Source organism: Papio anubis, chromosome 9 (assembly GCF_008728515.1).
Source record: "Papio anubis isolate 15944 chromosome 9, Panubis1.0, whole genome shotgun sequence".
Lineage (NCBI taxonomy): Eukaryota > Metazoa > Chordata > Mammalia > Primates > Cercopithecidae > Papio > Papio anubis.
Genome location: NC_044984.1, coordinates 87,777,181 through 88,057,319, shown reverse-complemented (window position 1 = coordinate 88,057,319; position 280,139 = coordinate 87,777,181). Strand labels below are relative to the sequence as shown.

Genomic DNA, 280,139 nt, shown 5'->3' with positions numbered 1-280,139 from the left:
TCAGCAGTGACCAGATATTACCTTAAGAAGCCTTCAAGGAGTACATTGTTAAGAGAGAACAGCATCTGTGGGATAAATAGAAAGAGGCTCATTTACTTTAACTACACCCCAGAAAGATCTAAGCAATGATCTCAGGTTGGAAAGAACCAAACCTTTGGCAAAATAGTCTAAAACCCACGCGCTGAGGATTTGCCGTGGTGTCCACCTTGGGTCCCACTTGCTTCTGTTGTTGCTTTTATCAGGCCTTTTTCTCGTGGTTACTGAGCACTCCGTATTTGTAGGCCTGCTTTAAAATACAAGATAGAGTTGCACCACTACCTCAGTTAGTCTCATTATTGAGGGATTTCAGATACAGGGTTTTGACGCGGAGCAGTTGAAGGTAGCAAAGCAACCAACACAGTGTGCTAAGAGACCAGTTTTCTTTTTACAAAATAGTAATGATACGGAATTATTTTCACCAAGTAATTATTATTAATTTTGTTTTTTTTGTTTGTTTGTTTGTTTTGTTTTTTTGAGATGGAGTCTCTCTCTGTTGCCCAGGCTGGAGTGCAGTGGCGCGATCTCGGCTCACTGCAACTTCCGTCTCCTGGGTTCAAGCAATTCTCTCGCCTCAGCCTCCTGAGTAGCTGAGATTACAGGCACCCACCACAATGCCCGGCTAATTTTTGTGTTTTTAGCAGAGACTGGGTTTCTCCATGTTGACCAGGCTGGTCTCAAACTCCTGACCTCAGGTGATCCACCCGCCTTGGCCTCCCGAAGTGCTGGGATTACAGACATGAGCCACCACGCCCGGCCCTCAATAATCCGTAAGCTTTGAAGGGCTGAATCCTGAGTTTGACAATTTTGCCTAAACCTGGGACTTGGTTAAAGATTAAATAACTATACCTTTATTTCAACTGCACGAACTAGAAAACTAAAAAACAAGTGAAGACATGCACTGAGAAAGTAGAGTATACTATGACGGTAAATAGAAACTTTTTTAGCATTTTAATGAGAGAGAGACAGAGTGTGTGTGTGTATGACACATCAACACAAATAAATAAAAGAACTGGTGAGGATAGATGAGTCACTGAGAAGGTTTAAAACTATTTGGCTCCCCCAGGAGACGACCAGATAGACGGTGAATGATTCAGCATGGGAAATAACCAGTAAGAGCAAATGCAAATGCTAAAGGGATATGAAAGAAATCTCAGAGGTGGGGAAAACAATGGGGTCTTCACTTGCCACTGAGAGTTTTAAAAAGATTATCTTTAGTAAAAGGCAGAGCTTCAACCTGCTTGTTCTAAAGGTAGCTCATAAGGTATAGTTGAGAAAGACATTAGCCACTATATTTAGCTATTAACCCAAGAAGATTGTTACCACAAAGAAACTTCTTGTTAGGTCTTGTTTTAGGGTTCTATCTTTAGTATGAAATCAGAAACAACTTTGCCCACACAGTGGCATACTGTGTACTTCTACTTATTCCACCCTGCCCCCCAACTTAATGGGAGCCTTACTAAAGGTTCCAACAATTTCTGATGCCTGCAGCATTCATGCATCACACTCTGTTCTGCTCTTATAAAACAGTGCCCTCCAGAGTGACTTGCGTGATGAGTATTGTCTTAGTCTATTTATGCTGCTCTAACAAAACACCTAAGAATTGGTAATTAACACGTAATAGATTTTTTTTTTTTTTTTAGATGGAGTCTCGCTCTGTTGCCAGGCTGAGTGCAGTGGTGCAGTCTCGGCTCACTGCAACCTCCGTCTCCCAGGTTCAAGTGATCCTCCTGCCTCAGCCTCCCAAGTAGCTGGGACTACAGGTGCCTGCCACCACACCTGGCTAATTTTTTTGTATTTTTAGTAGAGACAAGGTTTAACCATGTTGGCCAGGATGATCTCGATCTCTTGACCCACCGCAGCCTCCCAAAGTGCTGGGATAACAGGCGAGAGCCACCGTGCTTGGCCAGAAATTTATTTTTCATAGTTCTGGAGGCTGGGAAGTCCAAAGTCAAAGTGCTGGCAGGTTTGGTGTCTGGTGAGGGCCTAGTCTTTGCTTTCAAGATGGCGCCTTGACCTCTATGTCCTCACGTGGTAGAAGGGATGGAAGGATAACAAGGGACAAACACTAGTTTCCTCCAGACCTTTTACAAGGTGGCTAATTCCATTCATGAGCCTTTCACTCTCATGACTGAAGACCCCACCTATTAATATTCATGACTAAGACTAGATGCAGTGGCTCAGGCTGGGTGTGGTGGCTCACACCTGTGATCCCAGCACTTTGGGAGGCTGAAGTGGGTGATCACCTGAGGTCAGGAGTTTGAGACCAGCCTGGCCAACATGACAAAACCCTGTCTTCACTAAAAATACAAAAATTAGCTGGACATGGTGGTGGGTGCCTGTAATCCCAGCTACTTGGAAGGCTGAGGCAGGAGAATCACTTGACCTCAGGAGGCGGAGGTTGCAGTGAGCTGAGATCACGATTGCACTCCTGCATGGGCAGCAGAGCGAGACTCTGTCTCAAAAAAACAAAAAATTCATGATTAAATGTCAACTTACAAATTTTAGAGTATGCATTTAGACCATAGTTAGTACCTACAGGGTAGTGCCCACGTCTCTATATAGCATTTTAAATGGCATCTTAGATGTTCACGTAGAGATACCATAAGTATTTGTTGGTGTTTGTGTAAGTCCGTTTTCATACTGCTGTAAAGAACCTCCCTGAGACTGGGTAATTTATAAAGGAAAGAGGTTTAATTGATTCACAGTTCCACATGGCTACGGAGGCCTCAGGAAACTTACAATCATGGCTGAAGGTGAAGGGGAAGCAAGGCACGTCTTACATGGCAGCAGGAGAGAGGAGTAAGTGAGAGGAGGAAAACTTACTGGCACTTAAACCATCAGATCTTGTGAGAACTCCCTCACTATCATGAGAACAGCCTGGGGGAAGCTGCCCCCATGATCAATTGCTTCCCGCCAGGCCCTTCCCTGACAGTTGGGGGTTACAATTCGAGATGAGACTTGGTGGGGACAAAGAGCCAAACCCTATCAGTGCTGCAGGTTATCCAGGAAAGAGTAAATATCCCAGTTGAATTTCAAACTCTAAACAGCAAAGTTATCATGTTACTTTGAACCTAAACTGGACTCCTTTTTTAAGAACTGAAAGTGATTTTTTTATTTTAAAAAATCCACCTAAACTAGTCATGCCTCAAACCTTCCATAAGTTTATAGGGCTGAATCCTGAACTTGACATACAGATTCCATTTATCCAGTTGCCCTCAGGTAGGTAAATAGGTGGAGGAAGCTGGGTGTGTGTGCTTAAGCAATTACTGAGTGAGATGTCCTGGCAGTCTTGGCCTGTTCACTACCCATTGCCTCATCCCTCCTATAGGCAGATCCTGCCTTCCCACTTAAGGGCAGGAAGTGTGGGACCAACTTTCCTAGGCTTTCTTCCAATCAGGGTATTGGCATAGAAGCCAGTCTTGGCCAATTGTGAACTCAGGAGACACTCAACCAGGGTAGTTTTTTGTTTTTTAAAGTGTTTCCTTTATAAGGAAAAGAGACTAGTAAAAAGACATCTCTTCTTCACTGGTCGTGTATCTGCATGTGACGTGTGAGCCTTTGGAGGCATCAGTAGGTATGAGTGCAGCATCATAGCTGACATACCAATGATGTCAGAGAGGACAGGTGTAAGACATTAGCAGTAAGGGAACAAGAGTCTCCTACAACGCTTTTGTGCCTCTGGATGAAACCTGGAACTACCCTACCTCAGACTTCTTAATTGAGATATAAATTCTGACTTGAAGCAACTATTAGTTGGGTCTTCTATCACTCACCACTGAAGTCATCCCCACGGAATCATGGCACACTACCAAGGTGCATTCCTTATCTAAAGAAATCAGCAGCCCTCAGCTCCTGTGGGGTGCTGCAAGATAAGGATTTTACAAGAAGAGCCAGGAATCAAGATTTTTATATAAAACTCCAGAGTTTTAAATGTTGGCTCAAGCTAAAGAAAATTGTGCAGGCCAAACAAAACGTATCTGCAGGCCAAGTTCAACCTATAGGCAATTTTCAACCCCGATCTAACTAAGAGTTGTTGTAAGAACTAAATTAAATGAGTTTAAAATAAGATCAGTAATAATAACAGCACGTACTCACATCACACTTAATATGTGTCAGGAACTATTCTGCTTGCTTCACCACTTTAGTGTTCATATGTTAACTGATTTAAGTCTCAGAAGAACCTTATGAGGGAGGTGTAATTACAATCTCTATGTTACAGATAAAGAAAGTAAGGATAAGAGAAGTTAAGTAGGCTGGGCATGGCAGCTCATGCCTATAATCCTAGCACTCACTTTGGAAGGCCAAGGTGGGAAGATATCTTGAGGCTAGGAGTTCAAGACCAACCTGAACAGCATAGTGAGACTCCATATGTACAAAAAAAATTTTTTAAAATTAGCTGGGCATGATGGTGTGCACTTGTGGTCCCAGGTACTGGGGAGACTAAGGCAGGAGGATCTCTTAAGCCTGGCAGTTCGAGGCTGCGGTGAGCTATGATTGTGCCACTGTTCCTTGGGTGCTAGAGTGAGACTCTGTCTCAAAAAAAGGAGAGAGAGAAGTTAAGTAACCTTGTTCTGGTTACACAGTCATGAAGAAATGGAGCAGGCATTTGAACCCAAACCCAGGCAATCTGGATTCAGATTTCATCTCTCTTAATCAATGCATTATGTTTGTAAAATAACCAGTACAAGCTTCTGATCCATGATAAATAGTCAGTGTAATTTCCCTTCCCAACATCCCCTCATGTGCTTTGAGGCAACTTCAGAAACAGAATTGGGGATTTTCTGATGCTAAAGAAAAACAGTTTGGTATTTTAAATACTAATGAAAGTTGTCATTTCAACTGGATATCTCAAAAACTACTGTGATGTCTAGATAGGTGATCAGTATAATAATACATGGAATCTATATAGTCTTGACAGGGAATTGGAACAGTCACAAGAACGTAATACGCTCAGCTCTTGGTCGCCAGAGGACAAGAGTTGCATGAAGATGGTGAAATGTTACATCTTCAGAGAAGACCACAAACCTCCCATCATGACTGCAGCTCTCCTCACCTGGGCTCCCCAGTTGTGCAGACTTGGATAGATGGATATGGATGGATGAATGGATAGATGAATCAATGGGCTTCCCAAAGGTATTCATCGATCTGCATATACCGGGAGACACTGTTATTTTGACTCTTCCATTACAAGATGAATTACAAAATAAACTAGAGTGTCAAAGTTAAACTTATCTGGTGTAGCTAACAATTGCAGTGTTTAATCAAATCTTCACTAAGCATTCCCTAAAGAAGGGCTTAGTGAAGGAAATTGATTCCATAGAAATAAATGTAGCTCGAGGGCAGGCGCGGTAGCTCATGCCTGTAATCCCAGCACTTTGGGAGGCCAAGGTGGGTGGATCACCTGAGGTCAGGAGTTCAAGACCAGCCTGGTCAACATGGCGAAACCCCGACTTTACTAAAAATACAAAAATTAGCCAGGCATGGTGGCGTATGCCTGTAATCCCAGCTACTAGAGGGGCTGAGGCAGGAGGATTGCTTGAACCTGGGAGGCGGCGGTTGCAGTGAGCCGAGATTGTGCCACTGCACTCCAGCCTGCGGCAACAGAGCAAGACTCCATCTAAAAAAAAAAAAAAGAGAGAGAGAGAGAAAAAGAAAAGAAATGTAGCTCCAAACTGTTTAGGACAACATTGATATTGAGGAGATGAGGGGTGCCATTCACCCGAGTGTCCACAATAGAAAATGATTTAAATTTTGGTACGGCCATAGAATTGACTATTAGACTATCATTAAAACATTGTTTACAAATGGTATGTAATAAAAAAAATTATGATCCAATATTAAATGAGAAAATGATGCAAGTTGTTTATACAGAATATGTAAAAATGTATCATTTAAGTGATTTTTGAGAAAATGATACAAGTTGTTTATACAGTATATGTAAAAATGTATCATTTAAGTGACTTTTTTCTTAAACAATGAAAGACATTGAAAATGAATTATATAAGACAGGTAAGTAAACCAACAAATATTTATTAATTACCTACAATAAAGATACAAAGTAATAGACCAAAAAAAAAAAACACAAAAATTTCCAATTCCAAGATATTTCCATATAGCTGAGGAGATGAGGTGCTCTCAAATTAGATTATGAAGAAATAGATGGCAATTGAAACATGAAGATATATAACAGTTGCTATAATATCCGAAAGAGAGAAAGATTACCTTTGGCTGTGGTGATCAGGGCAGGCTGTGAAGAGGAGGAGCGTGAACTGAACCAGAGGTTAACTGGGATTTAGGCAGGCTATAGAGCATTCCAGGCAGGAATGGGAGGGATGCAGGTTCCAGGCTGATGTAAGTATGGAAACATGCAATATACGTTTAGTGTAATGCGAGGGATAAACACTTGGGACCTCAGTTGGAATCCTGGCTCCATGATTTCTCTTTAATAAGGTATGTTAACCTCTAAGGTCTCAGGATCTTCAGCCATATAAAGGGACAATAAGGGATCTCATAGGATTCCTGTGTGGATTAAGCAAGATTATTTATAGATCATGCCCACGTGGCACCCACCAGGAGCTTCCTAAATGTTAATTCCTGTGGATACTCCTTTGTCTTTCTCTTCAGCTTTCTTTGTTGTTCATTTATTCATTCATTCAGTCATCCATTCATTCAGTCAGCATGTGGGAGCACCTATGTAGCAAGTACTGTAGGGCTGGCTATGCTCTGTTTGCTCCAATCCAGCCCTGTGCCCCATCCTTCCTGCCCTGTTCTGGGGCCCCAGAATCTGACCTCTATGGACTGTGTAAGGCTGTCTTGCTCTCTGGCTTCCCGTTGGGCTTGGCCGGGAAATAATGGCAGGAAATCTGAGGGTGGGAGGAGAAAGAAGCGGGGCAACTTACCCAGTCTCCACTTGTCCCCTGCGTTGCCATGGCTGTGGTGGGTAGCTCCTTTCCCATAGCCTCAGCTCTTACCATCTCCAAACACAACTCCCCACTCTTGCCCCTTCAGTTCTACCGGTGGGGATAGCTTTCCACAGTGGTAGGCCCTGGGTGCCGCATCATGTGTTCCCTTAACCCTGCCCACATTTCTGTACCTGGTTCCTGTCTTAAATTCCCTTCAGTTAAACTCCTTTAAGAATGCCATCTAGCTGGATGTGGTGGTGTGTGCCTGCAGGCCCAGCTACTCTAGAGGCTGAGGTGGGAGGATCGCTTTAGCTCAGGAGTTCAAGTCCAACCTGGGCAACATAGTGAGACCCCTTGCTGGTACCCTGACTGATACAAACCATAAACAAGGTAGACAAGATCCTTGCCCTTATGGGGCTTATGTTCTGGTCAATAACCATACTAACATAATAGCTTTGGATACAATGAAGAAAATAAAGTAAGGTAGTGAGATAGCAACATAGAATGGCTGAGAGGGGCTACTTGAGGGAATAATTGAGCTGGGAGCTAAAGAATCAGAGGAAGCCAGCAATCCAAAGATCTGGGAGACTTCTATTTTAGGCAGTAGAGGCATACATGTAAAAGCCCTAAGGCTAGGACAAGCATGTGGTGTTGGGAGAATGAAAAGAGGCCAGTGGGGCTGAGAGTGGTGAGCTGGGGAAGGGTGGTGGGCAGCTGCTCAGAGAGGCAGGTGGGGACTGGTCAAGGGTGGACACCGTGAGCCATGGAGAAGGATTTGGACTTTAAGAGTGTCAGGAAATCTTTGAAGGGCTTGGGTGGGAGACCTGGGGGAAGGGAGGGTAATTTGAGTCATATTTTAAAACTATCATCTTCTGATTTTCTACTGGGTAGGTGTATTAGTGCATTCTCACACTGCTATAAAGAAAAATACCTGTTTATAAAGAAAAGAGGTTTAATTGGCTCACAGTTCTGCAGGCTGTACAAGAAGCACGGTGCCATCAGCTTCTGGGGAGGCCTCAGGAAACTTACAATCATGGCGGAAGGCAAAGGGGAAGCAGGCACATCTTACATGGCCAGAGCAGGAAGAAGAGAGAGTGGGAAGTGCCACACACTTTAAACAACCAGATCTCATGAGAATTCTATCACAACATCAGCACTAGGGGGTTTTGCTAAACCATTCATGAGAAACTGCCCCCATGATCCAATCATCTTCCACCAGATCCCACTTCCAATACTGGGGATTATAATTTGATGTGAGATTTGGGTGGGGACACAGATCCAGACCATATCGGTAGACAAAGGATTACACATCAGGCAAGAGTGGAGGGTACTTCTCCTGTCCAGGCCAGAGTTACTAGTGGCATGAACTAGAGTGATGGCAGCAGAAGTGGAGAGATGTAAATGGATTTGAGGTCGACTTACGCTGTGATCCTGAACTGTAACAATGCTTCAGTCTTTCCCAGCCAGTATCCTAGGCTCCTGGAGGATTGTGAAAACTCTTATTTTTTTTTTTAAATTTATATATTCATTTTGATTATTACATATTTTGAAGTTAATATAAATATGTGGAATATCTGCATGGCCGCCCTAGAGCGGAATAGCATTATCACATAATTTCAGTGGCCCCATTTAATTTTATTTCTAAGACCTCCACAGTGCCAAATAAGTGCCTACAATGACAGCATTTAACATACTGTGGTGTTTTTATTGAGACATAATATACTTAGAGGAAATACAACAATCATAGGTGCACAGTTCAATAAATTTTCACAAACTGAACATCTGCATAGAAGCAGCACAGTTTAGGAACTCAACATCACCAAGACTCCAGGAACCCATCTCCTGTCCTCTCCAAGTCGCTACTCCCACACCCTACTTTAGTTGGTCATTGAAATTTATCTGTACCAGAGAAGAGGGGAAAATCAGGAGAAAGCAGATTGCTAAAAATCCCACCCTGGGATGTGGTTAATACGGGATTCCCATCAGGAACAGGCCCACAATTTCAGTTCCTGCTTCTTGCGCCTGGTAATGAAGAACCGATCTCAGAGACTTGCAACCAGGTTATCCCCAAAGCATGAGACAGTCTGCTTAGCATATCATAGTGATATTATTTTGTGCCTGATCCCCATCAATGGACACAGCCCAGCACAGCCACTTCAGTAGTACTGAGTTTGCATAATGTTTGTTGATTAAGGCTGTGGCTCTTCTGTAGCCTTATATTTTCCCATGCCTTAGGTGAGTCATGAGAAATGAACAATAAAACAGTGATGCGTTGACTTTTGGTTTGGCCAGGTCCAGACCAAAAGGTTTTTTCACTAATCGAGAGGAAACATCCAGCTGAATCAGCTTCTAGTCACATGTACTTCCCCATCTCCTGCCCACCAATTCTTATTCATTAGACTGCCAGGGTTAAAACGGGGAAGCAGCCAAAGTTTGGTTTTGATGTAACCCTTTCATTAACCCATGACCTCATGCCTCCCACTTGTCCCCGGGGCCTGTCACTGGATGCACACATACCCCCACCCATTGAAATGCAGCCCATTGTCTCCCATTCCCTCCTAATTCTGCTTTCTCTTACGTGACAGTGGGTGGAATTGGGTTAATCAGAGGAATGCCCGATGTGGGTGGGATTGGGTTAATCAGGGGAATGCCTGATGTGGTTTGGTGGAAAGAAGACAGCATTTGAAAGTTAAGAGGCCTGGTTCTAGGTCTAATGTTGAATTCCTTAGGCTAACTATTGGAAAGTGACAGAAACTTGACTGAGCAAAAAATAAACAGAAACCCCAGTAATTAATTAGTTCCTACAGAGATCACACGTCAGGCATGGCTGTGTCAGGGTCTCCCATGATGTCATTATGAGAGACCTCAGTGCCAAACCAAGAAAACTGGATTTAATTCTCTCTATCTCTTGGCACTGCTTCCCTTAGCTGTCTACACATGGTGACAAGATGGCTGTCAACAGTCTCAAGCTTGAATCTCATCCTCTCAGCAACCCCAATGGAGCATATAAACTTCTCTTTCCAATGTCCTGAAATCATGTCTCACTGGTTTTGTTTGGCCTTCTGGGAACATAAGTCCTGGCGCTCTGATTGAAGAGGCCTAGTTCTCATGCTCATCCTGGATTTGGGAGTGAAGTCAGCACCAGCCAAAATGCTAGGACCAAGAGTGGGAAGGGCTGATTCCCCAAAGGGACTGAGGCAGGCTAAAGCAATGGATATCTTCCTTAACCATGAATTAATCATGAGAGCTTAGATGAATCTTTCCACCTCTGAGCCTGGTTTCTCTGTAAAATAAGAGGAATGGACCCTGTAACCTCTAAGGTCCCTTCTACTTTCACACTCTAGGCCAGGCTCAGTGGCTCACACCCGTAATCCCAACACTTTGGGAGGCAGTGGCGGGTGGATCACTTGAGGGCAGGAGTTCGAGACCAGCCTGGCCAACATGGTGAAACCCTGTCTCTACTAAAAATACAAAAATTAGCTGAACACGGTGGCGCATGCCAGTAATTCCAGCTACTTGAGAGGCTGAGGCATAAGAATCGCTTGAACCCGGGAGGTGGAGGTTGCAGTGAACTGAGATGGTGCCATTGCACTCCAGCCTGGGCGACAGATCGAGGCTCTGTCTCAAACAAAACAAAACAAAACAAATACTTTCACACTTTAGAACTCCACCTAATATCCCTTGTAAATTATATACTGTTTTCACTTCTCAGAGGAGAATACCTTAATCCAATTAAAATGAGGATCTGCAGTGACATAACTGCCTGCTCAGGGATGTCATAGGAAAACAAGCCAGAGAGATTGGTGCCAGTGGAGATAAACGGATGGAATCTGAAGCATTTATTCCTTGATAAATTCAACCAACAATTATGGCATACTTCTATATCTTAAGAGCTGTACTAGACTCTGGGAATGAACAATGAGCCAAACAAAGTCCTTGCTCTCTAAAACAACAGTCCTGAGGTGGGTGCAGACAAGTAGGCCACTGAGGAACAATTCAGAATGTCAAGCAAGGGCAGAGGCAGGATGATAAGCAGCTGAGAAAAGGGGCACCTATCCCAGTGGGAGAGAGGGTTAAGGCATGAGAAGACAAGGAGAGAGTCAGAGAAGTCATCCCAAAGAAGTGGATCCCAAACAGGGCCTGTAAAATTAAGTGGCAATGACAATTTCTCCCTAGGATCCTTTGCTGGCTGCTCAATGACGCTCGTCAGTCTGTCTTTTTTTTTTTTTTCTTTTTTTTTAAAAAAATAGAAAATTGCTATATACAAGGCGCCGGATGCAGTGGCTCACGCCTGTAATCCCAGCTCTTTGGGAGGCTGAGGCGGGTGACCACCTGAGGTCAGGAGTTCAAGATCAATCTAGCTAACATGGTGAAACTCCGTGTCTACTAAAATATAAAAATTAGCCAGGCGTGGTGGCAGGCGCCTGTAATCCCAGCTACTCTGGGGCTGAGGCAGGAGAATCACTTGAACCCAGGAGGCAGATGTAGCAGTGGACTGAGATCACACCACTGCACTCCAGCCTGGGCATCAGAGTCAGACTCTGTCACACAGAGAAAAAAAAAAAAAGAAAGAAAGAAAAAGAGGAAAGAAAGAAAGAAGGAAAGGAAAGGAAAGGAAAGGAAAGGAAAGGAAAGGAAAGGAAAGGAAAGGAAAGGAAAGGAAAGGAAAGGAAAGGAAAGGAAAGGAAAGGAAAGGAAAAAAGAAAAGAAAAGGAAAGAGCTATATGCAAAGGAAATCTCGAATCCCTATACACCCAGAGTTAAGGGTAGGAGATTATTCCTAATGGTGTAAATCCTCAGGGCATTGCGTGTTTGGAGGAAAAACAAGGATGCATTTGAACACCAGGGCTGCCTTAGGCAGATGAGAAATAAGAAGTATTTACTGAGCTGTGACCATAACATCTACTTGATCAACCCAAAACCCTGGTTGAGAGAGCGAGTGGCTTCCAGTCTGTCATGTATCAATGAATAAATGGAAAAAAAAAAAAAAAAAAAAAAAAGGCTGCTTAACCTAAAAATTTGACATTCTCAGTCCATTCCAAGTATAGTGGATTCCTAATCATGTGGGCTAACAAGGACCTTTGCCAAACATCATGCAAAATGAGGAATGAAAAAAAAACTTTTACACTTGGCTTTGACGTGTGTTCTATTCTTTTTTGGGAGGGTACCAGCTTTAACTTTCTTTTTATTTTTTTATTGCATATTAACATGCTATAGTAGTATATGTTGATGGGGTACAAAGTGGTGTTATGATTTTTGAATACAGTGTGGAGTGATTAAATTAAGCTAATTAATATATCTATTGCCACAAATATTTAACATTTTTGTGATGAGAACATTAGAAAGTTACTTTCTTACCAATATTGAAAGTCAGAGTACTCAATTGTTAACTATATTCAGCATGCTGTTCCATTTCACTAAAATTTAAGTGGCAATGACAATTTCTCTTTAGAGTGTCACAATTCTCAAAGCTTGTTCACATCCATCATTTCATTTGAGCTTCTCAGTAGCCCACCTCTGTGAGTTAGTTAACAAATGCCCATCTTCAGATAAAGAACTAAGGCTCAGAGACAGTATGCAGCTACTAAAGTGGTAGAACTAGGTCTCAAACTCGTCTTCCAGTTTGAATCTGTTTTTTGTTTGTTTGTTTGTTTTTGTTTTTGTTTTCTGGGAGGGGCAGAAGGAGCAAAAAGAAAAAGAAAACAAAAGGACCGTAAAAACGAAAAACAGGGCTGTGGAAATAAAGCATTGACTGCAGTAGACTGTACCTGAGGATGAGAAATTAATAACAAAGAGGCCATTTTTCATATGGACTCAAAAACGTGAGTTCTCCCTTTTTTCTATTTATACAGAAGCTTTGTTATTTTAAAAGACTCTTTATTCTCATTCAAAAGGAGAAAATACCTTCTGACAGCCATGCAATTAGCAGAGCCTTCAGATATTGGCTTCCTCTGTTCCTTGGTATTGCCCTTTCTTGCAGGGCTCCACACAGGCTCTGATAGAAAGAAGTGCCAGACTTCCTGAATTGTTCTCTAAACTAATTTAGCTGTTTTCCGTCTTTGTCTCTCAGCCACTTTCCTTGGGCTTCCTCCTCACTCCTTGGCTACAGCTAAGAGCTATTGCTAGGCAGAGATTTTAGAAAAGGGAGGGGTAGGAGAAAAAGGGGCTGGAAAAGGGAAAAGGGAAGGAAATGAAGAGGAATAAAATAGATACCTGGGAAGAAACCTAAGAAATTCCTGTGTAGGGGTTGTATTCCCTTAAAAGAAAGGAGAAGGGTGGGGCATGAAACAAATTACCCAGATACTACCACCATTGATTCATTGATTCATTTGTTCATTCATTTCACAAGTACCTGCTGACATCCTCCTTGTGCCAGGGACTATGATAAACTGAGAATATACACAATTTGAGAAAAGTGATACCATTCCTCCCTATATTGGGGGTACGATGACAAGTTGGGTTCCCTAGGAAGACGATTCTGAGAGATTAGAACGCATAGCTTGCGTTAGGGAGCACACTTAGGATTAACACCATGAAAAGAACTGAAGGTAGCAGGATTGAGCAGGGGACAATGTCAAAATATGCAACAGGTTCAAAGGAAGCCTGGGCCAGCCTCACAAGGGGTTGTAAAGATGGGATGACCTTTCAGTGTTGTCCCCAGTGTAGAGAAGGAAGACAGGCATGAAATAATCACAAAAAAGTACAATGGCACTTGATTGGTGCTCCAAAGGACAGGTGCATAACACCATGGAAAAGTACCATGGAGGAATGAACCTGGGCTGCAGGAGAGGTTGAATTTCAGTCAAGGGGAGTATTCATGGAAAGGCTCTGGGTTGGGAGGGAGTGTCAAGGGAAATGGACAGATCGGAGAGCTTTTTTTAGTGCAAAATGGGCAGGTCTCATGTTTAGCAGTTTAGATACATCCTCTTATTATTATTTTTTTTTTTTTTTTGAGACGGAGTCTCGCTCTGTCGCCCAGGCTGGAGTGCAGTGGCCGGATCTCAGCTCACTGCAAGCTCCGCCTCCCGGGTTCACGCCATTCTCCTGCCTCAGCCTCCCGAGTAGCTGGGACTACAGGCGCCCGCCACCTCGCCCAGCTAGGTTTTTGTATTTTTTTTAGTAGAGACGGCGTTTCACCGTGTTAGCCAGGATGGTCTCGATCTCCTGACCTCGGGATCCGCCCGTCTCGGCCTCCCAAAGTGCTGGGATTACAGGCTTGAGCCACCGCACCCGGCCGGGGGGTACATCCTCTTATTTTGCTTCACAACCCCAAGAAGTAGGTGTTACTCACAGGGTCTTTCTAGCATCCCCTGGAATCAAAGAAAAACATTCCCTGGAGCTACTTGGAAAAGCTCCAATCCCAGAAATGACAAAGCCTGACTGAGCGTTGAGTCAAAAGCATAACCAGTAGACGGGGGCTGGTCAAACCAAATAAGCAGTTCTCTGAGCAGAGCGAGGAGCTGTAAAGAAAACAGAGAAGCAACCCAATGGAGGCCTCCTTTGTGATAGATGAAAAAAAAAATCAATACAAACTGAGTATCAAAGGAAGTCTTACCAAATTTACACATAGTAGTACTGATTATTGAAATAGAATACAATGAAATATGAGATTTGGTTTATTTCTACATTCATTTAGCAATTCTGCATTTTGGGGACTGCAGAAATTGGATAAATTGTGCTGAAGCATAAAATCAGAATAAAATATGACTCTTGGAGCCACCAATAATTACAGTGTAATGAAAGAGAATTTTTTAAAATACATTTTTGGTAAGCAATTAAGTGCTTTGGTTGCTATAGCTGATGGTGTGAAATTTGTTGAAATAATGCCGTCTGCAAAGTAAACATTGCTTCTTGGCCGGGCAAGGTGGCTCATGCACGTAATTCCAGCACTTTGGGAGGCCGAGGCAGGTGGATCACTTAAGGTCAGGAGTTAGAGACCAGCCTGGCCAACATGGTGAAACCCCGTCTCTACAAAAATACAAAAATTAGCTAGGCGTGGTGGCACACACCTGCAATCCCAGCTACTCAGGAGGCCAAGGCAGGAGAATTGCTTGAACCAAGGAGGTGGAGGTTGCAGTGAGCTGAGATCATACCACTGCACTCCAGCCTGGGTGACAAAGTGGGACTCTGTCTCCCATCTCAAAAAGAAAAAAAAAACAAAACACTTTTGACAGTTCCTAATTAGAAAAGGGATATGTAAGCAAAATGCACTCAGCAGAGGTCTGCACTTGAGTCTCTATGTGTCCACTGCAGATCTATGGTAATGACTGGCCAGAAGTTCATCTCCTGGCCAGTCTAGGCCAGGAGACTAGGGAGACTGGGGGGGACTAGGGCACCTCCTTGAATATTTATAAAATGAGAGTTAAAACACCAGTCTCATAGGGATGTAAGGACCCCTGTGGAGTTCTAAAAATTGAGCAATTCTCAACTTTTAGAAATGAAACACCAAGTATGGGCATTAGTATGATATTGCGAAAGTGTGTCTTAGTCCATTCCTATTGCTATTTTTTAAAAAAACACCTTAGACTGGGTAATTTAGAAACAACAGAAATTCATTGCTCGTAGTTTCAAAGGCTGAGAAGTCCAAGATGAAGTCTCTAGGAAATTCAGTGTCTGGTGAGGGTCCGTTCTCTGCTTCAAAGATGGCACCTTATGGCCATGTTCTTACATGGTAGAAGGGCAGAAAAGGGATGAACACTGTGTCCTCACGTGGCAAAAGAGATGGCAGGGCAAAAACGGACTAGGGCACTCCCTTCTACCTCTTCTACAAGAGTACTGATCCCATTCATGAAGCGGAGTGCTCATGACTCAATCACTTTCCAAAAGGCCCTACTTCTTAATATTATCACATTGGGTATTAGGTTTCAACATACGGATTTTGGAGGAACACATGGATTCAAGTCATAGCACAATGTTACTCAAACTGTGGTCTCAGACACCCCTGCAGCACTTGAGAGCTTTGTCAGAAATACAAATTCCCAGGCTCCCCTCCAGATCAGACCTGATGAATCAGAATCTCTAAAGGTGGGGGTCCAGGAAGTTGTGTTTGAACAAATCCTCCAGGCAGAGTGACCAACCATCCAGGTTAGCCCAGGGCTGAGGGGTGTCCCAGGATGAGGGGCTTTTAGTGTTAAAACTGGAAAGTCCAGGGCAATCTGAGATGACTTGGTTGCCCTAACTCCAGATGATTCTTGTGTGTGCTAAAGTCTGAGAACCACTGCTGTAACATATGTGTGGATATTTTTTAATTAATATAATATAGCAGGTGCTATAGTCTGAATGTGTCCCCTGAAGTTCATACGTTGAAAACTTAATCCTCAGTGCAACTGTGTTGGGAGGTGGGACCTTTAAAAGGTGATTAGGTCATGAGGGCTCTGCTCTCTTGTATGAATCAATGTCATTACCATGTGAATAGATTTCTTCTAAAAGTAACTTCAGCCCCTTCTTGCTCTCTTGTTCTCTCTTGCCCTTCCACCTTCCACCACGGGATGACACAGCAAGAAGGCGCTCTCCAGATACCAGCACCTTGATATTGGACTTTCCAGCCTCCTAAACTGTGAGAAATAAATTTCTTTTCTTTATAAATTACCCTAATTTGTGGTATTCTGTTATAGCAACACAAAACAAACTAAGACAGTAGGCAACATGTTTGAAGATTCCACTAGAGATTTCCACAGATCCCTAGGGAACAGTCATAAATTACTGCTTTTAAGTAAACCAATATTTATTGAACATCCTTTATAGCTCAAGTGTTTGAATAGATGCTATTTTATCTCTGATCTTATTTATTCCCATAGTTATAAACTATTATTACCAAATAATAAAGGTAATAAAGTAAACAACAAGGCAGTAAATTAAGATAAATAATTATTATTAAGGTAATATTTAGGTAAATCAATGTAATTAATTTATTATTAAGGTAATAAAAAATTAATAAATTAATAAATAAAATACTTTAAGTAAATCCTACAGTCTTTATTTATTTATTTATTTATTTACTTATTTATTTATTTTTGAGACAGAGTTTCACTCTTGCTGCCCAGGCTGGAGTGTAATGGCACAGTCTCGGCTCACCCCAACCTCTGTCTCCCGGGTTCAAGCAATTCTCCTGCCTCAGCCTCCCGAGTAGCTGGGATTACAGGCACATGCCACCATGCCCACATAATGTTTGTATTTTTAGTAGAGACAGAGTTTCACCATGTCGGTCAGGCAAGTCTTGAACTCCTGACCTCGAGTGATCAGGCTGCCTCGGCTTCCCAAAGTGCTGGGATTACAGGCATTAGCCACCATTCCTGGCCTATTTATTTTTAAATAGAGACAGGATGTCACCATGTTGCCCAGGCTGTTCTTGAACTTCTGAGCTCAAGTTATCTGCCCGCCTCAGCCTCCCAAAGTGCTGAAATTACAGGCATGAGCCACCATGCTCAGTCTCTTACAGTGTTTGTTAAGGTAAATATTTACCTCTGGAAAGTAAGTGTTTTTATCCTCATCTAGAAAACTCAAATTTAGAGAACTTAGTGACCTGCTTAAAGGAACACCAATTAAGCTGAGTATTTTCGAGTTCAGGGATATAACTTTCCAGAGCCTGTGGTGGTTCCATTAAACTGATGTTGTACTGAGTGGGATGCATCCCACCCAGAAATGGGAGATGATTTAATGTGATACAGGAAGTGATCTTTAGAAGGTAGAAAGCACAGCAATAAATAAGACATCACATTGTGAGAAATAATACCAAAAATTGCTAATACTTACATAGTTCAGCATTGCTTATGTCATGTTTATATAGTGCTTATGTCATGTTCTATAGTGTTTCATGTATATGAAGTATATGTATATGAACTATGTAATATCCTCGGTTTTATAGATGAGGAAACTGAGGCCCCAAGGTCACACAGTTAGTAAGTGATGTTATCCTGAAATTAGAACCTAGATGAACCATGACTCATCTAGCATGAAGAACAGGCTTCATAGAGGTCCAGGACAGCGCTCTATAGAGCCACATTAGAACCAGGAGCAAAAGAAAAATGTGCCCTCCTATATACATTCATCACAATATCCTTCTGTATTTTCGGCCAAGTGAGAAAAATTAATAAAAGCTTAACATTGCCAAGCATGGTGGTTCATGCCTGTAATCCCAACAGTTTGAGGGGCCAAGGTGGGGGAATCACTTAAGGACAGGAGTTTGAGACCAGCCTGGCCAATATAACAAGACCCTGTCATTGCAAAAAACAAAAACAAAAAAACTCCAGGCTTGTACCGTGCCTGTAGTCCTAGCTACTCAGGAGTTTGAGGCAGGAGGATCACTTGCGCTCAGGAGTTCAAGGCTGCAGCGAGTTACAATTGCACCACTGCATTCTAGCCTGGGCGATAAAGTGATACCCTGTCTCCAAAAAAAAAAAAAAAGATTTACAGTCAAAAGCCATGACTACTAAAAACAAAATTTAGTTGACAGACTATACTAATTTTCTTCCATAAAGTTGAGAATAAATTTTTTTAGAAGCCATAACTATAATAAAGCCCCACATCATCCAGTCTGTTCTCTCAATTGTCAATCCTCATAAATCCACACAATGAGGAGTATTCCAGGGGGCCAGGAACCTCAGGCTGATTGGAAATGACTGTTCCCATCACACAACGATGCAGAATGGTAAAACGAACAAACGGCAGCCTATTTTTATTTAAAATGTTGATGTGTGTTCGTCATGAAGTTTCAACTATTGCATTAAAATAGTATTGATTTTTATTACAAAGGGCTTGGCGCCCCTATGAATTTTGCTTGGCACCCCTGTGAATTTTGCTGCCGGAAGTGAATGCCTCATTTGTCTCACCCTAATCCTTACTCCAGTATTGCACCATTCAAAGACTTCAATTTTAATGTTTCCAAAGGCAGAGGTCCACAGCAGGTATGCCTGTGTTCTTCCTCCTGGGGTGTATCCTTTTGATCTGGCATGACCTTGAAAAATGTCAAATGTGAACTCTTGGGAACAGGTTCCCTTTTTAAGTTTTGTTTTCAGCACATGCCATCTCTTGGAGATTGTACTCTGGGTGGAAAAAAGGGATCACTCCCTTACCAAATTGTGTTTCATGGAAGATGCCAGTGGTTGGATGATGTAGAAAAGCAACAGCTGGTTTCAATGCTACTTTTTTTCTCCTTCAAATAAAACGATTCCTAGAAAATCTGCCATCTTTTATTTAATATGTAGGAGATAGTCTACAGTCTCAAGATAGGGCTCAGAAAAAGGTGTTACAGAAAAAGAACACATATTTTATTAAGGGATTTCCTTATTGAAAAAATTTTGGGAGCACATATTCTAGCCTAACCAGAAGCCAGGTATAATCTGAATCAAACTACAGAATGACATTTTCCTGCTAGATCCCCAGTTCTGATTAGGCAGCACCCAAATGTACTACCCATTGCTAAATAAGTGTCACAGAATTCCTTGAACAAAATTAAATGGGTCGGTTGTAGTGGCTCACGCCTGTAATCTCAGCATTTTAGGAGGCCAAGGCATGTGGATTACTTGGGGCCAGGAGTTGAAGACCAGCCTGGCTAACATGGCAAAGCCCCATCTCTACTAAAAATACAAAAATTAGCTGGGCGTCGTGGTGGGAGCCTGTAGTCCCAACAGCTCAGGAGGCTGAGGCCAGAGGATTGCTTGAACCTGGGAGGCAGAGGTTGCAGTGAGCCAAGATTGCACCATTGCACTCCAGTCTAGATGACAGTGCGAGACCCTGTCTCAAAAACAAAAACAAAAAAAATTTAATGTGTGCTTGTTTTCAACTCTAAAGAACACACCACAAAGTGCCTTGCTGGATAACTGTTTTAAAAGGTGTGATGAAATCAAGCAAACAGTGATGAGGTGTGGCAATCCCAAGGAGGCCAACTCTCAGCCCTGATTCTAGTATTAGAGCTTCTCAGCAAACTAGATGCAAAAGCAAAAAGGAACAAAAATAAAGTCACACCTCAGCAGTTCCACAAAGTACTAACTGTGTGACCTGAAGCATTCGACCTAGTCTTTTGCTCATGTGTTGAATGGGGTAAGTTGGGCTTGACTCCTAGTGTCAGAAGGATTAACAGAAACTCTCCACTTGTGGCACTTCTAGTGGCCCTCCGTATCCATCTCTTCTTCTACTACAGGAATAGAACCCCAATTTTTATGGCTGCCATCCATAGCTGTGCGGAACAAAGATCAAATTTCCCAGTTTTCCTTGCAGCCAGATGCACTCACATGATTAAATTCTGGCCAATGAAATGTAAGCAACAACTAGATGTTGTAGCGGAGAGTCAACAGCCATTTTAGGTCGTGAGTAAAAGGGCAATACTCTAGGAAGAGCAAAGCAACAAGATAGGAGGAGCTTGGATCCTTGACGCATGTGGAACCATCATATCAGTCATGGACTACATATGTCCAGACTGTCATGTGAGTGAGAAATAAAATTCTCTCTTGTTTAAGCTGCTGTTACTTTGGGTTCAGGCAGATGAAACTATACCCTATCTAATACCTCAAGTAAAGTCCTTGGCAAGTGACAGACACATTATAAAGCACTCAGTGAATATCATCTATGATGGTGATGGTGGGGGGTATGAATTCTGCCTCTACTGCCACTCAGAAGAGTGTCAGACAGAATAAAATTAGGAAGGACACAATTTGAAGTACATTTCCTTTCCCCGCTCCCATTCTTTTACATTTGCTTTTTCCCCATTACCTGACTCAAGTGATATTCATACCATAGAAATGCATGCAGGAGGCATCCACCTGTGGTCATTTCACATAATTCCTTTTTATTAATTATAAATGTGCCTGATTGGTGGAGGAGGTGCATTTCTAAGGGACCAGTTTCTGCCTGAAGAGTCAAACTGTCTTACCATATGCTCTACACTGAAAATCTCCAGGGATCAACAACTACTAACATTTCCCATATTCACCTCAGATAATTTTTTTAAAAATAAGGCTTCACAGATATGGTTGAAGCCCCTGGCCTCATCCACCCAATTTCTGACAGGTAATGGCCCTTCAGAAGTGGTTAAGTATTTTCCCCATTGTGTATTTATGTCTTAAGAAGCATAAGTATCCATAAGCAATACATAGCAGAGTTTGAGGTAATTTCTTATCTTATATACATTGGCTATATAGTGTATGTGACACTCAGCAACTTGCTCGTTTAAGAGAGTGAGAAAGACAAGCTGCAACAATTATCCTTGTTATATGTGGGCAGTGGTGGCATTGGTAATTACTGTGCTCTGTGCTTTTTGTATATTTGAAATACATTCATTATAAACACAATTTTAAATTAAAAGTAAGAAAATGTAAAAGTACTGAGAGCTGCTTTGACATATTTACAAGACTACTGGGGCTGGAGTGGGGAGTAGGCATGGCTATTTATTTCCTAAAAATTTTACCCTATACATGTAAGCAATCAACTTAAAAAAACAAACCCAGGCTGTGGGAACAGTGGCTGACACCTGTAATCCCAGCACTTTGCGGGGCCAAGGCTGGAGGATTGCTTGAAACCAGGAGTTTGACACCAGTCTGGGCAACATAATGGACCCTGTCTCTACAAAAATAAAAAAAAGTAGCCAGGTGTGGTGCCGTGCTCCTGTATCCCAGCTACTATGGGGGCTGAGGTGGGAGGATCACTAGAGCCCAGGAGGCCAAGGCTACAGTGAGCTGTGATCGCAGCACTACACTCCAGCCTGGGCAACAAAACGAAACCCTGTCTCAAAAAAACATAAATAAAAGCAAAGAAAAAGAAAAAAATCCAACATGCAAAAATTCTGAACTTGCTCGTATGTTAATAGGTGACTAAACACTTTACAAATGTAAGTCTAACTTTCTAAAATATCCACCACAGGTTTTTTTCATAAAACATTGAGTTTAGGTATATTTGGTAGGCATAAATGTGCCTATAATATAATTTGTCTGACAAAACTACATTTTTATTGCTGTTTTTGTTATTAATTTGAACAATAAAACTCTTTCAAGCATAAAAATATTAGATTAGGATAAAATGCATCATTTCTGCTTGGTCTGGGGAATAAAAGTGCAGATTATTGGGGTGTTAATTTTTTAAAATATGCATTGCCCAATATTTAATTTATATATGGCTTATTCATGTAAGAATGTCATCTGCTTTTCACATTCTTTTCACACATCAGAGGATTCATACTGAGAAAAACTCTTTTTTTTTTTTTGGAGAATCTATGAGTGCAGAAGAATAGGAACTAAGAATGCTTCAAAGCTTTTTTACACCCATATACCCAATGAGGACTCACCAGGAAGAAGCCAATGCCACAACTTTTTCCCTCTGAGAGCTGTCAAATTAGAAACAAGCATGTTGCCTCCATGTGGGTGTTTCACGTACTTTTATTTGGCAACCAAACTATCATTTGTTGTTTTCCATATGCCATTTACATGAAGTCAATAGATTTAAGTCGGAAATTTTCCAGGTGCAGCTACTCTGATAATGTGTGCCAATCATTTCAGTAAACACAGGATCCTAAACTTGATTTTTCTGCTAAAGCAATCAGCCCAAGGAGCAGGCGGCCACATTTCTGGTTCCGCCCTGAAGCTTGCTCATACTCTGATGGTTTTATTGGTCATTTTCAGACTACATTCCACATAACTGCTGCGTGCCCTTTAAATTGTCAGGCATTACCCCAAATAATACTGCATTGGAAAAATATCAGGTTTCTCTGTAAAAAGGGAACATGATGAGGAAGACAAGGTAACTTGTAAACCCAATGACTTTTTAAAAAATAATAAAATAATCAGAAAGGTAATAATCTCTTGATTATTTAACTTGATCGAATCCAGTTTACCAACAAAAGTGCTTTGAGGAAACTGGACCAGATCCATGTAATAAACATCCCACCACGGATGGCATTATGGGATGTGGAAAGGTAGGAAAGAGAAGTGGTCAAAACCATGGGCTGTGGCCTTAGGCTGTACTAACTTGGACTCAGGCTTGGCTCTGCTTCTGAAGGGCTGTGTGACTTGAGACAGAGGGCCTAACCTTTTTGAGTCTTCTTTATCCCATCTGAAAAAAATAGGGATAATAACAATGACCACCCAGCGTGAGGATTAAACAAAACAATGCGTGTAGCACAACGCTCTGCACACAGTGACCCCAGGTAAGTGTTAATGGTTTTTTTTATTGTTGTTGTTAAGACTGTTGTTGCCACAGGATGGTCTGTGAAGCTAAAGGCTGCTGAGACTTAAAGGTCTGGATTTCGAGCTATTTTTTGCAAGCAATTAACTACTAAAAATAGGAGGCAGTGTTTACTCTCATAGCTTCGGGGAACAGCTATGACTTGGTCTCGGACCAAGGTTAGGCAGTGGACTAAAAAGTCTGGTAACAGCCTCTTAGTTGAGCCCGCATCTTGAATGGACCTCACTCCAGGAAAGTTTGGAGAACCCAATAAAGCAGCAGCGCTCTCCAGGTCAGGCCCTTTGTCAGCTACTTCATCTAGAAAACTACAAAGATGGAAAGGACCCAGATGACAACATGGCTGTGAGTTGTATGAGTTCACTGACTTCTGTGTTTTCCCTGTCACCACCCTCTCCTTCTCACAGCGTCAAGGTGAGTACCTTAGTGGATTACAGAATGCAGGGCTCTGAAGCAAAAAAGAGCCTCCTTCTTTCCTGGGAGCTGAGTAGTGAAGGGGAGATTTGTTACAAAGCACCCTGTGAACTGCCCTGACCATAATCCTAAGTGGTGAGTACTACTCAAATTTGAGCCACTCCTGGTCTGAAAGGCCTGTTGAAGAGGAGAGACTCAACCCTGAAATAATATCTCCCAAAGTCTCTTGTAGACCTGTCATATACCTTTGAATCTTAATTGGAAACTGGTTCCATTTCCTGGAGATTATTCATTCACAGGAAGCACGTTCACATGTTCTCATGTCAATATGTTGTACAGGTCACATGACTTTATACATACACATACATATGTGTGGTGTGCATGTGTATGTATATGCTACAAATACCGAGGACTGACAAGTGACAGTGGCTTATGCTTGTAATCCCAGTACCCTGAAAGGCCAAGGCAGGAGGATTGTTTGACCTTAGGAGTTCGAGAACAGCCTGAGCAACATAGGGAGACTTGTCTCTACTAAAAATAAAAATAAAAAAAAGAAATTAGCCAGGTAGTGGCTGGGCGTGGTGGCTCACGCCTGTAATCCCAGCACTTTGGGAGGCCGAGGCGGGTGGATCACGAGGTCAGGAGATCGAGACTATCCTGGCTAACATGGTGAAACCCCGTCTCTACTAAAAATACAAAAAACTAGCCGGGCGTGGTGGCGGGCGCCTGTAGTCTCAGCTACTTGGGAGGCTGAGGCGGGAGAATGGCGTGAACCCGGGAGGCGGAGCTTGCAGTGAGCCAAGATCACGCCACTGCACTCCAGCCTGGGAGCACAGCGAGACTCCGTCTCAAAAAAAAAAAAAAAAAAAAAGAAATTAGCCAGGTAGAGTGGCACACGCCTGTAGTCTAGGATAAACTGAGGCAGAAGGCTTGCTTGAGCCCTGGAGATGGAGGCTTCAGGGAGCTGTGATCGCGCCACTGCACTCCAGCCTGGCCAACACAGCAAGCCCTTGTATTAAAACAAACAAACAAACAAATACTAAGGATTGACATAATTTTCTTTTTCTTGTTTTCTCTTGGCCACATCTTGCAATCTGTAATATGTCTAGTATGTGTCTGAGTCTATAGTCACACTCTGTCAGTAACTGTACATGCTGATGGTCATCAGAAAGTGATAAAAGGTTGTTGAATCTCTTAAAGATTTTTATTTTTGCTATATATTTTTAAAATCTTAATCTAAATTTACGTGAAAATTTTCTAGTAAATTCAATAGAGATGGGAATAGGAGGCAGGAATAAAAAAAGACAGTTGTATAATGCATCAAGATATTGTACAATGTATCAAGAATGAGTGCCCATGCTTAATTTTTACCCATACATAGATACAAAAGCACGGAATAGCATCATATATTCTAGAGTTTGGAAGAGAGACAAAGAGATCATCTAAATGCTGGTTCTTTGAGAAAACTAATAGCTACTTAAAAGCAATATGAACAACTATGTTTTAAAAATCCAGACTTGGGCCAGGCACTGTGGCTCTCATCTGTAATCCCAGCACTTTGGGAGGCCAAGGCAGGCAGATCACTTGAATTCAGGAGTTCAAGACCAGCCTGGCCAACATGGTGAAATCCAGTCTCTACTAAAAATATAACAGCCTGGCCAACATAGTGAAACCTGGTCTCTACTAAAATCCGGGCATGGTGGTGGGCACCTGTAATCCCAGCACTCGAGAGGCTGAGGATGGAAAATCCCTTGAACCCAGGAGGCGGAGGTTGCAGTGAGCCGAGATCACGCCACTGCACTCCAGCTTGGGTGATAGACCAAGACTCAGTCTTTAAAAAGTAATAATAATAAATAAATAAATATAAAATTTTTTAAAAAATCCAGACTCTTCAGACAAACTATTAGAATTAGTAAGAGTTCAGAAAGGTTGCTGGATATAAATGAATATCCAAAAATCAATAGTGATCCCAAATACCAGCACAAAACTAATAGAAGCTATATTTAAAAAAAAAAAAAAGAGAGAGAGAGAGAGAGATTCCAGCCAGGCAAAGTGGCTCACACCCATAATCCCAACACTTTTGGGGGATCGAGACGAGAGAATAACTTGAGCTCAAGAATTCAAGAGCAGCTTGGGCAATTTAGCAAAACCCTGTCTCTACAAAAAAATTTTAAAAATTAGTCAGGTGTGGTGATGCACAATCGTAGTCCCAGCTACTTGGGAGGCTGAAGCAAAAGGACCCCTTGAACCCAGGAGGTTAAGTCTTCAGTGAGCCATGATCACGTCACTGCACTCCCACCTGGGTGACAGATCAAGACCTCATCTCTAAAAAAAAAAAAAAATGAAAATAATAAATAATAAAAATTTTAAAAGATTCCATTAACAATAGTAAAAAAAAAATTTATGTAACTTATAAACAGATTTGACAAAGGAAATACAAGATCATTATGAAGTGAAGCTTGATTGAGGTACATAAAAAATCTCAATAAATGAAAGGATATTCATGTTCATGTATGGGATGGAAAAGCTCAAAGATGACAGTTGTTTTCAGATTAATCTATAAATTCATTGCAATTACAATTAAAATCTATACAATTTCCCATCAGAGCATTTGACAAGTTGATCCTTAAGTTAATATCAAAGAGTAAAGAATCAAAAATGGCCAAGATAACACAGAAGAATAAAGAAAATCACCCACCACACTAGATAGCAAGGTTATTATAAAGCTATAGTAATTACAAAAGAGTGGCATTGGTGTGGAGACAGACAAATAGAAGAGCAGAACAGAATAGTGAGCTCGTAAACAGACCCATGCTTATGGAAAACTTGATATATTACAAAGATAACATTAAAAATCAGTAAGGAAAGGAAAAGACTATCCAATAAATAGTACTGGGTTAGTCCATTTTCCATAAAGAAAAGAAAAATACTTTTTAATCTATACCTTCATCTCCATTCATGAAATTGTTTTTCAGGTGAATTCAACAACTAAAGTGAAAAGCACAACTTGAATATATTTATGACCTCAGGGTAGGAAAACACAAAACACAAAGAATAAGGTTGATAAATCTGACTACAGTAAAATTTTAAATGTAAAGCATTACTCTAAACAGTGAAAAGACAAGCTAAAAACTGGAAGAAAAAAATTCAGTGCATGTCTTAGTCCATTTTGCATTGCTATAACACAGTACCTGAGGCAGGGTAGCATATGAAGAATTTTATTTCTCACAGCTCTAGAGGCTGGGAAATCTAATATCTAGGTGCCAGCATCTGGCAAGGGCCTTCTTGCTGTGTCATCTTATGGTAGAAGACAAAAGAGCAAGAGAGCATGCATGTGCAAGACAGCAAGAGAAAGCCAAACTTGCTTTTATAACAAACCCACTCTTGAAATAATAAACTCACTCTCATGATAACTACATTAATCCATTTGAGAAGGCAGAGCCCTCATGACCTAATCATCTATTAAAGGTCCCACCTCTCCTCAACACTGTTGCACTAGGGATTAACTCTGGGGGATACGTTCAAACCACAGCAGTGCATAAAAGCCAACAAAGGTTTTTTTCAATGCATATCTCAATGCTTAAAATCCAACAAAGCATTGTTTACCTGGAATATGTAAAGAAGTCCTATAAATCAAAAAGAAAAAACAGCCTGGGCACAGTGGCTCATGCCCATAATCCCAGCGCTTTGGGAGGCCAAAGTGGGAGGATCACTTGAGGCCAGGAATTCAAGACCAACCTAGGCAACATAGCAAGACCCCATCTATACAAATAAAAATTAAAATTGAAAACTAGCCAGGAGTGGTAGTGCACACCTGTAGTTCCAGCTACTTGAAAGGCTGAGGCAGGAGGATAGCTTGACCCTGAATTTGAAGTTACAGTGAGCACTTCACCCTGGGCCACAAAGTGAGACCCCGTCTCAAAAAAAAAAAAAAAAAAAAAAAGACAAACAGCACAACAGAAATCTGGACATAGGATAGGAATAGGAATTAGAAAAGAAATCTAAATCTAAAGGGTCAAAAAGCATACTGACTAGTAAGCAGGAAATGCAAATTATAACAATGACATATGATTTTAAATCCATCAGATTAGCAATGGTTAAAAGCCTAACACTAACTGTTGAGGATGTGAGGAAATGGAAATTCTCATATACAGCTAGGGACTTGGGACAATAATTGGTATAACCTCTTTGGAGAGCAATTTTGAACTATCTGACAAAGTTGACAATGAGTATATCAAAAAGACCCCAGCAATTCTATTGCTAAATATACACTCCAGAGAAACTCTAGTATCCTATCCACAAACCTCTCTCTATAAGGATGCTTTGGCAGAATTGTATCCAGGAGTAAAAAAGTTAGATATTTCTTTAACATCTACTAATAAGTAAATTAATAGATAAAGAAAATTTGTTATACTGTACTCATAGATTGGAATATACATAGCAATGAAAATGAGTTAACTTTATCTAAAAGTATCAACATAAGTAAATTTTGAAACACAACGTTGAATCCTTCAGGTAAATCCAGAAAGATAAATCAGTATCAAGCATTTCCATCTTAATAGAAGACATCACCATCCCTCTGGTTGAGTTCTTCCCTGGAAAACGGAAATGGCGTCCTAACTCTTCCCATTTGAATGCCTTTTATGCCATCCTCTACATGATAACTATGTCATGACCCTGCTTATATCTTTCAATGGCTTCCCATTGCAGCCTTAATAAAACCCAGACTCCTCAGTGCCATCTCTTTGGCCCTGCCTAATCTCCCCCTCTCCTCCCACCTTCACCTTCTACCCCTCTGAGCTCATCTCCTACTTCCTCCCTGGCGTCTGCACTGTTCCAGCCACATTGTGCTTGTAGCCCTTCCTTGTACAAACCAAACTCATTCCTACATTAGGGCATCAACACTTGCTCTTCCTTCTCATCATTCAGGTTTTAATCTAAAACACAGTATCGTCACCAACGCCTTTCCTCAGTGCCCTGCCAATCCCATCACTTCCCCACCTCCCCTGCCAGTCTGAACCACAGTATCATTTTCTTAAAATTGTATTAAAATACAGTATATTGTCATTTTCACACAGTTACAGATGCCTGCAATTATCTCATGTACTCAAATATTTACATATTTAGAACAAAAGGTTTGCCTTGTTCACTACCATATTCCTGAGGTCTAGCACACAGTTGGCACTCAATATATATTTGTTGACTTATGTGAATTTTTAAAACCTACAAAGCTAAACTACGTAGTGTTTGTAGACACCTAGTTATGCAGTAAAAGAGAAAAAACATGGACAGGAAGGATATACAATAACTTTTGGGTAGAGTTTATCTCTAGGGAGGGTAGGAGGTCAGTAGGGTCAAAAAGTAGGACAAAGATGCCTTAAAATAAATCAGCAAAGGAAGTACAACAGTATTTATTAAATCTGGCTATCTGTTATGGCTAAGTGGTGACTGCATAAGTATTGTTACAATATTCCCTGTACTTTTCTGATTGAGCTATTTCATAATACAAAAAATTATTTTTTAAAAGAGAGATTTGAGTTTGGGCATAGCAGCTCACGCCTGGAATCTCAGCACTTTTGGAGTCTGAGGTGGGTAGATTGCTTGAGGTCACGAGTTCGAGACTAGCCTGGCCAAAATGACAAAGCCCCATCTTTACTGAAAATACAAAAATGAGGCGGGTGTGGTGGTGCACAACTGTAGTCCAAGCTACTCAGGAGGCTGAGGCAGGAGAATTGCTTGAACCCGGGAGACGGAGGTTTTGCAGTGAGCCAAGATCATGCCTGGGCAACAGAGCAAGACTCTGTCTTAAAAAAAAAAAAAAAAAAAAAAGGAGGCATTTGAAATGATAAAAATTATAGCGATAGGTAACAAATCAGCAGCTGCAAAGGATTAGGAATGTGGGGGTCACTATAAATGGGTAGCATAAAGGAGATCTTTGTGATGATAGTTCTGTATCCTGATTTCAGTGGTGGTTACGCCAATCTACAGGCAATAAAATGGCACAGAACTACACAGACACTTTATAGCAAGATCAGTTTTTTGGTTTACTTGTGCTATAGTTACAAAAGATGTAACCAACCACTGGGGGGAAACTGTGTGACAGGTACACAGGCCTTCTCTGTACTATCCCCACAACTTCCTTTGAGATCTATAATTATTTAAAAATTTTTAAAAATATGTTCTTTTTAAAGGAGAGATATAGTCCACATGAAATAATACTTCTATTTTACAGACAAGACAAGTGAGGCCCCCAAGAAGAAAGGTAATTTGTAGTAGGTGGTGGAGGGTGTAGGGAAGAAAGGCCTGCAGAACCTGCAGCTTTTGTTGTTGTTGTTGTTGTTGTTGTTGTTGTTTGTTTGAGACAGGGTCTCGCTCTGTCTCCCAGGCTAGAGTGCAGTGGTGTAATCTCAGCTCACTGCAACCTCCGGCTCCCAGATTCAAGCAATTCTCATGCCTCAGCCTCTCAAGTAGCTGGAGTTAGAGGCGCAGGCCAACATGCCCAGCTAATTTTTGTATTTTTAGTAGAGATGGAGTTTGGCCATACTAGCCAGGCTGGTCTTGAACTCCTGGCCTCATGTGATCTGCCCGCCTCAGCCTCCCAAAGTGCTGGGATTACAAGTGTGTGTCACTGTGCCCAGCCCCTGCAGTTTTCTTTGAACATTCAAGAGATCAAATGCCTGGGCCTGGGTCTCTTGGTAGTCTTATCTTAGGAATCTGATATAACAATGACTTCCCAGTTAGTAACTCAGGCTGCATGGCGTAACTTAAGATCCCAAATATTAACTATTGAATCAGGTATTAAAATCAGATAAGCTGGGTTTAAATCCCGGCTCTGCCACTTAGTAAAGGGATGCCTTTCTACTTTAACCTCCTTTGAGCCTCAGTTTCTTCATCTGCAAAATGTAAAGAGACTATGTGGTTTCATACCAAGCATGGTGTTATGGGAATTAAGTCAAATAATGTATGTAAAGTGCATGGAATAAAATTTGGCAAGAGTAAGTGCTCAACTAAAAGTCAAGAAACACAGCCTAATACCTGTGAAATAAATCCAAATATGTCATTATTGATCCCAAGGACTCTCCTTCACACAGTACTATCCAACCATTTAACAATCAGGTTTCCGTGCTAGGTGAAATGTGAAAGTTCTGAGAAGTATTAAATTGTGAGTAAATAGAAGCAGGGGCAAACACAGGGGTGAGGCAAATTCAATAAAATTATGACTGTTTCTGCCCTCTATTTGCTACTGGAAAGTAGCTGGAAGAATCACATCCCTACTAAAAAATAAATTAAAAAACAAAAAGACCAGAAAAGAAAGTAAAATAAAATAAAATAAAATTGCTTATTTTGTTGATGTGACTCTGTAGACTGCAATAAGGGATAATCACAAATTAAATGCCCTCTAAAAATGTAGACTCTATTAGATTAACCAAACACAGAGTCAAACATAGTTATATAACTTGAAGCTCTCAAAGACTACAGGAAGACTGTAGATGTGGTTGTTTAAAATTAAAAAGAAAAAGGAGAGCACTTCTTTTCTTTTGGTCATGAACTAACTGAATTTAACACGAATGAAAGCAGATTTAATCTGTGAGAGGAGAAGGAGCAGGCTCTACTTCCAGTTGGCCGAAGAAAAGCATTCCAGCTCTAGGGGCACAAACACATGCAAGAAATGAGAGACTCAATTTATTTCTCAAAAGGTACATTAAAGTTGACAACAAACCGGCCTGGAGTTCTGAAATCAGAACAACAAAGAAGGGTAGAACGATCGGTCTTTCAACTGAATTTATAGTGACTGGATCTGCAATTTATCTTCAGAAACACGTAAGTCAGGTATCTAAAAGGGGGAAAAAAATTCTAAAATGTACCTCCTTTTTAAAAATTAAATCATAAAATTAGTTAAAATATGTGAAGCATTTCCTAAAGTTAACTATCAGCTTGGAACTCAGTAAAATAAATGTCTACTGGAAAAAGAAAAAGCTGAGCATATTTTATTTTCAGTAACGAGTAAGATTCCAAAAGCAAAATCACCCCCCATCCCTTCACAAATGCTTTTAAATCAGCAATACTGATGACAAAAAGAGCGTGTTTCATTTTGGCAAGATGTTAAGTACCCTAATAAATCTAAGTGTAATGCCCATCACATAGTTTACAAACCTAAGGAAGTCAAGGCAATAAAAGAACTCTCAATAAATCCCTACTTTCAAAGTATTGCTGACAAGAGGAATTGGTACCCTATGTTTTGGATTGGATTATTCAATTCGATGTATTAACAAAATGCAGTAAAACCTAATTCATGTACTGATTACGTAATCATAAAATTCTTGGTTAATTCTTATTTAAAACACAAAGATCAGTGACCTATAAATTCATTTCTTTCCCTAACTCCCAGTGTTCGAGAGCTGCTATTCCCCGACAAACTCCCTTACATAACATTCTTTCTAGTAATGTGGGTCAAACATATATTTATATTATCAGCTGTCAGAACAGAGTTCTCGACAATAAATAAATTCTATACTAATTATCCAGGAGAAAAAAGAATTATATCTAAAGAAATAAAATGAGAATAGTAAAAGGAACCTGGAGATTTCTTGATTTGGAAAATAAAAATGGAAAAATCCTATCAATGCCATTAGCAAATTGTTAATTAAATGACAGATTTGAGAAAGAATATCTTCTAAAGTCTTAATGGACTCAAAAAATTAAAAGAGTTAGGCAATAGAAATTTTAATAGTTAAGAAACATCTTCATTTCACTTTTTAAAAGCTTTGTTACAGAATATGTAAAGAGCTGTAAAAATGAAAGTACTATCATATTGAAGGTCAACTTGAGTCAAATACGAAAAGGAGACTCAGAGTTCGGCTCAACTGTTCTATTGCAATTTCCTATTTTGGCATTCCCTGCATTATCCTTAAATTTAAATCCACGATTAACTTGAATTCATTGTCTTCTGAATTGGGATTATAAAAATTGATGTATGTGAAATGTTAAAAACAACCTGAACTGAGAAACCAATTTGTTTTTCCCTTCTTATTTCAAAAAACAATTTATTTTTGAATTTCTAAAGCAAATAATCATAATCCCCCAGGTGCTTCCTGTCAGTTGTGAACATTCTATTTGGGGACATCATGGAGCTGTACATTTCGCCTCCCCTCTCTTCCTGCTGGCTTGTAATGTGTTATGGAAACACTGATTTGAAATTAAGAGTTTTGATTAAACAGGTTTTCTATGCTCTTGGTTTATTTCCTTTATTTTAAGGCAGAAGCCTCTGTATGGTAACAGTGGCTTACAAAGCCAAAGAGATTCAGACCTTAAATGGGAAATTTATTTTATTTTATTTTATTTTAGTGTGGTTTGGTTTGATTTTTTGTTTGTTTTCCTTTTTGCTGACACCCAGATCCTATTCTGACTTGACTTGGCTTTGTTTAAGATGAGTTTTCAGGATGAGTGGGCTTGGTCTTACTAGGGTTATTTTCCAGATAAGCAGGTAATTTAAAAAATAAAATACATGTAAAAGTCCTGTAATTCCCAAAAAGTTGGCTATAATCTAAAAGGTAATTGGGATGCTACTACGATCACTTATAAAACAATTTAATATCAATGTGAAACACATGTGTTTTGAAACATATTTAGTATCTGGTTTCATCTGTAATAGGTCTTACCTATACAAATCTAAATTAAAATTTGATTTTAATTTAATTTTGACATCTAATTTATTTCTGTTCCTTGTATATGTAAATCAAGGTCGAATCACTTCTAGAATCTTGGGCTGAGCCCTGTTTGTTTTTTTTAAACCTCCTTCTCTAACCATAAAAGCTCTCTCTTCTGGTGCTTTAAAGAAGATGCGGTGTTTCTGTGTAGGTGGAGTGCTTTCGGCATTTTGGAGTCATAGCAGATCAAGTATCCCTTGGGAAGCAGGATCTAGATATAGAGTCGGGTCAGCGTGATAATAACCTTAGGCAAAGCTAATTCCCTCTCCAGAACCACCTTCCAGTTGTAGGAAATCAGTTCTACTATTCCTAGAACTGGCCACTCAATCTGGTATCAGGAGTGGGTGCAGAGGATAACTGCTATGAAAAGAAACAAACACAAAAGGGGAGAGAGAAGATGGGAAACCAGGATAAGGGGACAGAGAGTAGGGAACTGGAGAAATTTTTACCATAGTTGTGCTTAATCAATGTCCTTTGAACAGAACTAATTGAAGATATTATTACACATACCGAAAAAAAAAAAAGCTTTCTCAATCCTACCCTAGGGTTTTTAAAGACAGCTGTCTTTGAAGCCACAGTCAAGGAATACAGCCATGTGCCTGTCCGATAGCTGTGAATGTCTCTGATCAAGGCTGGGACGAAGTTGTTGAGGCCTTTCCATTAGGTTTCTGAGACATCTTTTCTAGAATAGAGATTTAACTTCAAGGGCAATTAATTAGCAAATAAACAAGTTTATTTGATCTCAATGGAAAATATGCTGTTTAAAAATGAACAGGATTTTAAGGAAAACCCTCAGCTATGTGTACAACTTGAAAGACAGAATTTATTTCCATCTGAAATATGCATGGGTACAACCTTTTAGGAATGTGATTTGGAAATAAATATCTATTAAAATGTTTAGTGCCATGTATCCTTGGACCCCAAAGTTCCACTGCTAAGAATGTACTCATCATATATGTTCCCATAAGCACACAGCAACATTAGTACACAGATTTGTACCGCACCATTGTTTGTAACAGCAGGAAACTGGGAACAACCTGAATATCCACTAGTAGGAGATTGATTCAATCAGCAATGGTACATTCATATCATGGAATATTGTGCAGCTGTTGAAAAGAATGAGGCAAAGTCTTATGTTGCCATGAAGATATGAATAGATATAGATATAGGTAAATATAGAGAGTCCAAATATTAAATGTTAAAGCAAATTGCAAAGCAGAAAGTATAGTACAATAATATTTGTGTGTGCTTTAAAAAAATGATTTAAATAGAGGCTTCGATTGCATTAAAAATTCTGGAACAATAAAAAGGAAACTTTTAATAAAAGATACCTCTGGGGAGTGGGATGGGAGTTAGGCAATTTTTTCATTTTGTGCACTTCTGAACTGACTAAATTTTGAAACATGAGCATGTTATCACTTTTAGAATAATTGAAAAACTAGCTACTAAGAAGAGGTTGTATTTACCCTGCATTAACACAAACAAAAGGGATGCTCTTATCTGGGACAATCTATGGAAGCCACATCCCTGGCCACATTCTCATATACTGTCGAGTGAGACTCTTAAGGCTACGTGAAAAGATAAAATAACCCATGAGATATGCTGCAAAAACGTTGCACCCAGCCGTCTGCTCTCAATACCACACTCAACTGGTGCACTTCCAAAGTGAAACGCCTTGACGTGGGTCAGCCTGTGACCGGCTCCTTGCTGCCGACGCTGGGTTATATAAGGTCCTGGGAGACCCTAGCGGCGCCCCGGACGCGTCTGGGAGGAACTGCCACGCCACAGCTCCATGGGGCTCCGCACTCGAGCCTGGCCACAGACAAAAAGAACTTTTGCTGCATCACCCCGTGGCGCCAGGATCACTTCCCTCTCAAGAGACAGTGTATGCACATCGTAGACGCTAGAGCCAGCCCTGCAGGAACTCCGTTTGAAAATTCTTCAAGAAGAAATAACCGAAACTCTGAGATTCCTCTTTCCGCAGACAGACAGACAGACAGACAGCCACACACGAACGCACACACGCTTTCTTCTCGCTCCCATCTTGTTCATTCTCCCTTAACTAGTTCCTAGAAATATCTAGCCGGGCTAATTCATTTCTGTTCCTTGTATATGTAAATCAAGGTCAAGTCGCTTCCAGTATCTCGGGCTGAGACTTGTTTTTTTGTGTGTGTGTTTTTTTTAAAAAAACCTCCTTTTCTAACCATAAAAGCTCTCTCTTTTGGCGCTTCATTAACCTGGTGATTAAATGTCAAGTCTCAGGGAAAAAAGCTGGATTTGAAGGTCTGTAACCTAAATACTTCTTCCAAATCGAAAATGTTTACTCTTCTAAAGTTTATATTTCAATAAAGCGTTAAAAAAATTAGTCATTTTGTTCCAAGAGTATTCGGAGGCTAAACTGCACTGCCAACAAGTAAAAACTTGTTATCCAGTCCATTAGTGTTTAGGGAAAAGCCAGTAAGTTTAAAGAAAAAGTAACTCATCATATTACCAGGTAATCACTCTCATTTCTTCACTAACAATATCTAATTTGCTCTTCAAATAATTATAATATAAATGAAGAAAAGGAATGTAATTTTCATGTGTACATTGGGAAGCTAACTTTTTTTTTTTTTTTTTAGGTGGAGTCTTCCTCTGTTGCCCAGGCTGGAGTGCAGTGGCGCGATCTCGGCTCACTGCAACCTCTGCCTCCTGGGTTCAAGCGATTCTTCTGCCTCAGCCTCCCGAGTAGCTGGGACGTGCCACCACGCCCAGCTAATTTTTGTATTTTTAGTAGAGATGGGGTTTCACCATGTTGGCCAGGATGGTCTCGATTTCCTGACTTCGTGATCTGCCCGCTTCGGCCTCCCAAAGTGCTGAGATTACAGGTGTGAGCCACCACACCCGTACGGGAAGCTAACTTTTAATAGTTCATTTCTCCCAAACTCTGCTCTCCTCTCCAAAAAACAAGAACAGTAAACAGCAATCAAACCTCAAGTTAACCCCAGAGTAGTCTCCCTGGTTACCAGATTGAGAAATGTTATTGGAAAATAAAAGGGAAAAAGTGCCTTTTTCTAAAATCTTGGGTGCTAGTCTTGCGTCAGTAGCTAAAACTGTATTTTACTGTATCAGTAATGCTTAAAAGTCCAAATACAGTACTTGCTTATTATTATTATTATTTTATTTTATTTTATTTTATTTTTTTGAGACTGAGTCTCGCTCTGTCACCCAGGCTGGAGTGCAGTGGTGCAATCTTGGCTTACTACAACCTCTGCCTACTGGGTTCAAGCAATTCTCCTGCCTCAGCCTCCTGAGTAGCTGGGATTATAGGTGCATGCTACCATGCCCGGCCAATTTTTGTATTTTTAGTAGAGATGGGGTTTCACCATGTTGGTCAGGCTGACCTCATGATCTGCCCACCTTGGCCTCCCAAAGTGCTGGGATTACAGGCGTGAGCCACTGCACCCGGCCTAGAAAGTCCATCTTAACAATCCAGTACTTTGTCAACCTTCTCAGCTTTGGCACTAAAGGGAGTGCTGTTAACAGCCCTCAAAACTGAAGTTCCTTTATTTCTTCTGCCACTTAGAAAAAGTTTAGCCACAAAGTGCTAATAACACTAAATTCCTACAAATCAACTTGGAAATGTCTACATGTGTTTCTCCTAGAAAGAGTGCCAGACATCAGTTTTATCTGGCAATCATCAAAATACATCAGACCGCAAATCTATACATTCCTGGACCTCACAAGAAGCATAGCGAGGAATTTCAGCAAGCGAACCAAAGTACTCAGCTACACTGCAACATCTGCAGTCTACAACATGGGCAACAATACTGACATCAACCACTGCTGCCAAGAACATGCAACACCAAAAACAAAACAAAACAAAAACAAAAACAAAAAAAGGTAATGGGGACATTTCAAATCCATATTCTCAATTTCTGGCTTAAGATTACAGTATTATTTAACCCACCATCACTAAACTCACTTAAGAAAAACAATCAGGAAGCCCAAGGATATGGATTTATTTTTATTTGCACATTTTGTATTATTTTATGAGAAGACAAATGATAGAACCCATGGGAATTTAGGTTAAAAAAAAAAAATTTCCCAGAATGTCAAGGTTGGTATAACTTCTCTAACTAGAATAGGGTGTACATGGTGACCTCAAAACAGGAAGTGCATTTGAAATCTGTCAGTCATATATTCACCACCTACTGTGAAAAATATATGATGGGGGTTGCAGACTGCAAGGCACTGCCTGCCCAGAATCTGCAGTCTAACTAGAGAAGATAACACTAAAAGAGTTGAGAAAGGTATAGGACGGGCAGGCACAGAGGAGGGAAGCAAAGGATGGATGTTTTCCATGTTTTAAACCATGCTGCACGGTAAATAATGATAGCATTGGGAAGAAAGGAACACATATGACAAGCATAAGAATTCTGCTCCAGCCAGAAACCTGCTGGAGGAAATGGGGTCTATGCATACCCCTACCCCTGCTTTATGTCCCTGATCTATCAACAAATTCACTCTGTCAGGCCAGGCGCGGTGGCTCATGCCTGTAATCTCAGCACTTTGGGAGGCCGAGGCGGGTGGATCACCTGAGGTCAGGAGTTCAAGGCCAGCCTGGCCAACATGGCAAAACCCCTTCTCCACTAAAAATAAAAAAAAATTAGCTGGGCTTGGTCGTGCTGCCTGTAGTCCCAGATACTTAGGAGGCTGAGACAGGAGAGTCACTTGAACCCGGGAGCTGGAGATTGCAGTGAGCCGAGAACATGCCATTGTACTCCAGCCTAGGCAACAAAGCGAGACTCTGGCTCAAAAAAAAGAAAAAAAAAAAAAGACAATCACTCTGTCTCCAGAATTTCTCACAAATTCCTCCAACTCCTCTTCTTCCTTCTCCCCATTGCTGCCTTAGGCTGCATTGACCTCCTCAACGATCACTTTCCTTTGGTGATGTTGAGTGTTGACTCACATCCTCTGGTGTGTGAGTTTTGACTTTTTTTTATGGACCCCCTCTCAGAATACTGTGCTTAAATCATAAAGTAAAATACAATAGATAAATTATATTAAAATGTAAATATCAAATTTTTTTAAAGTTGTCACACAGTATATATGTGCTCCTTTATTAATTCATTAAGTAACAATTTATGGCAGTGAGTCTAATATCTACAATAATTTCAGTTTAGTGATAAGTGTAAAAGATATTTTGAGATACCTACAACAGCTGTAATATGCTATCAGAACATTTCTACTGGTGATAAACTCATATCTTCTGTTAATTCTACTGTGATCCATTGCCTAGATTCAGATTTAAAGGAAAGGCTAGATTTCAGTTTAGAGGATAGTGACAATGGCCAGTATAACTTTTTTCCAGTCCAAGTTCATAGATCCCAGACATCTTATCCATGGGTCCCTTGGAAGTCTAGGGATAAAGTTCAGAAGCCCTGACCTCAGGTCATGTCCCTCCAGAGCAGCCTCCACATTGCCACCAAATCTGATGCAGTTACTCTGTTGTTCAAAAGCCTTCGATAGCTCCTTCACTGCCCAGGTAAAATACTAACTCTTTTGAAAGGCAGGCAAAGCCCTAAGTGCTCAGTTCCCTGCCCACCAACTCCGGGTTATCTCCTGGTTGGTTTCCCCTTTTGTGTTTGGAGTTCCACCCACAGTGGTAGAACTTATGGGAACAAACTGTGTTCTCTCACACCTTCGTGTGGTCTGCTCTACTTGGAACTGCCTTGCCTGGCTTTTTGGCCACGCCAACTCTTTTTTTTTTTTTTTTTTTTAGACAGAGTCTCGCTCTGTCACCCACGTTGGAGTGCAGTGGCACTATCTCAGCTCACTGCAACCTCTGCCTCCCAGGTTCAAGCGATTCTCCTGCCTCAGCCTCCTGAGTAGCTGGGACTACAGGCACCCGCCACCATGCCCGGCTACTTTTTTGTATTTTTAGTGGAGACGGGGTTTCACTGTGTTAGCCAGGATGGTCTTGATCTCACGACCTCGTGATCTGCCTGCCTCGACCTCCCAAAGTGCTGGGATTACAGGCGTGAGCCACTGCGCCCAGCTGCCAACTGATTTTTTAAGTCTCAGATGAAAAGCTGCCTCCTTTCTGATGTCTTTCTTGACTCCCTCAAATAGATCCAGATAGGTCTTCTCTGCTCCGCTGCTCTTTGCAGAGACCTCCATTGCAGGCATTATCTTACTGTACCATGCATCATGGCACTGCTGGCTTGTGTGTTTCTCTGCTACACAGAATCTCCTTGAGGTCGGGGACTGTGTTTTTTGTTTTTGTTTTTTGTTTTTTCTTTGAGACAGTCTCACTCTGTCACCCAGGCAGGAATGCAGTGGTGTCATCTCAGCCCACTGCAACCTCTGCCTCCCGGGTTCAAGTAATTCTCGTGCCTCAGCCTCCAGAGTAGCTGAGACTACAGGCGCACGCCATCACACCTGGCGAATTTTTGTAATTTCAGTAGAGACGGGGTTTTGCCATGTTGGCCAGGCTGGTCTTGAACTCCTGGCCTCAAGTGATCCACCCGTGTCGGCCTCCCAAAGTGTTGGGATTACAGGTGTGGGCCACTGCGCCCAGCCAGGGACTGTGTTTTTTAACATTCCCCAGAACCTGCCTCATGACTACAACAAGTAGATGTTCAGTAAATATTTATTGAATGAGTGAGTGAATGATCGAATAAATGAATAACTAAATAAATGAAAGAAATAAATATAAAGAGGGAGAAGTTAAAGATAATGCAAACTTTCAATCTGGGTTAGTGTAGAAAAACTGAAATGAAGAAAACATTGAACGAGGGAAAAAACAATGTGTTCAGTAGAGTGTTGTAAATTAAGTACGTTTTTCATATTCTAATTTTTTCAGAGATAGTGACCCATGAATGTAGTAGTGCATAATTGTCCATTAAAACACAGCATTTATTCTGGTATTTTCGTTATACAGAAATTTGCTACAGAAAAAGGCCCCATCCTAGAAAGAAGTTGCATTCTAAAGCAGGGTTTGCAAACCAGTTGTCTGGAATTTACAATACAATTTTCCTCAGAAGCAAATTAAAATTGGTGATTAGGTACCCAATTTATCACACAAAAGTCCATTTACTCTCTAATGTGCCTGAAAAGCTTCAAGTCTGATTAAAAACTGGTAGAAAATAATACTATTTAATATTATTTAAATATAGCCAATTAAGCAAAACAGTAAACAATAGAAGTGAATGTGAATGTAATTTATTTATCTCGAATATTGACACTGGAGAAAAGACAGGGTTAATTTTAGCAAGTGAGGAAGCCCAAGAGATGTTTGTGAAGATCAGAAGAACTTCCGGTCATTCAGAAACTTTTTGAGGTTAGTAGCCCTAGCTCTTTAATACATAAAGAGCTAGACCCCTAGCTCTTTAATAAAACTTTTTGAGGTTAGTAGCCCTAGCTCTTTAATATGGTTAGTCCTCTGTATCCGTAGGTTCCCATCCGCGGATCCAACCAACCAACAGAATGAAAATATTTGGCAGGAGGAAAAAGCAATAAAAAATAATAATACAACACTAATAAATAATACAAATCTTTAAAATACAGTATAACAACTATTTATATAGCATTTACATTGTATTAGGTATTATTAATTTAGAGATGATTTAAGGTATATGGGAGGATGTATGCAGGTTATATGCAAATACTATACCATTTCATATAAGAGACTTAAGCATCTTCAGATTTTGGTATCCTTGGCAGGGCTTGCGGGGGTGGGGGGGCGGGGGCGGGAGTCCTGGGATCAATCCCCAAAGATACTGAGGGATGAATTACATGTAATTTCACTTCAAGGCTTGAGATCTTTCCTTTGGCTTACACAAAGGACAGACACTGTTTTGCAGTACCTGAAAAACTTTTGGAAGACAAAGGCAAAAGAGAGATGGAATTAAAGAGGCTATGTGTGTCCTATAGAGTTTACGTGAAGTCAGATTTGCCAAGCTAGGCAGAAAAAAAGAAGGAAGCAGAATATATATGGCATGGTATATGTGGTGGTTATACCATGCTGCTCACCAAATATTTCTGTTTCTCTCCTCGGCACAGGGGAGAACTGTGCTTCCTGGCCCCCTTATGGTTGGGTGGCATTATTTTACAGAGTTCTGACCAAACATTCAGGAGCAGAAGTGACAGGGCATTTAAACACCAATAAGAGATCCTCTGATTCTCCTCGCCCATTGGCTCAGCACCTCAGCCCAATTTTTGGGGGAGATGCTGCAGCTGCTTCATCAACCTTGTTCTGAGTGGCTAAAAGAGCCTCCCTGGTGATTATGACAGACATGTATGGATGTAGAAACCTTTACTGTCTTAAGCCACTGAGAGTTTGGGGTTGTTTGTTCTGCAACATAAAATGGCTGTTATGATGGACACATCATTTATAAAATTTACCTCCATAGAAAGGAAAGGAGTAACAGGGAAGAGTTTGTGGGCTATGGTTGCCCCAGATAGACACCTAAAGGAGATTAAAAGAAGGGAGGAATGGCCAGGCGTGGTGGCTTACGCCTGTAATCCCAGCACTTTGGGAGGCCAAGGCAGGTGAATCACCTGAGGTCAGGAATTTGAGACTAGTCTGGCCAACATGGTGAAACCCCGTCTCTACAAAAAATACAAAAATTAGTTGGGCATGGTGGCAGGCACCTATAATCCCAGCTACTCGGAAGGCTGAGGCAGGAGAATCGCTTGAATCTGGGAGGTGGAAGTTCCCTTGAACCTGGGAGGCGGAGGTTTCTGTGAGCTGAGATCACGCCATTGCACTCCAGCCTAGGTAACAAAAGCGAAACTCCGTCTCAAAAAAAAAAAAAAAGGGAAGAAACGGTGTAAACTCAGATGTCAGGGACTCTTCCAAGCTGGATGATCAGGATTTGGGTAGATCTTATATTACTTCTGAAACCAAAGTCCCAATAACAGCATCATTATTAAGATGCATCATTGTTAAGAGGTCATAACCCTCTTAATGTTAACCACATGTTGATATATTAACTACATGTGACTAGCGGACAATATTGAGGTACATGCTGGTTGCAGGCATCAGAGGTTAAAAGCATTTGCAAGCTTATTGAGAAAATGAACAGAAGAGTGAGAAAACCATGGTTTTTGAGTCAGAGTGGCTTGAATTCAAATCTCAAGTTTCCCTCCTGTTAAATAAAAATTATAGAAAGTCATCGTTTTGGACTAAGGTCTTACACTAGATCCCAAAATCTAATCTAATCAAAATGGAGTCACTTAAGCTGAGGTTTTTACCAAACTGAAACTAAGTTGTTATCTGACCTTCTGAGAAGAAATTGGGAGAGAGATAACAGCCTAATTTCCCAAGCAGGCTAGTTTCAATCAGCATGATAATGAATTTCCCTCTACTGTAATCCTTACAAAAAAGTAACCTGGAGTAACCTGATGTTAACCAATCAGCTTCTTTTCTATTTTTCTGTCTCCCTGTCCCCACCTTACAAGGAACTTAACTCTGGAAAGGACTAAACCACTCTGGGTTCTGTTTTTGCTTTCTTCGGCTCCTCTCTGGCTGTAAAACCAACCTCTTCTGCTCAGCTCATTGGAACACTTACTCTATTTTACGGAATTAAGTGCTACCCAATTCTAGAATTGCAAATAAAGGTAATTAAGGTCTTTAAGAGAAATTATTGTGATTTTGTCTTTTGACACTGTTAAATCATTTAATCTGTGTACGTGTCAATCTCCTTGTCTCTGAAGTGGTGATAAAAGCAGAATCTACTTCAGAGGTTTGTTGGGAGTTTTCAGTGAGGTCATACTTGTAAAGTGTCAAATGTAATGCCTGGCATTAGTAAATGTTCTAGCTTTTTTCAGTCTTCTGGAAGCCCAAGAGTTGATTGCCTGTCATGCCTCGGATATAATAAATCCCATGGCCTACCCAATGCAGCTTCAAACTGGATCTCTGGGGGACCTTCAGCCATTACCAGGCCCAATGATGTACCTCTCCTTGAGACATCTGATTACCCCAACCTTCCTCCTTGCCTATCAAGACCAGAGATATGCCCCACTTTAACAAAGATCCAGGAAAAACCAAATATGCAAGGTGGATAGATTGGGGCAGGATGATTCATGCACCAAGATTCTTTTAATTTTACCAAAGAATCTAAGAATTTCCTTAGTATATTATAGCTTTTTTGTTTCTTTTACTTTTTTCTTAATTGCTTGACAGATGAAAATAAAGCTCAATGGCACTCTTATCTATTGAGGATCAATTGGAAATAAGAATTATCTATGTAATGGGAAAAATGACTTGCAAAAACACACCCTATGCTCATCATCTTCTGGGAACACCTCTGTATGTTAGCTGGGGCGCAGAGCGAAGACAGCCCTCCAGGTCCCTTGATAATGAAAATTCATCCAAAGGGTTATGATGATGATGATGATGACTGGCACGCACCAGATTCCTGTGTCTCCATCACAACCAAGATCTAAAAACCCAAGTCAAAACTTGTCGATGATAGGGTGGTGCTCAAAGATCCATAGCTAAAAGAAAACACAAAATTCTTCTAACCAGGATAAAAAACAGCTGGCTGTGAAAAAAAACCCAGAGTTAAGAAGGAAGCATATTTTCAAAATAAATGAGAATATATTATGGCATGGAGGTAAAATCTATACTACAATCTACGTAGAAACTGAGATTCCACAGTTATGTGGAGCCCGCCTCTCCTCTGAGCACTCCCACCCCAGTGCGCTATCACATCTGGGCAGATGGGGACCTCCTTGGAAGGGACCAAAAATCATGAAGGCTCCAGGTTCTTCAATTTACAGATAACAGAGATTCAATGTTTGGCCCAAGGTCAGAGAACCAGAGTGGACTCCAAGTTTTCCAATTCCTAGTTCAGGGTTGTGCCCACTGCACCATGACCTCTTGCTTTCCTGAGAATAGAATCTGTGCCAGTTACCCCAACTTGCCCAAAGTGGAAGCCAGTCCTCAAAGGGAAGCATGCAATCTGTGTGACTCAAAGCCCTAAACTCCAGGGCAAATCTGAGCCTGCAACCAAGGAAAGAGAGTCAACGTCTGACCCTCTCCCCAGTCTTCTCACAAGGACCACCTCCCTCCTACCCACCTCACACCTAACCGGTCTCCCTCACTCCGCCCTTGCTTTGTTCCATTTTTCCGAAGGACCTCCAAAGGGATGATATAAAACACAAACCTAGTTCTGCTGTCTCCCCCTCCATTTGAAAAGCTGACATCTGCTCCCTACTGCCCTCAGGATAAATTCCAAGATTTTCAGCCAGGCCTGCAAGATCTGCCCCAAGTCACCCTCAGACAGCACCTCCCACAAGCCTCATCTCTACCCTCTTCTTCAACCTTTCAGCCAAAATATCTTCCCCACTCAGCAGGTCTGAGGACTCCCTCCAGCCTATTAATACTCAGACACAAGATACCTTCCTCTGGGGGCTTGTCTTCTACAAACCCTCAAAGCAGGTCAATGGCACCCGGTCCGCAAAGTAACTACACTGCCTTTAACAATGCATTTTACAATAAGTTATTCATGTAGTTACATCTCCTGTACAATATGGTATCCTGAGATGCAGAACTTGGGTTTGATTCATGACTTCCCTACTTAACTGGGCAGGATATTTTTACCTAAGTTTCTGTTTCATTTGGAATAAATGAGGGTCATACATACCGCTTCAGGTTGTTGTGATGATTAAATGCAATGGCTAAGCAGGGTATGGGATATATTAGACTGTTTAATAAATGTTAGTCCTCCTCCTCTCCATCCCTTCTCACAGTCTGTAAGAGCTCCCTCCATGAAAGAACACTTCCTACTTGCCTTTGTATTCCTGTTGAGTAATACAGTATACATTCAATAAATGTTGGCAGAAAGGAAAGAAGGAGGGAGAAAGCAGGTGAGAAGGGAGGGAAGAAGAAAAAAATTAGAAAACTAATGAGATAAATGAACAAAGCTAGAAGGAAAAAAGAGGCCCTGATCTGTAAGAGCTGAGTTGTTATAAACAATGATCACGTGATTTTGAGATTGCCCAACATCTTCCTACTAAGAAATTAAAAAGGTAGCTACAGATACCACAGAGTAACTAGAAAAAGACACAGAATCGGGAGATGGCCTGATCCACAGTAGAAGACAATGTAGCCCAATATAATATTGACACACATTAAAATAACAATAATAATTCCTTGAATTGTTCACTCCTACTCTGCTCTAAGCACTGGACTTGGTATAAAAGAGGCTACAAAGAAACTGATCTTACTCTAATGAGGTCTAAATTATTGAGGAGGACATAATACCTAGATCAGTGCTATGTTGTTAAATCAGCTATCTGGTGGGAGGAGTCTTAATTTATAGCATCTGCCAATTTCTGTGGTGTAACACTCCCACCATGGCTGATTTTAATCTATCCATAATTTATGTATAATGATTTAGCTCACAAAATCTCTCAGTATTTAATAATTGGCTCTCAGGAGCCTCCACACACTACTGATGCTCCATCTCCCTTGTTTTTCTCTCTTGGTATTTTTTTTAGCCAGTTTGTTGCATATTAACATCCCTATCACATGACGGACAAGGAAAATAAAATGACAGAACGAAGAAGCAGCTGATTTTTCTGTCAGTGGTTCTAGCAAAGGAGATAGAATGGGGAGGAAATTGAAACTATTGGCTAGATGTGTTTATGGGCTTCTATTATTCCCCATTCTCTCTGCCTCTTCTTCCAAGAGATAATTATGAGCAGATGCTCTAATCCAATACGTAAAATACAAAGACGCTTTCTGACCAAATACAGAATTGATGGCCACAACGTAGAAATAAAAATGAAGAGAAACAAGCTATGCTGGAAACCTAAGATGGGTCAAGTTCATCAAGATGGCAGGGGGGATGTTAAAATGGGAAGTCAAACAACTTTCTCTGGGTAGAAATAACATGGTCTCTTTTTCTTTTCGTTTTCTTTTTTTTTGGAAACATAGTCTCACTCTGTTGCCCAGGCTGGAGTGCAGCGAGATCGCCACTCACAGCAACTTCCGCATCCCGGGTTCAAGCAATTCTCCTGCCTCAGCCTCCCCAGTAGCTGGGACTATAGGTGCGCGCCACCACACCCGGCTAAATTTTTGTATTTTTAGTAGAGACGTGGTTTCGCCATGCTGGCCAGGCTGGCTTGAACTCCTCCGTCCACCTGGGCCTCCCAAAGTGCTGGGATTACAGGCATGAGCCACTGCGCCCGGCCAACATGGACTTTTTCTGAATGTTGAAGATACAGCGGCATTCTGGACCAAATACTAAACAGGAAAAAGGATACCAAACTAACAGAAGGGAAAAAATGCTTAGCAAAAAAGAAACAAACAAACAAACAAACAAACAAACAAAAAACAGAAATGTTTATCTTTAACACTGTAGGAAACTGGGGAGATGTAGGAAAATTTTATGAAGTTCTGTGATGGTTTAACTGGCGAAAAAGCCTCACCCCACCATGACAAGGGGGCTCCTTGGGTGGCATTTATGCTGAGACAGGAGGAGAAGGCAGCTGGCGATATTTCCTTTTCTCTCACTGAGACTCTGGCAAGCCTTTCTCTAAGAGAAGCAAAGCCATGTGAATAATACATCACAAAATGCACTCCTGATCTAAGGCAAGTCAGAATGCCTGTAAGTTAAGGATGTGGGTCAAAGTGAGAGTTGTCTGTAAAAGCAGTTCGTTTCATCTTTATAGATACATGTTTACTGAAGTAAGTCCTATTCTCTGTGGCACACTTAGCTGATCCAGCCTCCTTTGCTGACAAAGCTCAGGAAGGTGTAGATAGGAATAGCCAGCTCTGCTCCATGACTTCAGACACTGGGGACTCCAGGACTTTTAGAGGCTACTCTAACAACGGTTGTTAACTTTATTACCTTAGTAATAAAGTCACCTGAACTCAAGCCACGCAGAGGACAAGTTAGAAAAATCAAAATATGTGAAGATGAGAATACAAGAACCATGCATATGAAGAAATGAAGCAAAACTCTCACAGAATCATTCTTACATATAGACGTATAGCAGAAGCAAAGGAATGGAGGGCATTTTTATTCCGTGCAAATGAAAATTAACTTAACACTGAAAAAGAAGCCTGCTATACTTAAAAAATAAGTGGATTTAAAAAAAAAATGCCCATAACAAAAGTGTGGCATCTGGGGCTGGCTACTTGCTTCACAACCTGAATGGAATCAAAGAGAGATACAAAGAGATTTAATCTTAAGGTAGTCCAAATCATTCAATTACCTAACTCAAGGAGAGTATAATTATCCTCTTTCACTGGAGTATCATGCGGCCAGAAGGGCTGTGTTAGATGAGTCAAGAGGGCAACTTTATGATGGGAAAGGGAGAAAGTAAGGCAGGAATTAACTATGCCCTTATGCCCATGAGCAGGCAAAAGCAAGAATGGGTCCTGCTGGTAAGGAAGGGAGGGTGGGCAGTGGCCCGGGCATTGTGGCTGGGTGTGAGTCACATCTGGCGGAGGTAGAAATGAGATCATCAAACAGCATGGATGGGAGGTTTTGGATTTTAAAACAGCAAACAGATTAGAAATGTTAAGGAGTTAAAATTAACAAAAAACTAATGTGGATCAAGACATGAAACCCAGCAGAGGCAGATTTTTCAGAATCGGGTAGAGGAGGCCGAGAACTGGAATTATCCCACAGGGTATTCCACAGGCCTGGTTTCTGAATCCCAGCAGAAGAAATATATGATGTTAAGAGAATGTAGGGCTTGCAGGAGAGCAAAGAAGAGTCTCGGCAATCTTAACAAAGGGTAGGAGCGTGCAACTTTTACAAATAGTAATCCTAAGACGAAAATATCTGTGTTTGAATCCTGACTCTGTCATTGATTGGCTGGGTTGTGTGCATGTGTGCGTGTGTGTGCGTGCAAATCTCCCAGCCCCTCTGGATTCGAAAGTCTTCCATAAAATCCATAATATGTGATCTAAAAAGTGGTTTCAAGCTTTAAAATTCTAAGAAGTTAAAAAAACTGGAAAAGGAGAATACAGAAGACCTCTTAAGTAAACGAAAGGCATACGACAATATTGTTTTGCTCTAAAGGCTAGGAAGGACCACTTAGAGACAGAGACTTCAGCCCAGCTGTTAGACGTAACCACAGCCACTCAAACCCCACCTACCCTGTGCCTAAACTCACAACTGAGAAGGGCACGGCCTGGTCTCAGGACATTCCATCCCTTGGATTATTTGACGAAGATGACGTCTCCGTCTCCTACAATCCTAACAGGGTACAATTTTCTAAAAGCAGAGAAAATCCTCCCCAAGAAAATAAACACTCCCAAACAACTGTCCCATTCTGTTACCTATTTGGATTACATAATTATTATGAAGTCAAGACTTTCTTACCGACACACCAAAAAAGACCTCTCATCTCATAAGCTGCACTGCCTTTTTCTCCACTATCCAAAGTTCCGAAAAATCTCCAAGTCCTTAAAAAGCAATCACCACTGCTCACTGTAATGGTCATGAAAAACTGCACTGCCTCATCTCTGCCCAGAACAGAAACTGAGGTCAAAATATTTTCAGAGTTTGGGGATATATAAATCCTGTATACCATATTCTTCAACAACAACAATAATAAATGTCCTCACAAAAGCCCTAAATTGCCATGCATTGGGAGAAAACACTGGATATTTTTCCAGGCTTTGCTGAGGATAATTCAGACAAGTGTACTTTTTGTTCCACCAGGTATAAAATGGGGCAACCAATAATTGGTAACTGGCATTGATCAGCCACTGAGTGAAATAGGAAGTCCCCTCCCCACCCACCTGCACAGCAGTCATTATGAGCTCCCCTTTCAGGCATGTTCGAGGGGGAAAAAAACCACTGGGCCAGGCTGACTAGAATCCCACAGAGCACAGTGCTAATTAAGGTATCTATACTTTTCCAGTTGATCTGGTTGAAGCAGCAGTAAAAACACCAAGGGTTCCTTTTCAGCCTGCTCTAACTTGTTTGTCTGGATCAATGTAGACATTTTCGGCAGCAATTTGCTCTTCCCAATTCCTCTCCCGGAAAAAAAAAAAAAAAAAAAAGAGCTAGGATATTTCTAGAAGGCCTCTTGACTCACCAATCGGGAGGGGAACCTCCTATCATCATTGTACTTTGCTCATTTTGTTCTTGGGAAAATTAAATGAGATAATACAAGTGCTGAGTAAGAACCTGGTTCACAATCAACTCAGTCAATAAATGATGTCGGTCATCGTAAAAAATAAAAATAAAAAAAATAATTGCCTCCTGATGTTTATCAACTTACTTGCAATACAGAAGATTAAAATATAAGGCAATAGGTTTCACGGCACACTCCAGAGATGTTTGTGCTGTCCTCCAGCCTTCTCATAATTAGTCACTTGTGAGCAGTAACTCAGAACTTTTTCCAATTTCACGGGTACGCATGCCCTACAACTGCCTCCCCGCTCCCAGTAACTGAGAAATACAGTGTTCGAAACAGTGACAACAGAAATGCAAAAGACCTTTAAAGAAATTCCACAAAGCCCCTTGGCACTGATCATATAGAAGTTGTGCCAGAAAAATCAAACATCCAACACTAAACAGATGTTGTCAGTGGGAGAAAAAGGGTGAATGAAGCACAGATTCTGAGCATCCTAATGAAACGGCTATGGCCCCATCATAGATCTGACCCTAAATGTCTAGCTTGTCTTGAAGTTTTAGGCCACAAATAAACTCTTCCTAAGGTACACCTAGTATTTGGCTCTGCTGTTTGGATATACATAGTATGTTTCCTGCCAGGCACAAAACCATTTTCAACTTCTTCATGAAAATAAGGTAAGATATGCAGTAAGCAGGTTTTATTATAATTTAGAACTGAATTTTCTCATTCACACAAGGTCCACCTTTATGGTGACACACCACAGTATTGTAGCTATGCAGGAAAATTTTAAAGGCCATAAAATGAATAATGTCTGGACTCTAGAAAAGATGGTACATTTATAACAGTTATGCAGACTAACATAGCAAAAAATAAGTGGCCATAAAACTTTGTATTTTTCTTTAGTATTATGCCTACTCAACTTGTAAAAGACTGGCCATGTCATAATGTTTGTAGCTTCTAAACCATGTTTTTGGAAACACAGAGGACATCAGTGTTATGCCTATTCAAATCGTAAAAGACCAGGCCACTTGGCAATTCCTGTAGTTTCTAAACCATGCTTTCTAAATTGCAAAGGGGGCAGGTACAGCCCATAACTTTACAGAAGGGCAAGTAATGTTCTACCTCTTGTTGAATATTTGGCTTATTTCACTTGACATAAGTTTTTATGGCGATCCTCTATTACCATGACAGTGTACGTTCTCTAGAACTCAATAAGTGCAACTTGTAGAAATCAGGTTTTTTTTATTTAATACATTCTAATCAAATAGTAACAGCAGTAAATAAACACTTTGAAAAACAGGCAGGTATCCCCCTGTATCTGGAAGAAAATTAAGTCAAAGTATTCTACACAGTAGAAGGGAGACAACGGTTTATGTCCATGGTTAGACAATTCAAGGACAACTTGGACATTTCTAAAGCCATTTCCAAAAAATCAATGGCAACAGGTTGGGACACAGCTATTTTAAAGGGTAAAATGCCTATACCTACATTGGTTTTTATTAACACGGATTGAGTTGCACCTGTATAGCATGACATTCTTGTCTTTAGCCTTAAAGGAAAAGAGAAAGTCTTTTCCATTTGCACCAGTTTGAAATATTTCTGAAATAAGGCTCCCTTAAAATGGATTACTACAGTACTCATTCACATGAGAGTTCATACATGTAGTAAAAAGACAAATACAGGACTTCATGGTCACTTTTTTTTGGTTGATTTGGTTAATTGCATAAAATGGGAAACTCACACACATAATCTGTTTAACAAAACTCCTAGGTACATCAGAATGCAAAATATAAAATGCCCAAAAGAGACTCTGATCAGCAGGCATATCAAATTGCAGTGAGGCCTGTGTCAGCTTGGTTCCTCCCACTTCTTCAGTATTCCTATGAGGAGTTCTTTCTCTCCTACTGGAGCCTGGACCTTTGACATAATGGAAAGGAACCTAAGAAGGCAAGCCATTCTGATAAAACGTGCCTTCAGCCTTTACATGCGACATTTTATTTTTAATCTAAAAGGATCAACTGGTCTTGGTCAGCCTTAAGAAGGGAAGCATCACTCAGGTAAAAGTATGTGGAGGAACTTTAAACACCTAGCTACCTCTTCAAGCATTTAAATTAGATTAGCTTCAGCTGTTCTTAGAAAGTATTCCGTATAGTTATCCAGAGCACTCAAGTTTTGGTTCTCTTTTACATAGCTGCATTCGGAGATACTCTATGTGAGACATGTTTAAAAAAAGAGAAACATTTATACCTGGAATTTATATTCTTCCAAGTAATCTTTTAGTCTTGTTGGTAAAGGCAGTCCCCAGATGGCACCGGTACATTTGTTAATGGTGAGCCTACAGAGATGCTGCAGAGATGGTGCTGATGTGTAGAGCGGGTTGGTCAGATAAAGGTGAACGGTGCCGTTCCGGGGGGCTTCTGGACCTGTCCGCTTATCCTTGCACATCTGAACATAGTAGTCGATCAGATGAACCACACTGTCAAATTGTTTCAGCTTGGATTTGACACATATGATAGAGTCCAATCTGAATTTTCCATCTTGGTATTCGATTCGAAGATTAGTTGGTCCAGCTGACGTTTTAACAGATATTGTTAGTAGGTAGTCTGAATGCGAGCTATCTCTAATCAAGAAAGTTCCTTCTGGTGCCTCTTTTAATTTCTCTTTGGCTTCATTAACAGTCATACTTCCCCAGTACCATCCTGGGGTTTTTGTTCAAAAAGAAAAAGAAAAGAGGGTAAAACAGTTATTATAAGAATTTTTAGAACAGAGCAAGTAATTGGCAATAATTTTTTTAGCTCTTAAAAAAAGGTGGTGTGTGAGTGAAAGTTTACCAGGGGCCACCACAAATACTTTCAGTACGAATTTAATAAAAATTTGGGTACATTTTACGAACACAGTGAGCCAGTTTTCTTTCTTTTTTAAAAAATTAACTTTCTGAAGCTCTTAAGATTTTCTTCTAATGAACCAAAAGAACATTTTCAGCATGACACACTGGCTGATGAAGCATGACACTTTGAACATTATTTAAGTAAAATAAAGATTTAAGTAAATTAGAAAAAAATCAGAAGTTAGAAATAAAAGCCATGCCCTTTAAAAAGTGGAAAACCCTACTCCTGTAATTGAACTACAGTAAAAACAGAAGCAACTTTTTTGGATGGTTTGTGTCCCCCTAACCACAAAAAAAAAAAAAAAAAAAAAAAAGGCTGCAAAGCCTGCTAATGAACAGCTTTCTATGTAGAAAGCACTGCTATGTACTGGTTGTAAAAGCACAGCTCTAGTACAATAGCTTCTGTTCGCTGCTTTATGACTACCTTACTAGTCACTAAGAAATGGGAAGTCCCCAGTGATAATTACTATTTCAGGTTTACAATCTTCCCTAAACTCTTTTGAACTTTGCCCTAATCCAAATCCAATCACAACCATCGGCCTCCCCTGCATTCTCGGTTTCATCTGCCTGCACCATCTCCCCGGCCCACCCTGCTTTCTAAGGAGGCTCAAAGCCCGTCCATATTTAAGAAGTCTGAACATTTGTGCTCCCCCCAACCCCACAATTACCAGGATACTTGCAATCTGCCGGTGCCTCCCCTGGAGGGAAAGCCCATGGCCCACACGTAAAGCCCGGAATCGCAAGCGAGAGAACTTTTCCCTCTCCCTCCCCCTGTTGCTACCAAAATTTTTAACTGTGCCACAACTGTAAGCTTTTAGGATACGGACTTGGAAAGCCAGAATGATTTGCCAGATACTTTACTTTTTTTTTTTTTTTTCTTTTTTCAGATGCCTAGAGATAGCGTGCCGCGCAAATTGCCTGACTGTACTTGAAAGCGTCAGTCTCCTGGGCACGCCGACCCTGGAAGCCGCGCTCGGCGGGGGCTTCGCAGCCTACTCTCGACGCCCGGGCAGCCGCCCTCGCGGCAGTGTCAGTCCCTCAACTTGGCCGCCAGGATCCTGGGCTGCAGCCGCAGCTCCGCCCGGGAGCCAGATGCTGCTGGGCCTGCGGGGCCCGCGGCACCCACTTGCTGACTGCACCCCGCGCAAAGGGAGGCGCCCGACGCTTTCCCCGGCCGGGGTTCGAGCCGGAACGCCCAACTCTGAGCAGCTGCGTAAAACAGTAAAGCTTCCATCGTGCTAAGAAGCTACTTCCAAGAAGCCCTTCCCGCGCTCTGCCAGGCCTGAGTCTCTGGAGAACCACTTTCCTTACGCATTCCCCAGGACCCAGGACCCAGGACCCTGCGAGCGTGCTCTCCGCGGTCCCTTGGAAGCAAGGGACGTATTTCCAGCTTATTCTTTGCTTCCCACCTCGGCCCCTCTTCCTAGCTGCGTCTTTGGGGAGGCGCCCCCTCCCGCACGCGTCGCGGCCGGTCGGCTCCCTACCTGTCTGACCCAGCTCCCGCAGGGCCTTCGCCAGACGTGCCGCCTCCGGGGATGGCTCCTCCGCCGACCCCGCGGTCCCCCACTGGCTCTGCGTCCCTTCTCCGCCATTCCCGGAGGGCTCGAGGCACCGCAGGGTCATGGGGGAAAGGTCACCGCGGCAAAGACAGGTGGCCGCCCGAGCTGGGGTCAGAGAAGGGCTCGTGTCCTTCCTTGAAGTCAGTGCGAATCCCAAAACGAGTCCCTGCGGGGTGTCCGAAATGGTGGCAGAGAGGGAAGGGATGGGGCTTTTTCTCCCCACGTCCTGGAGGACGGATGACAAAGTCCCTCGCAGACGCGGTCACCCACTGATGGCCTACAAAGAGAAAGCGGGAGGTTGGGTCAGTCCAAACTGGACCCCTGCTGCTGGGGTGGGGGTGGGGAAATGGACGTGGAAAATCCCAGGGACTCCTCCGCCTCTACGTTCCTGCACCATTTAACCCCAAGCTTCCAGTTAGCGCCCTGACCCAGCTCTAGAGAAAGAATGAAGAGAGCAGAGATCCAAGACACAAAGTTGGCTGAAGAGGTAGGGGGCGGAGGTCAGGATGAGGGTGAACAGGGTGTCTTCCCGCCCAGGGCCACTAGCTGAAATCAAAGACTGGCGACCTAGGAAGAGCAAATAGTCACCTGCAGATCCAGTGGGAATAGGCCCTTGTCAAGGACAAGTAGAAAAAATTAAAAAGGAAAGAACAGGAGAGACTCCCCAAATTGGCATTCCGGTCTCACACCTGGCGCAGCCCGAGGGCCCCCAGGAAGAAGCACCCACACAAACTTGGTTCTCCACCCTAAAGCGCTGCGGGGCCCTAAGGCACCAAACCCGGGTGCTGAGGTGCGGGAGCTGCCGCATCCCCACCCGGGAGGTTCCTCGCTCCCCTCCCCCCGCTTCCCGGTGCCAGCTCTGGAGGGGTTTGGGGGCGCCGCGGCGGTCGCTCCCGGACCAGGATGGCTGCGGTAGCTCTCGCCGCCGCGGGCGCTGTCGAGGAATCGGCCCCAGCGCGCAGCCCTCGCGGGGCTCCGAGCCGAGGCCGGGGCCGAGCGGGCGGTCGCGAGCGCTGTGGGAAGTGCAAACCTCCAACGCCGCGCTCTTACCTCGACCTCGGCTGCCGCCGCCTCCGCACCAGGCAGCCTCCTCAGCGGACATGGGGCGGGGTGGGGGGGGACGGGAGGGGCCCAGGAGAGGAGGGGCGTCTGCCCTTGTTTCCCCCGTTTACGTTTAATTTGGGAACGAGATGCCCGGGGATGCGACCAGCCCAGCGCTCGGAGGCGGCGGCCGGAGTTCCGTGCGCAGAGGGCACACAAAAGCCTCGAGGATCATTGCCTCCACCCCCTCCCCCACCGCGCGGCGACGCCCCCTCCGAGCTGGGACACCCCACCCTCGGACTGCTGCCGGGTTTCCCTCCGGCTGCGACCCTGGAGGTGGGGAAGGAGAGAGGGAGGGAGGAAGGAGCGAGGGCAGGAGGCAGGCCGGTGGGGAGGAGCGGGAGATCAGGTTATTAGGAGGATTATTAATTTGAATGGCAGTTTAGGTTAAATAAAAAAAAGAAACTCCAGACACTTCCCGACGCCGAGAAGGGACCGGAGAAAGCAGGCAGCAACGCCAGACCGCGGGGCAGAGCCGCGGCTCGGACTCTCTCTTCGCCGGTGCTCCGAGCGGCGGAAGCCCAGGCCGTCCGCCGCTCCCCGGCGCACGCGGCCGCGCCTCGCCGCCCTCCCCTGCAACTCTCCTTGGGGCGGAGCCTTCGGGCTTCTCCCTGCTACCGGTACCTGCCGCGGGCGCCCGAGCTGCGGGCACGGGGGATCCTGAGGCTGTGCGCCCGGGGCCCCGGCGCGCACTGTCCGCGGGCCACGCGGTGAGGGCGGCTGCGGGCGAGAGTGCTCATGCTTCAGGGGAAACCCAAGGCCCGCCAGCCGCGGCGGCGGCGGCGACGAGACTTGGCAAGAGTTAAACGTCGGTCCCAGGAGCAGCGAGTGCGCGCGACTTTCCAGCCCGACGCGCCTCCCTTGCTCCCCGCCTCCCTCCCAGTAAGCGCTCCGCTCGCGCCCCGCCCGGCTGCTGCGGAGGCCGCTTTCCAGGAACTTTCCAGGAATCCGCCTCACGTGACCGCGGGCCCCGCTACCGCTTTAAAGAGGCTCGGTCGCAATACACAGGCTTCAGAGAAGACCGGGTGAGAGCGCTCGAGTGCAAGGCGGACGGTGTGCACGCCGGGGTCGGCCTGCTTCTGGCCGCACACCCTGGGGTGCTCGGGCGCAAGCTGGAGATGTCCCCCGCCACCGGCCACAGCCAACCCCGTTTCAGCTGCCGGAGCCTGCCCCCTACCCGGGCCAGCTGAGCGCCTGGGTTCAGGGAAGGATGGCGGTCCTCGGCCCTGGGCCCGCCACGGGGGTGGGTTCCTGTAAACATCCCGGCGGCGCCCCCTCGACGCGACCCTCCTGGCCTCACATTTGCGGGGGGTGGGGGTGCAGGAGCGACTGTGGGTCCTCGGAAACGGGCCTCTCCGGCTCTAAGACACATTGATGGCGTAGGGACGCCGTGCTCGGCCCGGTGCCCACGGCCGGGGACCGGAGGCGGTCCCCTTGATCAGGTCCTGGAAGGCAGCGAGCGGGAGAGCAGCGCCTCCTTAAGCGGTGCCGGCCGTCCTTAGTCCCCTCCCCCTGGCGCTCCGGCTCCTTGTCACCAGCAACCACCCGACTCCTCCCTTCCTCCTCCCCTCTGCTCCAACGTCTCCGGCAGACCCGGCGGCCCGCCCCGCTCACCTGCGCCGGCTGCTAAGGGGGCGGCCTCACCTGCGCGCCCGGAAGGGGCTGGGTGACTGGCCTCGGTTCCCGCAGTCCGGCAGTCCGGAGAGTGCCTCTGCCATTCCCTGCAGGGCTGACGCCCCCGGGCCGGGAATTCGGAAGGATCCTGGCGCCTCTACCTCACCTGGGATTCTCACCTCCAACCCCGTTGGAAGCCACCCCGCCTCAGTGGAAACTCATCTCCTTGTCTGCGCACCCGCCCCAGAAATATGACCTACTTGAAATGTGACCTACTTTTTAAAAGAAACCCTTAACAATCACGGGAAAACCGGATCCAAAATTTCGATAAGCATTTTTCTTTGAAATACTATCCTATTGCATCACTGCTCAAAAGCTTGAAAGGTCAATGGCCACTTTTAGTTGAGGCCGTGGCTATGGGAAGTTAGGCGAGGAAGGGGGAGGGGTGGGAGGGAGGCGCGTCTTGCAAACCTTGCCTGGTGCCCCCCCTGCCGGCTCTGGGAGGAAACGTGAACCAGCTCCCAACCTTGGGGTCTGGAGCCGGGGACCAATGGTTTTCTCAATAATTTTCCTGCTTTTGAGTACATAACTCTATGCAGATGATAAGCAGATGAGTCGGGGAGGGGGGCATTTCCCAGCTAGCACAGAGCTTTGTTAACGCTGGAGCCTTGTGCCCGTAATCATGTTTCGTTTTTTAGAAAGAGCCTTTTATAGTGTGGGCGGAGCTAAATGAACCCTAGTTAAAATCCTCTACAAAGTAGTTGAATCATTTTGCACAAGGCACTTACCCTCTTTGGACCTCTGGCCCTTTTTATAATATGAAGGGCTAGATTCGGGTTCTGGGTGAAGGAGCGGGATAAAGGAACAAATCAGATTCCATGTGAAGCCTGTGTACACTCTGAGGCCCCAAGCCTTTAAGAACCACTATGTCTACTAGGGTTAACTGCCCTCTAAATTATCCTAATATGGCTTCTTCTTCCTTAATGGAAAATCCTAGAGGAAGGGTGTACCCACACTTTAGCTTAAATAAAAAGGTATTTATTCCTAAAATTGGCGGGGGCGGGGGAGGGAACGTGACCAAGTCTCTCTCTGTCGCCCAGGCTGGAGTGCAGGGGCGCGATCTCAGCTCACCACGACCTCCGCCTCCCGGGTTCAAGCAATTCTCCTGCCCCAGCTTCCCGAGAAGCTGGGATTACAGGCGCCTGCCACCATGCCCGGCTAGTTTTTGTATTTTTTTTTTATTATTATACTTTAAGTTCTAGGCACATGTGCATAACGCAGGTTTGTTATATATGTATACTCTGTGCTATGTTGGTGTGCTGTAACCCATCAACTCGCCAGCACTCCATCAACTCGCCATTTATATCAGGTATAACTCCCAATGCAATCCTCTCCGGCCCCTCCCATGATAGGCCCTGGTGTGTGTGATGTTCCCCTTCCTGAGTCCAAGTGGATCTCATTGTTCAAGTTCCCACCCATGAGTGAGAACATGTGTTTGGTTTTCTATTCTTGCCATAGTTTGCTGAGAATGATGGTTTCCAGCTGCATCCATGTCCCTACAAAGGACACAAACTCATCCTTTTTTATGGCTGCATAGCATTCCATGGTGCATAAGTGCCACATTTCTTTAATCCAGTTCGTCACTACGGACATTTGGGTTGATTCCCAAGTCTTTGCTATTGTGAATAGTGCTAACAAACATAATGTGCATGTCTTTATACAGCATGATTTATAATCCTTTGGGCATATACCCAGCAATGGGATGGCTGGGTCATATGGTACTTCTAGTTCTAGATCCCGAGGAACGCCATACCGTTTTCTACAACACAACCATTCTATATCTCCACGATGCCCGGCAGTTAATTTTTGTATTTTAGAGACAGCTTCGATACACTTCGACAGTGATTCATCGCCGCTCAGTGTTGATAGTGAGCCATTTCGGCCAGATTCTTTTATCATGCGATTATCGAGGTTGAGTATTTAGAAAGAGGGATCAGATTCCGCCAGGCGAGTTAATAGTGGGAGAAGACACCCCACAACTATAGATATTAAATTTACGTTGGTAAAAAATGTTAGGGCCAGGGAGAGGGGTGGGCTCACGCCTCTGCAAACCTGGCACTTTGAGAGCTGCTGGAGGATCGGGTTGAACCCAGGAGTCGGCACTACCGACCAAAGGGCTAAACCCCATCTCTACTAAAAATACAAAACCAACAGGCCTCAAAGTGCCATGTGTTACAGGCTGAGCCACCGCTTCCCATCTCTAACATTTATAACATAAACCCCACATCTACTTGGTTGTGGGTTGAAATGAATCTTCCAGCAACTCCTTTTTATGTGCTTTCCTGTTGCCTTGGCAGATGCTGTTCCCTCTTCCTAGAATGCTCCAACCCTGATGGCTGCATCACACTTGATTAAAAGAATCCTGGCCGGGAGCAGTGGCTCACGCCTGTAATCCCAGCACTTTGGGAGGCCGAGGCGGGTGGATCACTTGAGGTCAGGAGCTCCGAGACCAGCCTGGCCAACATGGGGAAACCCTGTCTCTACTGTAATACAAAAATTAGCTGGGCATGGTGGCTATGGCCTGTAACCCCAGCTACTAGGGAGACTGAGGCAGGAGAATCCCTTGAACCCGGGAGACGGAGGTTGCAGTGAGCCGAGACCGTTCCACTGCACTCCAGCCTGTTTACCTCTCTGACCTCATTTCCTCCTGTTCTGTTCTTTGATCACTCTGTTCAAGTTACACTGGACTCCTTGCTAATTCTAGAACTCATTAGCCTTGCCCCTGCTTCAGGATCTTTGTACCAGGTCGGGTAGAGAGCTGTCTCCTCTACCTCTCATGCTGGTCTTTTAGATAGCTGCAAGGTTTGCTCCCTCACTTCCTCAAATCTTTATTTAATGCCACGTTCTTAGTGAGACCTTGCCTGTTGTCTCACTCAGAATTGACCCTCCCGCTGCACATTTCTCTCTCCTCCTTGCTCTAGTTTTTTCCTTAATCGTGATCACCATCTAACCTAGTTTATATCTTTTTTCTCTAACTTACTTTCTCCCCTACTCTGCTTCATAGATTTGTACTTGTGTTGTTCACAGCTGTACTTCAGCACCTTGAATATAGTTCTTAGTATGTAGTAGGCATCCAATATAATCACTGAATGAATGGATGGATGGATGGATGGATGGATGCATTAGCACCATGGCTTTAAAGTTAAGCTGCCCAGGTATGAATCCTCACTCTGCCACTAGTGGCTACATATGTGATCTTTGGCAATTGATTTAACCTCTTCTGGAGATGATCGTGGCACCTACCTTACAGGGCTGTAGTGATAATTAATTGAGATAATCTATGAAAAGTGCTTTGGAACTTAGCAAATAATAACAATTAGCTGTTATTTCAACTATCATCCTTTTACTCTCAGTGAGTTTGGATTTTTCTCTCTATGGATAAGATTGTCTTACATTTACCTACGTAAAATCTACGGTCACCTCCACCCCCACCAAACCTCCCATCCTGTGGCTTCCAGAGAACTTCATGTAGTTGGTTCCCTGGAGCGCCCTTTTGGCTTTAAAATTTGCAGGTTTCCAAAGTTATTCCATTTGTCCCTAGATTTTCAGACCATATGTGTTCAGTGTGGCAGGTTCATGGCTGCAGTGATGAACACTTATTCTCCATGAGGAGGGAAGGGAGAAGATTTTCACAAAGCTGGAGCATTTCCTCCACTGCCTGCACTGAGGAGTTGCCAAGGCTTGAAAATCTCTTCAGTGTGCCAAACCAGGACTGGACATTTCTGGTTTTGCAATGCAGACATTCTAATGCTGGAATTGACAAATGCTCCACACTGAGCTACTGCCAAATTGCCAGGAGGGTTTTTCATTGTTTGTTTGGGGGATAGGGGAACAATAGGATGGCCTTTGAAGATTGTGTCTGACACACCTGTGGGCAGAAGGTAGGCTTTAAGTATCCACCATCTCTTCCTTTTAGAGTTTGCCGTCTCCCTACCACCCTACCACACACAGCGCCCTCAAGACTCCCTGTGATCCTGGGATGCACTCACTGAAGAGTGTGTGACCTGGGTGAGCCAATGGGAGTGCCTCGAGCTCTTGGACATAGAGGTTTGTCCAGTATCACAAGTCCAGTACAACTAACCAGATTATTTTTCTTTTCAGGATTTGATGGAAATGCTACAAGAGAAGTAGGCTCTCCCCTTCTGAAATGATGAGTGATAAAGACCATGCAGGTCAACTTTTCCACCACATGGAAGGAGCCTGTCAACGAACAAAGGCAACAGAGAAAAGAGCAGAGCTGAGGTTGGGTGAGAGGGAGAAATTTCTGAGTGTTTGAATCCCACATGCCGGAAGCTGCACCACACTTGGGCTTCTCACTACAGGAACCAGTGAGTTTATTTTTTCCTGACCTGGTTGGATTTGGGCATTCTCAAGAGTTTGGGGGTTGGGTGTGGGGGCATTTAGGGGAGAGAGCAGAATGCAGAATGGAGAAGGGGAAGAAGAGAGCTGCCTTCCACTTTAATGAGCATCTCCTACTTTTCCTCTGGTGCTTCTCAGCACTAAGTCCCTTTTACAATATACTACTTGCTCCATCTCCATAACGGAGGACACTCACTGGTAGACAAAGGGAGAGGGAGAGGAACAGAGCAGATGCCACTGGCATTAGTGCTCTGGGCCCAGGATGGGGCAGGGAGCAGTGAGGCAGATGGCTTTCCCCTAGACTTCTGGGACCCAGGAACATGGTAAATGTCCATGCCTTCTGGCTTTCCGCCACAGAATGGAGGGCAGTCATATTCTAGGACAGTGGTTATCAAACTTATGTAAGACACGAATCAATCTGAAATTCTGGGAGCATCTAGAGACCAGAGGTCACAAACCACCTGCCTACGGGGACCATATTTGACTCACTTAGAGTGTTCTGGTTGGTATGCCAAGATTCTCTAAAGAAAATGTGAACTAAATTGAGATTTCATCCCCAAAGAGAACCAGATTTCTGCTTTCCCTTAACCAGCCATAAGGTCTGTCAATACTGGGTCCCATTTCCTCAAGGCAACGATCAACTGAAGCAGAGGAGTGATTGCCCACCTTAGAAGGCATGTGCCCTCCCATTTGCCCAATCCTCACCAGCCCCAAGGTCTCCCCAACACTGAGCATTGCTTGCCTTTTGTCATCACCCTTGCATTACTGTTGTTCTTATAGTGGAGAGATATTTATCTGGACCCATCTCTACCAGAAGTGAGGAAATAAAAGATAGACCCAAAAGACTGAATATGTCAGAACAAAAGGGAGAAGGTATATTTCTCTGTGGCAGAAAATAATATTCCTCTGTGTTTAAGAGACTGGGTTCTCACACCTGATGTATTTCATTCTTCCATATTCCCACCTGACTCTGTAGGCATTTATTGGTAGGCCACATCTAAGACTTTCTCTGTAGAAAAAATGTTCTAGATGCACAGATTTGGGGGCTTAATTGACAACCTGAAGCCTCACTCTAAATCTGCAGGGGTCTGTTGACCTCAGGTGAGAACACTTGTTCTAAGGGAGTGGAAGATCTTTATTAAGATACTCCTGAGAGATAAAAGTCTGCCTTCAGCATTGTATGAGACTCATTTATTTGTTTATTGTCTTTCTTGCCACTGTGACATAAGCAGGGACTTTGTTATACTCACCACTATATCTTCAGTGCCTACAACAGCTTCTGGCCCAATATAAAGTTACTGAATGAATGAATAAATGAATCCAATGCGTCTGTAAGTGAGGGAACCGAAACACTTTTACCACCTTTTTCTGCCCTGGATCCACTTTTTTTATCTTCCCCTACTTGGATGTGCTTCCGCGCTTACACTTTGGCTTACCCTTCAGGCTCTGGTCTGCTACCAAGAGCAGTTTGGCTTTCTTGAAGTTTCTGCTTAATCTCCATGAGGCTGGCCCCAAAACAATAGTACCTAGCAGACAGCATGAGAGAGATTCACCAAGTCAACAAACATGCATGAGTACTTACAAGGTTCCAGGCCTAGTAGAACCCACTAGGGGGACTCAGCCTTCCTCTCAAAGAGGTCTAGTTCTAGTAAGAGAGAAACCATCAACAGATCATTCTAACAAAGGGTGAGAAGTCACGGGGGAGTGCACAGAATGGTTTTGCAAACAGCCAGAAGCACCACTGCAATCACCTTGGGATGTCCAGAAAGGCATCACAGTAGAGGGGACCTGGATGGAGCCCTCTAACATCTCTGGACTTTTGTTTTCCTATCTGTGTCATGAGAAATTTGGACTGGATGAGCTGTTAAGTTTCCTTCTCATTTGAATCATCTCCAACCTCTTTTCCATGACCTTGCAAAGGGCAGTTGATGGTGTTATTAGACCTAAGCCTGGTCAGGCTCTAGGTATGTTTGACTTTCCAGAGAGGTTCACAAAGGTCAAGGCCTGGTGTGATGATGTGGTAAGCAGAGCAGGCAGAAGAAATACCTATCAGTAAAGAACAAACACCACTCCTGGCTTAGTCATGGAATTCTGAGAAGCAGCAGCACCCAGTGAACCAACCTGCAGGCTGGCAATCACGGGTGAGGCTACCTTTAGCCAAGGCTTGTGGCAGAGCCACATGAGGGAGGCTCAGCAAACAGTAGCTGCTTCCTCAAACCACAGGACAACTTCTATATACATTCCACATGGGAAGGCCAGCTGATCACACATATAGGCCTTTTCTGCTATCCTATCACATTAAATTTACAATGATAATGATCATGTGCCACCATAAAGGAATGTAATATAATATCAGTTTGCCTTTATCACTTTGCCTTTACTTATGGTTTTAATCTCTCTTCACCAACATATTATAGCATATGCCTGATTTTATTCTTTGATGATGGTAGAAAAAAATACCTCAAATGTAAGTAAATTAAACCAAAGTACATTAAGTAGGTTATTCTGTACCTGTAAACAAATTGTCCTTAAGAAAATAGTATAGGGTTTAGTATAAATGAAAGTAACATTTTAAGTGAAAAAGCAGCTTGGCAATAAGTTGCTTTTAAAATAGGTGATTCAAATCACTGAGTACTATTCCAACAAATGTAACTATAATATTCTCAAATGTGCTTTACGATATTTAAACATAGGACAGGGATAAAGAATTGAGGAAAATTGTTTTTTTTTTTTTTCTGTTTTGTTATCAAAAACTCCCAATCAAAAAATCTGTTACATTTCAGTATGTGCCAACAATTCTAAAATAAATACTAAAGTCAAGTCTTGTTTCTTATAAAATGCCAAAAAAATAAATAAATAAATAAGAGAGAGAGAAAGCATCATGCTGGTAAGTCCTGCCAATTTATCTGGCTTTTCTCTGGCTTTTCCAATGCTTGCAGGGAAGGAGTATTTTTTTTATTACAAGTTTCTCTGAGCCAGTTACTCTTTTCTAAATTTTCTCCCGTTTTTAAAATCCATACTAATTAAAAGAGGCAAATTTGTCTGACAAAGCCATCAGGCAAATCCTTGTCTTTCTTATATTTTTAGCCCAAGGTCTACAATGCCTTCTACTTTGCCACAACCACAAAGTTCCCCCTGCCACATCTTCACTGACAACAGATTATACTGTGATCTATTGATTCCAGCCATTGAATGGACAAAAATGATAGCATAAGATGATATGAATAAATACATAGATGATCACTGTAGCAACTGGGAAGTCAGAAGATAGTTACATGCCAACATCCCACACAGAGACCACCACAAAATAAAACACAAACTAACAAAGCTTATTCAAGAAGAAGTAGATTGCTGATGTACCTTCAGAATAAAAATAAATAAATAAATAAACAATTAAAAAGTAGATAACTTTATAGCCCTATTTATATTAATGAAATAAACTCTCCAGGTTCAGAAGCCTTCATTGATGAATTATACCATTTAATGGAAAAATAATATCCACCCTACATAAACTTTAAAAAAAATCAGAGATGTGAGAACATTTAACAACTTGTATTAGGAGACCAACATTATATAGTCTGTCATACCAAAGACAGGCAAGACAGAAGAGAAAAGTATAGGCCAACATCTCTCATTTTTAATTTTTTTTTAAATTTTAAGTTCTGGAGTACATGTGAAGGATGTGCAGGTTTGTTACATAGGTAAATGTGTGCCGTGGTGGCTGGCTGCATCTATCAACCCATCACCTAGGTATTAAGCCCCGCATGCATTAGCTACTTTTCCTGATGCTCTCGCTCCCACCACCCCCATCACCCCTACAGGCCCCAGTGTGTGTTTTTCCCCTCCCTGTGTTCATGTGTTCTCATTGTTCACCTCCCACTTATAAGTGAGAACATGTGGTGTTTGATTTTCTGTTCCTGCATTAGTTTGCTGAGGATAATGGTTTCCAGTTCCATCCATGTCCCTGCAAAGGTCATGATCTCTTTCCTGTCTATGGCTGCATAGTATTCCATGGTGTATATCTACCACATTTTGTTTATCCAGTCTGTTATTGATAGGCATTTGGGTTGGTTCCATGTCTTTGCTATTGTGAATAATGCTGCAGTGAACATATGCATGCATGTATCTTTATAATAGAATGATTTATATTCCTTTGGGACCCAGTAATGGGATTGCTGGGTCAAATGGTATTTCTGGTTCTATGTCTCTGAGGAATTGCTATACTGTCTTCCACAATGATTGAACTAATTTACATTCCCACCAACAGTGTAAAAGCGTTCCTATTTCTCCACAGCCTCGCCAGCATCTATTGTTTCTTGACTTTTTAATAATCACCATTCTGACTGGCATGATATGATATCTCATTGTGGTTTTGATTTGCATTTCTCTAATGATCAGTGATGTTAAGTTTTTTTCCATATGTTTGTTGGCTCCATAAATGTCTTCTTTTGAGAAGCATCTGTTCATGTCCTTTCCTCACTTTTTAATGGAGTTGTTTGGTTTTTTTTTTTTCTTGTAAATTTGTTTAAGTTCCTTGTAGATTCTGGATATTAGGCCTTTGTCAGATGGATAGATTGCAAAAATTTTCTCCTATTCTGTAGGTTTCCTCTTCACTCTGATGATAGTTTCTTTTGCTGTGCAAAAGATCAAGATCCCGTTTGTCATTTTTTGCTTTCATTGTAATTGCTTTTGATATTTTTGTCATAAAATCTTTGCCTATGCCTATGTCCTGAATGGTATTCTCTAGATTTTCTTCTAGAGTTCTTATAGTTTTGAGTTTTACATTTAAGTCTTTAATCCATCTTGAGTCAATTTTGTATAAGGTGTAAGGAAGGGGTTCAGTTTCCGTTTTCTGCATATGGCTAGCCAGTTCTCCCAGCATCATTTATTAAGTAGGGAGTCCTTTCCCCCATTGCTTGTTTTTTCAGGTTTGGAGAAGATCAGGTGCTTGTAGATGTGCAGTCTTATTTCTGAGTTCTCTATTCCATTCCATTGGTCTATGTGTCTGTTTTTGCATCAGTACCATGCTGTTTTGGTTACTGTAGCCTTGTAGTATAGTTTGAAGTTGGGTAGCATTATGCTTCCAGCTTTGCTCTTGTTGCTTAGGGTTGTCTTGGCTACAGGGGCTCTTCTTTTGGTTCCATATGAATTTTAAAGTAGTTTTTTCTAACTCTGTGAAGAATGTCAATGGCAGTTTAATGGGAATAGCATTGAATCTATAAATTACTTTGGGCATTATGGCCGTTTTCATGATATTGATTCTTCCTATCCATGAGTATGGAGTGTTTTTGCATTTGTTTGTGTCCTCTCTGATTTCCTCAAGCAGTGGTTTATAGTTCTCCTTGAAGAGGTCCTTCACTTTGCTTGTTAGCTGTATTCTTAGGTATTTGATTCTCTTTGTAGCAGTCGTGAATGGGAGTTCATTCATGATTTGGCTCTCTACTTGTCTATTTTTTGTGTCTAGGAATGCTAGTGATTTTTGCACATTAATTTTGTATCCTGAGACTGCTGAAGTTGCTTATTACCTTAAGAAGCTTTGGGGCTGAGATGATGGGGTTTTCTAGATATAGGATCATGTGATCTGCCAAAAGAGATAGTTTGACTTCCTCTCTTTCAATTTGAATACCTTTTATTTCTTTCTCTTGCTTGACTGCCTTGGCCAGAACTTCCAATACTATGTTGAATAGGAATGGTGAGAGAGAGCATCTTTGTCTTGTGCAGGTTTTCAAGAGGAAGCTTTTGTACATTCAGTATGATATTGGCTGTGAGTGTGTCATAAATGGCCCTTATTATTTTGAGGTATGTTCCATCAATACCTAGTTTATTGAGAGTTTTTAACATGAAGGATGTTGAATTTTATCAAAAGCCTTTTCTGTGTCTCTTGAGATAATCTTGTGGTTTTTGCCTTTAGTGCTGTTTATGTGATGAATTATGTTTATTGATTTGCATATGTTGAACCAGCCTTGCATCCTGGGATGAAGCCAACTTGATCATGGTGGATAAGCTTTTTGATATGCTGCTGGATTTGGTTTGCCAGTATTTTATTGAGGATTTTTGCATCAGTGTTCATCAGGGATATTGGCCTGAAGTTTTCTTTATTTGTCTGATACCAGGTTTTGGTATCAGAATGATGCTGGCCTCATAAAATGAGTTAAGGATTAGTCCCTCCTTTTCAATTGTTTGGAATAGTTTCAGAAGAAATGCTACCAGCTCCTCTTTGTACATCTGGTAGAATTCAGCTGTAAATCCATCTGGTCCTGGGCTTTTTTTGGTTGGTAGGTTATTTATTACTGCCTCAATTTCAGAACTTGTTAGTCTATTCATGTATTCAACTTCTTCCTGGTTAGTCTTGGGAGGGTGTATGTGTCCAGGAATTTATCTGTTTCTTCTAGATTTTCTAGTTTATTTGCATAGAGGTGTTTATAGTATTCTCTGATGGTTGGTTGTATTTCTGTGAGGTCAGTGGTAATATCCCCTTTATCATTTTTTATTGTGTCTAATTGACTCCTCTCTCTTTTCTTCTTTATTAGTCTAGCTGGCAGTCTATCTATTTTATTAATTTTTTTAAAAATGCAGCTCCTGGATTCTTTGAGTTATTGAAGGGTTTTTCGTGTCTCTGTCTCCTTCAGTTCTGCTCCAATCTTGGTTATTTCTTGTCTTCTGCTAGCTTTCGACTTTCTTTGCTCTTAGTTCTCTAGTTCTTTTAGTTGTGATGTTAGGATGTCAATTTCAGATCTGTGGGCATTTAGTGCTATGAATTTCCCTCTTAACACTGCTTTAGCTGCATCCTAGAGATTCTGGGGTGTATGTTGACTCTTTGTTCACATTGGTTTCAAAGAACTTCTTGATTTCTGCCTTAATTTCATTATTTATCCAGGAGCAGGTTGTTCAATTTCCATATAGTTGTGTAGTTTCGAATGGGTTTCTTAATCTTGAGTTCTCATTTGATTGCACTGTGGTCTGAGAGCTGTTTGTTATTATTTCAGTTCTTTTGCATTTGCTGAGAAGTGTTTTACTTCCAATTATGTGATCAGTTTTAGAGTAAGCACCATGTGGCACTGAGAAGAATATATATTTGTTGTTTTTTTGGGTGGAGAGTTCTGTAGATATCTATCAGGTCCACTTGGTACAGAGCTAAATGCAAGTCCTGAATATCTTTTTAAATTTTCTGTCTTGATGACCTGTCTAATATTGACAGTGGGGTGTTAAAGTCTCCCACTATTATTGTGTGGGAGTCTAAGTCTCTTTGTAGGTCTCTAAGAACTTGTTTTATGAATCTGGTTGCTCCTGTATTGGGTGTATGTATATTTAGGATGGTTAGTTCTTCTTATTGAATTCAGCACTTTACCATTATGTAATGCCCTTCTTTGTCTTTTTTTATCTTTGTTGGTTTAAAGTCTGTTTTGTCAGAAACTGGGATTGCAACCCCTGCTTTTTCTGCTTTCCATTTGCTTGGTAAATTTTCCTCCGTTCCTTTATTTTGAGCCTAAGTGTGTCTTTGCACATGAGATGAGTCTCTTGAATATAGCACACTGATGGGTCTTGACTCTTTATCCAGCTTGCCATTCTATATCTTTTAATTGGGACATTTAGCCAATTTACATTTAAGGTTAGTATTATTATGTGTGAATTTGATCCTGTCATCATGATGCTAGCGACCAATATCTCTCACGAACATAGTCACAAAAGATTAGCAAACTGAATCCAGAAATATTTAAAAAGGACATACTTGGGCATATTCTAGGAAGGCAAGGTTAGTTCAACATTCAAAGTCAATCAGTAAAACTCTTGATCTCAATGGACTAAAATAGTACAATTATATAATTATCTCAATCCATGCAAAAAAAAGTGTTTATAAAATTCAACATACATTCATCATAAAAAAATTTCAGCAAACTGGTAATAGAAAGAAACTTCCTCAATCTGATAAATTTTATTTATAAACAACCTACAGTTAGCATAATTTTTAATGGTAAAAAATCAAATGCTTCCCCCTAAGGTTCTAGCCAGTGCTAGAAAAATAAAATATGTAAATTTAGTTAGGATTCAAGATACGAAGTCAATATAAAAAATAGTTTTTCTATTTACTAGCAAGAAACCATTGGAAATGTAAAATGTTAAAAATACAATTTATAATAATTTTTAAAACATGAAATACTTAGTGATGTAAGACCTCTACATTGAAATAATGTTTTTAAATACTGAGAGAAACTATGGTAGAACAAATAAAGAGACAGAGTATGCTCATGGCTTGGAAGAGTCAATATGGCTAAAATGTCAGTTCTCCCCAAATTAGTCTGTAGATTCAACATAATCTAAACAAAACCTCAACAGCCTTTTTGGGGGGTAAAAATTAACAAATTATATAAAAATGCAAAGGACCTAAAGATGATTCTGAAAAAGAATAACAAAGTTGGAAGAGTCATGTTATTTGATTTTAAGATTTATTCTAAGCTACAGGATTCAAGACAGTGCAATACTGGTGTAAGAATAGACATCTAGACCAAAGGAACAGACAAGGGAGTCCAGAAATAGACCACAAATATAGAGTCAATTGATTTTCAACAAAAGTGCCAAGGTAATTCAATGGAGAAAGGATAGCTCTTCAACAAATGGTACTATAACAATTGGACATTGACACATCAAAAGAAATGAACGTTGATCATTACTTCATACTATATACAAAAATTAACTTGAAATGGATTACAGACCTACATGTAAGTCAGAATTATAAAACTTCTGAGAAAACATAGGATAAAATTATATGATCTTGAATTAGGCAAAGCTTTCTCAGAAAGGACACAAACATCTCAAACCATATAAGAAAAATTTGATACATTGGAGCTTATCAAAATTAAAATGTTCTGCTCTTCAAAAGATGTCATATGAATGTAGCTCAATAAAGCTGCTATAAAAAAAATAAACTTTTTTCTTTTCTTTTCTTTCTTTTTTTTTTTTCAAAGACAGGGTCTTACTCTGTTGACCAAGCTGGAATGCAATGTCACGATATCCACTCACTGCAACCTCCATCTCCCAAGTTCAAGCAATTCTGCTGCCTCAGCCTCCAGAGTAGCTGAGATTACAGGCATGTGCCACCATACCCCGCTAATTTTTGTATTTTTAGTAGAGAAAGGGTTTCGCCAAGTTGGCCAGGCTGGTCTCAAACTCCTGACTTCAAGTGATCCACCCACCTCAACCTCCCAAAGTGCTGGGATTACCATGCCTGGGCAAAAAGATAATATTAAGAAAAAAATTTAAAGCCACAGACAGAAAAATTTTATAAAATTTTATGTCTATAACTTGTATCCAGAATATATAAAGAACTTTGACAGCTCAAAAATAAAAATATTTTTTGAATCGAACTAAAAAATGATCAAAATATTTGAACAGACACTTTTACCAACAAATATACATATTAATGTAAATTTGTTCATTAAAAGATGCTAATTTGAATTTTGGGGAATGTAAATTAAGATATGACAAAGTACCATTGCATACCCACTAGAATGTCTAAAATTACAAGGAGGGACATTATCAAACTTTTGACAAGCGTATGGAGCAACTGAAACTCTCTTACATCGATGGTGGGAATGAAAAATAATCAAACCACTTTAAAACAGTTTGGCAGTTTTTATAAAATTAAATACACATTTACTGTATGATCCAGCAATACCACTCTCAGGGATTTTTGCAAGAGAAATGAATTCATATGTCTACATAAAGACCTGTATTCATGTTACAATTACAACTTTATTCATAATAGCTAAACACTGGAAACAGCCCAAATGTCCACCGACAGGGAAATGGATAAACAAATTCCACTACATTCAGACCATGGAATAATAGTCAGCAATGAAAAAAAAAAACTACTGATTCATGCAACAATATGAATTATTCTCAAAACTGATATACTATTAGCAAGCAGAAACAAAAGGCTATATTTTATTTGATTCCATTAATATTACATTCTGGAAAACAGATCAGCTATTGCCAGGAAGTGGGGGTGGGTGAGGAGATCAACTGCAAAGATGCATGAGAGGATTTCTGGAGTTGATGGACGTATTCTGTATCTTGACAAGGCAGTTACATGACTGCAGGAAATCAACAATACTTACTGAATTATGTATATACAGGGGTAAATTTTGTTAAAATTAGTCCCTAATAAACCTGACTCTTAAAAGCAAAAGCAAAAGTAGAAAAGAACCACCTTAGAGAAGAACAAAGAAGGGGGAAAATGCTGAAATCTTACATTATTCAAGCTAAGAGGTCAGTGTGTATGGAGGACTCCATGACAGAATAACCTTTCTTCCCACTAACCAATAATTTAGCATTTATATGGTGCTCACCCTGGGAAAACAAATAAGGAAGTTAAGAATTTATATTTATATATTTATATTTTTTAATCCTTACCACTGGAAGGTCTAGACACACCTTCCAACCTTAATTCAGGTTGTTCAAGAAAGAACAGTTCAAGTTTAGTGAAATTACACATAGGAAAAGATATTGACATATCTTTAATACTAAAAATAGAATTAAAAAGGGTCTTTTACAGTTCCCCAGAGGAGGTAAAGATATTTTACACACATTCATTCTTAGCTCTTGATAGATCTATGGATGCATAGAAATTCAGACCCAGCAAGATGTTGTGGAACTAAATAGTTTTGCCCAAGAGAGAAACATGACTGGATTGACATGTTGGAAGTGCTGGAAGACACTCTGGCAGTCACAGTGTGGAAAGGGAATTTGATCAGGGCAAATCCAGATAGATAGACCCGGTTGCTGAAAGTATCCCTTGAACAGATGCTGAAGCCCTTGCCTAGGGAAATTGGGAGTGACAGAGTTAGAGGCAACAACTCAGTGGGACTCAGCCATTGGTCGAATGTGAGGGAGGGATGAGGGAGAAAGTAGCATGGGGGATCACATTAAGGTTTCTGACTTGGTGGAGGATGACGTTACACCAAGACTGGGAAGAGGGTCAAGATAGCATGCTTGGGAAGAGGAAGTGTTCCCTTGTGACACCTATCTGTGTTGATCTGGGCATTTCATCTTGGCTTTTTCTAGAACCCCTTCTCTGCCATAGTCAGGGTTTGGGGTCTCTTCTCTGTCTTCTCACATTATATTAAACTATGACATAATTAATAAATGATCTGTTTTATGTCCACCTCTCCTGTTTAACTTGAAGCTACTCAAGGGCAGGATCTGTGACTTCTCCATCTTTAGATCAAGTCCAAACTCCTTATCATGGCTTAACAGGTCTGGATGACCTTACTGTGGTGTCCCTTCTTTCCTCTCAGCACCCCACAACTTCTCCACCAAGCCGTTCCTCTCTTACCTGCAGACTGTACATTGCTAGACCCTCTGCCTGGAATGTTCTTCCTCCTCACAGTCTGATATGGTTTGACTGTGTCCCCAACCAAATCTCATCTTGAAATGTAGCTCGCATAATTTCCATGTGTTGTGGGAGGGACCTGGTGGGAGATAATTGAATCATGGGGGCTGTTTCCCCCATACTGTTCTCATGGTAGTGAGTAAGTCTCATGAGATATGATGGTTTTATGAGGGGAAACCCTTTTACTTGACTCTCGCTCTCTCTCTTGCCTGCCGTCATATAAGACATGACTTTTGCCTTCTGCCATGATTGTGAGGCCTCCCCAGGCAGGTGGAGATGTGAGTCCATTAAGCCTCTTTTACTTTGTAATTTACTCAGTCTTGGGTATGTCTTTAACATCAGCATGAAAATGGACTAATACACAGTCCCTCCTATACCTGGAAATGTCTTGATCACTTCTTGTTCTTAGCTAAGCCACTGTTTTCTTTAGGAAACCTTCAATAACCCCCAATCCTGTATAGGGGCCCTTCCAGAATATTCCCATGGCACCTCTGCTTCCAGGTGTATTAGTACCTACCACTCTATTATAATTGCTTGTTTTCCCCATTACCCTCTAAGTTCCATCTCACCGTGGTAGCAGTTGTCATAATGTCTTAGTCCATTCAGGCTGCTATAACAAAATACCTTAGACTGGGCAATTTATAAACAACAGAAATGTATTCCTCATGGTTCTGGAGGCTGGGAAGTCCAAGATCAAAGTGCCAGCAGAGTCATTGGCTGGTGAGGGCTGCACTCCGCTTCAAAGATAGTGTCTTCTGGCTGCCTACTCATATGGCAGTGGGGATGAACAAGCTCCCTCAGGCCTCTTTCCTAAGAGCACTAATCCCACAGATGAGGGCTCTGCCTCATGACCTAATAAGCTCCAAAAGGTTCCACCTCTTAATCATAGTGCACTGGAGGCCGGGTGCAGTGGCTCACACCTGTAATCCCAGCACTTCGGGAGGCAGAGGCGGGCAGATCAATTGAGGTCGGGAGTTCGAGACCAGCCTGGCCAACATATTGAAACTCCGTCTTTACTAATAACACACAAAAAATTAGCCAGGCGTGGTGGCACTCGCCTGTAATCCCAGCTACTCAGGAGGCTGAGGCATGAGAATCACCTGAACCCAGGAGGCAGAAGTTGGAGTGGGCTGAGATTGTGCCACTGAACTCCAGACTGGGGAACAGAGTGAAACTGTGTCTCAAAATGTGTGCGTATATACATATATATATACACACACACACACACAAATTTGGTGGGGACACAAACATCCAGGCTATAACAAATAATAAGAATTTTTAAAATAATGACAATATTGGCTAATATTTATTAGGTACGTAATATATGCCAGACATCCTACTGAGTATTTTGATGTATTAACTCACTTTGACTTTACTACAACCCTTCAGGGTGGGTCCTTTCACAGTCACATTTTACAGATCAGGAAACTGAAATATCGAGAAGCAAGTAACTTGCTCGAGGTCAACATTCTACAAAGAATATTAATAAACAACAGCTATTTATTTCATTCTCCGTGGTTCCTAGCATGATCCTGTCAGGGAATAGATGTTCAGTAAATGTTTGTGGACTTGATCTGACGTGAGCAGGTTGTACCTGAGCTGGCAGTGCTGCCTGGCACAGAAGAGAGGGCAGACCGGGCCAAATGCTCATAAACACAAGGCACCTATACCAGGCTTTGATGAACACTCTCTAGCACTGCTGCTTGGAGCCAGAAGAAGGCTTCTATATCTGACAGTTTGTATCCAGAACATATAAAGAACTTTTGGTCTGGACATGGTGGCTCACACCTGCAATCCTAGCACTTTGGGAGGTCAAGGTGGGAGAATTGCTTGAACCCAGGAGTTTGAGGACAGCCTGGTCAATATGGTGAGACTCCAACTCTACAAAAAAAAAAAAAAAAAAAGTTTTTTTAATTTTAAAAACTTTTACAGCACTTCATTTTATTTATATTTTATATCTATATCTATCTATCTATCTATCTATCTATCTATCTATATATATATATATATTTTTTTTTTTTTTTTTTTTGAGACGGGGTCTCGCTCTGTCACCCAGGCTGGAGTGCAGTGGCGTAATCTTGGCTAACTGCAACCTCCACCTTCCCAGGTTCAAGTGATTCTCCTGCCTCAGTCTCCCGAGTAGCTGGGATTACAGGCGCCCGCCACCATGCCTGGCTAATTTTAGCATTTTTAGTAGAGGTGGGGTTTCACCATGTTGGCCAGGCTAGTCTCGAACTCCTGACCTCAGATCCACCCACCTTGGCCTCCCAAAGTGCTGGGATTACAGGTGTGAGCCACCACACCCAACCAATAAAAAATATTTTCCAAAAATTGAACTAGTTGGACACAGTGGCTCACACCTGTAATCCCAGCACTCTGGGAAGCTGAGGGGGGCAGATCACCTGAGGTCAGGAGTTCGAGACTAGCCTGGCTAACATGGTGAAACCCTGTCCGTCTCTACTAAAAATTGCAAAATTAGCCAGGCGTGGTGGCGGGCGCCTGTAATCCCAGCTACTCGGGAGGCTGAGGCAGGAGAATCACTTGAACCTGGGAGATGGAGGTTGCAGTGAGCCAAGATTGCGCCACTGCACTCCAACCTGGGTGACAGAGTGAGACTCCATCTCAAAAAAAAAAAATTAAACTAAAAGATCAAAATATTTGAACAGACAGTTTCACCAAAGAATACACATTAATAGCAAATTAGTTCATTTAAAAAATGCTAATAGGAATTTAGCATGGTCGAAAGCTGCTCTCAGTACAGCTCCAAGAAGCTTTTGTATTTCCAGGGAACATGCCCTAGACACAGGCCTACAATCGACCCTGTGCTGACCCGGTGATCCTCCTTCTTCCCAAAATGATTCCACGTGCACAGGCCGTCCTCCCCTCGCCTGCAGTGGCTGGTTCTCTCTTGCAGTCATGCAGTGGGGTTCCTGAAGACCTTCCTGGATAGCTACTAAGGCAAGTTCATGCATCTGATTAATGGAGGTGCCTCTGAGGCGGTTGTTCACCCTGCCTGTCAGCCATTCAGAGAAGGATCCTCAGAGAATATCCCAGAACAGAGTGGGCGGGACAGCAGTGGCTCCCAGCCTCAAGTGCACAGTAGTAACCCCTGCTGAGTTTTCAAAATACTGATACATAGAATGCACCCTAAATTAATTAAATCAGAATTCCTGGGGGTGGGACCCAGGCATCAGTATTTTTTAAGCATCCTGGAACATTCCACAGTCCAGACCCACTGCAGAGGCACTCAGGCTTGTTCTCTCTCTCTGGCCTTGGTCCCCTGGCCCAGAGTTTGAGAACAGTGGATGTCTGCCGTGTGAGATGGGATGGGTGAACCCTGGAGAGCAAGCGAGACCACGTAATCTTGAATGTGGTGAAGCCCTGCGGGGAGAAGCCAGCCTCTGTGCAGGGTTCTTGTGCTCTGAACGTCATAACCTGGTCTAAATATTGAAAGGAAAGTGATACCTCCCCACTCACTCCTGAAGGGGCAGGAGGGGGTGGCTGTGGGAGTTGGATCTTTATCTCCAGGACTTGCTCTGTCCTCCTCTGAAGAACATCTGGAGCTTTCTACCCCTTAGAGATATTTATGTGTCTTTTACAGACTGGACACACAATCTCCAGGGAACAGTGGGGTGAAATGGTTTGCCTACGTTCTCCTCACACTCAGATTTCTCCCTCCAGGGCCAATTTCAGAGGATCTGAGTTTTTAGTTTGTTCTGGCAAACCTCAGCATCTTTACATATCTCCTCATGATTTGGCTTTTGGCAATAACTGGCTCTGACCTGAGGTGTCCCTCCCTAGCCCTGCCCTGCCCCTGTACTTCTCTAGTTTCTTTTCTGAAGACAGCAGAGGGGAAATAGGGGGCACTAGAAAAAGGCATCAGACACAACAGCCTGAACAAAAGTGAAGGTGGTGGCAGCAATAATAATTATGACTATTACTATTAGTGCCACTGCTAACATTTCCCGAGTATGTGCTTTGTTCCAACCACTGTGCCGGGCACTTTCAGGCATCCTTCTCTTTGTCCTCTCACCAAAGCATATGAGGCAGGAAATGCAGGAAATAGCATCACCATTTTACCGAGGAAAAGAGGAAAGTCACACTGTGGAGCAATGCTTTGCGCCTTTTTAAAAGAAAGGACTGGCTGGTCGCTATGACTCATGCCTGTAATCCCAGCACTTTGGAAGGCCAAAGTGGGTGGATCACCTGAGGTCAGGAGTTCAAGACCAGCCTGGTCAACATAGTGAAACCCCGTCTCTACTAAAAATACAAAAATTAGCCGGGTGTGGTGGCGGGCACCTGTAATCCCAGCTACTCAGGAGGCTAAGGCAGGAGAATCGCTTGAACCCAGGAGGCGGAGGTTGCGGTGAGCTGAGATTGTGCCATTGCACTCCAGCCTGGGCAACAAGAGCAAAACTCCGTCTCAAAGCAAAAAAAAAAAAAAGAAAAGAAAAAAGAAAAAAAAAGAAAAGAAAAGAAAGAAAGAAGAAAGAAAGGAAAGATCAACTGCTTCTCAGGGTCACCTGGGAACTTGCTAGAAATGTAAATATTCTCTGGCCAGAGTTGAATTCATGGGTGTGCAACTAGTGTCGCCACACAGAACGTCAAAGCTGAAGTTTGATTTTACCTTCGAATTTGTGTTTACTAAGTCCAATTGGACAATGGAGCAAGCATGGGGATTTGGAGACTTGGCTCACAGCTTGCCTCCCCTTTCCACCCTGGGTTCTCAGTACCTGCACCCCATCCTCCACACCCCACTTAGTCTTCCCACCCTGCCCAATGACCACTGCCACCCTCCACTCGAGGTGGCAGCTGGCTTGTGTTGATGAGAGGAGGCTTGTGTTTGCCATTGCCCTCTGTCCCTGGCGGGGGCCTGGGCACAAACACGGAGAGGATCGGGGTTGCATGCACACTGCGTGGTGCTCAGGCCAGGGCCAGGCAGCAGCTGTCCCCACTCTAGGGTGGCAGCACCAGTTCAATCCGTGGGCTACTTATCAGGGGCTTCTTCCCATCCCTGATCCAGGTACTAAGCATGTCCTGGTGTGAGGCTGCAATTAGCATTGGTGGGCATGGTGGCCTGTCTGCTATGGACTAGGGCACTGAGCCAGTGGGAAGGGGAAATTGACTTCCCCACCCTAGGATGAGACCTCTACATATTCTTTTTCTTTTTTCCTGAGATGAAGCCTTGCTCTGTTGCCCAGGCTGGAGTGCAGTGGCATGATCTCAGCTCACTGCAACCTCCACCCCTTGGGCGAAAGTGATTCTCCTGCCCTAGCCTCCCGAGTAGCTAGGATTACAGGTGTGCACCACCACACTCAGCTAATTTTTGTATTTTTAGTAGAGATGGAGTTTCACCAGGTTGGCCAGGCTGGTCTCGAACTCTTCACCTCAGGTGATCCACCTGCCTTGGCCTCCCAAAGTGCTGGGTTTACAGGCATGAGCCATCCCGCCCGGCCTGCATTTTCCTTTTGCACGAGGCTTTGCAAATAATGTAGCCGGCCATAGCTCTGGCTGGCACAGACGAACTGAATCAAAGCTGTCATGCTGGGGCCCAGAAATCTACTTGAAGAAGCAGTCCAGTGATTCTGCTGCATACTAGAGTTTGAGAACCACTGAGTGACAGGGAAGCTAGGGAGAAAACCTGAAGGTGGCCAGACCCTGTGGCCATGGAGAGCGGCAGCTTGGGGGTCCGACAAACCACAACTGAAATCCTAGTGTTTGCTGAGTGACCATAAGCAAGACCCACAGCTCACTGTTGAACAATCATAGATGGGTATATATAATTCAGACACACTGGAAGCTATTCCTGAGAGAATGACCAGCCTGGTAAACTGGATAAAAGCCACTGTAAGATCTATTTACCCTGAGAAGCGGGCTGCCCGACTCCACTTATCAATGCCAAGTGGAACACCCCAGAGGAAGCAACCAATAATATGCTTCATATGCAAGCCATTGGGAACTGGCTTTATAATGACGGGAATATTAACCTGGTGTTTTAAAAATATATTAACTAGTCTTTCTGAGCTTGCTTCCAACAGGCTCCAGCGTCCTACAGATGTGCCTCTTTTCTCTTTGAAGTTGAGAAACCAAGTCATGCTGAAGACCTGGAAATCCCAGCAGGCTGCAAACCAGCTGCAACCACCATGGATCAGTCCTTTTGAGATGCTGCTGATTACCCACTCATCCGCCAAGTTAGCCAGTGTTAAGCCACGGATTCACCACACTCAGATAAAACCTGTCCCTCTGGCATCCCTCCAGAAAAAAACAGGCATGCTCTTGTGAACCCTAAGATGGCCTTAAGTTAATATTCAATGCCCAGCCAAAGACCCTAAATCAGAAATCATAAATGGAACATGTGCTTTTCAGGTTGGCATTATTCTCCCCAAAACCCTTCTTGCATGCAGGATATAATGAACCAAAAACAATTTTTAGTAATTTTTTTTTGAGACAGAGTCTCACTCTGTCACCCAGGCTGGAGTACAGTGGTGCAATCTCAGCTCACTGCAACCTTCACTTCTCAAGTTCAAGCAATTCTCATTCTTCAGCCTCCCAAGTGGCTAGGACTACAGGCGTGCACCATCACGCCCAGCTAATTTTTGTATTTTTAGTAGAGACAGGGTTTCATCACTTTGCTCAGGCTGGTCTTGAACTCCTGACCTCAAGTGAGCCACATCTGCCTCGGCCTCCCAGAGTGCTAGGATTACAGGCGTGAGCCACTGCACCCAGCTATGAATCAGAAATACTTTTTAATAGGCTTAGGATTGTTCTCTTGGATTCGTTAAGGGATTCACTTTAATACTTGGGCATTTTTTTTTTTTTTTAAATCATGGTGCTCCAACAAGCAGGATGCCGATCAGGTGCTCCTGAGCCCTTCAGATTCAGGGGTGATGTTTTCATTGCCCATCATTATCCCACAATGCACCCCTTAGCATTAAGTAGCCAAAAAGGTAGACAACCATATTCCCCATGATTGAAAAATTAATGAATAGAAAAAGGGGATTAAAACCAGCCCAATTGTCCCATAGAAATGTTATTACAGTTTTTAAAAGAAACATAAAAACCCTTCCTGTTTTTAAAATTTAAAACTTACATTTATCTCATCTGAATTCCTTCCTCGAAAAACAGACACTCAGGCAAAAACAAAAACCTAAAACTCATCAGATCACTGTATCCAGATGGAGACGCCAGACCCCTCATCCGTCATGATTACTTCCATACTCCTCCTTAATTCCTGTTTTCCCACATTTCCTGCTATATAAAACCCTCAATTTTAGTCTGTCAAACACACTTGAGACTTTATCTCCTATTCTCCTTGGTTGCAACACCCCATTAAAGCCTTCTTCCCCGGCAATACTTATTGTCTCAGTGATTGGCATTCTGTGTAACAAGCAGCAGGACCTAGACTGGATCTCTGGTGTTTCAGTAGCATTACCTTTTAGTAAACGCTGTTGTGTTGTGCCCAGATTCCCTTTATGAAACCCAGCTCCCACAGGTTAAAGGGCTCAGCTCCACAAGACTTCAGACACAAGCCACAAATGGGGTCCCCAGGTGACCCACACTTCTGCCCAGTGGACTATGAATTCAGGGGTTCTGTGACTTTCCCCACCCAGCTTTGATAATTCACTAGAATCCTCACAGAACTCAGGAAAATGCCATACCTACTATTACACTTTATTATGATGGACACACACGAGCAGCCAGATGGAGGGGTATTGAGGAAGGGTCTGAATGCAGGAGCCTCTGTCCCTGGGGAGGTGGGATGAGCCACTCTCCTGGATATGTTCACCAACTCAGAAGCTCTCCAAGCCCCATTGTGTAGGAATTTTTTTATGGCAGTTTCAGTAAGTACACACGATTGATTAAATCATTGGCCATTGGTGATTGAACTCCATCTCTAGCCTCTCTCCAGCTCTCAGAGGTGGGAGAGCAAGGCTGGAAGTTCTAACCTTCTCGGTACATGGTTGGTTTTTCCTGTGTCCAGGCCCCATCCTAAAGCTACCTAGGCCCCCTCTCCCAGCAAAAATCATCTCATTTGCAAAAGAATAATTTCCAAGGGGGTTAGGAGCTCTATGCTGGGAACCACAGACCAAGATTAATATATATTTTGTATTATACCACAGGTACCAATCACCCTCCAGATCTAAGAATGGCTTCAGGCTGGGGCTATGGTCACCTCTTTACCCAGCTTCTCCCCTGCCCTATTCTGCTTCACTTGCATCCTTAAAGGTTTCACTCAAGAGCTCTTCTTCAAGATAGCACCTATAAAGCCAGACACCCTGGCATATGCCTATAATCCTAGCACTTTGGGAGGCCAAGGTAGGAGGATGGTTTGAGCCCAGGAGTTCAAGACCAGCCTGGACAACATAGTGAGGCCCCATCTCTACAAAAAAAATAATAAATTACCCAGGTGTGGTGCTGCATGCCTCTAGTCTCAGCTATTCAGGAGGCTGTGGCAGGAAGATGGCTTGAGCCCAGGAGGTCGAGGCTGCTGTGAGCTAAGATCATGCCACTGCACCCATCTTGGGCAACAAAGGGAGACCCTGTCTCTAAAAAAAATAAAAACAATTTACAACAGTAAGCACCTGTACACAAACCCCATCTCCAGCCCTTTTTCTAGGGCTTCCAATTTAACACACCTAGAGGCTGGGCATAGTGGCTCATGCCTATAATCCCAACACTTTGGGAGGCTGAGGTGAGTGGATCACTTGAGGTCAGGAGTTTGAGACCAGCCTGGCCAACATGGCAAAAACCCATCTCTACTGAAAATGCAAAAATTAGCTGGGCATGATGGCACACGCCTGTACTCCCAGCTACTCAGGAGGCTGAGACAGGAGAATCAGTTGAACCCAGGAGGTGGAGGTTGCAGTGAGCCAAGATCACACCACTGTACCCCAGCCTGGGCAATGAAGGAAGACTCTGTCTCAATAAATAAATAAATAAATAAATAAATAAATAAATAAATAAAACAAAACATACCTGGAGCTTTCTACATCCCATAGGTATCTGTGTGTCTTTCTCATGCCCTATTTGATGAAGAAATTCTTGAGCTCAAATCTATGTCTACTTTAGCGTTGCCTTCTTGTAACACCTGTCTCAGTGTCTTGCACATATAGAATGCTCAGTAAAGTTTTTGGAATAAGTGTTTCATATTTTGGAATCATTTACAGAGCAAGGGTTACATTTCTGACTTGTTTTCTCTGGTTCTTATTCTGCACCCCCTGCCCTGCAAACCTGCCACATAAGCAGGTCATTTCTCCACCCCTCAAGATGAGGGCAAAGAACTTCAGAAACTGCTCACAAACAGGCCCCTGTGGAAATACCTCCAGGCCACTGGCATTCCTGCCTGCTGCCAGAGACCTGGGAGGCTGTTCACTGCCTTGAGTATTTTTGTTCTTTCCAACTTCTCTGCCCCATCAAGTTAAACAGTCCTTAAGAGTAAATAAATGTGGCAAAGATAAAACAAATATTTTTTTCCAATTGGATTGGTTCATTCCTTGTGTGGGTTCAGATGAGGGAGAACCAGAATGTTTTGATTAAATCAGCCTTTGCCATTAGCTGATTTGCTTGTTTACTAACGGGCTGTCGGCTGTCGTATTTCTTGTCATTATCTACCAAAGTGCGAATTCTTGGTATTGTTGAAAGGACTGCTCTGAAAAGGGAAATGGCAAGCTTCCTTAACCTAATGTTCTCACATAGTGTAAAAACACTAAATCAAAAGCATCAGGCAAATGCAACCCTGTAGAATTGCAGAGCAGAGAAATAGGAGGCGTAAGTGGGTTCTCTCTACATCCCTTTCAGGAGTCTTACAGTGTGTTTCTGCTGACGAATTTTTCCACTGTCTTTTCTTTTCATATATTATATAGCCATCTCACCGGGGTGCTTCCATGGTTTGAGTTTCTGATAGGAAGATAGATAAGGTTGCTCCCAGAGGTCCCTACAGTTTGGGAACCGTGGTTCTTCCCAACCTAAAAGGTCTTCACGATCACATAAGATGCCATTGCATCATCACAGTGGTGGTGCTTTAGTTATTAGTCCTCCAAAGTGATGGTGACCTCATACTAGTACTAACGATGATGACGCTAGATAACAAGTATCGTGTATATCAGGCGTTGTTCTAGTACTTTACATAAATTAATGTATTCATTCTCATCACAACTCTATGAGGTAAGTACTTTAATATCCCCATTTTACACATGAAAAAACCTGGGGCTCACAGATGCTAAGTAACTCGCCCAAGCATAGAAGTTCTAAGTGGCAGAGCTGGGCTTTGAACCCAGGTAGTCTGACTCCAGAGCTAGGTTATAGTATGAGTCATATTAGCAGCCATTAACATTTATTGAGCCTTAACCATATGCCAGAAGTGATTCTTAATTCTTTTTTTTAATAGTTGATCCTCCATATCCATGGGATTTGCATCCACAGATTTTTTTTTTATTAATTCCTTATGTGTTTAATTGTCATTGATCTCCATGAAAAATCCGATCAGATATTTCTCATCTTCATTTTACTGAAGCATAGACAGTCTAAGTAACTTGCCCAGAGTTACGCAGCTGGTGCATGAGGGAACCAGGTTTCCAGTCTCTGTGGAGTGCCTTCAGAGGCCACACTCCTAACTCCAGGTCTTCTGGGCTTGCTGACAGGTGCTATGAGCTTAGCTTTTGCTTTGTGGAATGGGTCCATACCACTATTGATACTTTGAAAGTATATTCTGTCTCCCCTGGGAAATATCCATCCAGGGAGCTGTAGAACAAGCGCTCCCATGATCTCATCTGCAGTACACATCTGTTCTGATCTTTTTGTTGGCCTGCCCAGCATCTTCCTTCTCATTTTGGTAAGAGCACCCTAATTTCCTGTTGGGGAATGTATTTATTTTATATTGTTGCCACAACAAATGACGATAAACTTAGTGGCTTAAAACAACACAAATTTATTATCTTATAATTCTGGCCATCAGAAGTCCAAAATAGATCTCTCTGGGCTAAAATCAAAGTGTTAACTGGGCTGTGTTCTTTCCGGAGGCCCTAGGGAGAATCTGTCTCATTGCGTTTTTCAGCTTTTCTTCCTTGGCTGGTAGTCCCTTCCTCCAGCCTCAAAGCCAGCAACGCCAGGCCAGATCCCTCTTATGCTGCCTTCTCTTTGGTGGTTCCTCTTCCACTTCCTTCTTCTTCTCTTAAAGATCCTTGGGATTACATTGCGCCTACCTGGAAAACCTAGAGTAATCTCCCTATGTTACAGTCGACGGATTGGCAACCTTAATTCCCATTCCCCTTTACTATGTAACATATTCACAGATTCTGGGGATTCGCATATAGGCCTCTTTGGGGTGGGTTTGGGGACATTATTCTGCCTACTGCAGGGAAGCTTCCCTTTCTACTCTCAGACCGTATGTTCTGGATCAGTTCAACCCAACAACGGTGGCTCCCAGCGCAGGCTTGGAACTTGGACTGGGATTCTTGGGAAAGAGATGCTCCCCTTCTGATGAGCCAGTCTGATCACAGCCCATCTGCTTGGCAGATGGGTCAGGAACAGGGCCTCTCCCTGATTGTTCAGAACCCTTTCTGGACCAGCTGTTAATTCTGGTGAATATCGTTCCTCTCCGCTGCCGGCCCATGCACCAGCAGCTGATGTGTCCACCTTTACCCGAGCATAAGGCAAGCTTTCCTAAAAATGAGGCCTCTTCCTCCTGCTGCTTCTTTAAGGAAACCTATGGAGTACTTGCAATCTCTAAAAAACAAACAAAGACAACTAGAATAAGATCTATTTAATGATGTCCAAAAAAAGCTCTCTTGGCAAGTTTGGAATCAGCAAGGAAATTAGAATCTGGCTAGGAGTTTACATAATCTGTAATAAGAATGAAAGATTCTTTTTCTACTTGTCTTAAATACATTCTCTTCAAAATCTGTATGCAGCTCTAAATAAATGAAGCCTCCTTGAGGGCATATTAGAGCATTGTCAAAGAGACCTGCTCATATGTAATGACCTGGAGGGAGAAGGACAAATGTCTGGATTATACCATGCTTTAATATATTCATGCTGTAAGAATGGCCTCAGGCACCACACAGTCACCAAGAAGCCTGGCTGAGGGGCATTCAGAGAAGTGTAGAAAGGCAGGGGCATGCGTTCTTACTGACATTTAGCCATAAACCTGATTCTCCTTTTGCAAACCCTTCCCACATACCTTGAAGGCTTTTGTATCTCAAGGTCTTCTTGTGGGGCCAGTTCTAAGGTTGGGAATGGTAGCTACATCCCGCGAGAAAGAGCCCTGGGCTATGCAATCAAGTGGATTATTGGCCCAGTTTCCTCAGACACATCATGCTAGGTAAGGAGAGTGGAGTTTGGGCTGCTGGGAGTTGGGAGCATCATCTACTCGGGCATCAAACTCAAGGTGTGGGTGAAGACAAGAGCAAAGAAACAGGTATTTGAGTTGATCTTCAAGGAGGAGGCAGAAGGAGAAGCGGTCTGAAGTCAAGTCAAGTTCAGGACACAGATAAAAGTACCTTGAATTTCCCCAGGACCTTCCTTTACTTTTTATTTTTGAGACAGGGTCTCACTTCTGCTCAGGCTGGAGTGCAGCGGTGCGATCTCGGCTCACTGCAACCTCTTCTTCCTGGGCTCAAGTGATTCTCCAGCCTCAGCATCCCAAGTAGCTGGGACCGCAGGTGCAAGCCACAAGGCCTGACTAATTTTTGTATTTTTTGTAGAGATAGGGTTTCACCACGTTGCCCAGGCTGGTCTCAAACTCCTGGCCTCAAGTGATCTGCCCACCTTGGCCTCCCAAAGTGCTGGGATTACAGGCATGAGCCACCTGCCCTTGTTTTTTAGATGGCAATGTAGCAAGGCGTGGTGATTAAGTGTGCAGCGCTGGATCCATCCCACCTGAGTTAGGATCCTGGCTTCACTACTTCCAAGCTGTGTGGCCTTAGCTGAGTTACTTACATCTCTCTGATTTTTTGCTCCCATAACTGAAAATGACAATGATATTAGCAACCTCACTCATAGTGTTACAGGGAGGATTACTTGAATTAAAGCTTGCAAAGTGCTTAGCACTGAGTTTGTTTAGGACTTATTGACTTGATTTGAGCATCATGTTAAACCATCTTTTGAGCAGGATTGTATACCAATATTCATCATTAATTTTGATTCTTTTTCTAGTCTCTCTTGTTCTTTTTCAGCATCCTCAAAATTTAAAAAAAACACAGTTGATATTCATTTACTAGGATCCTCCTGAAGGATACCTTCTTATGTTTCTGTTATGTAAATGCTGTGTAACAAAAGACTCCAAGACCTTGTTGGCTTACCAAAAACATTTCTTTTTCATCCTTCTATGTAGGTCTGCAAGTTAGCTAGGGCAGCTGATTGGGATCAAGTCTACCCCATATTTCTGTCATTTGCTTGAGCCAACAGCTACCGGGGACAGTTCTCATGGTAAAGGACAGAGCCTGAGAAGCAAAGTCAAACCACATGGGCACATTTACAGCCTCCGATCATGCCCACTGACATTCCATTGGCCAAAGCAAGCCTCACGATCCAGCCCAACATGAGGAAGTGGGGAAACAGACTCCAATCTCTCCAGCAGGAGGCATTGTAGAGCAACATGGCAAAGAAAGGATACACTCCAAGGAGGAAGAAAAGAATTGGGATAATCCAATCCTATCACAGACAAACTTCATTTTTAATGTTGCCTTGTTTTTCATGGAAAAGGAGAAAATAACTACATAAAAAGGTCATGGCCGGGCACAGTGGCTCATGCTTGTAATCCTAGCACTTTGGGAGGCCGAGGCAGGTGGATCACCTGAGGTCAGGAGTTCGAGACCAGCCTGGGCCAACTAAGTTTAGTGAAACCCCATCTCCACTAAAACTACAATAATAATAATAATAGCTGGGCATCATGGTGGGCACCTGTAATCCCAGGTACCCGGGAGGCAGAGGTTGCAGTGAGCTGAGATCACACCACTGTACTCCAGCTTGGGCGACAGAGTGAGATTCCATCTTAAAATAAAATAAAATAAAAAGGTCATTTCAAGGACTTCTGGGAAAAAAAGCCATTTCCCGAAAATTACCAGGATCGGTAAAATTTTGTCCCATTCCTTACCTGCTGGGCTGGCTTCGTGGGTGTGACTTGTGCAGGAGCACCGGGCTCCACACTCGGAAGAGCCGCGTGCTCGGCTGAATACTCTGCTAATGCTGTCTCACAGTTATTAATTTTTGAACAAGAAGCTCTGCATTTTTATTCTGCACTGGCCCCAACAAATTATGCAGCCAGTGCTGCCTACACATGCTATATTTAGGGTCCCAGATGGTGAGAATTAATGCTCAGACTGGTGACCCTGAATCTGTAGGTTTCTGAGTGATCCAGGATTCAATTATAATTATCATTTTTTTCATTCATTCAACACATGTATTGTGTGCTATTCTAGGTATCGGGGATAAAACATTGAATCGACCAGCCCTGTCTTCATAGAATTTACATGGTGCCACACTTCCTGTATCTGCCCACCCAACAAATGACATTCATGTATCAGCTATTAATAGGACCTCAGCTACAGACACGCATACCAGCGTGTGTCACAGACACTGTATGTCGGGGATCACATGCAAATCCCAGCAGCCAGCAGGAACTCCAAGCATCCCAATCTCTTTCTCTCAAGAAAGCAAATCAGAATGCAAGTAAGAGTGACATTAGAGAGCTACATCTTAAACCCATTCTGATTTGTGAAGATAAAAAAAATCTTTCACAAACTTTGCTCTTTTGGATTTTATTCTAGCCTCTAGAGTAGCAAAAAGACAGATGCATTTGAGAAAGGTTTTCACCCATAAAGACTGAAATCAAAGAGCAAACTGAGTCTCCAGTTAACATTTCCCAGGGCCTCTGCAAATACTGTGAGAAATGCCACTTTGTGACAGCTTCAGCCAAGCACCAGGCTCATCCTTCAAGAGATCCACTTAACACTGTGTTGCTCAGAGGAGTGGAAAGATGTCGAATTGCTCATCTGCTTGAAAAACCCAAACAGGTGGATTTCATACTCAGACAGCAGTGACCCTGCCCTGGAAAGGCAACAGTCCTTTTTCTCATTTGATTGCTGTATAGAAATCTGTGCCCTTACCCCCTACTCAAATCAGATTTTTTGCTTCCAGCAAGCCCAGTTGAAGTAAACATGTTAACAACACACACATTTGTCTCCCTGAGACAGATAATATAGTTCAGCTCCATAAAAACCTAGTCCTAAGGCCCTAGTTCTCAAACTTTAGCCTGCATCCAAATCACCTGGAGTGCTTGTTAAAACACAGATCACAGTACCTCACCTTGGAGTTTCTGATTCGGTAGGTCTTGGGTGGGTTCCCAAAATTGGCTTTTCTAGTAAATCCCAGGTGGTGGCTGCTGATGATCTTTGAGAACTGCTGCTCTAGGGCATTGCCTTGGGCCCTGCAGGGCTGCATGGGCAATTCTGTCCTCAATGCAGAGAATGTCCCCACACAAACCTTAATTCTCTTTGACTTCTGACCACCCTACCTCATTTTCCTCAATTCTCATTCATTCCTCAACTCCCTTTAGCTGGCCTCCTGCCCTGCACTCTATTGAAAATGTTCTCAGTGAAGTTGAAGGTGACAAATTTGCTGCCAAATTTAATGGGCAGGGGACATCATCATTTGGGTATCTGATATGATTTGGGTCTGTGTCCCCACCCAAATCTCATATCGAATTTTAATACTCAACGTTGGAAGAGGGGCCTGATGGGAGGTGATTGGATCATGAGGGCAGATTTCCCCCTTGCCGTTCTCACGAGTAAGTTCTCACAAGGTCTGGTTGTTTATAAAAGTGTGTAGCAGCTGGGCGCAGTGACTCACGCCTATAATGCCAGCACTTTGAGAGGCTGAGGCAAGTGGATCACCTGAGGTCAAGAATTTGAGACCAGCCAGGTCAACATGGTGAAACACCATCTCTACTAAAAATACAAAAATTATCTGGGTGTGTGCCTGTAATCCCAGCTACTTAGGAGGCTGAGGCAGTTGCTTGAACCAGGGTGTCGGAGCTTGCAGTAAGCCGAGATCGCACCACGGCACTCCAGCCTGGCGATAGACTGAGACTCTGTCTCAAAAAAACAAAAAACAACAACAAAAAAGTGTGTAGCACTTCCCCCTTCTCTAGCTCTTCCTCCTTCTCTGGCCATGTAAGACATGCCTGCTTCCCCTTCACCGTCCACCATGATTGTAAGCTTCCTGAGGCCTCCCCAGCCATGCTTCCTGTGCATCCTGTGGAACCATGAGTCAATTAAACCTCTTTTCTTTATAAAGTACCCAGCCTCGGCTGGGCACGGTGGCTCATGCCTGTAATCTCAGCACTTTGGGAGGCCAAGGCGGTTGGATCACGTGAGGTCAGGAGTTCAAGACCAGCCTGGCCAACATGATGAGACCCTGTCTCTACTAAAAATACAAAAATTAGTCGGGCATGGTGGTGCACGCCTGTAGTCCCAGCTACTCTGGAGGCTGAGGCACAAGAATTGCTTGAACCCAGGAGGTGGAGGCTGCAGTGAGCCAAGATTGTGCCACTGCACTCCAGCCTGGGTGACAGAGTGGGACTCTATCTCCAAATAAATAAATAACCCATTCTCAGGTCATTCTTTACGGCAGTGTGAGAACAGACTAATACAGTATCTCACCAGCCAGCTTAGCCACCAGTCTACATTGAACTCACTGTTTTCTCAAGCACTCGTCATCGTGTGTTTGGGCCTGAGCAGCTTCATGTGTTATTTGCAGTAACTGCCACTCCCTGCTAAGTGTAGTTCAGACGGGATTTTCAATCATAGCACCCTATAGCACTGGCCACAGGGATGGGCCTGTATCCCAGTACTGATCATCATACTCCCCTATCTCTTGGGTCACCATGATTGGCCCAGGGACAGTCAATGACACACACCAAACCAATCAGAGCCCTTCTCTAAAATTTTATATGGATTTCATTACATCTAAGACTCCATTACAGTAAGAAACACTATTATTTTATCCATCACTAAGAAATAATACTGCCAATTGGAACAACAAAAAAGGAAGATGCCATCTATTAAAAGATGCTTCCAATTTCAGAAATGTTAAAATTGGATGGGGCTAAACCTTGCACAGTGAAATTCAAACTAAGATGCTGGGAGAAAAAATCTCTCTCTCCTGGAGTCCCTGAGCTGGGAAGATGTAAATGTCAAGTTGCAACAATACCACCTTCTCTCCATTGCCTGGAGGAAGCAAGTCTGCAGTAGGAAAGAGTGAGGCCAACACACCGAGAGAAGTGAAAATTTTAAAAAGAGAAATAAAGAGGGTGGAGCAGCTCTGTTTCTTCACATCAGTCCTTTATCCTTAAATTATTTGAAATCAGTTTCTGTCACTTGCAACCATGGAAATCCTGATAAATACAATCCCTTCCCCCATAAGCATCCCCAATATTCCCCAAAGTGAAAGACTCATTACCCATCAAATTATCCAAATCATACTTAACTCCTTGCTCCTCCTCAACCCTTCGACACTGAACTAATGAGGAAATGTGTTTTCTTCAACTTCCTAAATATCTAATTCTTCCATTTCTCTCCATCTGCACTCAATCTCTCACCCCATCCACGATCCCCCTTCGCAGACCCCTGGGACAGCCTCCTAACTGAGTCTCCTGGTTCTAGTCTTCCCCTGTCTAACTCTGGCTCCACACTTTAGTCAGAATGATCTTTCCAATAAGAACATCCCTGCCCAAAACCCTTTGGCGTCTTCTCATTGTCCTTTCACAATATGGCCCAGTCTACCTCTGCAGCTTTCTCTAGTTTTTTGAGCATTTTTCTGCTTTACACTTTTTCTTTTTTTTTTTTTTTTTTTTGAGACAGGTTCTGACTCTGTCACCCAGGATGGAGTGCAGTGGTGCAATCACAGCTCAGTGCACTCCCCACCTCCCCGTCTTAAACAATCCTCTCACTTCAGCCTCCTGAGTGGCTGGAACAACAGGTGCACCACCACGCCCAGCTAATTTTTTGTGTTTTTCCTAGAGGCAGGATTTCACCACGTTGCTCAGGCTTTCTTTAGACTTTTACTTTTCCCTGACTGGAACATTCCTCCTCGCTCACCCGTGATTTATTCATTTTTGATCCCAGTTTAAACATCGCATTGTCTAAGCCTGGGTGGACTCCTCTAGTTTCACTGAACCCTTTCACAGTTTCTATGGCATCTTCCTCATTATACTTTCAAAAATCAGCTGTTTACTGTAGCTTTTTATATTTGAAGACATAATAAACCCTTGTTTACACTCAAATCTTTAGAATAATAAACCATATCACTGAGATGTTAGTAAGAAACAAATAGTCCTGCTCTGGGGGCAGTTGGTGGGCTATCTGGACTAAAATGGTAATTATCTCCAGACTCACAGCTAGTCCCCAGGCAGGATGTGCCTCTGCCTTGTGGAAGATGTGGCAGAGAGTGGGTTCTTAGCAACTGCACTAGTTCCCAAGGGCTGCTGTAACAAAGTACCACAGACTGAGTGGCTTCAACAACAGAAATATACTTTGTCATAGTCCTGGAGGCTAGAAGTCTGAGATCAAGTTGTTGGCAGCATTGATTTCTTCTGAGTTCTCTCTCCCTGGTTTGCAGATGGCTGCCTTCTCCTCATCTCCCCCTCTTATAAGGACGCCAGTCATGTTGCATCAGGGCCCACCCCAATGACCTCATTTAACCTTAATACCAATTTAAAGACCTTGATATGGTTCGGCTGTGTCCCCACCCAAATCTCATCTTGAATTGTAGCTCTCATAATTCCCACCTGTTGTAGGGACCCCATGGGAGATAATTGAATCATGGGAGGAGTTTCCCCCATACTGTTCTCACGGTATTGAATAAGTCTCACGAGATCTGGTGGTTTTATAAGGGGGAACCCCTTTCACTTTGTTCTCATTCTGTTTTGTCTGCTGTGTTGTAAGATGTGCCTTTTGCCTTCCCCCGTGATTGTGAGGCATTCCCCAGCCATGTGGAACTGTGAGTCCATTAAGCCTCTTTTTCTTTATAAATTGCCCAGTCTTAGGTATGTCTTTATCAGCAGCATAAAAATGGACTAATACAGGCCCCACCTCTAAATACAGTCACATTCTGAGGTACTGGGTGTTGAGTTAGGACTTCAAGATATGACTTTGAGAGCAGTGGGAGAACACAATTCAGCCCATTACAGTAATGAATGAATGAACTTGTGAAGATTCCACATGCCACCACTTGAAAGAGTCAGCTCTCAAGAGTCACCATCACCTCTGGGAGAAGATGGGGCCAGGCGGTCATAAACCCTTATCCACTGTAGTGGGTTAAATTGTGGCATAAAAAGATATGTCCATGCCCTAACCCCTTTCACCTGAGAATATGATCTAACATCCTGGTTAGAGTGGGCCCTAAATCCAATGGTAAGTATCACCATAAAAGACACATGACCAGGCATAGTAGCTCACGCCTGTAATCCCAGCACTTTGGGAGGCTGAGGCAGGAGGATTGCTTTAGCTGAGGAGTTCAAAACCAGCCTGGATAACATAATGAGACCCCCAATCTCTACTAAAAATTGAAAATTCAGCCAGGCGTTGTGGCACATGTCTGTGGTCCTAGCTACTCGGGGTGCTGAGGCAGGAGGATCGTCTGAGCCTGGGAAGTTAAGGCTACAATAAGCCATGACAGTGTCACTGCACTCCAGCCTGGGCAACAGAGCAAGACCCTGACTCAAAAAAAAAAAAAAAAAGGAAAAAAGAAAAAAAAAGAAGAGACATGAAGAGAAGGGAGAAGACACATGGAGAAGGGGCCATGCAAATGGAGGTAGAGATCAGAGGGATGCACCTACGAGCTAAGGAATGCCAAGGATGGTGGCAGCCTCCGGAAGACAGGAGCCAGGCATGGAACTCACTCTCCCCCAGTGCTGCAGAGGGAGCCAGGCGTGGAACTCACTCTCCCGCCATGCTGCAGAGGGAGCCAGTCCTGCCGACACCTTGAGTTTGGACTTTTGGCCTCAGAACTATGAGAGAATAAATTTCTGGGGTTTCGAGCCCCCCAGTTTGTGGTAATTTGTTACAGCAGTCACAGAAAACTAGCACCTCTACTTCCATTAGAGGGAAAGGAGACCCTGTTCAGGAGATCTGACCTAGGATAGAGAAAGCGAGACACTTCAAAGCTTCATCAGGAGAAGTCTGGTTGCTTGAAAAATAGTCCAGTTACCAAGCTAGCCAATCTGAAGATAGTCAGCATTTTGGCATAGATCAGGAGTCTCCATTCCCGCGGCTGCGGACCAGTACCTGTCCATGGCCTGCTAGAAACCAGACCACACAGCAGGAATTGAGCAGCCAGTGAGCGATCATTACCACCTGAGCGTGGCTTCCTGTCAGATCAGTGGTGCCACTAGATTCTCTTGGGAGCACGAACCCTATTGTGAACTGAACATGTGAGGGATCTAGGTTGCCCGCTGCTTATGAGAATCTAATGTGTGATGATCTAAGGTGAAACCATTTCATCCCCAAACCATCCCCCACCCCAGTCTGTGGAAAAATGATCTTCCATGAAATAGGTCCCTGGTGCCAAAAAGGTTGGGGACCGCTGGCACAGATACTTAGCCCACTAAATATCCCCAAAATAGAACTCTCTCTTATACCAGGCCTGTTTATTTAGTACCTTGAGGTTGCAGGCATTCTGTCTCTGGCAGATAAAGGACAAAATTTCCTTGTATAATAATAATTTCTTAAATGTTTACTTTCACTGAAGGGTTTCTTTCCCAGAAAGCTTGAAATTAATTTGCTTTGTAATTTCTGGCAACAAATACTGATAGCAAATTTTTTTGCTGGCTTTTGTAATCCCAGTGACATCAAAGAACCTCCATCATTGTGGGAAATTGTTCTTCTAGGTAGCTGTGATGACATCACTTGCTATGAAGGAAAGGAAAAAAAAAGGAACAACAGGAAATTCTGCATTCGGTGGTTAACTGATAAATGAAGGAGGAACTGGTTTTGAAAGTCAGTTCCCATAACTAAGCAGCCTTCTCCATTACTTAGCTTTATTTATTTAATGTATTTATTCGTACAATCTCACTGGTAGTAGAAGTCCCTAGTCAAAAAGGCTCTTCACTCCTAGCAAATTAGGGAACATAGGCCAGAGCCCCTCACTTTGGGGGATGCCTGTTCACAGAGAGGATCTAAAAAAAGATCTGGGCAAAGAACAAAAAGAAAGAGAGGGAAAGGAGGAGGAAGAGGAAGGAGGAAATGGAAGGTGGAAGGGAATAAGATGAAATGAAATACAGATGACCAATAAACATTTGACCTAGGTAACCTCACTAATTGTATTAGACAAGGTTCTTCAGAGAAGCAGAACCCATAGGATAGGTGTGTATATGTGTGTGTGTGTGTGTGTGTGTGTGTGTATGTGTACTTACATATAAAGAGACATTTAGATTAGTTTAGTGATTACCCGGGGAAGCATAAAGGCAAGATCTCAGAAAATCTGGAAAAGGAGCAAATTTGTGGAAGCAGATTCACCTGGCAAGCTGTTTATAGGTGGCCTTAATACAGAACCCAATGGAAAGGCTCTTGAAGCAGTATTTGGGAAATACGGCCACATAGTGGAAGTTCTTTTGATGAAGGATGGGGAAATCAAGTCAAGAGACTTTGCACTGATTACTTTTGAGAGCCCTGCAGATGCTAACAATGCTGCCAATGAGATGAATGGAAAGTCTTTGGATGGAAAAGCAATTCAAGTAGAGCAAGCCAAGGAACCATCTTTTGAAAGTGGTGGTAGGTGGAGACCACCACCTCTTTCAAGAAACAGAGGCCCTCCAAGATGTCTGAGATGTGAAAGAAAAGGTAGCGGAGGAGCAAGAGGGCATCCCTCATGTGGAGGACACATGGATGATGGCAGATACACTCTTAATCCCAACATGAGTTCTTCTAGGACAGGGGTCCCCAAAGTTTTGGGCACCAGGGACCAGTTTCATGAAAGACAATTTTTCTACAGACCAGGGGTGGCGGGGGATGGTTTTGGGATGAAACTGTTCCACCTCAGATCACCAGGTATTAGATTCTCATAAGGAGCACAAAACCTACCCACGTTATGGAGGTAATCTGCTTTACTCAGTCTACTGATTTAAATATTGTTTTGTTTTGTTTGAGACAGGGTCTCACTGTGTTGCCCAGACTGGAATGCAGTAGCACAGTTATGGCTCACTGCAGACTTAACCTCCAAGGCTCAAGTGATCCTCCCACCTCAGCCTCCCAGGTAGCTGGGACTACAGGTACACACCACCATGCCCAGCTAACTTTTTCCTTCCTTCCTTCCTTCCTTCCTTCCTTCCTTCCTTCCTTCCTTCCTTCCCTTCCTTCCTTCCTTCCTTCCTTCCTTCCTTCCTTCCTTCCCTTCCTTCTTCCTTCCTTTTTAGAGACAAAAGGTTTGTCCTTAATAAGCCCAGGCTGGTCTTGAACTACAGATAAGTGATCCTCTCAAATGCTGAGATTACAGGCATGATCCACCATACGCCTAAATATTAGTCTCATCTAAAAAAATACCATCACAGCAACATCTAGACTGGTGTTTGACCAAAACTGGTGCGGCTGGTAGCAGTGGCGTGAGCCTGTAATCCCAGCACTTTGGGAGGCGAGAGACAGGCCGAGATCCACGCGAGGTCAGGAGATAGAGACCATCCTGTCTAACCGGTGAAACCCGTCTCTACTAAAAAAATACACCACAAAAAAACTAGCCCGGTGATGGCGGGCGCCTGTAGTCCCAGCTACTCGGGAGGCTGAGGCAGGAGAATGGCGTGGCCAGAGGTGGGCTTTGCAGTGAGCTGAGATCGGCCACTGCAGCGCCAGCCTGAAGCGACAGAAGCGAGACTCCGTCTCAAAACAAACAAACAAACAAACAAACAAACAAAAAAAAACTGGGTACCAGAGCCTAACCAAATTGACACACAAAATTAGCCATCAGGCTAATAGTAAAAATAGCAAATATAATTGACAATAAGCTGTTTTCCTGTATGAGTTACGAGGGGATTAAAAAAAGAATCTCAGTTTTGTTGAGGGATGAGAGAACACTTGTGTACCATTGTCAGCCTACAGGCATCAACTTTTCTGAGGGCATTTTGCCAGTACCAAAATGGAAAGTGTGCATACCTTTTGAGAAAAAAAAAATATATATATATATTTTTTGGAGACAGAGCCTTGCTCTGTCACCCAGGCTGGAGCGCAGTGTTGTGATCTCAGCTCACTGCAACCTCCACTTCCCAGGTTCAAGTGATTCTCCTGCCTCGGCCTCCCAAGTCGTTGGGACTACGGGTGCATGCTGCCATGCCTAGCTGTTTTTTGTTTTGTTTTGTTTTTGTTTTTGTTCTTGTATTTTAGTAGAGACGGGGTTTCACCGTGTTGCCCAGGCTGCTCTCGAACTCCAGAGCTCAGGAAATCTGCCCACCTTGGCCTCCCAAAGTACTAGGATTACAGGCATGAGCCACTGCGCCCAGCCTTTAGTTTTTGAGATGGAATTTCACTCTTGTTGCCCAGGCTGGTGTGCAACGGCAAGCTCTCGGCTCACTGCAACCTCTGCCTCCTAGATTCCAGTGATTCTCCTGCCTCAGCCTCCTGAGTAGCTGGGATTACAGGTGCCTGCTACCATACCCGGCTAATTTTTGTATTTTTTAATAGAGATGGGGTTTCACTGTGTTGGCCAGGCTGGTCTCAAACTCCTGACCTCAGGTGATCCGCCTACCTCTGCCTCCCAAAGTGCTGTGATTACAGACATCAGCCACCGCACCTGGCCATGCATTTTAACAAATATGTCCTTTCTCTCTGACTTTTCTTCCATCACAATCTCCCTTGTGTCAGAGAACTCTGGAGTGCCCCTGGACACTATGGAATCTGGCTTAGAGAAAGTTGGCTTAGGGATACACGAAGTCGGGTGTAGTGGATATATTTATGTGTTTAGTAATCACTACCACGTCATCTTTTTATTGTACAGATGGACCCCAACTTATGATTTTTTGACTTTACAATGGTGTAAAAGTGATACACACTCAGTAGAAATCGTACTTCGCATTTTGAATTGGGATCTTTTCCTGGGCTAGCAATATGCAGTAGATACTCTCAAGATGCTGGGCAGTGGTATCAACTGCAGCTCCCAGCCAGCCACAAGATCACAAGGGTAAACAACTGATACTGTATTCTACAATGTACTGTATTTAGTACATTACATGAGATGCTCTACACTTTATTATAAAACACACTTGTGTTCAATGATTTTGTCCAACTGTAGGCTCATGTAAGTGTCCTGAGCACAGTTAAGGTAGGCTGGGCTGATAGGTGCATTTCCTTTTTTCCCTTTTTTTTTTCTTTTTTTTTTTTTTTTTAAAGAGAGAGAGACAGGGTCTCACTCTGTTGCCCAAGCTGGAATGTAGTAGTGCCATCATGGCTCACTGCAGTCTCTACTTCCCAGGCTCAAGTGAGCCTCCCAGCTCCATCTCCCAAGTAGCTAGGACTACAGGCACATGCCACCACACTTGGCTAATTTTTAAATTTTTTTGTAGAGACAGGGTCTTATTATGTTGCCTGGGCTGATCTAGAACTCCTGGGCTCAAGCAGTCCTCCCACCTTGGCCTCTCAAAATGCTAGGATTACAGGCATGAGCCACTATACCTGACCACATTTCTGACTTAGGGTATTTTCAATTTATGGTAGGTATATCAGGATGCAATTCCATCTAAGTTGAGGAGCATCTGTATTTGCATCCTAAAATTGTATTCTTTCTTCAAGAGGGTTTCCAAAATTATAACATTTCCCCAGACTCCTCAAAGCTAGGTCTGCCCACACACTGAGGCACAGTGTCATTTGCTTCAGACCCATGTATCTATCCCCCAGAGTAACCTTAGACTTTGATGGCTTTGTCCTGATCTTAGTTTTATAGCATTGTAGTTGTAGGTTGGCCCCTAATTTCCAGTTAAGTGCAGTGCTTAGCTCAGAGTATGGCTTCCAACCCACTCTTCTTTGTTCATTTTCTTTTTGTACCTCTCTCCACCATTCCTCTACACACACACACACACACTCTCTCACTCACTCTTAAGTATCAAAGGCTGGAGTGCAGACTGGCCATGAGTCATTCTTTAAAAATGAGCTCAAATAGACAAGGCAAACACTTTTCAGGAGTGCCCACAGTTGCCTGTCTTTATTTTAGAGGACAAGAGTAGGAAATCAGGCAGGTGGTCTGTCTTTGAATCGACACTGTTTAATGAGACAGAAATATTTCCAACTCTTCACCTAACAAAACAGTGAACAAATAAAATTATCTTAAATTAGGAAAGACCCTCAAACCAAGATCTCAGAAAAAAATTTTAGCACACACAAAGTGCTCTAGAACTATTAACAGTTCATTTTAGATGAAAGCACGCCCACTCCTGCATATGGACTCTATTTCCATCTAAAATGTCCTGAAAGAGAGTTTCTTGTTTTTTGTTGTTTATTTTGGGGGAGGGGAAAGAGTTGTTTTCATCTTCTTTCCTTCTTCCATTCAATGCTTTTCCAGGAGTGTTAACGTCATCTATGTTGTTGTTGTTTTATGTTAACCTTCATTTCTCTGCTAGATTTTTAAATCATTTTCTGTTTTAATTATAAAAGCAATCCAGGCTGGGTGCAGTGGCTCACGCCTGTATTGCCAGCACTTTGGGAGGCTGAGGCAGGAGGATAGCTTAAACCCAGGAGTTTGAGGCCAACCTGGGCAACACAGTGAGATACCATCTCTACAAAAAATAAAAAAATTAGCCAGGCACAGTGGCATGCACTCAGGAGGCTGAAGCAGGAGAATCCTTTGAACCCGGGAGGATGAGGTTGCAGTGAACACCACTGCACACCAGCCTGAGTGACAGAGTGAGTCCCTGTCTCAAAAAATAATAATAATAATCGCTTCTCGGCCTTTTGGCTAATATCAAGTACAAAAGAATAATAATAAATATTTTAAAATAAAAAGCAATCCATCACCTGTCCCCCCAAAAACTTTCTAATGTATGTCATCACCTTTGACTTCCTCAAATCCTCTTCAACAATCACCCATCCCTGTTTCAAGACTGGTGGGCATCATTCTATTCTTTGCATAGGGATTTGCTGTTTTCTAAAACACTTTCATTTTCTGGTGGCAATAAAAGTAGTCTGGCGGTGATACAAACTAATGTTGTTTCCTTTAACACTTACAGTTCATCTGTAGAATCACTTCGATTTGCACTCTTTTTGCAAAGGCAAAACTTAGACAGTATCCACACACTTGTCTACTCATTATTATCATTCGAGACAAAGAGCCCACCTGGGGAGGAAATTATCCATGAGAAAGATAGTCATGTGAAGGAATCATCTTCATTACTGCACATATTGGGATTTTGGGGGGATGCATAGCAAAACACATCCCTCAATAGCCTTGCTCACAAAAACAACACGTTGTTAAACGTGCCTTTCGACTCAGCACCTCCACTCTGGCCACTCGGACAGTAAAAATGCCCCACGGTTGTGCATTTCCACATGGGAAACAAATTTTATTGATGGAAAAGCATTATGCCCGTAATTTTTCTTTTGTTTTTTTGTTTGTTGGTTGGTTTGTTTTGAGACGGAACTTTACTCTTATCATCCAGACTGGAGTGCAATGGTGCATTCTCAGCTCACTGCAACTTCTGCCTCCTGGGTTCAAGTGATTCTCCTGCCTCAACTTCCCGAGTAGCTGGGATTACAGGCATGTGCCACCACACCCAGCTAATTTTTTTGTTTTTTTAGTAGAGACGGGGTTTTACTATGTTGGCCAGGCTGGTCTCGAACTCCTGACCTCAGGTGATCCGCCTGCCTCGGCCTCCCAAAATGCTGAGATTACAGGCATGAGCCATCGCACCCGGCCTCTGGAACAACTTTCTACCAAGAAACAGTCCCACTTTCCAAGAAATGCAGTGCCGTCTTGAGAATGCCCCCAGTACCCAGTTGTTCCAGAAGACAAACCAAGGGGAAAAAACGCCAGGAGCAAATCTCTTGGCCTCCTTCAAGGTGAAATATTTGCTAACTGCATTGCCTTGTTGTCTTATTTGGATCGGAAGCCTGTTTAGCAGGAATTTGGTTTACATAATGGTTTAGGACAAGAATGATCAAGATTGAAGTTTAAGCTTTTCTCTTTCCTGGAAGCCAGGTAGCCTGAACGTAACTGATTGCCTGGTCTTTTCCCCTCTTGCTGTGTCCAGATCATGAAGAAATCCATGATGAGGGCACGGAGGGTTTCTTCTCTGGGTGACCAAATGGGACTTCACCAAAGCAGAGAAGAAGATTCGCAGTGGGGTATAGAGCAGTCATCATTCATGCGTCCACCAATGGTTTGTTGAGTGATTAGTATGTGCCAGAAGCTAGGCTAGGCACTGTGTGAATAAAACAGACACAACATCTGCCCTAGTGACGCTTGCTGTTGCATGAGAAGCAAACATTAAACAAATACTCATACATGTCAATATAAAGCCACAGTCTTGGTAAGTGCTAGGGCATCAAGAACAGAGTTGGGAATGCCTATGATAAGGGGCTTTACCTTAATGTTGCTAGCGTTTACATCTGAAGGATGAGTCAAGGTTAACAGGAAGAGAGGGAAGGAAGCATGTTCTGGGCAGAGGGAAGAACATATACATAGAGGCTGAAATTCAGAGTTAAAGGAAGGGGCAAGTGTGCAGGATGCCTCCAGAGAAGTGGTCAGGACCATGCGGGGCCTTAGGTTTGGGTCTTCATCCTAAAAACAATGGGTCTTTAGACTATCAAAGGCCCTATGATCTGGTGAGTCTACTCATAGGTATTTACCTGAGAGAAATGAAAACTTATATACACAAAGGACTTGAAGACAAATATTCATAGCAGGCTTAAAATAGCTCCAAGCTAGAACCAACCCAAATGTCAATCAACAGGAGAGTGGATAAATAAATTGCCATAGGCTGGGCGCAGTGGCTCATGCCTGAAATCCCAGCACTTTGGGAGACTGAGGCGGGCAGATCACTTGAGGTCAGGAGTTTGAGACCAGCCTGCCAATATGGTGAAATCCCGTCTCTACTAATAATACAAAAATTAGCCGATTGTGGTGGTACATGCCTGTAATCTCAGCTACTTGGGAGGCTGAGGCAGGAGAATCGCTTGAACCCAGCAGGCGGAGATTGCAGTGTGCCCAGAACATGCCACTGTACTCCAGCCTGGGTGACAGAGCAAGACTCTGTCTCAAGAAAAAAAAAAAAAAAAAAAAAAGCTATATATTCATACAGCTTTCACACTCAGCATTTAAAAGGAACAGACTTAGCCAGGCACAGTAGCTCACGCCTGTAATTCCAGCACTTTGGGAGACCGAGGCGGGCAGATCACCTGAGGTTGGGAGTTCGAGACCAGCCTGACCAACATGGAGAAACCCCATCTCCACTAAAAATACAAAATTAGCCGGGCATGGTGGCACATGCCTGTAATCCCAGCTACTCAGGAGGCTGAGCCAGGAGAATCGCTTGAACCCAGGAGGCGGAGGTTGTGGTAAGCTCGTACCACTGCATTCCAGCCTGGGCAACAAGAGTGAAACTCCATATAAATGAATGAATGAATGAATGAATGAATAAATAAATAAATAAATAAATAAATAAATAAATAAAACAGACTACTGATCACACACCACCACAGGAAAATCTCAGAAAGATTATGTGCAGTAAAATTAGCCTGACACAAAAAAGTCTATCTTGTATGACTGTATTTGTATGAAATCCAAAAATAGATAAAATCAATCTATGGTGACAAAAATCAGAAACTGGTTGCCTCTCGGGGTAGTGGGTAAGAAGAGGGTGAAATGGCAGGAAATGGGGAGCAAGGGAACTTTCTGAGATGATGGTAGTCTATTATCTTGTTTAGGGTGGTGGTTTCACAGGTATATCAAAACTCATCAAACTGTACTGAAGATCTGTGCATTTTATTATTTGTCTATTATATATCAAAAAGTTTTTAAAAAGTTAAATACACATGCTAAAGTGTTGAAAGCACAGAAATGACATCAGATTTGCACTGCAAATAGAGCACCCTGGTTTTGGTCAGAGAAAGATTAGAAGGGGCTAGAATGGAAGTGGATAGACCAGTTTCTCTCCTTTATGTGAATGACCTAGGAGCCAGTATACCCTTGAGCATTAATGAATGTCAGTCCCTCGCCTGAATTTAATATAGAAGATTACAGACTTCACCTGGCTGACTCCCCTAGGAATGGTTCAAAACAGCTGTCAATGGACAGCAAGAGGAATTTAGCTGGAGAAAAAAGGCTGGGAAGCTCGGGTAAGACAACTAAGGAAGCCACAGGAAAAAAAGACAGACTGAACCAAACTTCTATTGTATAGACTCTTTCTAGGCAGGATTAATCATATTTGTTTTTAATATTTCAAATCTGTCAAATGTCTTCTTGGGTTCTTTTCCTCACAGCTACAATTTCCTTCTGAAATTAAGAAACCTAGCAGACCAGGCTGGGCATAGTGGCTCACCCTTATAATCCTAGCACTTTGGGAGGCCAAGGCAGGCAGATCACTTGAGGGCAGGAGTTCAAGACCAACCTGGAAAACATGGTGAAAACCTATCTCTACTAAAAATACAAAAAAATTAGCCAGGCGTGGTAGTGCACCCCTGTAATTCTAGCTATTCGGAGGCTGAGGTACGAGAATCGCTTGAACCCAGGAGGCAGAGGTTGCAGTGAACCGTATCATTCCACTGCACTCCAGCCTGGTCTACAGAGTGAGACTCTGTCTCAAAAATAAATAAATAAATAAATAAATAAATCTAACAGACCGAAACTGGCTAATGTAATAGGAAGGCAAAGATTATCTTTAATCCATAGTTGGAAATAACAGAATTAAAATGAGATAAAACAGAGTCAGGTTATGTCTCAAAAAGATCATGGGCAAAATTATAGCAATGAAAGAGGATTTGAGGGCAAGAGGGTTAGCTTGTAGAATCACATGCAGGATCCTAAAGGGTCAACAAAATTTCAAAGGCACTTGCTGAAAGTTTAAAAGAAACACAGAATCTAAGCGTTTTAGAGCTGGAAAGGACTCCTAGAGAACATTCCAGCCTACACGTTTCACAGATGATGGGCAGAGGTAACGCAACCAACCAAATTACCCAGGAATATTTACAGCTAATATTTAACTGGCACTTTATCAAATGTTTCCACATTTATTGCCTATTTAATCTTCATGAAGTGCTGGCAAATAGCAATGATTAATTCCTCTTTCAAAAGAAGTTGGGGCTCAGAGTGAAGCCAAGCAAGCTAACATTCACCAGTGTTCGAGTTTCTCTTCTTCCAGGGCACACCGCTAGAGCATAGTTCCCAGCTCTCCTGCAGTTGCAGTGGTGAGCTTGCATAAAACTTGGTTCTGACCAATGGGATGTGAGTGGAAGTGATTTGAGTCCCCTCCAGGGCTGGCCATTGAAACCTTGAAACCTAGCGCATGATCCTCTGTTTTCCACATTCTTTTTTCCTTGCCGGCTGGCTGGGTGTCCTCAATCTAGTAGAGGAGCCCACGGCCCCAAGGGATGGGGAAGCCACCACTACCACGTGGAAGGAGGCTGTATCCCTGAATGGCACTGTGGAGCATACACATTTCTCCCCATTCATTGGCCAGAGTGAGACTGTAACAAAGGTGAGAAGTAAACATTTACTGTATCAAGGCACTGAGGTTTTGCTGGTTGTTGCAGCAGTTAGCCTAACTAAGAAAGGATAAGAAACTCATGCAAAATCCATATATGAGTTTATTCAAAGAAAATTTATTGAGCACCTAGTATATGTGGCAGACACTGTGCTTGGCATTGGTCATATGTCAATGAATTAAGACAGATCTGGGCCATACCCTGATGGGGCTTACCCTACATCTAGCTTAAGCTCCATCTAGTAGTTCTCAGAGTTATGGACAGGGGTAGAATTCAGATGAACCTGCTAATTGTAAATTTCTTCCATTTTCTTCCAGTCCCAGCATAGGAGTTACAGGATGGGGAAAAGTAGTGTTTATTATGTTCTCCAAGACCTAAGAAGGCCCAGCCATGGTAAAAACTCTCTTGTGCAGTAGTTTTTGTCAAGAAGGGATTTTCGTCAAGAAGGGAAGGCACTGGAAAAACCATTGTTTTCATATATTTAATCTTTTAGTTATTTAAAGATTCAACCCTACATCTGTATTTTTATTATACTGTTGAAAATGGCATTACTAAGCAGTAGGTGATGTAATGCCTCCAGATCTAAAATTCTGTAAGACTATGCATCTTTTTCTGATGACTGGCTTTAGCGCATCTCAAGGTCACTATTCAGAACAACTGTTTTATTGTAGTAGATTGTTGCCATAGAGATTGTAAGGGACTGGGTTAAATCTCTCCAGCTCTGGATGTCCCAAGACACTGACTGAATGTCTTAGAAGAAAATGCTCAGAGCCTTGTTTCTCTTTCCAGATAAATAATTGTGGCAAACACATAGGTACAAGCTGATATGGCCAATAGATTCTGAGTTTTTGTTCCTTTCTCAGATCTTATTCTTTTTTAAAAACTCAGATACACATGTATTTATCCACTTTTTCTTCTTACTCAATTGAATTTCACATGATAAGTATAATATCAGTTAAGAATCTTTTGGTTGTAAGTAACAAAGATCCATTTGAATGAGGTTTAGCAAAAAAAAATCACTTTTTTGGCTTAGGTAATTAGTAAGTAATTAGAACCTGGTTTCCCTTTCTCTACCTCTCAGAAGACTTTTGGGCTGACTTCATTCTCAGATAATCTTTTCATGATCGTAAGATGGCTGCAGAAATGCCAGCCTCACAGTCCCTCAAGGTCATGTCCAGCAGAGAGAAAAAACGTATCTGTTGGTGGCACTCATAAAAGTCTTGAAATGTCCTCTAATTGTGCTGGTTTAGGTCATGTGCCCACTTAAGGAATACATGTGCAGGTTGTCTTGGCCCTGGGCTGTGACTCTATTCCTAATGCAGGGGGTTACAGTACCAGTGAGATCTGACAGGAAATGGGGAAAAGGGTGAATCCCAGGAGAAAAGAGGAGACTGATTCTCTATGAAGGTATAGACAAAACAAAAAAACAAACCAAAAACTATTGGTGCAATGATTAACCCTGCTATTATAAGCAAACCCAGGATTCTTTTCAAAGAACAAAACCACTAACAAGCTTAGATAGCTGTCTTTGAAATTAGCACTTGTCTGGATAAACACAAGGATTAGGGTTTCTGCTTAACCTTAACGACTTGGAAATCTGAAAGAGCAAATAGGGACAGTCCAACCAATTAAAATAAGTTGTGGTTAGAGATACTATAAGCTTGAGTAGGTATCTGGGAAATTATATGTAACTTAGAGAAGAAAATAAGAAAGTACATGTACTTTTTCTGACAAATGATTTACTTCTTGTTGCTTTAGAGAAGAAAGTATTTGAATAAAGTGATAATACACATTCAATGCAATCATGTGATAGGAAGGAGAGAAGTGGAAATACAATTTAGACTAAGGTGATTCACAAGAAAGAGATCCTTGGGGGTTGCCTGGATAAATGTTCTAATATGTTAGGTATAGATAAAAAAAAATTATTTTGAACAATTGCTACTTTTATTAGGAAAAATGCATCAGCCGTTTGTGGTCACTTTATTTCTTGGCATTTGGGGTGGGATATTTGAGATACTTATCAAAAGGAAGTTAGTTTTTGACAATGTAAATTAAAACCAAGCTTATCTGAAGTCACTTTATGAGCGAGGTCTCTCTTTTTTGGTGAAATGTGGTTGAAACCCAAAGTCAAACTAGTGGAGGCCGAAAGGAATCTATGTTGGAACAGAGGTTCGCATGATTCTGAGATGACCAGAGCACACCTGGGCCTCACAGACCAGGAATCAGAGATTCGAACACTGCCTGGAATCTTCTCTCTCCATCTCTGTTTCTCTTGCACTGGCTTCTTCTAGGAACTATGCCACAAACAAACCTAATGTCCCCCATCTCTGTTGGTCCTAGAAAAGGAATAAGCCTTTTGGGCCAGCTCTGGTTTTTCAAATCCTGAGAAAGGATCCTCACTGGCCTGGGGTGTGAGTCATGTGCTCACCAAGAAACAAAACACCATAAATGGCTCAGCCCTACTTAATGTAGTTACTGACCTCGGTCCAGTCTACTCTGGCCAGGAGGAGGGAATGAGATGCATTTACAGTAGGAAAATGGGCATTTTCCAGAGCAAAAAAGGTTGGGGGTGTTTCAACCTTCTTTGGAAGATTTTAATTCAAATACTGGAACTAAAACATTCCATTATTTCCTTGATAATGAGAAATATTAAAGTCAATAAAAATAATTCTCACTTTAATAAACAAAGTTATAATTGATTTGTTTATACAAAGCTTATACACCGGGATAACATTCTTGGCACAGGTAGCTTTCCCAAACATTTCAGAGGTGATTTCAGGTTTTGCTTGGTGCCCAGCCTGGGCACATGGCCTCTTTCCTCTGCTGAGATCACTTCATGTCTATTGAGAAGCAGAGCTTCACCCACATTTCTTAAAAAATGAATCCTAACCTTAGGAGCTCTATTCGCTACTCTGGGACTCAAGGTCAAATAATCTTCAGACCTGCTTCTGACCTTAAGCTTCAGTTTGTTGTTGTTTTTGAGACAGCCTGTTGCCCAGGCTAGAGTACAGCGGCACAACCTTGGGTCACTGCAACCTCCACCTCCCAGGCTCAAGCGATTCTCGTGCCTCAGCCTCCCGAGTAGCTGGGATTAGAGGCATGCACCACCATGCCAGGCTAATTTTTATATTTTTAGTAGAGACGAGTTTCACCATGTTGGCCAGACTGGTCTCGAACTCCTGACCTCAGGTGATCCACCCAATTTGGCCTCCCAAAATGTTGAGATGACAGAAGTGAGCCACCACGCCTGGCCTTAAGCTTCAGTTCTGATCATACTATCTCTGCTTCGAGTTTTGTTTGTTTGAGGCAGGTTTCACTCTGTTGCCCTGGCTTAGTGTAGTGGCACACTCATGGGTCACAGCAACCTCAACCTCCCAGGCTGAGGGGATCCTCCCACCTTAGCCTCCTGAGTAGCTGGGACTACAGGTGCCTGCTACTATGCCTGGCTACTTTTTAATTTTTTTTGTAGAGACAAGGTCTCTTTATGTTGCCTAGGCTGGTCTCAAACACCTGGGCTGAAGCAATCCTCCCACCTTGGCCTCCCAAAGTGCTGGGAGTCCAGGCATGAGCCACCATGCCCAGCAATGTTTTGCTCACCTTTACCTGAGTCAGGTATCCCCTCTGTCCTTCCAGTCCCACGTGTGATCATACAGCCATAACCCTGCACAGACAAGCTTCTTAAAAGGAATACTATGCCAGATCTTGTTTTCTAGACACCACTTTCCACTAAAAGGATATGGGACTCGTTAGAGAAATGGCTGGTTCCAGGGCTAGGACAGGAAAATATAAGAGGAGACTGAACATCTTATTGTGCCAAAAAATAGAGGTGCTCGAAAAATTATGGGGATATATATCAAATAGCTTGAAGGGCACTTTATCTTACTTGACTTTTTAGTAGCGTATGAAACTACTAATCTCATCCACCTTCTTGAAACTCTCTCCTCTAACATCTGATCTTCTGCTTCTGATTATCTTTCCTCAATGACGGCTCCTTCTTTTTTTTTTTTTTTGAGACGGAGTCATGCACTGTTGCCCAGGCTGGAGTGCAGTGGTGCGATCTCGGCTCACTGCAAGCTCCGCCTCCCGGGTTCACGCCATTCTCCTGCCTCAGCCTCCCGAGTAGCTGGGACTACAGGCGTCCGCCACCACGCCCGGCTAATTTTTTGTACTTTTAGTAGAGACGGGGTTTCACCGTGTTAGCCAGGATGGTCTCGATCTCCTGACCTCGTGATCCGCCCACCTCGGCCTCCCAAAGTGCTGGGATTGCAGGCCTGAGCCACCGCACCCGGCCAATGGTGGCTCCTTCTAAGAGTCTTTTCTGGGTATCTCATTTTCTGCTCATCCCGTAACTATATGGGATATTCCTTACTGCTCCGTCCTCAGCCCTTTTCTCATTGTTTTCCTTCTCTGGGTGCTCTTTGCCAGTCCTACAGCTTCAGCTATTATATACACAATGGGCCAGGTGCAGCAGCTCACACCTGTAATCCCAACACTGCGGGAGGCCGCGGCAGGCAGATTGCTTGAGCCCAGGGGTTCGAGACCAGCCTGGGCAACATGGTGAACCTCCATTTCTACTAAAAATACAAAAATTAGCTAGGTGTGATGGTATGTGCCTGTAGTCCCAGCTACTTGGGAGGTTGAGGTGGGAGGATTGCTTGGGCCCAGGAGGTCAAGGCTGCAGTGAGGCAAGATTGAGCCATGACACTCCAGCCTCAGCAACAGTGTGAGATCCTGCCCCCCCCCCAAAAAAAGCTCTCAAATATATATATTTCTGAGTATATTATGTGTAGCTACAGGTAGGTAGGTAGGTAGGTAGGTAGGTAGATGGATGATTGATTGATTGATAGACAGACAGACAGACAGATAGATTCAGCACAGACATCTCTCTTGAGCCCCAGAGCCATAAATCCATCCAATTACTTCTTGGATATCTCCACTTGGAGTAACCCACTAATATCTCAAAGGCACCTTGTTAAAAACTGAAGACATTTTCTTCTTCTCCTCCAGTATTCTTTATCTCTATTACTGGCAGTACTCACACCTGATTGTCCAAGCAAGAAAACTCTGAAATTATTCTTAATGTCAATGCCCTTTAACCAGAGACCACTAGGAACACACCTCTAGTTAAACAAGTTGAGTTTATTACTCATTGCAGCAAAGAACACACAACATAGGAAACCATGGGGTGTCTCAGTAGGAGTGTTTAGAAGAACCTAGTACAGAATTTGGGATTGGGAGAGGGTCTAAGGAAACAGGGGTTTGCTCCAGATTGGATACTATCAGAAAGAAGAATTTCATGATTATCTCAATACATCTTCTCTACAGGGAAGGCAGACTAGAGCTGGGACAAAGCTGTCACTAGTAAAGTAGCAGTTGCTCATTTTAGCTGAGAGAGGGTGATTTTTGGTATTTTCTGGATGGCACTGTGACCCTCTTTTTGCCTGTGCTTAGACAAAATTACGAAGTGGACTTGTTTTTTCTCACTTTATTAAGGTCTCAGAGTAATCTTGTTTAATGTTGGTATTCTGTGAGACTTAATGCCCAACAGGAAAATAACATACCCTAGCTGTGAATGTCAAGTCAGCTTTCAGATGTCAAGAGCAGCTTTTCTCCCCCGATTTTTCATTAACCACTCTCTGTCATTCCATATAAATTAGTTGCCAACCCAGGTGCAGTGGCTCACAGCTGTAATCCCAGCACTTTGGGAGGCCGAGGTGGGTGAATCACTTGAGGTCAGGAGTTCGAGACCAGTCTGGCGAAACTCCATCTCTACTAAAAATACAAAAATTACCTTGGAGTGGTGACGCACACCTGTAGTCCCAGCTACTCAGGAGGTTGAGGCACGAGAATTGCTTGAACCCAGGAGGCAGAGGTTGCAGTGAGCTGAGATCACACCACTGCACTCCAGCCTGGGAGACATAGCAAGACTCTGTCTCAAAAAAAAAAAAAAATTAGTTGCCAAGGCCTATTAATTTTTACTCTCTACGTATCTCTGGCATCTCTTGGTCCCCTCTTCTCCTCCCTTAATCCAGGCCATTATCATTTCTCAGCTGAATGACTCCATCAGTCACTTAACAGTGTGCCCAGCATGCCATCACGCTCCCGTTCCAGCCCATCCTCCATAGTCTCCCTGTAGCCAGAATGAAGGCTCTGAATGCATCATCCCCTGCCAAAAATCTTCTTTGGTTACATTACCAGCTGTGTTTCTAACATTTAAATAGTAAAATTAAAAATCAGTGAGGTTAGCAATGAAAATAAACTTTTTTCTTTTCTCCCGAAAAGGAATCGAGAAGGGTGGAGAGTGTATTTGCAGAAGGAATCAGCTGAGTTTGGAGACTATTTTGATATCCTGATTCTCTCTTAAGAAATGATGACTCAATGCAAATCAACAGGGTGGCATGACTGCTAAAAAAAAATGTAATGCATTATTGGCACCATTCGTAAAAGTATACTGTCCACAGTAAAAAAAAAAAAAAAAAGTTGTTCCGGGTAATACATTTTAAGAAATATATTATTAAAAGCATTTGCCTAGAGGAGGGCAACCAAGATAGGGAGGGTTCTGGAAGCATGTCGTATGGATAATAAGAAAAAATAAAGCTTAAAGAAAAATAAGGAATATGACAAATATTTTCAAATAGGAGTAAATTTATTTCATACAGATTCAGGGGCAGAATCAAGTCTGAGGATTATAAACCATAAGCAGACTGATTTCCATTCAATATAAGGAAAGATTTTCCATTAAAACTGTCCAATAATGGCCAGATGCAGTGGCTCACACTTGTAATCCCAGCACTTTGGGAGGCCAAGGCAGCTGGATTACCTGAGGTCAAGAGTTCAAGACCAGCCTGTTCAACATGGTGAAACCCTGTCTCTACCAAAAAAAAAAAGTTAGCCAGATGTGGTGGTGTGTGCCTGTAATTCCAGCTACTCAGGAGGCTGAGGCACAAGAATTGCTTGAGCTCGGGAGGCAGAAGTTGCAATGAGCCGAGATCGACATAGGAGACGCCATCTCAAAAAAAAAGAGAGAGAGAGAAAACTGTCCAATAATGGAGTTAGGTCCATGGAAACATAGTGAACTCCCAGTTACTAAAAGAATTCAAGAGAAAGCTAAATAACATTCCAGAAAGTACACTATAAAACAGGAGCTGGCTGGGCATGGTGGCTCACGCCTGTAATCCCAGCACTTTGGGAGGCCAAGGCAGGTGGATCACGAGGTCAGGAGTTCGAGACCAGCCTGACCAACACGGTGAAACCCCGTCTCTACTAAAAATACAAAAATTAGCTGGGTGTGGTGGGGTGCACCTGTAGTCCCAGCTACTTGGGAGGCTGAAGCAGGAGAATCCCTTGAACCTGGGAGGCAGAGGTTGCAGTGAGCCAAGATCGCACCACTGCACTCCAGCTGGGGTGACAGAGCAAGCCTCGATCTAAAAAAAAAAAAAAAAAAAAAAAAGGAGACATTGAACTATCTGTGATGAAAGGATAGTTCTTTAATCCATTGTGGCCCAGTACTTTTATAAATTATAAAATGAAACTAGTAGAATGAAAAGAGAAAACATTTTTTTAAATGCCCCACTTTTTAATTACCTTAATGGATATAAAATTAAATTTCAATAAATAGAATTGGAACATACATAAAAGGGAAAGAGAAAAAAGTATTAAAAAACTTTTTCACTGAAAATGTGAATTTAAGATTAATATAGAGAATTTCTATAACTCAACTTTTTGTCATTCTTCAATTATAACTGAAGATTATAATTGAAATAGTGATTCTGTTTATTAGACCATTAGATATACTTTGAATAAACACAGTGCATATTAATATTTAAAAGTTTTTAGGTCAAGCGAGGTGGGTCACACCTGTAATCCCAACAACTGTGGGGGCCAAGACGGGAGGATCACTTGAGGCCAGGAGTTTGATACCAACCTGGGTAACACAGGGAGACTTGGTCTCTACAAAAAATTAATTAGCCAGGCATGATGGCAGACACCTGAAGCTCCAGCTGCAGGCTGAGGTGGAAGGATTGCTTGAGCCCAGAAGTTCAAGGTTACAGTGAGCTATGATTGCACCACCATACTCCAGCCTGGGCAATAAAATGAATGAGACCCTCTCTCAAAAAAAAAAAAAAGTTCTAAATGTCACAAATGAGCTGGTTTCTTTCTCGTCAAAATATGTAATCCAGGGTAGATTGACAATAATGCTACTCTCATGGACTGATATATATCTAAACTGTTTCCAGGTTCTTTTTTAATATTATTCATAAGATGAAACCAGATTTACAAAGGGATAATAGTGGGAATGGGAAAAAAAGTTTTTTGTTTTTTTTGTTTTTTTTTTTTTGAGACGGAGTCTCGCTTTGTGGCCCAGGCTGGAGTGCAGTGGCCGGACCTCAGCTCACTGCAAGCTCCGCCTCCTGGGTTTATGCTATTCTCCTGCCTCAGCCTCCCGAGTAGCTGGGACTATAGTCGCCCGCCACCTCGCCCGGCTAGTTTTTTGTATTTTTTAGTAGAGACGGGGTTTCACCGTGTTAGCCAGGATGGTCTCGATCTCCTGACCTCGTGATCCGCCCGTCTCGGCCTCCCAAAGTGCTGGGATTACAGGCTTGAGCCACCGCGCCCGGCTGACGAAAAAAAGTTTTAAAAATAATTTCAGCATATTCAGAATATTCACTTTTAACTTTTATCCAAAATGAAGCAAGTGGTGTGCTATTTTCAAAACTCATTTTTAATTATTCATTAGTTGCCAGTTAGAACAATGTATCATATAAGCTTACAATTAAACTTTAATCCTCTTTTGATGAAATAAATGGATTCCAGATCTATGAATTTGCCATATGTAGGCATTCTTTTGTTGGAAAATAAAACTTAAAGCATTCTATCAAATTCATAATAGTTTGATTACTTCTCACAAATGTGCAATATCAAGATAATCACCAACTTCAATGACAATTGTTAAATTATGGAACATGTAATAACAATCTGTAGAAACTCTGGTCTTTCAAGCTTCTACCTTTTGCTTTTGCTCTTTGATTTTATCTGCCATTGAAAAACAAGTTACATTCCTGCCTTGTATGAAAGAATTCTGAAGCTATCAGAACTATCTTCAGATAATTGATGGTAACTCTAGCTGGCCAATTTGTATCTTTATTTTATTTTATTATTTTATTTTGAGGCAGCGTTTCACTCTTTTCATCCAGGCTGGAGTGCAGTGGCACAATCTTGACTCACTGCAACCTCCACTTTTTGGGTTAAAGCTATTCTCCTGCCTCAGCCTCCCGAGTAGCTAGGAATACAGGTGTGCACCACCACACCCAGCTAATTTTTGTATTTTTAGTAGAGATGGGGTTTCATCATGTTGGCCAGGCTGGTCTTGAACCTCTAACCTCAGGTGATCCGCCTGCCTTGGCCTCCCAAAGTGCTGGGATTACAGGCATGAGCCACTGTGCCCGGCCCAAAGTATATCTTTATAAAGCTGGGACCAAACTGGCTTCTTGCAGCAATAATAAACGTTCAAATATGCTAAACAGAACTTTCCCTCTAGATAACCATCATATCTCTATCACAGTTGTTTAAGTTTCCAAACTATTACATAATAAAGAGAACAATCTCAAACTTATTGCATTAGCCTTTATACAAGTTATAGTCTTTACTAAGTCACTGAGCACACTGTACTGTTCAGTTGATACACTTTTTCTACCAAGAATTTTTCAAATAAAGATATAGTATGTTGATTTACATTCTAGGGCAAGCTCCTTAACTTAGGTAATTATTCTGGAATGTTTTCTTACCACTGCAGCTATCCATCCAACTGTATTGCTACACAAAGCTTCAAATCACATTTATTGGCAAGGTAATTTATTCCATACTTTTTTGTTGTTTAGAGTTAGTTGTTTGTTGGCAATGAAGCGGAAAAAAGAGAATTCTTCCTTCATATTACTATCATATTCAAATAGCATATAAACTAATTGCCATATTAGTAATATCTATACATTAATGGCACATCAAACCAATTGCAAGAAAAGGTAATTTATTAGCTTTCTTTGTTCTATGGGTTGATCTTCCTGGATATTTCAAATTGTTGTACTGGTAATTGAGGTACTTTCTTTGCCACACAGTCTCCCAACATTTTCTAAGAATCTTTGATGCAGTTTTTCACTATTGTCTTAATAATTGCATTTTTTTTTTTTTTTTTAGTTTTAGCAATCTAAAGTTGCTTACTTTATAAGATGTCTAAAAAGTATTAACGTTTATTTGTGAAATACTGAATATCTGTGCTTTCAGTTTTTTAATTAGGTTTTTCTTTCAAAGAGATCTTCTGCTTCTGGACTTATCTCTTTACGTTCTGTATTTAAATGTTGATTTAGTTTTCATGATTTTATTGCTTCATTTGCCAGAACTTCTCAGCAAATAACATGTTATGGTTTTCCCATGTCTTCATTTATGGCTAAAAAACTGAACTCAGTATATGAAGAATTATATTTGTGAGTAAAACTAGAACAATCTCTTTTGGTTTTCATTTATTCAGAATCACTTTTATTGTCACCATTAGGTTTACTAATACTGCTTCATTCAGAAAAGGTCTTTTCTTGATTAAAAAAAAAAAAGCCAATGAAGTTATTTTGCCATCGATAACATGGTGTTAAAGATAAATGAAACAAATTACCCCAAACCTTCACATCGATTGCATTCCCTGCCTGAAACGTTCTCTCCTTTCTCTTTAAACAGATCCAATCAACACTGGTCCCCCATAAAAATATTTCCAGTGCATACATCTGACAAAAGATTTATCCAAAATATTTAAAGAAATATTATAACTTCAATCATAAGAAAAAATAATAAGAGTAAATAGACATTCCATATCACATATTATCAGGGAAATGCAAATTAAAATAACTGTGATGTGGATGAGCTGTCTGAGCAGAGAAAAACAACACAGGCGCATGCCTGTAATTCCAGCTACTCAGGAGACTGAAGTAGGAGAATCGCTTGAACCCAAGAAGCAAAGGTTCCGGTGAGCTGAGATCATGCCATTGCACTCCAGCCTGGGTAACAAGAGCGAAACTCCATCTTGGGAAAAAAAAAATTTTTTTTTTACAAATGGGCTGTCACTATGTTGCCCAGGCTGGTCTTGAACTCCTGGGCTCAAGCAATCCCCCAACCTTGGCCTCCCAAAGTGCTAGGATTACCAGTGTGAGTCATCATGCCCAGCCCTAATCTTACACTCTAGAAACCCTAAAGCCATGTGAATAATCCAGGCCTAGTTTGCTGGATGATGAGACACAGTCCCCCTAATGCCCCAGCTGACAGTCACTCAATACCAGACATACAAGTGATGCCACCTAGGACCAGCCAGCCTCAAGAACCCAACTAATGACCTCAGCTGCATGGGCAAGTTCAGCCAAGATAAGCTGAGCTGGATCCAGACAAGAATTACCTGGAAGAACACAAACTAATGAAAGATTGTTGTTTTAAGCCAATGAACTTTGGGGTGATTTATGAATTAGCAACAGATAACTGATATTCAAGGATTCATCCAAAGTTCCCTTAAAAGATAGAACCCATTAAGTCATTTTTAACACTTATTAGCAAGTTATTAAATCCTTAAAAGAAACTGAAAGTTTCAAAGGTATAGTGGGTTGGAAAAAGGAACAGAAAAAGAAACTAAAAGTGAAGGTTGAGACTGACAAGTAAGGAGTTATTTCTCCCTGCAAATGTAATCAGAAAATAAGGTAAAGTGTCTCTGAATGCATAACTAGAACAAGTAAAGAAGCGATCTAATGGTTTTAGTAGTAAATATATGATTTCAGGGGCACATCCAGTGGAACGGTGGAGTCAGTGTACACCAACTTGTAAGATCCAGTCATGGAAACTGGAAAACATTACAAGTTAGAACCAGTTGTTAAACCTTTATTAGTACATCACTGGAGACATCTATTGCTACAGGCACATTTCATCAGTATGTATATGCATAAATATATATACAAAATATTCTTAATGTTTAAAAAAGACATTGGTTGGTTCTGCCACAATCTGTGATCTTGGGCAAGTCAATTAGTCTCTTTGGATCTGTTTCCATATCAGTGCCCAAAAATCATCTTTAAGATGTCTTTCAGCTTTACCATTCTATCTTTTATGCTTTTATGGTAATTACACCTGGATGCAGCAATTGAAAAGTCCAATGGGATCAATCCAAATTGCCACACTTACCATGTTACTGACTACATATGTTACTCATCAGGACTGTTATTCAAGTAAGTGGTATAATAGTTATCCAATGTACTTTGCATTATGAGTGAGGAAGAGATTAATTTTGACTAGAGGGGAAAGAAGGGATGGTCTGGGCAAGATATTTTGTCAATCAGGAATGAGGAGGGCTCATCTTTGAACCCACAGTGGCTTGAACTCTATAGGTGCTTAATAAAATTTGCCGAAAATATTACATGCTTGGAGACAATATTATAAAGAAGAGACATTCTTGGCCAGACGCGGTGGCTCATGCTTGTAATCCCAGCACTTCAGGAGGCCAAAGCGAGTGGATCACCTGAGGTCAGGAGTTCAACTCAAGACCCGCCTGACCAACATGGAGAAACCCCGTCTCTACTAAATACAAAAAATTAGCCGGACGTGGTGTTGCATGCCTGTAGTCCCAGCTACTTGGGAGGCTGAGGCAGGAGAATCGCTTGAACCCAGGAGGCAGAGGTTGCAGTAAGCCGAGATTGCGCCATTGCACTCCAGCCAGGGCAACAACAGCAAGACTCTGTCTCAAAAAAAAAGAGACATTCTTGCTGAATTGAAGACTCAGAAGAGGCTGGGCGTGGTAGCTCACCCTTGTAATCCTGGCATTTTGGGGGGCCAAGGTGGGCAGATCACCTGAGGTCAGGAGTTCGAGACCAGGCTGGTCAACATGGTGAAACCCCATCTCTACTAAAAATACAAAAAATCAGCCAGGCATGCTGGTGCACACTCATAATCCCAGCTACTCAGGAGGCTGAGGCAGGAGAATCGCTTGAGCCCATGAGGCGGAGGTTGCAGTAGGCCGAGATCGTGCCACTGCACTGCACTCCAGCCTCGGTGACAAAAGTGAAACTCCAGCTCAAAAAAAAAAGACTCAGAAGTAATCATAAGGTTTCTACTTGCTATTCTCATATATAATTGTGAGACTCTGCCTCCATTTCTCCATCTAAAAACAGGAGCTCATTTACAAGCAACATGACAAGAATTCAAGCAGTCATGACTGTGAAGCATTTCTGCAGGAGGATATGCTTTATAAGTATGAGGTTGTTACTAAATCAAAATGAATGCCTTTGTGCAAAACGAGAAAGCACATTACATATTGTTCCTGAGTATTCCTTCCCAGTGCATTCAAAGTATTTTCACATTCAGAAGGTTAAATAGCACATTAAAAAATAGTAGGAGGCTGATGGCTGAGCTCAATTGGGAAGATCTTTCTTTGGTGTTAGAATGTTTGAAAATTATTTTGGGAAGACTACGAGCAAGTTATTTTGAACTTCTGGGGAAAAAAATCTGCCTAAAAGCAGCGGAGACATTTATTTATGCCTTTAGCAAATAAAAGTTTACTTACTACCAGTGTTTGTGGGCTGATATTCAACTTATCTCCTGGAAATTTTAAAAATACACATTGAACCTGAAAAAGTATTATTTGAGTAAGGGTTTACCTGAAGTGCCCAGAACCATTCAAAATGATGGCACATAATATCTTTTTTTTTTTTTCTTAAAAATTTTTGGAATCTAATTGAAGATGCCTCTTAGAATATGTGGAAACCACACGTGCTATCTTGCATATCACTATCATTTCAGTTCTAATGTTATTACGTGTTTAGCTACAGGCAAGTAGAATTATGGCATGATGTGATAGACTTTAATCAGTTGCTGAGAAACTACATACTCTATCCCCAGGAAAACACATATTCTCAAAAGTCTATATAATTTCAGGAGTTTCATAGATACCTCCACCCCAAATCCCATTCATGAAATCCTTAGCTTAAAATCCTGTGCACTAGAGCAATGTATTTTACAAAACCATATTCGGATGCCTGTGAAGCAATGAATGTGCTAGGCAATGTTAGGCGGTAGGAACAGTGATACACCTAATCAGACAGGGTCCCTAGAAGTCATGGAGCTTATAGTCTAGTAGGGGAGATGGATATTTATCAAATAATCACACAAAAAGATGCCTAATTACAAACTCTGATTAAGTGCTATGGAGAGATATACAGTCTTGCATGTAACAATGGAATCTAAAGAAGTTACATTTTAGGGGGCATATAAAGAATGTTGTGCAGGGAAGGTAGAGGAAACACATTATGGTAAAGTGCTGCAAAGGAAATAAGCCCATAATAAGGCCTCTTATAGGTTTAAGTTAGGACCTGAAACTTGTATACTTTATATGCTTTGAAATGAGACATATACTAAATTTAAAGTGGCTGATCGAATTAAAACATTTTCCATTCCTTGCCTACTAAATTGATAAAGATTTTTAAAAATTTTAATAGAAGTAAAGAGAAAATATTTCCATCTACTGCTGTTAGAAGTATGCAGTTTAGGCTGGGCATGGAGATCACACCTATAATCCCACCCAGCACTTTGGGAGGCCGAGGTGGGTGGATCACCTGAGGTCAGGAGTTCGAGACCAGCCTGACCAACATGGTGAAACCCTGTCTCTACTAAAAATACAAAATTACCTGAGTATAGTGGTGCACACCTGTAATTCCAACTACTTAGGAGGCTGAGGCAGGAGAATTGCTTGAACCCGGGAGGCGGAGGTTGCAGTGAGCCAAGATCGCGCCATTGCATTCCAGCCAGGGCAGAGCAAACCTCCATCTCCAAAACCCAAAAAGGATACAGTTTAAACTACTGACTTTAAAAATGTACATAAACATGGATGCCTTCTGATTCAATGATTGCACTTACAGAAACAAATCTAAGAAAATAGTAATGATCTTGCCAGCTTCTGATGAGATTATAAGAAAAAAAAAGAAATTTGAAAAATAATTTAAAAAACGGTAATAATCCACCAGGATATTAATAACAGCATTATTTATAAGATGGAACAAACAGAAACAATGATTACATCTAACAGCAGGGAGTTAATTAAATTATGACAAGCTAGATTATAGAAGAATATGCACCCATTAAATCAGAGTACTTACGGAAAAAATTTCTATTAAGTGAAAAAAGCATTCCAAAATGGCATACATTATGAGCTCTATTTTTATTTTTGAAATATATTTATGCAGAGAAATACAAAGAAAGAAGGTATACAAAATGTTAATATTAAAAAAAAAAAAAAAGGCTGGGCACAGTGGCTCACACCTGTAATCCCACACTTTTGGAGGCCAAGGCAGGTGGATTGCTTTGAGCCCAGGAGTTCAAGACCAGCCGGGGCAACATGGCGAAACCCCATCTCTATAAAAAAATTAAAACAATTAGCCAGGCGTGGCAGCACACATGCGTAGTGCCAGCAGCTCAGGAGGCTGTGGTGGGAGGATTGCTTGAGCCCAGGATATTGAGGTTGCACTGCAATGTGATTGTGCCACTGTTACTCCATTCTGGGCGACACAGCAGGATCTCTTTAAAAAAAAAAAAATCAGTTTTTGCTATTGGCCTACTCAGAATATTCCAGCACTTAATTTCACTATTACCATCTATTCTACTAGTCATTCTCAACTAATGAACATCCAAATTCTCTGCTAATTAAGTGCTTTTAAAAGTCACTTTTGGGTGAGATGTTCAAATGAAGCCCTGGGTGAGAGTGCCCTCTGGTGGTTTCCAATAATGCTTGAACAGTAACTGTGCAGTGAGTTTTTCATGAAGCTAAATATATTTAATTTAAAGAAGCATCCCATTTTACGAATTTTAAAATGTCTGCAAAACAGAAATAAGTAGATCTTTCATAAAATGTTAGTGATGGTGGATAACAGGTTCTTATCCCTGGGGGGCGGGGGAGGAACAGAGGGCAGGTGATGCTGGTGATGGAATATGTGCTTATTTAGCAAAATTAAACATCAGCAAACCATGAAAAGCAAAATCCCAGAAAGCACAGTGTTAATCTATACTTCCAGTACAATAAAGTCAAAGTTAATTCTCCAAAGCATTGACACATAAGCATGTGGATTTAGGTGTCTTGGGTAAATCCCTAATTTAGTAGAGCTTTCTACTTGGAAGAGAAGAAAATCTTCGTCATTACATTTTGATTTGTTTTTCACTTCTTTCTACATTTATAACATAGCTAAAAATTTGTAGGATTCTGGATATAAGTCAACCTGAAAGAAAACCAAACATTTTTCAAGAATACACCATCAATAAAGCTGGTAAATATTTCTGATTTATCAAGTTCAATCAAACTTGTTTTTTTAATCTTTCCAAATGAAATTTATATTAATGGAAAAAGTAAACCACTTAAAAATATTTCCTTTGGGTAACAGAGGGTCAACATTATTATTTCCTTTACTCTCTCCTAGTCACTATTCCTCACACTTCACTGGCCACTTGAAACTTCAACTAGAGTTCCTTTATTAAAAGAACTAGATCAAACAATAGACTGAATGAGAAATTATTTTTCACATCAACTTTACAAATACTGTATCACAAACATTCTACAGTACAAATTTAAATAAAGCAAGCTTTCTACCTTATTAAAAGATTCTTCACCTCCTAAATAGAAACTGAAGGGGAAGCAATGCTATTAAGGATCACATATAAGCTAATAGAGGCAGCAGAATTATCTATTAACATTCTCATAACACCAGTCTAGTGACCTTAATGTTTTAATCACAGAGCTGCAGCTGTTTGCATGTGTTCTAAAGCTAGCATAATCTTTAAGACAGCCAGGAAAAAAAACCCTCAAAACAAATTACATAATATTCTATCTAGAAAAATTTCCAGGAAAGCGCATTCTTGGGTGAAAGAAAACCACCCCTTTGTCATTGTGATGCACTGAAAAAAAGCTTTGGAGCCTGATAGTTTGGCTCCTGGCTCTCCCACTTTTTTGGTAGGGTTCAAGTCACTGTAAAATGTAATTATACTCCTTCAAAGGATTATTTTGAGAATTTAATAAGAATGGATGGAAGGGGCCTAGCAGATAGTAAAACCTGATTAAAATATCACTAATTTAATTATTTCCTAGAAGATAACTGAAACATTACAATATTTGTTTTCTTGGTAGACCGTATGAGTTTATTCTCAAAGGCAATTTAAAAATCTCCTTCATGAAAGCTATGTACCTTTTTATTAATCATATTTACCCTACTAACAATGTTTTGCTGATGATTAAAAATACTTAAATCACAGTAGACACCCAAAAAGAGATGTTTCTCAACTTATGGTAGAGTTACATCCCAATAAACCTACTATCAGTTGAAAATATTGTAAATTGAAAATGCTAGCCTGTCTTAAATATGCTCAGAACACTTACAGTAGCCTACAGTTGAGCAAAATTATCTAACACAAAGCCCGTTTTATAATAAAGTGTTGAATTTCTGATGTAATTTATTGATATTCTACTGAATATGTATGGCTTTGGCACTATGGAAAAGTCCTAAATTGGAGACTGTACATAAATGAAAGACTAAAATCGAAAAAGAAAAAAAAGAAAATAGGTTTCTCTAAATAAGAATGTCAAATCCAGAACTACTTTATATAAAAGTACACATTCTAATATATGAAAAGATATTTTATCATTATTACTTTACTGTATATTAGTGAATACACCAGACTACATTTTCTCAAATGGCAAATGAGGCACATTTCTGATTCCCCCAGGAACCTCAGCATCATCTGTCTTTTGGAGGATTCAGATTCATACGACGTCTGTGATACCTTGAAAAGAAGAAAATACTTGGAATGAGACGATTTTAATAAAAATCATTCCTGATAAAAATCTAACTTCTATGATTATTTTGCTATTGGAACTATTTTTTAAAAATCAATGAAACTATGTATCAGGCATTTCTTAATAATAAGCCACATTCTCCCATTGTGAAAATTTGTTTTCCTTTTTTTATGTAATCATTTTTTTTTTTCTAGAGACTGGGTCTTGCTTTATTGCCCAGGCTGAAGTACAGAGGTTATTCATAAGTTCAACAATAGGGTACTACAGCCTCAAACTCCTGGCACAAGGGCTCCTCCTACCTTATTCTGCCTAGTAGCTGGGACTACAGGCACACCACCACATGTGGCTAAGTTGTTGACTATTAATTATATTAAGCATTTGAAACAGTTTTCTTTCATATCTTGAGGATAATTACAACATGGTAACCTAGATGACTGATTTTGAATTAAAAACTAATGTTTTTTTGTCTTAGTAGTAAAGCAATATCACATCTGGTGAGATTTAGGCTTCTAAAACATAAAAGAAACATCACATTGTGAACACGAATGTGTTCTGTTAAAGTTTTATTTACAAGGGGCTATTTTCCTCTAAATGGAGGTCTTTAAAATGCAAAATCATGTTTTAATATAAAATAAGATATAACTAGTAATATGTTTGTGGAAAAATGTATGATGTCATGAAAAATGGAGGAATTGCAAATCAGAACAGGGAGGAACCTTTTACTTGTTTTTGAGATCACAAACATGTTAAAAATCATAATGCCCAATCCAAGCCCAGGTGTGGTGAAATTAGCACTATCAGACCGGACTGGTTAAAAGTATAAACTTTTACTTCAAAATACTTTTGAAAAGCAATATGATAAGATGTATCAAAAAATATTCATAACTTTTGACCTAGTAATTCCTCTTCTAGCACTCTGTCCCAAAGGAATATAGAAAAAGTAGTTAAAATATTCAGGAAGAACACAGGAGCAAATTTACATATACAGTATGATTATAACCATATAAAAATAAGCAAACTAACGAAACTTACGTACAGATATAGAGAAATGAAATGCATTGTTAGCAGTGATAGTTTTTGAGTGATTTCACCATGGAGAATTTTTTGTTTTGCTCCTCTGCATTTCCTTATTTTCTTCACTGATTTAAGAAAAATGTCTGCATACAGTACATGTGCTTTTGTGATGAGTTATCTTCAAAAATTTCCTTCTGGTCAGATTTTGGAAGTTGGTCACAAGTTAATTTTTGTTTTCAATTTTTTGCTAATGTGGAAATTCAGTTTTATACTATAAATGGTAAGACATGTACCCTACGATCTTTAGTTGTTGTGATTAAGATAGCTAAAGCATTTTTTTGCTTCAGGTTTCATAAAGGCAACTTCCTGACACACTTATTTTTTTTCTGGAAAATTTGCAAAATACAAGAACTAAATTGAAAAGAATGAATTACATCTGTATATATCAACATGGAACAGTAAGTTGTCAAAAAATACACACAGTAAAATACCATTTGCAAAACCTTTCTACATGTACTTATGTTGGCATAGAGAAAATACTGCTTTTTTTCTAAAAGGTTCCATTGACATACCAGATAATCAAGGTTGTACTAGTGAAATAGCGTCTCTGAAAGGCATTCTCTCAAAGCAAGGAGAATGGTCATTGGGAATAGCGAGCGGTTCTAGAAGGGGTTTGGGAAGTCAATAACCTCTTGAAATTATTTGTAAAAATTGTGAATATGTGTTTTTCTGGGCAGTGGATTGAAAACTTTTATTAGACTCTCAATGAAGTCTGAGACTTTCAAAATGCTAAGAACCATCCATTAAAAATGTCATTCAGCATACACTGTTCAACTGTATTTACTACTCAAAACTGAAAATGTTTGAGACTCTGATAGCCCTAAACTGAACAAAGTCAAGTTCTAAAATATGCTCAACAAATGTCAAATGGCATTTACAGATTTCTTATCATGCATGAATTTTAGTGTACACTACAATCACTAGCCAAAAGCAAGCACCTTAATTTTAGGATGACCTTATTCTATCATCCAGACTGGGAACCTTGCAGGCACTATTAATAATTAATACACAAGTTAAATTGAGATTGCTCCTGGCAAACCAAGTTATATTGTTACACTTCTTAAATTACACAATAACTCGGTGACATCTGGAACACTGGTCCACAGCTCTTAACCCAGAAAACTTTACCTCCTGGTTCATACTAAGCTAGGTAATCAAATCTGTTTCCTACTGATGGAAGTAGCTAATTTTTGTTGTCTCCATGGGAAAATATTAAAGTCGTTTCTTAAATGAAGTAGTACTATTATTCATGCGTTTGTAAGATTGCCCTATATTTCAGAAATTTAGAATTATTTTCTCCTTCCTTCATGCCCGTCTGCCTCCCTCCCTACACCCCCTTTCTTTTTCTCTCCTCCTTTCTTTCCTAGAGTCAGGGTCTTGCTCTGACACCCAGGATGGAGTGTAATGACACAATTATAGCTCATTGCACCCTCAAACTCCTGGGCTCAAGTGATCCTCCCACCTCAGTCTTCTCAGTAGGTAGGACTACAGGCATGCACCACCATGCCCAACTAATTTTTTAAAATTGTGGGGACCGGGCACAGTGGCTCATCCCTGTAATTCCAGCACTCTGGTAGGTCAAGGAGGGCAGATCAGTTGAGTCCAGGAGTTCGAGACCAGCCTGGGCAACATAGCGAAACCCCATCTCTACAAAAAATTTAAAAAGTAGCCAGGCATGGTGGTATGCATCTGTAGTCCCAGCTACTCAGGAGGCTGAGGCAGGAGAATCTCTTGAACCCAGGAAGCAGAGGTCATAGTGCGCTGAGATCAGGCCACTGCATTCCAGTCTGGGTGACAGGGCACGACCCTGTCTCAAAAAAAAAAAAAAAAAAACAGGTATTACGAGAATCAGAATCATTTATCCATTTTAAAATGTGTGAGCACCTACTATGTGTAGATCCTAATCATTCTGTAGTACACAAAACAAGATAAAAATCCCGACTTTCATGGATCTTACATTCCAATACAGGAGACAGGAAAATAAGATAAACAAACTGGTCAGGGAAGGCTTCATTGAGTAAAACCATGAAGGAAGTAAGAGAGCTAGCTTTACTGATACTGCGAGGAAGAGTGTTCTATGCAGACAAACAGCAAGTATAAAGGCCCTGAGGTGGAAGGAAGGGCATGTTCAAAAGCAAAAACGAGGCCATCTAGCCAGAATACATGAACAAGGAAAAGACAGTAGGGCATGAGAGCAGAAAGGTAATGCAGGACCAAATCATGTAGGTAGTTGTAGGCCTAGAGTATTTGAGTGAGACAGGAAGCTGTTTGAGGATTTCCTTTTTTTTTTTTTGGAGACGGAGTCTTGCTCTGTCACCCAGACTGCCATGCAGTGGCGCAATCTCAGCTCACTGCAAGCTCTGCCTCCTGGGTTCACGCCATTCTCCTGCCTCAGGCTCCTGAGTGGCGTACAGGCGCCCGCCACCATGCCTGGCTAATTTTTTTTGTATTTTTAGTAGAGACGGGGTTTCACCGTGTTAGCCAGGATGGTCTTGATCTCCTGACTTCGTGATCTGCCCGCCTCTGCCTCCCAAAGTGCTGGGATTACAGGTGTGAGCCACTGCGCCCGGCCTGTTTGAGGATTTTCAACAGAAAAATTACAAGAACCAAGGGAAGTATTAACATGGTTACTCTGGCTGCTATGCTACAAACACACTGCAGCAAAGCAAAGGAAGCAGCTGGGAGACCAGTTAGGAAATTATTTCAACAAAACAGGCAAGAATGGTGATTTGGACTAGGATAGTGGCAGAGGGAATGGTGATAAGTAGTCACATCTGGATATATTTTAGAGATAGAGCTAACAAGATTTGCTAACAGACCAGATGTTGGGTATGAGATAGAGAGAGGAATCAAGAGTGGTACCAAGGTTTTGGCCCAAGCAGCTAGAAGAACAGAACTGGCATTAACTGAGAGAGCAGGCTGTAGGAAAAGCTGGTTTGTGGAGGACCATCAGAAGCGCAGTTAGACACATACCAAGTTAAGGATACCTACTACACATGTCAAGTAGGCAATAGGATATATAAGCCTAGAGGTCAAGGGACAGGTCTTGACCACAGATGGATTTGGAAGCCATCATCACACAGATGGTATTTAATGCCATGGGACTGGATGAGATTCCTGTCCTAGAGAATGGAAGAGAAAAGTGGAGAGGTCCAAGGACTGATTCTTGGGGCACTCCAAAATCTAGAGACAAGGGAGATGAAAAGGAAGCACCAAGATAAATCAAGATAGTATATTAACTTTAGATAGAATGGTGTGAACCCGGGAGGCAGAGCTTGCAGTGAGCTGAGATCCGGCCACTGCACTCCAGCCTGGGTGACAGACCGAGACTCCGCCTCAAAAAAAAAAAAAAAAAAAGAATTTCAACAGTTACTAAGGTCGAATTAATGAGAAAAGTAACAGACACATCATCAGGAACTCTATAGAGATACGGGGTTCCCCAGAGAAACTCCGACCAGCCTGTGCACTGGGAAAATGGGGTAGAGCCTCGGGAAGTTCGTGCTGTTTGCAGGAAAAAGGAGCCTGGCCTCTCATGATCTGGTGTGGTAACCTGGGGATTCAATCTGTGAGATGTGGGCCTGTTAACAGGAACCTCTCTCGCTTTGCTGAGTTTTTTCCTTTTCACCTGATAAACCGTGTCCTTCCTCACCCTTCAAATTGTCTGCGACCATAATTTTTTGTGGTTGTGTGTCTTTAGCTGACCTAAGAAAAAAGTCCTGCAACAATAATATTGCTTAAATGATGTGTTCTAGGAAGATTATATTAGAAGGAATACTTCGTGACTTGATTTTTTTTCATGCCAACTAAGGAAGACTAAAGACTCAACCTCCTAAGTAGCTGGGACTACAGAAGCATACTACCATAGCTGGCTGATTTTTTTTGTTGTTGTTTGCATTTTCTGGAGAGATGGGGTTTGCCATGTTGCCCATGCTGGTCTCCAACTGCTGGGCTCAAGCAATCTGTCCACCTCAGCCTCCCAAAGTGCTGGGATTACAAGCGTGTAATCCTGGCCCACAGATTTAATAGTAAACACTTCAGATTTTCAGACATGAGATAATCTAATCAACGATACTTATTAGCCACTGGCCTATTCAGCATTGATTCTTCAGTCATACAACTTACACTCCCAGTTCACCCACCTTGGGTGAGGCCAGTAATTAGACTCAGGTAGTTTCAAGACTGAATGAAGTGGGGCAACACCTTCGGATCATTAAGGATCTGCTGACCTTGATTAAGAATCTGATAATGAGGAACATCTTAACCCACCTGTGACCTACCTGGATAAAATGGAACTGGATAAACCCATATAACCTGGTAGCTGAACTCTGGAAATAAAACTTCCAAGAATCACTGGGAAATTTACCAGTGTATCCTCAAAACTACCATAAAGTACCATTTCAAAGAGGAACTAAACACCTTAAAGAAGCTGTGAAGACAATTAGGTGAGATAGTATTCCATCAGATAACAATTCAGTACCCATACATTGTATTAAGGATACTGTGTTAGAATTCTTATGACAAATTACAAAACAAATGTTTGGGTTTTATTTTGTTTGTTTGTTTGTTTGTTTGACACAGAGTCTTACTCTGTCACCCAGGCTGGTTGCACAATCTCAGCTAACTGCAACCACCACCTCCTGAGTTCAAACAATTCTCCTGCCTCAGCCTCCTGAGTAGCTGGGATTACAGGCATCCACCATCATACTCAGCTAATTTTTGTATTTTTAGTAGAGACAGGGTTTTGCCATGTTGGCCAGGCTGGTCTCGAACTCCTGATCTCAAGTGATCCACCCACCTCGGCCTCCCAAAGTGCTGGGATTACAGGCATGAGCCACCACGCCCAACCACATCCTTGACAAAGAGAAAATAATCCAGAGAAGAAGATTTAACCAAAAAAAGTCACCTAAAAATGTAAATATAACATTAACAGATACCTAATAATCTATAATTATATATAGTTGTGCTAAGAGGGACAGTAGACATTCAAAGTGAATATAAAGAAGTAAAATGTCAGGCCGGGCGCGGTGGCTCAAGCCTGTAATCCCAGCACTTTGGGAGGCCGAGACGGGTGGATCACGAGGTCAGGAGATCGAGACCATCCTGGCTAACACGGTGAAACCCCGTCTCTACTAAAAAATACAAAAAACTAGCCGGGCGAGGTGGCAGGCGCCTGTAGTCCCAGCTACTCGGGAGGCTGAGGCAGGAGAATGGCGGGAACCCGGGAGGCGGAGCTTGCAGTGAGCTGAGATCCAGCCACAGCACTCCAGCCTGGGCGACAGAGCGAGACTCCGTCTCAAAAAAAAAAAAAAAAAAAAAAGAAGTAAAATGTCATGAAGAAAGTAAGCTAAGAGCAAATAGCAGAGGAAGAGTAAAAGTGCTGAAAACTGAGGGATAAAGCATTTTAAATAGCTTGATGTTGAAATGAGATGGGACACTGAGGTCAGATTAGCTGAGAAAAAAAAAAAAAGGCAAGCCCCAACTATATGCTGCCAATAAGAAATCCACTTTAAAAATAAAGACAGCCAGGTTAAAAGTAATACAGAAATGACAAAGGTGACATTACAACCAATCCCAGAGAAATACAACAGATTCTCACAGACTATTATTTTTTTTTGGGGGGGGGGGGGGGGCAGGGACAGAGTTTTGCTCTTGTCCCCCAGGCTGGAGTGCAATGGCGCACAATCTAGGCTCACTGTAACCTCCATCTCCCAGGTTCAAGAGATTCCTCAGAGACTATTATTACGAACACTTCCAAGCACACAAACTAGAAAATCTAGAGGCAATGGATAAATTCCTGAAAACGTACAACCTCCCATGATTGAATCAGGAAGAAACTGAAACCCTGAACAGATGAATAATGAGTTCTGAAACTGAATCAGTAATATAAAACCAACAACCAAAAAAAGCTCTGGACCAGATAGATTCACAGCTGAATCCTACCAGATGTGCAAAGAGCCAGTACCAATCCTACTGAAACTATTCCCCCCAACAACAACAACAAAAAATCGAGGAGGAAGGACTCCTCCCCAACTAATTCTACAAAAACGGCATCATCCTGATACCCAAATCTGACAGAGACATAACAAAAAAACAAAACTATGGGCCAATATCCTGATAAACACGGACGCTAAAATCCTCAACAAAATACGAGCAAACCAAATCTAGCAGCACATCAAATAATTAATTCACCATGATCAAGCAAGCTTTCTGCCTGGGATGCAAGGCTGATTCAACATATGCAAATAAATAAATGTGATTCATCATATAAACAGAATTAAAAACAAAAAAAAGATCATTTCAATAAACACAGAAAAAAACTTTCAGTAAAATCCAACATCCCTTCATGATGAAAATCCTCAGTAAACTAGGCATTGAGGGAACATACTTCAGAACAATAAGAGCCATTTATGACAAACCCACAGCCAACATACTGAACAAGCAAAAGCTGAGAGCATTTCCTTTAATAACAGAAACAAGACAAGGATGCCCACTCTCACTACTCCTATTCAACATAGTACTGGGGAAGTCCTAGCCAGAGCAATCAGGCAAGAAAAAAAAAAGAAAAGGCATCCATTCAGGAAAAGAAAAAGTCAAATAATCTCTCTTCGCTGATAAAACGATTCAATGCCTAGAAAACCCTAAAGATTCAGCCAAAAGGCTCCTAGACCTGATAAACAACTTCAGTAAAGTTTCAGGATACAAAATCAATGTACAAAAATCAGTAGTATTCCTATATACCAATAATGTTCAAGCTGAGAGCCTGAAGTCTACAATTACAGTTGCAGATTTCAACATTCCTCTCACAATAATTGATTAAATAAAAAATGAGTAAGGATAAAGAAAACAAACAACACTATCAACACAATCCCATTTACAACAGCCACAAGAAAATGTAAAATGCCTAGGAATACATCTAACCAAGGAGGTGAAAAGGCTCTACAACAACTACAAAGCACTGCTGAAAGAAATCACAGGAGACGGCCGGACGCTGTGGCTCACGCCTGTAATCCCAGCACTTTGGGAGGCCGAGGCGGGCAGATCATGAGGTCAGGATTTCAAGACCAGCCTGGCCAACATAGTGAAACCCCATCTTTACTAAAAATACAAAAATTAGCTAGGTGTGGTGGCATGCGCCTGTAGTCCCAGCTACTCTGGAGGCTGAGGCAGGAGAATCGCTTGAACTCGGGCGGCAGAGGTTGTAGTGAGCGGAGACCATGACATTGCACTCCAGCCTGGGTGACAGAGTAAGACTCCATCTCAAAAATCAATCAATCAATCAATCACAGATGACACAAATGGACAAACATTCCATGCTCATGGGTTGGAAAAACCAATATTGTTAAAATGTCTATACTGCCCAAAGCAACCTACAGATTCAATGCTATTCCTATCAGACTACCAACACCATTTCACAGAATTAGAAAAAAACTATTCTAGGCCCGGCACTGTGGCTCACACCTGTAATCCCAGCACTTTGGGAGGCTGAGACAGGTGGATCACCTGAGGTCAGGAGTTTGAGAGCAGCCTGGCCACATGGTGAAACCCTGTATCTATTAATAATGCAAAACTTAGCCAGGTGTGGTGGCACATGCCTGTAATCCCAGCTACCCAGAAGGTTGAGGTGGGAGAATTGCTTGAACCCAGGATGCAAAGGCTGCAGTGAGCCAAGATCATGCCATTGCGTTCCAGTCTGGGCAACAAGAGCGAAATTCTGTCTCCAAAAAAAAAGGAAAAAATTATTCTAAAATTCATATGGAACCAAAAAAGAGTCCAAATAGCCAAAGCAATTCTAAGCAAAAAGAAAGAAGCCAGAGACATCACATTACTTGACTTCAAACTATACTACAAGGCTACAATAATCAAAACAGCATGGTAGTGATAAAAAAGAGACACAGAGATAAATGGAACAAAATAATAAACCCAAAAATAAAGCCATACACCTACAACCAAGTGATCTCTGACAAATGGTGCCAGGATAACTGGCTAACCATATACAAAATAATGAAACTGGACCCTTACCTACCATCATATATAAAAAACAACTGAAGACAGATTAAAGACTTAAATATAAGACCTCAAACTACAAAAATCCTAGAAGAAAACCTAGGAAATATTATTCTGCTTACATTTTTCTTTTCTTTCAAAGAAAGAAACATAAGCTACATTCAAAGAAACACCATGCTGGACATTGGTCTTGGTAAAGAATTTATGACTAAGTACTCAAAAGCGATTGCAAAAAAACACAAAAACTGACAAGTGGGACTTAATTAAAACAAAGAGTTCGCCAAGCACAGTGGCTCACACCTGTAATCCCAACACTTTGGGAGGCCAAGGCGGGTGGATCACCCGAGGTCGGGAGTTCGAGAGCAGCCTGACCAACATGGGGAAACCCTGTCTCTACTAAAAATATAAAATTAGTTGGGCATGGTGGTGCATGCTTGTAATCCCAGCTACTCGGGAGGCTGAGGCAGGAGAATCACTTCAACCCAGGAGGCAGAGGTTGTGGTGAGCCAAGATCGTGACATTGCACTCCACTCTGGGCAACAAGAGCAAAACTCCGCCTCAAAAATAAATAAATAAATAAATAAATAAATAAATAAATAAAGCAAAGAGCTTCTGCCCAGCAAAAAAAAAACTATCAACAGAGTAAACAGACAACCTACAGAATATAAGATATTCACAAAGTATGCATCCAACAAAGGTCTACTCTCTGGAATCTATAAGGAAATTAAGCAAAAAACAAATAACTCCACTAAAAAGTGGGCAAGGGAACATGAACAGATACTTCTCAAAAGAAGACATACAAGCAGCCAATAAACACATGAAAAAATGCTCAACATCACTAATCATCAGAGAAATGCAAATAAAAATCACAGTGTGATACCAGCTGACACTAGTTAGAACGGCTATTATTAAAAACAGAAAAAAATAACAAATGTTGGCAAGGCTGCAAAGAAAAGCGAATGCTTACATACTGTTGGTGGGAATGTAAATTAGTTCAGCCACTATGGAAAGCAATTGGAGATTTCTCAAAGAACTAAAAACAGAATTGCCATTTGACCCACCAATCCCGTTACTAGGTAAATACCCAAAGGAATAGAAATTGTTCCACCAAAAAGACACATGTAATTGTATGTTCACTGTAGCCCTACTCACAACAGCAAAGAGAGGGAATCAATCTAGGTGCCTGTCAATGGTGAACTGGATAAAGAAAATGTGGTACATATACACCATGGAACACTATACAGACATAAAAAAGAACAAAATCATGTCCTTTGCAGCAGCACAGATGCAGCTGGAAGCCATTATCCTAAGCGAATTAACACAGAAACGGAAAACCAAATACTACATGTTCTCACTTATAAGTGGGAGCCAAACATTGAGTACACATGGACATAAAGATGGAAACAAAAAACACTGGGGACAACAGGCAGGAGGGAAAGAGGTGAGAGAAGGCTGAAGAACTACCTATTGGGCACTATCTCACTGCCTGGGTGATGGGTTCAATCATACTCCAAACCTCAGCATCACACAATATATTCTTGTGTACCCCCCTGAAGCTAAAAATTGAAATAAAACAACAACAACAAAAAAATCCTTATCTTACGGTCTTCTAGGAAACCACATCTAAGACAGTATCTATTAAAATACATACATACATACATTAAACATACATAGTGAAAAGCAAGCTTAGATAACAAAATTTACAAAGCATATAGCTCATATACCACTTTGGTCTGTTAAGTTTTATACCTTAATAAGACACCCAATTTGCTTTTTAAAAAATAGACAAAATATTTCTACAGATACTTAACTGAAAACAAAAAAAAAACCCAAAACCCAAACATATGAATGGCCAATAAGCACACGAAAAGATGTTCAACATCTAGGTAGGTTAACCTCTACCTCTAAGAATAGCCCTACCTCATATTATACCCAATTCCCTATGGGGAACATAGAAATAGAGAACATTTCCATTTTATATTTTAAATACTTCTGCATAGTTTAAAAATACTTTTAAAAAATGTGTGTTTTGGCCAGGCGTGATGGCTCACACCTGTAATCCCAGCACTTTGGGAGGCCAACACAGGGGGATCACTTGAGGTCAGGAGTTTGAGACCAGCCTGGCCAACATGGTGAAAGCCCGTCTCTACTAAAAACACAAAAAACAGCCAGGCATGGTGGTGTGCGCCTGTAGTCCCAGCTACTTGGGAAGTTGAGGGACTAGAATTGCTTGAACCCAGGAGGCAGAGGTTGCAGTGAGCCGAGATGGCACCACTGCACTACAGCCTGGGCAACAGAGCAAGACTCTGTCTCAGAAAAATAAAAATAAAAATAAAATGTGTTTTATACCTTTTAATAAAAACTTATTTAAGAAGTTATATATCCCCAGTTAATAAATTCATAATGAGTCCCATTCTTTTGACTGCTGTAACTTAAGAACTGTGAAATATTTAGTAAAACATCCTTCTATATATTAAATGAGGTTTAAAAAGAAATAGTCTGACTAGGGAAAACAAGCTGAGAATGAATGAATGAATCAATCAATCAATGGATGGATGGACAGATGGACAGACGGACAGACAGATAGATAGAGGGATAGAAAAAAAGAAAGAAATGGTCACTGACATCCAGAAACCAACACCTGAAAATGACTCACATTAACCCAAAATATATATATAGATACCAAATAAATATGTGTTGAACGATAAGTGATTACACATAGGCTTATTGAAAATTCAGCAAGATGATACATCTACAAGGACAAGGCCTAGAGATAAAATTTCTCTTTATACACATAAACTAGTCTCTGGGGTTTTTTTGCCAAGCTCTTTATTAGGATAGATATTGGGACAATCAAGTCCCTCTAATTAAAGTTAATTTACAATAAAAAATGCCTAGTAGTTTTGATGGGAAAAAAAATATCAGGAGATTAAACTAACTAGTAGTCAAAAGCTGATTAGCAGTAAGATTAAGTAAATAAGATTAAACATAGTTAGGGTACTAAACACAAATGTCTAAAGATAACATGCTTGGTTTTAAGACTCCTAATTATTCTCCCTGTCTTCAGTCTTGTCTCTGTCAGGTTACACACCTTTAGAATTATTTGGTTCTGAATGCTTAAAACAGATTGTAGCAATATGGAACATGCAGGAAAGAAACAGGTATGGAAAGCCATTACAGAAGACGCTGAAACAAGGTTTGAACTCAAATACCTGGATAATGTGATACAAGACAAAAATAAACATGAGAGATGTTAAGAATCATAAAAAGAAATCTCAGAATATAATGAGATTTAATGATTTAAGATATAGGGCTATCAGATGGTTCCCTAATTTGTCTGCACATATCCTAACTTTACAATTAAAAATATAAGGAAAAATCCAGGTAGCATGCATAAACAAAGTGGGTATTAAATAAGAAGGCCGGAGGAGTGGCTCACGCCTGTAATCCCAGCACTTTGGGAGGCCAAGGTGGGCAGATCACCTGAGGTCAGGAGTTCGAGACCCGCCTGGCCAACATGGTGAAACCTCATCTCTACTAAAAATACAAAAAATTCGCCAGGTATGGTGGCACATGCCTATAGTCCCAGCTATTTGGGAGGCTGAGGCAGGAGAATCACTTGAACCTGGGAAGCGGAGGTTGCAGTGAGCTGAGATCACACCACCGTACTCCAGCCTAGGCGACAGAGTGAGACTATGTCTCAAAAAATAAATTAATTAATTAAATAAAATAAATAAGAAGGAAAAATCAAAGAAGGAGATACAAAAGAGAAGCAGGAATTGAAAGACCATGTTGGCCCCACCCCTGCAAAAAAAAAAAATCAATATTTTTCCTTGGGAAAATGATATAAAAAATCACTTTTATTATAGAGATTATTAAGAAAGGGGCTTCTTAACACAGAAAACAATGGGCTATGTTTTGTTATAATAAATTAATATTCTGGGTGCCATAATCTGACCTACTAGTAATTTCCCCCACACACTTTATCTGAAATGCTATTTCCTCTGCCTGTGAAGTTTACCCCTCATTCTCAATGGGTTAACTCCTAACCCTCCTTCAAGGCTCAATTACACTTGATTTAACCGTTTATTTACTCCACTTCCTTCCCTCCTTGACTATAAACAATTTGTAAACAGGGATTATGTTTTGCATTAACCAGCACTTAGAGCAGCTCGATGAATGTATATTCATTAATTCTCTAAATGTACCCAGCCCAGTGCTAGTTACTGAGTTAAACAAGTAAGAACAAAGTTTTGTTCAAACTAGCTGGGCATGGCAGAGTGTGCCTGTAATCCCAGCTACTTAGGAGGCTGAGGAAGGAGGATTGCTTGAGCCCAGGAATTCAAGATCAGCCTGGGTAACACAGTGAGACCTCCTTTTCAAAAAAAAAAAAAAGTTTGTTCAAATATAAACAACAAAAATATCTTATAGTTTGGTATGGAAGAAGACAGATACAAAAGAAAAAAATCAAAAAAAGGAAAACTAATTAATGCCAGAGTCAAATGGCAGGTAAGAATCGATGGAAAATGTGAGCGTTTGTGAACATCAGGGCAATTATAGTTTCTAAGGGAACTGAGAACAACATATGCTGCCCAATCATTTGCTGTAACCCAATATTTTTTGCAGTAACTCAAAATCTGATAAAGAAATTAATAAAAGGCTGAAGACACAATCAATTACTTAACAGGAAAATGAACAAAAACAACATATCAAATGAATACATCATAGAATGTAAAAATTTTCAAGAACTCTTATAAAATTCACTGAAAGCTCTGGTTAAATTCCCCCATTAAAATAAAGAAAAAAAGAAGTACTATTTCATTTTAGCTAAATTATATGTAAACTTAAAAGTACAGTGGCAGTGGCTCATGCTTATAATCCCAGCTGAGGGAGGAGGATCACTTGACTCCAGGAGTTTAAAATCAGCCTGGGTAACACAGTAAGTGAGCCCTTGCCTCTACAAAAGAAAAAAAATGAGCCAGGCTCAGTGGCTCACGTCCATAATCTCAGCACTTTGGGAGGCCAAGGCAGGTGGATCACAAGGTCAGGAGTTCGAGATCATCCTGGCTAACACGGTAAAACCCCATCTCTACTGAAAATACAAAAAATTAGCCGGGTGTGGTGGCACGTGCCTGTAGTCCCAGGTACTCAGGAGGCTGAAGCAGGAGAATCGCTTGAACCTGGAGGTGGAGGCTGCAGTGAAACGAGATCATGCCACTGCACTCCAGCCTGGTTGACAGAGCAAGACTCAAAAAAAAAGAACAAAATTAGCCAGGTGTGGTGGCACATGCCTGTAGTCCTAGCTACTCAGAAGGCTAAATGGGAAGATCACTTGAGCACTGGAGGTTGAGGCTGCAGTGAGCTGAGACTGTGGCACTGCACTCCAGTCTGGGTGACAAAGTGAGATCCTGTCTCAGAAAAGAAAAAAAAAAGTACAAAATAGTATGTGATTATACTTGGGGTTAATTTCCTCATGTAAAATACCACTTCACAAGTTTGTTTCTGCAAGAAAATCAAGGTGTTCCTTACTGTATCTAGTAGGGATTGAAGAAAAGAAAAGAAAACTTACTGTCCATGAGGATACCAACGGTGCTTAGTAGTAAAGAACATTTTGCTAAGTTTTTCTATCATAGGTCCTTCCTCAAGGTGTTCAACTTTTTCTTCCAATCTGGTTTTCAGCACTTGATCATGTGTTTCTTCATTGTTATGCACAGGATCTGGCCGAGGGATAGGCTACAAAATAATCAGTAACAAACATCATGAAGATGTGGGAATGTTAGCCAGCATTTGTTCGACATTACAATAAAACAATTACTATACTCAGTAATTCACTATAGTACTTTAGGGAGGGCAAATAAGTTATCAAAACAAAGTTTCACTTAGTTGCATTATTCATTAGTCAGAAATATTTTTCTTCTCACACCAAATTTTAGGTTTCTTTTCTAATAAAAAAGTTATTATTTAGGCCAGGTGCAGTGAGTGGCTCATGCCTGTAATCCCAGCACTTTGGGAAACCAAGACAGGAGAATCGTTTGAGCCCAGGAGTTCCAAAGCACGGGACCAGCTTGGACAACATGGTCAGACAAAAAAATTTAAAAACTATCTAGGCGTGATGGCATGCACCTGTAGTCCCAGCTACTCGAGAGGCTGAAGTGGGAGGATCACTTGAGACCAGGAGATCGAAGCTACCTGTGATCACACTACTGCGTTCCAGCCTGGGTGACAGGGTGAAACCGTGTCTCAAAAAAAAGAGAAAGAAAAATAGAAAGGCCGGGTGTGGTGGCTCATGCCTGTAATTCCAGCACTTTGGGAGGCCAAGGTGGGAGGATCACTTCAGTTTGAGTTCAAGACCAGCCTGGGCAACACAGCGAGACCTTGTCTCTACTACAAATAGAAAAAAAAAAGAAAAAAAGAAAAAAAGAAAGCCCTCATTTAACATTCTTATTTTCCACAGTAATAAAGTACTTATTACTTTAGTTTCTGTTTCTCAAAGGTATAAATTATGTCTATTATTATTTTTTAACTTAAAAGTTTACCATTCACTTTATATATCATTAAGGTGAGAAACTGAAAAACTTTTCATTGAAAATGACATTTTTTGGCTGGGCGCGGTGGCTCACGCCTGTAATCCCAGCACTTTGGGAGGCCGAGGCGGGTGGATCACCTGAGGTCAGGACAAGACCAGCCTGGCCAACAGGGTGAAACCCTGTCTCTACTAAAAATACAAAAATTAGCTTGGTATGGTAGCGCATGCCTGTAATTCCAGCTACTTGGGAGGCTGAGGAACGAGAATTGCTTTAGCCCGGGAGGCAGAGGGTGCAGTGAGCCAAGATTGCACCTTTGCACTCCAGCCTGGGTGACAGAACAAGACTCCGTCTCAAAAAAAAAAAAAAGAAAATGACATTTCTTATATCCAATGGAAGCAGAAAAATTTTCAACATTTTCATTTCAGGTGACTAAAATGCCACCAAACAGTGCTTTATTGTTATTTAAATACCTTTCCCCCAAAGTTAATGATTACTAAAAATCTCATCTCCTCGACACACATGAATGATATACAACATATTCCACCAGTAATAGTGGCTCACTAAAGAGTTTAAGAATCACTGTCTTGGCCAGCCACGTGTCTCACATTTGTAATCCCAGCACTTTCAGAGGCCAAGGTGGGAGGACCATTTGAGCCCAGGAGTTTGAAACCAGCCTGGCCAACACAGTGAGACCTCATCTCTACAAAAAATTTAAAAACAGCGGGCCGGGCGCGGTGGCTCAAGCCTGTAATCCCAGCACTTTGGGAGGCCGAGACGCGCAGATCACGAGGTCAGGAGATCGAGACCATCCTAACATGGGCTAACATGGTGAAACCCCGTCTCCACTAAAAAATACAAAAAACTAGCCGGGCGAGGTGGCGGGCGCCTGTAGTCCCAGCTACTCGGGAGGCTGAGGCAGGAGAATGGCATAAGCCCGGGAGGCAGAGCTTGCAGTGAGCTGAGATCCGGCCACCGCACTCCAGCCTGGGCGACAGAGCGAGACTCCGTCTCAAAAAAAAAAAAAAAAAAAAAAAAAAAAATTTTAAAAACAAAAAATAAATTAGCCAGGCGTGGTGGTGTACGGCTGCAGTCCCAGCTTCTTGGGGTCTGAGGCAGGATGATCCTTTGAGCCCAGGAGTTGAAGGCTGCAGTGAGCCATGACTGTACAGTACCCTCCTGCCTGAGCAAGAAAGAGACCCTGTATCAAAACAAAACAAAATAAAACAAAACAGAAAACAAAAGGAATCACTATCTTGGAGGGTCAAGTTACCTATATTTTAAATATTAAGTGTTATTAAGGTATGTAACAAAGATTGTAACATTCAATACTATATAAAGCTATCATAATGAAAGTAACATATTCAATAATAATATATATGTAACAAGACTGTAACACTGCCTTGCTTTAAAATTACTATATATATGTATTATAATACAATGAAAATCTGAATTTACAACCAGTAAGAAACAATTCAAACAGATATTTTCTTTACATTCATACACTATTAGTGACAACTACATTCTACCACTGTATTAAATATTATAGCATACATTTATATCTAGTTTATGCACATGAAACAAGACCTCTTTAAAAGGCAATGTGGTCAGGTGCGGTGGCTCACGTGTTAACCCTAGCACTTTGGGCAGATCACTTTGAGCTCAGGAGTTGGAGACTCCGTCTCTACAAAAAATACAAAAAATTAGCCAGGCATGATAGCTCATGCCTGTAGTCCCAGCTACTGAGGAGGCTGAAATGGGAGGATCGCTTAAGCCCAGGAAGCAGAGGCTGCAGTGAGCCAAGATCGCGCCACTGAATTCCAGTCTGGGTGACACAGACAGACTCCGTCTCAATTAAAAAAAAAAAAAAAAAGGCAATGTGGACCACGTGCAGTGGCTCACACCTGCAATCCCAGCACTTAGGAAGGTCAAAGTAGCAAAGGAATATTTCAGCCTAGGAGTTCGAGACCAGCCGGGGCACCATCGTGAGACCCCCCGCCATCTCTATTTTTATATGTATGTTTTTTAAAAAGCAATGGAGGTGGCACAATTAAGTAAAGTCATGGGCTGCATAAGAATGTTTTGAGGCTGGGCGCAGTGACACACGCCTGTAATCCCAGCACTTTGGGAGGCCGCGGTGGGCGGATCACATGAGGTAAGGAGTTCAAGACCAGCCTGGCCAACATGGTGAAACTCTTTGTCTCTACTGAAAATACAAAAATTAGCCAGGTATGGTGGTGCATGCCTGTAATCCCGGCTACTTGGGAGGCTGAGACAGGAGAATTGCTTGAACTCAGGAGGCAAAGGTTTCAGTGAGCCGAGATCATGCCACTGCATTCCACCCTGGGTGACAGGGCGAGATTCTGTCTGAAATAATAACAATGTTTTGGTCAACAATGTACAGTGATGAAGGACAGTGTATACTACAGTGGTCCCATAAGATTATCATGAAGCTAAAAAAATTCCTGTCACCTAGTGATGGTGCAGAAAGCCACAGTGCAATGCATTGCTTACATGTTTGTGGTGGTGCTAAAGTAAACAAACTGACTGCACTGCCAGCTGTATAAAAGTATAGCACATACAGTTATATATAGCACATAATACTTGATAATAATAATAAATAACGGCAGGGTACAGTGGCTCACGCCTGTAATCCCAGCACTTTGTGAGGCTTGAGCTTAGGAGTTCAAAACCAGCCAAAGCAACATGTAGTGAGACCCTGTCTCAACCAAAATAATTTAAAAATAATAATAATAATGATAATAAATGACTAGGCAACTGGTTTATGCATTTACTATACTATACTTTTTATCATTAGAGTGTACTCCTTCTACTTGTTAAAAAAGTCAATTGTAAAACAGCCTCAGGCAAGCCCTTCAGGAGGTATTCCAGAAGAAGGCATTGTTATCATAAGAGATGACAGCTCCAGGCATGTTATTGTCCCTGAAGACCTTCCAGTGGGACAAAATGTGGAGGTAGAAGACAGTAATATTGATCATCCTGACCCTGTGTAGGCCTAGACTATGTGTGTGTCTTAGTTTTCACAAAAAAAGTTTAAAAAGTGCAAACAAAAATTGCAATACAAAAAAGCTTATAGAATAAGGATATAAAGAAAATATTTATGTATAGCTGTACACGATATTTTAAGCTAAGTGTTATTACAAAAGAGTAAAAAAGTATTAAAAATGTTTTGGCCGGGTGCAGTGGCTCATGCCTGTAATCCTAGTACTTTGGGAGGCTGAGACAGGCGGATCACGAGGTCAGGAGATCGAGACCATCCTGGCTAACACGGTGAAACCCCGTCTCTACTAAAAATACAAAAAAATTAGCCGGCCGTAGTGGCGGCGCCTGTAGTCCCAGCTACTCGGGAGGCTGAGGCAGGAGAATGGCGTGAACCTGGGAGGCGGAGCTTGCAGTGAGCTGAGATAGCGCCACCACACTCCAGCCTGGGTGACTGAGCAAGACTCCGTCCCAAAAAAAAAAAAAAAAAAAAAAAAAAAAAAAATTTTTTAAGTTTATCAAGTTTAAAAGTGACAGTAACCTAAGGTTAATTTATTATTAAAGAAAGAAAAATATTTTTTAAAAAATTTAGTGTAGCCTAAACATATAGTGTTTGTTTATAAAGTATACAGCAGTGTACAATAATGTACTAGGCCTTCACACTCACTGACTCACCCAGGGCAACTTCCAGTCCTGTAAGCTCCATTTTTGGCTAAGTACCCTATACAGGTGTATTACATTTTATCTTTTATATCACATTTTTACTGTGCCTTTTCTATGTTTAAATACGTTTAGATACATAAATATTTACCATTGTGTTACAACTGCCTATAGTATTCACTACAGTAATATGTTGTATACATTTGTAGCCTGGGAGCAATAGGCTATACCATAATGTCTGGATGTGTAGTAGCCTACACCATCTAGGTTTGCATAAGTAACACTCTATGATGTTCACATAACAATGAAATTGCCTAATGATGCATTTCTCAGAACATATCCCCATCAGTAAGCAATGCATGACTGCACTACAGAAATGCAAAGTAACAAAGATATCAGTGAAAAGTAGAAAGGGAGCCAAGTCAGAGCTTTGTCAAAAAGACCAGAATGGGGCCAGGTATGGTGGGTCATGCCTGTAATCCCAGCACTCTGGGAGGCCAAGGCAGGTAGATCACTTGAGGCCAGGAGTTAGAGACCAGCCTGGCCAACATGGCAAAACCCCCTCTCCACTAAAAACACAAGAATTAGCTGGGCGTGGTCACGAGTGCCTGTAATCCCAGCTATTTGGGTGGCTGAGGCATAAGAATCCCTTGAACCTGGGGAGGCATGGAGGTTGCAATGAGACAAGATCACACTACTGCATTCTAGCCTGGTTGACAGAGACTCTGTCTCAAAAAAAAAAAAAAAAAAACCAGATTGGGCAAGGTACAGTGGCTCACGCCTGTAAGCTCAGCACTTTGGGAAGCCAAGGTGAGGACTGCTTGGGTCCAGGAATTCCATATCAGTTTGGACAACATAGTGAGACCCTGTCTACAAAAATTGTAAAAATTAGCTGGGCATGGTGGTGTGTGCCTCTATAGTCCCAGCTACTCAGGAGGCTAAAGTGGGAGGATTGCTTGAGCCCATGTTACTATTATTCTAATAGTAACATGTTCTCAAGAATGTTTCTTATTTTGCAGCCCAATCTACAATTTGTTGCTTGACAAACAAAAAACTTTCCTGCTTTCTCATGTGAATGTCTCTTAGCCCTAAAACATAAAACCCTTAAGCATGAAGAGGAAGGAACAATTTCATTCACTTAATAGAAAAATATTTATTGTGCACCTACCAAGTTCAAGTTCAAAGTGTTATTCCAGGTGCTGAAGACCAAGCATGGGAAAAAAACACACAAGGCCCTGTCCTCATCGAGCTTACATTTTAGTGATGGGAGACAGCCAGAAAACATCCAGTATGCTAGAAATAATAAATGCTATTGAGAAAAGTAAATCAAAGGACAACAAAGAGTACAGGAGCAAAGGTACAACTTGAAATGCAGTAGCCAAGGAAGGCCACACAAGATAACAGATAAGGAAAAAGACCTTAAGGAAAGGGAGTAAACTATGAGGTAAAAGCATTCCAGGCAAAGGAAGCAGGAAATACAAAAGCTCTGAGTGGGGAGCTCGCCTAATACAGTTGAAAAACAGCTGCGGTTGTGGTCAGTATGGTGGCAGTGGAGTGATTTACTTGAAAACTTGTAGGAGTGATTACTTACCTAAACTAGAGAAGAATATTGATGATGTGGCAGAGAAGATAATTGTCAAAACAAGGGAAATACAAGAAAGAAAGAGGATGCAGGGGAGGTGGGCATGTATACAGAGGAATGATGATAATGATAAACCATGATACGAATCTGTGCTGGGTAAGGAGGGAGTGAGAATGTGTGAGATACATGAGGGACTGTGAAAAAGTGGTTGGATCAATGGATGTAGGTTACAAAGAGGGAATGAATAATTCTTGGAGCTGGGAGACCAAGAGGGACTGGTAGTTAACGATTGGATTTCTTAAAATTTAGATTGGAAAAGAGGAGTAGCAATTATTGGTAATTAGAATATCTCTAGGGAATCCTCCCATGGAAATGGGTGGCTGACGTAGTGAGAGATCAAGAAGTGAGACACCACAGTATTAGATCATCTACATGGATATTGAAGTAACAAAGAATGAGGGTAAAACAGTATTGGAGAAAGTGTGACAGCAAGCTTAGAAAATTCAAGGAAGTGCAGAGTGGTAGAGGAGGAGAAATTACCTGGCAGTTGGTAGATAACAGCAACAAAAAAAGATAGTAAATGATGTAGTTGGATGATACAAGCTACAAAGCCAGAAATTGTTAGGAAGGAAGAGAAATTATCTAGATTTGACAATGAGGAGCTACAGAGATACCTTCCCCATCTTTAGACTCAGTGGTAAAAGAGTATGAGAGAGAAAACAGCAACTACTTAAAAGAACTGCTGAGGAAGTAATGTCTCCAGGGTACAGGCAGGTTTCTATTAGAGTCAGAAGGTGAAGCAACATTCTGGAATAGGTTAAGGTTGTAAGAGATTCTGTCAAGGGTGGTAAGTTCTACAAGTACAGTGGGAAAGTTTTGACAGTTGAGGACGGTCAGATTCAGAGATATAAAGAGCCATATGGGGATAAGAGTCTGGATGATGTGAAATGACCTGGCATTCTTAGTATAATTGCTAAAACAGGGCAAATAAACCGAAGATATTCAACAAAATAACAATGGACAAAGGCACAACATGGTGTGACCTGGAGGGTTTACAGGCCAAAACTCAGTGATGTAGGCCTATTTTTCTCAACGTTGCCCAACTAAGTGATACAAAAGAGGCACTGGATTAGTACCTATGATACCTGGCTTTTGTTTCCTAACAAAGCAGGGAGACAAAATGGTGAGTTTAAAAAGGAATATAGAAATTATTTGTTGGTCAGGCGCGGTGGCTCATGTCTGTAATCCCAGCGCTTTGGGAGGCTGAGGCAGGCAGATTATGAGGTCAAGAGATTGAGACCATCCTGCCCAACATGGTGAAACCCTGTCTCTACTAAAAATACAAAAATTAGCCGGGTGTGGTGGGGCACGCCTGTAGTCCCAGTTACTAAGGAGGCTGAGACAGAAGAATCACTTGAACCCAGGAGGCAGAGGCTGCTGTGAGCCGAGATCGCGCCATTGCACTCCAGCCTGGGCAACAGAGCAAGACTCGGTCTCAAAAAAAAAAAAAAAAAGAAAGAAAGAAATTATTTGTCAAATCAACCAGCACCCTGACTTTAATGATGATTTTTAAAAATAAGTACCACTAAATACATCATGTGATGACCTAAACCATCTAATTATTTTCTCCTCAAAAAGCAAGTCAAGGTCGGGCACAGTGGCTCATGCCTGTAATCCCAGCACTTTGGGAGGCCGAGGCAGGCAGATCACCTGAGCTTGGGAGTTTGAGATCAGCCTGGGCAACATGGTGAAACACCGTCTCTACTAAAAATACAAAAATTTAAAAAAATTAAAAAATTAGCTGGGCGTAGTGGCAGGTGCCTGTAGTCCCAGGTACTTGGGAGGCTGAGACAGGAGAATAGCTTGAACCCAGGAGGTGGAGGTTGCAGTGAGCCGGATCACGCCACTGCACTCCTGCCTGGGCGACAGAGTGAGACCCTGTCTCAAAAAAAAAAAAAAGCAAATCAAACATTACCTAGTAGAAGGAGGCTTAAAGAAATAGGAAAAAGCATTTCAAATACAAAACTAAAAAAAAGACTTGGGTCAAACTAAAAATAAATTATATTAAAAACAATACAAAATCCTCTTCTGTCTAGTACTTGATTTTTTTAAAAAAATAGGGAAAGAAATCTAACTGAGTCATTCAAAATACATACCTATGTTGTCCCATTAAAAAATAAAAATTAAAAAAACAAATTCACCAAATGTTAAAAAAAAAAAAAAAAAAAACCGTCAGAACCAACAGTAAAAAAGTAGTTGTAATCCCAGCACTCTAAAATATAACTTTTATTTGTAACAGCACTCTAAAATACAACTTATTCATAATTTTCTAGATTATAATATGGGGCAGTATGGGACAATGCATTTTATAATTTTATATTAGATGTATTTGATCTTTAACCAGAAATCTACCAAATCTTTTAGACCAGAAAACTGATGCCATAATTGTGTTTAAATGGTTCACTTTGTATTCTGAAAAAAACAAAAGACTGTAAAGAAAGCAGATGAAAAATAAATAAGAGAAAAATCAAAATAGTAAAATTAAAAAGCCAAAAGAAAATCTAAAGCAAGGAAAATCAGACGACTCCCTTCTTTTTGGATACTATAAAGAAGTACAAACATTTCTAACAGCAAATTAAAAACTACAAGACATTTTCTCATACATACTTTTGTGTGTTCATATGGAATGTCCACAGAAGGGTGGTAGCATACTATTGTCCTGCCATCAGAAGTCAGAGCAAGCTCTACGTTGCTAAAAAAGAATGTTTTAGAAATAAAGTTATATTGTATTTAAGGCAAAATGATTATTCTTTTCTTTTTTTTTTTTGAGATGGAATCTCACTGTGTCACCCAGGCTGGAGTGCAATGGGCACTCCAGGTTAAAGCTAAAATTAGTGCCCGGCCTAATTTTAGCTTTAAGAATAATCATTCTGGGCCCAGCGTGGTGGCTCATGCCTGTAATCCCAGCACTTTGTAAGGCCGAGGTGGGCAGATTGCTTGAGGTCAGGAGTTCAAGACCAGTCTAGCAAAACCCCGATTCTACTAAAAATACAAATATTAGCCAAGTGTAGTGGCACATACCTGTACTCCCAGCTACGCAGGAGGCTGAGGCAGGAGAATCACTTGAACCCAGGAGGCGGAGGCTGCAGTGAGTCAAGATCATGCCACTGCACTCCAGCCTGGGCAACAGAATGAGACTCCATCTCAAAAAAAAAAAAAAAAAAAAAAAAAAAAAAAAAAAAAAAAAGCTAAAATTAATTAATCACAAATTGCTGAAGAGAAGATACTACATCACTGGATTGGCAAACCTGGTACCCAAAACACAGGAGACAACTGAAGACCATCCCACAGAATATGTCAGCTTAAATACCACAACAAAATAATTTGTAGGTAACAGAGAATAGGTATTAGATTGTTTCACCATGGTTACAAGATTGAATACTATAACATGGCTACAATGAACATTTAATCTGTCAAATGATTTCTTCATGAGAAGGTAGTTTTATATAATGCAAAACACACATATGACTCAATCTTTCCAGGTTCAAAAAATGTTACCTACTCCAGTTTCATCGCTATCATAGTACTCATTAGATGAACAACTAGTGTCAAGGCCAGGTGTGGTAGCTCACATCTGCAATCCTTACACTTTGGGAGGCCAAGGCGGGAGGATCACTTAAGCTCAGGAGTTTGAGACCAGCCTGGGTAACATGACAAAATCCTGTCTCTACAAAAAATAAAAAAAATTAGCCAGGTGTGGTGGTACACACCTACAGTTCCAGTTACTTGGGGGCGCTGAGGCAGGAGGAGAGCTTGAATCCGGGAGGTTGAGGCTGCAGTGAGCTGACATAGCGTCACTGAACTCCAGTCTGGGCGACAAAGTGAGACCCTGTCTCAAAAATAAAAATAAAAGGCCAACCATGATGGCTCATACCTGTAATCCTTGCATGCTGGAAGGCCGAGGGAGGCAAATCGCTTGAGCTCAGGAGTTTAAGATCAGCCTGGGCAACATGCTGAAACCCCGTTTCTATAAAAAATACAGAATTAGCTGGGTGTGGTGGCACACACCTGTAGTCCCAGCCGCTTGGGGGCTGAGGCAAGAGGATTACTTGAACCTCGCAAGTTGAGGCTCCAGTGAGCTGAGATAGCGCCACTGCATTCCAGCCTGGGTGACAAAGTGAGAACCTGTCTCAAAAAAATAAAAGGTCAGTTGCAGTGCCTCACGCCTGTAATTCCAGCATTTTGGGAGGCCCAGGTGGGCAGATTACCTGAGGTAAGGACTTTGAGACCAGCCTGGCTAACATGGTGAAACCCCATCTCTACTAAAAATACAAAAATTAGCCAGGCATGGTGGCACGTGCCTATAGTCTCAGCTACTCAGGAGGCTGAGGCTGGAAAATCGCCTGAACATGGGAGGTGGAGGTTGCAGTGAGCCAAGATCACACCACTGCTCTCTAGCCTGGGCGACAGAACAAGACCCCATCTCGAAAACAAAATAAAAATAAAACTAGTGTCAAGAGAGAAGAAAAAATATTTTTATTATCATTTTGTAATAAAAACAACACAGATTAAGAAAATACGTTGCAGTTTCTGCATATCAGACTCTGCTGCAGAGGAAAAAGACAATGTCATATGTTATTCCTAGTTCTTATCATAGTGACTAAATTGAATAAGTACCAAATGAATGGTGGTTAAATTAAGTATGTGTAATTTAGGATTATTCAATATCAAACAAAAGAAAAGATAAATAATAGCTTAAGCTAACAGATATGAACCCTATAAAAACGAATTAACTTTTCCAAAAAGCTAAAGCATGCTTTAGAAAGGACGGCAGTTCTAAACAGCATGTCTGTCTTACAACAAATTAAATATTCAGTGAAACACAATGATAATAATTTTTATTTAAAATGTTTATAAGCTCAGATACTGGGTAAATAAAATCATTAAAACAATTTTTAAAAACAAAATTAAGGAAAGAATAATGAGAAACGAAAGCATAAGACATCAAAACAAGAAATAAAATTAAATTATTTCAGATATAGCTAAGACTATTATTTTTTCAATTGAGTTTTAATACATACCAATTATAGTCATCTGGTAGAGGAGAATACGTAGATTTATGACAAACACAATATAAAGCTCCATCTGCAAAAACCCCAAACAGTAAAATAGATTTAGTTAATTTGAGCATATTTTCTCCATAAATTTAAAGCTAGTTTTACTCATTCAACCAACATTTACTGTTTACTATGAAACAGGCCTGTGCTAGGGGCTAGAGATTCAACAACAAACAAAACTCAGTCCCAACCCTCAAAAGGGTATAGTCTGCTTGTGAGAGAGACAGACAAACAATTACAACATAGAGGATAAGCACTGTTAGGACTGGTAAACACTGGCAAAGATGGGTCACACAGAAAGGCTACCAAACAAATTGTGCAGGTTCAAGAAAGCCTTTTCAGTGGAGGTGATGTCCAAGGTGCTCTAAAGAATGAGAAAATAGGCCGGGCGCGGTGGCTCAAGCCTGTAATCCCAGCACTTTGGGAGGCCGAGGCGGGTGGATCATGAGGTCAGGAGATCGAGACTATCCTGGCTAACATGGTGAAACCCCGTCTCTACTAAAAATACAAAAAACTAGCCGGGCGTGGTGGCGGGCGCCTGTAGTCTCAGCTACTTGGGAGGCTGAGGCGGGAGAATGGCATGAACCCGGGAGGCGGAGCTTGCAGTGAGCCAAGATCACGCCACTGCACTCCAGCCTGGGAGCACAGCGAGACTCCGTCTCAAAAAAAAAAAAAAAAAAAAAAAAAGAATGAGAAAATAAGAATTGATAAGAGACAAAAACAATGTTTTTAGCAGAGGGAGTAACAGGTGCAAGGACTCCAGGTAAAATAAAAATTAAAAGTATTTGGGTACTCCAGCCTTTCCAAGAAAGAACTTAAAGTATTTGGGGCGAGGTGCAGTGGCTCATGCCTGTAATCCCAACACTTTGGGAGACCAAGGCGGGCAGATCACCCAAGGTCAAGGAGTTCGAGACCAGCCTGACCAACATGGTGAAACCTTGTCTCTACTAAAAATACAAAATTAGCCAGGCGTGGTCAGCTACTCAGGAGGCTGAAGCAGGAGAATTGCTTGAACCCAGGAGGCAGAGGTTGCAGTGAGCTGAGATCATGCCATTGCACTCCAGCCTGAGCAACAAGAGCGAAACTCCGTTTCAAAAAAATAAATAAATAAAAATAAAGTATTTGGGTTTTCCAAGGTGCAGAGTTTATAAGGGAGTGATGAAGTGATGAAATATGAAATAATCTGTTCAAAATTAACTTTTCTTAATCAAAATGCTTACATTTTAAAGCATATTTTCCTTTTTTAGAATACCTGCAAATTCAAGAGCCATAATTGCTCTTTTTTTTTTTTTTTTTTTTGAGATGCAGTCTCGCTCTGCCGCCCAGGCTGGAGTGCAGTGGCACGATCTCGGCTCACTGCAAGCTCTGCCTCCCGGGTTCACGCCATTCTCCTGCCTCAGCCTCCTGAGTAGCTAGGAGTACAGGCACCCGCCACCACGCCAGGCTAATTTTTTGTATTTTTAGTAGAGATGGGGTTTCACCATGTTAGCCAGGATGGTCTTAATCTCCTGACCTCGTGATCCACCTGCCTCAGCCTCCCAAAGTGCTGGGATTACAGGCGTGAGCCACCGTGCCCGGCCATAATTGCTTTTTTAAAAGCTTGTGAAAGGTTCTCCTATGTTCAAAAAAAGGATATTCTTTTAATACAAATAAAAAAATTTAAAAGTAATTCAATATAGTTAAAAGCAAGTTTTGAATGCATCTTGATCAATGCCAAGAATCAAAGTCAGAGCCTCTTGTTCCTGTGATATAGGACTGTAACCTATCCTGCCTTCCCTATCTCCATGCCTTCACCATGTCCTCAGTATGGAATTCCATCCCCATTTTGTTCAAATACCCCTCATCCTTAAAAGTCTAACACTTGCCAGGCGCAGTGGCTCATTCCTGTAATCCCAGCACTTCGGGAGGCCAGGGCAGGTGGATCACTTGAGGTCAGGAATTCGAGACCAGCCTGGCCAACATGGTGAAACCCCCTCTCTACTAAAAATACAAAAAACTGGCCAGGCATGTTCATGCATGCCTGTAATCCCAAGAGTGAAACTCCATCTCAAAAATAAATAAATAAATAAATAAGCAGACATGGTGGTGCACATCTGTAGTCTTGCTTACTTGGGAGACTAAGATAGTAGGATCATCTGAGCCCAGGGAGGTCAAGGCTGCAGTGGGCCAAGACTGCGCCACTGCACTCCAGCCTGGGCAACAGAGTGAGACCTACCTCGGAAAAAAAAAAAAAAAAAAAGAAACATTCATTACCTGACATTTTACCAGTGGAAGTTCTGGATATAGAGGTAGCAGAAGCTCTAAATATATAACTAGGACCAATGCCAAAGTTAACACCAATCAAGCCAAAGCAATTCAATGTGCCAAAAGAACTTCAATTAACAATAATTTCTGTAATTTATGAGCTATTCTTGTTACATATATATGTTTAATTACATTTTGAAAAGAGCTAGCCGGGCGCGGTGGCTCAAGCCTGTAATCCCAGCACTTTGGGAGGCCAAGATGGGCGGATCACGAGGTCAGGAGATCGAGACCATCCTGGCTAACACGGTGAAACCCCGTCTCTACTAAAAAATACAAAAAAACTAGCTGGACGAGGTGGCGGGCACCTGTAGTCCCAGCTACTAGGGAGGCTGAGGCAGGAGAATGGCATAAACCCAGGAGGCGGAGCTTGCAGTGAGCTGAGATCTGGCCACTGCCATCCAGCCTGGGCACAGAGCGAGACTCCGTCTCAACAACAACAACAAAAAAGAGCTATGAAAGCTAAAAGTTGTCCCATCTTCAAATGCTCAGTATTTTACCTTGCTACTGAAAAGGAAGTACAGTAGAAAGTATACTGGACAAAGTAAGGTGGGGAGATCCAGATTTTGGTCATAGTTCTCATTTACCAAATATGTGACCCTAGGTAAACTTATGAAGGCCACAGAACTCAAGTTTCTTTACCTTCATAAAGAGGATAATACTACATGGGTTACCAAAATCAAAACTGTTATAAGGATCAAATGGCTTAACATGCTTGGAAAACTGTAAAGTGGTCTACATTCCCAAGCTGACTGACCATTTGGGAAATTTTAAAATATTCCTTCTAGAATATAGGGAAGCCTTTTTATTTTTGCTCATTGAACTTCCTTCCTTAATCATGATTTCGCTTTGCCTCCAATCTTAATGTTCTTCCCTTTTTTATTAAACATCAATAATAACAGTAATGAAACTTTCTTTAATTTTAATTTTTTATTTTTGAGACAGGGTCTCGCTCTGTCTCCCAGGCTGGAATGCAATGGCACAATCACAGCCTCGAACTCCTGGACTCAAGCAGTCTTCCTACCTCAGCCTCCCGAGTAGGCTGCCTCCCTCCTGGGACCACAGGCGCACACCACCTCGCCCAGCTAATTTTTGTAACTTTTATAGAAATGGCATTTTGTCACATTGCCCAGCCTGGTCTCAAACTTCGGAGCCTGCCTCAGCCTCCCAAAGTGCTGGTATTACAGGTGTGAGCCACCATGCCCAGCCCTTTACTTTCAATAATAGTAGTAGTAGGAACTTCGCAGTATAAGGGACTTTTAGGACATAAGAAGTTAGGTCACTGAGTATTAGGATGACTGATAACGGAATGATTTTCTAGGGTAACCTAATGCTTAGTTAACTAGGTATTTTGAGAGTAACTCTAATCCATTCAGATTACTTCAACAAACACTGATATATCTCCTATCATGATGAGAGGCACCAGGGACACCAAAATGAATTAGATACAGTACAAACTTAGTGGGAAATCCAGTGGGGAAAAAGATATATAAACAATTTTCAATTATCCAGGGACACATTAATTGGTTTTCTGATGGGCCTGTGTGAGGACTAATTGCTTCAAAACATAGACTATGTAAAAACTGGTTGGATCTGACTTCTCATTAGTCTAGGAGCTGGGTTCCTGCAAGGCAAAGAGTAGGCTAAGAAGTAAGGGTCTTTCTTCCAATTCTCACAACAAAAATGCTCCTAGATAATCAAATGCTGATTGTAGTTTTGTTGTGACTTATTTTAGTTTATATCCAAAGTCTCTTAAGCAATCTCCTATTCCATTTACTGAATTCTAAGTTGATTTTACTTTGAATATAATGTAATAAATGTTATTATGTTTAGGGCCCTAAAAAAGGGGACAGTAGGGCAAGCAAGGAAGCAGGGATGGAAAGCTTCCTACAAGAGCAGGATTTGGTGGCTGGGTGCGGTGGCTCACGCCTATAATTCCAGCACTCTGGGAGGCTGAGGTGGCAGACCACTTGAGGTCAGGAGTTTGAGATCAGTCTGGCCAAGATGGTGAAACCCCTTCCCTACTAAAAATACAAAAACTAGGACAGGCGCAATGGCTCACACCTGCAATCCCAGCACTTTGGGAGGCCAAGGCAGGCAGATCACTTGAGGTTGGCAGTTCGAGACCAGCCTGGCCAACACGGTGAAACTCTACCTCTACTAAAAATACAAATATTAACCAGGCATGGTGGTAGGTGCCTATAATCCCGGCTACTCGGGAGGCTGAGGCAGGAGAATCACTTGAACCCGGGAAACAGAGGTTGCCATGTGCCAAGATCATGCCTCTGTGCTCCAGCCTGAACAATGGAGCAAGATTCAGTCTCAAAAAACAAAATAAAATAAAATAGAGTAGGATCTGACAAACCTTTGAGCATTCTATTCAACAAAGGTGTTTACTGAGTAAAATATTTTCCCCGCCTCAAGCATAACAAATTGCCTATTTATTACTTTACTTTTACTCTATTCTTCAAATAGCTCTTTTCTCTTTAATTCAATAAACAAACTTTCAATTACAAATGGTGGTAAACAGAAAATAAGAAAGAAGAGGCAGAGTTGTATTTACAAAGTCAGCTGCACCCCAGGCGCGATGGCTCACACGCCTGTAATCCCAGCACTTTGGGAGGCTGAGGCGGGCGGATCACCGGAGGTTGGGAGTTCGAGACCAGCCTGACCAACGTGGAGAAACCCCCGTCTCTACTGAAAATACAAAATTAGCTGGGTGTGGTGGCCTGTAATCCCAGCTGCTTGGGAAGTTGAGGCAGGAGAATTGCTTGAACTCAGGAGGCAGAGGTTGCGGTGAGCCGGAGATTGCACCATTGCACTCCAGCCTGGGCAACAAGAACAAAAAACTCCGTCTCAAAAAAAAAAAAAAAGTCAGCTGCACTTGCATGTTTATCAGAGCACTATTCACAATAGCAAAGACATGGAAACAAGCCCATCAACGGCAGACTGGATAAATAATATGTGGTATATATGTACACCATGGATTATTAGCCAGACATTAAAACAAATAAAATCACGTCCTTTGCAGCAACATAGATGCAGCTGGAGGCCATTATCCTAAGTGAATTAATGCAAAAACAGCCAAATACTACATATTCTCACTTACATGTAGGAGGTAAACATTGGGTACATATGGACACAAAAATGGGAACAATAAACACTGGTGACTCAAAACAGAAGGGAGGGATGGAGGGAAGGATTGAAAAACTAACTATTGGGCACTATATTCACTATTCGGGTGATGGGTTGAGTTGAAGCCCAAATCTCAGCATATGTAATATATCCATGTAACAAACCTGCATATGTACCCCCTGAATCTAAAATAAAAAATAAAAATAAAAAGTTGGCTGACATAGTTAAATATAAAAAGGCAAACCTACTGTAGCCTTCTATACATGTCTACTTTAGAAATGGGAGAACAGAGTTTACAAACAGGAAAAGAAAAAAGAAAGCACAGTTGGCTGAGAAAAAAGACTTTAATATTCTATTTACTTATTTGGGTCCATGCTTTGACTGTCAAACATGTATTAACAAGCTTTCGAGAAAATATTAACTATATACAGTTCTTTAGAAAAGGCAGAAATTACATTTCATATTTTTAAAATGGCTAGGTACATAGAAAAAACACAATGAGAATCCACCAAACTATTAACAATGATTATCTCTGGAATATGGGACTGTAAATTTACCCTTTATTCGCATATTTTAAGAACTACTAAAAAAGCAATACATGTAATTGAACAAGAGAAAGTTACCCTTGACCAATCCCTTACTCCTGCCCTCAGCTAAATCCCGAGTGGGCTACACAGATAGCCACTGTTTGGTCCAGACCTTTTACCTCTGCATTTATGCGTATGCACACATGCATATGATGGATCATCTTTTAAACATACAAATAAGATCATATGATAGATATACATAGATATGGTTCTGACACGCTTTTTTTTTTGTTTCTATTTGGAGATCTTTCCATGTCAGTAACAGCTGCATGATAGTCACAGTTAAGATGTACCATAATTTATCCATTCCCCTCCCCAATCCACTTTTTTTTTTTAGAGATGGGGGTCTTGCTATGTCACCCAGGCTGGTCTCAAACTCCTGGCCTTAAGCAGTCCTCCCACCTCCCAAAGTGCTGGGATTACAGGCATGAGACACCACATCTCATGTTTTCTCCCACTTTCCATTACTGCAAACACTCCTGCAAATTACAGGTGTATACAATAACTAAATGCTTTAAATTTTCTATATTCTTAAAAGTTTAAAACTTTTTAAACATTAAAAAAATTTCACTTACTTTGGATTGGAAATAAATGTTTCAAGATAGTTCTCTTTGACATCACCCATTTTACTGCAGCTACAGCCATGGTGTTTCAAGATGCTTATCAAGTGGTATGAAAAAAGATGTTCTGAAGAGAAACTGCTTTTAACATCTGCTTCTAGGCATACCAATTTCTACTCCTGCCGAAGAGATAAAGAAAAATCAGTGCTACCTATGGTAAACTTAAGTTAAATTAAACACCACAAGAACAAGGTAACAATCACTGCCTAGAAGTCAACTGAAGCAATGCTTTTAAACAACTTGGCAATTCACACGATTTAACAACAGGACGAAGAGCAACACGGTCAAAATATAAGATCAGAACCACTGGAACTATGTCCATTACTATTTATCCTAGATGCAAACTTCTCTGCACCCAGTGCAGCTCCTTCTACTTACTGAATACTCAGTACATGTGTAATTACTCTTGAAACAGTCATTCACAAATGGTACACAGAGTCTTCATTCTCATAATGCTAGCGTGTCTGTGTACAACCTCCAAGGTTCCATATACAAGATACTACGTCACTTACAGTACTATCCTGTTTCTGATTAAATATTTGTCTGCCCTGAGCCATTAATAATAAAGAAATATCAAACAAGAAGGCCTATCCTTAGCCTATTAAATACTCAATTGGAGGAACTCATACAAATGCCCTCAAGTCCCAGATAAAATTTCACCATTTTATATGTGTATAAGGTCTTTAACTTTCCAAGGTACTTTCGCCACCATTTCATTTTGCTCTCGTATTAATCATGTGATTATTCTGATTCATGAAGAAACTAAAGTATAAAATTTAAAAGTCTTGCTTCCAAGGACTTTAAAGTCAGTCACTGCCAAACTGGGAAACTTTATAACAAGTCATTAAATGATCCTCAGTTTCTCCAATGACAAAATGGGGAAAACCACAATCTTCATGGGCTGTTGTGAATAAATGACAAATAACCATTGTTAAACCTTGTTTTTAATAGTCTTCAACGATAGCCGGGCAAGGTGGCGGGCGCCTGTAGTCCCAGCTACTCGGGAGGCTGAGACAGGAGAATGGCGTAAACCTGGGAGGCGGAGCTTGCAGTGAGCTGAGATCTGGCCACTGCACTCCAGCCTGGGTGACAGAGCAAGACTCCGTCTCAAAAAAAAAAAAAAAAACAAACAAACAAACAAAAAACAAAAATAGTCTTCAACGACTATCCGTGCCCTTCCCCCAATAGTGATAAAAGGGAATTAGGACACAGGTCCCCATTTGCTAGGCTAAATCACTCACACTGATACCTTGCACTGCCAGTACATTAACACTGCTAACCGTGAGCTCATAAGTGTGCTTTTTAGTTTATAATCCACTTTCATATACATTACATGCTCTGACTTTCACAAGTCTGTGAAGCAGGCATCTCCATTTCACAGATTAAGAACAAAGGCTCAGAGAGGTCAATCGATTACTTGACCAGTATATCGTTGCTTAATAGGTGACATGCGTGGGACGTAAACCCATGACCTCTGACCACGAACAAAACATCTTGGGGGAAATTAGGTCCCCTCTGTCCGAAGCCCAGAGGCAAGCACACTCTGCTGGGAGTCAGATTATTCACCCCAGGAAGATCATTTCAGAGGTCAAGTCCCTTGGCCCGGAATTCAACCCCAAAACAAAAGCCACATAGCCTCTGAGGGTAAGAGGTTTGAGGAGCAGGCTACCAGGAGCACACGGACTCTTCGACCTAAATGAGTCCCTAGAGCCACAAGCTGCATCAGCCACTCCCGGGCGTCCGCCAGGTAACGAAGGGGGCGCTACAGGAAGCGCGCGGCCACATGCCGGCCCTTCTGCAGGAAGGGCAAAGGCTGGGGATGCAGGCAGCCTCGCCCTGCCGGGAACGACAGGCGGGAGACCTCGACACCTGCAGACAAACACTGTGGGCCTGCCTAGCTTCGAGGGAGTCCTCCACAGAAGGACTAGAGGGAAGCGGTTACCTTGACACCTTCTCACCACGAGCCCGCCATCTTGTTTCAATCCGGGTCCCAAGAAACAGCGCCGCGCGCGCCCTCCCGGCCGCGGGGCATTCTGGGAAATGTAGTCTCCGTGGAAAAGCAGCCCGGTCGCAGAGGGAAAGCGGAGTCGTTGCTATGGACTCTTGCCTTTATTTGTAGCAGCATGGCCGCAACGTTATCAAGGTGCCCAGAAAAACAAAATCACTGCCCCAAATACATACCCTTAGAAACTAACAAACATTTTTTTTTTTTTGTGAGGCAGTCTCATTCTGTCACCCAGAATGTAGTTCAATGGCTCCATTACGGCTCATTGCAGCCTGTACCTCCTGGGCCCAAGAGATCTTCCCACCTCAGCGTCCTGAGTAGCTGGTACTACAGGCGCACACCACCACACCTGGCTAATTTTTTAATATTTTTGTAGAGACGGGGTCTTGCTATGTTGACCACGCTGGTCTCAAGCGATCCTCCCACCTCGACCTCCCAAAGTGATGGAATTACAGGCCTGAGCCACCATGCAAGCCTACAAGTACTTTTTAAAAAAATTATGTTAATATTCAAAGAAATTGTAGATTGCCCTTTAGTAAATGAGTTAAAGTTTCCCAGGGGAAGAGACATTCCCGAGAAGCCCTGAAATGTGTAGGTTAGGAATTGGACGTTTGGAATCAGAACGTGAAGAGGCCCTCCACTTGGAGAACCTGGCACTGTGCCCTCAGAACTGTGCTGGCTACCTATTATGGGAGGAAGTAACTATGCAGAATCTTGGACCTTGCCTTCCATCTCAGGAGGAAGGAAAGGCCCCTGGGCCTTTGCACTCTCTGTTCCCATTGCCAACAATGCGCTTCTCTCACCTCTTCTCTTGACTTTACTGTATACAGGCCTTTCTCAAATATCATCTTAGAAAGGACCACACCACTAAAATAGCCTCACCCACCCTTATTCCATGCCCCCCTTTATTTTCCTTCAGAACATTTACCATTACCTGACTTTATATTGATTATTTGTTTGCTCGTTTAACTTTTTTTGTTTGTTTGTTCGTTTTTTGAGGCAGAGTCTCACTCTGTCGCCCAGGCTGGAGTGCAGTGGCATGATCTTGGCTTACTGCAACCTCTGCCTCTCGGCTTCAAGCGATTCTCCTTCCTCAGCCTCCCGAGTAGCTGGGATTACAGGTGCCCACCACCTCACCCAGCTAATTTTTGTATTTTTAGTACAGATGGGGCTTTGCCATGTTCGCCGGACTGATCTTGAACTCCTTACCTCAGGTGATCTGCCCACCTCCGCCTCCCAAAGTGCTGGGATTACAGGCGTGCGCCACTGCACCCAGCCTCGTTTAATGTCTCTTATGCTCGATAATGTAAGCTCCGTGAAGGCAGAGACATATGTCTATCTTGTTCTTCACCATGTGCAAACCCAGCATCTCAGACTGTGCTCGGCCTCATTATAGGTCTCCAGTAAGTGTTTGCTGAACAAATGAAAAGACTAGATAACATTGCAAGTATCCAAGACAGCAGATGATTGGCTGGTAAAGCAGAAGTGGTTGCCTAGAAATTCCCTTTTACCATGATTTGCAAAATGTTGCTTTTGTATATTTTTCTAAGAAAGAATCTATAACTTTTAGTATGTATTCCAGGGAATTGATAAACCTCTCAACAAGTTAAGAACCATATTCCTGAAGTGACAAGTATTGAAAGTAAGTGAACACAGATCACATAGTAAAGAAAACTGAATCTGGGCTGTGTAGTATGTCTCCTCATTTCCCAGGGAACATCAGGAGGCTAATCTTTGCTCTTGTAGAAGCCCACAGAGGGTCCATCTGTGTCCTTTCCAATCGCGTCCATCCTCCAAAGCTACCCATGAAGTCTTTCTGGACTATGCAATAGGAAGGGACAGAGAGGAGAAACAGATTTGAATGAGCAGTCAACTGGACTGGTCGAACATTCCCTGCGTAAAGTGTAAGAAGAATGGATCAAAGATTATTCCAGATGTCAAGTCTTGATGGCTGTGAGCAGAGTGGGACCAGTCCCCAATAGGGAGACTCACTTAGTGGGACCAGGGAAGGTCTCACAAAGCTGAGACCGGAAAAGAAACCAACATTTTTGGGGGACGAAAGAGGAGAGACAATTTAGGCTAAGCGAGGGAACAACTTACACAAAAGCTTTAATGTGGTGGAAATAGCTTACCATATACTGGAGTAGGGTGGACAGTGTGGAGAAGAGTGGCAGGAGATGAGGAGAGTTGGAGCCAGATCATGTTGGGCTTCATAAGCCTTGGAGGGGTTAACACGGAGTTAGGACACAGGACATATGTAGAGATTAAATGGAGTAGGTGGTGCTGTGTGCCTGTAGTCCTAGCTACCCTGGGAGTAGGAGGCTGAAGTGGGAGGATTGCTTGAGCCCAGGAGGTCAAGGTGGCAGTGAGCTATGATCGTGCCATGCACTCCAGCCTGGGTGACAGAGTGAGCCCCTGTCTCTTGAGATTTTTACACAAAAGAAGTGACATAATTTGATTTCTATTTTTAAAAGATTACTCTGGCTGCCCTGGGAGGAGTGGTTTGGAGAGTGGCAAGACCGCAGGCAAGTCTAGCAAGGAAGCTACTACAGTTCTGCAGTCAATAAATCATGTGATGGAGGGTGGTGGCAGTGGAGATGGAGAGAGAGAAAGAGTCCAGATGTATTTTAAAATTGGAAGTAATGACTTAACTTGCTGATGGATTGATTGAGAGAGAGGAAGACACTTCAGGTGATGCTTTGATGACTAGCTTGACAATGGCGCCATTCATAAGACAAGGAAGACTGAGAGAGGAGCAGGTTTGGGGAGTCTGATGAGGGCGGAAATGCATACTTCTGTTTGGGAGTTGTTGAGTTTGAGATGGCTCTGAGACACTCCAGTGGAGACACAAAACGAGGCAGCAGCCCGGGCAACATAGTGAGTGAGGCCTCATCTCTACAAAAAGTCCACAAAATTAGTCAGGCTGATGGTGCGCACCTGTGATCCCAGCTACTAAGGAGGCTGAGGTAGGAGAATCGTTTGAGCCCTGGAGGTTGAGGCTGCAGTGAGCTGTGGTCGTGCCACTGCACTCCAGCCTGAGTAACAGAGTGAGACCCCCATCCCCCAAAAAACAAAAAACAAAAGGCAGGTACTTGAAGAGGTGTGTTTAGAGAGTAGAGGTTGGACTAGGTATAGAAAAAAAGATAAAGGGCATGGAGGCTGGCCCCAGGGAATTCCAACACTTAGAAATCAGATGGAGGAGGATAACCTTGAGCAAGGGTCTCCCAGGAGTGGCAGTAAGAAAGGTAGAAGGAAAACAAATACGACAATGTCAGAATAGTTAAGAGAGGCCACGTCACAAAGTGTTCCTAACTTAAGAGTTCAGTGCTAGCAACTTATAAAGTATAATTTCCAAAAATACAAACTTGAAATACCAGCAAATAACTTATATTGACCTACATAAAAGTGCTTTATTTTATTTTATTTATTTATTTTTTTAAGACAGTGTCCCGCTCTGTCACCCAGGCTGGAGTGCAGTGATGTTATCTTGGCTCACTGCCCGCCACAATGCCCAGCTACTTTTTGAATTTTAGTAGAGACAGAGTTTCAGCATGTTGGCCAGACTGGTCTTGAACTCCTGACCTAAAGTGATCCGCCCACCTCAAGTGATCCGCCCACCTCAACCTCCCAAAGTGCTGGAATTATAGGCGTGAGCCACTGTGCTCAGCTACAAATGCTTTAAATTCATGCTAGTAAAATGACAAAACAGACAAAATTCTAGGACTTTGGAATTGGCATCAAATGACTTCGGTTTAAAAGGGGATTGCCTTTTCTTCTGTAACTTCCCAGAAAAAAAAGTCATTCTTTGTATCAATCAGAGAGCAAAGATTCCAGAGCAACCTTACAACCAAACTATGAGAATGATCTTTCTGGCCAGGTGCAGTGGCTGACACCTGTAATCCCAACACTTTGGGAGGCCGAGGCAGGCGGATCATGAGGTCAGGAGTTCCAGACCAGCCTGACCAACATGGTGAAACCCCGTCTCTACTAAAAATACAAAAATTAGCTGGGCGTGTTGGCACATGCCTGTAATTCCAGCTACTCAGGCGGCTGAGGCAGGAGTATCGCTTGTACCTGGGAGGCAGAGGTTGCAGTGAACTGAGATCACACCACTGCACTCCAGCCTGGGCAACAGAGTAAAACTCTGTCTCAAAAAAAAGATCTTTCTAAACACTTAATTATTGTGACTGTCATTTTACAAACAGAAGTGACAGAGGCACAGAGAGGTTAACAACTTGTTCAAAGTCACACAAGTTACTGTGCTTTGAACCCAGGAACTACTATTACCAGTGCTCGTGAACCTAACCTCTGTGCTAGACTGAGCCATGCTTACTTCAAAATACAAAATATAGATGAGACTAGGTGCTGTGGAGTGCACCCGCAATCCCAGCTACTCAAGAGACTGAGCGGGGAAGATTGACTGAGCCAATGAGTTCAAAACCAGCCTGAGCAACACAGCAAGATCCCATCTCAACAACAAATAAAACAGATTTTTAAAAAATGAATGCAGATTTAAAAAACAAAACCCAAGAGATAATCACTGCTAACATTTTGATGTATAACTTTTCACTTGACATTTCTTTTCTTCTTTTTCTTTGAGACAGGGTCTTGCTATAGTGCCCAGGTTGGTCTGAAACTCCTGGCCTCAGGCAATCCTTCTGCCTCATCCTCCTGAGTAATTGGGATTACAGGCTTGAGCCACAGAACCTGGCTCTCTTCTTATATCTATATTATGATAATAGCTAACATTTATCGAGCACATTATGTGTACTATTCTAAAGTTCTATGGCAAGTAAATGGTGGAGCTGAGATATGAACTAGATAGCCTTATTCTCCTTCAGTCTCCCTTTCTTTTACACAAACACATTATTTTTAGGTTTTCTCCTATTACTGTTAATATGCATATATAAATAAGTATACATATACATGTATGCACATATTTTTTTCCTATGAACACCCTATATACTGTCAGTGTAGAACTACAAGTCTCCTAGAGATCATCAGGACTTAAAGGGTTATTTCGATTATTAAAGATCTTTGCACTGGTTATGATGGCTCATGCCTGTAATCCCAGCACTATCAGAGGCCAAGGCAGAAGGATCTCTTGAGCCCAGGAGTTTAAGACCAGGCTGGGCCACATAGTGAGACCCTAAAACTTAAAATTTTGTTTTTTAAAAATGAAGTCTGGGGCCAGGTGTGGCAGTTTATGCCTGTAATCCCAGCACTTTGGGAGGCCGAAACAGGCAGATCATGAGGTCAGGAGTTCAAGACCAGCCTGGCCAACGTGGTGAAACCCCGTCTCTACTAAAAATACAAAATTAGCTGGGCATGGTGGCGGGTGCCTGTAATCCCAGATACTCGGGAGGCTGAGGCAGGAGAATCATTTGAAGCTGGGAGGCAGAGATTGCAGTGAGCCGAGATTGTGCCATTGCACTCCAGCCTGGGCAACAGGGCGAGACTCCATCTCAAAAAAAAAAAAAAAAAAAAAAGAAGTCTAGAAGTCTGGGCATGGTGGCTCCCACCTGTAATCCCAGCACTTTGGGAGGCCAAGGCAGGAGAATTGCTTGAGCCCAGGAGTTCGAGACCAGCCTGGGTGACATAGTGAGGCCCCTATTTCTACAAAAAAAAATTTAAAAAATTAGCCAGGTGTGGTGGCATACGCCTCTAGTCCCACCTACTCAGGAGGCTGAGGTGGGAGGATCACTTGAGCCCAGAAGGTTGAGGCTGCAGTGAGTCATGATTGCGCCACTGCACTCCAGCTTGGGCAACATAGCGAGACCCTGTCAAAAAAAAGAAAAGAAAGAGAAAGAAATCCTTACAATGTAACTCTCATCTTTTTTTCTGAGATGGGATCTTGTTGTTTTGCCCAGCCTGGACTCAAACTCCTGGGCTCAAGCGATTCTCTTTCCTCAGCCTCCCAAGATGATAGTTTTCATTTTAAAGTTAATTCATTGTTAGGTGCTTTCTTGCAACTCCTAGATTTTTAATTTATTCTAATTCATTTACTTATCTAATAAATATTTATTGAGGACCTATTATACGTACCAGACACCAGAGCAGCAGTCTTCACAGATTATATCGTCAGAGGGTGACAGATACTAAATATATACTGATGGGATTAATTATTTTATGACAATTTTGTTGAGTGTCTCAGAGGAAAGGGATGTCATGGAGCACATACCAGGAACATCTGACTAGTGTACTCAGGACAGGAAAGGCTTTCCTGAGGAAGTGAATTTAAGTGGAAATGTGAAGGAAGAGGAGAAGTTAGGTAGAGGAAGAGGGCCTGAGGGAGCAGCCCGTGTGAAGGCGCTGAAATAGGAAGTAGTATGATTCTTCTAAGAAACAAAAGAGCCGGAGTGGTGGCTCAACCTGTAATCCCAGCAACTGGTGGTAGGGGTGGAGGCATGGTAAGGCAGGAGGATCACTTGAAACCAGGAGTTCAAGACCAGCCTGGGAAGCATAGCAAGACCCTGTCTCTAAATAAATAAATAAATAAATAAATAAATAAGGCCTGTGTGACTAGAATATAGGGTGCTAGCAAAAGCAATGAGGCTGACGGCAAAGGCAGATTTATTTTCGTGTTATTCCTGACAGCCAACACTTAAAAACTGGCTGGTTCAAGTGCAGCGGGGTTTACAACTCATTGATCATAACCAGTTACAGATTTTTTTGTTCCTTCTCCACTCCCGCTGCTTCACTTGAGTGGCCTAAAAAAATAATTAACAAATAAAGCTTTCTAGGAGACCACATCATTTCAGACTTAACCAAAAATCAAGACCCTGTTTTTCTAGTAAGCACTAAGTGTTCTCTTTAAGAAGTGCTTGCTTTTTCTTGTTACGATAAATGTTATACCTTAAATCATAGGGATTAATGTTCCCACCACAAACTGAGAAATCTGTAGCAGAAACTGCAAGCTATCCCCTAACAGATGTTTCTCCCCTTCCTCTGTATTAACAGAACCCCTAATTCAGGGGTATGTGGTTACTCACAATTATAAAATTCACACTTTTTTTTTTTTTGACAAAAAATTAGCCTGGCATGGTGGCACGTGCCTGTAATCCCAGCTACTCAGGAGGCTGAGGCACAAGAACCGCCTGAACCTGCAAGGCAGAGGTTTGGCAGTGAGCCAAAATTGTGCCACTGCACTCCAGCCCAGGTGACAGACTGAGAGCCTGTCTCAAAAAAAAAAAAAAAAAAAAAAAATTTACATTTTTCAGCTTCCCTTGCAAGTCTAGATGTGGTCATGTGACTTCCTTCAAGCCAACTTGTATGCACCCTTTGCTCCCTACTTCATCCTTCCTCTTGGAGGGTGGATTTAATGGTCATTATTGTAGAATCTCAGGATGGCCTTAACCTTGGAATGATGGAGCAGTCAGCTGGAAAGAGTCTGGATTTTTGATGACTTTGTAGACAAAGTTCCTGAGACTTCCTACTACAGATTTTTATGAAAGAGAGAAGTAAACTTTTATCTTGTTTAAGCTGCTGTTATAGTGATTGCGGTTTTTGTCATTTACAGTAATGGCAAAAGTTAGTGCAAAAGTAATTGCACCAATTTTCGCCAGACACCAGAGCAGCAGTCTTCACAGATTACATAGTCAGAGGGTGACAGATATTAAATATATAACGATGGGATTAATTATTTTATGACAATTATGTTGAGTGTCTCAGAGGAAAGGGATGTCATGGAGCACATACCAGGAACATCTGACTAGTGTACTCAGGACAGGAAAGGCTTTCCTGAGGAAGTGAATATAATTTGCCATATAATCTGTGAAGACAAACGGCTGCTCTGTTAGTAAAAGACAAAGTATTAGCCTACTGTGCAGCAACCTAACACTTTGTCTTTTACTAACAGTGGAAACTAATCCTAACTGAAATGACAGGATCAAAATAATTCAAATCAGAAATAATTCAAGAAAAATATCTATGAAGGATTAGTAATGATAAAAATGTAAGGTCCTCTATTCCACTGAATACAATACAGATCACAAGTTATAAACTACTATAAATTCCTTCAAAAGTTTTCTTATGAACATTCCAAACGAGTTTTACACTTAATGTCTTCTCTATCCTTAAGATCTTAAAGGGTTCTCCATGTGTAGGACCGACCATCTTATTTCTTTTTTTAATAGGATTTTTAAAAATTATTGTTTTTAAAATTTTTGAGACTGGGTTCTGTGCTGTCACCCAGGCTGGAATGCATTGGTGCGATTTCAGCTCACTGCAACCTCTGCTTCCCAGGCTTAAGCAATCCTCCCACCTCAGCCTCCCTAGTGGCTGGGACTACAGGAACAAACCACCACCCCTGGCTGATTTTTTGTACTTTTTGTAAAGACTGAGTTTCGTCATGTTGCCCAGGCTGGTCTCAAACTCCTTGCCTCAAGTGATCCACCCACCTCAGCCTCTCAAAGTGCTTGGATTACAGGCATGAGCCACTATGCCCAGCCAGGACCATCTTAATCATTTTCTTTATAGCTCCTGGAGGCTCAACATAATGTTAGGTAGGCAGTAGAGTACAGAGGTTAAGAAATGGAGTCTGAGAATCTAGCTGCCTAAATTTGAATCTCCCTCCTTCCTTCTTAATTATGTTATTTGGGGTAATTTAGTTACTTAATATTTTTGAGTCACAGTTTAGCCTTTGTAAAAGTAGGATACTATGTTTTCTGGCTGGGTGCGGTGGTTCACACCTGTAATCTACTTTATAGAATTGTTGAGTGGAATAAATAACAGAAAGTGAGCAAAAAGCTTAGCAAAATACCTAGCAGGTAGTAAGCACTCCATCAAAGCTAACCATAATCATATCTTATAGATGCTTAACAAAATCTTGTCTAATAATTTTTGTGAAAATCTATACCAAGGAGATGACTTATTTCTTAGGCATTAAAATAAAAGCCTTCCCTTTTGACTACCAAGAATAATCTAATGAATGTAACTAAAAATGAAAAAATAAATCTGGTCTAAAATGAACAATAATGGCCAGGCACAGTGGCTCATTCCTGTAATTTCAGCACTTTAGGAGGCTGAGGCAGGTGGATCACCCGAGGTCAGGAGTTGGAGACCAGCCTCACCAACATGGCAAAATCCCATCTCTACTACAAATACAAAAATTAGCTGGGTGTGGTGGCACTCACCTGTAGTCCCAGCTACTTGGGAGGCTGAAGCAGGAGAATCGCTTGAATCCAGGAGGTGGAGGTTGCAATGAGCCAAGATCACGCCATTGCACTCCAGTCTGGGCAATAGAGGGAGACTCTGTCTAAACAAAAATAAAAACAAAAAGATTGCTATATCTGTTAGGGTCCCAGAAGAAAACAGTTGACTTACTCAAATCGGGATGGTTTCAGGAGGGTTTGTTTACAGAAGGTGTCTTCACAGAAGTGTGAGTGGTATGTAGGGGAATCACAGGATCACAGGTAGTAGCAGTAATAGTAGTAGTAGTAGTAGCAGTAATAGTAGTAGTAGTAGTAGTAGCAGTAGTAGTAGCAGTGGTAGCAGAAGAAGAAGAATTTGGGCTTAGTAAAACTGGCTGTTCCTTCATGCCCCTCCAGGCCTGAAGGTACAAAGAGAGGGAGTAGTTATCAGAGCCCAGAAAAAGAGAGTCCTGCAGCAGCTACCTTGAGAGGGGCAGTAACCTTCAACTGAAGGGCATAGCCAGCCTGAGGTGACCTTGAAGGAGTAACCCAGAGTAATAATTACCTGACCTCTCCATCTTTCCCATCTCCCATGGGTTAAGGGCCCAGTCTCATAAGACACAAGACTGTCCCCTGCCACTGCAGATGCCAATCTGTGATGTAGACATGCGTGTGTGTGTGTGCTTGTGCATGTATGCTGGAAAATAGCACTCTAGGTGGATCTGGTTTATTTCACTACAGATATATATATGTGTGTGTGTATATATGTCTGTGTGTGTATATATGTGTACACATCATATATAACATATGGTATGCACATATATACACATCATATATTACTATACATATGATTTGTGTGTATGTATTCTATATGTAAGTCCTTAGAATATATTAGATTCACTTTGTGGCCTATTAGTTTATCTTTGTAATTCTAATTTTTTTTTCAGATGGGGTCTCACTCTGTCACCCAGGGTGGAGGGCAGTGGTACCATCATGGCTCACTGCAGCCTTGACATTCTGGACTCAAGTGATCCCCCCATCTCAGCCTCCCAAGTAGCTGGAACCACAGGTGCACCACCATGCAAAGCTATTTTTTTAAATGTATATATGAGGGTCTCACCATGTTGCTCAGGCTTGTCTCAAACTCCTGGGTTCAAGACATCCTCCCACCTTATTCTCCCCAAATGCTGAAAGTACAGGTATGAACCACTGTGCCTGACCTATGATTCTAATATTTAAAGACTTATTACAGAAAATTTCAAACATATTCAAAATTAGAAAGAATAGTATAGTAAACAACCAGATACCTCTCATTCAGCTTCAACAATGATAACTCATGGCCAATTTTATTTCATCTGTACTCCCACCTTGTACCTTCTCCTATATTATTTTGAAGCAAATCACACATAGCCTGTAATTTCATCTATAACTATCTCAGTAAGAAACACTAGTAGGTAATAACTCCTTTCTTCTTTTTTTTTTTTTTTTGAGACGGAGTCTCGCGCTGTCGCCCAGGCTGGAGTGCAGTGGCCGGATCTCAGCTCACTCCAAGCTCCGCCTCCCGGGTTCACGCCATTCTCCGGCCTCAGCCTCCCGAGTAGCTGGGACTACAGGCGCTGCCACCTCGCCCGGCTATTTTTTGTATTTCTTAGTAGAGACGGGGTTTCACCGTGTTAGCCAGGATGGTCTCGATCTCCTGACCTCGTGATCCGCCCATCTCGGCCTCCCAAAGTGCTGGGATTACAGGCTTGAGCCACCGCGCCCGGCCATAACTCCTTTCTTCTAACATAACCATATGTAATTAGACAATTTTTAAAAATTGACATGGATTATTTAACATTCTCAAATATCCAGTGAATATACAGCTTTCCAGATGGTTCATAAATGTCATATTTTAAATTTGCTTTGCTTGTTTGAATCAGAATCCAAATTAGATCCATGCATTTTAACTGTTTAATGTCACTTTTAAGTTTCTTTAATTTACAAGTTCCTCCTCGATTCCTCTCTCTCTCTCTCTTTTTTTTTTTTTTCCTTGCATTTATTTGTCAAATAAACCAGGTTGTTTGCCCTGAAGAGATTCTCACAGTCTGGACTTTGCTGAGTGCATCCTTGGGGCAAACTTTAACATGTTCCAAGGTCCTTTGTATCTTCTGTAATTTGTGATCTCAATTTTTTTTAAAAAAATTATTTTCTTAGAAATCATTATATTAAAAAGGACAATTGCACTCATATGTTTATCACAGCACTAGTCACAATAGCAAAGTCATGAAACCAACCTAAGTGTGCATCAACAGTTGGCTGGATAAAGAAAATGTGAGATAGATAGATAGATAGATAGATAGATAGATAGATAGATAGATGATAGATATCTCATGGAACACTATGCAGCCATAAAAAAGAATGAAATCATGTCCTTTGCATCAACATGGATAGGGCCGGAGACTATTAATCTAAGTGATCTAATTCAGAAACAGGAAATCAAATACCCCATGTTCTCACTTATAAGTGGTAGCTTGACAATGGCATACATGGACATAAAGATGGAAATAATAGACACCCAAGGGAGGAAGGTTGCAGGGGGACTAGGGCTGAAAAATTACCTATCAGGTACAATGTTCACTATTTGGATAAGGATACACTAGAATCCCAATCCATCCCCACCAATATGAAATACAGTCATGTAGCAGACATACACATGTACTCCTTGAATCTAAAACTAAATTCATTTTTAAATAAATTTTAAAAATTTATCTTCAGGTAGCTAACTTAGACTTGTAAGTCTATGTAGGAGGGTGTAAAAAATTGTATTGGGTTTGGAAGCATTATTAGAGTATTTAATAGGTGAGTTGCCATATTTAGATTTTTTTAATTTATGAGAATTATTTCAGTACTTGAGAATATTTAGCAGCCAGAAAATTGAAGGGCTGGAAAAGAAAATCATATGCGCTAGATTTATGAATGCAATTTTAAATGTTTAAATGACCAGGCATGGTGACTCATGCCTATGATCCCAGCACACTGGGAGGCTGACACAGGAAGATCGCTTGAGCCCAGGAGTTCACGACCAGCCTAGGCAACATGGGGAGACCCTGTCTTAAAAAAAAGAAAAAAAATTAATATTTAAATGTATTTAACTTACTCAAGTATTATTTTAGCTGCTAGTCTATAAATAGAATAGTAAGAACTATTACAGCCATAAAAAAGGATGAGTTCATGTCCTTTGCGGGTACATGGATGAAGCTTGAAACCATCATTCTCAGCAAACTAACACAGGAACAGAAAACCACACACCTCATGTTCTCACTCATAAGTGGGAGTTGAACATTGAGAATACATGGACACAGGGAGGGGAACATCACACACAGGGGCCTGTCGGGGGTCGGGGGAAAGGGGAGGGAGAGCATTAGGAAAAATACCTAATGCATGTGGGGTGTAAAACCTAGATGACCAGCTGATAGGTGCCGCAAACCACAATGGCACATGTATTCCTATGTAACAAACCTGCGCATTCTATATATGTATACCAGGACTTAAAGTTAAAAAAAAAAAAAAAAGAATAATAAGAACTATAAATCAAACTTGAAAGTTTGAGGAAAAACTATACTTCACTGTTACACCAATCAATTTAATATTAATTTTTTAAATCTGTAAATGACCAGGCATGGTGGCTCACGCCTGTAATCCCAGCACTTTGAGAGGCCGAGGCAGGCAGATCACCTGAGGTCAAAAGTTCAAGATCAGCCTGGCCCACATGGTGAAACCCCATCTCTACTAAAAATATAAAAATTAGGGCAGGCACAGTGGCTTGTGCCTGTAATCCCAGCACTTTGGGAGGGCAAGGCAGATGGATCATTTGAGGTTGGGAGTTCCAGACCAGCCTGGTCAACATGGTGAAACCCCATCTCTACCAAAAAATACAAAAATTAGCCTGGCATGGTGGCAGATGCCTGTAATCCCAGCTACTCAGGAGGCTGAGGCAAGAGAATCGTTTCAATCTGGGAACCTGGGAGGCGAAGGTTGCAGTGAGCTGAGACTGTGCCACTGCACTGGGTGACAGAGTGAGACCCCAACTCCAAAAAAAAAAAAAAAAAAAAAAATTCTGTGAATAATCTTGTGTCTCAAAGACAACAAAATACATCAACTTAAAGATGTTTTTGCCCTCATCTCTCAAAAATCACACCCAAACAACAATGAGAACAAAAATGGAAGCCAACAGAAACAGGAATACCTGACTTGGTAGAGCAAAGTCAAGCATGCAAGTTGCACCAAGGCTTAGGAATTGGTGGTATTAAATATTTAGGAAGGCAGGAGGGATGAGGGGGCTGAAAAGTCATGTAGTATTTGAAAATCAGCATAAAGCACAGTTAGACCTCAGATTCCCATATCTAATAGCCTACCCCAGTTGGAAATGGAAATACAAATCCCAAAGGTTCTGGATTTAGGAAAGTTATACCTAGAAGAGGGCAGAGAAGAAGAGTCCAGTGGAAAACGGGGGAGGTGGCTGGGATGGTGGTTCACACCTGTAACACCAGCACTTTTGAGGTCCAAGTGGGAGGATTGCTTGAGGCCAGGAGTTAGATACCAGCCTGGGTAACATAGTGAGGTGCTATCTGCACAAAAAAGAAAAAGAAAAATTAGCCGGCTGTGGTGGTGCATCTGTAGTCCCAGCTACTCAGGAGGCTGAAGCTGAGGTTGCAGGATTGCTTGAACCCAGGAGTTTGAGGGTTCAGTGAGTTATGATCTTACCACTGTACTCCAGCCTGGGTGGCACAGCAAGACCCTGTCTCTAAAAAAAGGAAAAAAAAGAAAACAGAAAACTCGGGAGGAGGAATGCCAGGTCTGTTTTTTGAGCCTAGTCTGCAGCCTTTCCTGTGATCATGTGAACCTCCCCATGTCCTCCCAGTGAATTCCTTTTCTGTTTAAGTCAGCCTGAATCAGTTTCCATGCCTGTAACCACGAACCCTGACTAACATAATATTTTGCACTTACTTGGTGACAATTCTGTTAACATTATGTTTCCATCCCCCATAAACCCATAAGGGTAGTTTATTTTCCTGCAACCTCTGCCTCCTGGGTTCGAGCGATTCTCATGCCTCAGCCTCCTGAGTGGCTGGGATTACAGGCACATGGCCAGATCGTTTTTGTATTTTAAGTAGAGATGGGTTTTCACCGTGTTGGCCAGGCTGGTCTTGAACTCCTGACTTAAAGTAATTCACCTGTCTCGGCCTCCCGAAGTGCTGGGATTACAGGCGTGAGTCACCATGCCTGGCCCCATAAGAGTAGTTCTTCATCTGATTTTGCTAATAATTTTACTTGCAGAGTCTAGTATAGTGTCTGGCACTTAGTGGGCACTAACCAAATATATGTTTTGGTTTGTTTTTTTGTCATTTTTTGTTTTTTTGAGACAGAGTCTCGCTCTGTCACCTAAGCCAGAGTGCAATGGCGTGATCTCGGCTTACTGCAACCTCCTACTCCTGGAGTCAAGCAATTCTCCTGTCTCAGCCTCCTGAGTAGCTGGGATTACAGGCGCCTGCCACCATGCCTGGCTAATTTTTGTATTTTCAGTAGAAACAGGGTTTCACTATGTTCGTCAGGCTGGTCTCGAACTCCTGACCTCCAGAGATCCACCCGCCTCAGCCTCCCAAAGTGCTGGGGTTACAGGTGTGAGCCACCGAGGCTGGGATAAATGTTTATTGAATAATTGAATGGATGAAGGCCGGGCGCGGTGGCTCAAGCCTGTAATCCCAGCACTTTGGGAGGCCGAGGTGGGTGGATCACGAGGTCAGGAGATCGAGACCATCCTGGCTAACATGGTGAAACCCCGTCTCTACTAAAAATACAAAAAACTAGCCAGGCGTGGTGGCGGGCGCCTGTAGTCCCAGCTACTCGGAGGCTGAGGCAGGAGAATGGCGTGAACCTGGGAGGCGGAGCTTGCAGTGAGCCGAGATCACGCCACTGCACTCCAGCCTGGGTGACACAGCGCGAGACTCCGTCTCAAAAAAAAAAGAAAAAAAAAAAAAAAAAAAATTGAATGGATGAAGAAGCCTTCTCTGTGTCTTCTATATACTCCTCATTGCATCTTCTATATCTCAGTTTGACAACTTGTCACATCAAATTATATTAGTTTTTAAATATCTGTTTCATCTATTACAATGTAAGTTCAAGCCAGGTGCAGTGGCTCACACCTGTAATCCCAGCACTTTGGGAAGCTGAGGCAGGCGGATCACCTGAGGTCAGGAGTTTGAGCCAGCCTGACCGACATGGTGAAACCCTGTCTCTACTAAAAATACAAAATTAGCCAGGTGTGGTGGTACATGCCTATAATCCCAGCTACTTGGGAGGCTAAGGCAGGAGAATTGCTTGAGCCTGGGAGGCGGAGGTTGCAGTGAGCCGAGATCGCACTATCGCACTCCAGCCTGGGCAACAAGGGCAAAACTCCATCTCAAAAAAAAAAAAAAAAAAAAGTAAATTCAAGATCAGAGAGCCTACCTTGTTCATTAAAAAAAACTACTTCCTAGGCGTGTGTGACTCGCCTGTGACAGGTGTGGTGACTCATGCCTGTGAACCCAGCACTTTGGGAGGTCAAGGCCAGAGGATCGCTTGAGCTTGGGAGTTTGAGACCAGCCTGGGCGATATAGCAAGACCCCACCCTATCTTGAAAAAAAAATTTTTTTTTTAATTTAGTTCCTAAACCAGGTGTGGTGGCTGGTGGCTCAAAAAAAAAAAAACAAAAAAAAAAACAAAAATTAACCAGTTATGGTGGTATGTGCCTATGGTTTCAGCTACTCAGGAGGCTGAGGTGGGAAGATAGCTTGAACCCAGGAGGTCGGGGTTGCAGTGAACCACGATGGCACCACTGTGCTCCAGTCTGGGCAGCAGAGTGAGACCCTATCTCAAAAAAAAAAGTTCCTATAGATGGTCTAGTATAATACATCATAGGCAGAAAATGAGCGAAGGCAGGAAGGAGGGAATGTGTGCAGCCATTATGTTACCGCTGAACACATAACAAAGAAGAATATGGTGCTCCCTGCCTTAAAGGGGTGCACAATGTGGTGAGGGAGACAGGAAAACAGATTATTACAAGTGACCATTGTTAGAACATGATGAACAAGGTATTTTGGAGAATGTGGAGAAAACTTCATTGTAGAAAGTAAAAAGCTTCCTCTTCAAAGTTTCCCTTCTTGTTAAAGAATAAACCATAAGTGTTAGAAATAATAATTTATTTTAAAGACTAACTTCCTTCAAGCCTCCTTGCTTTGTGCTGATAACCGTTTGTTAAGCCCTATCCTATGTAGCTGTTAGACACGCTCACAAGCACATAGTACATTCTATGTCCTTGTACTTTAACCAAGATATTTGTGCTGGACGTGCTCACAGGCATATCCCAGCTCACAGCCTATGCCCCTTCCTTATTTGGGAATATTATTACTTTTCTAAGTCCTTTGGTAAGCAACTTCCTCTTTTACTCTGTTCTCCATTGCTTTTACCTATTTTTAAAAGTTTTTAAGCTGTTAGCCAATCAGGTGCAGTTTAGACTATGAGGTCTGGCTCCAGCCAATGGAGACAGGACATAGTAGCAAGAACAAGCTGCATAAGGAATAAAAATTGCTTACCTCCTTTGTTCAGATGTGCTCTTGCTATTGTTCCGTCTGCGAGGAGCACCCTTTCTGCAGAAAGTAAAATTGCCTTGTTGGAGAACTTTTTGTCTGAATGCTAATTTTTCCTTGCAGTACCAAGGAACAAGCATTCTGTTTTTAAATAAACATTTTACATATAACATTCATGGAGGAGGGCAAGAAACCATCAGGCAGATGGGGTGGAGAATCACTTGTGAAAAGGCAACCAGATGTGAAAATTATGGTGTTAGAGGGAGTGCAAGTATGATGCATTATAGGACATTCAAAGCAATGATGAGATTGCCCAGGGTGTGATCTGGGGTTGCTTTCAGGGAGTTGTCATAGAAACTGACATGTTGTTCTCTATTAACAACATGTTGCCTAGCCTGGTCTTGAACACATAACATCTTTCTTATGCTTCTGCTTACTTTTTGTTGTTATTGTTAATAGGGATGTTACAACAGCCTCTCTATTAACAACAACAACAACAAAAAGTAAGCAGAAGCATAAGAAAAAGTCAAGTGGTTTTGGGATTACAAGAGGAATAAGTTTTCCGATTGGTGAATTTAAAACTAATGAACTCAGTCTGCTCAGCCTTTTATCTTTCTCTCCTCCCATTTTTTCTCTCTCCTTTTTTTTTTTGGTCCCTGCCTCTGGCCTCATGCATTTCCATTTGCTGTCTTGGGTTAAGGAGCTTGCAGTTGTCTAGCTGTGCTAAGTGACTATGGAGCTATAATTGCAATTATGGGGCTAGTGGGGGAACATGAGTAAGCCCAACTGGTTGCTGATTTAGAGCTATATTCTTCAATCAAATTTATTAATAATGAAAGCAATATTTTAATTTCCATCTGTTGTGTTTTTCAGCTGGTTATAATTTCAGAAGTGGACAGCCGGGTGTGGTAGCTCACACCTGTAATCCCAGAACTTTGGGAGGCTGAGGCGGGCAGATCACGAGGTCAGGAGATCAAGACCATCTTGGCCAACATGGTGAAACCCCGTCTCTACTGAAAATACAAAAATTAGCTGGGCATGGTGGTGCGAGCCTGTAGTCCCAGCTACTCGGGAGGCTGAGGCAGGATAATTGCTTGAACCGGGGAGGCAGAGGCTGCAGTGAGCTGAGACTGCACCACTGCACTCCAGCCTGGGCAACAGAGTGAGACTCTGTCTCAAAAAATAATAATAATAATTCAGGAGTGGAAAGAGGTGAACAATATTGAACATCCAAAACCCAACAATCTGGAATACTGAACACCTGGGGTCAACTTAAACTTCGACAATCTGAAATATCTCACACTTGAACCAAAAGAATTTGAATAGGCAGGAGGAAAGATACAGGTATTGTATCAGAAGAGTTTAGAAAAACAGGAGTAGGCCGGGCGTGGTGGCTCAAGCCTGTAATCCCAGCACTTTGGGAGGCCGAGACGGGCGGATCACGAGGTCAGGAGATCGAGACCATCCTGGCTAACACAGTGAAACCCCGTCTCTACTAAAAATACAAAAACTTAGCCGGGCGAGGTGACAGGCGCCTGTGGTCCCAGCTACTCGGGAGGCTGAGGCAGGAGAATGGCGTGAACCCGGGAGGCGGAGGTTGCAGTGAGCTGAGATCCGGCCACTGCACTCCAGCCTGGGTGACAGAGCGAGACTCCGTCTCAAAAAAAAAAAAAGAAAAACAGGAGTAAGTAAATTATAAGTCAAGGTTCCTGTTGCAACTGTTTTGCTTTTCTTGAAAAGATCACATAATATGACACTGACTCTCAAGCTTTAGACCCTTCAACGGTCCTTAGGGAGCTTGTTAAAAACACAGAGACATGGGGACTATGACTTGAACTCAGAAGACCTTGGGCAGGGCCCCTTCACCGGTATGTTCAACTAGCCTCTGAGGTGAGCAAGCAGTCCAAAGTGTGAAAACATCTGTTCCAGGGCATATCGGATCCCAAATCATTGTACTCAGAAGAAAAACAACAATTTCAAAAACATTTCTAATCATACTAGAAGCAGGTGAGCAGTTTTTTGCAGATAGCAAGTGACATAATAGAGAAACATAGGAGAAATCAATCAGACTTGAGACAGACAGGTAGGTGATGGTGAAGGAGGAAGAAAGGTGATGGGAGTGAATTGAAAAGAAACTTGGGTGGGGCACATCAGGTGGGAGGAAATGGGAGAACAGTTTCGGCTGGGTAGGGGCTGAGTATGCAGTCACTGGCAGAGTTATGAAGTGACTGAAGCCCAAGGACGTGGAAAGCAAACAGTTCTCCTGGGAACCTAAAAGGGTGGCACACAGGCGGAGAAGTGAGCCCTACTTTGCAGAGTTCCAGTTCCAGCCAGGCTTCTGGCCAAACATCTTGAGTCACCAACCTCTGGAATCCTGTTTCCACTGGGAACTGGCTCAGAGAAAGGAGATGAATATATGTGTGGAACACCCCCCTCCATCCACTTTTATTTATTTGAGACAGAGTCTTGCTCTGTCACCTAGACTGGAGTGCAGTGGCGTGATCTTGGCTCACTGCAACCTCTACCTCCTGGGTTCAAGCGATTCTCCTGCCTCAGCCTCCCAAGTAGCTGGGATTACAGGCACGTACCACTACGCCCAGCTAATTTTTTTTTTCTTGTATTTTTAGTAGAAATGGGGTTTCACCATGTTGGCCAGGCTGGTCTCGAACTCCTGACCTCAAGTGATCCACCCACCTCAGCCTCCCAAAGTGCTGGGATTACAGGCATGAGCCACCCCGCCCAGCTCCATTTACTTTTATAGGAACACTGCAGAATCAATGATGGGTCCTACAAAATCATTCTAGTGGTGCATGCACCTAAAGGTACTCAAAGCTGTCACTGGGTGAGATAACATTCAGAAACACTTTGTAAAGCATAAAACACTAAACAAAGTAAAGTTGTATCACTCTGATTCTCCTGGGTCTCATGTTTTCCAGGGTCTTTCACATGAGACAGCACTCCTTAGGGATTGCCTGTGACCCTGGAAGATTCCACTCAGGTCCTTCTTACAGGCTGGTCTTGTGTTGGTTAACAGTTTGTAAGTGCTCAATGTCTTATGTGAAGGCATGAATATAAGCCACCAAGCAATTTTTCTTCCTTTTTTAAAATCAGTGAGCAGTCTTTTCTTCCCACACCCCCACCCCACCCACTGCCTGTTTGAATCAGTGTTCATGAACCCTCCTCTCACAAATTCTTCTATCTTGATCACCCACGAAACAGTTTCCCTATGCTGCAAGAAACAATAAGGGAACTTGCAAACAAATACTTCTGCCTGATGACAATTGTATATGAATTGAAATAGGACCTCTATTAAAGGTGACTGATACACCATTTTCCAAACTGAACTACTCTATTCTTTTTCTGCAAAGCATTAGTTTGTAGAAAAACTCTGTTGCTCTCCAGGAAGTCAAGTTGAAAGGTTTAGAGATTAACATAAACATCCTGTGCTTTCTGTAAGTGTTCACTTATGGATCATGAATCTATGGCAACCATTCTCAAACAGGTGTTTATATTCAGCCTGCACTGTTTGATGTATTCCCTTGACAAGTATTTTTTGAGAGCACACATGTAGTAGTCCCTGCACTTAGGCCCAGGATACAGTGGTGATCAAGACAGAGAAGATCCCTGACTCTGAGAAGATCAGGCACATATGTCCTAAGTTATTGCCTATAGGGTAAATAGCACTTAGGTCTCTGCCATTACAAGACCAAAGTAGAAAACCTGGAATATTTGGGGGTGGGTAATGAGGAAGCAGCAAGGGGTAGTAAAATATTGTTTGGGGGAGCAAGAGTTTCTCATACAATGGGACTCCTTTAACGCCTCCAACATAGCATTCATTCTTGCTTGCTTGTGCCCTGTAAGATAATGCAAAGGCACTTGTACTTTGAGTCCCAGAAGGAACAGAGACTGGAAAGAAACAAGGAGAAGAGGCCGGGCGCGGTGGCTCAAGCCTGTAATCCCAGCACTTTGGGAGGCCGAGACGGGCGGATCACGAGGTCAGGAGATCGAGACTATCCTGGCTGACACGGTGAAACCCCGTCTCTACTAAAAAATACAAAAACTTAGCCGGGCGAGGTGGCGGGCGCCTGTAGTCCCAGCTACTCGGGAGGCTGAGGCAGGAGAATGGCGTAAACCCGGGAGGTGGAGCTTGCAGTGAGCTGAGATCCGGCCACTGCACTCCAGCCTGGGCGACAGAGCGAGACTCCGTCTCAAAAAAAAAAAAAGAAAAAAGAAAAAAAAAGAAACAAGGAGAAGAGTGCGGCCTGACAAAGAACCAATAAAAGGTTAATTAGCTAAGAGTTCTGATCCAGGCGTGGTGGCTCATGTCTGTAATCTCAGCAATTTGGGAGGCTGAGGTGGGCGGATCACCTGAGGTCATGAGTTTGAAACCAGCCTGACCAACATGGCGAAACCCCGTCTATTAGTATAGACTAAAAAATACAAAAATTAGCCGGGTATGGTGATGTGTGCCTGTAGTCCCAGCTACTCGGGAGGCTGAGGCAGGAGAATTGCCTGAACCCGAAAGGCAGAGGTTGCAGTGAGTTGTGATCGCACCACTGCACTCTAGCCTGGGCAACAAAGTGAGAGACTCTGTCTCAAAAAAGAAAAGAAAAAGAAAAAGAAAGCCTGGGTGACAGAGCGAGACTCTGTCTCAAAAAAAAAAAAAAAAAGAAAAGAAAAAGGAAAAAGAGTTCTGGGCCAGACGTTGTGGCTCGCACCTGTAAGTCCAGCATTTTGGGAGGCAGAGGCAGACTAATTTCTCGAGGCCAGGAGCTTGAGACCAGCCTGCACAACATAGCCAGACCCAGTCTCTACAAAAAAATTAAAAATTACCCAGGTATGCTGAAGGCTGAGTGGGAAGGAGTTGGAGATTATAGTGAATTATGACTGCGTCACTTCACTCCAGCCTGGGGCAAGAGTGAGACCCTGTCTCTTAAAAAAAAAAAAAAAAAAAATTTAAAAAAAGAGATATGGCTAGCACTGCTCAGCTTAGTGAAGCTATCTGCCACTGTCATCATTTATTCAGTACCATGGACCTGGACCAGCATCTTTTTGCTGAGTTTTGAGTGTATTATGTAATTCCTGATCAGCATTGTTAGAGCTTTCAATACCTCTTGAGCAATCTATTGAAATTAGTGAACTGAATACATATTTCACATTTTGAATAGGTAAAACATTCACATGATTCATAATTCAAATGGTATAAGAGTATACAGTAAAAAGCCTCCCTTTTACATTTGTTCTCTAGCTGCTAAATATCCCACCTCTGAAGGAATCCAATTAGTTTTTTTAAAAAAAGTCTTGTAGGTACATAGTAAGTGTATATATTTATGAGGTACACGATCAGTTAGTTTTTTAGATATCCTATTTTATCCATATTTTATGGGTATAGTAAGTAGGATTTTTAAAAATAAGTTTTGGCCAGGAATGGTGGCTCACACCTGCAATCCAGCACTTCAGAAGGCTGAGGTGGGAGGGGTTGTTTAAGCCCAGGAGTTCGAGACCATTCTAGGCAACATGGTGAAACCCTGTTTCTAAAAAAATTAAAAAATTAGCTAGGCGTGGTGGTGTGCATCTGTAGTCCCAGCTTCTCGGGAGGCTGAGGCCCACTTGAGCCCAGGAGTTTGGGGCTGAGGCTGCAGTAAGCCATGTTTGTACCATTGCACTCCAGCCTGGGCAACAAGTGAGACCCTGCCTCAAAAAAATTTTAATTAATTAATTAATTTATTTATTTATTTTGAGACAGAGTTTAGCTCTTGTTGTCCAGGCTGGAGTGCAATGGCGCCATCTCGGCTCACTGCAAACTCTGCCTCCCGGGTTCAAGTGATTCTCCTGTCTCAGTCTCCCAAGTAGCTGAGATTACAGGCATGCTCCACCACACCCAGCTAATTTTGTATTTTTAGTAGAAACAGGGTTTCACCATGTTGGTCAGGCTGGTCTTGAACTCCTGACCTCGAGTGATCCACCTGCCTCAGCCTCCCAAAGTGCTGGAATTATAGGGGTGAGCTACTGCGCCTGGCCAAACAAAATTATTTTATTGTGTATATTGAAGGTATATGATGTTATGGAATACATCATGTATCAATAGTAAACAGGTTACTATTGTGAAGCAAATTAACATACCCATCATCTCACATAGTTACCTATGTTTTTGTTTTTGTGACAACAGTAGCTAAAATCTACTTATTTAGCATGAATCTCGTACATAGTGTAAACTTATTACCTATAGCTCTCATGTACATTAGCTCTCTAGACTTGTCCTAAATATCTGCTACTTTGTATCCTTTGATCTACATATCTGATTCTCCATCACTCCACCCCACAACCTGCTCTGGGTAACCACTGTTTTGTTATCTATCTCTGTATTAGATATAGAAATAGGGTTCTTAACTAGCCTTCTAATTTGAGAACCATATCTCAGCCGTGTGACAACCTGCTCTTCTAGAATGTATCCTGTTCCACAGGCTTTATATGAATCAGAAGTTCAGATTTTCGTTTCCAGATGAGTATAGTGTGAGCTGTCCTTAAGAGGGAAAACAACAGAAAAAACAATTCAGAGAGACAGGAAAAATGTGTATGTTAAAGTGTTAATACTCTCAGATGGATTTATGCCAACAATCCAATCTCTACCAAACAAGGTTATACTATCAAGTTTTAAAAATATGGTTTCCTAAAGAAAAATGTACATGGTTCTATCAAATTACAAAAAAATGAGTGATTGCTAAGTGCTGTGTACTGTTCTAAGTACCGTATACAAATTACGCAATTTAAACTTCACAACAACCACATGAAGGTAAGTATATTTAATAGGTGAAGAAAACGAAGGACAGAGAAATTAAGCAAAGTGTGTTTTCAAACCCGGACTAGGGGCTCCAGAGCTCTCACTCTTAACCTGAATGATATTTATTGTCTGTTCTGATAGAAAATAGACAAAAGGAGGCCGGTTGGAGTGGCTCACACCTGTAATCCCAGAATTTTGGGAGGCGGAGGCAGGCGGATCACTTGAGGCCAGGAATTCGAGACCAGCTTAGCTAATATGGTGAAACTCCATCTCTACTAAAAATATAAAAATTAGCGGGGGGCGATGGCACACACCTGTAATCTCAGCTACTCTGGAGGCTGAGGCAGAAGAACTGCTTGAACCTTGGAGGGAGAGGTTGCAGTGAGCCAAGATCATGTCACTGCACTCCAGCCTGGTTGACAGAGTGAGAGACTCTGTCTCAAAAATTTTTTTTTGCTTTGCTTATCGTTTCTTGTTCTCGTTTGTTCAGAATTTTTTGCCGTTAAGTGTTAGTATCTATCAAAATTACCCCTGATGTTTAAATGCAGATTCCCAGGTCTCAGCACTGACCTAGAGAATTAGAATCCCTGGGAGAAGGGCTCCAGCTGCAGGAATGCTTTTTTAAAAAAAACAAAAACAAAAACAAAAAACAGTGACCTAGGTGATTCCAAGGCGGCTATGAGTGGCAGTTTCTTTTCAAAGTTGGCCACAACCATACTTTCCATCACATATATGCTGCTAGTTTCTAGACTCTTGCAGCTCCCCTTTCAAGAGGTGGTGTCCACGTCCCCTGCCCTTGAGACAGGGGGGGTTTTGTGGCTGGCTGACTGATGGATTATGGTTATGGTGATGCCATGTGACTTCCACGAGGCCATGTGATTTCCATGGCTGGGTCAAAAAATGAGATTTAGTGCCCATTTTAGCTTGCTAAAACACTTACTCTTGGAGCCCAGCCACCATGCAATGGGGAAGCCCAAGATGCCCCGGGGAGAAGCCCACTTGGAGTGAAACTAACTCACCAGCACCAACTTGCCGGCCTTGTGAACCATCATGGAAGCCAATCTTCTGGTTGCACAGAATGATGCAGCACAAGCAGAGTGCCCCTTCCTGCCAAGCCCTGCCCAGACTGCAGACCTACACACTCCCAACGCAATAGCACTCTGCCTTTCTGCCTACCAGCATGAATTATCATGGGTCCTCTATAAAATATTCTGAAAAGTGTCTTTGTCCAGTTTCATTTACTTTTGCAGATTCTTCTAGTCACAGAACCACCTATTGCAGACTTCGGGTTATTTGAAATTCTCATTATTACCTCTGAACCTTGGCTTCTCATCTAAAACGTTCTGTTAATAATAGAGCCTACCTCATCTGTTTTATAATTAAATGATGTATTAAATTTATGTAATCATTTAGCATAGCGCCAGCACAAAATATTTCTTACTGTTCTTAGTTGGTTTCTTGTATTCAGAGTTCCAGTTTCTTTAGTGCACTATTTTTTCTTTCTCATAGCTCAATGCCATTTCACAGGCCATTTCCTATGCTTGGCATACTCTTCCCTACAAGGTCAGATAGGTTCTTACTTATCATTTAGGACTCCACTTATTTAAGGCTTCCCTGAGTTCTCAAGCAGTTAATGCCTCTGCTAAAACAGCACCTGGGAGGAACCTCTACTACAGCCCTTAACACATTGGATTGTAACTAATTGTTTACTGGTCTCTCTTCTCCATTGGAATCTAAGTTCCTGGAAGGCATGGTCAGTCCCGTCTTCATTTATTCACCATCTACTGTCAGTGTGCTAGGAAACACTGTGGTTAAGTAGTTAAGGGCCAGGTCTTGGCAGATCTGCCTGGGGACAAAACAGCTCCTTGGAAAAAGTTAACTCTCTAAGCCTCATTTGTAAAATGGAAACAACACCTCCTCTATACTATTGCTGTGAAGGTGAAGTAAAATGCTTGCAAACAGTCCATCACACAGCAAGCCATCCGTCATCAGGATAAAATGCTTCCCCAACAATTCAATTTTCGGGCACCCCCATTCTAATTCTCTCATAGGACCTCGCACTCTGGGTAATCTCTGGTTTACGGATTACTCTGGGTTCTTTAAACCTCTCCTTGGTCATTCTTTCTGTTAACAATTCTGAGTCTCAACCGTTAGGTCTAGGTCTTACCGCCTCCAGCTGGCTCCAAACCCTTTTCCTTCAGTCCACCCTGGGCCTACGGGGCGTGTCAGAGGCCCGATTTATACAATTTAAACATCAAAACTCCCCAACAGGGTGGGAGTAACTGGAGAGACCCCCAGTCAGAGCTTTGCCACTGAGTTTCGGTCTTGCCCTCCCTTTGAGGAAGGAGCAAGACGATCAGCCCCACCGCAGTCGTTCACTGCAGAGCCAGCAGGGAACGCGCGCAATGCAGGCTGAACTGAATGAACGAACGCGTGAATGAATGAATGGGCTACGTCGTAGGCCAGGCCTCTGTTACGTCGGCCACCGGCGCGGGCGTGGCCACGGTTAAGAGAGCGCGCGCGCGAATCGCGCGGTACCACCGTCGCGGGCAGGCTCGGCCACGAGCGCCGGAGCCCCGCGCCTCCCCGCGAGGCGTCTCCAAAGTCCCTGCCCCGCCGCGGAGCGTCACTTCCGCCATCCCCGGCCGGGTTTGGGGCGGGGCGCGCGGGGGAGGGGGCCAGGTCGGAGGGAAGCCCGCCCGTGCCCGAGCCCGCGCCTGAGCAGGGACTACATTTCCCGAGGGGCCTAGGCGGCGGCTGCGGCGACGGGCGCGGCAACGTCCCCCGGAAGTGGAGCCTGGGACTTCCACTCGTGCGTGAGGCGAGCGGAGCCGGAGACGAGACCAGAGGCCGAACTCGGGTTCTGACAAGATGGCCGGGCTGCCCCGCAGGATCATCAAGGTAACCGCCCAGGCCAGCCTCCAGCTCTTCGCTGGACTCTCTTCGGCTCAGCTGGGCAGGCAGCGCGGCCTCTCGCTGCCTTCGGCCCGCGGCCCGCGCTGGGAGGCCCGAGGCGGCTCGGAGAGGGCTTGGCCGCGGCGGCGAGGGAAGTCGGGTGCTGGGGAGGGGGCGCCGGGGAGACTTCCGGCCGCGGCGGGGCAGCGGGACAGCGGGGACCCGGGGCTTCCAGGCGCGCCCGTCGGGCTAGGGAGTCCTGGCCGGCGCCCCGGCGGAGGGTGGGGCGGCAAGGTTGCGGGTCTCTGGGCTTGGGCGCTGGCCTCCGTAGCTTCTGAGACCACCCCCCCGCCGGAGGCCGCGGGCGCGCGGGAATCGCGGCGGGGCTCGGACTCCTGGCGGGGGTTGTGGCCTGACAAGGTCCCTCGGCAGCCGAGCCCCTCTTCTCGGCCCCGACCGGGGCGCGGAGGTGCGGCAGCCGCGGGTACAGAATGAATGAACCCGGAGGGTCAGGCCGGGCGGGGCCGTGCGCCCCGGGAAGTGGCTCTGGGAGGCCCGCGCGTCTTGCCGCGGTCAGCACATGCTCGCCCCTGGTTGCCGCGGCTGTCTGAGTCCGGGGACGGGTCCGCGCCCCGCTGCCCTTGCTTCCGCGGTCTCTCTCTTCTAAATACGTTTCCGCTCGTTTATCTCTGCGAAGTGATTTTACTCTGGTTGGCAAACTCTTTCAGAGCTGTTCCGAGGAAATAGTTTTAACACAAGGGTCGGGGAGGGCCGCAGTTATGGGGGATTCTCTCTCCTCTCTTCTCTCCTCTCCTCTCTTTTTCGTATACATGAGGCCTCGCTATAGTACCCAGGCGGATCTCAAAACTCCTGGCTTCAGAGATCTTCCTACCTTGGCCTCTATGGGGGATCTCGTGAAATCTTTTGCCTCTCAATTTTGTGTGCTTTAATTATTAGTTGGCTATTTATGAATACTGTGCTTTGACAAGTATATACGGAACCATGACATTTTCGATTCTTTGATTTTGTAAAGTCTTCACCAAATACCGACAAGTCTTCCGATGTGAGATATTCCTTGTCATCCACAACAACTACACCTTAAATTTTTGAGTCAGTTTTTATGAAGGAAATTAGTTGAACATTTATGTGGCTAAATGCGCCAGTTAAAGTGACTCAATTGCAGCATCATTTTGCTTGATATAACCTGGTGAACGTGTATGTTAGTCTTGTTCATTCTTGTAAAATCTATGAGGAGGTGCATACTAAGTGGAAGACTTTCAATTGGATGATGTACTGTATACTGCTTCATCCAATTGCATTTAAATATATCTGAGATGAGGGTGATGTCACTGACCTAAGGGTGCTTGAAGCAGAGAAATAAGATATTTTCGTATGGTAGAAATTACTAGAAATGAGAGAAGTATAACAGATTGTCAGGGAGCCTTGGAGTCTAATAATGTGAACCTTCATAGTCCGAAATTTGTTGTGTGTGGATTTATCTAGGATTCTGTCCAAGGAGTTTTAATTGTCATATGTATTGGCAGGTCCTTACAATGTGGTTTTAGTTATAATGCAGTCACATGGTCCCCAAAGATCATGTTTATTGAGGCCCCAGTTGAAAAATGAATAGGGAGTGATAGAGCCATTTACCAAATATCCTTGTTTTTGTTGTTACTTAGCTGATTGACTAAGTACATAATGGAAGTTGACATTCATGATAATTCTCTAAATACATAGTGAACTAAAAATTTAACATGCATTTTTCTATTTTTGATTATGAAGATATGCCCGGTAATATGAAAGCCTTGGATGAAAAAATAAATTCTGTGGAACCTTGTTTATAAATTTACAGAAATGGTTTAAGGCAATAAGATGAAGTCCTCATGATTCAATTCATTTGGCACACAGTAATTTAATTTGTACTGGGCATTTACATTTTGCTGTTCAAAATAAGACAGTAGTAACTCATACTGTGATATATAATCTTAATTTTACGGTATCTTGTTGAGAACATCTATCTATTGAATGGTACCTTGATTTGGGTTTTATCTTGTTAGTTTAATGTCATTTATAGCTTAACAGGATGGTTTTCTCCAATCCTTACGGAAGACTAAAATACTAGATTTTCAAAAGTGTCCATGCTTGTGTTACGTAGGTTGTTCCATAATCAGTGACAATGCTTTAAAAAAAATCAGAATTTATTTTTAAAAGTTGCCTGTTTTCTGTCAATCACTATACAAAGTTCTATGTGGTGGATGGGGGTAGCAGTATTGTCCTGAGGCAATAGGGACATGACTTTCTTGATTGAACTGTTAATTTGTTTTATTTCTGGGTGATCTTTGACTTTCTTTTCTTTTCTCTTTTCTCTTTTCTTTTCTCTTGTCTTTTCTCTTCTCTTCTCTTTTTTTGAGACTCATCTCACTCCGCTCCCAGGCTGCAGTGCAGTGGCAGGATCTTGGCTCACCACAGCCTTGATCTCTTGGTCTTAGATGATCCTCCCAGTTAAGCTTCTTGAATAGCTGGGACTGCAAGATGCATGCCACCACACCCAGCTAATTTTCGTAGAGACAAGGTTTCGCCATGTTGCCCAGGCTGATCTCAAACTCTCGACCTCGAACAATCCACCCACCTCAGCCTCCCAACGTGCTGGGATCACAGGCGTGAGCCACTTTGCCCCGCCTGACCTTTGACTTTCAAAAAGGATGAAATTTGATGTTGATTATAACATCAGTATTACCATTCTCATCTAATGAAAATATTAAAATAAGATGGTTTGATTTGCATGACTGTTAATATGATGCTTTCTAACTTATAATGATCATTATTTACATTTGTAAATTTCTTAACCATTTGATTCTTACAGACATTTTTGTGAATATATTTTGCAGTCTAGAAACTGACTTAAATGACTTTCCTAAGGTAAAGCTGGTAAGAGGCAGAATTTGGATCTTGATTAGTGTCACATTCCCCTGTCTCTTGTTACTGTAAAATGACTAACTCTACAAATACAAGATGATTTTCTGGACTACTATTCACCGAGTTACTATCTCATTTAGATTCCTGTATCTAATCCAGTAGCAAATTCTGTAGGTTCTGCTTTCAATATATATACTAAATCAGACACTTTTCTCTCCGTCTCTTTCAAACCTCTGTTCACTTCCATCACTTACTGCCTGGCCTGCTGTATTAGCCTAATTTGGAGCAACAGTGTTATCTTCTTAAAATATAGACCATGTTACTCCCCTGCTAAAAACTCTGTAGAGGTTCTCCATCACACTTACAGTAGAATCTTGCCTTTTCCCGCCATTAGCTGTAAGGCCATACATTCATCTGGGATCTGCCTACTTCTGAGTGCATCTGCGCTTCTCTCCTTGGGTCACTTCACTGTAGTCACACTGTTGCTTTGGTGTACCCTGAACAATAAATGGTTGAGCTTATTCCAGTCACAGGACTTTCCTCCTGTTTGTTGCATTGCTTGCTTTGTCCACTTGTTCCGTTCTTAGCTCATATGTCATACCCTCTACCTAACCTGTCCCATATAAACCAGTTTTCTTTTTCCTTCCCCCGCAATTTTATCCTCCTATCTCCTTTTCTTCTGTATAAGTGCTTATTACTGTTCAAAGTTATGTTATTTACTGTTTATTTCTCTCTATTCCCCATTAAACCTTCATTAAGGACTCTTGGATGTCCCACATATTGCTCATTCATGCCTAGACCAATCCTTGGCGCATAGTAGATACTGAAATATTGATAGACTAACTGAATAGATGAGCCTTAATCTCAATGAGCAATAATTTGACATTGTTACTGCTTAGTATATTCTATCTGAACCAATGTCTGAGCTAAAAATTAAAGCTAGTCTCATTTTCCAGCCATAAGCTCATTTAAAAACAAGACATGAGTCTTTTACATTATTTCTTTTTTGTAAGCCTACTCTGCTTATGTATTTTTTGTTATTAACTAGGAAACGCACGTAGAGCATATTTGAAAGGTTCTGAAGGATACATAGAGAATCCCTCATCTGGCCTTCAGCATTCCAGTTCTCCTGCTTAGACAACCACTGTTTTTGTTTGTTTGTTTTTTGAGATGGAGTCTCCCCGTGTTGCCCAGGCTGGAGTGCAGTGGTACAATCTTGGCTCACTGCAAACTCCACCTTCCAGGTTCAAGTGATTCACCTGCCTCAGTCTCCTAAGTAGCTGGGACTACAGGCACGTGCCACCACGCCTGGCTAATTTTTAGTAGAGATGGGGTTTCACCATGTTGCCCATGCTGGTCTCAAACTCTTCTCCTCAAGTGATCCACCTGCCTCAGCCTCCCAAAGTGCTGGGATTACAGGTGCGAGCCACTGCACCTGACCTCAACCACTATTTTTATTGTGTATCCTTACAAAAAGACCAGAGCAACTTTCTGCTGTAAGTTAGGCTGCTGCTTCTCATGCAAATACCTTGATTCCCTTCTCTTCCCCTCTAACCACCTGTGTATCTTCAAGTTGACTCTTTTTTTTTTTTTCTTTTCTGTTTAAGAGACAGATTGTCACTTGGTTGCCCAGGCTGGAGTGCAGTGGCTTTTCACGGGCGTTATCATAAACTGTATACATACAGCCTCAAATTCCTGATATCAGGTGATCCTCTATCTTCAGCCTCCAGTATCTGGGATTACAGGCATGCACCATAGTGTCCCGCTTTGGCTCATTTTTATTTTTTTTTTCAGAGGACTGTTTAATGGAACCTTGCGGGTGGACTTTTTTTTAAAATTTTTTTTTTTAATTTTGGAAATTTAATACTTTCTCAATAGAGATGGGGTCTTTTCATGTTGCCTAAGCTGTTCCCGAGCTCCTAGGCTTAAGTGATTCTTCCACCTTGGCCTCCCAAAGTGCTAGGGTTACAGGCATGAACTGCCGTGCCTGGCCTAGACTTTATTGTAACTAATTGCTTATTCGTAACTTTCAGATTGTTTCCTAAATTGTGCTATATAAACAATGCTGTAATGAAGTTTTGTATGTATGGCATTTTGCACAAGTGTGAATGATACTGAGTCTTGGTAGTTCTGTTTTAAGCTAGAATTTTTAGTTTCGTCTTTCTGCCTTATCTCCTGGACCAAGCTCTTTTAGTCAATAAAAGTGACTGAAGCTGGACACGGTGGCTCACACCTGTAATAACAGCTCTTTGGGAGACTGAGGCCCAAGGATTGCTTGAAGCCAGGAGTTGAGACCGGCCTGAAGAACATAGTGAGATCTCCATCTCCACCAAAAAAAAAAAAAAAAAAAAAAAATGAACAGTTAAAAGCTTAAAGTCATAAAGGTTAAGAGGTACCTAAAAAAAAAAACTCTCAAATGAGAGGTTCTCCATAATCCTGTCATAAAGAAGGATCACTTTCGGGAACCGATAAATGAGATCTATAGTTATGGCCTTGGTCAAAACCAAATCTGTTTCAGCTTTACATGTTAAATTGATATAGTGACTGACATTCCTTTAATCGTCTTTTCAAAATGAATCGTGAGGGCTGGGCACTGTGACTCATTCCTGTAATCTCAGTACTTTGGGAGGCTGAGGCGAGAGGATCCCTTGATTCCAAGGTTTCAAGACTGGCCTGTGCAATATAGTGAGACCTTGTCTCTACAAAAAGTAAAGTGAAAATTAGCTAGGTGTTATGGCACACATCTGTAGTCCCAGTTACTCAGGAGACTGAGGTGGGAGGATTGGTTTGGCCTAGGAAGTTGAGGCTGCAGTGAGCCTAGATCACGCCACTGCACTCCAGCCTGGGTGACAGAGTTAAACCCTGTCTCAAAATAGTAATAATAATAATATTGAAAATGATAAAATACAGTCTTGGGAAAAAGTAGTTAACTTACCCTAGGGGTTGACTTATTTGATTAAAACCTAGTGAGTCAGCCTGCTGGAATTAGAATTTTACCAGTCTTTCCCAAAATTTATTTTATGTCTCCCTTCCCCACCGGTCCCTTTTCTATGGTGCTGAAAAATTTTACTTTAAAAAAAATACATTTAATTAATTTTTCTCACTCTGTCACCCAGGCTGAAGTACAGTGGAAAAATTTACTTTTCTATTTAGTGTGATTTAGCCTCAAATTCTTAAAAATCAGATATAGTCTGATTTTACATTGAGACTTGAGTTTACTTTTTTAATAATTAGGTTTTTTTTTTAAGTACACGCATTATTTTTTCCTCTTACTGTTTAAAAGCCACTCATCTGATAGGTATTCTAGTGCATAAGGTATTTTTTTTGTTGTTGTTAGAAAAGTGATTTAGAAAACTCACCTTTTAAAAAATTTATTTATCTATTTATTTTATTTATTTTTTTTGAGATGGAAGTCTTGCCTATTGCCCAGTCTGGAGTGCAATGGCATGATCTCGGCTTACTGCAACCTCTGCCTCCCAGGTTCAAGCAGTTCTCCTGCCTCAGCCTCCAGAGTAGCTTTCCTCACTGCCCCACCGCTCTGTCTTGGGCTTTTTTTTTTTTTTTTTTGAAATGAAGTTTTGCTCTCGTTGCTCAGGCTGGAGTGCCATGGCGTGATCTCAGCTCACTGCAACCTCTGCCCCCTGGGTTCAAGCGATTCTCCTGCCTCAGCCTCCCTAGTAGCTGGTATTACAGGTGTGTGCCACCACACCCAGCTAATTTTTGTATTTTTAGTAGAGGCGGGGTTTCACCATGTTGGTCAGGTTGGCTCGAATTCCTGACCTCTAGTGATCCACTACCTCGACCTCCCAAAGTGCTGGGACTACAGGTGTGAGCCACCATGCCCAGCCTACCTATTGTTTTAAGCTCTGAAAATACTTGTCTGATAATGTCTTTTTCCAGCTAAAAAAAGGACTGGAAAAGTTACCATGATGTTTCAGAAATATATCTACCTCCGGGTGGGGACAGGGGCACTTAGCCAGGTATGGTGGTTAATGCAGTAATCCTAACAGGAGACCGAGGCAGGAGGATCCCTTGAATCCAGGAGGCCGAGGCTGCAGTGAGCTATTAGTGGCACCACCGCAACCCAGCCTGGGTAATAGAGGCAAGATCCTGTCTCTAAAAAAAAAAAAAAAAAATTAAAAAAAAACATGATGAAGATGGATTTGATATAAATTGTAATTAAAATCACCATTGGAATTTAAAAAAAGCTTGTATAGTAAAAATTTGACCAGGAACAGTGGTTCTTTAGTTCTCTCAGTTGTCTCATTTAAGAATTTTTCTGACCTCTTCCTAGGAAAAAAAGCTACTTTTTTAATGTATGACTTCTGGGGATTCAGATTCTTGCCAAGTTTATTTGTGGATTCCCTAGGTCTCCATGTGCTCCATGTTAAGAATCCCTGGACTGCTTTTGGTAGTGATTAAACTTTCAGGCTCTAAAGATACTGTTTTAATATACTATCTAATGTTTTGATTATGAAATGTGAGCATAACTGAAAGTAAGTTAAAAATAGCGGTCAGTTCAGTATTCTTTTTTAAGCTCCTCTGTGTCAAGCAGTTCCTTTAGTCCAGATTGATCAGCCCCTGCACAATTGAAATTAAGTTTTGTCAAATTATCAAGCACTTTAGTATTCACTGTGCTAAATGACTGTGACTAGAAATGTTACGCATTTGCTTTGCTGAAGTTTAGAATTTTTTCCACACGTGTTAATGACCAGTCTTAAAACCAGAGGTTTTTTTTGAGACGGAGTCCCGCTCTGTCGCCAGGCTGGAGTGCAGTGGCATGATCTTGGTGATTTTTTTATTGCTCTATAACTTTCTTAAGATTCCTTTATAGCTTATACTGAGGAAAATGTTAGTAAGTAGCTGGTTTGTGTGTGTGTGTGTGTGTGTGTGTGACTCTTAAAGACAACTAGATTACCATCTTAGTATGAGGTAGGGACAAAGTGGTTTTAGTAATATAGGGCGATCCCAAGGCCAAATATCAGTTTTCTGTAACATTGTAATTTGTCTGTCTATTATCCATTCATAAGATGTGTTTCAGTTCAATTAATTGGGCATTCATTGAATTCATAATATGTATTTACCAGTAAGCCAGGTGAACAAGAAAGGCATCCCTGTGTGATGGAAAACACAGTTATGAAACAAGAAATTACAGTAAGGTGTGTTATAAAAGAGGAAATACACAGGATTTACCATAGTCTAAGGATGAAGGAAAGGTATCTGTTGAGGAAGTGAGAAAGTGTTTTTTGTTTTGTTTTGTTTATTTGGTTTTGAGACGGAGTCTCTCTCTGTGGCCCAGGCTGGAATGCAGTGGCGCGATCATCTTGGCTCACTGTAACCTCCGCCTCCCAGTCAAGCCATTCTTCTGCCTCAACCTCCTGAGTAGCTGGGATTACAGGTGCACGCCACCACACCCTGCTAATTTTGGTATTTTTAGTAGAGACAGGGTTTCACCATGTTGGTCAGGCTGGTCTCGAACTCCTGACCTCGTGATCTGCCTGCCTCGGCCTCCCAAAGCGCTGGGATTACAGGCATGAGCCACTGCGCCCAGCCGAGGAAGTGTTTTTAAACTTGAAGAGTAGAGTTGGCCAGGCCAAGAGAAGGAGGGAGTTTTGGGCACATGGGGCAGCAGATACGAAAGCTAGAAGGAGAGACAGAAGGCATGGCATCTATCTAGAAATATAGTATGTGATGGATAATAGAATCAGGGTCTCATCAAAAGTAGTTATTACTGTTTAATAACTGTGTTCAAAGAGTTGGCATCAAGAATTGTTAGGCAAACAAAGTGTTTCTAATTGTGAAATTCATATTTAGTCTGTGAACTATTCATCCGTGTGCAGTGTGGCAACTGTTCCTGAAGTGAGGTTGGTCATACAGTTTTTATTATGTAAAAATAGATACCTTTCATTGGCATTGTGTACCAGGCACTGTTCTCAGCATATTTCATGCATTAATTTACTTAGTTCTAATTGCAGTTTTATGATGTATGGATATTAGTATTATTCCAATTTTATAGCTATGGGAACCTGCACAGAGGGATTTACTAATTTGTAGAGCTGTGATTTGAACCCAGGTAGTCTGATTCTGTAGACTGTGGGTACCGAAGATAGAATACACCAGAACATATCTATTCCTAGATAATAACTGGCAGTGTATGTGTTTTTATACTGTACCATTTGGACACATGAAGTGGAAACATGTTTAAGAACAGGATCTAAGTGCTTAGCTTACTTGTTTTGGGGTTGTGTTTTTTGTTTGGTTGGTTGGTTGGGTTTTTTTGAGATGGGGTTTTGCTCTTGTTGCCCAGGCTGGAGTGCAATAGCATGATCTTGGCTCACTGCAATCTCCACCTCCCAGGTTCAAGCGATTCTCCTGCCTCAGCCTCCCGAGTAGCTGGGATTACAGGTGGCCACCACCATGCTCGGCTAATTTTTGTATTTTTAGTAGAGATGGGGTTTCACCATGTTGGCCAGGCTGGTCTTGAACTCCTGACCTCATGATTCGCCCGCCTTGGCCTCCCAAAGTGCTGGGATTACAGGCATGAGCCACTGCGCCCAGCCATGTTTTTTGTTTTTTTCTTTTAAGATAGGGTCTCACTGTGTTGCCCAGGCATGATCATGGCTCACTGCAGCCTCAGCCTCCCGAGTAGCTGGGATCACAGGCATGCACTACCATCCCCAACTAATTTAAAAAATATTTTTATATATATATATATAAACATATATATATATAAAATATATATTATACATATATATAATATATATTACGTAGAGACAAGGTCTCCCTATGTTGCCCAGGCTGGTTTTGAACTCCTGGGCTCAAGTGATCATCCTGTCTCAGCCTTCCACAGTGTTGGGATTACAGGCATGAGCCACTGAACCTGCCGCTTTGTTTTTTTTTTCTTTTTTTTTTTATCAGAAGTCTCTTTATTGTAATTTAATTAAAGACTTTCCGGCCGGGCGCGGTGGCTCAAGCCTGTAATCCCAGCACTTTGGGAGGCCGAGATGGGCGGATCATGAGGTCAGGAGATCGAGACCATCCTGGCTAACACGGTGAAACCCCGTCTCTACTAAAAAATACAAAAAACTAGCCGGGCGATGTGGCGGGTGCCTGTAGTCCCAGCTACTGGGGAGGCTGAGGCAGGAGAATGGCGTGAACCCGAGAGGAGGAGCTTGCAGTGAGCTGAGATCCGGCCACTGCACTCCAGCCTGGGTGACAGAGCAAGACTCCGTCTCAAAAAAAAAAAAAAAAAAAAAAAAAAAAAAAAAGACTTTCCTACAAACATGTAGACCCTGTTTAGTAACATAGTTCGTAACATAGTTCACCTTAAGATGGGATGCCTCTGGTCTGGATAGCATATTCTTTTCCTCCCGCTCCCCACCCAGCCAGTCCTGAATTTGAGGAAGTTTGTGGTTCTGGTGAAAAGAGACTCTTTGCTACTCTTTCTTACCAGCAAAATATACAGTCTTGAATCACTTAACAATGGAGATACTTTCTGAGAAATGCACCATAGGCAATGTCATCATTGTGTAAACATCATAGAGTGTATTTATACAAACCCAGATAGTGTAGCCTGCTACCCACCTAGGCTATATGGTATAGTCTGTTGATCCTAGGCTACCAACCTGTATAGCATGTTACTCTACTGAATATTGTAGGCAGTTGTAATACAGTGGGAAGTATGTGTGTATCAAAATAGGAAAGGTATAGTAAAAATCTAGTATGAAAGATAAAAAATGGCATACCTGTATAGGGCACTTACCATGAAGGAAGCTTGCAGTACTGGAGGTTGCCCTGTGTGAGTGAGTGGTAGTGGATTTGAAGGGCTGGGACATTACTGTACACTGCGATAGACTTTATAAGCGTTGTACACTTAGGCTATACCAAAAAATTATTTTTTTAAATGTTTCTTCAATCATAAGCTTTGGCTTACTGTAACTTTTTTATTTTATAAACTTATATTTTTAAACTTTTGATTCTTTTGTATTAACATTTTTGTATTAAACATTTTGTATTAAACATTTTTAATACATTTGTATTAAACATTTTTAATACAGCTGGGCGCGGTGGCTCAAGCCTGTAATCCCAGCACTTTGGGAGGCCGAGACAGGCGGATCACAAGGTCAGGAGATCGAGACCATCCTGGCTAACACGGTGAAACCCCGTCTCTACTAAAAAATACAAAAAACTAGCCGGGCGAGGTGGCGGGCGCCTGTAGTCCCAGCTACTCCGGAGGCTGAGGCAGGAGAATGGCGTGAACCCGGGAGGCGGAGCTTGCAGTGAGCCGAGATCTGGCCACTGCACTCCAGCCTGGGTGACAGAGCGAGACTCCGTCTCAAAAAAAAAAAAAAAACAAAACAAAACATTTTTAATACATTTGTATTAAACATTTTAAATAAATGTTTAATAAGCATTAATAAACAGATTTATTAACAGATTAATTATTCATTAATTAACAGATTTATTTAATAAACATTAATCAGATTTATTTAATAAACATTTTTAAACATTTTTAATAAAACATTTGTATTTAACATTTTTGTATTAACATTTTGTATTAAACTTTTGATTCTTTTGTATTAACATTTTGTATTAACTTTTGATTCATTGTATCATACAGCTGTGCAAAAATATTTTTTCTTTGTATCCTATAAGCTTTTTTCTCTGTTACAGTCTTTTTTAAAAAAACTTTTTTGTGAAAAACTAAGACACATACACACATATTAGGCCTATTCAGGATCATCAGTATCACTGTCTTCCAGCTCCTCTTCTCCTACTTGATGGTCTTCAGGGGCATTAACACACATGGAGCTGTCATCTCCTATGACAACATTGCCTTCTGGAATGCCTCCTGAAGGACCTGCCTGAACCTGTTTTACAGTCAACTTTTTTTTTTTTTTTTAATAAGCAGAAGGAGTACACTAAAATAATCATTAAAAGTATAGTATAGTAAATACTAGGCAATAGGAATTTTTCAGTTCCATTACAATCTTAGGGGACCACTGTCTTTCTTACAGTTCATCATTGACTGAAACTCACAGCGCATGACTGTATTTAAAGTACCACTGAATCAGATGAATTTTAAACAATATTTTTTTTCTCAGTAAGCCTAAAAATATATTAGAATTATCTTGCATTCATTTATATATCAAGTTGAGTTTTGTATTTTCTTTCTTTCTTTTTCTTTCTTTTCTTTTCTTTTCTTTTTTTTTTTTTTTTTTTGAGACAGTCTCCCTCTGTCGCTCAGGCTGGAGTGCAATTGCGCGATCTTGGCTCACTGCAACCTCTGCCTCCTGGGTTCAAGGAGCTCTACTTCCTCAGCCTCCTGAGTCGCTGGGATTACAGGCATGCACCACTACGCCCAGCTAATTTTGGTATTTTTAGTAGAGACAGGGTTTCACCATGTTGGTCAGGCTGGTCTCAAACTCCTGACCTCGTGATCCACCCGCCTTGGCCTCCCAAAGTGCTGGGATTACAGGCATGAGCCACCGTGCCCGGCCTCTACTTTTTCAAATAAAGCACACTATCTAGGACCCTGTCTTTATTGTTGTGGTTCAGGTAAGGGTTAAACTAAAAGTGCTGCAAGCTCTATTCAGGGGTCAGCACCGACTATGATTAGAGAAGTACTTGGCCAGACCTTGCCTATTTCTTCTCCTAGTTTAATCGGCAGGGCTGCTGATGTACTGACAAGGATGCCAAGACAAGAATGTACTGGCTATTTTCTCTGAACACTTGTTTCTAGTCTGAATACTTAGTTCATGGTTTTGCATCGGAATTATCTGGGGATGTTTGTAAATATAACATTGCCAGCCCAACATATTTTTGTTGTTTTAAGAGCTCCTGATGATTTTAGTGTACACTTTGCAGAAACACTGGTCATATGTGTGCTTGGCTTCAATGCAAAGATGGGTAGGATGGGAGACAAAAGTAAAATCATACAGCTAGCGCTGCTTTGTCTATAGAATACAAAGGCATCAATGGGAACACCAAAGAAGTGACAGGCCGGCCTGGAAAACCCTCAAGATTGGTTTAGGGAAAGGTTTTTAGAGGGTGATACTGGAGCTGAATTTTGAAGCATAAGTAGAAAAGTAGAGTAGGGGGAGTAGATTGTCATTCTAGGTTAGACATACCTTACCCAGGAGATATTTGAGCTAAGACTGTGTAACTTGAGTCAGCATGTCTATGCTTGGATCACAGATACTTAACTTCAAAAGTAATCTTTTAATTTGAAGTTTCTTTTCTTCAGAAGTGTAGTTCATGAATATAATTCATTACTAAAAATTCTGTTGGCTGGGTGCGGTGGCTCATGTCTGTGATTCCAACACTTTGGGAGGCTGAGGCAGGTAGGTTGCTTGAGCCCAATAATTCGAGAACAGCCTGGGCAACATGGAGAAACCCCATCTCGACAAAAAAATACAAAAATTAGCCAGGTGTAGTGGCACACATCTGTAGTCCCAGCTACTAGTTGGGAGGGTGAAATGGGAGGATCACTTGAGCCTGGGAGGTTGAGGCGGCAGTGAGCCAAGATTGTGCCACTATAGCCTGGGTGACAGAGCAAGATCCTGTCTCAAAAACCTGAAAACTCTGTTAACATGCTGTAAATATGTTATATACTAAATAGCCAAATAATAGATATTAATAAATTATTCCCCTTCACTTACTTTTACTATTCCAATCTAATTCATCGGTAAGATTCCAAAATCTCACTGAATATTGAAGGAAAACTCAAATGCTTCGTTTATTTTTTTGAGGTGTAATTCTCATACCATAAAATTGAGCCACTCAAAGTGTACAGTTTAGTAATTTTTCATATATTCACACAGTAGTACAACATCATCACTTGCTAATTCCAGAAGATTCTTGTCACCCCAAAAACAAAAACCCTGTACCCATTAGCAGTCACTCTACCTCCAACCCCTGGCAACCATTTATCTGCTTTCCGATTCTATGGATTTTCCTATTTTGCGCACTTCATATAAATGGAATTATACAATATGTGGCCTTTTCTTTCTGGCTTCTTTCATTTAGGATGTTTTCAAGGTTCATATATATTGTAGCATGTATTAGTACTTCATTCCTTCGTAAATATTTTAGCCAAGTGTTTTCTAAATAAAATCTTTAAAAAAGTGACAGTGCTGAAGGGAAGCAAGGTAGAATTTTTAGGAGATAGGTAATCTGTATTGGCTTTCATAAAACTAGTCACATTTGAAGCCTGCATTGCTTTAGAACAGGGGTTTTCAACCTTTTGGCTTCCCTGGGCCACACTGGAATAAGAATTGTCTCATGGCTGGGCACAGTGGCTCACACCTTTAATCCCAGCCCTTTGGAAGTCTGAGGCGGGCTGATCCCTTGAGGTCAGGAGCTTGAGACCAGCCTGGCCAACATGGTGAAACCCTATCTCTACTAAAAATACAAAAATTAGCTGGATGTGGTGGCGCACGCCTGTAATCCCAGCTACTTGGGAGGCTGAGGTGGGAGAATTGCTTCAGCCTGGGAAGCAGAGGCTGCAGTGAGCCAAGATCATGCCACTGCCCTCCAGCCTGGGCGACACAAGAAGAAAAAAAAAGAATTAGGCCACACATAAAATACACTAACACTAATGATAGATGATGAGCTTAAAAAAAAAAAAAAAATCTGCTGATGCACCCATGAGAGGGGAGACAGCACTGTTCTCTCTTGCAGTTTTCCCTTAGCAGCCCCTTATCTGCAGACTTAAACTAGGAGCCCCTGGCAGAGTCCCACCTCCAGCATCATCAAGTGTAGAAGGAAAGTGAGAGACATTGATTGACTTTATATCTGATTTACTAGTTTCCTAAGGCAGAGATTTTAAAGATAGAAAACTGCCTGGCCTGGCCCAGCCCATGATAGATAGGGATGGGTAAGAAGCCCCTGAGATGTGGCAGTATGTGACCTGACTTCAGACTTGTCAGATTAGGGGTTTTATAGGGTTTTTTGCTCTTGTTTTGATTAAGCTTGTTTGACGTGCAGGGTGTCTCCTGTGTTCCAGCCACCTGATTTCCTTCCTCAAGAAAACTAATGTTTACTTACACTATTTAAATTAGTTATTCCCAGGGCTATTTTTATGACTTTTTTTTTTTTTTTTTTTTTTTGGGATGCAGTTTCACATAATACATGGCAGGCTCGTGTTGCTAGGAAAAACTGATTCCAGGATTTAGATTCTTTGAGTGTATTGTTGCATTCTTTCGGAGGCTCAAGCTATCCACATGAAGTAGACGAATTTGACCCAGTATTATTGTCCATGGGTACTCTAGTGTAACACATCAGCCCTAGTATGAAAGTTTGTGCTTATTTCAGTTACATTAAAATCTGAGTTGTTGCCGGGCGCGGTGGCTCAAGCCTGTAATCCCAGCACTTTGGGAGGCCGAGACGGGCGGATCACGAGGTCAGGAGATCGAGACCATCCTGGCGAACACGGTGAAACCCCGTCTCTACTAAAAAATACAAAAAGCTAGCCGGGCGAGGTGGCGGGCGCCTGTAGTCCCAGCTACTCCGGAGGCTGAGGCAGGAGAATGGCGTGAACCCGGGAGGCGGAGCTTGCAGTGAGCTGAGATCCGGCCACTGCACTCCAGCCTGGGCGACAGAGCAAGACTCCGTCTCAAAAAAAAATAAAATCTGAGTTGTCTGGATCATTTCCTCCTCTGGCTTAGTAGTGCAGGACAAGATAATCTGAAATCATAGAAGAATAAAAAATCTGCTGAGTTATTTACTCCAGCTGGATCTCTTAAGACTGTTCAAATTTCAGACCTAATTGGTAATCTGTGAAATATTAAAGTCTCTAACTAAGCTGTTTCATTTCAGATTCTTCCCAAAACCTTGAGATGGGAAAGAATCATCTTTAATGTGTCAACTCGTGATTATTGAGGCAATGATCATTTTTTTAAGTAGAGGAAAATGCTTATTAGATTGTTGAAGCTGCTTAGAGGGGCAAAAGAAACGATAAGGCTGGTATCTCTGGTGCTTCGTATTTGGATCATTTAAGTGTATGACCTGTGAGGGATGGTGTCAAAGCTAAGACTTTTGGACAGAAGTGTGAAATAGTTTGTAAAGATTGGGTTTGGAGTCTTGCAAGTCTTTTCTTCTGCATACTCCTGCTCTTTATAGTCACTGCCTGGCTAGGCCTACCAGTTTTGGAAATTCTTGAATTTCCTTTTTACCCAGTCAGTAATTTTCTTTACTCTGTGGGATTGGTCTCAGGTAGTTCTGCAGTTGATCTGTTCATTAACTGGTAAGAAATGCGAGACACACTGTGGTGTCCAGCATTGGGTCTGCAAATGTTAGACACAGGCGTTGATCTCTAGGAACTAGTTTAGTTGGAGAGACAGTAAGGTAGGAAAGTGTGTAAGGGATGGCTTACAGAAGGTTCATTCCTACTGTTGTCTGTTGCTGACCTCTTAATTGACAATTGACTTTCAAGATGGTAGAAATGCTGCTTTTCATGACTAAAATAATGTTTTATGGCTCAGAGAGCCTTACTTCCTAATTCTCTAGCGTAAAACACTAATTTAGGGAATATGAAATGTATGTTTATGTATGGCAGGAGCAAAGAATCTGAGGCCAGACTCTGAGTTTGATTTCTAGCTCTGCCAAATAATAGCTTGGGTAACCTCATTTGACCTCTCTGCTTCTTTATCTGCTTAATATACTAATCTAGCTCTATGGTAATTGGAAGGATCAGAGTGTAAAGAACAGATCCTAACATAATACTGAGCTTTATGTAGTGTTGGTTATTACTGTTTTCTAACTTGGCAAAGATGCTGCTTCACCATAAACATAAAAAGACTGAATGTCTTCCTAGTGTGTGGGAAAATGGTTTGTTCATTTACGTATTTGTTTCACAAAATAGATAACATTAAATATAACTCTCTGAAGTGAGGCATAGATTTTGTGAAAGCACAGTGAATGTTCATTTACCAACAGTGAAGAGCAAAATCGGATGTTTTGGGTAAATAACATTTTGATTTTATTAAAATTATATATGTAATCCATTTTCTGTGGGTTAGGTAATAAGTTTATCTTTGCAACTGCTAAATTGAAGTTTTATTTTTTAATCCAAAGTATTTAGGCCCTTTCACTGTATGACTTCAAGAGGTTCCATTTATGCAGACTGTCATACGAATGGTCCTCTCCCGAAAGCTGTGCGCTATGGTTAGCCCTGCCAGAGGATGCTTACTGGGAGGGAGACAGCCCTCCAATATCTGCATGCTTTCATGCTTCCTAATTTATCTCAGAGTTAGTATGCAGAGTGTGAGAGACTATTTTAATTTTTCTTTCCTGATGGTTTGGATTTTATACAAAATTGTGTTACTGGCACAATTGAGAATGCAAATCTGAGCGAAATGTAACTTGTTTTTTGTTTGCTTCACTGAAAAGTTCATCTGCTCTGCTTCCATCTGTTCTTGTCTTGCCTTACCTATTACGGAGTCCTCAGGCGTTAAATTTTGTTGTGATTGCTGCATTTGAAACCAGAAGTAACCTGAAGAAAAAGGGTCGAGTAAGTAAATAGTCACTAGCTTGTAGGCCAGGAAAAGTACCTGTTTATGCCATATGGTTTTTAAAGAATATTGATTTGTCTGTAAATCAACCAGCCTTGAGGAAAGCAGGCTACAGTAACACAGGAGTGAAAAAATGTGGACATATTAAACTGTTTTTAAGGGCTTTTGTCTTTATCAGAACAAAAAATATAAACATTCTAGAATGTTAATTGGATTTTGGTTATTAGGAGAATGGTTAATTTTATTTAGGTTAATTTTGTGTATTTAATGAGCAAGTGAAAAAAACAACTAGGGAAAAAAGCAGGTGCCCTTGGCAACAAATTTTCTCTTTATTTAGATATTGAACGTTGGCATAAATACCAGTATTACAGTTCATAATATCTTTCTCCTTCAGCAGGGAAGACTAGAACAGTAATTATAGGCCTAAAGAATATTATTACAAAAGGGGACCTTCCAGTAGAAAGAAGCATATAGCAATAAGATTTAACTCATTCTAATAATAATAAAGTGTTCAGTCAATTTTAGTGCTAGAGAGAACCTTTTAAATGTTCAAGGGGCGTTTTAGAAGGCTGGAGAGGTAAATGATTTGTCTGTGGTCACGTATCACATTGGTACAATTAAAATTGGAACTAAATTCAGATGTGCTAACTCTTGAGCGCCCCCACCCGCCCGGCCCGCCCTTCCCTGCCCTGCCCTGCCCTGCCCTGCACTAGGTACACCAGGCTCTGCTTAGTTGAATTAACTGTAGTGTGAAATTAGCTCCTCCTTTACAAGCTCTTAAATAGAAGTTCTTTGATAAAGAGATTAGTTGACTTGTATGCTCTCCTCTTTTGACTTCATTTAATCCCAAAGAGATACTGAGCTTCTTAACTTCTTTACCAGCCCCCCAACTCCCTCCTGCCCTGGTCTGTTAACTCTTACCTTTTCTTCACTTCCTTTCCTATTGAGTTTAGACTTTATTTTTAGCAACCAACAGAAGCCAGCTTGGCTAGTTTAAGCAGAAATGATACTAAGAATTATTAGGTACCTCACACATTCTTCAGGAGGGCCAAAGAAAAGAGGGAGCCAGGAACTAACTTCAGAATCACATCACGGTGATTTCACTGCTCACACTGTGTGCAACACATTCTACAGTGTGTGCGGTGTCATTGTTGATGTCAAGCACAGAATGCTACCACTAGAACTCTGTTGCTATCTTAGTGGTAACCACTGCAGTTCTCTCCAGAATGGGTTATTTCTTTGCTTGTGATGCGCAGGGAGTGCTGCCATGCATACTACCAACCTCATTTTGCCCTAAATGCTTCCAGGCAGTCCTTTCGTGTGACCACAGGTTAAGTTTTTCTTTTTCTACAAGTTTCTTTAAATTTTTACAATTTTCTTAATCTCCCAGCTCCAACATTATACTAAGGAGTGGGAGCTAAAGGAACATATGAATGAGTGGGGGAATTTTTTAATAGTTAACATAGACAGATGACTAAAACTACACATAAGGGCCTGAAATGAATTACCAACTTGAAAAACCAAGTAAAATTTTATGAAAGAAGAAAACCCACAATCTACATCATTTTTTACATAAAATGGATTAAAGAAAAAAACAAGTTCATTAGTTTTTGCTAATCTTATGATTTTAGTGTTCACCACATAAAACAAGCTTTTAAAAATTTTCCCTAATTTTAATTCAGGATGAATACAGAAGAACATTTCCTACCTCACCTGCTAAGTTATATACCCACTCCCAGAACCTAAAATATGCAATGGGTTTGTTAATAGTGCCTTGAGGACCATGGCACACAGCAATCCCAGTGAACTGTGTTACTAAGCTAGGTCCTTTCTTTTCATTCAGCATTCTGAGACATCTCTGTCAAATCATTCCTGAGATACAGAGTTCATTAAGATAGACAGCTACATTATTTAAATCACTGAAGTCTTATTTTTATTTTTTGAGCTGGTGCTAAAAAAGAAAGTTCAGGCAATGAAGTGTTATGTCATTCATCAAATCAGGAACCATAGAAAATGGAGAAGCTTAACTGCCATGAGTCTACTAATTATAGTGCTGAATATTCAAAGAACATTTTTACCACCAAGAACTTCATGAATGTCTTATGAAGGAATAGTTGACACCGTCTTTAGCTGTGATGCCAATATTTGGAAATCTTTGAAAAAACAGAGGGAAAAAAAGATGGAGACAAAGTTTTTAATCTTTCCAGAAAACTTAAAAAATGACTTTAGAAATAAACAAGAACATAATAGCCCTGTAATCTAGCTCTGCTCTTCATGTATTAATAGTATCCTAACTCACACCTCCAGTACCTTCTCTTAAGACCTTGACTACTCAAACAATGAAATAAACTGCTGGATGCCAAGAAATTTTGCTCTTCCTTCCAGTTAGTTAGTACCACAGTGCCATGAACAAAATAAGCAGTGAATAAACATGTGTAAGTAAATTCATATTTCAGAATCACAAAACATTTTAGAGCATGTTGATTTCATGCAGTATCAAAGATGGGCAAAATGGTTTACTATCTAATAGATAATTCCAGGTCAAAATAGTATATACCAATTTTTCAATCAAAGCAGTTTTTTTCTGTTTATCTTAATAAGACTATACTTTCTGGTTACCAGTTCAAAAAGGAAAAAAAATTAATGACATTATGGCTTAAATTTGCCTTTTTCATGAAGCACCACTTCACAATTATGAAGGATTGAAAATAGCCCTTTTAACTCCTGTGCTGTTTACTATCCCTGCCAAACATTTGACATTTACTGCTTATGTAGTAAGCTGGGCCTGATGGCTCACGCCTGTAATCCCAGCACTTTGGGAGGCCGAGGCGGGCGGATCACGAGGTCAGGAGATCGAGACTATCCTGGCTAACATGGTGAAACACTGTCTCTACTAAAAATATAAAAAATTAGCTGGACGAGGTGGTGGGTGCCTGTAGTCCCAGCTACTCGGGAGGCTGAGACAGGAGAACGGTGTGAACCTGGGAGGTGGAGCTTGCAGTGAGCTGAGATCGGGCCACTGCCCTCCAGTCTCCAGCGAGACTCTGTCCCCCCCACCAAAAAAAAAAAAAAAAGATTAAGAAACAGACTCTGAAGCCAGACTGAATGGAGCCCAACAGCTTGGATTTGAATCTTGGCTCTGTTGTTCACTAGCTTTGGTTGATTACTCTTTGTTCCTCATTTGTAAAATGAGTATGAGGATTAAATGAGCTAATACATCTATAGCACTTAAGTCAGTATTTGGCAGAGTTTGTTTTTAATTGTTACCCGAGATTTTCTTTTATTGATTCTTTGCGTGGCTGGGAGCAGTGCTTGATAACTGCATGTGGTCCTTGCTTTTATGGGGCTTACAGACTGGTGGGGAGGAAAATATCCACAGACTGCAATACAACCTAATGTGTTTAGTGGGCAAAAGAATTGGGGAGGGAGGTGACAGACAAGAAATAAAGGAATTCAGCTTAACAGTTTTTCTTCTTGCTGTGATAGTTTGTTAGTAGGATTATTCTGGTTTTTGTTCATTGTCATTGTCAGTGATTGGGATAATCTTAAATGCTGTTCCTGAGATGGAATTTACTGACCGATGAACACAGCAAATATAGTATTCCTCATGAGCTCTGTGTGGTACCTAAGCATTGCATGTTTGTTCACTGAACAAGCATTTATTTAGAATTTACCACCATTTACTAGCTGGGGTTCCCCTCTTCAAATAGTTTAGGGTCTGAGAAGTAAACCAGCAGTTACTGGGCGTAGTTACAGTAAGTGGAGAGGTAGTAATGAACAGGAAACTGGAAGTACAAGGGAGAAACTTTCAGACTAATTCAGACCTGAGATACATTCTGATGTATCTCAGATTATATATACTTTGCCTTCCAGAAGTCCCTCCAGCTCCCAAGTCTCCATTCGTTTTCACTGAACTTCACAGAAATATTGATCTGGTCTTGGGTTGAGGAAAATTTAGGATGTAGAGATTTCTAGCCCAAGTCATCTGGCCCCATGTATTCATTATTACTTCAAGTGGAATAGAGAGTACTTACCTATTTGTTACCTATCAACTCATAAATAAAGCTTTTCCCAAAAAAGGAATACTCTGGTCTAAAGTACTCTGAGATTTAGTGTTTGGTGCCCAGAGTCTTAGAAATAGCTTCTTCCATTTTTCCTTCTCTGAATCTGTCACTTAAGAAATTGTGAGATTTAAGTATGTGGGAGTAGAGGAGAAAAGAAAGAACAAGGGAGGGGCATGTCTTGAGAACCATTATTCTCCATTTGACTTTAGGATAGGCATTTTCAGGAAGTTCTCATGGACCCAGTTAGCTTATCTGGGGGAGTCTAAGTGGTTAGGAGCAAGATAGGCACAAGAGGTGAAAGCAGAAAGGGAATAAAAATTGTCTTAGCTCTGCTTGGTTTGCTTTTATTAAGTTTTCTTAAGCTATTTTCATTTTATTTACTGTTGGAATCTATAGGTCTTTTCCAAGGACATGTTTAGGTGGGTGCTAACCTTGCTTTGGTTTTACCAAAGCAAGGAGTGATCATATAATGTAAGTTTAAAAAACTTAGCAAACTTAGGTACAATAACTTTTAAGAGCATCAGTTTTTTCATTTGCAAAGGAAAGGTGGCGAAATAAGTAGATGATGTCTTATGTCCACTAGGGGGTGGTGTGTACTGTAATAATTAAAATAGTTCCTCAGTGAACTCTTTACTTCATCATGCAGTTAGCTTGTTTGAATTAATTTTTGTTCATTTAATGTTTTGTTTTGGCACAAATTGTTTTTTTCAAACACAAATCTTGTGACTGTAGCAAACAGTAACTCTTGTTACATGTATTCCTGTTATTAGTGATGTCAAATGTTCTGACATTACTTTTTATATAGAATTTTTTGAGGGGAAAAGAGTGATGCTTTACAGTTTCTGTACAAAATTTTACCCATTATGTGAAATAAGTTAAATTCTTAATGACCAGGCAGTAACATTATAACATGATTGTCTTGTGTTTCACTGTCCAGACTAATATGGGAGCTACTAATCACTGCATGTGGCTGTTGAGTGGTTGAAATATGACTAGTTTAAATTAACATGTGGTACAGGTATAAATTGCACAGTGGGCATTGAAGGCTATGAAAAAAGATAAAATACATCATTAATTTCATACTGATTTCATGTTGAAATAATATTTTGAATACATTTTTAGATAAAATATATTAAAATTAATTTTACCTGTTTTTACTTTTTTATGTGGCTACTAGAAAATTTTAAAATACTTATGTGGCTTGCATTATATTTCCGTTGGACAGCAGTGCTGTAGAAAAAAGGCCTCATCAACCATTTTTATCTTAGCGTATCTCTAGATGGCCTTATGATTTGTAAGGAAGTAGTATAGTGGGGAGCTTGAGCAAAACTTTGGTTCTATTTCTAATCCCAGCTAGAAAATAGGCAGTCAGTTTTACTATAATGAGACGTTATATGTTCCTAATAATGTTATATGTTATCCAAAGTCATGTAAAATTCACAGGACTTACAGGTAAAATGAAGCAAGGGGTATGCACTTGAAAATGTCCATTGATGATAATTAACTTTTTTTTTTTTTTTTTTAAGAGACAGGGTCTCACTATCACCCACGCTGGGGTACAGTGGTGTGATCACAGCTAACTGTAACCTCAAACTCCTGGGCTCAGGCAATCCTCCCACCTCAACCTCCCAAGTATGCTAGGACTACAGGTGTATGCCAACATGCCCAGCTAAGTTTTTTAGTTTTTTTTGGTTTGGAGAGATGGGGTCTTGCTGTGTTGCCCAGGCTGGTGGTAACATTTTTTAAATGCTCACTTATGGGTCCAAGTGCAGTGGCTCACGCCTGTCATCCCATTGCTTTGGGAGGCCAAGGCGGGAAGATTGCTTGAGGCCAGGACTTCGAGATCAGCCCGGGCAACATAGAGAAACCCATCTCTACGAAAAAAAGTGATAAATAAAAATGCCCACTTGCATATGGAGGGTGAACTTGCAGATTTTCATAAGTAATTTACAGTTGTGTACATAATGAAGAATTGACTTGCTTTATTAGTGATCCCAAAAAAGGAGCCCTGTTTTATTTTATAAATTTTTCGTAATTTGTTTTTTCTTTATTATATATTTTTTTCTATAACACACAACTTTGCCCAGAACCGTATTTGTTAATATTTTAGAGTCACTGAAAGATGTAGTGACAGGTTGGAGTTTACAGAGTAGGTATCATTGAGGCATCACCCAGTTTTTTAACACTTATTTTTCAGTAATGAAATTGGCAGTTACTGAGTTATCACACAGCTCTTGTTTGAGATGAGCTAAAAGATATACAGTTGATACTACTGGTCATACATTGCAATTTTGTGTTTCAGAGAATATTCTAAAAAACCTAATCATTGTAGACAGGATGCACTGGGATATAGATAGTTACTATCTGTACCAACTTTTCTCACAGACAAATTAGCACTCTTTCTAAGAATACTGTTTATTATCCAAAAATTTTACTGCATATAATGTAATCATTGCCTTAGAGAAGAAATCTAAGACCTGATACTGCTTCGTACTGAGCACAAATTATTTTTCAACTTAAAAATAAGAGTCCTGGTTAATAGAGATTGGTTGACAGAATGTCAATTGTTATAATTTACTAACTACAGTATAGTTTACTGTAGTTTTGAGTCTAGGGTTTGCTCTTCAGGTCCCAGTAGATCTATTGATAATTAGATATTTGATTCCTTTTAAAAATATTTGTAGGCCGGGCGTGGTGGCTCACGCCTGTAATCCCAGCACTTTGGGAGGCCGAGGCGGGCGGATCACAAGGTCAGGAGATCGAGACCATCTTGGCTAACATGGTGAAACCCCATCTCTACTAAAAATACAAGAAAAATTAGCCGGGCATGGTGGCAGGCGCCTGTAGTCCCAGCTACTCGGGAGGCTGAGGCAGGATAATGGCGTGAACCCGGGAGGCAGAGCTTGCAGTGAGCTGAGATGCGCCACTGCACTCCAGCCTGGGCGACAGAGCGAGATTCCATCTCAAAAAAAAAAAAAATTTTTTTTGTAGCATTAACTATTGTATGCATTCTGTAAGATGAGACACCTTCCTTTAGACTTAATTTTGTTGCCATTTAAATCCATACCCTACTCCTTTACCAACTTCCTTGTCTTATTTTAGTAACTAATTTCCTGAACATAGTCTGTAGTACTTTCTGTCATGCGTGGCCCTAAACTCACTTGTATTTGGGATTCACTTTTTGGACTGCTTTTAAACATAATAGAATCACAAAATGCATTTAAGGGTTTTTCTGTTTTTCTGTAAACAACTATGGCCTTCCTATGTGATCTCATTTGTCAACTCTTTTTTTTTTAATCTTTGTAGAGATGGGGTCTCACTAATGCTTGCCCAGGCTGGTCTGGAACTCCTAGCCTCAAGTCATTCCCCTGCCTGCCTCAGCCACCCAAAGTGCAGGGATTACAGGCATGAACCACGGCGTCCCACCTGCAGTGTAAATTACTTATGCCAAAAGATAGATAAGGCCGGGCGTGGTGGCTCATGCTTGTAATCCCAGCACTTTGGGAGGCCGAGGCGGGCAGATGACTTTAAGTCAGGAGTTCGATACCTGCCTGGCCAACATGGTGAAACCCCGTCTCTGCTAAAAATACAAAAATTAGCCAGATCTGCTCGCTTGAATCCAGGAGGCGGAGGTTGCAGTGACCCGAGATCGTGCCACTGCACTGCAGCCTGGGCAACAGAGCAAGACTTGTCTCAAAAAAAAAAAAGACAAGTGAAACAGCAGGAATTTTAGCCCTTTACTTCTTCACTTAAAGAAATCATACTGTACTCTGTCTTTCCACCAAGAATATTGTAAAACCAGAAGGTATTTTAGTCAGTCATGTGTTGAATAGTGGCCGGAAAGATTTTATTTCCTAGCCGGTTTTTGCCTTTTTAGGAAAAAATTTGACATCAGTTTCTGTGGTTGAGACTTTTTCAGATGCTGCCATTTGAGAATTGTTTCATTTAGTTTGGATTTTATTCCTTTTTTCCCCTCCCACGATTTATGCTGTGAGTTTGTTAGGGAAAACAACACAGTTTAGTGAAATAATTAGGCGTGTTTTTGTGTCAGTCCATTAGAACTTGAGAGCAGCATAAGAACTATTTCAAAATGTTTTTTACATGCAAAAGCTTATTTTAGAATGTGTTCCGATTAAATCTAGGCTTGATCAGGTCACATGATGTGCTTAATATGTACATTCTTGACAAAGAATATCTGATTTTGAGGGTGAACTGAAGATGAGAAAGTAAATGCCATATCTATCTCTGCCACTGTGCACTGAGAGTGATTTTGAAGCTATTTTGGGATATGCTTTTGGAGGCCCTTCTGTAGCTTTTTATAGTAGATACAGAGCTGCTACTACTTTGTGTAACTGGTGAGTAGTGGATTGGGACTCTTGGGCCCTGGCTTTCTTTTTTTTCTAGTCAACCAATTTATGGCTTTCTAAAGACATAAAGATCTGGGGTAAAATTAAAGGATGGAGGTGAGGAGAGGCCAGAATTCAAGGAATTTTACCATCCAGTTATTTTCTCATTCTTCTACTCCTGCTGTTCATCCCTAATATCTTAACTTTTTCCTAAAAAATGAAGACCAGCCTCTTTTGTTCTGGTCACAGTGTTAAAGGACTTCCCAAGGTCAGAGGCTTCATTATTGCCTCTTGAGCTTTTTAATGCTCTAAAAATGTTTTAGTTTGAACCTAAAGAATATGTCAGTTTCTCACTTGCTCTTATATTACCATGATCAAAACAAAAAACTAGTCTTAAAATACCAGAGACATTACCTAAAATGGCCATGGGTTTAATTAACACATTTTGGGGAAGCATTTGATTTGTATTTACATCTTATGACTATTTCAGTGTATTACTGTGCTGAGAGAGAAGTTGTTTGTTGTTGTTGTTGTTGTTGTTGTTGTTGTTGTTGTTGTTGTTTTGAGACGGAGTCTGGCTTTGTCGCCCAGGCTGGAGTGCTGTGGCCGGATCTCAGCTCACTGCAAGCTCCGCCTCCCGGGTTTACGCCATTCTCCTGCCTCAGCCTCCCGAGTAGCTGGAACTACAGGCGCCCGCCACCTTGCCCGGCTAGTTTTTTGTATTTTTTAGTAGAGACGGGGTTTCACCGTGTTAGCCAGGATGGTCTCGATCTCCTGACCTCGTGATCCGCCCGTCTCGGCCTCCCAAAGTGCTGGGATTACAAGCTTGAGCCGCCGCGCCCCGCCGTTATTGTTGTTTTTAACATACGCCCTGTAGCTTGTGGAATGAAACAGTTTAAGATGTATTATTTTTCTTAGGTGAAGGCAGTGTAAATAAAATATTCTCATTTATTGTTTTTCATACCTAAAAGCTTATTTAAGTATGATTATTTTTCTGGTTAAAAATAAATATAAGTAGAAATTAGACTATTTTTCCCCATACTTGAGTGGCTCCTTTTGTTTTCCTTCCATAATGTGCACATCCTGCCTTGAAAATAACCCTGCTTTAATGATGTTAACGATGAAATTCTGATAGCTTATTTTCCTCTCTTTATAACATCAAAGAGATTCAGAATTCAGTAAATATTAATTGAATTATCTATTGTACCAGGCAGTGATCTAAATGCTGAGCATATAGCAGTCCATAAAACAGACTCAAATCCGTCCTCTCATGGAGCTTAAATTCTGAACAAAATAAGTAGAAATGAGATTTGTTAGTAGTGCTGTGGAGATAAATCTGGGGAGTGGGGATAGGGAGTGTACAGGATAGGGTGGAATGGGGTTTGCAATTTCAGTTATGAGGGCTTCACTGAGAAAACATGAAGATCTTAGGAGCTGAGGGAACCAGCCATATGGATATTTTGGGGAAGAAGAGCAAGTGCAAAGCCCTTGAGGTGAGAGGATGCCTGGCAGGTTAAAGAACTACAAGGAAGCTAATTTTTGTCTGGAACAGAGAAGGTAGGGGATGGAGGGAGAATAACTGAAGATGAGTCAGAGAGGTGGGTGGAGTGAGGGCATCATACAGAGCCTCTTTTGGGGGCCCATTACAAGGACTATGACATTTTTTTTTTTTTTTTTTGAGACGGAGTTTCGGTCTTGTTGCCCATGCTAGAGTGCAATGACATGATCTGTGCTCACCGCAACCTCCGCCTCTCCAGTTCAAGCGATTATCCTGCCTCAGCCTCCCGAGTAGCTGGGATTATGGGCATGCGCCACCACGCCTAGCTAATTTTGTATTTTCGTATTTTTATTAGAGATGAGATTTCTCCATGTTGATCAGACTGGTCTCGAACTCCTGACCTGAGGCGATCCACCCGCCTCAGTCTCCCAAATTGCTGGGATTACAGGTGTGAGCCACCGCACCGGCTCAGGACTATGACTTAAAGGGTCTGTGGGTAGCAGACCTGCGAGGGAGGTAGTGAGGTCAGAAGCAGGAAGAATAGGTTAGGAGGGTGTTGTAGTGTGCCAGGTGAGAGCTGATGGTTGCTTGGATCAGAGGTGTAGCAGTGGAAGGGTGAGAAACAGTCCAATCATGAGTAGAATTTGAGGTATTAAAAAAAAAAAATTTTTGCCAATCAGGCTAGATGTGTGTGGCATATGAAGGAAAAGGTGGATCATTTGGAAAGATGAGTTTGCCAATAACTGACATGGGGAAGTCTTTATGGGAGGAGCAAAGGTTGTGGGTAGGGAGATCATGTTAAGTTTGGGGTGCTTATTAGACATTCAAGAGCATATATCGAGCAGGGAGTTACAGAGGCAAGAGGCACGATCAGGGGAGAGGTCTGGGCTGGATATGAATTAGGGGAGGCTTCAGCTTAAAGAGTCTATTTAGTGTTTAAATTCATTGCATTACATGAGATCACTGTGGAAATGTATAAACAGAGAGGAAGCCCTAGGACAGAGCCCCAGTGCACTTCAGTGTTGCCACGGTGGGAGATAGGAAGAAACCAACAAGAAAACTAAAGGAAGCTGCTGCCAGACAAGGAGGAAGACAGCCATGAGAATGTGGTGATAGGAAATTAGATAAAGCTTTGCAAAGAGGAGGGAGACCAGCTGGATAAGATGTTGCATTTAGGTCAAGTAAGATAAAGATTAAGCACTGGACATTTGATTTAACCTTGTGGAAATCATTGGTGACGTTAACAAACAAGTTAGTGATAACTACAGCTTGATTGAAGGGTGTGTTCAAGACAGAAGAGGAGGAGAGAAATTGGAGATGAGCAATTACAGATCTCTTCAAAGAGGAGCAAAGCAAGGGGCAGTAGCAGTAGCTGTTTGGGCGAGTGGGGGTAAGTTTAGTTTTCTCCTTTTATGGGAACATAACAGCAAGTTTGTGTAGTTTGGGGAAAGATCCAGTAAAGAAGGGAGAACTGATGATTCAGGAGAGGAAAGAGATGCTATTCAGTGTCCTTGAATAGTTGAGAAGGAGATGTAAAAAGTAAAGTAGGGCCGGGCACGGTGGCTCATACCTGTAATCCCAGCACTTTGGGAGGCCGAGACAGGCGGATCACGAGGTCAGGAGATCGAGACCATCCTGGCTAACATGGTGAAACCCCGTCTCTACTAAAAATACAAAAAATTAGCTGAGCGCGGTGGCGGGCGCCTGTAGTCCCAGCTGCTCAGGAGGCGGAGGCAGGAGAATGGCGTGAACCCAGGAGGCGGAGCTTGCAGTGAGCCGAGATCGCCCAACTGCACTCCAGCCTGGGCCAAAGAGCGAGACTCCGTCTCAAAAAAAAAAAAAAAAAAGTAAAGTAGAGGTTCCTCTTCAAAGACTTTCCTCCCCATCTAATTAGGAATAAATAGTAACTTCTCTTAGAAGCAAAATTTATTCAAAGACCTGTGCTAACATTCTTAAATATCTGCTAACCATAATAAAGAAATCAATATACTTTATGTTCTTAGCTCCCACAATTTAGCCTAAATATTTGCCCTGGCATGCTTATACTGCTGCAAGCAAGCAGTAGGTCATAGCCTGTTCCTCTTCCTTATTTAAAAGTGTTTTTACCTTTCTCAGCATTCCACAAGTGGCTTCCTCCTTCCCGTGTTCCCCTCTACCTTTACTTCTTTTAAAAGTTCTAAGTTGCTAGCCAATCAGGATAAATATAGAATGTGAGGTCCCATTCGAGCCGATGGAAACCGGACACAGCAGTAGGGTGGACGCGTCAGGTTATAAATGACCCTGTCTCCTTTGTTCAGTGTACTCTCGTGGCAAAATTCCTGGCGAGTGTACCCTTTCTGCAGGAAGTAAAAATGGCCTTACTAAGTAAATTTATGTTCAAGTGCTATTTCTTTACAGCACCGAGGAACAAACATTTCAAACAGATAAGTAAGATCTAGTGCTCAAGAAGACCGATTGGCCCTAGCTAAGAGTACGTGGCATTTCATCTCTACAGGAGAAAAGCCAGAGCGTATAGGTGCAGATGCAGGGAAATGTCCAAATGCTACAGTGGAAACTGATGGAAGTATCTAACTTGTCATGAAATAGGAAGCAGAACATCAGCCACAAGTGAGGATGGGGATGGAGATGCTGGAGGTTTGAAGAGAGAAGAGAAAGAATAATATAGTTATTTAGGAGAGAGGGAGAATGATGAAAGAGAGAACTAATGATATGTTTGTTGGGAGTATTAAAGGTTCCTCTGAAGTTAATTGTCAATTTTAGACTAATCAGCATTGTTAAATATATTTCTTTAGCCCTGTTCAGGTACCTGGGCCTCTTATCTCCTTTCTTTAGTCCATTACATTTTTCAGAGGGGAAGTTTTCAGTGGTTTAAAAACTAATTTTTGGCCGGGTGTGTTGGCCTATACCTGTAATCCTAGCACTTTGGGAAGCCAAGGCGGGCAGATCACTTGAGGCCAAGAGGCCAGCAGGGCGATACCGTCTCTACTAAAAATACAAAAATTAGCTGGGCGTGGTGGTGCACACCTGTAATCCCAGCTATTCCGGAGGCCGAGTTGGGAGGATCACCTGGGTCCAGGGAGGTCGAGGCTGCAGTGAGCCAAGATCTTGCCACTGCACTCCAGCCTGAGTGACAGAGTGAGACCCTGTCTCAAAAACAAACAACAAAACACCACCAAAAAATCCCAATTTTACTTTTTAAATTTAAATAGCTTGGTTTTGGTTGAGTTTAGAGCAAGTTGCCTTACCTATGTAATCCTAATGCTACTTTATTTTACTTGAGTAAAATATCAGTTTTATTAACCTAATTTTATTATCAATGTATTTGTAGACATTTGTAGCCAAAATGTATGACAACATCATTGGTATTTGCTTGCAGTTGCATTCAGCTGGTTGTAATTATTTAAATGGTATTTTTTTGAATTTTGCATTTTATAAGCAAAATCAATCCTGTTGGAAGATTGGAGATGTTCTATTATGCCTATTTCCAAGAGATGAACTTTCTAATTTTACTTTTGGTGTCTAGTAAAATGACATTTGTTTCACAAATGTGTTTGTTTTTCTGTTGTAGGAAACCCAGCGTTTGCTGGCAGAACCAGTTCCTGGCATCAAAGCAGAACCAGATGAGAGCAACGCCCGTTATTTTCATGTGGTCATTGCTGGCCCTCAAGATTCCCCCTTTGAGGGAGGGACTTTTAAACTTGAACTATTCCTTCCTGAAGAATACCCAATGGCAGCCCCTAAAGTACGTTTCATGACCAAAATTTATCATCCTAATGTAGACAAGTTGGGAAGAATATGTTTAGATATTTTGAAAGGTAAGTGTTATCTTTATCAGCATATGCTATTATTAAGCTTTCTCCTTTTTCTCTTAAGCATCCCATGTTTAGAATGTAAATATACAAAGACCAGAGAGGTCTGCGGGAGGGAAGTGAAGCAGTTCTGGGCCTGTTTTTTCATGCTTCATCATACTGGGCCTGTTGCCTTCATAGATAAGTGGTCCCCAGCACTGCAGATCCGCACAGTTCTGCTATCGATCCAGGCCTTGTTAAGTGCTCCCAATCCAGATGATCCATTAGCAAATGATGTAGCGGAGCAGTGGAAGACCAACGAAGCCCAAGCCATAGAAACAGGTATCTAATATTCATTCTCCTTCGCACCACTTCCACTCTTACAAACAAATTTGTATTGCCACTTAAACTTTTCTAAAGTTTCTCTTGGCAAGGAAAAGAAATAGAAAAAAAATATATTGTAATGAGTGAGATCCTGCTTATAGTATGTAAATACCTCTTATAACAAAATGGCCTGCTATGGGAACCCCCCAAATTTAAAGACAACCTGTAATTGGGAGATCTTGGAGTCTCTTGTAACTACACCTGGTTTAACAAATACTGAGTGTGTACCATTTATCTAATTATATGTAAAGAACACTGGAAAACTTTTGAACTGTTTTTGTAACCTATTTGATTATTCAGCTGTTTATGGCTAGAGAATTTGGAGTCAAGAAGCTTCAGCTACAGATTTTAAGAAAATTAGTGGGGAGAATTGTGTATCCAGAAATGGACAACTTGGTTCATCCTCTTGAATTTTCTAGAACTTATGAATTTTATTGTAGTGTTTTGGTAATCGGACGTATACAAAATCTTTCAGCCCTGATCCGATTTATAGAAAAAGGCATGAATTTAAGAGATTACAGCATGACATTTCCATAATTAACTTAATAGTGTTTGTTTGCCATTTATAGTTTGGAAAGTAACATATTGAACTAAGTAAAATAATAATCGTGCGTTTGTTTCTGTCTACAGCTAGAGCATGGACTAGGCTATATGCCATGAATAATATTTAAATTGATCCGATCATCAAGTGTGCATCACTTCTCCTGTTCTGCCAAGACTTCCTCCTTTTTGTTTGCATTTAATGGACACAGTCTTAGAAACATTACAGAATAAAAAAGCCCAGACATCTTCAGTCCTTTGGTGATTAAATGCACATTAGCAAATCTATGTCTTGTCCTGATTCACTGTCATAAAGCATGAACAGAGGCTAGAAGTATCATCTGGATTGTTGTGAAACGTTTAAAAGCAGTGGCCCCTCCCTGCTTTTATTCATTTCCCCCATCCTGGTTTAAGTATAAAGCACTGTGAATGAAGGTAGTTGTCAGGTTAGCTGCAGGGGTGTGGGTGTTTTTCTTTATTTTATTTTATTTTTTTTGAGGGGGGAGGTAGTTTTATTTTTAATTTTATGGGCTCCTTTCCCCCTTTTTTGGTGATCTAATTGCATTGGTTAAAAGCAGCTAACCAGGTCTTTAGAATATGCTCTCTAGCCAAGTCTAACTTTATTTAGACGCTGTAGATGGACAAGCTTGATTGTTTGAACCAAAATGGGAACATTAAACAAACATCACAGCCCTCACTAATAACATTGCTGTCAAGTGTAGATTCCCCCCTTCAAAAAAAGCTTGTGACCATTTTGTATGGCTTGTCTGGAAACTTCTGTAAATCTTATGTTTTAGTAAAATATTTTTTGTTATTCTACTTTGCCTTTGTACAGTTTATTTTACTGTGTTTATTTCATTTTCCCAATGTGACAATCGTATTTTAAAATTAAAACTATGGAACATTCTGTCTTGGTCTTCACCATCTGGCAAATTGAATGGCAAGAGGTGGATTTCACCAGTTTCTTTTCACTGATGCAGATTTGTGTTAAGATAGTACTGAATGGAGTATTTATAAACTGGCCCTGAGCATGCATAAAGCATCAGTATCTGACCTTTTTTTAACCTCCTAGGAATTTGAAATGAATGTGTTTGTGTTGTCTGATTAGACGATCATTGGTGTCTTGCCACAATGTTTAAAAATTACTGTACAGGAAAGTCACAGCAAAGATAGCAGTTGTGACTGACATGTAGGACTTTCACAGTTGTGCCACATTTTTGCCTAAAATTTGGGTTATGACCTTTTTCTTGGTTCTTGTCTGAAAATTTCATCTGTAACCTTTCATGTGTTATTAAGAAACACTGATCTGATAATCATTTGGGATTTGCTGAGGCATTTGTGAGTCTTCCTTATAAACCTGATGAGCAGATCTCAAGCATCCAGCTTGTGTGTCATCAGAAAGGTTTATTCCTTTGAGAGTAGCAAGTCCTCAATTAATGATTCTTGCTTTCATCCCTCTAGTATTTGCTATGGGAGCTCCTTTTATTCTTTAATTTGGAATTCAGTAATTTTTCTTCTTTATTGACAGAATTCCTCCCCTCACAAAACTGTTCTTTCCCACTTCTCTCCATATCTAATTCCTGATTCTTGTAATTTTTAAGTCATAAATGTAGCCAGTCATAAATACATAAATGTTAACCTTGGGTTGGAACCTTGTCTCTTGCAGTTTAAGGTAATGGATATTGTAGCCCATCAGAATTTTCTTCACTCTTTTTCTCGTAATTCTGGAGTTTCTTCAGATTGTGGTGTATTTTATTGTGCTCCTATGTAAGATGAAGAATTAACTATTAAAATTACATTTTCAACATACAAAAGCTTTTGATGACTGGTAACTGGTATCCTTCCAAATAAATGCATTGCTTGGTAACAAATGTTAGCTTAATGCAGACTAAAATTGTTAACAACCCTAATATTGTAGAATTTGAAATAATAACAGCAGTCGTCATAACAGTTCTTGGGTTGTTTAAAGGGTGCATTTGACTATAGCTAAGGAAACTGAATCTCACTTTAAAAATGAACCACACAAAACTTCAAGAAACGAAATAGAGATCAACATTTACTGCCTGTAGTATCGCTCATGGTTATAGCTAGTATCACGTAGTGATTTACAAACCATGAAATTCCAGAGTTAAATCTGTTGCACTACAAAAATATGGCTAAATGATGTCTGCTAAATTTGTGAGTTACAGAAGTACAGAAATAAGTCATTTTCATTTCAAATGCCGTGAATTTCTAATTTCATGGTATCACATTTTTTTCCTTTGCAGTTTTGGTAAGAATCCCCCATTGCTTTGATAAGACTGTCTTTCTCAACCAGTGGGATGAAACAACTGCCAGTGTGATCACTGAGCCTTCTTAGGACTTAAGGGGCTCTGGGAGAGGCCAAGGCAGCAGTTGAAAACTGCAGCTTCACCTGGCCTTTGGGCCTGTTTTCCCTGGCCCACACAGTATGGCTGGTTAAAACATTCTGAATTTGATGCCAACATTTTTAAAAATTGGGAGATTTACATGAAAATGCATGCAGGATTCTGGTAACTTTTGAATGAGCTGAAGATCTGGCAACAGTAGACCTGACCCACCTTCGTGCATGGGACTTAACTGAGAGGATCTGAGTAGCAAACACCGTAAGAGCATGTCATGTCTTCTTACCAGCTACTCTCCAGTTGGCTAGAGTCTCCTCCAAGCACACCTGCTAGTCCTTCCTCCTTGTAAGCCTTTGACTTTGTAATCCCTGGGCTAAAGGAAACATTATTCAACAAAAGTGTTTCATGTTTGCCCACTAGTTGTTGGGGATCATTAGGTGGTGAGTTAATGGCATGGAGCTTTCCTTTGGGACCTTTTACTCTAATGGGGAAGGGGGACAGACAAATAGTTGTAACTCTGTCATGGAAAAGGGAAGTGACTTGGACAGACTTTTGGATTCAGGCCAGATGAACATCTCCAGGCAGAGGGAACAGCAGCATCTGCAAAGTTCTGGGAGAGAAGAAAAGAATCTGAACATTAATAAGCGGCTTCCTGAAAATCGACTGCCCAGGCCAGGCACAGTGGCTCACGCCTGTGATCCCCAGCACTTTAGGAGGCCGAGGCAGGAGGATCACTTGAGTCCAGGAGTTTGTGACCAGTCTGGGTAACATAGTGGGACCCAGTCTCTTTAAAATTGCCTGTTAAGAGGCTTTTCTAAAATCTTGAGGTGTTGATAGGAGCTTTATGTTTTTTGACTTTTTTGATTTGTTGTAGTCTACTTTGCTGTGATTTGCTTGTGCTCTAGTTACCCTTAGTCCTCTCAAAGGCTGTCTAGCAAGATATTAGGTCTAAAGTCAAGTCATCTCTTGGTATTTGTCTGGAACTGGTTCTAGGACTTCCCTTGGATATCCAAATCCACAGATGCTCAAGTCTCTGGAATAAAATGATGCAGTATTTGCATACAATCTACGCAAATCTTCCCGCATACTTTAATATTTAGGTTACTTGTAATACCTATTATAATGTAAGTGCTATGTAAATAGTTACACTATTGTTTAAGGAATAATGACAAAAATATACATGTTGACTACAGACACAATGTTTTTTGGAATATTTTCTATCTGGTGGTTTGAATCCACAGAAGTGGACCCATGGATATGGAGGGCCGACTGTATATAGAACCTTACTCTACACCAAGAATGTACTTGTAAAACAATTTCAAAGAAGCACTTACAAATAAGATTAAATACAAACCAATAGATAAAAGTGACAGGTGCTATGGTGGTTTTGTGGAAAATGGGGAAGGAAATCTATCCTACAAGACATTATAAACACAGTGGCCTAAGTGGAACTAAATGGGATCATGGAAATGATAGGAATAGGCTTTATTTTTCTGTTAAATGCTTCAGGAACCTTTTTTTGGCTGCTCTAGCCACTTTTTTTTTTTTTTTTTTTTTTTAGACAGTCTCGCTCTAGTTCAGGCTGGAGTGCAGTGGCACAATCTCAGCTCACTGCAGCTTCTGCCTCCTGCATTCAAGCGATTCTCCTGCCTCAGCCTCTGGAGTAGCTGGGGCTACAGACACCTGCCACCACGTCCGGCTAATTTTTTGTATTTTTAGTAGAGATGGGGTTTCACCATGTTGGGCCAGGATGGTCTCCATCTCCTGACATCATGATCTGCCCGCCTTGGCCTCGCAAAGTGCTGGGATTACAGGCATGAGCCACCGTGCCCGGCCCCGCCACATCTTTTTTTGTTAGTTGCAGTAGCAATACAACCTTATCTAGAAAAGCTGGCCAAAAAAAGAAAATACCATAATAGGGTACCTAAATTATTGCTTTATATAAAAAAAATGTAATATTCGAATAAGTACTTTTGGGCTGGGATGGTATTTCATTTAGCTACTTGGTATGACATCCATCTTAGGGAATTATATGAAGGTTTATATTTTAAATAACATAAAAAGCAAAACATGCTGAATGTAATAATTTGAGTGAAGTGTAAATAATAAAAATCTGTAATCTACCACCTGGACTGGTAATATGTTGTTTGTTTTCTTAACTATACATTCACCACTGCACTAGTCTCCATTTTATCATGGAAATTAGGTCTATTCCAAGAGTTGGCTTTATGGTACTAACTGGGTAACTTGCCATTAGCTGCCATGCTGGGAGCTGGACTAAAATTTTTCCTGTTAAGTGTGGAACTGAATATTAAGAGTTTGGGTCTCCCCAGCCCTCTCCCAGTTTCATCTTTGTCACCCTTGAGCTGATCTCATTTCATGTATCTTGTATGGCCCTGTTGGGTGGCACTCCTAAGTGTATGAACGTAGACTTGATACCAAGCTGTGCCTCTACTACTGAATTGATCACATGATTTTTTTCATTTTCTTGTGGATTGTAGAAACATATAATTACTGCCTGAATGTTTAGATTTTAAGTTCCTTGTAGCAGAGCATTTTATAGTGATCATTAAGGAACTTTTTCTTTCTGCCAATCACCTTATCTATGGGGACAGAATGTTTTAGAAATTAGAAAAGATTTAACCCCATGTTACCAACTAGAATAGCATATTTCCTTTTTTTTTTAAGACTCCTGATCCATCTCACCATATGACTGCTTTTGAAATAGTTCCATGATCTATTAGTAAATATCGATAGTGCTTAAGTTTTATTATAACCTAGTAAGTTTACAAAGTCTTCTGGTTTAAAGTCAGGAGTACTTATCAGATCTGGCAAAAGCAGCTTAGATGTGATAGGTTGGTTGCACTAGATTGAACTTGGCCCTGTTTCCCTTAGGTTTTAGCAGGATGCATTAGGACTGAGCAACCAAGTAGGGCCAAGTTCTTGCAATTCATGTTGTTTTCTTCTAAAACAGTAAATATTTTGGCCTTTGTGGGCCACAGGTCTGTCTCAACTACTGAATTCTGCCATTGTAGTGAGAAAGCACCCATAGACGATTTGTAAACAAATAGGCATAGTGTGTGGTTTTTTTTTAAACCACCTAAAACATTAAAAAAAAAATTTTAACTTGAAGGCCATACAAACAGGCAGTGGGGTGGGGTTTGGCCTGTAGGTTGTAGTTCTCTGCCCTGCTCTTCTGGCACCGATTACTCACTGCTCATGTCTATTTCCCAAAACATGTTTTAAACCATACAGGCCTTTAAAAACAAAATCTAAAATCTGTACAACCTCATTTTAAGTGACTAAGTTTTTTCAGTGTATGCAAATGCGTGCATAAAACATAGTTCTGTCCTAGTGTTCTGCCTTTTTCAATCACTGTTGAAAGGATTCTCCTTGTGGCAGCACATAGCTCTTTGGTAACCACGAAGTATCCATTAAATAGATTGCCATGACTTAATCCCATTTGAATATTAAATTGGTACCAGTTTCATAAGTCCTACAACACACGTATCTGACCATAGTTTGGTTGTGCAACTTGTGCATTTGTTGACTAGATTCCCAGAAGTGGAACTGTTGGGTGAAAGGGTATGTATGCAGCTGTGATAAATACTAAGTAGCTCTCCGACAGGGTGTATCAGTTTCCACAATCAGATCCTTACCCGAATGTCATTTCTAATGACTATAATATTCCACTATATGGAAATTAACCGTTACAATCCCTTTGCTGCTGAGCATTTTATTTTCATGGCTTTCCACTCCAGTGCCTTGTCTTGATATGTAAGTCTTTGTCCACATTCCTGTAGATAAATTGAATTCCTAGTATATTTACTTGGTCAATAGGCATGTTTCTTAAAGTTGATAAATAATGATGGCCAAATGAAAGTATTTTACTAACTTAAGGAATGAATTTGAGTAAAAGCCGAGAAAAGCAGAAAAATTTACTTTCATTGTCTGATACTGATTAGCATCAGGAGAGTGGCAGTCTACATATTGGGAGATGTTTGTCAAATGTTACAAAAATGCATTAATAATATCAGGTATCATAATTTGTTGAAATCATATCAAGGTGGAAGAATTAAAGAATAGTTCCCTGGCTAAAAGACATTTTGAGTGTTAAGGTCTTTGCTATAATGTCTTGCTAAAATAGGCCTTAATGGCCCTCTCATCTTACTGCTTGAATTTAGCCACTGGCACCAGTCAGGAAGGTATTAAAGTAGCACCAGAGACAGATTACTTTTCATCCTGACTTTTGTCCTATAGCTCCATAAAATGTTACACATTTTGTGGAAGAAATCACATCTACAAATAAAACTGTATTGCTTTTGAAGATGATACAAGCCTACATATAAAAAGCTGTAAAACCTTGAAAAATACTAAAGGATGTAAAAACACCAAGATAAGCCGGGCATGGTGGCTCATGCCCATAATCCCAGCACTTTGGGAGGCTGAGGCAGGCAGATCACAAGGTCAGGAATTTGAGACCATCCTGGCCAACAAGGTGAAACCCCGTCTCTACTAAAAATACAAAAAAATTAGCCCGGCGTGGTGGCAGGCACCTGTAATCCCAGCTACTAGGGAGGATGAGGCAGGAGAATCGCTTGAACCCGGGAGGTGGAGGTTGCAGTGAGCCGAGACTGTGCCACTGCACTCCAGCCTGGGCGACAGTGCGAGACTGTCTCAAAAAAAACAAAACAAAAACCACACCAAGGTAAATCACTTAGCTCTACCCCACTAGAATATAAACTCTTTGAGATCAGAAACTTGTTTTTTGCTCTTATCACAAATACTAGGCATAAAGATGCTTGTTATCGAACAGCAAATGCTTTAAAAGACCTGTAGGCCAGATGAGGTGGCTCATGTCAATTATCCTAGCACTTTTGAGAAGGCTGAGGCTGGAGGACTGCTTAAGCCTAGGAGTTTGAGACCAGCCTGGGCAACATAGCCAGACCCCATCTCTACCAAAAAAAAGTAGAGTCCTGTAGAGAATTCTTATACTCCAAAGTGAAGGCAACATTGCAAAGGGCCAAGTTTCTCATCCCCTCCAACTATTAAAACCTTAATAAAAAATAAATGACACTTGAACAAGACTTTTACATGAAGATTCTACAGTTGGTCTTGGATAGCAGTATATTTTAAGAAATGTAATGCCGGCGGGGGTGGGGAGTGCCTTAGCCACTTATGCTTTTAAATGGAACTGCAATAATAAAAGTGATAGTAGTGCAGAAAGTATCTGTAATGTATTAGAATTCTAGGGTAAGTCAAGAGCTCATATTCATTAAAATAATGACACAACTCCATGGGGGTGGGGAGAACAGCAGTAAAGCAACCACATACTATACTATTAGACTGGCAACATTAAGATGGAGAATATCCATCAGGAGAATACTGATATCTTAGTGGTAAGCAGTTCCTTTTAACCCAGTAATTCCACTGGTAAGGATGATACAAATGTACCACTAGGAAGAGATAATGTATATGATCATCAATGGGAGAACAGTAAAGGTGTTACTGTGGAATTCCCGACAGGCTTCCACTTGGAAGGGGAATATTTGACCACAGTTTAAACAACCCATGATGAGCACATAATGCACTATGCCCTGAAAGGTATACGTTTCCACTGGGTGTTTATACATTTCAAAGTTAAAAGCATGCACCTTACCCAAAGTTTCAGAAAGCTGGTTTGCAAATCTGAGTTCATGTGTGTGTGTGTGTTTTTTTTCCAAAAAGCCATGATCATTTTTTCCATTTTTATTTGATGTTTCCAAATATAAAAAAGTCAAGATTCTTACACCAATTATCTCAAATGAGACCATGCAAAGCAATTCAGTGTGTACAACAATCATTTTTCCCCTTCAGTTCTGCTGCTTTATACAACAGCGTGATTGACAGAAAATTGGATGGCATGTGCTTGGTTGGAAAATGTCATCCATTTACAAAACAACAACATCATGCAGGACAGTTCCTACTTTGTCTGCAAGTCAATTCACAAAAAACTACTTATTTTCTGTTTTTTATTTGGGAGGCACATGGAACTGAAATTTAACTGCCCAATTTTATTCAACTACCCCACCAAAAAGAAATCACATATGACAGTCCCAACACTGCAAATGTTGGAGGGTTGAGATAGTAGACACTATTTGTTATACTCAGTAGAGTTAACTATTTAACAGAAATAAATCTCCCTAGGGCCTTTCCTCTAATTTTGCTAGACTGGGTTCCAGGAGAATCGTGAAGAACCCCTCATGTAAAATTTGAAGTGTGAAAACTGTATTGTTGCATTATGCAGATTTTTGCTAGTTGCATAGACTAAAGACAGTTGGTTTGCTAAATGGCACTGAAAATCCTTAGTGAGTGTCACTATTCAGTCCAAATGTTTCTGACCAAAGAAAATTATACAACAATATTTATAGGCTAACTTTAAAGAGATGGTTGACATTAATACTGTACATATTTTACATGTCAAATACATAGTCCAAGAGTTTATAAAACAAGTTCATGCATTATTACCTTATTACCTCTAAGAATATCATGTACAAGATAGGCACTCCCCCACCCCCCAGTACTTATGACAGCATTTCAGGTGGAAGCAGTCTTATATACAAAAACAATCCAGTTTCTCTGCTATAGTAAGTATATAATTTAAGGAAATTTCAGAGATTACTGACCAAAAAAATCTTTGAAGATAGAAAGCGTCAATTTGTGGGATTTAAAATGTTTCCTTTATAAAAGAACACCCAGAAGATGTAACCTCTGTACAAAGAAAAAATATAAAAATTCTGGATGATCATGTTTGATCACACTACATACTTTAGAATGAAATGCTGCTGGTTAAAAGTTTTTCTGCTTTACTCATTCCTTTGACAGCATTAATTTGTGAACGTTTATATTTAGTTCAGCTGTATTTATGGCACGAGATCTCATTTTCAAAATGGCACTAATTTTCCTTAAGTGTAACAGCACTCTATTTTTAGCAGTAATATTATTTTTAAAGGTTAATTTGTAGAACAAATGTTTTAACTATACTTTCTTCTACTCTATACTCCCCAGTTACAATATTTACAAAGGGCTGAAGTCTATATAAAAAAAAAAGATCTTTGGCTGGGCGCGGCGGCTCATGCCTGCAATCCCAGCACTTTGGGAGGTCCAGGTGGGTGGATCACGAGGTTAGGAGTTTGAGACCAGCCTGACCAACATGAAGAAACCCCACCTCTACTAAAAATACAAAATTAGCTGGGCCTGGTGGGAGGTGCCTGTAATTCCAGCTACTCGAGAGGCTGAGGCAGGAGAACCGCTTGAACCCAGGAGGCACAGGTTGCAGTGAGTCGAGATCGTGCCATTGCACTCCAGCCTGGGCGACAAAGGGAGTCTCAAAAATAAAAATAAATAAATAAATCTTTTACTTTCCCCCATCCCTCATTTTAGTCAAACTTCTCCCACCTCATTTCTGCCCTGGTTGGGGAAGTGCAAGAGTTTCAGATAAGGTATCTACTATGTGTTTTAGATGGGATTCTGGATTTTAAATGAGTATAAAGTAAAAGATTTAATTCTTAGTTCAGGTATGTTCCAGTGCCTCGAAAGTTAGTTATGTGACAAATAGTACCTGTTGACAACCTAGGAAAGATGAGACATTCTAAGGTGCCCTAACAATCTTCAGCCTCTAACAGCTGAACAGGAAGGCCATTTCACTCAACTGTGATGCAATCATCACTGACTGGCATTTAGAGTTAGATTTCAAGACTCCACTCCTGTGGGGGGCCACTAGATTAAATAACTGAATACATTTTAAGAGCAGTGTACACTGAGGGAAACACGGTTCTAAGGTATTATGCGTAGAAAGAGTATCGATAATGGGAACTGGCAACCTGAGCATGCTAAACCAAATTCCATGAATATAGTTTTCATGTCTTTACTACATGCATTTTGCTAATATTTCCCTAAAATATTCACCAACTCTATAGAGTTATACTTTGTGTTAAGGTTCTATTGAGTTATAAGGGAAATAGGCATATCAGGTAGCTAGTGACATAATACCAGTTGTGAAAATTCAGACAAATGAGTCGACAAATCCCCAAAAATGGCAAATTAAGCCCCGTGACAAAATAAGTTAGTGGCTCATACAGAGATAGCCCAAATCTGGAAATTTTGAATTAAAATTGTAATCCTGTAAAACAAGTTTTGGGGTGCATGGATTTCTTTAATACCAATAATATTTTTTGTTCCCACCACAGATGGATTTGCTGAATATGCTAATGCTGTGAATGAGAAAACAATTTTGGGGGAGGTATACTCACAAGTAATCTGATGACAAAATAAATCACAGACTGATGTCAAATGGGCAAAAAATTGAAAATATGCTGTGAGAAACAGACAACCAAAATAATATAGGGGTTTGCGGGGTGTGGCACAGTTAAGGCATCTAAACAAAAATTCCACATGGCTTTGGCTTATTAAAATATTTTACACTATTTTTTTTTAAAAAAAGATTTGAAAGCATCTGAAAAACATGCAAATTGTTTGAAAACCTTGCATGGCAAATTCAGACAGTTTGCAAGCGTCATTCAGATGTTTGATGAGGAAAACAAAGAAGCCTCTCCCGATGAGACTGCACATGGTGGGAGAGGCCTACCCAGTTCTCTCTATCTTATACTAGATGGCAACCCAGAGGTCTGTGCAGCAGTTACAAACAAGGCATTATTATCTGGAAGGGAAGGGACCGTAGAATTTCCATTGGCTGGGGAACAACCCAGCTTTAGCTTTTCCAGATACTCTGCATGTACAGGTTTATGACACTGGAGAACTTTGATAGCATCTTCTACTTTGAACCACTCTCTCTTCCTTCCTAGAGAAAAGAATGACATTGGTTACAAGACAGTCCATTTTAAAAAGTAAACCGTGTAAGTAATGTCCACTTACTCCCTGACAAATGACTGGGACAACAACATGTTGGGGAAGAACTAAGATGAATGTGCATCTCTGCATTTCAATTACCTTCCCTGCTCTAAATGAAGTGACCAGAAATAATCTAAGATGGAAACTGGACACAGGAATATAGCATCTGACTTAAGAGTATTCAGATAACAAAAGGGAACTTACTTATATTAACAGGATCTTCCCAACCTTCTGTTAGAACAGAGTATTCAGATATCAAAAGGGAACTTACCAATATTAACAGAATCTTCCCAATCTTCTAATATTTCAGTGACTGTTAGAACATAAACATATGTTCTGTGCTTTCGGTCTTGGTTCTGCTTGAATATAAAAAGAAAATGCATTTTAATCTACAGGAGGTAGCCATTGACACATTTTCCAAGGGACAAAAATTAGTCTTCCTTACTGCTGATTAGCATAGCATATTTCCCAGCACAAACAAACATATTCAGTTGTATAGTCCAGCACGAAAGTGATTTTATATAAGACAAAACATTTAAAAGTTAAAAAGATAGAAGACTAGAACTAGAGCGTCATCACTACTGGTGGTGAAATCGGCTCTCGATACTACTTTTTTTGTAGAAGTCTGAAGATGTTGCCCAGACTGCTCCACTCCTGCCCTCAAGGGAACCTCCTGCTTTGGCCTTCCCAAAAACTGAGCTTACAGCTATGAGGACCCAGCCTCCAGTACTAAACTTTTAACACTGATTTCTATATATCTGATGTTATTTTCTTTTTTTCGTTTTGAGATAGGGAGTCTCACTCTGTCGCCCAGGCTGGAGTGCAGTGGCTCGATCTCAGCTCACCACAATCTCTGCCTCCTGGGTTCAAGTGATTCTCCTGCCTCAGCCTCCTGAGTAGCTGGGATTACAGGCGTGCGCCACACCACGCCTGGCTAATTTTTGTATTTTTAGTAGAGATAGGGTTTCACCATGTTGGTCAGGCTGGTCTCAGACCCTGACCTCATGATCTGCCCGCCTTGGCCTCCCAAAGTGCTGGGATTACAGGTGTGAGCCACTGTGCCCAGTCTATCTGATGTTATTTTCATAAAGAAAATCTTAAGAGTTAAAATAACAGACCTGCATTCCCATAGTTTTTATCTGATATCCCCCTCTTCCCTGGGGCTAATCCTGACAACCTTTCAATGCCATGGAAAACTGCTTCCTTTAGGACCTTTGTAAGAGCAAACAGCACCAATTCCTTTAAGCACTCCTCCTACAGGCCTGTCAAGGTGCACATAAACAACAGTCCATGGCCTGGCGCAGTAGCTCACGTCTATAATCCCAGTACTTTGGGAGGTCAAGGCGGGCAGATCACTTGAGGTCAGGAGGTCGAGCCCAGCCTGTCCAACATGGTGAAACCCTGTCTCTACTAAAAATACAAAAATATTAGCTGGGCGTGGTGGCGCATGCCTGTAATCCCAGCTACTCGGGAGGCTGAAGTGGAAGGATCTCTTGAGCCCAGGAGGCGGACGTGGCAATGAGCCCAGATCATGCCACTGCACTCCAGCCTGGATGACAGAATGATACCCCATCTCAAAACAACAACAAAAAACCATAAACACATAAAACAGGCACATGAGCTTGTTTCTAGGTTAAAAATTAAACAAGTTGGCCTTCCTTCATCCTGATTAAAGTTAGCCTTCTTTGCCATAGTCCACAACTTTAGATACTTGGTCCTGATTTTGGCCACAAACAACCTGAATAATCTACTCAAAACAGTGGGTTTTTATAGCTGGGAAGGATTATATTTTTATATCTGAGAAGGAATAAAAACAACAATAAATTAGAGGCAACTGTCACTTAACACATCATTATTTTTAAGCATCAGTTGTTTTATTTCTATGTCTGACAAATCAATACATTTATTATGCTAAATTCACAAATTCATTAAAATCACTGGGATGAATGGGCAGGGCAATCCAATTTTCCCTTATACTTTCTATGGGGAAAGGTATTTTTTGATTGACATGTCCTGGTAAACAGTATTTGTAAAGCACTTAATACTGTTACCTTCCCATATTATTTAAGCTTTATTTATAATGTGAGACGTTTTCTTCAAAAACCCTGTCAACTTACTGACAAATGTGTTATTTGTAAAAACCTCAATATGTTTTTCAGTTTAACCAGGAGATGGTGCTATTTAACTGGGTGAAGCAACTGCTGAATTCTGGAAAAGACTGAATTCTACCTGAATGAGTCTCGATCTGCAACCTCCACCTCCCAGGTTCAAGAATTCTTCTGCCTCAGCCTCCCAAGTAGCTGGTACTACAGGCACGCATCACCACGCCCGGCTAATTTTTGTATTTATTTAGTAGAGACAGGGTTTCACCATATTGGCCAAGCTGGTCTTGAATTCCTGACCTCGTGATCTGCCTGCCTTGGCCTCCCCAAAGTGCTGGGATTACAGGCATGAGCCACCACGCCCGGTCAACTTTACTCTTAATAATTTAATTACTGTATTCTGGTAAAAGTCATCAATTCTACCAAGTGCTATAGAATCGGGATTTTTTTCTGAATTCCTAAGGCTTAAAAATAAAATTTATATGGTTCATAGTACTATAAAGACTGAACTAAGCTATAAATAGTACTCTGAAAAAAAGGAAAGTGACCATGTTTCTGGTATACTATGTATCTAGGTCTGAATCTTGGATGAAAATACATCTGGACCTCCTTTCTCCCTGGCTGCCAAAGAGTGCCTATCACATTCACATTCCCTCCCTGAAAATTCTATTCTGCCCTCAGTAATAAGAGAATATATGAAAGAGAATTCTGTTCTTTTAGCATCTGTTCTATGTACCTGAGATTTATATTTTCATACAATCCTTTAAGTCACTATGTATATCATACAATATTATTTGCTAAGCGCAATGGGGACATTTCCAGATAAAATACATGAGATCTAAGCCTTTAGGTCATACTAAAAATATTGTACCTCCTAAAATATCTATACCCTAAATAGTCTACAGTGGATTAAGAGAAACATTTCAGTATCAGCTCCACTGTATTGTCAAACAGAAGTAATCGCTACATAATAATGCTGTATAAAAGTGATGGCAGCTGGGTGCCATGGCTCATACCTGTAATCCCAGCACTTTGGGAGGCCAAGGCGGGCAGATCATGAGGTCAAGAGATGGAGACCATCCTGGCCAACATGGTGAAACCCCATCTCTATTAAAAATACAAAACTGGGCCAGGCGCGGTGGCTCAAGCCTGTAATCCCAGCACTTTGGGAGGCCGAGACGGGCGGATCACGAGGTCAGGAGATCGAGACCATCCTGGCTAACATGGTGAAACCCCGTCTCTACTAAAAAAATACAAAAAACTAGCCGGGCGAGGTGGCGAGCACCTGTAGTCCCAGCTACTCGGGAGGCTGAGGCAGGAGAATGGCGTGAACCTGGGAGGCGGAGCTTGCAGTGAGCTGAGATCCGGCCACTGCACTCCAGCCTGGGCAACAGAGCGAGACTCCATCTCAAAAAAAATAAATAAATAAAAAATAAAAAATCATAAAAATAAAAAAAAATAATAAAAATAAAATAAAAATACAAAACTTAGCTGGGCGTGGTGGTGTGTGCCTGTAGTCCCAGCTACTCAGGAGGCTGAGACAGGAGAATCGCTTGAATCCGGGAGGCAGAGGTTGCAGTGACCCAAGATTGTGCCACTGCACTCCAGTCTGGTGACAGAGCGAGACTCTGTCTTAAAGAAAATTAAAAATATAAGTAAATAAATAAATAAATAAACGTGATGGCATATGAAAAAGTGGCTTTTACTTCCTTTCCTACCTAATCCTGGACTGATGCCTACTGCTAGTCTGACAGAAATGTCTGGTTCAGGCTGCTGCCACATTATTTGTTTGGTTAGGAAGAAATCATTAATTCTATTATCAGCAAAGTGAAGATTACTTTTTAACTCACCTCAAATATGCCCAGAAGTCTGCCTAGTTTTCCTTTGACTCCAGCCTATTAAAAAAAGATAAAATATAAAATGTTTACCTTTTTATAACAAAATGTATATAAATACAACTTATACTCTGGCTATTTACTTAAATCTAAATACAATACCTCTCCCCATACCAACTCACTATCTTCCTGCTTCTGTGAAGTTTTTATTGTCATTTACTTCATAAGTAGCAAGGACTGATCAAAAATTAGTATTTCTGGCTGGGCACTATGGCTCATGCCTGTAATCCCAGCACTTTGGGAGGCCGAGGCAGAAGGATCACTTGAGGTCAGGAGTTTGAGACCAGCCTGGCCAACATGGTGAAACCCTGTCCCTACTAAAAATACAAAAATTAAGGCCGGGCGTAGTGGCTCATGCCTATAATCCCCAGCACTTTGGGAGGCTGAGGCGGGTGGATCACCTGAGGTCAGGAGTTCGAGACCAGTCTGGCCAACATGGTGAAACCCTGTCTCTAATAAAAATACAAAAATTAGCCAGACACGGTGGCATGTGCCTATAATCCCAGCTACTTGGAAGGCTGGAGAATCACTTGAACCTGGGAGGCGGAGGTGGCAGTGAGCCAAGATCATGCCACTGTACCCCAGCCTAGCAACAGAGCAAGACTCCATCTCAAAAAAAAAACGAAAAAAAAATTAAAATTAAAGTTGTGTCAGGCAACAAAAAGCACTCCTGCACCCATCTCCTTGTCTTAGTGTTATGTAGCAAAGGGCCTTGTTTTTAAAACTCCAAAACAGAATTTGTGTGAAAGAACATCTCACCTCCTCATAAACTTCCCTCACGGCAGCACCACCAGGTTCCTCCTCAGGTTCCATTCCTCCTCCTGGGACAATCCACTGGTCTGGGTACCGGCTGCTACTCACCAGCAGCACCTGTAAGGTGAACCGCAACTGTATTCTTCCAGCCTGAGAAACACTTCATATATAAACAACATTCTCAAACCTCTGCAAGGTTGTAACTCTACTCTAGATTAATCCATTTTAAAATTTAATTAAAATTATTAGGGGTACGCATTATACCACAAAATGCGATTACGAACCTTTATGTTAAACACCATCTCTCTGAAATCAGAATTAACATTAACATGGTCACACTACCAAATCACCTGTATCTAATAAAATAATTTAAACTACCAGATTCAATTGGTAAAACTCTCGAATTATTGGATACTAACAAAGAATAAAAACAGAAACTTGGCTTATTAGCCGGAGCTGTATGCACTGAGATCTATGGTCACATAAGTTTCTTTAGTTATGGAATATTCCAAATTTAAGGACATGACCATAGGTAGGTTTCCTTGTTTCCTCACCTAGAAAATAATAATACTAAGAAAACAGATTTATGAGAAAGAAATGGGGAAATGCACCTAAAGTCGATTCTTGATACAGAGTGCTTGTTACTGTTATGATTAGGTGGCAAGAAGCATCCTTCATATTTTAAACCTGCATACTTGGGCCAAAGTCACTTCATTCTGCTAACAGGCAGCTATCATTTATGATCTAGAACAGGACTGGCAATCTGCAATTCACCACCTGTTTTTGTACAGTCTGCGAGTCAAAAGTATTTTTACATTTTAAAATTATGTGAAATTCAAATTTCAGTGTCCACAGACGGAATTATTAGAATCGAGTCACACTTACTCATTTTTACATATTGTCTATGGTTGTTTTAGTGATGCAACAGCAGAGTCAAAGTAGTTGCGACAGAGACTGTGTGGCCCTCAAAGCTTAAAACGTTTATCTGGCGCTTAATTTGGAAAAGTCTATGGACCCCTTACCAAGTACTAAGACTGAAATGTGGCCGGGCATGGTGGCTCACACCTATAATCCCAGCACTTTGGGAGGCCGAGGTGGGCGATCACCTGAGGTCAGGACTTTGAGACCAACCTCGCCAATATGGTGAAACCCCATCTCTACTAAAAATACAAAAATTAGCTGGCGTGGTGGTGCATGCCTGTAATCCCAGCTACTTGGGAGACTGATGTATGAGAATCACTTGAACCTGGGAGGCGGAGGTTGCAGTGAGCCAACACTGCACCACTGCACCACCAGCCTAGGCTGATTGGAGAGCGAGACTCCATCTCAAAAAAAAAAAAAAGACTGAAATGTACAAACTGTTACAAAAATACCCTATTACCTTAGACAAGTATCCTAGAGTTTAACTATTTAAAGATGGTATTACATACCCATCTTTTAAATGAATACTTGGCCGGGCGCGGTGGCTCAATGCCTGTAATCCTAGTACTTTGGAAGGCTGAGGTGGACAGATAACCTGAGGTCAGGAGTTCAAGACTAGCCTGGCCAACATGTTGAAACCCCATCTCTACTAAAAATACAAAAAATTAGCCAGGTGTGGTGGCAGGCACCTGTAATCCCAGCTACTTAGGAGGCCGTGGCAGGAGAATCACTTGAACCTGGGAGGCGGAGGTTGCAGTGAGCCGAGATTGTGCCACTACACTCCAGCCTGGGCAACAGAGCTAGATTCTGTCTCAAAAAAATGAGACAGAGCTAGATTCTGATTTTGAGACAGAGCTAGATTCTGTCTCCAAAAAAAAAAAAAAAAAAAAAGGCCGGGCGCGGTGGCTCAAGCCTGTAATCCCAGCACTTTGGGAGGCCGAGACGGGCGGATCACAAGGTCAGGAGATCGAGACCATCCTGGTTAACACGGTGAAACCCCGTCTCTACTAAAAAATACAAAAAAACTAGCCGGGTGAGGTGGCAGGCGCCTGTAGTCCCAGCTACTCGGGAGGCTGAGCCAGGAGAATGGTGTAAACCCGGGAGGCAGAGCTTGCAGTGAGCTGAGATCTGGCCACTGCACTCCAGCCTGGGCGACAGAGCTAGACTCCGTCTCAAAAAAAAAAAAAAAGAATATTTGTGGGCTAGCTTATGTTGAACTTCACTAAAGTTAAAAATCAACTCGAGGTGAGCGTGGTGGCTCACGCCTATAATCCCAGCACTTCACATCTATAATCCCAGCACTTTGGGAGGCTGAAGTGGGCGGATATCTGAGGTCAGAGGTTCAAGACCAGCCTGGCCAACATGGTGAAACCCCATCTCTACTAAAAATACACAAATTAGCTGGGTGTGGTAGCACATTCCTGTAGTCCCAGCTACTCAGGAGGCTGGGGCACAAGAATTGCTTGAATTTAGGAAGCAAAGTTGCAGTGAGCTGAGATTGTGCCACTGCACTTCAGCCAGGGCAACAGAGCGAGACTCTGTCTCAAAAAAATAAAAATCAATAAACCAATTTGAACAAAAGTGTCAACAAAATTATCTTAGTATATTGCCTTCCAGTAAATTTAAACAGTTCTCCCTGGAAAACACATAGGGTTTATCATGAAGTTTCATTCCCAATGTGGATAGAGAGGATGATGACAGAAAGGGTCTCACTCGAACATCCAGGTTGGAGTGCAGTGGCACAATCCCTGCTGACTGCAGCCTTCACTTCCCGGGCTCAAGTGATCCTCTCACTCCAGCTTCCCAAGCAGCTGGGAATGAATACAGGCACCCACCACCAGGCCTGTCTTAATTTTGTACTTTTTTTTTTTTTTTTTAATGGAGTCTCACCCTGTCATCCAGGCTGGAGTGCAGTGGCATGGTCTTGGCTCACAGCAACCTCCGCCTCCTGGGTTCAAGTGATTCTCCCATCTCAGCCTCCAAAGTAGGTAGGATTACAGGCACCTGACACCACGACCAGCTAATTTTTGTATTTTGAGTAGAGACAGGGTTTCACCATGTTGGCCAGACTGATCTCAAACTCCTGACCTCAAGTGATCTGCCTGCCTTGGCCTCCCAAAGTGCTGGGATTACAGGTGTAAGCCACCCTGTCCAGTCTGATTTTTGTATTATTTTATAGAGGTGGGGTCTTGTCATGTTGCCTAGATAGATCTCAAAACCCTGGGCTCAAGTGATCTTTCCACCTTGGCCTCCCAACTGGGATTACAGGCAAGAGCCATAACGATTTTTTTTTTTTTTAATGCATGCCAGCACCTCTATCTGCCCTGCTCCCTCCCTGCTGCCAGGAGCTTTTGGCCTTTAAGAGTTCACATCCAGCACAGAAGTCCTCTCCTATTTGACTAAGTTACCAGGAACTCAACTTTTCCAAACTGGCAAGTTTCAAGCTGACAGTTCAGCAACTCCCACCTTTCTCTCAAGCCCCCAAAATGCTGAGTTAAAAGAGAATATATATTTAGGCATAGAACCCCCTCATTAGAAAAGCAGCATTCCAGGCCAGGCATGGTGGCTCACATCTGTAATCCCATCCTAGCACTTTGGGAGGCCAAGGTGGGCAGATTTCTTGAACTAAGGAGTCTGAGAACAGCCTGGGCAACATGACAAAACCCCCTCTACAAAAAATACAGAAATTAGCCATGCATGGTAACACGTGCCCGTAATCCCAACTGCTCAGGAGGCTGTGGTGGAAAGGATCACCTGAGCCCAGGAGGCCGAGACTACAGTGAGCTGTGATCATGCCACTGCACTCCAGCCTGGGCGATGGAATGAGACTATCTCAATAAAAAAAAAATAAAAATAAAAATAAAAAAAAAAAGGCGGGGGGAGCTATTACATTATCAAATTATACCCAGATGAGACTTTATAGAAAATCAGAAAAAGAAAATTAAAAATCCAAAAGTGCATGCAAGGGTCTCTAAGTTCAAATTCCACTTTAAACAGAGAAACTACAAATCAGATTTAAAAACCTTTGTATTTTATTCAAAATTGGAGGCTTACAGAGGATCTATGGCAACCAAAGGCACCGGCCATCTATCAAGACTGGCAAGTGAGTGTAAGTTTTTAAGTTAAATAAAAATGTTAAGGGTTTGTCTCGCATCACTGGAAAAGTAAATAGCAACGACTGGTCCGGACTGCAGAGTTACAGGCCTCTTGTTCTGCTCACTAGGTATGAGTTGAGGATAAACTGGTTTCTATTGCCTAGATGAAATTCTTGTTACACAATTCTATGCTAAGCAACTTCCTGGATTACCTTAATAATGGGACATAACGCAGGCGGCTAGCCACCTAAAAAGTACATCATCACTTAGTAAATAGTAAATAGGGAGTTTCAAAATCATCTATATTCAAAATGTTGCAGTCCCGAATAAATGAAATGCAAAGTCTCATGTATCTAGGTCAATCACTATGATGTTTCCAGTTCTCCAAAACAGAGAGCTAAACTACAGGAGATTAATAATGGTGAATTAGTATAAGCTGTGTCTGCTTTTCTGAAGAAACATTTTATGCTTCAGATTTTTTTTTTTTTTTTTTTTTTTTTTGAGACGGAGTCTCGCTCTGTCGCCCAGGCTTGAGTGTAGCGACGTGATCTCGGCTCACTACAACCTCCGCCTCCTCGGTTCAAGCAATTCTCTGCCTCAGCCTCCTGAGTAGCTGGGATTACAGGCTCCCGCCACCACGCCCGGCTAATTTTTGTACTTTTATAGTGGAGATGGGGTTTCACCATCTTGGCCAGGCTGGTCTTGAACTCCTGACCTCGTGATCCACCTGCCTCGGCCTCCCAAAGTGCTGGGATTACAGGTGTGAGCCACCGCGCCCGGCCTATGCTTCAGATTTAAAACCAAACCTGCATCTACATGACATCAGCATATCTAAACTTTTCTTCCAAAAGTCAGTAACATGGAACGCTTATGTGTCAACATCTCTGTTTCATAAATTACTTTTTAGACAGTCTCATGAAAACAGTATATAAATTTGATAAGTGATTTAGCATAATCTAATAATTTATGGTGTAAGAATCCCTTGATATTCCAAGAAGAAAATATTTGATCAAAACATTAACTTCAACTGTTTCTTTCCTTTTCTTTTCTTTTCTTTTTTAAGACAGAGTTTCGCTCTTGTTGCCCAGACTGGAGTGCAATGATGCAATCTTGGCTCACTGCAACCTCCACCTCCCCAGTTCCAGCGATTCTCCTGCCTCAGCCTCCCATGTAGCTGGGATTACAGACATGCGCCACCACGCCCAGCTAATTTTGTATTTTTAGTAGAGACGGGGTTTCTCCATGCTGGTCAGGCTGGTCTTGAACTCGAAACCTCAGCTGATCCACCCGCCTTGGCCTCCCAAAGTGCTGGGATTACAGGCATGAGCCACCACACCCAGCCAAATGTATCTTTCAAAAATAAATAAATAAATAAGCCGATAAATTTAAATGGGTAATTATCTCATTTAAAGGTTCTCATTTAAAGGTTGCTCACTGCAACCTTTGCCTCCTGGGTTCAATTATCTATGGTCCAGAAATGATTCAGTCTAAACTACTAGCTTAAGGCAGATTTGCTAATATCCAACTTTTGGTGATGGCAGTTTTGAAATCCAGTATGTTTCATTAAGCACTTGTCTACTCATCTAAATTGACAAACCTGCAGATAGAACCTCACCACTTTAAAATGTTTTTCAAAAGAAAATCAGAATCATGAAAATGGGCTAGCAGGAAAGAAGCATCATGCACATGGTATCCAAACTAAATCTATTCACTTTCATCTTTACAATCTTCAACCCCTAGAAAGATAGAGAACAGACTGACTCCTGTCAAAAAGTCACAATTCTGCACAAGTTCTCCACCTTGAAGAGAAGTACTATGGAGAAAGAAGTTGCTGATTTTGCTCCTTATCTACTAATTGTGTGATACTGAACAGGAATTGTATGTGATGAAAAGATACTGAATATACATCTTTTCCTCAAAGAGCTTATATTCTTGGAGGTACGGTTGGAGTAAAGTCACACAGAATGCTCAGTATTCTGTCTAAAAACTGCAAGAACACATACATCTATATAAATCTATATCACGATAAATTGTGGACAAACGATTTAGCCTAATCCAGTAACTTATCATCCAAGAGTCCCTGGACATCCCAGGAAGAATAAACTTGGTCAAACCAATAACTTCAAATATATCTTTCCATAAAATGATCACTTTAAATGGGTACTTAATATCTGTGACATAGAAATGACTGGCCATCTAAACAACTAGCTTATGAAAAGAGGTCTTACACAGATGTGATGGTGACAGATTTGAAAGTCTGTGTTTCATTAAGTACTTGCCCACTCATCTTGAATAGTTCATTTGGGTGTTCAAATGAGGGCCAAGGTCACATTTGGGGTGGGGGAAGGTGGGGAGAAGGTGGTGACTAAGAGTGAGCAAGAACTGAGGGACACACTCCAGATAAGAGAATAGCCTGCACGATGGCGTATGTCTGCCAGGGTGGAAAAATATGAATAGCATTAGTAGAGAGATGAACAATTAAAACAGTCCTCTACCTGCCCCCTACCCCAATAATAATGAACAGGTTTTTAACTTAAGGCCAATTAGTGTGATAGCAAGGCCATCCTGTGATTATCTGGGGTCTGTCATGCACTTGGAAGCGGTCCCCAGCACTAGATCTAGACCAATACAGATGAAAAAAAGTTGGTATCACACTGGAGCATGTTTATATTTTAATTAGGCAGACAACAGAGGACACTAACAACTGTTTTTAGGCAGGTGGTTGTGATTAAGATGAAAACATAACTCAGTGTTTCCTAAGAACCCCCACACCTGCTCTTTTGTCCAGTGCTATATGACCATTTCTCTTTCCAGAAAAACATTTCACCAAGTTAAAAAGCCTGGGATTATAAAAGAGAAACTGGGAGTGGTGGTGAGGAGTTGCACCGTAGTGGCACACTGTCACTCCAGAACTATCAAGAACTCAAGAATTACAGCTTTTCTGTTGAAGTCACTTGGAATCTGTTGAAGATGAAATCATCAATGTAGATTTTTCTGGACTGCATTTTTATAGAACTACTAAAGTAATTCACCTTGAAAAACCAGTTTTGTAAAGAGCATGCAAATAAAACAGTCCAGCCGGGTGCAGTGGCTCATGCCTGTAATCCCAGCACTTTGGGAGGCTGAGGCAGGAGGATCACTTGAGGTCAGAAGTTCAAGACCAGCCTGGCCAACATGGTGAAACCTCGTCTCTACTAAAAATATAAAAAGTAGCTGGGCATGGTGGTGCATGCCTGTAATCCCAGCTACTTGGGAGGCTGAGGCAGGAGAGTCGCTTGAATCCAGGAGGCAGTTTGCAGTGAGCTGAGATAGCACAACTGCATTCCAACCTGGGCAACACAGCGAGACTCTGTCTCAAAAATAATAATAATAAAAAAATCAGAGTCCATTCAGTACTGTTTTCCAGAGGCCAAAATTAGTAAGAAGGTATACTTTCCTTATCAAAGATTTAGCTATGTTCTTCCAGTTAAGAGTTTTCCAACCCAGACAAAAGATTTGACGTATCTGCTAATGCAAATGTTAAGTGTTCCACAAAAAATTTTTTTTGAGAATGATGAAAATATCTAGTAGAGTCAGTAATGGAAATTTTGTTTCTTACATAAATTTTGGAGATACTAGTTCTGAGCAGTGTTTTTACTAGTCATATACTCACATTTTTCAGCTTCATTATACCTTTTCTACTAAAACTCTGTGGGAAAACTCAACTATTAATAGGTTTTTTTTTTTTTTTTTTTTGAGACAGGGTCTCACTCTGTCACCCAGGTTGGAGTGCAATGGCGCTATCTCAGCTCACTGCAACCTTTGCCTCCTGGGTTCAAGCAATTCTCATGCGTCAGCCTCCTGAGTAGCTGGGATTACAGGTATGCACTACTATGCTCAGCTCATTTTTTTTGTATTTTTAGTGGAGACTGGGTTTCACCATGTTGGCCAGGCTGCTTTTGAACTCCTGACCTCAAATGATCCACCCACCTCGGCCTCCTAAAGTGCTGAGATTACAGGTGTGAGCCACTGTGCCCAGCCTGAACTATTAATATCTTCTATAGGCCAGACACAATGGCTTACACCTGTAATCCCAGTGCTTTGGGAAGCTAAGGCAGGCAGACTGAGTCCAGGAGTTCAAGACCAGCTTAGACAACATAGGAAGACCCTGTCTCTACAAAAAAATCAATAAATTAGCCAGGCATGGTGTCAAGTACCTGTAGTCCAAGCTACTCGGGGGGCTGAGGTGGGAGAATCACCTGAACCTGGGAAGTTGAGGCTGCAGTGAGCCATAACTATGCCACTGTACTCCAGCCTGAATAACAGAAGTGAGATTCTGTCTCAAAAAGAAAAAAGAGGCCGGGCGCGGTGGCTCAAGCCTGTAATCCCAGCACTTTGGGAGGCCGAGGCGGGCGGATCACAAGGTCAGGAGATCGAGACCATCCTGGCTAACACGGTGAAACCCCGTCTCTACTAAAAACACAAAAAACTAGCCGGGCAAGGTGGCGGGCGCCTGTAGTCCCAGCTACTCAGGAGGCTGAGGCAGGAGAATGGCGTAAACCCAGGAGGCGGAGCTTGCAGTGAGCCGAGATCGCGCCATTGCACTCCAGCCTGGGGGACAGAGCAAGACTCCGTCTCAAAAAAAAAAAAAAAAAGAAAAAAGAAAAAAGAAAATTATATATATATACACACACACACACACACACACACATATTTTTTTAAAAAAAGATTTACAAATATATATATAATCTTCTATACATGCAGAAATCTAAAATCAAATTTCAGCACAATTTATTGTAAAAGCTTTTTTTGGTTTGTTTTGAGGGCGCCATTTACTGAATCACAGCAACATAACCATAATGGTTGCTTTTCTTGCAATAATATTGATTTCAAATAATGGGCAGCTGCTCCTAAGCCCCTCCTACAAAAGTGGAAGAATCTCAATCTCTAGAACCCTATCACAATGCATTATTCTTCAATACTCCCTCTAAATGCACACAACAGCCATCTATACATTTCTATGATACCCTCAAATTTACTAGTATAGTTAGCATGCTAATTAATGCTCTAAAGATAGGTTATAAAAGCTTATTCTACAAAGACACACCAACAGTTGACAGAGCCACACATGGTCATTCATAGATTTGAAATTCCTTTCTCTGAGTAGATTAGATTTTCTGTATCCATCAAGATGCCAGTCTGTTACATTAGCGATGACAGAGATGAAGGAAGATGCATTCAACCTTCCAGATAAATCAGAGCTGAGACCATAGGAAAGATTTATGAAAAGGAGACTACTCATTCTACCAGGCTGCAGAGCCAGACTTGGAGCACACTCAGACCCCAAAGCCAACGCTATTAGTGTGGTGAGAAGTGAAGACATCTCTTCCTACTCTATTCAATCTATCTTCACATAAGCATTCTTCCTACTACACTACTAAATCTTACTCCCTCTTTCCATGTATTAGACGATTACTAGAATAAAACACCACTCACCTGGCACTGTTGAAGAGTTATTTTGTCTTTTCCTAGATACCTAAGGTTTTAAGCATTTGGAGAGAAGCATTTATCACTTTAAGAATAGTGTAGTGGCCAGCCATGGTGGCTCATGCCTGTAATCCCAGCACTTTGGGAGGCTGAGGTGGCTAGACCATTTGAGGTCAAAAGTAAGAGACCAGCTTGGCCAACATGGTGAGACCCCGTCTCAACTAAAAATACAAAAATTAGCCAGGCGTAGTGGCATGCACCTGTAATCCCGGCTACTTGGAAGGCTGAGGCAGGAGAATGGCTTGAACCTGGGAGGCAGAGGTTGCAGTGAGCCGAGGTCGTGCCACTGCACTCCAGCTTGGGCGACAGAGTGAGACTCTTTAAAAAAAAAAAAAAAAAAAAAGTCTGTGAATTAGAATGATCTATTGCAAGCCCGCTCAACCTGTGGCCCGTGGACTGCATGCAGCCCAGGATGGCTTTGAATGCAGCCAAACACAAATTTGTAAACTTTCTTAAAATATTATGAAATATTTTCGCAATTATTACTTTTTTAGCTCACCAGCTATCATTAATGTTAGTGTGTTTTATGTATGGCCCAAGACAATTCTTCCAATGAGGCCCAGTGAAGCTAAAAGATTGGGCACCCCAGGCCAGGTGTGGTGGCTCACGCCTGTAATCCCAGCATTTTGAGAGGCTGTGGGCAGATCTCGAAGTTAGGAGATCGAGACCATCCTGGCCAACATAGTGAATTCCCATTTGTGTTTCAGCTTTTACCCTTAAAGCTGCAATTGTCATGGCTTGGCTCATATTCTCTACTAAAAATACAAAAAATAGCTGGGCGTGGTGGCATACGGCTGTAGTCTCAGCTACTTGGGAGGCTGAGGCAGGAGAATCGCTTGAATCCAGGAGGCAGAGGTTGCAGTAAGCCGAGATTGCACCACTGCACTCCAGCCTGGTGACATGGTGACAGAGCGAGATTCCAAAACAAAACAAAACAAAACAAAAAAAGATTGGGCACCCCGATCTATTGTATAGAATCTATACCCTTTATCAACGGACGGGTCCTCCTGGCTGAGGATGTATAAGAGAGTGCTGTTCAAGGGCTATCTAATGCAGTTATGCCTTCAGAGGCTGTAGGTCCCTGGGCCCCGAATTCCCATTTGTGTTTCAGCTTTTACCCTTAACGCTGCAATTGTCGTGGCTTGGCTCTAGGAACTCCAACCACTATATAGATACCACGTTCTGTTCCCGGGAAGGGGAGGGGAGGAGCCATCCAGAGAACCTCAAGTGATCCCTAAGAATGAAGAGGTTTATTTTGAAAATTGTAGCTATTTAGAAACCGTTTGTTGTTGTTATTTTTGAGATGGAGTCTCGCTCTGTCACCCAGACTGGAGTGCAGTGGTGCAATCTCAGCTCACTGCAACCTCTGCCTCCTGGATTCAAGGGATTCTCCTGCCCCAGCCTCCGGAGTAGCCAGGACTACAGGCACACACCACCATGCCCAGCTAATTTTTGTATTTTTAGTAGAGATGAGGTTTTGCCATGTTGCCCAGGCTGGTCTTGAACCCCTGACCTCAGGTGATCCACCCACCTTGGTCTCCCAAAGCACTGGGATTACAGGTGTGAGCCACTGCACCTGGCCTACTTATAAACTGTTTTGAGGTTGCTGTTCTTTCTTCCCAAATTATCATGAATCAGGATATCATGAATGGTTAAAACTACATGTTAACCTACTTCTACTACACTTAACCAAAATTAGGCCAGCAGTGTTATTAGGAACACCCACTATGCACATAGACATTTTACAAGAACATAGGTTGTGAAAATGGTTTGATACATGCTAAACAGCTACCTACTATTATTAAGAAAATTAATACTTCTTTTTGGACTACAGAGGCACAGCAGACCAGAAATAACAGTTCTTTCTTCTAAACTATGTTTAGCTCTAAGTTATATGGGATTGGTAGATAAGTATTATCAATAATGTGGTAAGTCAGGTTGACCATGGCATTTTTACCTAGCAGGTCAATGTTTTAAAGTGACTTAAGCTTTTTTCAATTAGAGAAAGTCTTAAGTTATACAAAGACCCTAAGAAAAAAAATAATGATCCAATGCAAATTCGACATTAATGCCTGGTTTTATGATAGGAAACCTTCTGGGAGAGCTGGAGGCACAGATGAAGAGGTTGGTGACACTTCTCTGTGTTTAAAAAAGGCTTCCAGGCCGGGCACGGTGGCTCACGCCTGTAATCCCAGCACTTTGGGAGGCCAAGGTGGGTGGATCACACACAAGGTCAGAACAAGGCCATCCTGGCTAACGCAGTGAAACCTCGTCTCTACTAAAAATACAAAAAATTAGCTGGGCATGGTGGCGTGCGCCTGTAGTCTCAGCTACTCGGGAGGCTGAGGCAGAATGGTGTGAACCCAGAAGGCAGAGCTTGCAGTGAGCCAAGACAATGCCACTCCACTCCAGCCTGGACGACAGAGCGCGACTCCGTCTCAAAAAATAAATAAATAAATAAAAATTAAAAAAAAAATAAATTTAAAAAGGCTACCATTGGATAGTACTTATTTTTGATGAAAGTGTTCTCCATTTGAAACAAATACTTCAAGAACTTAACTCTGAAGAACTATGAGCCCCAGAGTATATGTGTGAAAAGGGTGGACTGACTGTTGATTCTAAGTATAAAAATGCTAGTGGAGATTTAACTCTAGTAATATTTTGTATTAGTATTGTTGTTCATCAGAGCTCTGGTTTTAGGTTTTCAGACTCAACCTTTCCCACCAAAGCTTTACTGCATGATTTTGTACAACTCAAGATTTTTCAGTAATATATATTCAGCATTGGCCGGGCGCAGTGGCTCAAGCCTGTAATCCCAGCACTTTGGGAGGCCGAGATGGGCGGATCACGAGGTCAGGAGATCGAGACCAGCCTGGCTAACACGGCGAAACCCCGTGTCTACCAAAAAAATACAAAAAAGAAAAACTAGCCGGACGAGGTGGCGGGCGCCTGTAGTCCCAGCTACTCGGGAGGCTGAGGCAGGAGAATGGCGTGAACCCGGGAGGCGGAGCTTGCAGTGAGCTGAGATCCGGCCACTGCACTCCAGCCTGGGAGACAGAGAAAGACTCCCTCAAAAAAAAAAAAAAAAATATATATATATATATATATATATATATATATATATATATTCAGCATTATAGCAGACTATCTATAGAAGACAGCCCCTGGCTCATAGAGCTTAAAAGCTAATTAGGGCAGCAAGTTCTATGGAAGAGCAGTGGTTAGTTTTCTTTTCTTGTCTTTTTTTTTTTTTTTTTGGAGACAGGGTCTTGCTCTGTTGGCCAGGCTAGAGTGCAAAAGCATGATCTGGCTCACTGCAACCTCCGCCTCCCAGGTTCAAGTGATTCTCATGCTTCAGCCTCCTGAGTAGCTGGATTACAGGCACATGCCACCACGCCCGGCTACTTTTTGTATTTTCTATTTTTAGTAGAGGGTTTCGCCATACTGGCCAGGCTGGTCTCGAACACTTGACTTCAGGTGATCCGCCCGCCTGGCCTGTAGTGGTTAGTCCTTAAGACTGATCTGTTAATGCCTCTCTTGCAAGTATGTCTGGATTCCACCCAGGATCAAGTCATTCTACTTCTCCCCTTAGCAGTCCAAACCTATTTTGCTGCCAGATCACTCTCAAGCTTGAATACATCTAATATCTAAATGTTCTTTGTTCAAAACTAAGAGTTCCTTTCTTGTGTAGCAATTTCTCAACCTTACATTTAAAGTGTTGCATATTTCAACTATTACTTATCCTATGCCATCCCTAAGCTGCAGCCAAATCTACCACAGCCCCAAGTCTTGTTCTATTTGAGATGAGTGGTCCCTCCTTTCCCAGTCATCCACATCCAACTCCAAATGACTCACATTGGATCTTAACCCCAGAATACCCGACCACACTTTTCCCTTACTTTATTTCCCTTTCCATTGATCACTTATCCAAACTTCCCCTATAGAATGTTTCTTAGGAGCTAAGATCTCATCTCTTCATCCCCTTTTAAACGATCATATATGCAAATACATTCAACAGAATCCATTTCTGATTACCTATTTGTAAAAGCACTGTCATCTTTCACTGTACAAGCACAGTACCCAGCTACTCTACAGGGCAATTAGTTGTGGGCCTGTCTAGAAGTCCAGCTGCCAAAACTAAGGGTGCTTCCCCACAGAAATAACTAGCTGGGGAGGTAGGTCAAATAAACAAAACATTTAGAAACAAAGGACCAGAGCTCAAAAGGATCTGCCAGCTTCTGTGACCTTGGGATAGGTTACTTCTGCTACCTAATTTCTTCCTAAACAAATACTAATACGTATTTACCCTACAGAGCAGAAGAAGATAAAATGGAAAATATTTAATATATAAAAAGCCACCTTAAAAGAATAACTCTGCTGTTAGAACAATCTTCTTTCCTAGAACAATCTGTTCTAAAGTAGAAACTTACTGAGAACTTCAGTACAGGAACAGCCAGATGGGAGCGCCACATAGCTTTTTTGGGGTCAAATTGCAATTACTCTTTTACTTCCATTTGTATAAACATTTCATCCTCAAACAAAACATATATTTAAATCTCCCAACCAGGATCTAGGTGTTTTTCATCCAGTAGAGGGAAACAGTTGTCACCTATTAACTAGAGAGGTGGGTTCAAGCTGGTTTTCTAGACTCTCCTGGGAAGTCTGGCAATGCAATTTCAACAGAGTGAAGCCAAACTCATAGAGAAACAATAGGATCTCCAGGAAAGCTAACAGAGTTTATTCTGTAATCATCATGTAATAGATAGAGCCTCAACCACGCACAACCACAGAAATGAAAATTCTGAAGAGCTAAACCAGATGTTAAAGTTGGCTGTGCATTTCACTTAAGGAGAATTCTAGAGTCTTCCCTCAGATCATATCCTCTAACAAGACGACTCACTCACTTCGATCCTCAACCTACAGGTTATCTGATTTACAAAGTTTTACACAATGGATGTCTCTAATATATTCTCCAAAACTTGCTCCCTACTTCACCTTACCTAATGACACTGGTCTCTTGACTCAACTAGAGGCCATGAATTTAGTATTTATTACAGTAGAAATAATATCCACGCATAAAAATAACCATTTATTTTTGTTGCTAAAGTAATTCCTAAAGCTTCTATCAGACTTTGCTTTACCATAAGCGCAATATAGATCATCATTTCAATTTCCATCACTCATATTTTCCCCTAGAGTCTAGTATTTTTACAAAGCCTGAATTCCAAGTTCACATTACGGCAATACTTCAGTCGCCACTTTCAGAAAGGCTTCCAAACTTAGCCTCACAAAAATCTCAGTCATTCAACAAACAGAGCCCACCATCAAGAGTAAGGACTGGACCCTGACTGAATCCTGACTCTACCACTTCCTAAATGTGTCATTTGGGAAAGTACTTATGCTCTGCAACGGTCTCCTTACCTATAAAATGGGAATAACTTCACTACCTCCCAGTGTTAAAAGGATTAAATGTATAACAAGTTTTCTTCTGGCAGTGCCTGGCACATGGTAAGCACTCAATTAAGAGTATCATTATACGATATTGAGAAAACCAGACAAGATCCTAGACCTATCTTGATCCCTTTTGGCTATCATTTCTTTTATATTTAAAGTTTACTATTTTGCCTCAACATGGCCCCTTTCCGCTAAGGCTTTATCTTTTTTACAGAACACACTTAATGCTTGTTGACTTATTCACTTTGTAACAGTTAATAACCTTTCCCTTTGCAGTTTCTAGCTCTCCTAAGCAGACCCATCTCAAAGGCTGGGACCGTATTTCTCTGGACACTCGTTTGCTTCAGGTATAACACGTAAAGGCTACGAGTGAGCACAGAGCAACCCATCTAAAGGGCTTGGTTTCTTTTCAAAAAAAAAAAAATAAAGGCAAAACAAGGGTTTGAAGGGCAAATTTCGAGAACGTTTTGTTAACATAACAAGAACTAAGCCACTGAGTGTATTCTAAGTAATACTCATCACAACTACATAGGGACCAGCAGTAAGGAAGCCATTAAATTCCCATCTCCAGCCTTAGCCTCGTATTTTATACACGGTTGGTTACGAAAGCAGAACTCAGAGTGTTAATTTTTTTTTTACCTGTGTAATTTATCTTAAGAGTGGCAATACCAAAAGGCTACTATTGCCCTAAGCAAACTTCAACAGTGAGCCATTTTAAATAAATATGACTGAATTAAGTAAAAATCGCTCTCCAGGGAAACCCCAAGGGTCTCATTCTCAGCCCAATGCAGATGGTAAATTACACAAGGACTGCTCTTAGAACGAGAAAGGCTGCTCCTTTCCAGATGTCAAGTCAGAGAGCAAAGAACCCTTTACACAGAAGCTGAGAGCTGTACATTACTGTCTGAAAATGGCAGCTTTGCCCATCTCTAGTCCATCGTCTCCCTTTTGGCATTATTCCACATTTTTCACTAACCATCTTTCTGCAGTCAGAAAACTTTAAGAAAGGAAGGCCTTTTTAAAAATGAGGCATAATTATGCCAACAGCTAGCGGGTTCATGGACCCACAAGAATTGCCAAGACTAGACTGCGGGGTCCTCAATTCCAAGCACGAGGACTGTCTGTTACTCCACAAACATGCTTAGATCGAATCCGAGACCGCAAATGGCTGTAACATGGAAGGAAAATATGTAAAAGAGGCACAAGGGCTCTGCTGCAACACTCACGCCATTTCCACCCTCCTCTCGCTGAGCACTCGAGGTTTATCCGGCTTTCAACTCAATTCGCACCATTAAGATGGTGACTCCCGCTAGGCGAGACTCACACGGCCCGGGACCTTCCCGGGGACCAGGCGCCTTCTCGAGTGCCCAGATGGAGAAAGTGGGGCTGGGCGAGCCCCCTTTGTCTCCTCTATCAGCCCCGAGAAAGGAAGGAAGAAGGGAGGGAGGAAAGGAGGGAGGGAGGAAGGGGGCTAATCCCTCCCAGCCCCTCAGCCTGCGCCCGGGCGGGGAGGGAGGGGAAGCACCCGGGCCCCAGACCCCGGCGCTCCGGAGGGCAGCGTGCGCCGCTGGGCGCCCTACCTCGTCCTCCTGCTCGCTCCGGAAGCACAGGCACGCCGCCCGCTTCTTGAAGCCCTCGCGGTCGTAGGTCCGCGTCTGGTTGGGCTTGAACTTCATCATAGAGGCAGGCTCCTGCTGCTGCTGCTGCTCCGGCCGCCGCTGCGGGGGCCCGGCCGCCGCCACCCCGCCGGGGAGTGGGGGCGAGGGCGAGTCGGGCGCAGGGGCGCCGGGAGCGCTGGTCAGTGCGGGAGGTGCGGCGAGGCCGGTCAGTCCCGGGGCCGGCGGCCGCTCTGACGCGGGCGGGACGGGACGCTAGCGCGGGTCACTGGAGCCCGGGTGCCGAGATGAAGGCTCCGCCTCTGCCCGGGTGTCCGCCGCTCTCCATGGAGCCCGACTCCCGCTCGCCTCCGCTCCCTCCGGCCGCAGCCGCCAGGGGAAGGGCGGCTCGAGGCGCGCGCCACGCGGAGACAGTTGCGCGAAGACCCGCTCCCACTGAGCAGCAGCGCCGTGGCGACCGCGCGCCGCCCCCTCCGCTACTGTTTAAGTGAGGCCCACACGCGCCCCGCCTCCCCCGCGCGCCACTGCGCCTGCGTGCAGAGACCGTTGCAATGGGGCGGGTGGGTGGGGCGGGGGAGGTAGGGGCGGGGCCTCGGCCGCCGGGTGGGCGGGGCCGCGCGCGCTCCAGGGCTCGAGTTCGGCGAGGCCCTGGGACTGACTCTGGAGTCCAGCGTGGGATGACCGTGCCCCGGAAACATGCCAGTGAATGGAAAGAAGCCAAGGTCCCCTCCCTCCCTGCTGATACCCTCGACTTTGCCAATGAGGACCCTAAATACCAGCTCCACTACAGGGGTTGTAACTACATACACCCTCACCAAAGTTGCAGCCTGGCCAGGAAATGCCAGGGGACTTTGCGACGATTGCAGACTCCGCGGTGACTGTGTAGATACGTCCAGAATTCGCCCGTGTAGCGCGGGGAGAGGCGAGAGTGAAGGCCTAGAAAGGTTAAGACGTTAAGTGGTTTTTTTTTCTTTGTTTTCACAAATGAGGAGCAGACAAATTTCCTTTTTTTTTTTTTTTTTTTGTATTTGTATTTTTAATATTTGGTTGGGGATGGCTTGTATTTTTTTAAAGAGTCAACTCTAGCTTAAACATTTCTTTGAAGCTATCGATAACATCCCCCACTTTGTGCTACCTTCCGGAAAGTATTAATACTGGCAATGGCTAATAGTTGCGAAATGGTTTTCATGTGGATCTCTTGCTAAGTAACAGTACAGCTGGATGCTGGGGCCACAGCAGTAAAATATAATGGGATTTCTGATATCAGGGAGCTTACAGTCCCTTGGGGACTTGGAACAAACAACCTCTACACTTCAGAGTGTTAGAAGGGCTAAGATAGGAGCCAGGAGGCCTGGTCTTAAGGTAACTCAAGAGAAACCCAAACTCAGGCCATCCTGCCCTTCCACGGAGGCCCAGGTTGCTTGGGTCCTGACTTGATTGGTTGGTTTTTCACCCCTGGAGGGCCTATTGTGTGCCAGGCACTGGCATCTAACAAAACCAGTCAGCCCGTGCCTCTCCAGGAGCGTAGGCACCTGAGAGCAAACCGTCAGATATTAAATGATCACAAGTGTACACGTAAAACTACAAATGTAATGGGGTCTAAGGTAGTAGAGGGTTTCAGACGGAGATTTGACCGGATGTGCAGTCAGAAAAAGGTTATTGGGGCAGCAAGGCAGGAGCTGGGAGCTGAAGGAGGAGGAGCTACATTGACCAAGAGCTTTCAAGGCAAAGGGAACTGGGATTTCTGCAGAGCCCAAAGTGGGACGGAGTGAGGAGAGTTCTCAGAAATGAAAGAAAAGGCCAGTGTGGCTGCAGAGCGGAGGGAAGCTGGTTCCGCCTCTGGCAGAGGGGGCTGTAAAGCCTGACTGAGAGGCTGGAGACTCTTGGAGAGCTCAGAGCAGGCACTGGTCTTTCCTTTTTAGTCTCCAACCTCCTTTAGATTTGGGACTGCTGCATCTAACTCATCTTGTTGCTCCCAGAGCCCAACAGATATGTTTGTAGAATGAGTTAGTGTTGAATAAATAATTTGAAGAATGAGGCTTCACCACATTTAGAAATCTTATCAAGACTACGCAGAGATGTTTTCCAAGTCAATGATTTCTTATTGAAGGCACTTGAAATTTATATCCAGGATTTACAAACACAGGCAGAACACATCTAGCTGGGAACGCCATTATGGCTAATATGTGATTATTAGTTTTGGATAATTGGTTCACATCAATAAAGTTATTAATCCTGGCTTGGTTGCACAGGCTGGATTGCAATGGCGCCGTCTCAGCTCACTGCAGCCTCCACCTCCCAGGCTCAAGGGATTCTCCTGCCTCAGCCTCCTGACTAGCTGTAACCACCACAGTTGCACGCCACCATGCCTGGTTAGTTTGTGGATTTTTTAGTAGAGATGGAGTTTCACCATGTTGCCCAGGCTGGTCTCGAACTCCTGAACTCAGGCAGTCTGCCCACCTCAGCATCCCAACCTGCTGGGATTACAGGTGTGAGCCACTGCACCATCCTCACTATGGTCTTTTTTATTTTTTATTTTTATTTTTACTATGGTCTTTTTAAATGACAAGAGATTCCATTTCCTTTGTTTAAAACCCTTCAAAGATCTGGCTTCTAGTTGTTGCTGAATAAATACTAGTTGGCTGAATATTTGTTCACTCAAGTCTTTCCCATTTATTAATTACATGAGGGAAGGCATGCATCAGAATTAACTGAGAACAAAAGGGAAGATGCTTGGAACCAAATCACAGAAGGGAGGAAAAACAGCAGCACCAAGTCAGTGAGTGTGAGCCACTTGCTTCAGCTTCTTGGCCACTGGACTTGGTTTTAAAATCTTGGCTTCAGGTCTCGCATGTACCAATTACTACAAATATACTCGCTCTCTCTATATATATGTTATGTATATAAAAAACAGTATATATTAGTTATATATATAACTAATTACTACCATTGATATTTGCTTCATCTCTGAGCCTTGTCTTTTCTTACCTCTTAAATGAACATAATATGATTTATGACATCTGGTACAAGGCTTAACTAAGATACCAGAGTGAGTCTGAAAGTGCTTTGAAACTGCAAAACATTTAGAGAAACATAAGATGTTATTAACAAGGAAATTTCCACTGGAGATCTCTCCCTCTCTTCCTTTTCCTCAAAGTGTGGAAGAGTAATTGAGAGGGCTCTGGATTTTAACACTGTGGAGGGAAGGATCTTAGATTCTGCAATGAATTAAACTGCAGAATGCTTTCATAATATAAATAACCACCTCTCTCCCGTACTTATTTATTTGGTTGGTTTTTGCAATTACTGGGGAGAGATCTAACAGAAAAGGAAACTTATTTGACTAAAATGAGAGAATAGGCTGGGCGTGGTGGCTCACGCCTATAATCTCAGCACTTTGGGAGGCCGAGGCAGGTGGATCACCTGAGGTAAGGAGTTTGAGACCAGCCTAGCCAACATGGCAAAACCCCGTCTCTACTAAAAATATAAAAATTAGCTGGGTGTGGGGGCATGGGCCTGTAATCCCAGGTACTCGGGAGGCTGAAGCAGGAGAATCGCTCGAACCAGGAGCCGGAGGTTGCAGTGAGCCAAGATTGCACCACTGCACTCTAACCTGGGCCACAGAGTGAGACTCTGTCTCAAAAAGTAAGTAAGTAAGTAAGTAAATAAATAAATAAATAAATAAATAAATAAATAAATAAGAGAATAGCAAAAGGACAAATTACAATGCTAGGTGTTCATTTTTCTATATCAGTTCCTCAGTATCAGGGTGCACTGCCCCAGCTCAAAGCTCCCTGCTTAGTATTTAACACATAATATGCATCTGAAATGTGCTTAGGCACTTTTCAAAGTTTAGATCATATCTAGCCAGATCACGCTTGAGATAGACACAGGTTTGTTTTTCCTCCTCAGATCCAGTAAAGACTGGGCTACACCGGCTGGTTCACTTGGGGATCAGAGTCCAATTTCAGATTAATCTTTGTTTAGTTCACTTACCACAATATTGTCTTACCTAGAGCTTACTTTATACAGAGTTATTTCTTATGCTATTTTCATCTATTTCTAACTTTCAGAAAAGGAAACAGTTTAACATTGGATGAATAGGATACTTTTCTCCCTCACGGTATTTTAACAATGTTATCAGGGTATCTTGGAGGAGGCAGGATCCTCAGCAATGCAGGACACTTGTTGCTTTCTCTTGCAACTGACTCAGAATGTTACCATACAGTAAGTTCCTTTTCAAGATAAAACTGTGACAATGACAAAAGTCTTTTCCTATGTCTTCCTAATGATCATAATGGCTATTCTTTATTGAGTGTTAACCAGTGCTGGGTGCTTTGCATGATCTCATTTGACTGATCCCAGCATCAGCCTTATGAGGCAGCTACTATTTATTGTCCCCATTTACAGACTAAGAAACGGGGCAGCCTTCTTTGTATGCTGCCCAAGTTTTTACCTCCTGCATTATATTACTGTGAGCTTGTCCTGTTGCTTCTATTACATGGTAATTATTAGTTTGTATGTGTTAGATACTAACCCAGGAGTTCCTTTAATTTTTAAATGAAAGGGGAACTTTGTTTTTTAAGGGGGTGGATCCAGAAGATAAGCTCGTAAGGTGAGAAATGGAAGTAGAAGTCTTGATTACAATTTTACTTAATCTAAAGTGAATTTTTTTCTCTTACAAAAGAATGGAGTAAGCAAACTGAAAATTAAAAAGCCGTAAATTAAAAAGCTTTAGGATTAAAAATTTGAAAAAGGACTAATCAATCTGACCAGCATTTGCAAAACTTTAAAAGCAGACCTTCTGGTTTGACTGTTTATAAACTTCTCTTTCATTGAAATAAAGAAATGATTTTCAGATTTACAACTTATTACCTATTTTTCTCAATTCCCATTTACTGCAGAACATTTTTGCAAGCATCATGTTTATATGCAGCTCTCTGTGGCTAATGAATATGTTTACTGGAAGTACATTTTTTCTTTCCTTCTTTATCATTCAGGGAAAGGTATATGCCAAGTAGTTATCTCCTCGCAAAGGCATGACTTGACATTTTCATAGACTTCTTCAGAGCAGCATTTTGAACTCTTGCATCATCTGGAAATGGTTGTTTTTGCTACATAACAATTTTTTTATTTGCGGGCAAAGGCTAAAAAAGGACAATGTTGCCCATAAGAGGCATGCTAATTATCACAATAAATGGACATTGGTTTTTTGGGGATTTGTTTGTTTGTTTGTTTGTTTGAGACGGAGTTTCACTCTTGTTGCCCAGGCTGGAGTGCAATGGCACGATCTCAGCTCTCTGCAACTCTAGCTTCTGGGTTCAAGCGATTTTCCTGCCTCAGCCTCCCGAGTAGCTGGGATTACAGGTGCCTGCCTCCACGCCTGGCTAATTTTTTTTTTGTATTTTTTGTTTGTTTGTTTGTTTTAGTAGAGACAGGGGTTTCACCATGTTGGCCAGGCTGGTCTCGAACTCCTGACCTCAGGTGATCCACCCACCTTGGCCTCTCAAAGTGTTGGGATTACAGGCATGAGCCACCACATCCAGCCCTTGTGCATTTGTTTTTGAGACAGGGTCTCACTCTGTTGCCCAGGCTGGATGGAGCAATAGTCTTGATCATGCCTCACTGCAACTTCTGCCTACCAGGCTCAAGCGATCCTCCCTCCTTCTCAGCCTGGAACTGTAGCTGGGACTACAGACATGCACCAGCATGCCCAGCGCTAATTTTTGTATTTTTGGTAGAGATGGGGTTTCGCCATGTTGCCCAGACTGGTCTCAAACTCCTGGGCTCTAGTGGTCCTCCTGCCTCAGCCTCCCAAAGTTCTGGGAATACAGGTGTAAGCCACTGTGCCTAGCTGGGACCTTGTTTTGATGCAGATTCAAACAGACCTTATTTTTTTGAGACAGAGCCTCACTCTGTTACTCAGGCTGGAGTGCAATGGCATCCTCTTGGCTCACCACAACCTCTGCCTCCCAGGTTCAAGTGATTCTCCTGCCTCAGCCTCCCAAGTAGCTGAGATTACAGGTGTGTGCCACCACATCCAACTAATTTTTGTATTTTTAGTGGAGATGGGGTTTCACCATATTGGCCAGGCTGGTCTCCAACTCCTGGCCTCAAGTGATCTGTCTGCCTCAGCCTCCCAAAGTGCTGGGATTATAGGTGTGCCACCACACCCAGCCCCAAACAACAAACTTTCAAACAATTGTTTAATATGACTAATTTTTCCCAATAGGCAAGCAAAGATTTTTAAGAGGACATTTGTAAGGACAATTAGGGAATGTGAACACTGAATATGTGATGATATTAAGCATCTATTGTTGCTTCTGGGGCAGTGTGATGATGTTCAAAACAAGGAGTCCTTATCTTTTAAGCAATATGTACTAAAATATTTGCAACTGCAGTACTATGATGGTTAGGATTTCCTTAAGAAAAATCTAGGTGGTTGGGGCAAGGAAAATGAGTAGGAGTGTGAAGGAAGCTAGATTGGCCATTAGTTGATTATTGTCATAGTTGAGATATGGTTGCGGTTGCATTTTTTTTTTTTTTTTTTTTTTTGCATTTTTTGAAATTTTCTGTAAGTGCTTAAAATAGTAAGTTGTAAACCATTAGGAAAACTGGGGAGAGGAAGAATGAGAGGAGAAGAGGGTGTTTCATATGTTTTGTAGACATGGACATGAATCGCCACACTGCTAGAATGCAAGTTGTGTACACTTGTTAATTAGAGCCTGGAATGGCTGTTTAGAAACTTATTTGATCAAAAATAGAAAAGAACAATATAACTTCATTAGTTTGGTTCTGGATATCTGAGTTGACCTCTTTCTCCCTTCTATCTAAAAGCTGAAGGGACAGCCAGGCGCAGTGGCTCACGCCTGTAATCTCAGGACTTTGGGAGGCAGAGGCAGGTGGATCACCTGAGGTCATGAGTTCCAGATCAACCTGGCCACCATGGTGAAACCCCATCTCTACTAAAAATACAAAAATTGGCTGTGTGTGGTGGCGGGCGCCTGTAATCCCAGCTACTCGGGAGGCTGAGGCAGGAGAATTGCTTGAACCCAGGAGGTGGAGGTTGCAGTGAGCCGAGATCATGCCACTGCACTCCAGCCTGGGTGACAGAGGGAGACTCCATCTCAAAACAAACAAACAAACAACAACAACAAAACCCAAAAACTGAAAGGAACATCTTCACTGGCACGTATCAAAAAAATCCTAGATTATGTTACAGTCATTTTGTTACTATGTTGGGCCTGGCCAACCTCAGGAAACAGAAACTCTTTGACCTTTTCCCCTCCTTTCACTTGCTCCAAGGTAGGACTGTAATCTTTCCCCACTTTTCTGATTGTGGTTCCTAAGACCCTCATTCCAGAGAGGGTTCCACCCTATACCCTGGGGGAAGGAATGCTAACACCATGAAGTTTCCATAAACACACTGGGTTCAGAGAGCTCTCAGATAGCTGAACACATGGAGGTTCTTAGAGGCCGGTGAACCCAGAGAGGGCATGGAAGCTCTGTGCTCCTTCCTTGGGCACTGCTCCTGGCATATCTCTTCATCTGTATTTTTTCTAATATCCTTCATAATAAAACAGTAAACATAAGTGTTTTCCTGAGTTCTGTGATCTGCCCCCAGCAAATTAATCGAACCCAAAGAGAGGGTCATGGAAACCCCAACCTGAAGCCGGTCAGTCAGAAGTTCCAGAGGCCTGACCTTGTGACTGGTGGGGGATGGGGTGCAGCCTTGGGGGCTGAGCCCTCGATTGTGGGATCTCACACTATCTCTGGGTAGATAGCACCAGAATTGAATTCCAGGACACCCAGCTGGTGTCTGCTGCAGAATTGGTGGTGAGGAGAAGTCCCCTTATTTGGTCACAGAAGTCTTCTGTATTTATGATTGTTGTGTGAGAGCGGAAGAAAAACACAATTTGAGGATTTTCTGAATGTATGTGCATTGTTTTTTGTAATTTTAAAAAATACTATCACCAGGCACAGTGGCTCACGCCTGTAATCCCAGCACTTTGGGAAGCCGAGGTGGGCGGATCACTTGAGGTCAGGAGTTTGAGACCAGTCTGATGAACACGGTGAAACCCCTCCTCTACTAAAAATACAAAAATTAGTCAGGTGTGGTGGCAGACAACTATAGTCCCAGCTGCTCACGAGGCTGAGGAATGAGAATTGCTTGAACCCGGGAAGTGGAGGTTACAGCAAGATGAGATCTGAGATTGCACCACTGCACCCCAGCCTGGGTGACAGAGCAAGACTCAGTCTCAAAAAGTAAAATAAAATAAAAATAAAAAAATGCTTTAGGTTACTACCAGCAGAAATCCCTCTGAGGGCCGGGCACAGTGGCTCACCCCTGTAACTCCAACACTTTGGGAGGCTAGGCGGGTGGAGTGTATTGTTTGAGCCCAAGAATTCAAGACGAGGTGGGGCAACATGGTGAAACCCCATCTCTACAAAAAATACAAAAAATTAGCTTGACATGGTGTCATGTGCCTATGGTCTCAGCTAATTGGGAGGCTGAGGCAGGAGGATCTCTTGAGCCTGGGAAGTCGAAGCTGCAGTGAGCTGTAATTCTGCCACTGCACTCTAGCCTAGGTGACAGAGTGTGACCCTGTCTGGAAAATAAATTAATAAATAATGTTAAAAAAATAATTTTAGTCTGGGCATGGTGGCTCACACCTGTAATGCCAGCACTTTGGGAAGCCAACGGGGGAGGATCACTTGAACCCAGAAATTTGAGACCAGCCTGGGCAACATGGCAAGATGCCCTTTCAGTAAAAATAAATAAATAAATAAGGGGCCTCTGAAAGATCATGAACCTCTTGAAATTGTCAATGAAAAGAGTCAAACACTGTAACATATTTGAAGAGGTTTATTCTGAGCCAAATATGTTTGGCTAAGGCTTAAGACAGCCTCAAGAAATCCTGAGAACAGGTGCCCAGGGTGGTTGGTTGCCCCTTGATTTTATACATTTTAGGGGGACAGATAATCTCTCCTGGATGAAAAGATTTGGAAAGGAAAGGAGATTTTCTACAGAATGTAGATTTTCCCCACAAGAAACAGCTTTGCAGGGCCATTCCAAAATACATCAAAGAAATGTATTTTGGGGTAAAATACTTAGATTTCTTTAAGGGCTTGTTATTTGTCATGTGATGCTATACTAGTGAGGTTGAGATTTGGTATCTTATACTAGAAGAGTCTGTTTTGTCAGTCTCAGGATCTCTGTTGTAATGTTAATGCTGGTCAGTTGAATTATAAAGGGAGAAATTAGGAGAAACTTAGAAACCTAAGAGGTTTCCTCATACCTTTATAAACAATCTACAAGAGATTCAGGGAGTGATGGGCTCTTGCTTTTCTATTATTTACTTACTCTTATTCACTACCTTTTTATTTTTCATTTTATGACAGAAGGAGAAGGAGAGGGGGACAGAAGGAGAGAGGGAAAGAGGAAGGAGAGGGAGAGGGAAAGACAGGGAGAGAAGGAGAGAGGGAGAAAGGAAGAGAAGTAGGAGAGAGGGAGAGAAGAGGAAGAGAGGTAGGGAAATGGAAGGAGGGTGAGGGAAGGCAAGAGTAGGTGAGTGTGAGCCAGAGAGAGAGACAGAGAGAGCACACACAGACTTACTACATTGATGAAATTATATTCAAAGCTTCAAAATTTTTAGGGAATAAGCACAAAAAAACTATTCTTTTTCACATGATAGTAATGCTTGCAACCATATCATACAAATGTAGATTATTGTAGGGTCAAGATGTTCCAAAAAATAGTAATATTAATATTCAATTTTACAGTTCAGAGAATAAGAGCAATTTATTTCAAAGATTGGATGAATTAGTGGGACTGGGTCTCCTGGAACATCAGATGAATGTTCATTTCAACACAAATATGATGGGAAACACTACGAAGGACATAACAGATATAAAAGACAATTATGAACCTCAAGACACTTGCTATCTTTTGGGGAAACAGGAAATAATATAAGGGAGTACAGCAGTGTCAGGTATAGTCTTGAAGTGAGTATTGTCAAGTGTCAACTTGCAAACACATTCATAGGCTAGTTGAGGGTTCTTGGAAACGGCTCTTCAACAACAATAACACTGTGTGCACACGCATATCCCAAGTGAAAGTAGCTTTTTTTTTTTGAGACAGGGTCTCGCTCTGTCACCAGACTGGAGTGCAGTGGCGCAATCTTGGCTCACTGCAACCTCCACCTCCTGGGTTCAAGCAATTCTCCTGCCTCAGCCTCCCGAGTAGCTGGGACTACAGGTTTGCGCCACCACACCCAGCTAATTTTTGTGTTTTTAGTAGAGATGAGGTTTCACCATATTGGCCAGGATGGTCTCAATCTCTTGACCTCATGATCCCCCCACCTCGACCTCCCAGAGTGTTGAGATTACAGGCATGAGTCACAGCGCGCAGCCAAAAGTAGCTTTTAATATGACTTTTCCTTTCTATCTTTTTTTTTTTTTTTGAAACGGAGTCTCGCTCTGCCGCCCAGACTGGAGTGCAGTGGCGCCATCTCGGCTCACTGCAAGCTCCGCCTCCCGGGTTCCTGCCATTCTCCTGCCTCAGCCTCCCGAGTAGCTGGGACTACAGGTGCCCGCCACCACGCCCGGCTAGTTTTTTGTATTTTTAGTAGAGACGGGGTTTCACCGTGTTAGCCAGGATGGTCTCGATCTTCTGACCTCGTGATCCGCCCGTCTCGGCCTCCCAAAGTGCTGGGATTACAGGCATGAGCCACTGCGCCCGGCCTCCTTTCTATCTTAAAAAGAAAATCAGTAATACCTTCAAGTATGATACAGAGTGGACATGTCCTCTTTCTGTTGTACGTACTCAAAGAGTCTTATATTATAGGTTTATAGAAAGTCATATTATTTACAAAGGGAGGCCTACATACACAGACGCATTTTCTATAAGGCTTAACTTGAAAAAATTATGTAATTTTTAAAAAATATTTATTTATTTATATTTTTTGAGATAGGGTCTCACTCCATTGCCCAGGCTAGAATATAGTAGCATGATCACAGCTCACTGAAGTCTCAACCTCATGGACTGCATCTATCCTCCCACCTCAGCCTCCCAAGTATCTAGGATTACATCATGCCTGGCTAATTTTTGTATTTTTTTGTAGAAACAGGGTTTTGTCATGTTGCCCAGGCTGGTCTCAAATTCCTGGGCTCAAGCAGTCCTCCCGTCTTGGTCTCCCAAGGTGCTGGAATTACAGGTATGAGCCACCCAGCCCTTTGTATTTTTAGTCATTTTTTTAAAAGCATTGTTCTGGCTGGGCGTGGTGGCTCACGCCTATAATCCCAGCACTTTGGGAGGCCGAGGAGGGCAGATCATGAGGTCAGGAGATAGAGACCATCCTGGCTAACACAGTGAAACATTATCTCTACTAAAAATATAAAAGTTAGCCGGGTGTGGTGGCGGGCATCTGTATTCCCGGCTACTCAGGAGACTGAGGCAGGAGAATGGCGTGAACCCAGGAGGTGGAGGTTGCAGTGAGCTGAGATCGCGCCACTGCACTCCAGCCTGGGTGACAGAGCAAGACTCCGTATCAAAAAAAAAAAAAAAAAAAAAAGCATTGCTCTGAGTTTGGTAATGTTAAGATAAATATTCACTTATTTAATTTAAACTGCTCGTAGTATCAATGTTTCCACATTTAAGAGACACTGGCTGGGCACGGTGGCTCACAACACTTTGGGAGGCCGTAATCACAACACTTTGGGAGGCCGAGGTGGGTGGATCACCTGAGGTCAGGAGTTCAAGATCAGCCTGGCCAACATGGTGAAGCCCTGTCTCTACTAAAAAATACAAAAATTAGCCAGGCATGGTGGTGCATGCCTATAGTCCCAGCTATTTGGGGCACTGAGGCAGAAGAATTTCTTGATCCCAGGAGGTGGAGGCTGCAGTGAGCCAACATCATGCCACTGGGCGACAGAGCAAGATTCTGTCTCAAAAAAAAAAAAAAAAAAAGGCCAAGCATGGTGGGTCACGCCTCTAATCCCAGCACTTTGGGAGACTGAGGGTGGGTGGATCGCCTGAGGTCAGGATTTTGAGACCAGCCTGATCAACATGGCAAAACCCCGTCTCTACTAAAAAAAATACAAAGATTACCCGGGTGTGGTGGCATGCGCCTGTAGTCCCAGCTACTTGGGAGGCTGAGGCAGAAGAATCACTTGAACCCAGGAGGCGGAGTTTGCGGTGAGCCGAGATGGCGCCATTGCACTCCAGCCTGGGTGACAGAGTGAAACTCCATCTCAAAAAATAAAAATAAATAAAAAATAAAAATAAAAAATAAAAAAGAGATGCTGGCTTTTCCTAGTTTTGTTTGTCATTTAAATCTCAACAGATTTTCAAATATGTTACTTTATATAAAGATTAATCTTAATTCCTCTTATATATACTTGGAAAATGAATGCTAAAGTCATCTTTTATTCCTACTTCTATGTAGGTTTTTTTTTTTTTTTTTTTTAAGAGCAACGTCTTGCCCTATCACCCAGGCTGGAGTGCAGTTGCTTGATCTCTGCTCACTGCAGCCTCAACCTCCCAGGCTCAAGCAATCCTCCTGCCTCAGCACCCTCCACCCCTACCCCCAAAAAGCCCTGCTAATTTTTGTGTTTTTTGTAGAGACAGGATTTTGCCATGTTGCTCAGGCTGGTCTCAAACTCCAGAGATCAGGCAATCCACCTACCTTGGCCTTCCAAAGTGCTGGCATTACAGGCGTGAGCCATCTCACCTGGCCTATGTAGGTTAATTAGATAAGAAATTTTAGGCCGGGCGCGGTGGCTCAAACCTGTAATCCCAGCACTTTGGGAGGCGAGGCCCGAGGCGGATCCACTGAGTCAGAGATGAGACCATCCCTGGCCCCAACATGGTGAAACCCGTCTCTATTAAAATGTCCCACAAAAAACTAGCCGAAGAGTGGCTGGCCTGTAGTCCCAGCTACTCGGGAGGCTGAGGCCGGAGAATGGCGTAAACCGGAGGCCCGAGGAGCTTGCAGTGAGCTGAGATCCGGCCACTGCACTCCAGCCTGGGTGACAGAGACTCGTCTCAAAAAAAAAGAAATTTTAAAAATCACCTGGGCCTGGTGGTGGCGTGTACACCTGTAATCCCAGCAGCTACTTAGGAGGCTGAGGCACACTGTGCCCAAGACAGGAGGCAGGAGTCACAGTCAGCTGAGATCCGCGATCCTTGGCACTCCAACCTGGGTGACAGAGTGAGACTCTGTCTCAGATAAAATAAAATGAAATAGATTAAAAAATTTTAAAATCCAAATCTGGAAAAAACCTGGAGATACTTTAAGGTAGACTACTTTGATATGTGCTTAAAGAAAATACTCAGGGTTTATGGCAGGTTTGAAAAGCTGAAGTATAAAACTTCCCTGAGATATCCAATTGCAGAGACACAACCCATGTCTCTATGGACTCTCTGCCAATGCCATCTGTCAAAGCCACTGTGACAGTTTAATCTGGTAGGTGAACACACCCTGGGCCAAAAGATGAGACACCCGGGTTCTGGTGGCAATGCCTTCACTCTCTTCGTCTGTTTTCTTCTCTTTGAAGAAAATGGGAGTAGTAACATCTGGCCTACCCATCTCTCAGGGTGTTGTGAAGACAAACTGTGATAAATAATTGGAAACATATTGGGCAAAACATGTAGAATGAATCAAAATTTGAAGATAACTTTCTAAGAAAAGAATCGATTTAAATGAAAATCAAATGTAATGTAATAGTGCCGCGTTCTATCTTCCCCAGATTGCTACAAAAGTTCAGGGACGTGGGGCTTTAGGAAGACTGCAAATTCGACATCACTTTAAAAGAATTCTCACAGCAGCGATTCCAGTCGTGTGAATTCTGTGAAATAACATCTGGCTGCCCACTCTATTGCTGGCGAAGTCTAAATAGCATAGAAAAAGAGGAATGATTTGGTGAAAAGACACTTAGAGTAGGCAGGAGATTACTGTTAGCAAATGGTTGTTTAAATTCTTTGTTTAAGAAAGTGTTCTGCCTAGAATTGAAGGATTTGTGGTAAGCTTACCAGAGTCCAGTCACCATCAAAGGCAATGATGGCAGGGGAACTCTGCCAGGCACCACATTAAGAGCCTGAGTTCTTAACCTCACGACATTTGCCATGTTTTTTCTCTTACCCCCAACTTCATGTCTTTATACCACCTCTTGTATATTTATTCTCCTATTCAAGACTCCTTTCTTTCCTAAAGCCTTCCCAGAACAAATCCAACCTTCACATCAGCATATGCTTAAGAAATACATTATTCTTGGGAAAATTGCAGGGTATTTCCTGCTTTTGTCCATAATTCAGTGATATTGTACCTGTTTTTCTTGGCTAAAGGAAACCAATGACTAAAATACTTTTGAACTACTGCTGCCTATACCTTCTTTAAAGAGGTCTTATTTTCTCATTGCTGGTAGTGAGAACTTTTAAAAGGTCGAAATCATATTATTATCCCAAAATATGTTCAGTTAAAAACTAAATGCCTAGTAGTAGAAAAATGGTCATATAAATTACAATATATACACTTCAAGGAGTTCTATGTAGCTATAAATGACAATGCTTACATAGTTTCTAAAAGCAAAGCAAGAGCTTGTTACAAGGTTAGATTTCTAAGTATTAAAGGTTGTATCACCTGGAGCAACATGGCCAAACCCAAAACCCATCTCTGAAAAACCATACAAAAATTATCTCGCCGTGGTGGCATATGCCTGTACTCCCAGCTACTCTGGAGGCTGAGGCGGGACGATTCCTTGAACCCAGGAGGCAGTGAGCCTGATGGTGCCCCTGCACTCCAGCCTGAGTGACAGAGTGAGTGAGACTCTGTCTCAAAAAAAAAAGTTGTGAATACAATACAGTCCCAACTATATAAGTATCTTAATAGCAGAATTGACAAAATAGTTAATAATTTTTATTTTGGGGTTGACTATAAATTTTTTTTTCCTTATGCTTTCCTGTATTTCTCAAAATTTCGTCATGTGCATGTTCATTTGTACTGGAATATAGTCTGTGTGTGTGTGTGTGTGTGTGTGTGTTTTCAGCCAGATATTAAGTAAACTGCTTTCAGATTGGTTAATAAGAATATAGTCAGTCAGTCGTGGTGGCTCGCGCCAATAATCCCAGCACTTTGGGAGGCCAAGGCAGGCAGATTATTTGAACTCAGGAGTTCGAAACCAGCCTGGGTAACAAGGCAAAACCCCATCTCTCCAAAAAAAAAAAAAAAAAAAAATTAGCTGGGTGTTGTGGTGTACACCTAAAGTTCCAACTGCGTGGGAGGCTGAGGCTGGAGGACTGCTTGAGCCTAGGAGGTCAAGGCTACAGTGTGCCATGATCATGCCACTGCACTCTAGCCCAGGCAAATGAGCAAGACTCTGTCTAAAAAAAAAAAAAAAAAAAAAAGAAAAGGAATTAAAACAGGTAAAATCTCAATAATAATGATAAAAAATATATATAATATTCTTTGAGGAATGGGTGTGGAATCAATGAGTTCACTCCAGACCACTCAAGTTTAAGTGAAACCAGAGCTCAGCCTATTAGTCTACAAAGTAGGAAGTGGTGAGGTGACTCTAGCTTTGTGGTTAACTTCATTTAACCTCAGCCACTATAGGCATAGACCCCGTGAAAGCCCCCTACGATTGGCCCACCCCTTCATCCTTCACTATCTCTTCCCTTTCCAACTTCCTATTTTACTTCTACAGTTCCTTGATGGCCTAAATCAATGGACAGAAAGGGAAAGAAAAGAAATGAGGGAGGTCAAACTTTAAGGTATAGGAAAGATTCTCTTTTCCTTACTTCTATCTCTGCAGGCAGGAGAAGTCTTTTGGACAAGTTCTGAGAAATAGAACTATTTCATGTGGCTGGGAACTCAACTACCTTAGCCAATGGAGCTTGTGACCCAGTTGTGGGAGTGGAGTTGAGTTCCCTTTTATTTCTTAAAGTGATTTTTAAAAAGGCACCGGAGCATGTAACCATTTCTTTCTTTTTTTTTTTTTGAACAACTAAAATTTTATGATAATAATTAATATCACCTCTAATATTTTGGGAACCTGATCAAGGCCTGAAGCAGTTTTTCTGGCCTAGGATTATTGTACTATCATATTCAACACAGGTTTATTGGCAAAGGCTAGCTAGGGACACAGGGCATATTTGGAGGCCCTCATAAAATCTCTATTAGCTCCCAGAGGACACCCCAAATTTTTTAGAAAACAAAAATGACATTTTGTGATGTAAACAATAATTTCTCAATCTTATTTAAAATGTTGGGAAGGAAAACTGTCTCTAGCCTTCACCGTTTATTTTGTAACATACAATTTGTGCCATTATAAGACAAGCCCCCTAAGTACTACTTGCAGAGAAGGAAAATAAATATTTGCAAGCTGGGGAAGAACAACAATAACAGATGCGTGTCCAGGGTATAACTCTCCCCAGGGCTCCGCAAAGGCTGGCAGACGAGGGTCTTGACATAAGTTTCTAGGCAAGGTGGGGAAAGAAGGAAATGGACCCTAGCAGAAAAGATCCTGTTTAAAGGCATCACTGGGTGAAAGAGAACCTTCAGGAAAATGCAGGCTGCTTAACTGAAAATAGGTGAAGACAAGGCTAGAGAAGCAGGCTTCAGCTACTTCACAGGCTAAGGAATTTCACTCTATTGTAGACCAAGAGTATCAAAGTGACCTCAGAAAGTTTTCCCAGGCCAGCACAGCTGTTTTTAAATAATTTTTTATTTGAATAACTTTAGGTAGGACAGATCTTCTCCAGGTCCATACAGCCTCCTTCTTGGCCATATTAAACCCCATGGCTTCACACATTTGAGTGCCTGGTAGTGAAGGCATTTGAGATCTTCTCAAGCATCCTCTGGGTAGATAATGGAGAACCGTGGAAAGACTGGCATAGGCCAGAGGCATGATTAGATTTGCAATGTAGAGAGATCATTCAGGCAGTGAGGTGGAAATTAGATTTTGTGACAGTTGGCAGCACAACAAGAAGGAAGGGCTAGTCAGAAAGATATTAGGATGATAGTGTCCTAACTAGGACCTGGAACTGATCATATGTGGAAGATGAAGAAGGAGGAGGTCTAAAGGACTTCTAAGCTCTCACTCTCGTAAAGGGGTCACTGGTTATTATACACCCAGCGGCCAGTGTTATACACTGGTTGTTATATGTCTTTGCAAAAGACATAGCAGGTTGGAGGCAAGGAAGGGATGTTGAGTTCTGTTCAGGGATGTTACACCAGGTAATTCTGATGGCCCTGTGGGATGTTTTTGTCTAGCTATCCGGTAGGCTAGAGATACAGATCCATGGACATTTGTCTTCCTCTCTGCACCAGATCCAGACCAGACTGTTGGAGGTGAGTTTCTTTTGGCACTGTTTGTCCATTGGTTTCTTTGGCTGTATCCCAAGGAAAAGCTGGATTTCAGTTCTCACTTATTCCCACCTACTTCAGTTCTCAATTTGTATCCATCCTGCAGGAGTTTATTACTACTACTACTATTATTATTATTATTACTACTACTACTATTATTATTATTATTACTACTATTATTATTTTGAGATGGAGTCTCCTCTCTGTCACCCAGGCTGGAGTGCAGTGGCACGATCTTGGCTCACTGTAACCTCTGCCTCCTGGGTTCAAACTATCCTTCCGCCTCAGCCTCCCGAGTAGCTGGGAATACAGGCCCACGCCACCATGACTGGCTAATTTTTGTATTTTTAGTAGAGATGGGGTTTTGCCATGTTGCCCAGGCTGGTCTCAAACTCCTGACCTCAAGTGATCTGCCCACCTTGGCCTCCAAAAGTGCTGGGATTACAGATGTGAGCCACCATGCTGGGCTGCATCCTGCAGGAGTTTAGAGAAGTGTAATGATGTTTCATCTGCTTGTTACTGTTCCTCCTCTCTCCCATCCTTCAACCAACTGCCCATAGTTGTTTGCACTATTATTGTTAGGAGGTAATTGTGCCTGCATGGTTAACCACCCAGCAGCCTGTGCTGAGATCTGTGGGCTGCATGTGAACATGAGCTGCCATCAGCATGAGGTGGCAGACACCCAGTCTTGGCTGTGAGCACACCTGGCACAGAAGGCTTCTCTGTCACATGAAGACCAGCTGACTTATCTGGAATAAGCCTGCTGGAGGTGGTGGAGCTCAGACCAGGCTGCTTGTGCGTTTGGAACTAATGGCAAAACCATTCTTGAAGTTTGGCAGGACACAGGCAAAGAAACAGCTACTTCTCAGCCCATAAAGCATTTGCGTTGCCTTCAGGAATTTGAAACTTTTTACTGTGGACCTGAGAGGGGTTTGGGCACCAGAAATAAAATCTACTTCAAGCATGCCTCTAAATGATAAAATTCTTTTTTTTTTTTTTTTTTGCGACAGAGTCTTTCTCCATTCCCCAGGCTGGAGTGCAGTGGCACGATCTCTGCTCACTGCAAATTCCACCTCCCAGGTTCACGCCATTCTCCTGCTTCAGCCTCCTGAGTAGCTGGGACTACAGGCGCCCACCACCACGCCTGGCTAATTTTTTGTATTTTTAGTAAAGACAGGGTTTCACCTTGTTAGCCAGGATGGAGTCGATCTCCTGACCTCGTGATCCGCCCACCTTGGCCTCCCAAAGTGCTGGGATTACAGGAGTGAGCCACCGCGCCCGGCCTAAATGATAAAATTCTTGATTTAACTTTGGCATTTTGAGCTATTTGAAAGAATAAACTAGGAATGACTAGTTTGACTAGTCATTCTAGGAAGTGCATATGGTGAAGGACCTCCACAAGGGGTAGGACGCCATTGGTGTCCTTCCAAAGAATTTCAACCAAGTCTGTGATGCACTGGGTAATCTGCACACTACCCTTTAATGAGGTGTTAGGAAATATTCAGATTAAGAGCAAGAAAGGCTCACTGAAACACATTTGTATACATTTGCATTTTGTGTTTAATTGTTATGATTAAATTATTACAATGTTTGTTGAGACAAGTGAGGAAAAAAAAAGAGTTTAAAATGCCCATAATCCCACTACTCCTAAATCCTCTCTGCTATAGTTTCAATGTGTTCCCCAAAGTCCATGAGTTAGAAATTTGATGGTGATGGGGCCTAGTGGGAGGAGTTTGGTCATGAGGGTGGATCCATCACAAATAGATTAATGCCGTTATTACATTATTGCAGGAGTGGGTTCCTTATAAAAGGAAGAATTTGGCCTCCTCTTGTTCTCTTGCTCATTCTCCCTCTCCCTCCCCACGCCCCTTCTCTCTCTATCACTTTTCTGCTATGTGATGCCTTTTGCTGTGTTGTGATGCAGCAAGAAGGTCCTTGCCAGATACTGACAGAACTGTGAGCCAATACATTTCTGTTTATTGTAAATTACCCAGTCTGTGATATTCTGTTATAGTAGCACAGAATGGACTAAGACAGTCTCCAAATCCTTTTCTGTCTGTACAAATAGAAACCGTTGTTTTTATTATGAACTTAAGATCGTGTTGCACATTTGAGGATTTTGTTTCTTATTAAAATTGAGGTATAACTCACATGAAATGAAATGTATAGATGCTCAGTGACCATTTTGATGAATTCTGACAAATGTCCACCTACTCTGTACTTCCCACCCCCCACAAGCCATATGGCAAGAATATCATCTTAGAGCATTTCCATCACTCCAGAAAGTTCCCTTCTTTCCAAATCAGCTTCTGCTCTACCCACTTTCCCTCCACCATTGTTTGGATTTCTATCACTGAAGACTGGCTTTGCCTGATCTTGACCTTCATATAAATAGAAACATACAGTTATATAGAGTTTTGTAATCTGTTTTTTAAACCTAGTAACATATGTGAACAATTTCCATTTCAATAATATTTATCCACAGCGTCACTTTCATTGGAAAAATAATGCTGCTTTTGATGCATGCACTGTACCACATTTGTTTATTTAATCAGTTCCTATTGATGGAAATTCTGATTTCCTTTGTTCTTTCCCTCCCTCTCTAACCTTCCTTCCTTCCATCTTATTACAAACAACCCTGTTATTAATATTATTTTAGGTAAGCCTTTGCACATAAAGCTTAATTGTTTTTTGTAGTTTACATTCCTAGAAGTGAAATTTTTGTGTCCAAAAAATGTACTTTTTTTTTTTTTCTTTGAGATGGAATCTCACTCTGTCACCCAGAGTGAGGTGGAGTACAGTGGCATGATCTCAGCTCATTGCAACCTCCATCACCTGGGTTCAAGCTATTCTCCTGCTACGGCCTCTGGAGTAGCTGGGATTACAGGCATGTGTCACCACACCTGGCTAAGGCTAATTTTTGTGTTTTTAGTAGAGACAGGGTTTCACCATGTTGGCCAGGCTGGTCTCGAACTCCTGACCTCAGGTGATCCTTCCGCCTCGGCCTCCCAAAGTGCTGGGATTACAGGCGTGAGCCACCGTGCCTGGCCAAAAATGCACTTTTTAAGGGATTTTGCTAAATGATCCCTAGAAACACTGCCTTAGTTTATTTCTTAATATTATCAAAACACCATATAAGCTTGTTTTCTCACACCATGACCAACATTGAGAATTGGGGTGGGGTGGGGGGAGTCTCTGATCTCAGTCAATTTCATTGTTTTTAACATGGTATCTCATTTTAATCTGTATTCCTCAGGTTATTAATGAAGTTGAACATTTTTTCTTCTGAGGAAAATTTTATTTTCTCATTTGACAGTGGAAATAAACGGTCTTTTATTAAAAAAAAAAAAACTTACCAAATGATCAATAAACTGTTCATGGAAAAAAACTTATCCTATTAAGGATAGGAGGATAAAAAATAAACAATGTGAAAAACCACAAGCTGAACTTTCTGCCTCTGTTATTTTTAGCCAATGGCCTTATTGTATAATTTTGATTTTTGAATAGTGTTTGTTTTTTAGGCAATGCTTTTATTTTAAATTACTTCTAGAAAGGTTGTGCTTCTGCTTTAGGGGAAAAATAAATTCAGTTTTGGATGACCAGGTTTTTAAATAAAAATGCATCTACTGAGGATATCTTTAAAATAAACATACCTTTGGTATTTTAAGAGAGATTAAAGGAGAGCTGAATAGCCAGTGTCCAGGCAGCCACTTGCTTTTGGCCTTGTAGTCCAGCAACAAAGTTACTAAGTAAGGTTTGAAAACATTCCAGTCTTTTGTGTCAAACCCTTGGCTAGGCTGATACCATCTTCTTAGTACATGGTCATTTGATTTTTAACTGTAGTTATCATCAACAACAACATGTATATATACAATGAGGTCTATATTGTGTAACTTTTTTTTTTTTTTTAAGACAGGGTCTCACTCCTGTTTCAGTGGAGTGCAGTGGCATGATCACAGCTCACTGCAGCCTTGGCCTCCCAGGCTCAGGTGATTCTCCCACCTCAGCCACCCGAGTAGCTGAGACTACAGGTGTTCGCCACCACGCCTGGCTAATTTTTTGTATGTTTAGTAGAGATGGCATTTTCCCATGTTGCCCAGGCATCTTGTCTAACATTTTCAAGAGAATCATCGGTATTTTAGTTGTAGCTCAGCTGAACTTGAGATAGATCAGTTCCTTGTTTGTGGAATTGTGGGCACTGATTAAATACCTCAGAGGTCTCTTTGAGACCTAAAAAATCTCAAGATTTAAAAATTTATCATTGTTTTAGTAAATGCTAGTAATATGTTTATTACAATAGATGTTTGTAAAAAGGAGAGAGCAGTTTGATGAATTCTTCTTTCGAATGTCCATAGAGCCGTTTAGAGATTCTATAAGCATGTAGGCCATAGGGTAGAATTTAGGTTCTGGAGTTATAGACAGTTCTGGGTCTGAAACCCAGCTTCACTACTTACTATGTGGCCTTCAGCTAGTTATTTAACCTTTCAGTTTCTGTTTCCTCATTTGTAAAGTGGAGATTTGCAAACACTGTCTATTTTGTAAGGTTATTGTAAAAAATTAATGTAAAGCATTGAAATAATTACCTGAAACATAGGAAATACCCAATATGTAGTAGCTGCTATTATTGCTGTTATCAACAACACAATCAAGAATACATAGAATCAGGCCGGGCATGATGGCTCACACCTGTAATCCCAGCATTTTGGGAGGCCGAGACAGGCAGATCACTTGAGGTCAGGAGTTTAAGGCCAGCCTGGCCAATATGGTGAAACCGTGTCTTTACTAAAAATACAAAAATTAGCCAGGCATGGTGGTGCACGCATGTAATCCCAGCTACTCAGGAGGCTGAGGCAGGAGAATTGCTTGAATCCGGGAGCCAGAGGTTGCAGCAAGCCGAGATTGTGCCACTGCACTCCAGCCTGGGTGACAGAGCAAGACTTCATCTTGAAAAAAAAAAAAAAGGGGGAATATATAGAATCAAACAGAAGCAGCCATTACTTTATTGTTCATTAACCTATTCTAATGTATATTTGAAACTTTTACACTGGTTATTTAGATTATCAAATATACAATAAATCCTATTTTCTCATCCCATCTAGAAGGATGTATTAACAGAGAACTTTGTCTTCTCCCTGCAGGTTCTTCCTTCTAACTAAACTGCCCTCTCAAGTTGGTGGGGTTTTTTGTTTTGTTTTGTTTTTAAGAAACAGGTGTTGCTCTATTGCCCAGGCTGGAATACAATGGCACGATCATAAATGGTTGCAGCCTCAAACTCCTGTGCTCAAACAATCCTCCTGCCTCAGTCTTGCAAATAGATTTCAGATGTGCACCACCATGCCCTGCTATTTTTATTTTTATTTGTAGAGATGGGTCTTACTATGTTGCCCAGGCTGGTCTTAAACTCCTAGCCTCAAGTGATCCTCCTGTCTTGGCCTCATAAAATGCTGGGATTATAGGTGTGAGCCACTATGGCCAGTCCAAGTAGATGGTCCTTAAAACTACTTACACAGTGATGGTCCCACTAGTCTGGAGCCCCTTGTGGCTTGAATGCACCCACTTCTCAGACCACACTCTTTCTGAGTCCCTTCCACAATGACAATGGAGATCACTATTTTGCAAGTCTCCAGAGAGGATGCAATTGGTCCTTGCTACTTATTCCTAGAGAGACCCAAATGAACCACTTGTATGTAGCCCTGACAGTCCTCTGCATTCTTTCCAAGAACCCCTCTCTGACCTTACGAGCCTCAACCTGGAACATCCCCTCTTGTACAGGACCTTGCTGATTGTCATCTCCAGCCCTCCCTTCACTCTTCCTTAAGAGCAATAGCACCTGTGCATTATAGTTGGTTCTGTATGGGTCTGTCTTCCTTGCTGGCCCTAGGTGAGAAGCTTAGTAAATGTGTACTCAGTGGACACATGAATGCATGAACAAGACATCTCTCAACCTTAATAGTGATGTTCTGCCAGGCACCGTGGCTCACGCCTGTAATCCCAGCACTTTAGGAGGCCGAGGTGGGTGGATCACCTGAGGTCAGGAGTTTGAGACTAGCATGGCCAACAGAGTAAAATCCTGTCTCTATGAAAAATATAAAAATTAGCTGGGCGTGGTAGCACACACCTGTCATCCCAGCCACTCGGGAGGCTGAGGCAGGAGAACCGCTTGAACCCGGGAGGCAGAGGTAACAGTGAGCTGAGATTGTGCCACTACACTCTAGCCTGAGCGACAGAGCGAGACTTCATCTCAAAAAAAAAAAAAAAGAAAGAAAAAGAAAATAGTGATGTTTAGGACTGGCCCAAGACAAAGTTTTTTGAGATTTTACAAATACTTCCTTTCATTCCTTCAAATGTTAGAATCTGTCCTACTTCCCCCACCAGAAGGGTTCCGTTATGTCTACATTTCTCTGCCATGTGTTCTGTCTGGAGTACTATATATTTTATCTAATCTTCACTACAACCCTGGAGGCTGGTATTATCTTCCCATTTTATCTTTGGGGGTCCTTGAAGCTCAGAGAAATCAAAACAACTAGTCCAAGACTCAATATTAGCAAATGAATTAGATTCCAGATGTGTCTGACTTCAAAGCCTAGTGCTCTTTCTACCATACTACATTGTCTCCAGAAAGAGGACTGGCAGGTGGTGAGGCCTGTTACCTAGTTTACCATCACCACAGGTACATATAGGTGGAACTGCAAAGCTTTTGCAAATACGTGGTACTGTCGTGGGGCATGGGAGAAGGTGGATGGTGGAGTGTGTCTTGAATGCAGCAGAAGAGCTTCAAATGTCACCACCAGCTTGTCGTTGATATTTAAATTTCTTTTTGTTCACGGGATTGCTCCCTAATGAACCATTAAACCTACCTGGGAAACCAGCCTGGCCAACATGGTGAAACCCCATCTCTACTAAAAAGACAAAAAACTAGCTGGGCATGGTGGTGGGCGCCTGTAATCCCAGCTACTCAGGAGGCTGAGGCAGGAGAATCGCTTGAACCCAGGAGGTGGAGGTCGCGTGAGCGGAGATTGTGCCATTGCACTCCAGCCTGGGCGGCAGAGCAAGACTCCATCTCAAAAAAAAAAAAAAAAAATTTAGCCGGGTGTGGTGGCATGCGCCTGTAATCCCAGCTACTTGGAGGGTAAGGTAGAAGAATTGCTTGAACCCAGGAGGCGGAAGTTGCAGTGAGCTAAGATGGGGTCACTTCACTCCAGGCTGGGTGACAGAGTGAGACTCGGTCTTAAAAATAATTAAATAAATAAATAAATGAATAAATAAAAGGTGAGTGGACCCTAAAGACAAAAAATTTTGCTCAGTGTCACAGAATAAAAAGAGAAAGGAAGTTTATGAGTTAATTCTTGGTGTTCAGAATAAATGCTGAGTCGGGGAGATCAAAGAGCTTGCAGAAGGATAAGAGGTGGGAGACATAGAACTAAGGTAGCTTGAAAATTCGCTTTATCATCAAGAACTAGGATACTTACTTTTCTTGGATATTGTTTTACTATCTCAAGCTTATCTTTGGGCTTTTTTTCTTATGAGTTCAGATACACACTAAAAATCTGCCTCAACAGTGATACACATTATTTGTGATTCTAACTTTGTAACTCGTACTCTGAGAGTAGCAACTTCCAACTTCACCTGGAGTAAACATGAAAGAAAGGCTCAGTAGAAATCCTGGATGCCTTACACAGGAGCCATTACTGTTTTTTTCTTTTTGAGACAGAGTTTCGCTCTTGTTGCCCAGGCTGGAATGCAATGGGCGATCTCGGCTCACCGAAACCTCCGCCTCCCCGGTTCAAGTGATCCTCCTGCCTCAGTATCCCAAGGAGCTGGGATTACAGGCACGCACCACCACACCCAGCTAATTTTGTATATTTAGTAGAGACGTGGTTTCTCCATGTTGGCTAGGCTGGTCTCAAACTCCTGACCTCAGGTGATCCACCCACCTCGGCCTCTCAAAGTGCTGGGATTACAGGCGTGAGTCACTGCGCCCAGTCCAGGAGCCATTACTTTAAAATGAAACATTAAATATAAGCTTAAATGAAAGACGGGGAGGCTGGGCACAGTCCAGGTGGCTCACGCCTGTAATTCCAGCACTTTGGGAGGCTCAGGCAGGTGGGTCGCTTGAGTTCACAAATTGGAGACCAACCTAGGTGACATGATGAAACCCTGTCTGTACAAAAAATACGAAAATTAGAAGGGCATAGTGGTGCATGTCGGTAGTCCTCAGGAGGCTGAGGTGGGAGGATGGCTTGAGCCTGGGGGAATGAGGTTGCAGTGAGTTGAGACGGCACCAGTGCTCTCCAGCCTGGGCAATAGAGCCAGACCTTGTCTCAAAAATAAAATAGAATAAAATAAAAAACATAAAAATAATAATAATTAAAAGATTGGGGGGGTGTATTCAAAGTGCAACTTGAATCTATGCTCCAGGGTTGGGGTGGGGGTGGGTGGGAAGGCACAGGGCAAGATTGTAACATCTTTCCAATCATTTAATGTAGAAATCATTCCAGATTTTTGCTAGTATCTGCTAGTAAGACATATATTACTAGTATATGTATGTGTGTGTATACATATATGTAGTATATTTACAGTATATACATATATTACCAGTATATGTATGTTTATATACAAACACATATATACTAGTAATATACAGTATACATTATATAATAATGTAATGTATACACACATATACTAGTAATATATGTATATATTATATATACACACTATATATATAATATATATACTAGTAATACATGTATATGTATTTTAAATTCAGACAACCTCTCTTGGTATTATTCTCCTAGACATGTGTTATTCACAGAAATGTGTTACAGTATCTTTTATTTTCTTTTGTCTTTTGGAGCTAAATTTTATTTCTTATTTGCTTATTTTCAGACAGATCTTGCTCTGCCACCCAGGTGGAGTGCAGTGGCATGATCATGGCTCACTTCAGCCTTGATCTCCTAGGCTCAAGCGATCCTCCCACCTCAGCCCCCTGAGTAGCTGAAACTACAGGCTCATGCCACTGTGCCCAGCTAATATGAAATATTTTTACTTGTAGAAATGGAGTCTTGCTCTGTTGCCCAGGCTGGTCTTGAACTCCTGGCCTCAAATGATCCTTCCACCTTGGCCTCCCAAAGTGCTGAGATTACAGACATAAGCCACTGCATCCAGCCTTGGAGCCAAATTTTAATTGTTTATGAGTTGTATTTTAAATATAAGAGATTGCTATTTTAAGAAATGAAAAGAAGAATTTTAGTGTTTTATTTATTTATCTATTTTGAGACAGAGTCTCACTGTGTCACCCAGGCTGGAGTGCAGTGATGTGATCACAACTCACTGCAGCCTTGACCTCCTGAGAGGTCTCGCCCAGGAGTTCAAGACTAGCCTAGGCAATATAGTGAGACTCCGTCACTACAAAAATTAGAAAAAATTAGCCAAGTGTGGTGGCTTGCGTCTGTGGTTCAGTCCACTCTGGGGAGGATTACTTGGGCTTGGGAGGTTGAGGTTGCAGTGAGCAGTGATTGCACCTCTGAACTCCAGCCTCAGCAATAGAGCAAGACCCTGTCTCAAAATAAATAAATAAATACATAAAAATAAGTCAATAAATTACCCAATCTGTGGTATTCTCTTATAGCAGCAAGAAAAAGAAAGACAATCTGGTAGATGTATGATTTGGTATTTTTAGGTTTACACCTGTATAATATAGTAGATTTTTTTTTCTTATTCTGAAATAATATATTAGTAGTAGTTAAGTGAAAGCAATAAGATGCCATAGTTTTCATTTTTCCTGCTTTAGAATGGATACAATAGGCTCAGGGAAATACTTCTAGAAAGACATAAACACCTTATTGAGTCTTTCTTAATGTTGTCTTAAGTTTTTAAGTTTTTTAACAGAAAGATCGAGACAAAAGCAAGATTATTATTTCGTTTGCATTTATGGGGAGAGGTAATTTCTTGTTCTAAAGGAGTTAATAACTGGGTTTAGTGGTATGAGGCTCTTAGCAAAAGCATTTTTAAAATCAGAAATAGCCTGATGGGAGAACAATGCACATCGTTAGATGCAATTGCTGCATAAATGGTCTTTTTGTTTTAGAGAGTGCAGTTTATAGTAATTGAAAAAAAACAACCTATGTGTCATTTTCACTGTTTGCTCCATTTGTTTGCTTTCTATGTAATTGAATTTCACACAAAGGAAAGAAAAAAATCTATTTTCAGGTGCACTGCTGTATCTTCTACAGAGTCTTGAATTAATTTAGAGCCTAGTTCTCGTTAAGTGTTCTCCAGTGGGTATATTTTAGTATTTTTTTTTAATGAGATTCAAAGAAGGAGAATGACATCTCTTTTGAAACCAACCTCTGATTTGATTGAATGTTACATCCTTTAAAATGGCAAAAATTGGCTTTCAATCACATTTTGGGCTTATTTCTAGCCAGTTGCTAAAGCAAGCCTTATTGAAATTAGGAGACATAATTATATTTCACATTTCCTAGGGCTGTTTTTTCAAAACCGTAAAAACACAGATATATTGCAGTCTGCCACATAAACTTAAAAAAGCAACATATGTGGTGCAGTTTTGTCTTGCTGCATTTTCTTGTGTCATTTGGTCAGTGTTTGGTTGTTTTTTACTTGCGTGAAATGAATTTGGGGAAAAGTCAGTGTGTCCTCATTTTGAAGGAGCAAACCTTTGATGCTGCATCAATTTATGAATGGTGCATGGAGGTGGAGTGTGGGAGTAAATGGGTACTATTAGATTTAGCTAGGCCAGGCACAGTGGCTCATGCCTGTAATCCCAGCACTTTGGGAGGCTGAGGCAAGCGGATCGGTTGAAGTCAAGAGTTTGAGACCAGCCTGGTCAACATGATGAAACCCTGTCTCTACTAAAAATACAAAAATTAGCTGGGCCTGGTGGCATGTGTCTGTAATCCCAGCTACTCAGGAGGCTGAGGCACAAGGATCACTTGAATCTGGGAGGTGGAGGTTGCAATAAGCCGAGATCGTGCCATTGTACTCCAGCGTGGGTGACCAGAGTGAGACTCCATCTCAAAAAAAAAAAAAAAAAAAAAGGCTGAGCTAAAGTAACATTCAAAGGATCTAGGGGAAAGGCAAGGAAAATACTTGGCATAGAGTTTAACCATAAACCCATAGATAAGGGGAACGGAACTATTTGCCTTTAAGCTTCATTGGTTGTTTTATTTTTATTTTTTTGACTGTCAACTTATTTATTTTTATTATTATTTAAAAATTTTAATTTTTATGGGTACATAGTAGATACATGTATTTATGGGGTACATGAGATTTTGTTTGTTTTGTTTTGTTTTTCAGACGGAGTTTCGCTCTGTTGCCCAGGCTAGAGTGCAGTGGTGCAATCTCAGCTCACTGCAGCCTCCACCTCCCGGGTTCAAGTGATTCCCCTGCCTCAGCCTCCTGAGTAGCTGGAATTACAGGTGTGTGCCACCACACGCACCTCACACCCACCTCATTTTTGTATTCTTAATAGAGATGGGGTTTCACCTTGTTGGCCAGGCTGGTCTCAAACTCCCGACCTCAAGTGATCTGCCCACTTCGGCCTCCCAAAGTGCTGGGATTACAGGCGTGAGCCACCGCGCCTGGCCAAGGGTACGTGAGATATTTTGATACAAGCATACAAAGTCCAGTAATCACATCAGAGTAAATGGGGTATCCATCACCTCAAGCATTTATTTCTTTTTCTTTTTTTTGAGATGGAGTCTCACTCTGTCGCCCAGGCTGAAGTGCAATGGCGCGATCTCAGTTCACTGCCACCTCTGCCTCCTGGGTTCAAGCAATTTTTCTGCCTCAGCCTCCCTAGTAGCTGGGACTACAAGCACTTGCCACCACGCCCGGCTAATTTTTATACTTTTCATAGAGACGGGGTTTTACTATATTGGCCAGGCTGGTCTCAAACTCTTGACTTCGTGATCTGCCTCCCTTAGCTTCCCAAAGTGTTGGGATTACAGGCATGAGCCACCGCACCTGGCCTACGGGTTCCCTTTTATTTTCCTATATCTTTGCCAGCGTTTACTATTGCCTGTGTTTTGGATAAAAACCATTTTAACTGGGTTGGTTGTTTTAATTTTTGCAATTTGGGGGCTACTACCTAAAAACACACAAGAGAAAAAGAAATACTTAAAAGGCGTTTTCTGATCATAGGTCTCTGAGTCTCATTATATTAGCTTTTAATGATCAGAAAGTGATTCTGTGAAGATTCAGACTCATGTCAGCCACTGGGAAGAAGGGACTAGTGTAGTTACATGAGCAAGGAGGATTAGAGGAAAAGGAAACAGTATTTCTTGGGGAAAATTGACTTAAAAAGGTGTAAATTACAGAGAAGTGTGTACGTTTGTTTGTTCATTCACTCATTCATTCATTCAACAACTGTTGGACATCTACTCTGTGCCACGCACCTTGCTTAATGCTGGACTATGATAAGTCTACTAGAATGTCAGTGTCAATGGAATATATCTTAGTATATAACTACATATTTTACAGATCCCATTTCATTCCATTTTAATATGAATGTACTATTCACAAAATTTAGTTTGATTTGGATGCAATTAGGAATCACCATTATTTTATTCAACTGGGCAAATGTGTATGATCTTACAATTTTGGTCTATAATGAAAGAATGATATGTTTAGCTTTTATTTCAAGAGTAGTATGTGTGATGATCGTAAAATGCAAATCTAATTTCCCATTCAAGGGGTATATATCTTATAATTCCAAAACTGGGTATTCTTATAAGAAAACTGGTCCTGCTGGGCACGGTGGCTCACTCCTATAATCCCAGCACTTTGGGAGGCTGAGGCGGGTGAATCACCTGAGGTCAGGAGTTCGCAACCAGCCTGGCCAAGATGCTGAAACCTCATCTCTACTAAAAATACAAAAAAATTAGCCGGGCATGGTGGCAGGTGCCAGTAATCTCAGCTACTCAGGAGGCTGAGGCAGAGAATTGCTTGAACCCAGGAGGTAGAGGTTGCAGTGAGCCAAGATCGCGTCACTATACTCCAGCCTGGGTGACAGAGTGAGACTCTGTCTCAAAAAAAAAAAAAAAGAAAAGAAAAGAAAACTGGTTCTAAGAGAGAAAAATCTCTCTCAGAAGAGCTAACAAATGAGTAAATGGGGATTTAATATCATCCAACCTAGACATTAAGATTCAGACTTTAAAAATTGCCCATCGGCCCAGCACAATGGCTCATGCCTGTAATCCCAACATTTTGGGAGGCCATGGCAGGCAGATCACTTGAGTCCAGGAGTTCAAGACCAGCTTAGGAAATGTAGGGAAACTCCGTCTCTTAAAAACAAAAACAAACAAACAAAAACAAAAAGCCTCATAGCTGTTATTGAGATCATTTTACTCTAGAATATTGTGTTCAACAGTCTTAGTATTAAATGCCTACAATGTACATGTAGTTTCCACTGACTGTGTTTTATTTTGTGTGGAGATTTTATTAGTAGAACTTGTGTTGGCTCATTGGAATCTGTAGAAAATATGAAAACTGTAGCAGCACAACAGACTTTACTGACTTTTTTTGGTAAAATGAATATTCCAAGATCCTGGTATATAACTTGTTGGCCTTATAACATTTATAAAAGTCTATGGATCTGGCTGAGCACAGTGGCTCACGCCTGTAATCCCAGCACTATGGAAGGCCAAGGTGGGTGGATCACCTGAGGTTAGGAGCTGGAGACCAGCTTGGCTAACGTGGCAAAACCCCGTCTCTACACCACTGTACTATAGCCTGGTAGATAGGGCCAGACTGTCTTTAAAAAAAAAAAGAAAAGAAAAGAAAAAAAATATCTATGGATTTGAGCAAGATATAGTCTTAAAAACTATGCTATTGTAACATGTAGAATGATCAGTGTTGGAAACAGGCAATTTTCCATGGATCTCTCACGTTTCTGCATATCTCATGAGCAGAGTCACTGGTATATTTGTTCCAGACTATCTTTTCAAGGATATTTGTATGCTGAACAGCCTTGGAAGACAGAGGTAATAACTCCTTCTGGAGCAACAGGACACACTTATTTTCTGCTCAATTTAAAGGTGCAAGTTTCTTCTCTTATAATGCAAACAGGTCCCTTTCCTATCACTGTGGGGAGTTCGAGACTCTGGAAGGAAATGCAAAAGTGACGAAACTCTGGTTACTGGTATTAACATGAATAATAAAAATCTCTTATATCTGACCCAGGAGTGTCATGTCTTCAATCAGAATTCCTAGTGGTAGGAACTTGCTAACCTGTAAGTAGGGTAAAATCTTACATCCTTAACAGTTCTTGACTGTCAGTATCATAATTTTTTTTTTTTTTTTTTTTTTTTTTTTGAGACAGAGTATCACTCTTGTTGCCCAGGCCGAAGGGCAGTGGCAGGATTTCGGCTCACTGCAACCTCCTGGTTCAAGTGATTCTCCTGCCTCAGCCTCCCAGTAGATGAGAATACAGGGACCCACCACCATGCCCGGCTAAATGTTGTAATTTTAGTAGAGACAGTGTTTCACCACGTTGGCCATGCTGGTCTCAAACTCCTGACCTCAAGCGATCTGCTCGCTTTGGCCTCCCAAAGTGCTGAGATTACAGGTGTGAGCCATCGCCCCCAGCCGTCAGTATCATAATTGAGAGTCAACCTTTTTTCTTCATGTGGGCATGTAACTAATAAGGCCTTGGTAGATGTATAACTAGTAAAAGAAAGAAAAGTGATTGCTAGTCTTCTAAAATAATAATTCTTAAGATTCGGCCCTAGTGGTCTGGTGGCTAGGAACTGCCCCCACCCCTGACCCTCCACCGTCCAAAAAAAAAAAAAAAAAAAAAAATGGCTGGTCATGGTGGCTCACACCTGTAATTCCCAGCACTTTGGGAGGCTGAGGCGAGAGACTCACTTGAGCCCAGGAATTTGAGATTTTCGAGATTACAGAGAGATGATCACACCACTGCATTCCAGCCTAGGTGGCAGAGCAAAACCCATGTTAACAAAAAAAAAAAAAAAAAAAGTAAAAGCAGTGTCTTCTTTCTTTTCCACACTACCCTCATCCCATCTAAATTGTTGATTATTGGCTGTGAAGTAAAAAAAAAAAAAAAAGAAGTTTGAAATTTAAATAAATAAAGAAATAAATAAATTGTTGACTAGAAGCCAACTCTTTAAGAAAGGAAGAAATCAGTGGAATAATTTATCCCTGTAAATTCCTTGGTTGACCAGAACTAGACATCACAGATTTCAAAAAAAGAGATGAGCCAGCCAAGGCTGCTGGGACCTGCTAAGGGCTATGGAGTGAATTGGAAGCCAGGCCTGGAATGGAAGATTTCTTTCTTTCTTTCTTTTTTTTTTTTTTTGAATGTCATTCTTTTGCCCAGACTGGAATGCAATGGCGTGATCTTGCCTTACTGCAGCCTCTGCCTCCTGGATTCAAGGGATTCTCCTGCCTCAGCCTCCCGAGTAGCTGGGATTATAGGCGCTCGCCACCAGGCCCGGGTAATTTTTTGTATTTTTAGTAGAGACGGGGTTTCACCACGTTGGCCAGGCTGGTCTCGAATTCCTGACCTCAGGTGATCCACCCGCCTTGGCCTCCCAAAATGCTGGGATTACAGGCGTGAGCTATCTCGCCCGGCTGGAAGATTTTTTGTAATTCAGGTGTCTTCCAAGATGCTTGTAAAGATGGCTCATATCATGTCTTCTTTTCTTGTTAGGTAGAAGCATTATATTTTCTGTTTCAAAAAAATGTTTTAGTATTTATTATATTTTATTTTTGAGACAGAGTCTTGCTCTGTTGCCCAGGCTGGAGTGCAGTGGTGCGATGCAACCTGTGTCTCCCGGGTTCAAGCGATTCTCCTACCTCAGCCACCTGAGTAGCTGGGATTACAGGCGCCCACCATCATGCCCAGCTAAGTTTTGTATTTTTAATAGAGACAGGGTTTCACGGTGTTGGCCAGGCTGGTCTTGAACTCCTGACCTCAAGTGATCCGTCCACCTCAGCCTCCCAAAGTGCTGGGATTACAGGCGTGAGCCATTGTACCCGACCAATTTTTTTTTGAGACAGGGCCTTGCTGGGTTGCCTAGGCTGGTGTTTTGTGTTTTTTTTTTGAGATGGAGTTTCACTCTTTTTGCCTAGGCTGGAATGCAGTGGCGCGATCTCCGCTCACTGCAACCTCCGCCTCCCAGGTTCAAGTGATTCTCCTGTCTCAGCCCCCTGAGTAGCTGGGATTACAGGCACGCCCACCCACCACACCTGGCTAATTTTGTAATTTTTGTAGAGACGGACTTTCACCATGTTGGCCAG

At 41.8% G+C, this 280,139-nt stretch overlaps 5 protein-coding genes and 3 long non-coding RNA genes across 18 annotated transcripts; 3 read left to right on the top strand and 5 right to left on the bottom strand.

Moving 5' to 3' along the window:
- Positions 1-5,703: 5,703 nt before the first annotated feature.
- LOC103875973 lies at positions 5,704-10,350 on the bottom strand. The gene is made up of 3 exons (XR_002515776.2): positions 8,364-10,350; positions 6,829-6,902; positions 5,704-6,385 (listed from the first exon to the last, which is right to left on the bottom strand). It is a non-coding gene; the product is annotated as an uncharacterized LOC103875973 (long non-coding RNA).
- Positions 10,351-50,546: 40,196 nt separating this feature from the next.
- Positions 50,547-56,338, bottom strand: SOCS2 (suppressor of cytokine signaling 2). 6 transcript variants are annotated; one of them, XM_017946108.3, is made up of 3 exons: positions 56,172-56,338; positions 53,696-54,047; positions 50,547-52,023 (listed from the first exon to the last, which is right to left on the bottom strand). In XM_017946108.3, exons 2-3 carry the CDS (start codon positions 53,832-53,834, stop codon positions 51,566-51,568), a joined length of 597 nt encoding a protein of 198 aa, XP_017801597.1. In that variant the 5' UTR covers positions 53,835-54,047; positions 56,172-56,338; the 3' UTR covers positions 50,547-51,565. The 6 variants fall into 6 exon arrangements, with proteins under 6 accessions (XP_017801597.1, XP_031506531.1, XP_003907005.1 ...); XM_031650671.1 differs by having other exon boundaries at positions 56,049-56,320; XM_003906956.4 differs by lacking the exon at positions 56,172-56,338 and adding an exon at positions 55,496-55,733.
- A 2,766-nt stretch (positions 56,339-59,104) lies between these two features.
- LOC108581076 lies at positions 59,105-79,646 on the top strand. The gene is made up of 3 exons (XR_001892874.3): positions 59,105-60,553; positions 60,647-60,873; positions 78,372-79,646. It is a non-coding gene; the product is annotated as an uncharacterized LOC108581076 (long non-coding RNA).
- Positions 79,647-84,526: 4,880 nt separating this feature from the next.
- Positions 84,527-94,450, top strand: LOC110740799 (RNA-binding motif protein, X chromosome-like). Its single transcript, XM_021923360.2, has 2 exons — positions 84,527-84,612; positions 93,726-94,450. The coding sequence occupies exons 1-2, from the start codon at positions 84,527-84,529 to the stop codon at positions 94,351-94,353; spliced, it is 714 nt and encodes a 237-aa protein (XP_021779052.2). The 3' UTR covers positions 94,354-94,450.
- A 25,024-nt stretch (positions 94,451-119,474) lies between these two features.
- MRPL42 (mitochondrial ribosomal protein L42) lies at positions 119,475-181,253 on the bottom strand. Of its 3 annotated transcripts, none has more exons than XM_031650667.1 (6): positions 181,105-181,253; positions 153,369-153,532; positions 146,735-146,798; positions 144,321-144,405; positions 135,457-135,620; positions 119,475-120,796 (listed from the first exon to the last, which is right to left on the bottom strand). In XM_031650667.1, exons 2-6 carry the CDS (start codon positions 153,436-153,438, stop codon positions 120,751-120,753), a joined length of 429 nt encoding a protein of 142 aa, XP_031506527.1. In that variant the 5' UTR covers positions 153,439-153,532; positions 181,105-181,253; the 3' UTR covers positions 119,475-120,750. The 3 variants fall into 3 exon arrangements, with proteins under 3 accessions (XP_031506527.1, XP_031506526.1, XP_031506528.1); XM_031650666.1 differs by lacking the exon at positions 181,105-181,253 and adding an exon at positions 155,356-155,431 and having other exon boundaries at positions 119,535-120,796; XM_031650668.1 differs by lacking the exons at positions 119,475-120,796; positions 181,105-181,253 and adding an exon at positions 155,356-155,435 and having other exon boundaries at positions 135,453-135,620.
- A 193-nt stretch (positions 181,254-181,446) lies between these two features.
- UBE2N (ubiquitin conjugating enzyme E2 N) lies at positions 181,447-218,368 on the top strand. Its single transcript, XM_003906952.4, has 4 exons — positions 181,447-181,838; positions 212,738-212,984; positions 213,159-213,299; positions 213,972-218,368. Exons 1-4 carry the CDS (start codon positions 181,809-181,811, stop codon positions 214,010-214,012), a joined length of 459 nt encoding a protein of 152 aa, XP_003907001.1. The 5' UTR covers positions 181,447-181,808; the 3' UTR covers positions 214,013-218,368.
- LOC116268911 lies at positions 197,287-200,374 on the bottom strand. Its single transcript, XR_004176156.1, has 3 exons — positions 200,289-200,374; positions 199,180-199,242; positions 197,287-197,435 (listed from the first exon to the last, which is right to left on the bottom strand). It is a non-coding gene; the product is annotated as an uncharacterized LOC116268911 (long non-coding RNA).
- A 3,609-nt stretch (positions 218,369-221,977) lies between the features above and the next one.
- Positions 221,978-246,992, bottom strand: NUDT4 (nudix hydrolase 4). 4 transcript variants are annotated; one of them, XM_003906953.5, is made up of 5 exons: positions 246,460-246,992; positions 229,890-230,000; positions 229,086-229,130; positions 225,405-225,492; positions 221,978-225,083 (listed from the first exon to the last, which is right to left on the bottom strand). In XM_003906953.5, the coding sequence occupies exons 1-5, from the start codon at positions 246,556-246,558 to the stop codon at positions 224,881-224,883; spliced, it is 546 nt and encodes a 181-aa protein (XP_003907002.2). In that variant the 5' UTR covers positions 246,559-246,992; the 3' UTR covers positions 221,978-224,880. The 4 variants fall into 4 exon arrangements, with proteins under 4 accessions (XP_003907002.2, XP_017801595.1, XP_031506524.1 ...); XM_017946106.3 differs by having other exon boundaries at positions 225,405-225,489; XM_031650664.1 differs by lacking the exon at positions 246,460-246,992 and adding an exon at positions 246,106-246,356.
- Between the last annotated feature and the right edge of the window lie 33,147 nt (positions 246,993-280,139).

Excerpts from the sequence above, each read along its gene's own strand:
- SOCS2 (XM_017946108.3), bottom strand. The coding sequence starts at position 53,834 with ATGACCCTGCGGTGCCTCGAGCCCTCCGGGAATGGCGGAGAAGGGACG. Across the intron at positions 52,024-53,695 it reads GCGGGAGCTGGGTCAGACAG|GATGGTACTGGGGAAGTATG; the intron begins GTAGGGAGCCGA and ends CAAAAACCCCAG.
- LOC110740799 (XM_021923360.2), top strand. The coding sequence starts at position 84,527 with ATGGTAGCTACATCCCGCGAGAAAGAGCCCTGGGCTATGCAATCAAGT. Across the intron at positions 84,613-93,725 it reads CCTCAGACACATCATGCTAG|TTTAGTGATTACCCGGGGAA; the intron begins GTAAGGAGAGTG and ends CATTTAGATTAG.
- MRPL42 (XM_031650667.1), bottom strand. The coding sequence starts at position 153,438 with ATGGCTGTAGCTGCAGTAAAATGGGTGATGTCAAAGAGAACTATCTTG. Across the intron at positions 144,406-146,734 it reads CTACCAGATGACTATAATTG|CAACGTAGAGCTTGCTCTGA; the intron begins GTATGTATTAAA and ends ATTCTTTTTTAG. Across the intron at positions 135,621-144,320 it reads TTCCATATGAACACACAAAA|CCTATCCCTCGGCCAGATCC; the intron begins GTATGTATGAGA and ends ATTATTTTGTAG.
- UBE2N (XM_003906952.4), top strand. The coding sequence starts at position 181,809 with ATGGCCGGGCTGCCCCGCAGGATCATCAAG. Across the intron at positions 212,985-213,158 it reads ATGTTTAGATATTTTGAAAG|ATAAGTGGTCCCCAGCACTG; the intron begins GTAAGTGTTATC and ends TTGCCTTCATAG. Across the intron at positions 213,300-213,971 it reads AGCCCAAGCCATAGAAACAG|CTAGAGCATGGACTAGGCTA; the intron begins GTATCTAATATT and ends TTCTGTCTACAG.
- NUDT4 (XM_003906953.5), bottom strand. The coding sequence starts at position 246,558 with ATGATGAAGTTCAAGCCCAACCAGACGCGGACCTACGACCGCGAGGGC. Across the intron at positions 225,493-229,085 it reads GACTTCTGGGCATATTTGAG|CAGAACCAAGACCGAAAGCA; the intron begins GTGAGTTAAAAA and ends TTTATATTCAAG. Across the intron at positions 225,084-225,404 it reads GGAAGATTCTGTTAATATTG|GAAGGAAGAGAGAGTGGTTC; the intron begins GTAAGTTCCCTT and ends TCTTTTCTCTAG.